Source organism: Dunckerocampus dactyliophorus, chromosome 13 (assembly GCF_027744805.1).
Source record: "Dunckerocampus dactyliophorus isolate RoL2022-P2 chromosome 13, RoL_Ddac_1.1, whole genome shotgun sequence".
Classification (NCBI taxonomy): Eukaryota; Metazoa; Chordata; class Actinopteri; order Syngnathiformes; family Syngnathidae; genus Dunckerocampus; species Dunckerocampus dactyliophorus.
Genome location: NC_072831.1, coordinates 5,419,138 through 5,707,495, shown reverse-complemented (window position 1 = coordinate 5,707,495; position 288,358 = coordinate 5,419,138). Strand labels below are relative to the sequence as shown.

General features: G+C 41.6%; 10 protein-coding genes and 1 long non-coding RNA gene across 24 annotated transcripts; 4 read left to right on the top strand and 7 right to left on the bottom strand.

Annotated features, from left to right (window-relative positions):
• Positions 1 to 78,470: 78,470 nt before the first annotated feature.
• Positions 78,471 to 86,997, bottom strand: LOC129192536 (protein YIPF7-like). Its single transcript, XM_054796676.1, has 6 exons — positions 86,938 to 86,997; positions 85,105 to 85,224; positions 84,337 to 84,449; positions 83,180 to 83,325; positions 82,933 to 83,114; positions 78,471 to 81,251 (listed from the first exon to the last, which is right to left on the bottom strand). The coding sequence occupies exons 2-6, from the start codon at positions 85,221 to 85,223 to the stop codon at positions 81,089 to 81,091; spliced, it is 723 nt and encodes a 240-aa protein (XP_054652651.1). The 5' UTR covers position 85,224; positions 86,938 to 86,997; the 3' UTR covers positions 78,471 to 81,088.
• Positions 86,998 to 88,847: 1,850 nt separating this feature from the next.
• lamtor3 (late endosomal/lysosomal adaptor, MAPK and MTOR activator 3) lies at positions 88,848 to 96,247 on the top strand. Of its 2 annotated transcripts, XM_054797676.1 has the most exons (7): positions 88,848 to 88,930; positions 89,198 to 89,248; positions 89,535 to 89,569; positions 90,834 to 90,892; positions 92,354 to 92,487; positions 95,845 to 95,908; positions 95,997 to 96,247. In XM_054797676.1, the coding sequence occupies exons 2-7, from the start codon at positions 89,240 to 89,242 to the stop codon at positions 96,068 to 96,070; spliced, it is 375 nt and encodes a 124-aa protein (XP_054653651.1). In that variant the 5' UTR covers positions 88,848 to 88,930; positions 89,198 to 89,239; the 3' UTR covers positions 96,071 to 96,247. The 2 variants fall into 2 exon arrangements, with proteins under 2 accessions (XP_054653651.1, XP_054653652.1); XM_054797677.1 differs by lacking the exons at positions 95,845 to 95,908; positions 95,997 to 96,247 and adding an exon at positions 92,571 to 94,696.
• A 1,148-nt stretch (positions 96,248 to 97,395) lies between these two features.
• Positions 97,396 to 109,048, bottom strand: dapp1 (dual adaptor of phosphotyrosine and 3-phosphoinositides). The gene is given in 9 exon segments (XM_054796713.1): positions 97,396 to 98,546; positions 98,762 to 98,849; positions 101,311 to 101,396; positions 101,473 to 101,535; positions 101,611 to 101,658; positions 104,123 to 104,253; positions 105,477 to 105,610; positions 106,403 to 106,525; positions 108,980 to 109,048. Coding segments are annotated over 9 exon segments (756 nt in total). The 5' UTR covers positions 109,039 to 109,048; the 3' UTR covers positions 97,396 to 98,522.
• Positions 109,049 to 111,114: 2,066 nt separating this feature from the next.
• atp10d (ATPase phospholipid transporting 10D) lies at positions 111,115 to 152,837 on the bottom strand. Of its 3 annotated transcripts, XM_054797082.1 has the most exons (23): positions 152,464 to 152,837; positions 149,420 to 149,789; positions 145,363 to 145,557; positions 136,336 to 136,540; positions 134,085 to 134,170; positions 133,882 to 133,988; positions 132,059 to 132,190; positions 131,785 to 131,897; positions 129,605 to 129,857; positions 128,579 to 128,784; positions 128,075 to 128,266; positions 127,282 to 127,912; positions 122,880 to 122,986; positions 122,555 to 122,681; positions 119,450 to 119,634; positions 118,983 to 119,271; positions 118,820 to 118,896; positions 115,598 to 115,723; positions 115,301 to 115,501; positions 113,997 to 114,077; positions 113,790 to 113,894; positions 113,467 to 113,654; positions 111,115 to 112,011 (listed from the first exon to the last, which is right to left on the bottom strand). In XM_054797082.1, the coding sequence occupies exons 2-23, from the start codon at positions 149,704 to 149,706 to the stop codon at positions 111,816 to 111,818; spliced, it is 4,089 nt and encodes a 1,362-aa protein (XP_054653057.1). In that variant the 5' UTR covers positions 149,707 to 149,789; positions 152,464 to 152,837; the 3' UTR covers positions 111,115 to 111,815. The 3 variants fall into 3 exon arrangements, with proteins under 3 accessions (XP_054653057.1, XP_054653058.1, XP_054653059.1); XM_054797083.1 differs by lacking the exon at positions 145,363 to 145,557; XM_054797084.1 differs by lacking the exons at positions 111,115 to 112,011; positions 113,467 to 113,654; positions 113,790 to 113,894; positions 113,997 to 114,077 and having other exon boundaries at positions 115,378 to 115,524.
• Positions 152,838 to 153,659: 822 nt separating this feature from the next.
• commd8 (COMM domain containing 8) lies at positions 153,660 to 164,173 on the top strand. 2 transcript variants are annotated; one of them, XM_054797746.1, is made up of 5 exons: positions 153,660 to 153,798; positions 158,631 to 158,786; positions 158,892 to 159,044; positions 160,855 to 161,010; positions 163,834 to 164,173. In XM_054797746.1, exons 1-5 carry the CDS (start codon positions 153,754 to 153,756, stop codon positions 163,876 to 163,878), a joined length of 555 nt encoding a protein of 184 aa, XP_054653721.1. In that variant the 5' UTR covers positions 153,660 to 153,753; the 3' UTR covers positions 163,879 to 164,173. The 2 variants fall into 2 exon arrangements, with proteins under 2 accessions (XP_054653721.1, XP_054653722.1); XM_054797747.1 differs by lacking the exon at positions 153,660 to 153,798 and adding an exon at positions 156,750 to 156,943.
• Positions 164,174 to 169,348: 5,175 nt separating this feature from the next.
• On the bottom strand, positions 169,349 to 188,717 carry gabrb1 (gamma-aminobutyric acid type A receptor subunit beta1). Of its 2 annotated transcripts, none has more exons than XM_054796670.1 (9): positions 188,230 to 188,310; positions 188,057 to 188,124; positions 184,489 to 184,587; positions 181,253 to 181,473; positions 179,151 to 179,233; positions 176,489 to 176,632; positions 173,955 to 174,107; positions 171,511 to 171,764; positions 169,349 to 171,130 (listed from the first exon to the last, which is right to left on the bottom strand). In XM_054796670.1, the coding sequence occupies exons 4-9, from the start codon at positions 181,456 to 181,458 to the stop codon at positions 170,789 to 170,791; spliced, it is 1,182 nt and encodes a 393-aa protein (XP_054652645.1). In that variant the 5' UTR covers positions 181,459 to 181,473; positions 184,489 to 184,587; positions 188,057 to 188,124; positions 188,230 to 188,310; the 3' UTR covers positions 169,349 to 170,788. The 2 variants fall into 2 exon arrangements, with proteins under 2 accessions (XP_054652645.1, XP_054652644.1); XM_054796669.1 differs by lacking the exon at positions 184,489 to 184,587 and adding an exon at positions 188,382 to 188,717 and having other exon boundaries at positions 169,350 to 171,130; positions 188,230 to 188,321.
• A 3,127-nt stretch (positions 188,718 to 191,844) lies between these two features.
• On the bottom strand, positions 191,845 to 204,356 carry LOC129192658 (serine/threonine-protein kinase pim-2-like). 3 transcript variants are annotated; one of them, XM_054796901.1, is made up of 10 exons: positions 204,163 to 204,356; positions 201,257 to 201,542; positions 199,363 to 199,457; positions 199,243 to 199,290; positions 196,981 to 197,187; positions 196,719 to 196,896; positions 196,462 to 196,632; positions 193,756 to 193,965; positions 193,501 to 193,594; positions 191,845 to 192,235 (listed from the first exon to the last, which is right to left on the bottom strand). In XM_054796901.1, exons 2-8 carry the CDS (start codon positions 201,498 to 201,500, stop codon positions 193,871 to 193,873), a joined length of 1,038 nt encoding a protein of 345 aa, XP_054652876.1. In that variant the 5' UTR covers positions 201,501 to 201,542; positions 204,163 to 204,356; the 3' UTR covers positions 191,845 to 192,235; positions 193,501 to 193,594; positions 193,756 to 193,870. The 3 variants fall into 3 exon arrangements, with proteins under 3 accessions (XP_054652876.1, XP_054652877.1, XP_054652878.1); XM_054796902.1 differs by lacking the exon at positions 204,163 to 204,356 and having other exon boundaries at positions 199,363 to 199,388; positions 201,257 to 201,868; XM_054796903.1 differs by lacking the exons at positions 196,462 to 196,632; positions 204,163 to 204,356 and having other exon boundaries at positions 196,848 to 196,896; positions 201,257 to 201,868.
• Positions 204,357 to 213,947: 9,591 nt separating this feature from the next.
• gabra2a (gamma-aminobutyric acid type A receptor subunit alpha2a) lies at positions 213,948 to 240,730 on the top strand. The gene is made up of 10 exons (XM_054797041.1): positions 213,948 to 214,094; positions 214,212 to 214,284; positions 216,681 to 216,787; positions 220,432 to 220,499; positions 225,956 to 226,176; positions 229,178 to 229,260; positions 229,827 to 229,970; positions 231,564 to 231,716; positions 232,011 to 232,213; positions 233,330 to 240,730. Exons 2-10 carry the CDS (start codon positions 214,220 to 214,222, stop codon positions 233,630 to 233,632), a joined length of 1,347 nt encoding a protein of 448 aa, XP_054653016.1. The 5' UTR covers positions 213,948 to 214,094; positions 214,212 to 214,219; the 3' UTR covers positions 233,633 to 240,730.
• Positions 240,731 to 244,959: 4,229 nt separating this feature from the next.
• gabrg1 (gamma-aminobutyric acid type A receptor subunit gamma1) lies at positions 244,960 to 271,348 on the top strand. 4 transcript variants are annotated; one of them, XM_054796034.1, is made up of 9 exons: positions 245,033 to 245,336; positions 247,328 to 247,488; positions 248,516 to 248,583; positions 250,459 to 250,679; positions 250,935 to 251,017; positions 254,659 to 254,796; positions 254,896 to 255,048; positions 258,401 to 258,603; positions 261,974 to 271,347. In XM_054796034.1, the coding sequence occupies exons 1-9, from the start codon at positions 245,257 to 245,259 to the stop codon at positions 262,250 to 262,252; spliced, it is 1,386 nt and encodes a 461-aa protein (XP_054652009.1). In that variant the 5' UTR covers positions 245,033 to 245,256; the 3' UTR covers positions 262,253 to 271,347. The 4 variants fall into 4 exon arrangements, with proteins under 4 accessions (XP_054652007.1, XP_054652006.1, XP_054652009.1 ...); XM_054796033.1 differs by having other exon boundaries at positions 245,042 to 245,336; positions 261,971 to 271,347; XM_054796032.1 differs by having other exon boundaries at positions 244,960 to 245,336; positions 254,659 to 255,048; positions 261,974 to 271,348.
• On the bottom strand, positions 245,143 to 265,407 carry LOC129192238 (uncharacterized). Its single transcript, XR_008573390.1, has 3 exons — positions 264,947 to 265,407; positions 264,716 to 264,762; positions 245,143 to 250,181 (listed from the first exon to the last, which is right to left on the bottom strand). It is a non-coding gene; the product is annotated as an uncharacterized LOC129192238 (long non-coding RNA).
• A 4,670-nt stretch (positions 271,349 to 276,018) lies between the features above and the next one.
• Positions 276,019 to 287,580, bottom strand: LOC129192933 (glucosamine-6-phosphate isomerase 2). 4 transcript variants are annotated; one of them, XM_054797409.1, is made up of 7 exons: positions 287,455 to 287,580; positions 285,991 to 286,127; positions 285,810 to 285,911; positions 283,823 to 284,005; positions 280,571 to 280,755; positions 280,191 to 280,365; positions 276,019 to 278,243 (listed from the first exon to the last, which is right to left on the bottom strand). In XM_054797409.1, exons 2-7 carry the CDS (start codon positions 286,112 to 286,114, stop codon positions 278,185 to 278,187), a joined length of 828 nt encoding a protein of 275 aa, XP_054653384.1. In that variant the 5' UTR covers positions 286,115 to 286,127; positions 287,455 to 287,580; the 3' UTR covers positions 276,019 to 278,184. The 4 variants fall into 4 exon arrangements, with proteins under 4 accessions (XP_054653384.1, XP_054653385.1, XP_054653383.1 ...); XM_054797410.1 differs by having other exon boundaries at positions 287,391 to 287,547; XM_054797408.1 differs by lacking the exon at positions 287,455 to 287,580 and adding an exon at positions 287,104 to 287,353.
• Between the last annotated feature and the right edge of the window lie 778 nt (positions 287,581 to 288,358).

Genomic DNA, 288,358 nt, shown 5'->3' with positions numbered 1-288,358 from the left:
TTTTGTCCAGCATTATCTACATTAGCTGCTGTTTGACTGATGATCACATCATTAGCCTCGAAAACTCACCGTACTCCGTCAAGTTTGTTCTTCAAATGCCGTATGAAATTAAATATTTTGAAGGGATATTTGTCTTGGTAGGTTTGGTATGCAAAATTTACATCACTCTCACAAACGACAGGTAAGCTCCACACGGCAGACATGATTTGGCACGCCTGTGCGGTGTGAAGGAAAGTGGGCGGGAGAGGCTCGCTACAGGCTGCATGCTGCAATAGTATGAGCCAGGGGTGATCGGCGATTTTGATCGGTGGCTGATGAATTGGAGCATCCCTGCTGTATATTTTTTTTACATTTGTAACAATTGTCAGCCGTGACAGTTGTTTGATCACACAAGACAGTCGGTCAGGATAATCGTTTGTGACATCAGGTAATTGGGCTTTTGCTCATTTGTGTCGGAAAGAGAAGGATCCAGGGTTAAAATCGGCCCAATTATCCTCATGTGTGTACAGGGGCTTAAGAACGTAAATGAATCAAATTTCAATTTAGCTCACTGCACGTTGAACATAACCCCCCCGCACCCCAAGCCACCCCACCACCCATCAGTCATTTGCAGGTTGGGTAGACTAAAACCTGCAGTCTTCCAGCAATGATGTAGTTAGAAAAAGCACACAGGTATTAGGTTCCCTATATAGTAAGTGCCATCAGCAACTGTTGTTGGTTAAACTGTGATGGGGTAGCTTTGTTCCACATTCTTGTCAGACGAAAGCCTTTTTTCCCTCCAGCTCCCTGAATGAGTCAAATGGTTCCATGCTGTGCTGCATATGAACAAAGATGAGGGATATTGAGGTTGCTGCAGCAATCTTAATCTTAATCTACACCCTCAATGGAAATTATGTTTATTTTCAAAAAGTACAAAACATGACCAATTTAGAAAAAATTGCAAGTGTTTGTAATATTATAGACATTGAGATATTTAAATAGTTTCTGTTTTGTTGAGTCATTGCAAAATATTGCAAGTTTAAACACTATGAAAATAAATATACAGTCGTCCCTCGCCACACTACGGTTCGAAAGTATTCACCCAATCACGGGTTTCCAAACATATTAATTCATATATCATGCTGTTTCGTGGTTGAATACGGCCTATTACTAGTCGTAAATATGCATATTGAAGCAAATGTTGCATATTTTCTGCCTGAATTAAGCATTGTCAAGCATAAAAATGACTAAATGAATACAAATGCAAAGAATTAAAAAGCCACATTGAAATTGTGAATGTATTACTCTACATCGGTCAGTAGGTGTCAGTAATTGTTCAGTGAGAGCAGACTTGATTGCTGGAACAACAGGCTTTTATTTCAGGTTTAAATTATCAGCCACAATAATAATAATACTAACAACAATTATAATAACATAATAATCACAATGATAACAGCACAGGCTACTGTTGTGGCCGTAATCCATCTTAAACTCCACTCTGAAACCCCGACGTCACTACCTGTCCCCATGTCTGGAAGACAGTTATTGCACCAGGGATCAGCATGCGTGTTATTTATGTCTTATTTTCCCTGATTATGTCTACTATATTGGGTAGTATGAACATAAAGGTGGCTGTATGGGTGTTATTTCATGTATAGAGGGCTATAACAATGTTAAAAACCGTATTTAGAAGGCCGTAAACAGGGTTTCTAACTATGGAAATATTCCATTTAGAAAGAAGCAATTCTACTTTGCGGAAATTCACTTATCACGGTCAGATCTGGAACCAATTAACTGCGATAAACGAGGGATTACTGTACTGTATGTCTAAGATCGGATGGTAGCAATTCTAACTGTTGATGTCTTGGGTGTGATGGATCCCTGAAGATGGTGTGGGCTTTCCTTAGACATGATGTGTGGTATATGTCATCTAAGGAAGGTAGAGGGCAGCGGATGATGTTGATGACTCTCTGGAGCGCATTGCGTTCCGCAGCTGTGCAGCTAATATACCACACACACATACACATTTAGTACGTCTGGCTGCTCACTATGGAGAAATTATAGAAGGACAGCAGTAGACCCGTTGGTAGCTCCTGAGAAATCTAAAAAAATAAGCTGCGCCTTCTTGATGATTGCTGTGGTGTTCACTTTCCAGGTCATGCCCTCCTTGATCTGGAGGCCCAGTCCATAATCAGCTCTTTGGTCTTGGTGGTCTTGGTAGTATTTAGAACAAGGTTGTTGTCCTTATGCCACCCCGTCAGCTGTTCTACTTCATCTCTGTAGGCATTGGGAGTGTGTGCAGTCAGAGTTGGGGACTCGCAGCACTATGTCCTGGTTAAAGAGGTCCAGGGACCTACTCTCACTCTCTGACAGCCATCAAACAATTAATCATTGTTTCAAAGCACTTCATGAGTATGGGTGTAAGAGCCATTGGAGTGTGTGCAATTGCCGGACCTGAAGGCTGTGTTCCTGTCCTTCAGAAGAGACGTGACCATAGTGTCCATGTAGATACTTGTTGTAGTACAGGACAGCTGATGTGCGGTCTTCAAGGTTGTGCTTGTCAAAAGTAATGGCCAGGTGGTAGAGTGGTCATCTCCCAACCTGAAGGTTGCAGGTTTGATCCTCTAATCATGTCGAAGTATCCGTGGCAAGATACTGAACCCCCAGTTGCTCCTGATGCTGCGTCAATGTGCTAACAGTGTCAAAGCGCTTTGAGTGCCTTGGCTATACAAGTGAAAGACCATTTACCATTCTTGTCAATAATAATCAGGTCAGTTTTCTTGACTGTCCTATAGTTGATGATGTCCATCTTCAGGCTTTATTATAACATTTTTTTGTTAGTATGGGAGCACTTTTCCTGAGTGGGGTGTATGCTGGGAAGACAGACCTTGTGTAGACCCTGTCAAGGGTTCTCATTTCCCTAGTGTCACATTTGACATGCTGGTGGAACTTAGGGAGCACAGCTTGTCAGTCTACATGATTAAAAGTCTCCAGCAATAATATGAACGGCCTCAGTATACGTGCACTGTTGACCATTGATGACATCATAGAGCACTTGGAGAACCATGCAATAGCATCAAGTGGAATGTACACAGCCGTTAGCATCACAACACAAAGCTCCTGTCAGAAGTTAAAAAAAAAGCCTGTATTTCACCGTCATATGTTCCACCTGTGGGGAGCAGCGACTGTCTACAATTTGAGTGTTGGTACACCATCTGTTGATGACATAAATGCATAGGCCCCCTCCTCTGGTCTTACTGGAGCCATTGTGCTATCATGCAGATGTGCTATGCGGCCTGCTCGCTCAATTGTGTTGTCAACACAAAAACAATATTTTACAAGGCATTTTCTGAATAAACCATGAAACGAATGACTTTAGAAGACTTTTAGTTGATATGTTCCTAGACTTGAAATCACACATTATGTGTGGTGAATCAGAGGAAAGCTTTAAGGTCCGGAGCTTGACTGTCTACACTGATTATGGGTGAGGTCTGGATCCTCGCCCCCTCTGACTAACAGTAACATTCTGTTGCCAGCTGCTGCTGAGTGATTAGGGTCTGCTAACATTGTGGTTTTCTGTGTGGTTTGAATGAGGGGCTGATTACATGTGTAATGAAGACTTGGGAAATCCTGAAATGGCCAAAAAGCCTTCCTGAGGTGACCGCAGAAAATCCACAGGTGCTTGTGTGGGTGGGTGAATCGTCAGTCATCCAATTTTGTGCCTAAATCTATGGATCTGGGGAATGATTTGTAAGTGTAATTGCTAGCTTATTATGTCATGGTTAAATACCGGTACTAGGTTTTATGATGCATTTTTTTATTTCACTTTTGTAACTTTTGTCCACCACTGACTGAAAAATAAGAGTGATACCGCAGGTTTGTTGTTCATGATGTTGAGATTTTATAGGGAAAGTGGGTTACATCACTATTTTTTATTTGTATTTTATTTACATTAAATGACTTAAACCAGACCCATTTTTTCTTGAAGGGAATTTGTGGTGGATATACCACAGAACACACATTGAACACATTTCTGGTGTTTTTTTTCTAAAATACTACAAATTAATGTCAAACATGTGTGATGTAACAGTACACACAGTATATATTACATTGGGCGTCCATAGTAAATATATTACTTATTTGAAAATAACTCAACTTGACTTTGTGCCTAGTACTACAAATGTACTTTGAGTTCTACAAAAAACATATTATTCAAAATAATTGAAACAATGAAATCTATTAATACTTTTACTGTTATGACTGTAATGGCTATTTCTTTTCTTTAGCCTTTCTTCCTGGTTCTTTGGACCACCTGGTCTCGGAGAAGTACTCAATGATCACACAATTGAAAGAGTTGTCATATTGTATTAAAAAATAAAAAGCAATATCTTTGCTTACAGCGCTGGACTCTGTCATCAATGAGGAAGCTCGAGTAAGAGCCCAGAATGAAATACAGAGAGTCTATCTAGCAGTTGCCGCATTCCCTCTAAAAATTGAAACTTAAGCTTTGGTGCCTGGAAAGTGAAACTTAGGTTTGTGTGAAAGTGACGGTTAAACTGGTGTTAGTGAGAACAATGCATATACTGTGTGTTTCCTGGTATTTCTCCATGAGTCATTGCGCAACTCAGATTGTGCTAGGTGAGTGTGTGTGTGTGTGTGTGTGGGGGGGGGGCATCATGGAATGTGATTGTGTTTATTGTAAAGCCCTTTATGAGAAGTAATTTGACAGACAGTGCACTCAGCTATTCAGTTGTATAATATCTAACAGGACAAATCTGTCACGTCGGGCTTTCCATAGCATATTTTAAGGCTGTAGTGATGTTTTATATGAAATGAATAATTTATATGAAATTCCCTCTTTTCCCCAGATTCCACATTTGCCAAACAAAAATTGCCTTTGAGTAAGAATTGTTAACTTCTTCCCACATGTCACAACAGATTAAAACTTCCAACATCAAAATATTCAGCTCATTCAAAAGATGGAGGCTATTTTTACATTCTAGAAATTCCTACTTTTCCCGGAATTCCACCTATTCCGATCCAAAAATTCCCATCAAAATTACATGTTCCCACATTTCACAAACCATTCCGGGTAACAATTGTTCATGTTCCAAAAAGTCACACTTTTGCTGCAATTCTGCATTTTCCATGCAGCATGTCAATTCAGCTTCAGCTCTTCAGCTCCACATTCCATTTCGACACAAACCGCTTTCTCTAGTTTAACAAGATATTGTGATGATTGTACGTATGTTTCTCCAATATGTTTGTCATCATCACTGCAGTAGAGGCTCCCAACATGCTTGTTTGACATCACTAAGATTTTCCACAATTTATGTACTCAAATACATTTAATGCGTGAAAGTACGCTAGAGGTCAAGCCTCCACCTCTGTTCTTACATCTTGTGGCTCCACTTGCTGATATGACTGGCTATGTGTGTTTGCTTACTGAATGTAACAGTGATTTGATGTTGGGTTGCAGCAGTTCAAGAAGTGAACATCATTATATTTTCCCATAAGTGGAGATGTTCCTTTGCCAAATGTCTGTCTCCCTAAGAAAAAAAAAAAGAAAAAGAAAGAAACTGCACAGATGTGTTCAGTGAGCACGACTGATAAGCTATATGGAGTAACATGACATAGCAGCAATAATATTTTGGGAACTTGTAAGGAGAAGTGTATTTTAGTGGCTATAGATAAGCTTACGTCTGTATTTAACTTTGATAGTTCGCCCTCCTTTACCTAAGAGGAAAAGCATTTAATGTAAAGGTTGTAGCTATTAAGCGAGGTAACAAATAGTTTATGAACACACGCATGCCAAGCGCCATATAGCCTTTGCAAAGTGAAGTATTATAATATAGGAATGTCCAACAGATACAGATACTTAAATGGTATTCGAAGTTTCCTCAAAGATGCCTTATAACTGCAATACATATAAGTATGCCTCCTCTGTATGGGTATAAAATTGCAATACAGTGTTCCCTCGCTACATCACGGTTCAACTTTCACGGACTCACTGTTTCGTTGATTTTTTTAAGTGCAATTTAGCATGTTTATTTTTTTATATCGTGAACGCGCATTGTGCTCTGTGTCTTTGTAGTGTATTAGAGCGATCTATCGGTGCTCTGTTGTATGTGTCTGTTATTGTATTTACTACTGCTACCAGTAGAGGGCGCTGTATACTCATGTGAGAGTCGAAGACGTGTGCAGATCCACTCTAATGCATTTTTCAGCTTTGGCGGGTTTTTGGCAATACTCAAAAAATACACACAGATGTAGCCAATAATATAATGTTGTCGAAAGATTTAGTGTACACCATGACTTTGTACAGCCTGTATAATGCCTTTAATGTACGTGTGACATCATTATTCTTGCTAATCAGACAATGTAATACGCAGAGGCGCTGCAGTATTCTCCTCATCCTGAAGTAGTGGCTGCGTGCGTGGGCTGGAAGATGCTTGTCACTGCTGTCCTTTAATAGAGAGGAAAAGACATGTCTTTTTTTTACAGCAAAGCAGAGCGAGCCAAAAGTAAGATATTTTTTTGCTCTGCTGAATGAATGAATGAATGAATGAATGAATTAGAAAATTTGTTAGGGAGGATTATACACTCCTGATCAAAATCTTAAGACCGGTTGAAAAATTGCTAGAATTTGCATTTTGCACATTTGGGATTTTGGATGAGGTTTTAAGTAGAGCTACAATATGCAAAAACAAGAAGTAATTTATTGAAAACAACAATTAAACTGAAATAGGTTGCTTATCAGCTGATCAAAAATTTAAGACCACAGGCTATAAAAGCCAAAATCTGCTTAAAATTGTCATTTTCTGTCCGGCATTCACACTGTCATGCCCTCCTGATGGCTAAAGCTAAGAAGCTTTCTCTTTTTGAACGTGGTCGGATTGTCGAGCTGCATCAGCAAGGCCTCTCGCAGCGTGCCATTGCTGCTGAGGTTGTGTGCAGTAAGACAGTCATACTACAGGTTTTGAAAGATCCTATGGAATTATGGAACAAATATTCAAGTGGTAGACCCAACAAAATCACACCTGAGCTGAGCTGGAGGATCGGATTGGCTGTCCATCAAGACACAAGGCGGTCGTTGACCCACATTAAGGCCCTGAATGGTGCCGACTGCAGCGCAATAACCATCAGACGGCATCTGCGGGAAAAGGGTTTAAAAACTAAACAACTAATTCAAAGACCTTGTCTCCTTCAACACCCAAAAAACTGCCCATTTAGACTTTGCCAGGGAGCATCAAACATGGGACATTGAAAGGTGGAAAAAAGTTTTATTCTCTGATGAGAAAAAATGTAACCTTGACGTTCCCAGATGGCTTCCAAGGTTACTGGCATGACAAGGAGATCCCACCAGAGATGTTTTCTACCCGGCACAGTGGAGGGGGGTCCATCATGGTCTGGGGTGCTTTTTCATTCAGTGGAACACTGGAGCTTCAGGTGGTGCAGGGTCGTCAAACGGCGATGGCTTACTTGCAGATGTTGCGGTGGGCATCCCTCATGACTGAGGGTCCTCGTCTGTGTGGTAACAGCTGGGTTTTTCAACAGGACAACGCTGCAGTTCACAATGCTCACTTGACCAAGGACTTCTTCAGGGGGAATAACATCACTCTTTTGGACCATCCTGCATGTTCCTCTCATTTAAATCCCATAGAGAACATTTTGGGATGGATGACAAGGGAAGTTTATAAAAATGGCCGTCAGTTCCAGACAGTTGATGCCCTTGGTGAAGCCATCTTCACCACTTGGAGCAATGTTCCCACTAGCCTCCTGGAAACACTCGCATCAAGCATGCCCAAAGCCATTTTGGAAGGGATTAACAAGAACAGTGGAGCTACTCATTACTGAGACCTAATGAGAACATTTTTTGTTCTGGTTTGGAGAGTTTTTTGTTATTTTTTGAGCGATGGTCCTAAACTTTTGATCAGCTGATAAACAGCCTATTTCAGTTTAATTGTTGTTTTCACTAAATTACTTTTTCAAAGTGCTTTTTGTCTCACTCCCCCTTCTTGCTTTTGCATATTGTAGCTCTACTTAAAACCTCATTAAGATCCAAATGTGCAAAATGAAAATTTTTGCAATTTTTCAACTGGTCTTAAGAGTTTGATCAGGAGTGTACATCCAAACTCCCCACAAGGCGAACAAACTTTTACCACAAAGTATCAGAACGAAAGGCTGCATGTAAGTCATACACAGATAAAAGAACACAGATGTTTTCAGTTAATAAAAGTAAATAAATGGGACTAAGAAGTATTTGGAATAATTTCACCTGTATTAACATAAAAGAACCCCTAAGGAGTCGGTGGTTGACCAGCTATGAACCTGATATACAGTATACCTCAAATGATAATAAATGATAGAGTCATAAAGACTCGGACAGTTGTCGGCAACCTTTACTATCAAAAGAGCCATTTTTCTCACTCGCCCACTGAAGCAAAAATGTCTGGAGCCGCAAAACATAACAACAAAATACAACAAAAATATGACTGAGCCGGCTCTTTCAGCTCCCAAGATGCTCCCCAGGTTTTTTTGTTGTCTTAAATTAATCTATGACCAAATTATGTGTATTGTGTAAAATGAATGACTAATGTAAACAACACATGATATCAAATGTTTATTATTTCAATGGATTTATTTAAATCTCAATGAGCAGCTACATAAATACATTAATGTTATATTATAAATAAAGTCCAAAAAAGGCCCATCTCAACAGATAAATTAAGTCAAAATAGGTCAAATCTCTTCATGCAAATTTCTCAAACGAATCGGTTCTAAGAGCACCACAGCGTGTGTTTGACCCCACCCCTGCCCCTCCTCAGTGTGGACACAGAGACGCCGCCACACATCTTGACCAATGACATTCTCCTTTAACAGAAAAAAAAGACGAGGAAAAAACGAATCAGCTCCCAATTGGCTTCCAACGACGCGAGCCGGCTCCTGTCGTTCATGTCAAAGAGCCGGCTCTTAGAGCCGAGTCGTCGGCGACTGACACATCACTGAACCAAACACATAACATTAAGATGGAGGCACCAACTGAACCGTGAGTATGCCGTATCGTTACACCCCTCGTTCACAGCGGACCCTGCTTCAACTCTCTGACCTGAACATGATAAGCAGTAGAAACTGGTTAGACAATTACTATTCTTCTTATTTACAGACTGAAAAATGTCTTAACACTAGTGTATATTAAACAACACCTACTCATTTTTTTTTTTTACTCTTTTGCTCACAATGGCTCATACTAGCAGCAGTTGGTTGGTTTAATAAATCATAATTCTGGAAGTCGTTGTAGCTGTTTGTGCAGGAAGATGAATGGTGCTTCAGGGCGTTCATTTAGCTGCCAATTTTCAGACAATGCTCATTTGTCAGTTGTGCTTTTGGAAAACACCTGTCATTGTTTTGGCACATTCGGGCACGGCAACGTTTGTTTTTGTAAGTGTCAATTATGGGATCACTTACTGTTAGCATCTGCCCCTTTTTTCTCTGTTTTTTTTTTACTGTGCTGTCTGGGCATGGTTGTGCTAAGTCACACCACCACACCTGCTGCCAATTCCGACTGATTGCCACAAGCTTTCCACTACAGCACTCTTTTACTAACTTGGTGGTAAAGCGACCCTGCGTTTACCCGTCTTGGTCCCGTGTTTAAGCTCCGTCACTGTGGCAAGTGAAGATTTGTCTTGTCCTTGTCATGTTAGTCACCCTCAGATCTCCTGGACCTCATCAACATCCTTTTCTGCAATACGGGAATCTATTTGCTGTTCCAAAGCCATGGTGCATAACACTTTAATCGAGCAGCGTGGCTTCTGCTTGCTCACGGAGACGTGAACAACCTCTTGAGGCCTAGAGCGATTTTGATGGATTGCTATATATAACAGTCTACATGTTTTTTGCCCCTGGGTAAGTAAAATCCAAGCACCTCCAAGTCCGAGTCGATGGTTCTCCCCAGGAAAAAGGTGGAGTGCCATCTCTGCTAAGGAAGTCCTACCCCAAGTGGAGGAGTTCAAGGGCCTTGGGGTCTTGTTCACGTGTGAGGGAAGGATGGAACGTGAGATCAACAGGCGACCTGGTGGTCTGCAGTGAAGCCGACTCTGCATCGGTCTGTTGTGGTGAAGAGGGAGCTGAGTAAAGCTCTCAATTTATCGGTCGATCTACATTCCTACCCTCACTTGGTAATGAGCTTTGGGTAGTGGCCGAAAGGACAAGATCGCGGGTACAAGCGGCCAAAATTAGTTTTCTCCATAGGTTGGCTGGGCTCTTCCTTAGAGATAAGATGAGAAGCACTGTCATCCGGGAGAAACTCAGAAGAGAACCGTTGCTGCTCGGGCATCTGGTCAGGATGCCTCCCGGACGTCTCCCTAGGGAGGTATTCAGGGCACGTCTGATCGGTCCTCGGGGAAGACCCGGGACACGTTGGAGAGACTATGTCTTTCAACTGGCCTGGAAACGCCTTAGGATCTGCTAGGAGGAGCTGGACGGGGGAAAGAGGGAAGTCTGGTCTTCCCTGCTTAGGCTGCTACCCCAGCGACCCGACCTCAGATAAGCGGAAGAAGAAGGATGGTTGACCAGTAAAAACTGGATTTGAGTTTCATTGAATGAAAAAAATCAAAACTTAAAATTCCATTTCTAAATATGATGTCAGGATCCCTCCCTCCTGAACCCTCCCCCCTCCCCTACCTTTCATGTCTTTGTTCTGATGTGGAAGAGGAAACATCACCAGACTCTTATCATCTCTCTTGTGGTTTTCTTTCATGTTCGAGTAAGAATGTTTCTTCGTGTTTTTTGCCACTGCATTTGGCCTACTGCTCTTCATGCAGTTCTTGCAGTGTGATCCACCTTCTTCCCTGTCTGCTGCATTCGCAGCCCAGCCTTCCCTGCACTGCCCAGCGAGGATTCTTTCAACCCCTATTTACGCACTCAGAATATCACTAAATTCTCATTTTAAGCTCGCACTTGAGCGTCTGCATTGTGGAGTTCAACCCATGACCCCAGTACCAATCCTCGACAGCTTAAATTTCAAGTTTGGTCAATCCGTTCATCAGAAATTGACCTGAAAGAAGTCACAAGAAAACCACAGGAAGTTTTTAGAAGCATCATTGAGTAAGTAAGTTCAGTGTAACTCCAAATAATGAACTAAGATAAAAACCAACATGTTTGTCGTGTGCCCACATAAGTGCTTGTGTTTTGAATTGGTTTCAAGCTTTAAGGTGCCGTTTGTTGCCATACGTAACTGTATAGCATGGGTATGGTTATGATGACTATTATTATGCATATTATTATTATAGCCAGAGCCTCTTTTCGCCCAATAACAGGGTATTTACATTGCTCAGCCAGACAGGCAAGGTGGAGACTGAAATATGGTGTGTGCTGTTCGCTCTAAAATTGCTGACAGCAAAAAACAATGACAATTTATGTTTGTGATTAAAGCTTGAGTTTATACAGCACTTGGCAAAAGGTTTACGGGAAAAGAAAGACATGAAAAAGAGCAAGCAAATTGAATTTTTTTAATTCATTAGCCGTGATATTTATATGAAAATGTACATATTTATTTATATGAAACACCCGTTCCTCTGTAAGACAGTTAGACAAGTATAGTATAGCTATTTTTGTATATGCTGTATAAACAACAACAGTGCGTCAGCCGTGTAGAGTATTCGCCTCAGGCCGTGTAGACTCCAGGAGAAGACAGCACAAACCTTTGTTTCATCTCAGGAACAGAAGTTGTATTGTGGTTAAGCTGTTTCGCTGCGATGGAATGTACCGTTGAGAGAAGCCAATTGAAAACACACACCCAACTGTTTTACTTGCAGATAGCATTGCTGCTTTCATAATGACAGCTGATCATTTTGTTGGCGATACATGAGAAAGAACAGAAAAGAACAAAGTACGGTGAAAACTGCATCAAGCTATGTGACATACCGGATACTCCCTGATTCGATGAACATTTTGTACACCTACTTTACCCCCGCTCTTCTTCACAAATCTTACTGTAAACTTTTCAGCCATTATAAAAGATTGTGAGGTGTTTACGCTGCAGGGTATGATGCCCAATTCGGATTTTTTGTTAAAATCCAATATGTGTTTTTCACATTACCAGACACATGCTACTTGTAAATGTGGAAGTAACGCACATGTGCAAGACATGACATCACACACATTGCCCTAGTTTGTGCTCTCCTTGGCACGTTTGTGGCAGATTTTGTGCAACGAGAGTCAACATTTTCTTAACCACATGATTCCACGTAGGAGATGAAGAAAAAAAGAGGGAAAGACTTTTGTGGAGAACTTGCTGTGACGTCTGTACCGAGGAGCGTTGGGGTGGATGTCGGAGCCAGGAGTGGTGGGTGACATAAGCTGCTTCACTGACACCTTTTTAAAATCATTTTTGGATGACACGAAGGACTTTTGCCCACATCTGTGGGCACCTTTATTGAAGTCTCGCATGGCTAAACACGCCTTTCGATGACGTGTAGGTCAGATATGTGCGACCTGACTATTCAGACTGCTGTAGATCAGATACATATCGGATTTCTATCTGCATACGAAGGATTAGAACCCTCTAAAATACGCCAACAATGTTCCATTTAAATAACCCAGCTGCAGCAACATTGTTATTGTAGGTGCCAACCCAGAAGAACTATTTTTCTGGTGTGGTGACACAGCGCCTCGCTCACAACGCCTCACGCCACTACCAAGTGGTAATGGGCCCACTCCAAAACGATGTGATAGGACATCAATCTGTTCTGACTTGGAAACAAGAACAAGCATACGAACAACTACAAATAGACAACAAAATAATCCGCAAAGTGTTAGCCCGCTTTCCATGTTTTGATAACAATGGATTCGATTTTACTTACTCAAAGCACTTCACAGTAAAATGAAGCTAACCTACATCTGTAGCCACAGCTGCACTGGGGTAGTCTGACTGAAATGCGACTGCCATTTCGCACTTAAAGCCTCTCAAGGTGGGTGAAGTGTCTTGCTTGCCAGGGACACAACAATGTGACTGGGTGGAGGGAGCAAAGATTGAATCCGCAACCTTCAGGTTTCTGGATGACTTGCTCCCATAATTTTGTTTGTACATGACTAGATGGGCTGTGTATGTAGCTGTGATATCAAGCACTATGTGCTCCATGTATCACAACCAATATCATGGTGACTTACTCCATGGACAGTTGTCCGTCTGATCCAGCTGGCCTGGGGCGTCATTTCCAGTTGATTTTGGGTAGGTGGAAGACAGTTTCTACCACTGCTTGCACTAACAATTCTTTGTTGGCTGTGATGCAATCTCTTGGACCAATGTCCTCCTCACCATATACTTGCCATATACACGAAGCATCGATGGTAACACGCTATGCCACTCAGTGCAGCAGAAACACTCGATTTCTGTCGGCATGGCTTGGCAAGCTCCATTTGTACACCAACAAGTCATGGTCATCTATTCCGACGTATCGCTCTATTTTCTTGCCTTCTCAGCTTTTAAAACCTGCAGCTCATCCTCCGTATATTCAAGTTCATAAAGATAAGGCTCTGGATCCTCATTTGTCCAAAAGTAGTGGTCGGCGGCAGTGGTGTTGTTGACTGAAGTAGCGTTAGTTCCCATCTATGGGCTCTGTGAAATCAATGCGCCAAGGAAAGACGTTCCAGTAATGCTTAAGATGACAAAAATACAGCAAAATACTGTAAGCAGTACATGTTTTCATGAATGCGCCTGTTACTGCATGGTCACAGCACGTATATAAAACCATAAAACATCGTTGGAGATTCTATAGAGGGCTTTATAGTCAAAATTGGTGTCTCCCATTACGTGCATTGTTAGCTCCCTCATGCTAGCTGTTTTTCTCTTTTTAGAATGCACAGAAAAGGGAAAGACGTGTGTCCTTGTTTTAACTGTGGATGATGGGCGCAATTCCAAAAAAAGTTCAGTTTTTCCTTTTAACTCGGGGTCATTTTGCCCAAAAATAAATAATTTTTTCTCTGCATCTACATAGTTGACATGGATGATCTTTGTACCAAAGTAAATGGAAGACTAGGATGGTTGCTGTCAACATGAAAATGTATGCTACTAGGTAAGTTCAAATGCTGCTTGTTAAGTGAGATTTTCTGGTAGAGGAATGATGTGTTCACTGTTTGACTGTTGACTTTGCATGTATAAAAACATGTGCAAATTGATTGGGAGCGTAAAGCTGATCTACTAACATGGTGAACCGAATATTGCGTCTGTCATATTTTTTGCGTTGCGTTTGCCTTGAATATGCAGAATATATGAAGATTATCAGAGTGCAGATAATATTCGGAGGAGGCGATGTAAATTTAACCATTTTGTACTTTCACGATGCAAAGAGATAATCTTCCTGTCAACATCATGTCTCATTGCCGGCAATAAGTCGGACCCGTTTCCAGTGAGGGTTGGAGTCCGCCAGGGCTGCCCATTGTCACCAATTCTGTTCATTACTTTTATGGACAAAATTTCTCGGCGCAGCCAGGGCCTGGAGGGGTTCCAGTTTGGTGGCTGCAGGATTGGGTCTCTGCTTTTTGCAGATGATATGGTTCATCGAGGCGTGACCTTCGGCTCTCACTGGATCGGTTCACAACCGAGTGTGAAGTGGCCGGGATGAGAATCAGCACCTCCAAGTCCGAGTACATGTTCCTCGCCCGGAAAAGGGTGGAGTGCCATCTCCGGGTCGGGGATGAGATCCTGCCCCAAGTGGAGGAGTTTAAGTACCTTGGGGTCTTGTTCACGAGTGAGGGAAGAATGGAACGCGAGACCAATTGGTGCAGCATCTGCAGTGATGCCAACTCTGCATCGTTCAGTTACCGGTGAATCTATGTTCCTACCCTCACCTATGGTCATGAGCTTCGGAAAAAGACAAGATCACGGGTACAAGCGGCTGAAATTAGTTTTCTCCGTAGGGTGGCTGGGCTCTTCCTTAGAGAAGGAAGCAGTGTCATCCGGGAGAAACTCTGAGTAGAACCGCAGCTCCTCTGCATTGAGAGGAGCCAGATGAGGTGGCTTGGGCATCTGGTCAGGATGCCAGGGTTGCTAGAGGAGGTGTTCAGGGCACATCCGACCGGCAGAAGGCCTCGGGGAAGACCCAGGAGACGTCGGAGAGACTATGTCTCTCAACTGGTCTGGGAACACCTCGGGATCTCGGGAGCTGGACGAAGTGGCCACCTCCATCAAGGTCAGAAAGGGAAGTCTGGGGTCGCGGCTGCCCCCGAATAAGCGGTAGAAGATTGATGGATGGCATTTGTCAACGTACTTGGACTGTCAGAAATAAAAATAGTAGAGACATATGGTCTCTCCAGCAATTGTTGAGCTACGAGAAGGGCTGATTTAGAGAAAAAAGGAGCTACGCCATATCTCCTATGTCGCATTTGGATCATTCCATTCGCATTAGTGGCGGTGTAATAACAACCTTTGTGCCCCTATCATGTGTGATTTTCAAGGCAACAAACTCTTTTTGCTATTTTGAAATTAGCGCTCCAACACTTGAAGCAAAAGACACGACCATTTATCTAGATGTACTAGAGTACTAGAAGTACTCAATATTAAGCACAAGTCAGTGAAGGGGAATGCTCCCTCTGTCAATCCACCTCCATCAAGGTCAGATGTCATACGCTACAAAATATACTGTATATCTGCAAGGCATATTTATTTGGTTCCTGCTGGTATCTCACCATGACACATTTGGTGGTGGGATCCATGTTGCATACCTCAGGACCTTGTCTAAACAGGAAAGAATTTGGAAGCAGTAGGTCTTTGTAGTGGATAACTTTGTTGAGCAGGGGCCAACTCCTCTTGGTGTTACAGCTCCGCAGTGAGGAGGAGGGGAAGGAGGATGGCGGGGCAGTTGGACTGCTGAGATTTGGTCTGATGACAGGCAGCCTCTGTGGATCTGTTTCAAACCGCCCTCACAAGGAAAACAATCCGAGAGGTTGATATATGCAGAGCTCAAAATGTTCTTTACCAGAGCCAACCAACAAAAACACACACGTGTTGGCTATATATACACTATATAAGGTAGATGAGTGGCTTCACTGCGTAACTGTTCAGTGTGCACTGTCTTGGTGGGCGGATCCATCCAAATATTGATCATACTGTATTGATACCAAGGATGCATTGGATCGATACTCGCGTATATTTTTCAGTTCTCTGCTGTGTTTATTTTCACAAATAGCTGTGTGTTTTATTATTGTGTGGTTCAAATTGCTACATTGTGGATATAGTAATCTCTCATTTATCCCCGTTAATTGGTCCCAGACCCCTGATAAGTGAATTTCTGTGAAGTAAGATTCCTTGATTAAAAATGAAATGTTTTCATAGTTAGAGCATAGAAAATCTTTTTACGACCTTCTAAATTTGGGTTGTAAAATTATTAGAGCCCTATTAACATGACATAACACCCCTATAGTCACCTCTACGCTCGGATGACGCAATTTAGGAGCCATAGTAAGGAGAGATGATTGTGGGAGGACAGGAAGTGATGGCTGGTGTCCAGAATTGAGTTTTAGCTTGATCCAGGCTGCAACAGTAGCCCCTCTTTTTATCCACTCATCTAATTATTGTGCTTGTTGTGAGGTAATTCAAACCTGCTATAAAAGCCGGTCGTTCCGGCATTAATTACATTAATTTAACACCTCTGACATTTAGTGAGCAGGTTGGAATACTACATATCTTCACAAGGCTTTACGTTTGTATTTTAGCTCATTGAGACATTTCTCTGCTTGAAAAACAAAATACAAAAAGAAATGACGATGAACTATTCTAAAGTGTTATTATATTACTCAAAATGAACCTACTGAAGCTTTTGAGTTTTCACACCGGATGCCCTTCCTGACCAATGACTGCACAAAAGGACGCAGCATGTGCGACGACATCAGCAGTGCTTTTGTGAGGATTATTAAAGACTCTAACTTGTTGCAGTGGAAGGTTGGATCGAAGAACAGTTTCAAAATGCAAACAAACTAAATGTGAGTGAAACAAAAAAAACATTTGAGTAAGCAATTGATTGCAAACGAGCATTACAGCAAATTAGGTTGTTCATCAGCTTATCAAACGTTTAAGACCACAGCCTTTAAAAGTCAAAATATTCATTGATGCCAAAATGTGGCATTCATTTTAAAGCTCTACTTAGAACCTCATTAAGACCCAGCAGTGCAAAATGTTAACATTATGATACAAATTTTTAAATCTAAATATATATTGTATACACTACAGTATATACTGTAGTTTCTTTATTTAACCTTTGTAAATTACTGTGTTACAGACATTGTAAAAAATAAGAGTAGTAAAAATATAAACAACATAATCATGTGTAGCACTGGTACCCTGGTGTAGATGAACGCAAACATGGCTGCCAATTCAAGGGGGGTAAAGTGTCTTGACCAAGGTCACAATAGTAGTGACTGGGACGCAGGAAGCGGGGTCAGGACCACCAACCTTGCAGTTTCTGGACAGCCTGTCCTACCTCCTGAGCCACTAACGTTGTTCTATCGCTATCTATTGTCTGTGGAGCTTCTCAGTCATCCAGGTCATGGGAGTCCGTAATGGCTGAATCGAGGCAACTGTTGGTTTTTATTGTGTAAATTTGTCAGATGAAACTGTGGAGGAGTGATTGCAATATAATTTACACACGCGCACGCACATGCATACGCACACAATTCAGGACACAGCTAGCCATACACACACAGTAATGAGGAGCAAGTTGAGAAATAATAGCAGTGTTTTATTTACTGTCATACACTACTCACACTTATTGCCAGGGTGTGTCAGAGTGGATTTCAATAGCAGCATGCTTTGCACAGGTGATAATCTGATGCTGTTCTTATCATTTTTTTGATGTTTAGGCTGCAACTGCATATTTTAAAATGGGATTAGACGAAAAAAAAAATAATATACTGGTTTTACTGACACACACGCTCACATACAGCAAATCATCAAAATCTTGTTATTTTGATACTGACATCCATGTAGACGCTAAAATGCCATGTTTTTTATGATAAGCATGGTGGAGGGCTAAAGATGTTACACATTGTTTGATTTTATTATTTTTACACTTGAATTTTCTATGGGAAAAAAAATGTTTTGAAAGCAAACAAATTGGAGGTTGACCAGCATCCCAGAACAGATTGTGTTCACACTGCTAAAAAAGGCTTATGGAAACAGATTAAATTAACCTGACAAAGAAAAAAAATAGAGGATAATGTTTGGTTCAAGTAAATGCGGCAGACCTGTTTTATATCTTACACACACAGCGTCTTGCAGAGGAAGACATTTACTGAACATCCGGCAGTTTCCTTCTCTGAGGCCTTATGTTTTGACAAGAAATTCTTTCTGTGAGCCACTGTTTGAAATGTGGAACTTTGCACACTTGGAGTGCCTGCACCTCTTTGCCACTGACACATGGGATCAAGGAGCTGAGGTCGCCATGCTTTGCTGTGTTTGTTAGCAGATAGCTGTTGGAAGTGAAGGAACCCGTCAAGTCTTTCTAATTGAAATGCACTGGAGGAAAAGCATTGTGTTGCACAAACGTGTTAAATGAACACCAAATAGTATACAGTGTTCCCTTGTTGATAGAATCTCAGGGTACCCCACAATACGGTATAATACGCGATGCACGGCTCCCGATAATGATAATATCTCGATACAGTGATAGGGTGAAACCAAACAATAAATACATTTCATAGTTTGTATTTTGCTGCATTCAGCTGGGATAGGCTCCAGCTTACTCGTGACCCTAATGAAGACAAGCGGTACAAAAGGGGTGGAATTTTTGCAGCATATTTTAACCAGACTACAAGCAGCAATGGTGCGAAAAGAATGGGGATGTTTTAGCAACATACGTGTAAACAGGATTTTAGTTTTGGTGTCTGAATAACAGTAAAGCTATTTTCAACTCACAACACAACATCTCATGTCTCTCAAGTAGATCAATGCTATAAAGTAGAATCATATCAAAAGGAAATATTTTTTATAGCATTTACACTACTCCTCCATGTCTTGTCACGGGCCGCAAAATATGACCCGGCGGGCCACAAATGGCACGCGGGCTGCGAGTTTGAGACCACTGATTTACAGTATCCCCTAATGGCGTCCTACAGCCACGTAACTTTTGCCTTCCTTCAGCATGTCCAGAAGTCCAACATTTTATGCAGTGGTTAGCATCTTTCTCTGCCTGTTGGTTGCAGAACATTTCGTCAACATCGTGGGTTTTGTCCTGGAGAAAACTTGCAACCATACAGAACGAAGGAGACCGATTGACAATGGTCTACAGCCAATCAGGACGCAGAAGACAACAGGTGGTCCAGACAGAAAAGAGAGAATAGAGAAACCGCCACCTCGTGCTAAAGCACAGAACTACAACACTCAACTTCCCACAATGCAATTATTCTTAAAGGGCCAGGCTTAGCGTTCATGTGCTGTAAAAAAAAAAAAAAAAAAAAAAAGCACTAAAATTGCACACAAAAAAATCCACAAAACATCGAGTCGGTGAAAGGTGAACCGCGATGGAGCAAGGGAACACTGAAGTGTACTCACACATGCAGGAGTAATGTCAACATGGTTGAGCAAGTTCCTTTTCATCCACAGACCCAGTTTCGGTTCGGTACGTACTTCGATTTTAAGGTCACGGTTCAGTTCATTTTCGGTACAGTACAGGAACAAAATGCAAAACATAACACTGAGCTGTTGTGTAAGCAGCTTGAATGATTTTTGTCTTTGTAAGCTATTGTAAGAATGTATGTTTTTTCTTGTCACGTCTTTTGGGAGTACTTGGCAACGACAAATCCGAGGTACCAAAGATCAGCCAGCAGCGGTTTGACGTCACCCATGCTGGCTCGGTTGTGCACGCTCGGAACTAACAGCCAGGAAGTGCTGGGCTTGAATCCAGCTCAGACTTCTCTGTGTAGAGTTTGAAAGTTCTCCCCATGCTTGTGGGGGTTTTTACTCCGGCTTCCTCTCACATTCCATACATGGCATGCATGTTCGGTTAATTGGAGACTCTAAATTGCCTGTCGGTGTGAATGTGAGTGTGAATGATTTGGCCGGCGACCTCTCCAGGGCGTACCCTGCCATTTGCCCAAAACAGTAATCCCTCGTTTATTGCAGTTAAGACTCGAGTGGTAAGTGAATTTCCACAAAGTAGGAGTCTTTATTTATCAACAAAATATTTTCATAGTTAGAGCATAGAAAAACTGTTTATGGTCTTCTAAATATGGCTTTCTAACATTATTAGAGCCCTCTAAACATGAACAGACAACCATATAGTCACCATTACAATCATATTATTATATAATATAGTGACATCATAGCAGTGAATAAGCCATTTAAAACATAAATAAGATTCATGCTCGTGTGAGTTGCTATAAATGGGTTCCCTAGGGGAGCAGTGTGAGTGGCGGACAGGAAGTGACGTCGGGGGTTCAAAGCTGAGTTTCAGCTTGCTATGGGTTACGATCGCAACAGTAGTTTGTGTTTTTATTTGAGATATTTTTAGGGATTATTGTGCCTGTTGTGGAATAATTCAAACCTGCAATAAAAGCCTGTTGTTCCGGCCATCAAGTCTGGCGCGTGTGTGTCTCACCGAACATTACAGTAACATTACTGACACCTAGTCTTTGAATGCGTCTTTTGAATGCCTTATATACTGTATGTATTTTAGTTTATTTAGCCATTTTAATGCTTGAAAATGCTTAACTCATGCAAAAGTATGTAACCTTTGCTTAAATATACATCTTTTGACTAATAATAGGCCATATTTAACCATAAAACGGCACGATTTATTAACTCATTCAATCCCAGGCATTATTCAAAAGAAAACCCCTTCAGTACCGTTGATCTTTCAAGGCACACAGGATATCGTGTTCTACGGTTCTATAAACATGGAACCCACCGAAAGAAAGATCAGACTCCCGTCTGTCATCAGACAAAAGAAATGTGTTTCTACGTCTTTCAATTCTTTAGCAATCAGCAGTAGAACATAGGTACGTTTCAGGAAAATATCAGTTGCCAACTAGAAAAGGGAGAAAAACAGCTTTTTGACGGACTGTGCTTGCGTCTGGCATCATAATAGAGAGGCGTGCATGCTCTGGTGAGCATGCGTTAATAACACAAAAAAATTTAAAGTAATTAATTCAATAAATTTGCTACCGCCGTGAACGCGAGAAATGGGGGAAGTAGTTGAAAGTCAAAAAAGGGAATAAGCATAGTAACACAAACATGTTGGTTCAGAACAGCACATGAACACGTGAAAACACATCTTTGCAATAATATGCTTTGTCACCTATAAAACAAAGCTGTTGTTTTCTTTCAATATATGCAACATATTATTTATATTCGTGTATATACAGTACATGGGTTGGTTATAACCTGTTTAAAAGATTAAAAGTATCAAACTGGCCCCAGGATGCCTTTGACTCTTTTTTTGGTATGTGGCCCTCAGTGGAAAACGTTTGGCCACCCCGGACTACCGTCAGAGAAACCAACATTTGGCAAATAATCTTTACCAGAAGCCACCATTCGATGTTATGTTACAGGTCAAATAAAGCATGTGCCACTTTCCTTTCTTCCATTATGTTTTTGCTGTTGGTTGTCTCTGACCTCATTTATGTTTCCTTTCAAATTCTCTCCCCTTAGCACCCAGCAATTATCCCCTCTAAATCCCTGAAATACATGTTTATTTTAGGGTAAAAAAGTAGTATTAACTCCCATGGCCACCTATGTGACCTCACTAAAACAAAACAATCACGAGTACTTCCCATGAAACCCTAGAAAGTGGTTCTGCTCAGTCAAGCTTTTGTGGGTGCCAACTGCCTTGTTTAATTTCCAGCCTCCTGACATTAAGTATTTCCATGATTTCAGCCCAAGTGTCACCAGCACGTAGGGGGAATATGTCTACAATAATTGATATGATGTGTGAGATGACTTATTGTTCAGGTTTCTTCAATAACAGACTACGAGCAGTGTCCCCGAGCTGTGTTTGCTGTACAGCGTGTCACTCGGGATGAAAAGGAGGAGTGGACCAAGCAAAGAGTAGGCAAACATGGAGGTACAACATTCCAGCACAGGCGGACACTGAAGGACTGGCTCACATCTGAAAGTTCTTTTATACTTTGTCGTTTGTGATGTATGGTTTCTGAAGTGCTTGACACACACCCTTACTCCGTGACGCGTTGACCTCGGTAAACCTGCTTGAGAAATGCCTTTTCGGTTGGAGCGGGCGGATCGATTCATGATAATATTGAGGGTTGTATCGGTATTGGATTGATGCTAGCATGATGAGATTGATATTTTTCAGTTCCCTTCTATATTTATTTCCACAAATATACAGTATGTGTGTATTGTATTTTGTCCAGCTCATATTCTTGCATTGCCCATACTGCTATAGTTATATGTCGTTATATACAGTAGTGTACAAACACTGCGATTGGCTGGCGATCCGTCCAGTCCAGGGTGTACCCCGCCTCTCGCCCGAAATCAGCTGGGATAGGCTCCAGCACACCCCCTGCGACTCTAGTGAAGACAAGTGGCATAGAAAACGGATGGATGGGTGTGCACAAACAAAAGCTCACTTCATGGAATAAAAGTCCTTGGGCACAGCAGGGCTTTGGGGGCAAAAACCCAAAGGATTTGAATGAGAGGCACAAGTATTTTTATACCATTGACTTTATTTTGCTCCGTCCAGTAATCCCTTGTTTATCACGGTTAATTAGTTCCATACCCAGCCGTGATAAGTGAATTTCTGCACGGTAGGATTCCTGATTCATAAATTGAATATTTTCATAGTTAGAGCATAGAAAACCTGTTTCCAACCTTCTATAGTGTGTTTTTTAACATCGCTAGAGCCTTCTAGACATCAAATAACACCCCTATAGACACTTTCATACTCGTATTACCCAATATAGTAGACATAATAACAGAAAAAAAGACTCGTTCTCATGTGTGTTGCTGTAAATGTGTTCCCGTGCTGGGGGAGCTGAGTGGGGGGCAGGATAGAAAGTGACATCGGGAGTTCAGCGTTTAGTTTTAGCTTGGTGTTGGTTACGGCCGCAACAGTAGCTCATGGTCGGGCTTATTGTGCCTGTTGTGAGATAATCCAAACCTGCAATAAAAACCTGTTTTTCAAGTCTGGTGTTTGTGTGTCTCACCCAACATTACAGCAACATTACTGACACCTAGTGACCAGTATAGAATACTACATGTCACCATCATCTTCTGAATGCCTCCTATTTGTATTTTAGTTCATTTAGTCATTTTTATGCTTGAAAATGACATCATTTAGGCAGAAAAATATGAACAATTTGTCACGTTTTGGCATGGTCATGACCCCAGAATTCAGAGACAGGAGGGAAACACCGACAAAAAGTATTTCATTTTGCCAAAAGCAGCTGCAGGTACTCACAATAGCAGGAGCTTCATTCCAAAGTGGCAAAAGGGAAAAAAATAGATAATGTAGCAGACAGCATGAAAACATCTACGGAGACATTCATCCACAGCAGACAAAACATTCACAACAAACCAGCAATCGACAAAGAACACACGCTCTCCTGAAGAAGCCAACTAATTACAAATGAGGACCAGCTGTGACTGGCAGCTTCCTCAGAAAGAGGTAAAGGTGACTGAAAACAGCACAAAACAGGAAGCGCTTGCAAAATAAAACCGGAAAGAATTCAACAAGTCACATACAGCTTGACAAAACGTGCTTAAATATCATATTTTTGATTGACAATAGGCCGTATTCAACCACAAAACAACATGATTTATGAATTATTTTTTAAAAACTGTGATAGAGTGAAGCCGTGAAAGTCGAAGCGCAAAGTGGCGAGGAATCACTGTATGTGATAAACAGGAATAAGGGATTCATTGATTCATTTGTTCATGTTGTTATATTGTTAAATTGTTGACAAATAGGTTTGTTGATCATTTTTGTTTTGTTTTGTTTGGCTAAAATCTTTGTGTTTTATTCTGATAATACTCACGATCAACAAATGAAAGGCAAAATCAGATCACGAAATCATTTACTGATGTTATCTCTTGCCAATACTGGTGTGTATTTACAGTACATGATATCAGCTTGTTCAACTGAATTAAACCATTACCATGAGTACTGTGTTGTGTTCAGTATGCTTAGTGTGTTCAGGATTACCCACCACCAGTGTGAAGAGGAAAAACACCGCAAGTTGAAGTTGAAGAGCCAGACATCTTTCATTGGGGTGGCCAAGGTGAGACCATTACTCACAAAGGAGTGGCAATAAGTTGATACCTGAATTGTCTAGATGGCCAGAGAGGTGGCTGGAGAGCTCTGCCACGGCTTTTGGACCGTCTCTTTGCGCAAATAATAGCTGAGCAGTGTGGCGAGGACATGTTTTCAATGCACAGTTTCTGGATTCTGCTCACCATCATGGCGGCCAAACCCGCGCGGGGCATAACACGGAAGTGGATGCCGATCGGCACTCCTGTTTTAACTCTAGCCTCCTTGGTTTACATGCCCACTCATGCTGCTGCAGAGAGCTTCCAATGTTTTACGTGCTGAATCAAGCTTCAGAATTGAAGTCAACATAGTGAGAAAACTTGACCGGAACCGACCAAAGTAATCACGGAAAACTTACTTACCGCTTGCAGTTCATTAAAGACGCCGTTTTATTGACAGCTCCTCCACAAAATAGGCAGCTCTCTTCTGTTGTGTGCTGCACTGAAATGAGTGCACGTTCCCCAGGTATGTGGGCAGAGTCAAAAACCCAGACTAATGGATCAGGGTTACCCTGGATCGCAGACTCCCACATTTGTATGTGGAATGACAATGCAGAAAATGAACACATTTTGACTTCCTACAGAGATAATCATATCTGTGCTGATACAAACACGTGTACACTTGCACACACGCTCCACAGCTACATTTTAGAAACTTTCATGACAGAAAGCACTAGAAAGACACCAAACTAATCCACACTGTCAAAATGAAGATGGATCATTCAATTAACGTGATCGCTGCTCCGCACACGATGCAGAGAGCAGATGAAAAATGGTAAGGTTAACCATGTAGAGACAAAAATGGCAGGAGTTAGTTTGTTTAATGAGTGTACCTGTTCTATATTAATGTATCCTTAAATCAATTCAGTGTAGAGGACACGCTGTGTTCTGATAGTAACTGGCACAAATGCTGTGACATCTTTTATGGAGTTCACTGTGATCCAAGCAAAGTCCATTCATGTGATAATATGCATATCGGCTTGTTCATCTCGAAAAGTCCCCCAAATGAAGACGAAAGAATTTCAGAATTCCACGACATGTTTTCATTTAGCTCCTGACAAGCCGTCACCATTTGATGGATGCAATGAGAGCGAGCAACAAGCGCTGCTCCTACTTCCTGCAAGTCACGTCTTCTCCTGGGAAGGGTTTGGGTCCCTACTTTTGTCATTTCACTCACTATGCTGTGATAAATGAGAGAGATAATATAGATTAAGCATGTCCAGTTCCTCAGAAAGCTTTCTGTGAGTATCCCGCGCCGTTTCTGTTCTTCATCAAAGCTATTCCCTCTGCGGTAAAGCTTTGTCATAAAAATGTTATACGAGTCTGCCCCCCACCCTCTTTGTTTGCCCTCTCTCACTCCACTCGCCCATTCTTTTTTTTTCCTCCTGAGAAGGGCCTCACCAAATAACACACAGTCAGCATTTGTGCCTTTTTCAATACTTAACAAGCAACAGTGTTTGTTGTATGCGTACATTCCTTATAGTTGACATTCATTACTGCTATGACAAACTGCAGAACGGATCAGTAAGATAACACAAGAACTGTCCAGCTCATAGAAAATTTGGAAAAAAAAGAAAAATGGCACATGAAATCAGGCCCTGATATAGACTGCCCAGTCTGGAGTGCAAAGAGAACATTTTGTGTACAATTACTGTGTGACTGCATCAACTATGAAAGCGTTGCCTCTTTGAGGAGTAAAGCTGCAACAGTTAATCGATGATTCAACTAATCAACAACTATTTTGGAGGGATATGAACGATAAACCGATGTGACCGGATAACCAGTTCGGGGCGCAAATATAAATGTCCTTAAAACTGTATTCTTAATGTATTTTCTGTCTGAATCCAATCGTTTTTAACATTTTCTTTCTTGGATGGTTGGGAGAAGTTGCTCTCAGAGGATGTTTTGGTACCATTCTGTGTTCTTGGGCAAAATTGTGAGCGAGCCCACAGAAGAATGACTTCAGGATGCGTTACTGTTGGCATGACAGAGGACTGATGATAACGCTCCCCTTTTCTTCTCCAAACAAGCATTTTTTTCAGATGCCCCAAACATCGGAAAGGGGATTCCTCAGAAAAAATGACTTTACCCTAGTCTTCAGGAGCCCAATCCCTGCACCTTTTGCCCATACCAGTCTGTCCCTGATGTTTTTCTCGGAGAAAAGAGGCTTTTTTGCTGCCCTTCTTGACACCAGGCCATCTTTCAAAAGTCTTCGCCTCACTCGTGCGTGCAGACGCTACCATCAACTTTCAGAGACAGTCCAGATGCATGCTGGACCTTCTTGATGCCTTCTTCACAACAATTGAACCTCTCTCCTTGAAATTATTAACTCAGTCAATACCAACCCGAACGCCCGATCCCAAAGACGTAGATATACCGTCTTTAGAGGAAAAAGAGGTGATGATGCAATTGCACACTAATGGATGTCACTTAAAATAAAACTCGGCTTGTCAATTTCAATGGAAAAAACACACATGACATCAAAGAGGAAGTGGGGGAATGTGGAAGAGTGTGCAGAAGGTTATGCATTGTAGGAAAAATGTAAACGCATGCACACGCGCGTTCACACATGCACACACACGCCAGTTCCAAATGTGAAAATTGTAAATAGTTCCTGGTGTTATATTTGTAAATGAATTGTTATTTTGATGTCTAACAACCCTTTTTGTGTTGTTCATTTGGTGTTATAGTTGTTTATATATTTCAGCTGTAACCAAAAATTTGTGTCAAAGTGAAAGTTATGCTTAAATGTATCATTTCATAAAAAGTTGGTTTTCTCCCTTTTTTAGTCGGCAACTGATATTTTCCTGAAACTTACCTATGTTCTACCGCTGATTACTAAAGAACAGAAAAAGGTAGAAACTAACTTTTTTTTCTGATGAAAGACGGGAGTCTAATATTTCTTTTGGTAGGTTCTGTGCTCATATAGCCATAGAACACAATATTCTGTGTGCCTTGAAAGATCAGTCAAAATCGTCTAAAACGGCCGCTATTGAAGGGGTTGCCTTTTGAAAAATAGCTGGGATTGAATGAGTTAATGATCTGATAAATGGTTGATTTTGTTGTGATGTTACCTTTGCCTTTTTGTGCAAAGCAATGATGACTGCAACTATTTCCTTGCAGGTAACCAACGTTTTCAAGTACGGCTCTCCTTTTAAAGCTTCCAGTCTGTAATTCTAACTCAATCGGGATAATAGAGTCATCTTCAGCCTTTGTCCTTGTCAACCCTCTCACCTATGTTAAACAGAGAATCACGAAGATGATGACAGCTGGTCCTTTTGTGGCAGGACTGAAATGCAGTGGAAATGGTGTTTTTGGGATTAAGTTCATTTTCGTGACCAAGAGGGACTTTACATCAATTCATTGTCATTCATCTTATCACAACATAATGGAGTATATGCAAATGGTCATCATAAAAACTGAGGCAGCAGACCTGTTCGAAATAAAGCAGAAACTTTTGTCCATCACTGTATGTACTCCTCTAACTATATGGGCATTGCCTTTGGTAAAATGCTCATTAATGTAGCCGTTTGTTCCTTTCAGCTTTGTTCCGTGTTTAACAGCACCGTTTAGTATTTCTTTTTGGTGAACTTAATGATAATGAGCGGAATGGTGTTATTATTTATAAACCATTTCCACCACGTTTGGTTGAAGGACGTTAGCTTGTTAACTTCTTGCTCCATTTAGATGACATTCACCTCATCTGATGTCTCCATTCTATTCTCGGTCGCTATAGCATCTAAATTGAGGTTTAATATGGAGCCCAGTCACATAATTCATGTGTGTGTTTTGGTCCATCTCATCCATTCCAGTGCAACACCTTTAATAACATTTGCCAATAAAGGCAAAGTTGCACAATTTAACTGTCGCAGCATTTGCAGATTTGTGTAGATACTTACAGAAGCAAAGTGATGACTGAGATATACATGACCTCATGCTCTTGGGAATCGGGCTGAAAAGCTTTACAGCCGTGTGGAGTAGTAAGATGCAAGCAGGATGGCCGCATGTGTGTTGCATTCATTTCACGTATTAATTTGCTTTTGGTGTGCAAAGTTCAAAAGTGTTTACCCATTTCAAAAGTTACATTCTTGAGCTTAACTTTTGTGGTGATATGAGAAGACGCGTGCACTGCCTGTTGGACCGATTCTTATTGGTTGATAGCGCTAGGTGGCGTCCTATAAGAGTGCCTGCTGCTTTGTCTTTTGGCCTTTGACCTCTCGCTGGGTGCCCTTCGGCGTTCACTTCCGCGTCCGCTTCGTGCCTCTCGGCAGCACAGACAGCTGCTGCGCAAACGGGGTTAATGCCGCTCGCGGAACCATGCCGCATGCAACTGAACTTAAGGTAGGATTCCCCCTGGTTACGGTGTAGCGTATAGCTTAGTTTAGCTTATAGCCTCTATGCTATGTTTGTAGGCTCCCGTGTCTGCGCCTCTCGCCTCTCAATGAGCGACAAGCTTGATGTCTGGTGGTAAGTGTGTCCGTCTTCCTGGTGCATGAGCTGTCCTATTCCAATGTGATTTATTCCTCCTTTTTCTCTGTTTTTGGTAGACGCTGCCGTCTTGCCCGTGTGCAAAGTTTCGAGCTGACATATATTGCATGTTTGTTGTGCCGGTTCTGCATGTCCGCCGGTCCCATCTGCTTGCTGTAAATGCCACTTTTCTACCGCAGCTACGGCACGCTTGGTAGATGCGAGCGACCCTCCAGTGTCGACAACTAGCTGGGGGCTACGTTTGGGGCTTTCTGCGGGAGCTACCCCACTCCCCTCTACGGAACGCTTTTCCCCTCACCAAACCACGAACTGTGCCGCTCGCGTTGACTTGAGTGAAGTCAGAACTGACTGAACTGTTGCTCTACGTTGCATCAAAATGTTTATGTTGTAAAAATTGTGTTTTATTTCCCAGGAGCTGCGGGTCAAATGGTGGTGGTGGTGGTGGTCGTTCGGTGGTGGTAACTTTGTTTGTATATATTTGCAAAGCACTTTCAGTTGATTTTGGTTTTGTAGTGGGTTTTGTTGTGTTTTGTTGCTTTATTTAGGTTGCCCCATTTTAGTTCGCTCCATCCGTCCAGCCTAACTCCAGCTCCCTGGCTCTTTGAGGGTGAGTGTATGTGGGTGTGTGCGTGTGAGTTTATTGGCGCCAAATGTTTTAGAAGACAAGAGCCACTATTTTAATCAAGTTGAAATAAACGTCTGTTTTAAGGATTTATAATAAGCATAATAAATATTGTAAATGGAGCCAGTGTCTCTGTCGCCTCATTCAAGGTAAGCTTACCTGGGTGCCTTAGCTTCATTATTCCCTCACCCTCTCCGCCACATTTGGCGCTGTCGGCAGGATTACTATTTGGAGGCAGAGACCTGTTCCATTTACTGTTAGGCATTTTAAAGTTGAATTTGATTTGTCACTGTGTTGCGAATTCATTGAGACAGTCCTATTTAAACTGAGTTTTTGTTCACTTGTAAGGGCAAGACGGCAGTTGTTCACCGCTGAGTAGTTTTTTTTTAACGTGTTCTTGTAGCCATGGAGGAAGAGCTGCAGGAATTGAGGAATCAAGTTGCTCAGCTAATGGCAGACAACCAGAGGTTGCGCACAGAGTGCGCACCTGTTACATCTGACTCAGGTTCCGGAACCTCATCGGTTCCTGTGCCCCCCACTGCCCCTGTGACTGACAGGTTAGTGTTCATCCCCAGGGATCGCAAATGTCCGATGTTCCGGGGGCGTACAGGGATTGGTGTAGGGGAATGGGTTGAAGAGGCGCAGGCCTGTATGAGGGCCCGACATTTGGTACCAGCAGACCAGGCATTCTTTCTGTTGGACCACTTGGAGGGGGAGGCGAGAGAAGAAATCAAATTCCGCTCCAGCGCAGAGCGCGGGGACCCTACCAAAATTATTGCGATACTCCAAGAATTGTACGGGTGCACAGAGTCTTATGTTGCGCTACAGGAGGCCTTTTTCTCCAGAAAACAGCAAGAGGAGGAGACTCTTCAGGAGTTCTCCCTCGCCTTGCTGGGTTTGATGGAGAAGGTTAAATTGCAGGCTCCTGGGGACATACCGAATGCTAATGTTTTATTACGTGACCAATTTATTGAACATGTGCGCGATGGCGCGTTGCGTCGCGATCTAAAACAGTATGTGCGCCGGAATGTGAGGGCAACCTTGCTTGAGGTCAGGGGAGAGGCAATTCGGTGGGAGCTTGAGGGACTGCCAGCTAGGATGCGGGGCAGGAGCAACTCGGTGCCTTCAGCATTAGGATTGCAATACGCTATGCGGAGTGGTTCTCGGACGGAGACCGGGCTTACTCGGACTGAGGTAAGTGAAATGAAGGAGCTTTTAAGGAAACAACAGGAACAACTTGATTTATTGACTCGGAGTATTTCTCTTCTTCAAGCAGGCCCGCAACGCAGCAATCCTCCGCGTCGTGGCCCAGTTACATGCTTTCGTTGCCAACAAACGGGCCATATCGCCAGAGACTGTGATGGCATTCGTGTCCCTCAGCCTCCGCGTTCCCCAACTCCAGCACAGGCGCGCTACCCCCCACCGTCGGAAAACTAGTGCCCACCGCACTTCAGAGCCAAAGTTCGGGTGGGGCAACAGTCGGCTCAACCAGTGTTTGTAAGGAGATTGCGGAAGTTCCAGAGTTGATCGCCTCGTGTCCTCACATTGATGTTTGTATGGCCGGTGTTACCGTGCCCTGTCTAGTGGACACAGGTTCAATGGTGACTACGATCACAGAGACTTTTTTCCGTGAGCAGTTTGAGCCATGGGGGGAAGAGCGCTTAAAAGCTTGTCATTGGCTTCAGCTCAGAGCAGCCAATGGCCTCTCTATCCCCTACATTGGTTATTTAGAAGTAACAGTTGAGCTCTGTAGTAAAGTCATGCAACATTGTGGGGTCTTGGTGGTGAAGGACCCACCGGTAAGAAACTTATCCTCCCAGGTTTCTGGGGTCCTCGGGATGAATGTGATTCGCAGATGTTATCAGGAACTGTTCGGGCAGTATGGGGAAGCGTTGTTTGATAGTGCTTCTATTGCAGCATCCCCCACTCCATTGTTCGATGCCTTCCAACAATGTCAGGCTGCGGAATTACAGTCCCTTCTAAAGCAACCGGGTAGGGCCAGGGTTCAAGGGAAGAGGGCAGTTCGCGTACCTGGTGGTGCGATGGTAATTGTTCCGGCCACCTGCTCTTCGCAGTTTTCGGGGACTACGGTTCTCTTTGAACCGATGGAGCGTGGTTTGCCAGCAGGCTTGCTGGCTTCAACTGCCTTGGTCCAAGCGGTTCAGGGTACTGCCTATGTTCCCATCGTTAATGTCGGTGACAGTGATGTGCTCTTGTATCCTCGTACACTGGTCGGGACTTTGGATAACGTTAATGTAGTGAGCCTCCCACCCGGAGTGATTGAAGTGCCCTCCATAACTGCGCGTATCTCCTCTCAAAGTGCTTCCTACCCAGCGGCAGGCCAGTTTGCAGACGTTGACCTATCTCTCCTCTCTGTTGAGGAACAGAAGGAGGTGCGGTCATTATTGAGCAAGTATGCCCCTGTTTTCGCTGCACATGACCAGGACCTGGGCTGCACCAGCCTGATTGCTCACGACATCCCCTTGCTGGATGAGGCCCCAGTCCGTCAGCGATACCGTCGTATCCCCCCATCAGAGTACGAGTTGGTCAAAGAGCATATTAATCAGCTCTTGAAAGCACAGGTGATCAGAGAGAGCTCCAGCCCATACGCGTCACCGATTGTTCTGGTCCGCAAAAAGGATGGCAGTATTCGCCTGTGTGTTGACTATCGTCAACTTAACATCAAGACCCGGAAGGATGCCTTTCCACTCCCACGCATAGAAGAGTCGCTTGATGCTATGACGGGGGCACGCTGGTTCTCCACTATGGACTTGGCTAGCGGGTACAACCAAGTCCCCGTTGCAGAGGGCGACCGGCACAAGACGGCGTTCTGTACGCCTTTTGGCCTGTTTGAGTGGAATCGCATGCCTTTCGGGCTCTGCAATGCTCCCAGCACATTCCAAAGACTGATGCAGCGGATCTTTGGCGACCAGCAACACCAGTCTCTCCTTCTCTACCTGGACGATATTGTTGTTTTCTCGTCCACGGTGAGGCAGCATCTGGACAGGCTGGACGTGGTGCTAGGGAGGTTGCAGAGCGAGGGGCTTAAGGCAAAGCTGAGTAAATGCCGTTTTTTTCAGCAAGAGGTTCACTACCTGGGCCACGTGATTTCTGATCGGGGAGTGGCCACGGACCCTGACAAGATTGAGGTAGTAGCTAATTGGCCGGTTCCATCCACGGCTACAGAGTTGCGTTCCTTCTTGGGGTTCGCGAGCTACTATCGACGTTTTGTCGAGGGTTTTGCAAAGTTAGCCGCTCCTTTACACCGCAGAGTAGCTGAGTTGACAGGGAAACGGACAAAGAGGGACGCCCAAGGCCATGCCGGCCCTTGGTCGGAAGAATGCCAGCAGAGCTTTGAGGCCCTCAAGGCCCGACTCACGTCTGCCCCAGTATTGGCTTACGCTGACTTTTCCCTCCCCTTTATACTGGAAGTTGATGCCAGCCATGCAGGCTTGGGAGCAGTTCTCTCCCAGGAACAGGGAGGGAAAGTCCGTCCGGTTGCGTTTGCCAGTAGAGGCCTCCGACCCACAGAGCGGAACATGTCCAATTACAGCTCCATGAAATTGGAGCTGTTGGCCCTTAAGTGGGCAATGACAGAAAAGTTTCGCGAGTATTTACTAGGGCAGAAGTGTGTGGTGTACACTGATAACAACCCCTTGAGCCACCTCTCCTCAGCCAAATTGGGAGCCATTGAGCAACGCTGGGCTGCCCAGCTGGCCTCATTCGATTTTGAGTTGAAGTACCGCTCTGGGAGGTGTAACAAAAACGCAGATGCGTTGTCTCGTCGGCCAGGGCTATCTCCATCAGAGGTAGCAGCGGTGGCTTTGGGCACTTCTGTGCCCCAGTCACTACAGGAAAGGTTGCAGGGTTTACAGGCGCGGGCAGTGCAGTCGGTGGTGACCGTTTTTCCTTCGCTTGGTTCTGCTGATCTCCATGATCTGCAACAAGCTGATCCGGTTCTAGGCGAGGTCTTATCCTTCTGGCGGCAAAACCGACAGCCCACTCGTGCGGAGCGCAGTACTTTCTCTCCTCCAGCCCTGCTTCTGTTGGGTCAGTGGAACCGGTTGGTTGAGTTAGATGGTCTTGTGTACCGGCAGGCGTTTCGGCCAGATGGTGGCGCAGCAGTCTACCAGCTTCTTCTACCCAGGGCACTCGTTAAACCGGCCCTCCAACAGGTCCATGATGAGCATGGCCACCAAGGGGTGGAGCGGACCTTGTCCTTGCTACGCGACCGTTGTTATTGGCCGGGCATGTCTCAGGAGGTCACTCAGTGGTGCCAGGCATGTGAGCGGTGTCAGTTTGCTAAAGACAATAACCCCGTCTCACATGCTTTTATGGGCCATCTGATGGCCTCAAAACCTAATGATATCGTAGCCATTGATTTTACTTTGCTTGAACCGACGTCCGCCGGCCTGGAGAATGTCCTCGTTATGACCGACGTCTTCAGTAAATACACACTTGCGGTTCCCACTCGCGATCAGCGTGCCTCGACCGTGGCACAGGTCCTGGTTACGGAGTGGTTTGCCCGGCTTGGTGTTCCGGCCCGCATCCATTCCGACCAGGGTCGGAATTTCGAAAGCTCGTTGATCGAGCAGTTATTAGGGTTTTATGGCATCAGAAAGTCACGGACCACACCGTACCACCCAGCGGGTAATGGTCAGTGTGAGCGATTTAATCGGACGCTGCACAATCTCTTGCGCTCCCTGCCCACCTTTCGTAAAAGAGATTGGAGTGTTTGTTTGCCTCAGGTTCTTTTTGCTTACAACACCACCCCGCACCCGTCGACAGGAGAGTCACCATTTTTTCTCATGTTTGGGCAGGAACCGCGCCTGCCCATTGATTTCTTGCTAGGTCAAGTCCAGGACCCCGTGGGGGGAAGTGTACACGAGTGGGTGCAAGAGCATCAGGCCCGTCTGCGTGTGGCCTTCGACGGTGCACGTGAGAGGTTGCGACTTGCTGCTGCCCGTCGGAAGGCCAATTACGATCAGCACGTTAGGGAAGCTCCCCTAAAGGCAGGTCAGCTCGTATTACTGCGTAATTGTGGCACTAAGGGTCGTCACAAGATTCAAGATCTGTGGTGTCCAACCGCCCATGTGGTCGTGCGGGCTCCAGGTGACGGTGGAGCGGTGTACACTATAGCCCCGGTTAGTGAACAGACTAAGGTTAAGAAAGTGCACCGTTCCTTGTTGAAGGCCTTGGTCTCCAGTGAAGCACCAGGTCCGTCCGATCCTGTGGTTCCCCCTTTGGCTCCCCCGGAGGAGGTGCCTCCAGAAGAGGAGTGCTTTGATGCTGACTTGTTTCTGAGACAGCCAGCTTGTCCATCGGCAGGCAGGCCCCCTTCAGCCTTGCCGGAGTCCTTTTCTCCGCCGCCTCCGGTGCTGAGGGTTAATGCGCTGCCAGCGGTTCCTCCTGCTTTATCTGTTGGTAGACCGGTTGCTTTACCAGCTACGGCCTCTTGCCTTGAGCCCGGGTCTTTGCGTCGGACTGCTAGGGCTACGGCCGGCCTACACAGCAATCCGCATAATCTTCCCCAACCTGTAAACCGTTAGTTAAAGGACACTAGAGCGAACGTGTGGTTGAGTGCCTGGGACAAGGTGCGAGGCATCTTAGGTAATCGGCGGGCCGCCGACGCAGACCGGGGGGGTAGATGTGGTGATATGAGAAGACGCGTGCACTGCCTGTTGGACCGATTCTTATTGGTTGATAGCGCTAGGTGGCGTCCTATAAGAGTGCCTGCTGCTTTGTCTTTTGGCCTTTGACCTCTCGCTGGGTGCCCTTCGGCGTTCACTTCCGCGTCCGCTTCGTGCCTCTCGGCAGCACAGACAGCTGCTGCGCAAACGGGGTTAATGCCGCTCGCGGAACCATGCCGCATGCAACTGAACTTAAGGTAGGATTCCCCCTGGTTACGGTGTAGCGTATAGCTTAGTTTAGCTTATAGCCTCTATGCTATGTTTGTAGGCTCCCGTGTCTGCGCCTCTCGCCTCTCAATGAGCGACAAGCTTGATGTCTGGTGGTAAGTGTGTCCGTCTTCCTGGTGCATGAGCTGTCCTATTCCAATGTGATTTATTCCTCCTTTTTCTCTGTTTTTGGTAGACGCTGCCGTCTTGCCCGTGTGCAAAGTTTCGAGCTGACATATATTGCATGTTTGTTGTGCCGGTTCTGCATGTCCGCCGGTCCCATCTGCTTGCTGTAAATGCCACTTTTCTACCGCAGCTACGGCACGCTTGGTAGATGCGAGCGACCCTCCAGTGTCGACAACTAGCTGGGGGCTACGTTTGGGGCTTTCTGCGGGAGCTACCCCACTCCCCTCTACGGAACGCTTTTCCCCTCACCAAACCACGAACTGTGCCGCTCGCGTTGACTTGAGTGAAGTCAGAACTGACTGAACTGTTGCTCTACGTTGCATCAAAATGTTTATGTTGTAAAAATTGTGTTTTATTTCCCAGGAGCTGCGGGTCAAATGGTGGTGGTGGTGGTGGTCGTTCGGTGGTGGTAACTTTGTTTGTATATATTTGCAAAGCACTTTCAGTTGATTTTGGTTTTGTAGTGGGTTTTGTTGTGTTTTGTTGCTTTATTTAGGTTGCCCCATTTTAGTTCGCTCCATCCGTCCAGCCTAACTCCAGCTCCCTGGCTCTTTGAGGGTGAGTGTATGTGGGTGTGTGCGTGTGAGTTTATTGGCGCCAAATGTTTTAGAAGACAAGAGCCACTATTTTAATCAAGTTGAAATAAACGTCTGTTTTAAGGATTTATAATAAGCATAATAAATATTGTAAATGGAGCCAGTGTCTCTGTCGCCTCATTCAAGGTAAGCTTACCTGGGTGCCTTAGCTTCATTATTCCCTCACCCTCTCCGCCACACTTTGACTATCATAAAGGGGAACCGTACCCAAAATGTTGAGTTGCACATGTGAGTTTATGTTTGCCAAATGACTGTTTTCTTAACAATTTCCTCGCTAAGCTACATCCCAGGGTCTATGCCCCCCTCTGCAAGCGCACACACACTCAGATGGAGGGAAAGAAGCTACTCAATGAGTCATCAATCATTTTGCTTGGCAGAAAACAATTATTAGTGAGCGCTAAGCAACATGCACCAAATTGCAAAAGAACATGCTTGCTCACTCGCTCATGGAGGTTTTCCTATGCGAACAAAAGCAGATTTGTAAAAACCATGCCATGACATAAACACTTGAATGCATGAAGGTACATTTGCAGAAATACACGTACATTTTGAGTTTAGCGAAACTGTACAGTTCATAGAGAAGGCAAAACATTCACAAGGTGGTGGGCTGGATTTAACATGGTACATTGGGCAATTCCATTAAACCTCAATCAATTCTTTTACCAGTTACCTGAGTTTAGTTAAGATCAGGGGTGTCAAAAGTCAGAGAGCTAATTTCTAGCAATATAGGCTTAGTGTAGGGTGACCAAACGCCCAGGACATCTTCTGTTTTCACGTCCCGCCCTGGCAGTCCTGTTTTGTTTTTTTTTAGAAAGTGATGAAAATGTCCTGGTTTTCATTGTTTTTCATTCGGCCATTAAATTGGCGGGGTTAGGGCATTCTGCTGCACATGATGCAATCCCAGAGAGCCTGCCGTGTGGGCAGCGTTTTGAATTAGCGTTGTCCAAAAACCACAATAAGCCAAAAAAAGCAACACATATGCACAGAGTCAATTCTCTAAACGCTTGCCGAGTTGAAGTCTCATAAAATTGCTCAACAGCGATTCTAATTCCCAAGTTCTTCCGACTTGAGAGGGGACATTTTTCCCCAAAATATTGGTGACATTCCCAAACTTAACCACTTGACTGTCCATCCTGTGTCACTCTGCTTTTGGACTCATTTTCATGCCGGTTTTTGAAAGTTCTTCTTTTGGAATTGGTGTCTTTGGTTATAGATAGTATTTTGCAGTATAAAAAATGTCTATGCATACATGGAATTTTAAAAACAAGCCTTATGTGAGACATGAACACATACAGTATGTCTTTGTGTTTTCTGTGCGTTCTCAGAGATAAAAAGACTTAACTAAGCATGTAATGGGAAACACTTATTCTGCCTATAAAGCCTTCTGAAAAGGACTCTAAAAAGCGCCCACAAGCCTCCATTGACATATAATGTGACGTGAATATTAACCAAGGTACAGAGACATAGCTATTATGTTTTTACTTTTGAGTTAGCTATAGGCGTTGGTTTCTATGTTGCTATGTGAAATCAATGCGCTCAGGACGGAAGTTCAGGTAATGCTTAAAAGGACCAAAATACAGCAAAATACTGTAAGTATTACATGTTATCATGAATGTATCTGTTACTACATGCTCATGTCATGTACAGTGGTGTGAAAAAGTGGTTGCCCCCTAAACCTAATAAGTGGATGGGCCACCCTTAGCAGCAACAACTGCAATCAAGCGTTTGTGATAACTTGCAATGAGTCTCTTACAGCGCTGTGGAGGAATTTTGGCCCACTCATCTTTGCAGAATTGTTGTAATTCAGCCACATTGGAGGGTTTTCCAGCATGAAGCACCTTTTTAAGGTCATGCCACAGCATCTCAATAGGATTCAAGTCAGGACTTTGACTAGGCCACTCCAAAGTCTTCATTTTGTTTTTCTTCAGCCATTCAGAGGTGGACTTGCTGGTGTGTTTTGGATCATTGTCCTGCTGCAGAACCCACGTTGGTTTCAGCTTGAGGTCACCAACAGATGGCCGGACATTCTCCTTCAGCAGAATTCATGGTTCCATTTATCACAGCAAGTCTTCCAGGTCCTGAAGCAGCAAAACAGCCCCAGACCATCACACTACCACCGCCATATTTTACTGTTGGTATGATGTTCTTTTTCTGAAATGTAGCTATGCAAAAAAATAAGAGACACTTTTTCATAGCACTGTACAGTATATAAAACCATAAAACCTTGTTGGAGGTTTTTTAATAACGGTCTTTGTAGGCGGCACTGATGTGTCCCATTACGTGCAGTAATGAGCTGTCGCTTTGATCTGTTTTTATATCTTGAGAACGCACAGAAAAGAGAAAGACATGTGCGTTCATGTCTCACATAAGGATTGTGTATGATGGGCAAAATTCCAAAAAAGTACAGTTTTCCTTTAAATGTATTGCAATTAGAAGGCATCTTTGAGTAAACTTTGGATATATTCGAGTATCTCATTATAAGGTTGAGTGTCCTCATTTTCGGTAATTAAAATACGGTCCCCCTATACGTTAGCCTCAAAGCAGTATTTCGACGTTGCGTTTGTTAAAAGGGTAAAAATAATCTTCATGAAACAACAAAAAATGTTGAAAGCCATTTTCAAAATGAGCGTTTTAACCACCGTGCTACCGCATCCCCACTGGTTGGCATCCGTTACACATGCACACTGCACCTTGTGTTTGTCCTATTCTGTTTTAACAGGCAAAATTCATAAAGAAAAAGACAGACTTCATAAGCGGTTATGTTTTGCGGCTCCAGACAATTTTTCTTTAGTGGGAGAGGGGGGACCATGGCTCTTTTGATAGTAAAGGTTGCTGACCAAATCAGTATGAACCAAACACAAACAGTTAGTGGTTTGGTCAGAAAAGAGGCAAAAATGTTGATCACTGTTTTCCAAAGTGTGTGAATATCTTGTTTTGCCTAAAACACAAAAGGTAGTAAGTCTGCTCTCATGGATGATTAGGGAAATAAAAAATGAGAAAAAATGAGAAGCTGAAATTAGAGGATAGACATTTTTAAATAAAAAAACAATCGAATAGCAAAATAGTTGTGGATTAATAAGATAACTGATGACTCATTGATTCATTCATTAGATAATTGATACATCAACAATAAATCAACGATTATCCGATCATCTATTTATCGATTCATTGTTGCAGTTGTAGTTAAATGGTTTTAGAGTGTTTTCAACCATGCCAACAAAGTAAGGCCCTTTGCAGTTTTTACCAACATATCGTCTTTAAATTCTCAACTCTTAGCTAACAGCCTCTGGGAATCGCACAGATGAAAGGACAACTAAATGCCACTGATGTTGCCTGCATTTCATTAAAGCGTCCATTCTGAAAGCAGAAGCAAATGTTTCTGCTCGAGAGAAAAGCATCTAAATTGTGAGCATCAGTCAAAAGTGTCATGTACGCCACTGATATTGGGTAAATGGCGGGAGCCGGGTACTAAGAAAAGCATTCGCTGCTCATACAGCTTAAACTGTGGTGAGTAATGACGGCTTCAGTGAAGAGATTCCAGCTTCACTTCAACATGCTCACTATGAGCTCAGCTATGAACAAAAGCCCAACAATTAGGGTAGCTGATTGCAGTCACAGATGTTGCCAAGCAGCAATTTCCAGTGTTAATAACCAAAAGAAAACATTTATGTCTGATGCTGAAAATTGTTTTGCTTTTAGCAGCAGTGGCCGTCGGCCATCTGTGGTATTTTATTATAATTAGCTGTAAAAACAGCTTTCAAACAGCAGTACCTCGGTAGAACTTTGAATTGTGATCCAGGTTTATACCCCATAACTTTTAATAACGCATGATTATTTAGAATTCCAACACTTACAACAGGAGGGTAACAATGTTTGGCCACGTGTCATGTGAAAGAGTACATTGAGGGATAATACCGAACTCATTATCTTCATTTTTATTTCTATTTTTTTTTAAGTTCTGCATATCTTGGGACATTTTTGCATTTGCAAGTCTTTTCTTTGATGCTGCAGTGCACTGTTCAGTTTTATTCATATTTTGCACTTGGTGGTCCAAATATGTTGAATTTCCACTTGCTACTTTGGCTAGGTAGCCATTGCCTTTTGTACGACGCTCGTTCGTGTCGTCACCACAGGTGTGTCCAAACTGTGGCCTGGTGGCCATTGTAGTTTTTTTTTTGGCCCGCCACACATTTAAAAAATACAATTTAACTGTCAAGTCGAGGGAAAGGCTTCTTGAGACGTCATCTGTACTTCTGTGAAGAAGGTGTCGGGCATTTCGCTCCTCATCCAAAGAGCTTCGTCAGCGAACTAATAAGTACTGGTAGCCTAGGCCTTAAATACAGTAAGAGTGGGCGGAATTGGTGTGCCAACACCCTCTTCCTATTGGTTCCTTTCACTAAGCCAGGGCGGAGTAGTGGTATAATCCTCTCCTGCTATTAACACCTCCGATCAAAGGGAAGTGTCGCTCCCTGAGTTGGGTATGAACGACTCTGATACTGGCTCGTTAGCGTCTATTGTTCTGGCTCGGCCCTGGCTTCACCTCATTTGCAAGACTAAGAGCTGTGGGTTTTGGTCTCAGTAACCTGCTGAACACAGGGTCCAAATTAAACCTCAAACCACCATTCCGATTCAATGATGGGTTCTGTTGTTTGACAAAAATAGCTTCCTTTACTCCTCTTTCAAACCATCTGTTTTCTTTGGCCAAAATCTTTACCTCGCTGTCCTGAAAAGAGTGATTGGTAGCTTTCAGGTGTAGATGTACTGCTGATTGAGGACCACTAGAATTGTCCCTGCGATGTTGATAAAGCCTTTTTTGGAGCATTTGCTTAGTTTCCCCAATGTAGTGCTCTTTGCATTCCTCATCTTTACAGTGGATGGAATACACCACATTGCTTTGTTTCTGGTTTGGAGCCTTGTCTTTAGGATGCACTAATTTTTGTCTCAGGGTATTTACTGGTTTGAAATAGGTAGGAATTTTGTGTCCTCTGGAGACCCCCGCTACATAAGGGACTACCACTCCTCTCCTTTTTGCTTCTGTGGGCTTTTGGGTTTCTTTCCCTACTCTCTTCTTTTGACATTTGTTAAAAGCCCACCGCGGGTACCCACAGGTTGAGAGCGCTCTCTGGACATGTTGTGTCTCCTTTTTCTTTCCCTCAGCACTAGTTGGTATTTGTTCCGCTCTATGTTGGAGGGTCCTAATAACCCCTAGTTTATGTTGTAGTGGATGGTTAGATTCAAAAAGCAGGTATTGGTCAGTGTGTGTGGCCTTTCTAAAGACCTCTGTAAGTAGCTGTCTGTCCTTTCCTATAATTACCTTGCAGTCTAAGAAGGCTAGTTGGTTCTCTTTAGTGTCCTCGCGAGTAAATTTGATATTGGTGTCCACCGCATTGATGTGATCTGTGAAAGACTGAATTTCCTGTTTTTTGATTATGACAAAGGTGTCATCCACGTATCTAAACCAGTGCCTTGGTTTTGTCCCTGAGAAGGATGTGAGAGCCTGTTTCTCCATCTCTTCCATGTACAGATTCGCCACTATGGGTGAGACTGGTGAGCCCATAGCACAACCATGAATTTGTCTGTAAAATTTCCCTCTAAACTGAAAATATGTAGTGTTCAGGCAAATTTCCAATAATTGGCAGATGTGGTCAGCACTAAGTTTTGTTCTCCGATGCAGAGTTGAGTCCTCGAGCAGTCTCTTCCTCACCACCGAGACTGCTGCTGAGGTGGGGACGGATGTGAAAAGTGAAGTCACATCATAAGACACCAAAGTTTCCTCTGGCTCCAATCTGAGGTCTTTGATGCTCGCCACAAACCCTTTTGTGTTCTCTATATGATGATCAGTGTTGCCTACCAATGGGGATAAGACTGTTTTTACATATTTAGCTACATTGTACGTGGTAGAGTCAATGCTACAGACAATGGGTCTGAGGGGAAACCCTTCCTTGTCAATTTTTTTATTTTTTTAACTGTCAAGTGATTGCAAAATTTAATCAAGTTAATCACATGTCTACTCTGTGATTAATCATGATTAAGCACACATTTACCTTGGGATTAATTAAGTAGACTTTATCTATTGAAGTACTACGATTGGCTTGAAATTTGTTTTGAGATAAAAGTAGTCCAGGTATGGTGTTTGAATAGAGAAATATTTTTTAAAAACAGCATTTTAAAACTTTAACAGCTATACACATAAATACAACACAATGTCTTTATTTGCTGATAAATAATATTCATAAACTTAGTCCTATCTACAGAGAACCATCAAGTACAAATTCACTTTAAGGACAAATTCTGCTGCAAAGTGACTTTAAACAGCTTGCTCGTATCTTGTAGTGACAGTTCACCCAACTTTCTATAGTGGTAACCTTGTGTATTATCCCCCACTCCTTAGCAGCAGCACGAAACTGACGAGCAAATGCTTCGGCGAAATGTCTTTCCTCCGATTTCACGACACCTAGCGCAAATGAGTGCAGCCGCCAACTATCATCGATCGGGGTGTGCTGTTACCCCGAGGTTGTTATGGTTGCTTACTGCTGTCCAGTGGTCTCCTGTCAGTGCAACAAGAGCAGCTTTGGCCAGCTGGTCCAACTTTGTTGCCTTTTCATTTCCATACAGTTGGTGAATTCTTGTGACGACAGTTCCCCTTGAAGGTGTTGTCAGCTGTGGCTGTGGCTATCGGTATGAGGTCCTAAAGCCCCTCGTCTTCAACTATGTTGCTGGGTCTGGCAACCCATTCAGAAATTGCAGAATTTAAATGGGACCTATTATGCTTTTCCTCTTTTCTGACCTGAATGCTGTTACAATGTTGTATTCTCATGTTAAACAATGCCAACACGTCAGATAATGAGGTTTGCACATTTGGAAGTGAGCCCTGAAAGCAGTTTTGGATGGCTCTGCACGCTGTGTTTTTTTAAATCACAGAGTCCCATTGATGCCAATGCAACCCGGACTTTCTTATACTAGCATGCCCGGCAACCCCGCTCTGCTTTGCTCTGTTCACGGTGTTAGCACATCGCGCTATGGCTCCCAGGAAACGTTTGTATGGGTGTGCCTAAAGAAGCAGGCATCAGGCAGAAGTGGTCGGAGTTGCTGATTTCTGGCCAGCAAGAGAAAAATATGCTCATCTCTCTACGCCACTTCACACGGGACTGTTTTGTGTTTTGCCAATACGAAGCCGGACTATCCGCCAAACTGTTGCTGACGTCCGACGCCTTTCCAACGTTACTTGGTCGTGTTGAAGAGTTAGAAGAGCAAACTGTAGGTAACAATTTCTCAGTGTTTATTTTGTGTAAGGGCTACACGGTGGTCAAGTGGTTAGCATGTTGGCCACACAGTCACAGTCAGGAGATCGAGAAAACCTGGGTTCGAATCTCCATTGGGCATCTCTTTGTGGAGTTGGCATGTTCTCCCCGTGCAAACATCAGTGTGAATGGTTGTCTATATGTGCCATGCGATTGGCTGGCGACCAGTCCAGGGTGTACCCCGCCTCTCGCCCGAAGTCAGCTGGGATAGGCTCCAGCATACCCCCACAACCCAAATGAGGATAAGCGGCACAGAAAATGAATGGATGGATTTTGTGTAAGTAATCGGACAAAAGGCAGCTGTCCGGAAGTCCTCGGGAGCGCTAGGGAGTGTGACCAATCACAGCGGAGTGGGAGGCTCACCTAGAGGCGGGCCGGGGGTGGAGTAAATTACACAGACCGTTAGGCCAGGAGGCAGGAAACACTGCAGGAAGAGGTGCTCAGTCTGGAAGATCTAGAAAGCTTTCTGTGTGGGTTATTGTGTGTAGTTGCTCTATTGGAGTCCAGAATTCAATACAAAGGCCTGAAAATTAGTATAATAGGTCCCCTTTAACCTAGTTTGTTTTTGTTGATAAGTCCGACCCTGGTGCACTCTGCCAGTGTAGCTTGACGACCGCGGCTTGATCCCACGTTGTTAGCATCCTTGCTAACATTAGCTTTGCCCGGAGCCGGTACTTCAGACTCGTGCTTCGATGAGAAGACAGTTCATCACCACAATATGTACACACAACTTTGGTTTTATCCAGACTTCGATTAGGTAGCTTTTTAAATTTTAATTTGCCGTGAAGCAGACCTGGGTCTTTCTCCTCATTCATCCCTGCGTTGCCTTTCACCTTCCAACTCAAGGAAGGATAACATCCGTGCAGGAGGACTACGGGGTGACGTTGTGGTCAAACTTTATGACATAAATATACATATACAGTATTTTTTTATGCATTAAGATTTTCAGATTAATGACGGCGTTATGCGGTAATGTTAACGGGCCTCCTAATTTTTTTTTTTACAAAAAATCAAGAATAAATGTAAAATATTAAGAGAAAAAAGTAGTAATTTCACAAAAATAGAAGAAAAATAATGTTATGTTAGAAGCATAAAGTTGAAATATTAAAGAAAAAATACTTTATTTAAAGTCATAATATGACAAACAGAATGAAGTTGTAAGTTTTTGAAAATGATGTTGGGGAAAAAGTTACAATATTAAAGGAATAACAAAAATATTTTTGGAATAGTCATAATATTACGAGAAGAAAATTTACAAAAACGTTGAAATAGTTGTAAAACTTTTTTTATATAATAAAATCAAAATATCAAGAGAAAAACCTGTATTTTAACAAGAAAAAATTTGACTCATCATATTATAAGGCATGTGTTGTAACTTGTTGCTCCGTTTGTGGTTTCCTCATTCTGTTCTTGGTCGCTATAGCATCTGATTGTGGTTTAACACGGAGCCCAGGCACAACCACATAATTCAGGTGTGTGTTGTGGTTCATCTCATCCAGTCCAGTCTTGATCTGTACCTTTTCTGCATTTTTTTTCTTGAGAGCCGTCTTCATCTTCTTCATCTTCCGGTTCGGCACTTGCCCAAAAGAGCGCTGTCACTTTCTAGCTTACCTGCCTGAAGGCATTCTGGACAGCCTTGTTAGTTTGCTTCTGTTTCTTGATTTTTGATTGCCTTCTTTTGGTCCTTGAGGAAGTTCCATGGAGATATATCTATTGTCTTACTGGTCTGATTAAGAAAAAAGCTTTATTTTGATGTAATTGTCACATCGAGGGACGGTGATTTGTGGGCGACGACCTCAGGATGCAAAGTCGAGACAACCGCCATACGGCTGGAAGGGACCAAGCAAACACATACAATGAACCGACAAACTAAAGCAGCACGCGGCCGGACTACATAGAAGGGGAACCGACTTAGCAGCAGGTGTGTGTAATAATGAATGTAAGATGGCAGAACACAGAATGGTACAAAACGGAAGTAATACAAAATAAAGGCATGGAAACCAACTGTCACGCAGGCTGTAAGACACACGTGACAGTAATAGCTCTTATCAGATGTTCCAGAAGTACTGGAAAGAGAAGATGTGGCCTCTGGCTCCTGCTGTGGTGGAGCGGTGAACCAGTTAGCCATCAAGCTTGGGAATGTTTTTGGTATTTTGTTTATGGAAGCTGTATGCTGTTCCACCCAGGCTCTTATGAGTTGTGCCTGGCAGCTGCAGGGTCACAACTCAAAGGTGGGTTTGGTATTTTTTCATAGCAGGCTCGAACATCGACCCAAAGCCAAGTCCTTTCAGCCTGAGCTGTTGCTTCCTTTGCCCAAATTAAGTTGGGTACAGTGGCACAAACACATGTACTCAAGGGGACTCTAAATTCTCAATAAGTCTGAATGTCAGTGTGGCGGTTTGTCTACATGTGCCTGGTGAGGACTGGCAACCAGTCCAGGATGTACCCCGCCTCTCGACCAAAGACAGCTGGGATAGGCTGCATTTCACCCGAGACATCGAACAGAATAAGCGATAGAAAATAAACAAATGAAAAGCATAAAGACACGGGTAAAAAGTGACTTATCACAGTACAAATGTGCTCCACCAAGTTTACATCATCTTGCTGCTGTTCTTCTGTGCTGATAGCTGAAGCAATTTGTCAACCTGACAATGTATTGATGACAGTTGATGCTAATGGCTGAACTGAAAGATTGTGTATCTGTATCCTATAAGAACTCGGCGGAGCCCCTGATATCTATGGCCTCTCTTACTATGGAAATAAAGGTCAAGAAGAAAACAGATTCTGCATCGGCCCGTCGAGGTAAAGAGAGAGCTGAGCCGAAAGGTCATGAGCTTTGGGTAGTGACTGAAAGGACAAGATAGCGGGTACAAGTGGCCGAAGTGAGGTTTCTCCGTAGGGTGGCTTGGCTCTCCCTTAGAGATAAGGTAAGGAGCACTGTCATCCGGGAGAAACTCGGAGAAGAACCGCTGCTCCTTCGCATTGAGAGGAGCCAGATGAGGTGGCTTGGACATGTGGTCAGGATGCCTCCCGGACGCCTCCCTGGGGAGATGTTCAGGGCACATCCGACCGGTAGGAGGCTTCGGGGAAGACCCAGGATACGTTGAAGACACTATGTCTCTCAACTGGCCTGGGAACACCTTGGGATCTGCCGGGAGGAGCTGGACAAAGTGACCCTGAAGAGGGAAGTCTGGGCTTCTCTGCTTAGGCTTCCGCCCCCGTGACCCGACCTCGGATAAGCGGTAGAAGATGGATGGATGGCTGTCTGGAAGAATACAGATTAGGTCAGTAGAATTTGTTTGTCTGCTACTGAAATAATGTGGTAAATAAGTTTAGCAAAGGACAACATAGCAGAAACTTTATAAGGGTGCGTGGATTGCTCCACATATCAAAAGTATTGACACCAAAGGTAGTATCAGTCACGCGCTGGCATGGTGCATGACCTCAGGATGCGAAGCTCTGCAACTAGCGCTCTGAAAACACGCTCAAAACAACAGCAAACTTGGGAATTTACAAGCATCTTTGCAGACCCAAACTCGCTTCTAATGGGCAAATCTAGCAACAGTGGCCGAGATGCTTCGTTTATATGTGACCTAACAGGAAAAAACAAACAGAAAAAACAAACATTTGTCCGTGCTGAAAGGAGAATAAGCGCCATCTAGTGTTTGGGGAGGCACACAGCGTATGGCCAATAATCACAGTGGGGAGTGCATCTAAACAGGGACGTCACACACAGGTGTGAGAAAGCAGCGCCATACTTAATTTACATCGCGGTTCACCTTTCGCGGACTCGCTGTTTCACGGATTTCTTTAAAGTGCAATTGTGCATGTTTTTTTTGTAACAGCGTATGAACGGGCATTGTGTTCCGCATCCTTGTGGTGTACTAGAGAGATCTCTCGGTGCTCTGTTGTGTGTGTGAGTTTCGTAATCATTTCTTGTGTCCAACCTGATAGGTTGATCACTAAATGTCAAACTAAATTTGAGAGATATGTGAAAAAATGTTAATGCCTGTCTGAGAAAGGTGTATAAAGTGTATGGTGGGGGGTTTTACAGCCTTAAAACATATATAATGATAAGCAAATGAAGTTGGCTACTTCGTGGATTTCACTTATTGCGGGCTGTTTTGGGAACCCATAAACTGTAAACACAAATTATGCAACAGGAGAAGGATCTCACACTTTTCCCTCACATAGCAAATCTGTTTAACACGTTCAGGGCATTTAGACCAACAATACTCCTGGCCCAGTAAATAGTAATTGTATTTCCTTGGTATTGGATGGATTCCAAAATTTACAATATCATCCACCCCTAATTTTCACCACCTCTCTACAATCCACAACATTTCCCTTCCCGACCGAAGCAAAGTGATGAAGTAGATGGAGTACCCAAAGGCCAACAGACTGGACCATTTAATGTTGTGTTGTGTTTTGTGTTATGATATTGAGGCACATGGGACATTCCTGGCACAGAGCTCTTTGGTCTCAATTGCGAACAGCTGCCCACTCACAGAGCTGACTCTATCTCCCTCGGGATCTGCAGCATATTTATCTCTATGAAATCATTCCAACAGTTTAGCTTTTAAAAGATGTCATTTTGCATTTTCATTGCTGTCCACTGGGTTTAGAATGCGCTCCCCCTTTTAGCATTCATCACCATTGGGGAAGAAAGGTCACTGGACTGCCCCCTGCTGTACATGTTTGACTCTCTCTGCTATAAAGACATGATGAATGTGGTAGCATTTAAGTATAGTTCTTGTCGTGTTTGTTTGTTTGTTTTCAGGACATCAGTGCAACCAAGAGGACCTACATTAAAATTAGATTTTGTTCCATGCCGTTCCATCACTTTTTCCCCAAGAAAATGTCATTAAATGGATAAACTACCGCATTCAAACTTAACTCACTGACTCTGGCAGTTGTTTTTTTTAATAATTTTATATTATTTTTTACCGTATTGCTTTTCTTTCTATAAATCACTCATTAACACTTTCAGTTCCAGTGGGGGAAAGAAAGACTACCTTTTTCCATGTGCAGTTGCCATGGTGAATGCTCGTATCAGGGCTCTGTTGGGGATGGCTTTTCAATGTGTTCATGCACACGCTCCGCAACCAAAAACTCTGAGTTTCCATTTCTCTAGACTTAACGTTTCAAATTTCACGTCTTCACTCGATCAGTTTTTCAAAAAATGATAATTGATGAATTAATCAATCAAGCTGTTTTGTGGTTGAATATGGCCTATTGTCAAAGCATATGCGTACTTCAGAAAGTTACATATTTTTAAACTAAATTAAGCATTTTCAAGCATAAAAATGAACTAAAAAAACACATGAAGACGTGATGATATGTACTACTCTACATTGTTCACTAGGTGTCAGTAATGTTACTCTAAAGTTTGGTGAGACACACGAGCACCATACTTGATCGCCAGAACAGCAGGCTTTTATTGCAGGTTTGAATTATTCCATAACAGGCACAATAATCCCTTATAAAAACACTGCTGTTGCAGCCGTAACCCACGGCAAGCTAAACCTCAACGCTGAACCCCGGACATAACTTCCTGCCTGCGCGCCCGTCAACACACACAAACACGGACATCGTAGTATCCGCGGGAGACTCCTCATAGTATAGCAACCTATCAGTCAAACGTCTGGGATAGTGAGCTGGTCAGTTAAGTAGCAGAGGGGGTTGCTAATCAGTTTCAGCTGCTTTGTTGTTAATGAAATCAACAACAGGTGCATCAGAGGGGCAACAATGAGACAGCCCCCAAAATAGGAATGGTTTTCCAGGATGAGGCCACTGATACTTTTTTTCCCTTCTCATCTCTTTTGGCTGATTTTTTACTGACTGACTTTCTACTGCTGTAGTTTTTCATTTGGCTTGGATCAACATCTATGTTGATAGCATGGTGAGGTACCTGGACGCTACAGAGGATGCACAAGTAGTCCAACTCCTCCAGGATGGCACATCAATACGTGCCGTTGCAAGAAGGTTTGCTGTGTCTCCCAGCACAGTCTCAAGAGCATGGAGGAGATTCCAGGAGACAAGTAGTTACTCCAGGAGAGCTGGACAGGGCCGTAGAAGGTCCTTCAACCCTCAGCAGGATCGGTATCTGCTCCTTTGTGCAAGGAGGAACAGGATGAGCACTGCCAGAGCCCTACAAAATGACCTCCAGCAGGCCACTGGTGTGAATGTTTCTGACCAAACAATCAGAAGCAGGCTCCATGAGGGTGGCCTGAGGGCCCGACGTCCTGTAGTGGGCCCTGTGGTCACTGCCCAGCACCGTAGAGCTCGATTGGCATTTGCCATAGACCACCAGAATTGGCAACTACACCACTGGTGTTCTGTGCTCTTCACTGATGAGAGCAAGTTCAACCTGAGCACATGCGACAGACGTGAAAGGTTCTGGAGATGCCGTGTAGAACGTTATGCTGCCTGCAACATCACTCAGCATGACCGGTTTGGTGGTGGGTCAGTGATGGTCTGGGGAGGCATATCCCTGGAAGGACGCACAGACCTCTACAGGTTAGATAATGGCACCCTGACTGCTATTATGAAATCCTTGGACCCATTGTCAGAACCTACGCTGGTGCAGTGGGACCTGGGTTCCTCCTGGTCCACAACAATGCCCGACCTCATGTGGCTAGTGTATGCAGGTAGTTCCTGGAGGATGAAGGAATTGATACCATTGACTGGCCCCCACGTTCACCTGACCTAAACCCAATAGAACACCTCTGGACATTATGTTTAGGCCCAGCTCAGTGATGCCCTGGTCCAGATCTGGGAGGAGATCCCCCAGGACACCATCCGTAGTCTCATTAGGAGCATGCCCCGACGTTGTCAGGCATGCGTACAAGCACGTGGGGGCCACACAAACTACTGAGAATCATTTTGAGTTGCTACAATGACATTTTAGCAAAATGGACCAGTGTGCTGCATCATTTTTTCACATTCATCAGATCGGGAAGATCTGGGCTTCCAATCTTAGCTTGAGCCTTTCTGTGTGGAGTTTGCGTGTTCTCCCCGTGCATGCATGGGTTTTCTCCGGGTACTCCGGTTTCCTCCCACATTTCAAAAACATGCATCCTCTAGCCCGAAGTCAGCTGGGATAGGCTCCAGCATACCCCCGCGACCCTAAGTAGGATAAGGGGCATAGAAAATGGATGGATGGATTTCAATATATATATTTATATTCCAATTTATATTACTTTGACTGTAACTCAAGGGGAGGATTTCCTTCATTCACATTTACACTTATTTCTCTATTAGTATGCAAAGATTTGAAAGTGGCATTCGGCCGCTAGTTAAAAAGTGGATAGAAGCAGAAAAAGCAGGAAACAGAGGAGAAGGTCCTCATCCTCCATTTTGTATGTAAACACAGGTAGTGAAAAAGGATACTTAGTGAGAAAGATTTCCCTATTTGGATTGTACTCAACAATAACAAATAAAATAGACGGCTGCTGACAGCCCTGACGTGGAGGAGAGGGAAATGTTGGGGATGTTTGTCTGCAGATGCTGCATCATTTCGGCTCGACGACCTGGAGAGTTGTGGGTCAGAACGCGGTCATTTGCACTGGTCATATTCTGACATTGTACGTGTCTGAAAACCTCTGAATTCTCACCTTAAATTAAAAATCGGCTTGTGCTAGAATTCTTTATCAAAGATAATTAAATCCCACCGTTGTGGTTTTTATTTTCCGGTGAAGGCTGCAGTGAGCAGATGATATTAGGGGTGTAACAGCGCACGTATGTGTAACCGGATAGTTTATTAGCCCTCGGCACATTCTAAAAATGAAATTATTATGATATATTTTTACATATTACACAATTACAATTTGCTTTGAAACACAACGCTAAGAGATGCCAATATATCAAAGTGTAATGGTAAAGGTATAATTTGACATGAATACAAGTTACATTGGAACACATCAGATATTACAATTCACAGCTCCACATGTCCAAAAGCAGTTGGAAGAAGCAAAACTTATTTAATCCTACCCCCCATCCCTTTTACATCAATAGTAATGCATTTGTTCACTTCCTGTATTCCAAATACACTCTTTTCTAGTTGAATACATTGAAAATTGATCAGGTAGTGTAATAAGGTGATAAATAGTAGAAAAAATAGTAGTCAAGTTTCAAATTTCTTGTCACCATAACATAGGAGTTGTGTGTGTGTGTGACCGGCGCTCTACAAATAAAGTACCTAAAAAAAGGTTATAAAGCCATTTCTAAAGCTTTGGGACTCCAGCCAAACACAGTGAGAGCCATTATCCACAAGTGGTGAAAAGATGGAACCGTGGTGAACCTTCCCAGGAGTGGCCGGCCAATCAAAATTACTCCAAAAGCGCAGCGACAACTCATCCAAGAGGTCACAAAAGACCCTAAAACAACAAGAACTGCAGGCCTCACTTGCCTCAGTTAAGGTCCGCGTTCATGACTCCACCAAAAGAAAGACACTGAGCAAAAAACACTGCTGAAGAAAAAAAACATTAATGCTGGTCTTCATTTTGCCAGAGAACATCTTGATGATCCCCAAGACCTTTGGGAAAATACTCTGTATTACGGTCTGACGAGACAAAAGCTGAACTTTTTGGAAGGTGTGTGTGTCCCATTACATCTGCCATAAAAGTAACACCACATTGCAGAAAAAGAACAGTAAAATATGGGGGTGGTAGTGTTATGGTCTGGGACTGTTTTGCTGCTTCAGGGCTTGGAAGACTTGCTTGATTTGAGAAAAATCCTACAAGAATTTAGCCTCAAGAGGAAGGTTGAACCCCAACAAGTCAAAAAAAATGGGACAACCTCCGAAAAGTATGTGCAGGTTTGCATAAGGATTTGAAAACAAAATTATGTTGGCTTCACTTTCCACAAGCGCGGGCATTACAGTGTGTTGAAGATTTTATAGCAAAGTGTGCAGACGCTGACATCCCATAAGAAAGGTTAGCCAGGCTACATCCACTTCTCAATTACTTATTCAAATTGTCCATTGATGTACTGCATCAATTAACAGAAGGATTTTTGCATTTTATTCACTAACCCACGAAGCACACACGCTATGCTGGGAAAAATAAGTCTAAAATGAAAATGGTGTGGAGCAAGAGACCATAATATGTACATTTTGCAAAGCAACGGTGATGGCAAAAGGTGGGAACACAACAAATTTGTTCTACCATCTCAAGCGCAAACACCACGTTGAGTACGAAGAGTGTGCGATGACGCTTGAGACAGAGTCAGAGAGCACGTCTATGCTTACCCAGTCAAAAATACAAAACCCTTAGTTCGGCAGACACTAAATGCACTTGCTGTGTTGCAGTTTGTCACCAGTAAATCAATAAATGTGCTTTACAAAATGTATTTACTTATATTGGTTAAGGTTTGTACCTTTTTATACAAGACTCTGCTGAATTTAATGATATCGTCATATCGTGATACAGCCCAAAAATATTGTGATACATGCTAAGGTCCATGTCGTCCAACCCTAATGAACATGCAGTATATACTGTAGTACAGCTGTGGTCTTGGTTCAGTTTTAAGTTGCTGTAACTGACCAGTCGTCTTAACGGAGTTGTTGGTTATTGAAGTTGTTCCATGCGGCTTTCAGGAACAAACACAGCTGTGGATGTTCAGGCCAGACCTGAGCATCCGTCTGCCTGAGGGGTCCAAACCCCACGTTGCATCTCCACCTCATGCGGTTTGCTTTATTTACTTTGTGGTCACATGTTCCCTGCTCGGTCACACTGGCTGTGGCAGAAGCTGTTAGCTTCCCTGCGCCTCTCATCTGTCCTTCTGCAGATGTGAGAGTGGTTTATTTGTATTTAGAGGGCCTTTGTTTTCTTCAGTTGCATCAGTAAGCTGTGGATTCACCAGTGGGGACATGTGTCTTTGTGTCAGACACTTCTAAAATGATTGGACAGCTGAATCTTTTGGAGTTGTGGTGCTCTTGCTCTCATCGACCCCTCACAGGGGCCTTCAACTTGAAGCTTGACTTGATGCGAAGCTTCAAAAGGTCGTCCATCTTTTGTGTTCAATCCAAACAAATCTCGAAGCAAAATGTGAAAATGTGCAGAAATTGCTTCCCAAACTTTTTTCCACAGAGGCCCGCAATAATAAAAAATTCGTAAGGATTCGGGGGTCATTTCGATTTTTGGTGTTTTTAATTATTTAAACAGGCTAAAACTAACCCATCTATACCGTATATGCCGAGATGTTGCATATATTCAAAGGAAAACTGCACTTTTTGGGGGAATTTTGCCGATCATCCACAATTCTTATGAGACGTGAACACATACTGTATGTATCTCTTTTCTGTGCGTTCTCAAGATACAAAAAGAACTAAAAAGAGGCGGATCATGAATGCACGTCATTGGACACACCTATTCTGCCTACAAAGCTCGCTATTAAAACACCTCCAAAAGTGTTTTATGGTTTTATATACATGCTGTAACAGGTACATTCATGATATCATGTAATAAATACTTACATTATTTTGCCGTACTTTGGTTATTTTAAGCATTACTGGGACGTCCTTCCTGGGCGCATTGATTGGAATGGTGTGTGTCCCATTACGTGCATTCTTTGTTGTCTCTTTTGATATCTTCAGAACGCACAGAAAAGAGAAAGACGTGTGTTCATGTCGCACATAAGGATTGTGGATGATGGGAAAGGGCGGTTTTCCTTTAAGACAAACAGCGTGCGTGTCAGCTTTGTTTCAAAGGTAAAACTGTGTGACTGCTAAAGAGCATATTTCGCTATTTTTTCCGATACATCGTCTTAGATTTATTTTACAGTGTGACCGATTGAAGTCAAACGATAGAATTCCTGAGTGGTCGCCCCAGGAAGGGCAAGATCTTGTCCTCGCATGGCTCCTTTTAAATTGTCCGCCAGTACCCATACTGTCCCTATCCCCCCCTCAGGTCAAAATGAAGGGGGTCTTTGATATCGCCATTTGTCTTGAGGTTACCATGGGATCGTGTACTGTTCTTGTTCATCCTGGTCCCATGCTTTTCTACTTTTATTATTTGAATGAGCTGTGGGGAATTTAAAAAAAAGGGCTATGGGCCACAAACGGCCCCCGTGCCACACTTTGAACATGCCTGGCATCGCCATACAGTCACGTTCCCTCAATCCTCTAACCGCCGTGCCTCTGTGGGCCATCATGTCACTTCCTCCAGAGTCGAGAGCACGGAATCACCATAAGTTTTTCCACCTGCTCGTCTGCTTGGTATGAGGCCCGTCGGAACAAACTGACAGGCGTCAAAGCCTACATGTTGATTCAGCTTCGTCCCATCCAAAGCATTCCCCGAGGTACAGATCCTGTGAACAAGAGGGGGCACACGGGGGTGGGTGTAACCTGGTGTGATCCATATGACATCTTATTTTGATTTTATCTTTGTTTTTATTCAAAAGGGACAGGTGAAGCTGTCTGAGGGAAGCTCTGCTCTTATCACAGCTCTGATGGCTTAGGAAACAGAGCTTGGATAAATTGCCACTTAGGGTGATCCCCGAGGTATGCTGCAGAAGTACACGGTTAAAAAAACATATACAGACTCACTTTGATGTAGCCTGAAGAACACAGGAAGATATTGATACAAAAAATGTCACTTCTAAACTAGGAGGTGGTTCCACAGCTAACATTTGGACGGTTGGACAGTGTGGAGCATTATAATGTCATTATAATGCTTCTATCGCTGCTCTTTAAGCAGTGGTGCCTTCTACTGCGTGCGTGCACTCAACTCTGATTCTACATCAGTCCATCCTCATCCGCTTATCATGTTCAGTCGCGGGAAGTTGGAGCCTATCCCAAATGACTTCAGGCGGAAGGTGGACTAACCTTAACGCCCTAACACCAGCCCACTTACCCCCTAACCCTAACCTTCCTATACTTTACTCAAAGTGAACACTTAACTGCTTGGGGAACATCTTTGGCTGTTTCCTTTCTTGCTTAGCGTTGCTCTCGGAGAAGTAGCCAATGATCACATCATTTAAAAGGTTTCAAGTTGTTTTCAAGCGCAATATCGTTGGTTACAGCGCTGGACTCTTATCAATGAGGAAGAAAGACCTCACAAGGACAGAGTATATGGAGCAGTTAGCGATGCTCCGATCAGGTTTTATGCTGCCGATCCCAACGCCGATCATCCAGGACTGAAATCGTCCGATACCGATCACATGGATTCATTATACATTCATCATCACTCATCATTATTTATGATGAGGGGGGTGCCGCATAAAGGGGAAAAGTCAGGACAACTCCAAGGTCCCTTGACTGCCTGGGGGGGCCAAAAAATGGGTAATTACTGATCAAATGAGTAATTAATTAACTCATTCAATACCAAAGACGTAGTTATAAGTTTCTATATGCCCCAACAACGTATTTATGTGTCTTTTACGTTATTTTTGCGCTGGAGGCAAAACGAGGTGGTGACGCAACTCTCCAGTAATGCATTTCACTTTCAGAACCATCAAAACGGCCACAAGGTGGCAGAAGTGTATTTGATAAGAGCTTGGCAGGGATCACGAAGATGTAAAAATCACACGTGACAGGAAGGAGGAAGTAAGAGAGCGTGGAGGAGTGTAGCGAGCAGAAGGCTACCCATTGTAGGGACATTCTTGTCATGAGTGAGTGTGCTGCTCTGCTGCCACCTAATGTTTGTTGTCCGTCACAGCACACTCAGCCGTCAGAGGTGGAGCAGGCACACCTGTGTCCAATTAACGCTGGACTATTTAGACCAGGCAGCAACTTCACTTAGTTGCCAGAACGTCTTCCCATGATTACCTGTTTGTTCTGTACCCCTGTCCTAATTCTGGTCTTACCTCGTGCCTACTGTGAGTAGTGGTTATTTTTGCATGTTCTTTCCTGCCGTTGCAGTGGTTGCCTTGCTCAGAGATTTTTGATTACCTAGCTGTGAGTATTTTTCCCTATCTCCTTTTGACGATAGTGATTTTTTTTTTGTTCTACACTTTTTCCCTGCCATCCGTGGTTGCAGTGTTTTATGTTAGTGTTTACTTTTCCCTTTTTCTGACTTGAGCCGGTGATTTTGTGTTGTGTTTTTTCATGGACATTGACTTTTCTGTTCAGTAGTACTTTAATAAATACTTTTTGTTGCATTGTACTTGTGTGGTGCTGTCTGCTTTGGGATCCATCACGAAACACAATTTTAGCACAAGCACACGCACATGGACGTGCGTGCACGTGCGTAGTTCCAAATGTGAAAATTGTAAATAGTTCATGGTGTTATATTTGTAAATAAATTGTTACTTTGATGTAAAACAACCCCTTTTTTGTGTTTATGGTGTGGTATCGTTGTTTAGATATTTGTGTCAAAGTGAAAGTTATGCTTGAAACGTATCTTTTCACAAAAAGCTGTTTTTTCCCCTTTTCTAGTCAGGAACTGATATTTTCCTGAAACTTACCAATGTTCTACTGCTGACCACTAAAGAACTTTCTGATGAAAGAAGGGAGTCTAATCTTTCTTTTGGTAGGTTCCATGTTTATAAAGCCATAGAACACAAAACCGCCTGTACTGAAATAGTTGTCTTTTGAATTGGGATTGAATGAGTTGAGGGAGGGGGGACAATGTGTTTTTTTTCATGGGACCCAAAATTCCTGGCTGCATCCCATGCTACTGGCTGTGATATGCAAAAAGGGAACCATAAAATCACCTTAATTTAGACCAGGGGTGTCCAAACTCATTCCAACGAGGGCCACATAGTGAAAAATGAAAGGGAAAGCGTTTTTGCTTTTTAAACATTTTCCAAATATTTCAACTTTATTCTCAAATAATCTTTGTAAATTTTCTTTTTAGAATATTCTGACTTTACTCCCCTAATATTTTGACTTTATTCCCATAATGCAACTTTTTCCTTAACCAAATTTTTCCAAAATTATAACTTTATTTTTTGGTATGTTTTCTATAATATGACTTTATAAAAAATAAAAAAATATTCTTTCATATTTAAACTCTATTCTACTAAAATGAATTAATTTTCCTCGTGATAGTACAAGTTTGTTGTCATTAAATTACAGCTGTTTTTTTATTTCTGCTGTTGTTCAAATGTTCACCTCGTAACTGACTTTATTCCCTTTAAAATTTTAAATGTATTCTCTTAACATCAAAAACAGTTCTCCGTCCTAATTTTCCAAAAATAACATCTTTTTTCTTTAATATTTAGACTTCATGCTGCTAAAATGACATTATTTTTCCTCATAAAATTACGACATTCTCGTAAAATTATGACTTTTTCTCACAGAATTACAACTTTTTTGTCTTAACATTTTGTCCTTATTTTTGTAAATTTCTGTTGTTTAAATATATATATATATATATATATATATATATATATATAATTTCATTTTTTTTACTTTTTTTTGGTTAAATAAAATTTTTAATGACCCATGGGCCAATAAAAAATAACCACGGGCCACAAATGCCCCCCAGGCCGCACTTTGGACACTCCCGATTTAGACAAAAACTGCCTATTTGACTTCATTTGTGAAGGGAACATATACATCACTCGGATGAGACGCCTTCTTTAAAGAGAATTTGGATGTGAGAGGACATCTAGCAGAACTTCCAGGTACGTGAGGGAGCGCTCGGAGAACCCGATGCGTCTTCCACCGCTGAGAAAGGCTGGTCATCTCATCCGATGAATTCAATTCTTTTTGGGGTTATTAGCTTAGCCTTGTGGCTGTCACGTACATACGGGCGAGTGTCGTCCACATGGCTGTGTAAGCGGCCGTTTGACTGATGATGATCACACCGCGAGCCTCAAAAACTCCCCATACTCCATCAAGTGTTTGCTCTTCAAATGGCGCGCTAAAATTAAAGTTTTTTAACGCGCCATCACTGCAAAATCGTTTTCGAGACATGTCTTGGCAGTTAAGTTCCACACGGCAGACATGATTGTTTTTGTTGTGGTACGCCTGCACAGTGTGAAGGAAAGTGGGCGGAGGACGTTGCCCAAGACGTTAGTTAGGGCAAGACACTACGCTACGCTGCACGCAGGGATCGCTGCGGGCTGCAATAATACTAACCGCAGGCGAACAGCGTTGAAAGGCTTTTATCGGCATATGCCGATCACATGCTTTTTCACGGAAATCGGCCGATTCTAATCCGTGGCCGATCAATCGGAGCATCCCTTATAGCAGTTACTGCATTTTACTATAAAATACAATCACTCACACTGTTCAAACTTTTACTGTGGCACTTGTCTGCATATTCCTAAAAGAAAACGTTATGAACCGGGGTATCCAACGTGCAGCTTGTTTATTATTGCCCCTTCACTTATTCCTAAAATAGCATGAATTGTTATTTGTAAATGAGATTTATTATCAGATATTACACTAATTTGCTTAGTTGCCAATAAGCACACAGCTAAGATGTTGTTTTGTTCAGCTCGTTGAGCATGTGCTGACATACATTGCACTGCTTTTAGCATCTTTAATGTGGTCATGATACCAAAATACGTTCACCATGAAAAATAACACCCAAAGGCATATTTCCTGTGATAGATGTGTACTTGAATGTTGACTTTTTTAAAAGTTTTTACACTTTTCGCCACTGAAAAACAATTCGGTCAGCAGACTAAGAAAGCCCGTTCACATTTCCAATGGAGGCCATTCGCCTTTTCGATGGAAAGCTTGGGACTGAATGTGTATTACCGGAGGGTGCTTCCACCATCAGCCATTCCAGCTATCTTTCTTTGACTCAGACCGGGACCTGGGAGTGAAAACTGTCACGGGCTGTCAAAGGCTGTCATAGGTTAGACCCCCAAGATGAAAAGGAGAGACACATAGAAGAACAAAAAAATGTCTGCAACATAAGGTTATAGCGAGGGACAACACATAACAAAAATACACAGTCGACAGAAAACAAAGCTAGGCTAAAACACACACTGGCCAGGAGAAAGACTAGACTCACAGAGTGGCACCGGATGGAAGACTGTACTAGACGCTGGGCTTATTAAGCTGGTTGAGCCTGATTACAAATTGCAGACAGGTGGTGCACTCTGCAGCACAGGAGTCAAGCAAGCGCAAAACACAGGACAAAGGAAACACATACAAAATAAGAGCGCACAACAGGAAGTGGCCCTTTTCTACGAATCATGACAAAAACACCATAGAAAACGTTTCACTGCTGAAAAGTGTGCCACGCTGGCAGTCATTTTTTTCTACTAGCTCAGGGGCGTCAAACTCGTTTTCGTTGAGGGCCACATTGCACTTATGGCTGCCCTCAGGGCCACTTGTAACTGTCAACCTACGATATATGAATTTAAGCTCATGAATGCAATTATTACACTATTGCCCGTGCCTTTCATTTTTACTAACAAATTGATGGATAATCTGCTTTGATGGTACTTTTTCTTGGTTGTTCACGTTTTAGGTTTTCTAGGTTACTATATTCTATATTACGTTTATGTTATGTGTTTGTGTTTACACCAGTGCAGCACACAAAGTGTGGCCCTGGGCCCGTGTGCGGCCCGTGTTTGTTTTTTTATTGACCCGTGGCACATTCTAAAAATAGAATTTAACAAGAAAAATGTTTTACGTTTTTTTTTTTTTAATAAAAGGCAAGAACAACAAAAGTGGAATTTTACAAGAATTAAGGCAAAATACTAAAAAAGTCGTAATTGTACGAGAATTACATGGGAATATTACGAGGAAAAATAATGGCATTTTAGTGGCTTACTATTGAAATATTAAAGAAAAAAGACATTCTTTTTTAAAGTCAAATTATTATGACAAACAAACAAAAAAATGAAGTTGTAATTTTTGGAAAATTTAGTTGAGGAAAATGTGAGAATAAAGGCAAAATATTACATAATAGTCATAATATTGAGAGAGGAAATTAACAAGAAGAAAGTTTAAATATTTGTAAAGTTATATTTTAAAAAGGAGAAATTATTATTTGTGAGAATAAAGTCAGAATATTAAGAGAAAACAGTCGTATTCTAACAAGTAAAAATCCCACAATAAATAATTAATAATAAAATTAGTTAAAATCTTAAAGGAAAAACTTTTTTTTTCAAGGACACAATATTATGAGGAACAAAGCAAAGAATAACGTTGTCTTTTTTTTTACAAATTCTGTGGGGGAAAAGTTCAAATATTACGAGAATGATGTTAAAATATTCAGAAAAAAATGTGTAATCGAATGAGAATGATGTTAAAATATTAAGAAAAAAATGTGTAATCAAATGAGAAAAAAAAGACGCAATTTTATGAGAATAAACTCGTAATGTGGGCAAAAATAACAGAATTTTAGTAGCATTTCACCTACATCACAAAACCGTAATGCAGTTTTTTTCTTGAACTATGATATACTGTAACTTGTTAACGTGTCTACATGGGTGGGTTTACAAAATATCAAAGTGGACCTTTCAGCCTTTGATTTTTCAGCATGTGGCCCTCGGTGGAAAAAGTTTGAACACCGCTGCTTTACCCCGTATAGACGTGTTTATATGATATCGTCTTCATGTACTACACCACCATAGATAGCATGGAATAGAACCTGAAGAGGTTTCACAAACATATATGACATTTACCACTCGGATTTTGACTCATTTGCAGCCAATGTGTGCTGAGTTTCCTTCCATGAGATGCTTTTCCAAGCACAAGAAGAGATAATAACTGACAAAAAAGGGAAAAAATGTTAAACATTCTCTCAATGAGAAGAAAAATGTGTTCTAGAAAGGATGTTTTTCAGAAAAGCAGAAGCACATTTTGTATTTATAACCTTTTTGTCCGAAATCACTGACTGGAGTGTGTGTGGTCTCCTCAATTATCACCCTCCACTTGTTATTACATCAGATATGTCAATGCAAACACATCGCATGGCAACATGGGAGGATTGGCACGGAAACTGTGCATTCCAGCTCTAATAGACTGGAAGAGAGACCTCCAGCTTGGAATCAGATAATGCTTATCTGACTCAAATGTCTTTTTTTTCGTTGTTATTTTTTGTCTGCCGTTTTTTTGAATAAAGCAGGTATTGTTTGGAGTCCATAAGAACCCATACTGTGACAAGCTTTAAGTTTGCATTCACTTTTTTATTTCATCCTCTCCTTCCTTGAATTTTCTACTGTTTCGAGCAGGAGCTCTCAAGAGGAGCCTTAAAAAGTGTCTGCACTTAAACACTTCAATGTTTCAGATCATCAAACAAATGTAAACATGAGTCAACACAACTGAATACAAAATGCAGTTCTTAAATGAAACTGTTAATTATTAAGGGAGAAAAAAAAATCCCAAACTACATGGTCCTGTGTGAAACAGTGTTTGCCCCCCTCTTAAAACATGAATTAACTGAGATCTATCAGTGTGGAAAAGGTTTTGAAGCCATTTCCGAAGCATTGGGACTCCAGCGAACCACAGTGAGAGCCTTTACCCGCAAATGTCAAAAACATGGAACCAACCAACCAACCAAAATGACCCCAAGAGCGCAGCGATGACTCATCTAAGAGGTCACAAAAGACCCCACAGCAACATCCAAAGAACTGCAGGCCTCACTTGCCTCAGTTAAGGTCAGAGTTCATGACTCCACCATAAGAAAGACACTGGGCAAAAACAGCCTGCATGGCAGAGTTCCAAGACCAAAACCACTGCTGAACAAAAAGAACATTAAGGCTTGTCTGAATTTTGCCAGAAAACAGCTTGATGATCCCCAAGACCTTTGGGAAAATACTCTGTGGTCTGACGAGACAAAAGTTGAACTTTTTGGAAGGTGTTTGTCCGATGCATCTGACATAAAAGTAACGCCGTATTTCAGAAAAAGAACATCATACCAACAGTAAAATATGGCGGTGGTAGTGTGATGGTCTGGGGATGTTTTTCTGCTTCAGGGCCTGGAAGACTTGCTGTGATAAATGGAACCATGAATTCTGCTGTCCATCTGTTGGTGACCTCAAGCTGAAACCAACTTGGGTTCTGCAGCAGGACAATGATCCAAAACACACCAGCAAGTCCACCTCTGAATGGCTGAAGAAGAACAAAATGAAGACTTTGGAGTGGCCTAGTCAAAGTCCTGACCTGAATCCTATTGAGATGCTGTGGCATGACCTTAAAAAGGTGTTCATGCTGGAAAACCCTCCAATGTGGCTGAATGACAACAATTCTGCAAAGATGAGTGGGCCAAAATTCCTCCACAGCGCTGTAAGAGACTCATTGCAAGTTATCACAAACGCTTGATTGCAGTTGTTGCTGCTAAGGGTGGCCCTACCAGTTATTAGGTTTAGGGGGAAATCACTTTTTCACACAGGGCCATGTAGCTTTGGATTTTTTTCTTTCTTAATAAACTGCATTTTGTGTTCAGTTGTGTTGTCATTGACTAATATTTACATTTGTTTGATGATCTGAAACATTTAAGTGTGACAAACATGCAAAAAAATAAGAAATCAGGAAGGGGGAAAACACTTTTTGAAACCACTGTAATTTTGTATCCTCCATATTCATCTTCATTTTCTCTGTTCCCGGAGACTCATTTGCCTCCCTGTCCTCTGGGACAGGATGTTCGGGACAAGAGGGTAGCGTTTTTTTCTGTAGCCTAGCATTGTTCCGAGGCAACCACTTTGAACTGCAGCGGTTAGCAACGCTCGTCTTTTGCAACTCCTTTATTTCAACAAACGACCATGCCCTGCTGTTGTGATCACTAGCGATGTGCGATACCACTGATACTGAGTAAAAGTCAGAATGTTATCGTCGATACCAATTGGTGCTAATTCACCTAATGTGTCAGGTAAATTTTCTACTAAATTGTTTTTGTAGTTTATTTCATATTATAGCATAAAGAATTACAGAACAACAGCCAATGTTAATAAACAGAGGACAAAATCATATGAAATGTGTAAAAATGTCAAACAATAAAAACATCAAAATAATAAAATCATTAAAATGGCTCCGTTTACGATCGGTCATGGCTTCAACAGACAAACGTTTCAGAACAACTTGACCTCGAATGACTGAAGAAGCGAAAATATCAATATTTTGATTTGAGAATTGGAATCGGAAGTATCAATATCACTAGTGATCACCTGTGTTTAGCAGTGAACCATGCTAGCAAAGTATCACGGTCCTCTTTTGTTCATTCTGGGATACTTTAAGAACTGCAAACTGGACAGAGTGTCCCCACCATGAAGACATACCCAGTAGACACGGCAGCATCTCGGAGACATTAGCTTTGACAACATACCCGACACACGCCTGGTCGCACCGTCCACTCGGCGCTGCTGATCATAACCTCATCAACCCTACTTCTGCTGTGCGAATGACACTGCCCAAAATACAACAGCACCCCACAGTGGTCAGGGTACGGCATCACCTGCCTCCAAGGCTCCCCGGCATGCGCTGTCACGGACATTTTCAAGGGAAGACCAACAACACAAGCGGTTCGTAATGAATGGCACAAGCAATGGCAATCCATATGGATCGCCTCCAAATAAAACAATGCCTTAAAGCAGGGGGGGGTTCCAAGTGCCAGAAGACTTCAGGGGCGGAGGAAAAACAAAGAAAACCAGATTTTTCAAACCTGCTAAGCTACCTTCCGTTGTATCAAAGGTCAAATGAGTCATATTTAGTAAATACAGTGACAGTAAACAGTGGAAAACTCCATAAATATACTCTAACTGGACAGCAGAAGTTCAGACCTGGGATTTCTGTTTGAGTCCTGCTGCAGATAAAAGGAAAAGTAAGGCAAAAACACTGAATTGTGTGTGTAAACTCCGAATGAGTACAGTGCAGAACATTATTTACAGACAGAGGTCTGCAAAAGGACACCAGTCAGCAAGTGTGAGCAAATCAGACAGTATGTTTTGGATCAAGAGGAAGGAAGTGACTTCAGTTAAGGAGCATTTTGGACTGGTATCGGAACTGTGCATGGACATTTAAAAACATTCATCTTTTTTTATTAAGATTTGTGCATGGCAACATATGGTCTGTTCCTCCAGCTCAATTTGGGAGGCCAACAAAAGGCTCGTAATTTAGAAAGTTGGCAACTGGCAGCTCACTCAAAGGTAAGCCAACCAGACAAGCAGCGCGGTGCTGAAATGTGTCGACTGACTGGTGTAACCGAGGCTCTGGTTGCCAATGAGGAAGTGCGAAAGGCTGAGCTGGTGGATGGGCCTGCTGATAAAGCCAATAAAAAGCAATGTCATTGTGAAAAATACTCCTGGCAGTTACAATAAATGGAACAGGAAAATAACTCCATCCTTCTTGGGATCACATTGCTGTGAAGTAGGCAATGATCACGCAATTTAAAAGCTTTTTAAATTGAATTTAAAAAATAAGAGCCGTATGTATAGACGCTACATTGACAAGGAAAATGGGCGAAGAGCCCAGACTGAAAGTACACAGCGTATATGCAGTGTTGCCTCGCTCCAACGCAGTTCACCATTCGCGGACTCGCTGTTTTACAGATATTTTTTGTGTGAAATTTTAGTGCTTTTTTTTAACAGCGTATGAATGCTGTTACAGGCCGAGCCTGGCCCTTTAAGAAGAACTGTATTGTGGGAAGTTGAATGTTGTAGTTCAGGGCTTAGAACGAGGTGGGTCTCTCTCTCTCTTTTCCCTCTCTCTTCTGTCTGCACAGCCCATTGTCTTCTGCTTCCTGATTGGCTGTAGACCATTGTCAATCAATGTCCTTGTCTCCTTGTCAATCTCCCTGTCGTCTCTCCCAGTGTCATGCTAGCAAAAAGCTTGCAGTCTTTTTATGTTTGGTAAGTTTTCTCCCCGGCAAAACCCACAATGTCGACGAAACGTTCTGCACCCAAAAGGCAGGGGAAGCTAACCATCGTCGCTAACCAAAAGTTAGACTTCTTGACGTGCTGAAAGAAGGTAGACGTTGCGCCTATACAGTAGGGCGCCATTACGGAAGAAATGAATCTTCGGTTCGAGGAGGACGGCGAGGAAGAGCAAAACACGACGACAATATGGAGGAGCAATATGTTTTAACAAGGATACAAAAACGCTTCAGCAGAACGGCGCCAGGACAAATATGCGGTCAGAGGAGTGAAATACACACGAGTCACTTAATAATTTCTTGTTTCTTGTTCTTAAACAAATAGTAAACGAAATTTGAACGTTGATAGTTTTTAAACAAGAGAGGGGTGTTACAGCCTTAAAACATGTATTTTACTAATTGTAAAAAAATGGCTACTTTGCGGATTTCACTTATTGCGGGCTATTTTAGGGCCCTGTCAGCCAGGATAAATGAGGAAACACTGTATAGCAGTTGCCATGCCCCTCTAGAAAGTGAAAGTTAAGTTTGTGTAGAAGTGAGAGTTAAGCTTGTGTGAGTAAGAACAATGCATCTATTGTGTGTCTGCCTCGTCCAGTATTTTTCCGTCAGTGTTGCACAACTCTATGTGTCAAGAAGACCTTCTATGAAAACTATTCGACTGAAAATGCACTTGTCTAAAGGTGTAATAATAATATCTAACCATAATTTGCCCACAGCTGTGCTGTAGCCATCGCTCTAGAAACATCTAGAAACATCCCATATTCATCTTTCCCCAACCTCTCCTCAGCACTCAGCCTCGGCATTGCCCACAAAATGTGAGCTCAGCCGCCGACTGTACACCCTCTACACCAGGGGTAGGGAACCTATGGCTCGGGAGCCAGATGTGGCTCTTTTGATGACTGCTCCTGGCTCTCAGACATGTCTTAACAAGATAAAATTTATTTATTTCAATTATTTTTTCGCTGACATTTTAAAGTAAAACATTACAGAAATCACAGTGTAAAAATAAAGTTCAAAATATAAAACTTTCTTATGCATTTTAATCCATTCATCGTCTGCCACAAAGCGGGTGGCCAGAGCCAACGCCAGCTGTCCTTCCGATATTTTCCGGGACGGACACCAAAACTTGATTATTGTTGGATAATGTGGTAGCCTACCTGCGTCACTGAGATGTCAAGAAGTAAACTTCCCTCCTTTAATTTGCTAATTCTGCAAAGCAACCACTTTTGACGAAGAAGATGGCGAAAAGAAAGAACGATACGGAGTGCGGTGCCAAACCGTGCAGCACCAGAAGTTGCATTAATTGTAACAAGTATTTTATTTATTATTGGATAGCTTTCAGTATAACAATGTTAGTAAAAAGAATCAATTCAGAGACTTATTATAATCTAAAATTGTTGGTCTTGCTTAAACATGTACATATTTAGTCATATTCAGTGTTACAAAAATATGATATGGCTCTCACGGGAATACATTTAAAAATATGTGCCTTTCATGGCTCTCCTAGGCAAAAAGGTTCCCGACCCCTGCTCTACACACACGGCTGCATCCCCGCCCACCCAAGCAACTCCACTGTGACGTTTTCTGACGACACAACCTAACAGGCACACGACATTGAAACAACGCTGATAACTTATTGAATTAGGTCACGACATTGCGCAACACAAATATAACGTTGAAATGAACATTGATTTCTTCACGGTCGAGTTGATTTCACCATCAAAATTTGGTCACTTCTCAACTGATGTTGCAAATTTGAACCCTTAATGAACCTTTTTTTAAATATATTTGTATATCTACAGCACTCAACCAATGAAATCACCGCGCATGACATCACAAGAGAAACAGGAAGCAAGGGAAACTTCAATCTGATGGTAAAATAATCTACACAGTAAATTTGCAAAAGTGAATGCCAACTTAATTATGAATGACTGAAAAGATTTATCTGAAATGTATTTTCATGACTATGTTGTGGCTTGTTCTAAATCAAACCTCGTTTCAACGTTGCAGGACAACGTCTCAGTTTACAAATACAACTATTTTGCAACATTGTTTCAATTTTGCATCACAACGATGCTCAAACGTTACCCCAGAGAGCGTCTGTCCTTACGGAGAGTGATCATTATGCGGGCTGATTGTGGTTTTTATGGGCACCGATATTGGCACTGTATCGACGCCGTAAAAAACCCTCTCCTGATGTAAGACTTGGACGTCTACTGGGTTACGAGGGAACTGCTTCAGGCTCAGCAGGAGGGAGGACGCATGAAAAAAGACAGGGTTTGTTCAAGAAAACCTGCCAGGGAGCAGGTTAACTTCACAGAGTAAGTTACCATGGTAACCTACTCCAGGTTTGACTTACAGTACCTCTCTTACGCACCTCGTAGATGCACAGAAAAATGTGATTTACCTTGGATATGTCTTTTTCTAACAAGCCTCTCAAACTCCGTCTTTACGAGGTTAATGGCGTTTAGTATACTGTACTACGACAGAGGTGTTTTTTGAAAAAATAAAAACGAGTAATAGTTGTAGTCTGCGTTCCTTTCCCACAACGAGCTGTCAGATTGCTGACATGATACGATGTTATTGCCACCCCTGCTATTAAAGATATAGCCCGTAAGGTTTTTATTGGCCCTCAGAACTAAATGAGCAAAATATATCTGCCGTCGTTGATGGGGCTGTTAATCAATAGCAATGACTCACTGATATTTTGGCTGGTTGCTGAAATTCCACATCCACTACAGTTTCAACACACTCCCATTTCCCCACGACCTTTTGCTGTTTTCATCTGCTCAAGCGTGAAGGACAGTGCAATCAATGAGAGGAGTGAAACGTGTGTTGCAACAACACTTTTCAAGCTACAAACTCGATCCAAGAAAGTCACACAAAGTCCTGTCAGGCGGTTCGTCCTCAAGATGTTCAAATCAAATGGTTGTGTTGTGCGTGTCTATATATCTCATATCTATGTTGACAAAACTTTAAACCTCAGCATCTATTGTACTATCAATGAGCCATAAAACGATTCCGAAGGGAGGAATTCATCAGGTCCACTGAACTGTACTTTGAGTTTATATTGCTCCATATTTAATAAGAGATGTCAACAAAACCCTCTGGGCTCTAATTTTTGAAGAATTTATTTCTAAAGCTACTGAAGTCAAAATACATAAAACGTTTTTTTTTAATCAAAAAATATTTGGGCCCGCAGTGGGAGATTTCCTGGGGTCATCTGTCTGAAGAACCACACCATATTCTGAGGAAGAATTCAACGCACTGTACTAAAATATGACACAAAGTATGTAGAGTAATCTTGATGTCTTCATCTTTTGTGCATAATTCCTGAACCTCCGTTCCGGAACTCAATTTTGCTTGTATTGCATGAGGTTTGTCCATGGCCACTCTATCACGAGAAAACCTCATTGTTTCTGGTCAAAATCGTTTCAATGTGACCCCAAATTACAAATTACTGAAGGGTCATTTGAATGAAAGAAACTACCGTAAATTCTGTACCATATAAGCCGCACACACTAAATTCAGAGGAAAAAACAGATTTGTACATATATAAGCCGCACGGGACTATAAGACGCACATGTCCACGTCATAAAACGGCATGTTGTGGCACACGAGTCTGTAGCTCTTTATTTGGCGGGAGCCAATCATGAGCTATGAAAAAAAATCACAACGAGCTTGTCAACACATTGGAAATTTGTCATTACTTTATATAATATATATAATTATGGTGTCATTTTACAAAGAACACTAAGCTCATCACAGAACAACTTTACACCTATAATACCTAAGAAATATACAAACAAGTACAAAAACGAGTGGAGAAATGACAAAAAAACAACTATTTTAACTAGGGATGTCCGATATTGGCTTTTTTGACGATATCCGATATGCCGATATTGTCCAACTTTCAATTTCCGATTCAGATATCAACCGATACCGATACAGATATGTGTAACATCACATATCTCCTGTCGTGGAAAAATTGGACTGGTCAGGACTGGACTTATTACTTTATTATGTATTATTATTATTATGTATTATTAGTATTTATTGTGTGTATTATGGCACTCAAATTTGACGTGATCTGTTGTGTATTTATTTTTTTTATTCTATTTTCTTATTTGTCTTATCTCTCTTGTCTTGCCTTGGTTGTTTTATTTTGTGATTATTTTGGCGAATGTCTCTTGGAGATTAATAAAGTATCTATCTATCTATCTATCTATCTATCTATCTATCTATCTATCTATCTATCTATCTATCTATCGATCTATCTATTATTATATTATCTATCGATGTCACGAGATCAGAACTTAGCCACAGCGCTGTATAAGCCGCAGGGTTCAAAGTTTAACAAAAAGTAGCGGCTTATACACCGGACTTTACGGTAAATAAATTGAAAAATCTACAGTTAATCCATGTGATCGGTATAGCCCGGTTATCACTCAAGGATGATCGGTATCAGGCAGCATAAAACCCTAATCGGAGCATCCCTAATCGGGAAACTTTCTCAGAACAAACCACAATCCAAGATCAAATTCCACTCCCCCAAAACAAGCTATTTTTCCCCCCTGTAAATCCACAACATCCTGTCTTCTCTCAGGTTTCCTCCTACTGGACGCTAATAACAGATGGGGTCAGTTGAGGTGAGGTTTTTCAGTGTGTCTCCCAAGAGAACACTTCCTCGGCCAAACAGCCAAACTATTCCTTCTTTCTACAGAAGCCCAATTTGAGAATGATCGCAGCACAGGAAACTAATCAGCACATGTGCTGTTGGGGGAGCTTGTTATGTAAAACAACTGGTTAATATGCTTCACAAGGCTTTGCATTCTTCTTATGTGACTTAATAACACACGTCTCGTGTCAAATGGGTGCAGATAACCAGCGTTGATTGTGAAAGCTTTGTTTATTGACAGGTGGACAGTGTGATGGATGAATTGTACCTTAGCTATAAAGTGCTGGAAAATGTAGAATTTTGGGATGTAGAAATGAATTAATGCCTGAATGTCTTTAATGAGCTGTAGATTTGGACCTACAAATTATTTGAATTGGAAATAGTAAGACTTCTCAACGGAAAAGCAGCAGTTTGTTGATCTGGGAAATAGATCTCGAATGTTCTGAATGTTGGAACTTTCAGCCCGCAACTTTGTTTTGGCCCTCATCATATTCTAAAGGTAAAAATAGTTCATTATTAATAATGAGATATATTATTAGATCGATCCATCCATTTCCTTCAGCTTATCCGGGTCCGGGTTCTAGGGACAGAAGCCCAGACTTCACGGTCTCCGGCCACCTCTTCCAGTTCCACCTGGGGGTTACCAAGGCGTTCCCAGGCCACCTGTGAGAAATAATCCCTCCCGTGTGTCCTAGGTCTAACCCGGGGCCTCCTCTCGGTTGGACATGCTGGAACACCTCACCAGGGAGGCGTCCAGGAGGCAGCCGGACTTGATGCCCAAGCCACCTCATGTTGGCGGTCTCTCCATGTTGATTTTTCAATAGGGTCTTCTGAATCACTCTTTGTCTGGCCTGTCATCTCGGACCTGTTGGCCTTGGGAGACCCTACCAAGAGCATATGGCTATTCAAGCTATTCATTCAAGCTACTCATAGGACTTGAACGACTTGAATTTCAATAAATAACTGAAAAATCTAAAAATCGGGGTGTTCTAAAACCTTTGACCGGTAGTGTATATTTTTAGATATTACACTAATTTGCTTTGTCACCTATAACACAAACATAAAATGTATATGTTTTGTTCAGATAGCTTAGCACATACTGACCTACTTTGGATTGATTTTTTTAGCATCTTTATTGCACAAAATGTATCCGAGTGGCCTCCTCATCCTTCCATTTTTGTGTACGCAGGCCTCGGTGGAAAAGGTTTGGTTATCCCTGTAGGTAATTTTGATATATTATTTGATTTTGATATTTTGAATTAAGAATTGTATTTATTGGAGAATTACCAGCCAGTCACGTGCAGTATTTTGTGTTTCATTTTAAAAATAATTTTAAAAAATGTCGCACAAAAGCCGCATTCTGTTCCCAATAAGTTAGATTTGGTGATATCAGTGAACAATAGAGCGTAGATAACAATAGAGTGATTTTTGGTACAGAAAATGTTTTGCTTTGTTCAGTATTGAGGTATTTCTTGTCACTTTATGTAGAATGTTTTTAATATGAGATTTCCAGTTCACGTTATCATGCAACATTCATTTTGTTCACCCTGTCAATGTCCACGCCGTCAATTTGTATTTGCGCATACGTGCCCTTTTTGCACTTACCAAACGACATTATTTTAATTTTACTTAGGTTCAGGGATAGTCTGTTTTTATCAAACCATCTTTTTAGCATAGTTAAATCATCTGTGTTTTTTTTATTAGCCCTTGTGTGCTGTGGTATGGATTGTGGCGTACCATTGCACCCCTAGTAGCTGACTGAGTGCCTCCAAGACTCGTCCCTGGCATCCCCATCTGCTGGAAAGCTGCTATTTCGTTTTTGTTATGTGATGAATTCACAAATGATTATTGTTCGCTGTGTGATTTATGTTACAGTTGGAAGGGACCGTGAAATAAAAATAGCACATCTGGCAGTAAAACAGTACAGTAAAACAGAGTAGTGTGTTTTTCCTGTGGTTGGTGCCCCATCAATTTTGTCCGTATCAAACACCAGTGGTCTGAATACATGTGAAAGCTGTAGCTGAGATGTAGGTCAGTCAGTCACCCAGTAGGGTTGTGCAGGTCACATATATTACAGCTGTGTGCAGAAAGACCCGTGTTCTGGGAATGTTTAGTGCTCCACAACATGCTCCATACATAGACCTCCATTTATCATAACAGGACTTGGCCCAAGTGTTAGTGAATCACTGTGACGGTGGCTGTCATCTAGGCCATACATTACGTCAGTAAAATCCGATTCTTTTTTACTAGCTGGACGACAGACCGCTCTTTAATTTTTGTGGTTCTCCATGAGAGAAAACTAAGGCTTGAATGTGGGACTGCTTTTCACATCCGGAGGGAAAAGCATGAAAGTTTTACATGCAAGTGTTACAGGATTTCCAATGTGGTGAAATACATAACGCTGATAGGAAAGCATATCCTGTTTCTGGGAAATACTTTTGTTCAAACGTGTGACATGTACGTCTTCATGATAAATAAACACTTGAGTCGGTGTTCGGAGGTGAGTCTCTCGGGGATGTGGTGATGAAAGCTAATGAGGTGAGGGGTGAACATTTATTTGGAGAGCTTCAGATTATAGCGAAAGTCATTCTCACCCGAACACGTGGTAATTCCAAAGCACCGCAAATTCCACAGACCGTACTTACTTTTTCTACTGCAACTCCCTACTTTCAAAAAAACTATACCTGTGTATGTTACTTGACTTGGCACATGATTTCTAACTCAACATGCATCTTCAATGAACAAGAATTGGGTGCACAGTTTTTCACACAGCGTTCCCTCGCTACATTGCGGTTCACTTTTTGCGGATTCGCTCTTTTGCAGATTTGTTTTAAGTGCAATTTTGAAAAATGCTAATTTGTTTTTACTTAACAGCGTATGAACACACATTGTGTTCTGCGTCTTATTGGTGTATTAGAGTGATCTATCGGTGATCTCTTGCATGTGTCTGTTATTGTATTTACTACTACTGCCAGTAGAGGGCGTAGTATACTCATGTGAGAGTTGAAGACGTGTCCAGACATGTCCAGTTCGTCTGAGTAAATATAGAGCCGCAACAGTCCTGATTGGCTAAGGGAGAACCCTCCCGTTGTGTTCTGCGTTCTGATTGGCTGTAGACCATTGTCAATCAATCTGCCTGTTTCCCGATCATACATGCTGAATGAAGGCAGAAGTTACGCGGCTGTAGGGCGCCTGGAATACTGGAAATGAATCTTTGGTTCATGGAGGACGTTTAGGTTTGTGTAGGTTGTGGAATAGTTGTTTAGATATTTGAGCTGTCACAAAATCAAACATAAGAGGAAGTTATGATTGAAATGTATTTTTTCACAAAAAGCTGTTTTTTTTTCCCTTTTTCTAGTCGGGAACTGATATTTTCCTGAAACATACCTGAAACATACCCATGTTTTTCTATGTTACTGTTGCTAAATGTTGTCCTCTGTTTGAGTAATATCATTTGATCAACTTTCCACACTACAAAATAAGCAATTAAAGTGTCTGATTCATGCTGATATCGTTGTCGGCCGATATTCAAGCTTGTAATATCAGTTTCCTATTCGGAAGTGAAAAAGTTATATCGAGTCAAAATAATATTCCCTCTCTCTCCCCGCAACTTTCACTCACCTCTTCTTCTCCTCTCCTCTTTCATCTGTTTCTGTTGTATTGAGAGTCACAATGTTTAGTGTCAGTGCTGAGCAGGACTCTTCCACAGATGCTTTGCATGCGCCAGGAGAAAAAAAGTCAGAGTGGAAGGGTCACCCACCCCACATAGTCCATGTGTACAATTGTACAACACATGAAGGAACGGGTTCTTCACCATTTTTTCTCCTGTTACGAAGAGACCCACAGCTGCCAATTGATTTGATCTTTGACCTTAAAGCTGAAAAGGAGGCGCGATCCAGACACGAGTATGCACAGAAACGGGCTTATCACATGCAGGAAGCACATAAAGTCTTCTGAAAGCAGGGAGAAAAGTTCAGCGAAGAGAAAGAAATACGACGATCGACGTGTTAAGGGCATCTGTCTGCAACAGGGAGGCGGTTGCCTGTCAGAAATCTGTCAGCTGGCCCAGAAAAACGTTGTACTTACTGGGAGAAGAGGATTCATCGAGGTGGAGTAGTGCCTAGTCACGTTCCTACACTGAGGAAGAACAATGTCAGGTTTGTTCATTTGTTACCTTTTTAAAGGGACAGTTGAGATTTTTTGACATGAAATTGTACGTCCCCATCAGCAGTGTAGCACATCAACAGTGACTTACCCCCCAATTGTTCCCCCGAGTCCAGTTCTGGTCGGATTTCCACGACGAGGAACGTAGTTCAGCTTAGTTTCTGGGTCATTTAAGCAAAGAGTTTGGCTTCTCAAAACAATGTGTTCAAAAGAGTAATACATATATTTGTCTCCCGCCATATTCCTGCACACCGTCACCTCTCATTTCGTGTGCATGTGACGAAGACGCTCGCATCTTCTTCCACGACAGGCCATCATGTTTACGGGGGGGGTAAGTCAGTGTTGATGTACCACACTGCTGATGGGGATGTCATACCACTTCATGTCAAAAAATCCAAACTATGGATGATAGAGACATTGGACATTGTAAAACGCTCACTGCAGAAGTGGAGAAATCAACATTGGCTGCATGATCAGTCCAAGCCTCTCCTCTCCTCCAATCCTGGTTAACCATTTCAAAGGATCTTCTCGTACAAACTTTTTCCACAAAGGGCCACAAACAGAAAAATCTAAGGATGCAGGGGACAACTTCGATTTTTTTTATAAAAAGGGTAAAAAGAAAAAACATTTTTACTTTATATTTAAAGCCAAAGATTTGTGTCAATTTTTCGCATTTGTGCTGCAAATGGCCTCCGGGCCACACTTTGGACACCGCTGTCGTACTATGAAATGGACCGTGATAACTAAGCAGCGTAGTGGTCTCGTTATTGAAACCTCCTCCTCCCAATAAGCCTGGTTGAGACAAAATACCACTCTTGTGGATGTTTTTCTACGATGTATTATGATTTTGGCCATATTTATTTTACGTTCATGGCAGGTGAGGCACTGACTGCTTTGGAGTTTTTGTATGTTAATACAGGTTGTTCATTAAGAGGATAACAAGAAAAAGAGGAGAGTAAGTCACTTTGGTTAGAAAATGTCTTCAAATTGTTTTCAAATTCTTCTTAGTCCTATTCATGAAATGTTTTTTATTAACTGATAAATGTTTGTTCTTACCTTTCATTTGTATATGAAGTACATACACCCTGTTCTTCTCCAGGAAAAGCTCTAGCTGGTGAGCTTGGATATATAATCCTCCATCTTGGCAGTCAAATTCATTCATTCACTGAGCAGAGCATAAAAAACCTTGCATTTGTCTTGCTGCTGTACAGGTGTAAAAAAAAAAAATCTGGCTTTTCCTCTCTATGGAAGGATGGCAGTGACAAGCACCTTCCGGCTCATGCGTGCCTCCACCCCTCAGGATGAAGCGAGTACTGCAAGCGCCTCCCCTATGGCAGTTCTCTGTATTTTATTGTCCGATTATGGAGAATAATGATGTCACACTTGCATTAAAGGCATTACACGGGCTGTAGGAAGTCATGGTGTGTAATAAATGTTTCTGCAACACCAGTTGCCACCCGGTGACATGCTGACAAACACAAACTGGCAGGTGCCATGATCCGATTCAGTATGCACTCACTGAGCGCACTCAGTATGTGATTAGGAAATGTGCACATTCAGCGATTTTTACTTAAGAAAATGTTAAAAACGATTGGAATTATACAGAAAATACGTAATACATTTCTGTGGATAGGTATTAATGTTTATTTTCTGCTATCATTATTACTATTTGTTTTCATCGTGCCTCCCCTGACTGCATGTTGTATTCAATATGTTTGCTCAGTCATAAATGAGCTTTGAAATAACAAGACAAAATAAATAACAAGCCTTGCTGCTGGTGCAGATTCCCCTTCATCTGGTGCGGGTAAGACAATTATTCAAGTTGTTTTGTTTTTTTTAAGTCGCTCAGCTCATTGTGAAGATCCACAATAAATACAGTAAAGTGGAATGTTTACAATTCTTTTATTAGACATTCCTTTGGTGAAGACATTTTGGTACTTTTTTCACAGTAAATGCCTGCTTTAGAGCAGGAACCCACTGTGCCAAACATTTAGTAGTCCTGTCGCCTGTGGGGACTCCAGTAATACTTGGTTCATTTACAGACTGCCTCATTTAAGCACAGCTCCAGTGGGAGAGGGTTGGGGAGAGAATGAAGCTTGAAAACCAAATTTTTCAAGCAGTAGTTAGCTGGGAATGTTTTCTCTCCTCGATAAAGTTATTTTCCTTTCATGCAGTTGTAGTTTGACCTCCTGGATACATCATGGCTTTCTCACCTGTATGCTTCATTACGACATTTTCTGGACAATTTACAGGGTAAAAAAGTCAGAGACAGCCTCTTTATCACAAAAGCATCTCATGTAAAATGCTCCTGAGAAATCTTAATAGCAGTGTTTACTTTACAAATCACTCGAAATTAGTCTAATTAGTGGGTTTAATGTGCATAATAGGCAGCGTGATATCGGTGCAGGTACTTGGGGTGAGCGATACTGCAAATTTGTTGATGTGGCTTGTCGGGATGCCTCCCTGGTGTGGTGTTTCGAGCACGCTCAGCCAGGAAAAGATCCCAGGGTAGACATAGGACACGCTGGAGGTATTATGTCTCACACCTGGCCTGGGAACGCCTTGGGTCCCCGCCCTGTGGAGCTGGAAGAGGTGGCCGCAGTCTGGGCTTCGCTACTGAGACTGCTGCTCCTGCGACGCGGACCCAAATAAGCGGAAGAAAATGGATCGATGAATGGATGGATGAATGCCTCTCGTCACGTAAGTATCGCTCTGTTACTGATACTACCCTTGGTATCAATATTTGGATCAGCCCACTCCCTATTAAACACTGGGGCCTGATGTACTAAATGATATCACACACACAGGGTGAACCGAGGATTGCATCTGTCAAACCTGAAACTGTTTGCTGTCGGTATTTTTGAGTCTCTGTTCAGCATGTTTGAAAGGCAGGTGCAAACTGGCAGCTTACCGGTGACGTGAGGTGAGGTTCATGGCTGGCGAGGCACTCTTTCTGAAGTTTTTTTTTTTCCCCAGTATGTCAATACAGGTTGCTCATTATGCGGATAGCAAGAAAAAGCAGAATAATTCACTTAGGCACTAAAAAAAATGTCTTCAAGTTGTTTTCAAATACTTCTTATTTCATTTTCATTAACTGAAAAACATTTGTGTTCTTACCTTTTGTGTGTATATGAAGTAAATATAGCATTTCCCTCTCCAGGAAACATTCTGATACTTTTTATATTTTTCATTGGGTCAAGGAGGAGGCATAGGTGTAATGACAGATGACGGAGAGAAAGAATCTTCCATGCCGGATCAACATATTTGGAGTGTCAGAAATAAAAAATAGGAGAGACGCATCGTCTATCCAGCGATGCCATTTTGGAATCCTGCCCCGCTACATTTTCTTGTGTCTGGATGATTCCAGCATACAATCGCAGAACATTTTAGAAAATGAATTTTTAAAATGTACAGTTTTACAACCTCTCAGCACATTGTCATCAGTAAATGAGTGCTGACCCTGATGCCACCACATCCTTCACGCAGAGCAGAGACACTCTGCAGAGAGAGCTCATGACCTTGGTTTTTGCTCTCAGGAGAATGGATCCACCTGGCTGATTGGACCGCGACCCTCAGAAGTTACTTGTTGTTAATATCACCAGGACTAGTGTGGACATTTGTGCCCCTCATCCACTCGCCTTGCTCTCAAAACAAGTTGTCTGCAGAACATCACTGCAGTTTCATCTGACAGGGTCTGCCCAGACCTTACATACATCCCTGATGGTGGGTGAAAAATGACTTTCTTCTCTTCCTGTGAATGCTTCACAGTTCTGCAGACTGTTAACATCCTCCTCTTCTCTCTGCCTCTCCCTCATACACACACACACACACACACACACACACACAATCTGTCAAAACTGCTGAAAAATTCCGAAAGATAAATAACTGAACCATTTATATTTGCAACATTCGCGTAGGGAACATTCCATTATTCTTTGACATGACTGAGAGAGCCCTTTCTGAGAGATCTTACAGGCTTAGTGTGATGAGATCAACATTTTTCGGTTCTTTTCTATGTTTTTTTACCGTTTTATTGTTGTTGTGTTGTTCATATTCTTACATTGTTCTAATATTGTTATATTGTTTACAAACAAAAAGGATCTGAATGAGAACCAATAGTAGTCTACACTTTTGTTTACTTATTTTGCACTGAAAAAAACATCGTATGCAATAAAAGGTAACATGGAAATCATTTTATTATATTGTTGATACTGTTACGGTCTTAAACTGTTGCAGTTATATATTGTTCACAAAAAGTTTGTGTGACTAAAACCTTAGCCTGTGTAATCATGAGCAACCAATTAAAGGCAACATCACAAAATTATTTGATAAGCTTGAAAACAACAAGTATCGGTATCAGTACTGGCACCCCTGGCCCTCCTTACTTGGTATGATATCGATACCAACATTTCTGGTGTTGCCCACCCCCAATTCATAACCATCTTCACTGAAGTGTTCGTCAGACAAAAACGTTTGAAAAAAAAAATACTGAATCAAATGTTGTTTTATTAAATTTTATTTTAAAAACATTTATTTCATTCAAAAAAAGAAAAAAAAACAATATAACATAAACACAAACAGTCTTCAAACCAGAATGAAAGGGAGCAGAAAGACAACAAGTCTTATTGTCTGTGCCCCCTTTTTTACCCCCAAAATTCAGCCACAAAGAAAGTAAGCAATTTAAAAACAACAACAATATAAACAAAAAATATACATATAGCAGCCGGCCACACAGACGGTCACGCATCTCCTCACTTACAACTCAACCAATGCCATTCCCCACAATAAAAACTAACCAAAGTATGACAATCAAACATAACTAACATATTTCATATTTCCTCAACATACTAGTTTTAACCATTCTTTTAAATTTGATGTCTGACTTGGATTCTTTGGTTCGTTTTTTCAGATGTTCCATAAACTGACACAACGTTCCATCAGAATCTTGTTTTTCGAAGATCGCTGTTCCTTTTAACAAATGCTTGCTTTCTCCGTTTTTCAAATCTTTTTGTCCATACTGTTGACATCCGCCAGTAAACAGCTACTCTTCTGAAGACGAGCAGTCTTGATGCCACAGTACTGAACAGCTATCGGCCCACATCAAACCTGCCATTCTTGGGAAAGGTCTTAGGATGGGTTGTATACCAACAGCTGACTGACTTCCTGCTCTCTAACAATGTCTTTGATACTTTCCAATCAGGCTTTAGGCCCCACCACAGCACTGTAACAGCTCTGATCAAGGTGACAAATGATATCCGTCTGAACACAGATGCAGGCAAAGTCTCAATTTTAGTTCCGTGACACTTGAGCGCTGCCTTTGACACAGTTGACCATGTGATCTTATTACAGAGGTAAGAAAACTGGGCAGGAATATCTGGTACTGCTCTAAACCGGTTCAAGTCTTATCTGAAGGACAGGAAGTATTTTTTTGGAATTGGTAACTCTGTCTCAGAGCAAATGGCTATGACCTGTGGGTTCCCCAGGGGTCAATCCTGGGACCCCTATTGTTTAATCTGTACATGCTTCCTTTAGGCCAGCTAATACGCAGCTGCAATGTGTCCTACCACACCCAGATCTGCGTGTCAATGACGGCCGGTGAACATGGTCCTGCAGATTTACTTTGTCACTGCATCAAACAGATTCGTGTGTGGATGCAAAACAACTTTGTCCAGCTAAATTCAGACACAACTGAAATCATTGTCTTTGGCCCACAGAAACAAAGAGAAAATGTTATCAGCCACCTTGAGACTCTTTCTCTAAAACCTAATCATCAGGTTAGAAATCTACGGGTAGTAATGGACTCAGATCTGAACATTAACAGCCACATTAAATCAATAACATCGTCAGCTTTTTACCACCTAAAAAACATTTCCAAAATCAAGGGAATAGTGTCAAAGCCAGACTAAGAGAGACTAATCCATGCCTTTGTCTCCAGCAGGCTAGACTACTGTAACGGCCTTCTCAACGGGCTCTCTAAACGAGCTGTAAAACAGCTGCAGTACATCCAGAATGCGGCTGCTCGAGTCCTGACTAGAACCAAGAAATATGACCATATTAGTCCAGTACTCAGGTCTCTGTGCTGGCTTCCTGTCGATCAGAGGACAGACTTTAAAACAGCTCTTCTTGTGAACAAGTCTTTTCATGGTCTTGCGCCAAAGTACATCTCGGACATTTTAGAGTCACATAAACCATCTCGAGCTCAGAGAAGAGTCAGGACTAAACACAGTTAGGCTGCGTTTCAGTTTTATGCTGCCAAAATCTGGAACAGTCTTCCAGAAGATGTGCAACAATCCTCAACTATGTTCAAATCCAGACTGCAAACACTTTTATTCAACTGTGCACATGACAACCGAAAGTATTTTGTCTGCACTCATCATTTTTTTTTTATTTATGGAATTTTATGTAATGATTTTAAAATGATTTTATGTTTTTATGGAATGATTTTATGAAGTGATTTTACCCTTCTTTTCTGTAAAGCACTTTGAATTACCTTGTGTATGAATTGTGCTCTATAAATAAACTTGCCTTGCCTTGCCTAGAAAATACGGGTGAAAGGAAGTTTTGATGATCAAATTATCAAATCGATTACTAAAGATCAAGGAACCACTCAGAGCAGGAATTCTTCCACTTGAACGTAGGAGGAAAGTTGCATCCCTTTGCAGATACTTCTTCATGAAACCATCCATTTCCTGATGAAACAACAAACGCACGCATAACTCAATCTACGTCCCCCCTACGTAGTCAATATTCCCAAGTCCAACACCCAGTGTCATCTTTCTTCCTACATCCCAAGAACAGCCAGGCTGCGGAACTCCCTCCCACCAAATGTGTTTCCAGAGACTGCTAACATGAACTGTTTCAAGTCAGCAGTTAATGCACATTTTTTTAACATTATTACAAGTGAATAAAATGTAAATATACATGTATTTGGCTGTGACATTATGTCAGGGGCACTTTCCGGACGCCACTTCCTCCTCCTTCTCCAGTTTCTGACAGGATTGTTTGTTCAATGGTGAAAAATGCAACAAAAAGGGTAAATATGCCAACATTCGAGCACACATCTAACACAGGAAATATGCCTTTTGCATGTCAAAAGTAACAATTATCTAGCACTTTAAGGTAGTCGTTTCTTTGCTGTAGTCTTGTAACACCTCACAGCATTTTGTAAGCAGTAAATAACAAGTTTATTTTGTTTTTTTTTAGAATACCGTCAGTAAGGCAAAGAGACCATAGAGCAGGGCACATGGGTAGGCCACCAACAGCTGCTGGCCCTCCATAGCCAGGGTGGAGATGAAAATCTTGGAGGCTGAGAAACTACACCAGCAAATCACCACCAAAGCCAGAACTGTGCCAAGGACACCTCTGGAGATACAATATAAGGGGGGGAAACTGAAAACCGCCTGCATGAATATCCTGTTTTGTGTCATCTGATGTATCACCTCGCTGCTTCATGTAAGAGCAGACCTTTGTGGAACAGTGCAATTGATTATCCGTAGTTGGTATACTTTGGATTTATGTTGATACTAACAGTTAATTCCTTATAATAATAAACAGTGTTCTCAAATTGTGACTTGAGTGAGTTTTGAAAATTAGAATTGGGTGTAAAGTCTGAATTAATTTTTCATTTTCTCTCATTTACACTGCGTACACAATACACATACAGGCTCAAAGATATAGCTACATTAACCTCAAACCTACTACAAGTGCCTCTGAAGGTAACTTGACACGGCCAAGCCCATTCACTTATCATTAGTGATCATGATGGATTTCAGCCAGTTGTGTCTCTTTAGCAGCATGAATGATTTGTTTCCAAGGTACAAATGGAGTATTGGGGCCACATTGAAAAAAAAAATCTGAGGTTTTGAGAATAAAGTTGTAAATGTATGAGGAAAAAAAAAGCCATAGAGAGTTGAGATCCGATTGCAGGTCAAATGTGTTTTTTAATAATCACAGCTGCAGCGGCAGAATACCAACAATGAGCAGTCCTATTGACATTAACAGACATTGACAAGAAGCAAAGCTCCGACAAACTAAGGAGCGTGCACCTGCGCTAAATAGAAGCGTGACTCAAATAAGCAGCGGGTGCAGGAGATAAGAGAAAGCAAAGCAGGGAAACACAGAACAGAGCGGAAACGGAAGTAATACCAAAAATAAGGGCATGAAACAAGAACTAAGACATAAAAGGGAAAATAAACGAAACTGTCACGCGGGCTAACTCACAGAGCGTGGCAGTAATATTATGAGAAACAAACAAAACAAAGAATAAAGTTGTAATTTTTGGAAAATAAAGTCAAAATATTACGGGAATAAAGTCATAATTTTACAAGAAGAACATTTACAAGAAGAAATATTTTCCGAGAATAAAATCCTTTTTTTTTTTTAACAAAGACATAATATTTGAAGAAACAAACAAAAGAAAGAATAAAGTTGTAATTTATTGGAATGAAGTCATAATTCCGAGAAGAAAATTTACAAGAGTAAAATTGGAAAGTTGGAAAGAAAACAACGACAACAGCAAAAATGGAAAGAACAGCGGTAATTTTACAAGAATAAAGCCAAAATTTGAAGAAAACATTTTGTAATCAAATGAGAAACAAAGGGGCAATTTTACAAGAATAAACGCATCATATTACGGGGAAAAATAATGCCATTTTAGGAGCATTTCACCGATTTCACAAAGCTGAAGAGTTTTTTTCTTGATATATACAGTACATAACGTCTTAGAATGTCTACATGGGTCACTTTACAAAATGCCAAAGAGGCATTCATTTCATTCATTTTCAGGATGTGGCCCTCGGTTGAAAATGTTTGGACACCCCTGATAAACAGTATACATTTGAGCCTGTATGTGGAATTCTGAAACATCACACCTCTGAACCCAATTCTGGTGCACACTGTACAATCATTCCACCACGGAGAAAGAATTGCTCAAAGAAATCATTCAGGGCCCTGAATGAAATATGAAATTCATGCCTGTGATGACTGCATGTAAACTTCTGCAACTGTGCGTAAACATTTTGGGGGAATTAATGAAGGTACTTACTGCAAGGAGTAGATAACGGCAAACGCAGAGAGGACAACCATGGGCAGAAGGCAGTAGCCGAGGACACTGGCCACACAGCCGTAAGACACTGACATGGAACTCATCAGGCTGAGCAGGACGTACATCACGATACAGCTTGTAGCACTGATCCCGTACACGTAGGCAAACTGGGCTTTACCTGCCTACAATTGGGAGAATAAATATCACCTTCTATGTGGACTTTCAGCGGTGCATTGTCGTCACTTACCATCATTAAAGTGAAGCCCAGTGCAACACAGAACAAAATTGGACCTGTCAAATCCGTTTCATTCATAATGCTGCCATCTGCAGGCTTAAAGGGGTTCAACACCGTCACCGTCTTCTGCCAGATGTGATCAAAATTGATGCCAAGTTCTGTAAAATGAATGATGCCATTATTGTTATCACCACCGTCTTTGGTTATCCTGTAAACTGACGTGTTAAGTAAACGCTTCTTGTAACTGACTGACTATTGCTAATGTCTTATAATGTGACAGGTTGGATTTGAGGCACATGCCATCACCTAGCGCCACATTACAATATAAGTAGTTTAAAAATTTCAGTGGGGGGGGGGGGAATTTTTTGGGAGGGCGAGGCGGCAGAACAAACTCCCAACACGTTAACAACTTACAGCAGCAGGTGAACACGGACTTTAGCTAACTGACGAAAAAACGTGTCCCCAAGTCCAGGCGCACATGGAGTGACAGTGAGGACGGCCAATCACACGCTAGCAAAAAAAAAAATAGGCTGAGCCAATCGATGAGCATGTGGGCGGGCTAAAACAAAACAGGCGTGAGTTTGACCGGCCTTTTTCCGCTTGGTTCTTGTGCTTGTCAAGTCTACTTTTAGTACAGTGCAGTCTGACTCTAACCCAAACGGACGCTAAACGAATAATTTTTTCCCCATAAGAAATAATGTTAATCCAATTAATCCATTCCAGAAAGCCAAAAGTGCAGACAAAATAAACACGTTGCTATCGTTCTACAATTACAGTTTGACATGCAGAAACAATTTGAAAAGCATAAAAATATATATAAATGATGAACGGCAGGCATAAATGCACATTTAAGGTTACTTCATTACTTCAATGAAGATGCGAATCTTAACATGCTGTCCCCAAAGACACAATGTGGCAGCGAGCTCAACCACCACCACTTTCCTGTTTCCCATATCATTTTGCATTATCCAAAACTGAGTCTGGTTTGTTATGGGTTAAATAATATTTTCTATTTCAACGCGTTTCTCCCACTACGACCTACGGCTGCTTAGGGTCATGCGGCCACTAGGGGGGGCTCCCTACACTGACATCAGTTCTTTGTGAACAATCCAGGACTCCCTGGCTAAATCCTGTTTAACGCCACCAGATAACCACTACAGTTTTTTTACCTTCAAGGAGCGGAGGCTCTTCATCTTGAAAATCCGCTCCTTTGCCCTGGGCGGGTCGGTAGACGTGCTCCATCGAAGGTTCCGCAACATCTGGCGTGAAAGCTTCTGTTTCACTGAAAACAACATAAGAGCAAAGCAAATGCAATACAAAACTAACGTTTAACAGCGAAAAAGTGGCATTAAATTGGATATCAGGTGCAGTAGAGCCAGGCTTTTTGTGGTAGGTTGGGCTCCGAGATATAACATAAATAACACAACATAAATAAATGTGCTTGTACTTTACATTTAGCCTCTTTCTCACACAACACAAACCCACAGGAGCTCATCAACCCAAACGCCTACCTCACTCTCAGCGCAACCAAAAACAACACGACAAGTAACACATGTAAAACACACAATGTACTGTAAGTACACCACACGGACTACCCACAAAGCATGCTGAGTAACTTCCTGTTGGAGAAGGTTGCGCACGGGCTTCCCAGCATGCCTTGCGAGTTAGAAATGCTTGTATTATTTCTCATTTATTTAAACACCAGCATAGTCTGCGATACATTGCGTGTTCCACATGTTACGTGTTATTTTTGCTTGCAAATCCGCTACCAGGTCTCTGCTTTGATTTTTCAAAACTCCACAAATGTGCACAAATGCTGAATAGGAAATATGTGGGGATCCATGGACTATTGCTCAGGCTTAAACCTGAGAAGCAGATGCAACTGTAAAAAATGAACGATGTAATACAGCAAATACTGTAATACTACAAATACTGACTCGTTATTATAAAGATAACTTGCAGACTCGTCATAGCCAAAGGCCAGAGTGTGACTGTGCTCGTCAGTGTTGTATCCCGTCTGGTAGAAGTCCTGCTCGAACTGCTGGAAGTCGCCCATGCTGTCAGGATGAGATCAAATGAAAATTATGCAAATATAACAGGAAAAATGTTGTTGTTTTTTTAAAACACAAAAATCATTGATAAAGTTTGATGAATCAATCCATTTAAGTCAATTTGATAAATTGTATATATACTGTATACATATATATTATTACTACAGTCGTTCCTCGCCGCTTTGAATTTTGCAGCTTTACTCTATCAAATATAGTAATTAATAAATCATGCCGTTTTGACCTATAATTAGTAAAACAATATACAAATATTAAAGCAAAACCCACATAACTCACCGATTTATCAATGATGTTGCTGGTTTTATTACAGTAATGGTGACGTCCACAATAAGATTATAATTATTACAGTTGTGTGCACCACAGTTATTGTCATTTTGTTCACTGTTATGGTTAATATTTTCATGACTACTATTACCACTAAAAACTATCACTGTTTCAATATAGTATTATTACTGTGGCTGTTGATATTATGTTGTCATTTCCTTTATGGTCTTTATGTCAATCAAAGACTGATGTAGTCCTGTTTGTTTCTGTTGTTTTGTTTTTGTCATTGCAATTGTTGTTGTTGCTGTTGTTGTCTCTCCCTGTATTGTCCCCCTCTTGTCCCGGCACTTCTCCCTCTGTCTGGTCCGGCAGCTCCAAATTTGCAATAAGACAATAAGCATCAAATAAAGTCAAATAAAATCTATATAACAGGGAAGGGATCTTACGCTTTTCCCTGGCAGAGCAAATCTGTTTAGCATGTATGGGCATTTAGGTCAACAATCCTATCTGCCCCAAAGGTAATTTTGAATATTTTTTGCCTGAATTAAGCATTTTCAATCATTTTAATGGCTAAATAAATTAAAATACAAATATAAGGCATTCAGAAGACGCATTCAAATACACTGTGATGATATGTAGTATTGTACACTGGACACTAGATGTCAGTTAATGTTACTGTAATGTTCGGTGAGACACCCAAGTGCTATACTTGATTGCCGGAACGACAGACTTCTGTTGCAGGTTTGAATTATCTCACATGAGGCAAAATAATAATAACCTGGGCTACTGTTGCCGTCGTAATCCACGCCAGACTGAAACTCAACTCTGAACCCCCAGGTCACTTCCTGTTTAACGCCAGAACAAATTTAGAGCAACACACACAAGCACAAGTCTTATTTCTGTCTTAAATAGCTTATTTTCTCTTATTATGTCTACTACATTGGGTATATGAGTGTGAAGGTGACTATAAGGGTGTTATTTTATGTCTAGAGGGCGCTAATAATGTTAAAAAACGTATTGAGAACTGTTTTTTTATGCTCAAACTATAAAAATATTCCTTCTATAAATAGGGAATCCTTCTTTGCGGAGATTCACTTGTCACGGTCGCATCCGGAACCAATTCATCGCGATAAACGAGGGATTACCATCTTGCATTAGAACACACTTATGCACCACTTATGCACCACTTTGAGTGCATCATGCGCGTACTGCCAGCTTATTGTGTTTTGTTGCACTTCTCACCGTCAACACACAAAAAGTCTGAGTGCGCAAATTGATACACAGCAACTGCAAGTGCAACATGCACTATCATCAACCCAGTCAAGGCAAACATGACTTTAATGCTGTTTTTCTAGCTCATGATCGACGATAGACAATTAATTGTGATGGGGTACACTTTTGGCAAAAAACAACATATGTGCTTTTCAAAAGGCTCACCTGATTGACTTTGCAGCACACGGCAGTGACAAACGGCATAGGGGGCCTCCTCACTGCCACTTCACCAGTTATGTCGTCTATTCAGGACAAGTGAGACTGTCCGTGGAGAAGTCTATTAATAGTTTGCTATATTTGCACTTGCACAACTGCTCCCACCTGATATTGAAATGCATGATCTCTTATTGACACACATAAACACATATAAGTCTTTCTTCATAACACATTTCACTGTTTTTAATGTTTAGAACAACTTTTGAAGTTATAAACTTGATGTATTAATACCATTTTTTGAAGATGATGTGGTCCTGCTGGCTTCATCGGGCCGTCAGCTCTCACTGGACCGGTTCTGTTGGTTGGGGTTGAGATCCTGCCCAAAGTGGAGGAACTCAAGTACCTCAGGGTCTTGGAAGATCGACAGGGGGATTGATACGGCCTCTGCAATGATGCGGACTCTGTATCGGCACAACGTGGTGAATAAGGAGCTACGCCGAAAGGCAAAGCTCTCAATTTACCGGTCGATCAACGGTCCGACCGTCACCTATGGTCATGAACTTTGGGTAGTGACCGAAACGACAAGATCGCAAGTAAAAGTGACCGAAATGAGTTTCCTCCATAGGGTGGCTGGGCTCTCCCTTAGAGATACTTGGAGAAACTTGGAGTAGATCCGCTGCTCCTTCGCATCAAGAGGAGCCAGATGAGGTGGCTCGGCCATCTGGTCAGGATACCTCCGACCGGTAGGAGGCCTCAGGGACAACCAAGGACACGTTGGAGAGACTATGTCTTTCAGCTGGCCTGGGAAAGCCTCAGGATCCGCCAAGAGGAGCTGGACGAAGTCGCCGGGGAGAGGGACACTTGGACTTCTGAGCTGAGGCTGCTGCCTCTGCAACCCGACCCGAGCGGAAGAAGATGCATCGATGGACATTCTCGGTAATTTTACATTCCAAACATACTTACCATTGGCATTTACCTACCAAAGACAATGCTTTGGCATAAGGAGATTGATTGACAGTGGTCTACAGCCAATGGGCGGTGCAGACAGTCGAGACAGAATAGAGAGAGACAGTGCTGCCTGTACTAAAGCTTGCGTCGTTGGGAGCCAATTGAGAGCCGATTAGTTTTTTCCTCATCTTTTTTTCTGCTAAAGTGTGAGGCCATAGGGGCGGGGTTAAACACACACAGCACATGGAGGAGTCTTTGAATGCCAATCTTCAGTAAAGACACAACTGTTACCTGGATGCTGCTTTTTCTTTTTCTTTTGCACTTTTTAACTTATGTTTTGTTGTGTGGTGTTTTGTTGATGTTGTGTTGTTTGATTTTAAATAGCTAGAAATTTGCATGCAGAGATTTGACCTTTTGTCCCAGAGGTGGGACTTGTATTTTAGAATTATATTATATTTTTTGTAGCTGTTCATTGAGGATTTAAATAAAACCATTTAAATAATAAACATTTGATATGATATATTTCTTACATTAGTAACTCTTTTTAAAAAATACACATAATTAAGACAACAAAAAAATCTGAGGAGTCACTTGAGAGCCGAAAGAGTCGGCTCTTTTTAGTGAACGCAGCCAAAACAACCGGCTCTCTAAAAAGAGACGGAATTTCCATCACTACTCCCCAACACGTGCTGTTAACCGGCTACAGAATTTAGTGTGCCGATGTTTGCAGAGTGTTGCCTGGCGGACCGGAAGCTGTGCTGCGCTGGCAAAACCGGAAAGGACTTTTTAAATGAAAATAAAAAAACGGGGACAATACAAAACACTATTAACACGGGATGAGAGAAGGGCTGTGGCACTGTATTGTAGTTTCCCAGTGAAAACGCGAGGGTTGACAAGTATGTATATTGTATTGTGTCCATTATGCGCCCCATGAAGCGCAGCTTTGTCTCTCGTCAACAATTTCTCCACCGGCGGAAAAAAAACAAAACAAGCAGGTCATGTGACTTGTGCTCGTGACGTGTAGTGCGCATATACGTTGCTGCACAAAATCAATGTAAGTTCGACAATAATTCAGACAAAGCAGACTTTTGAAGTCGGGTCTTGTTTCTCAAAACCTTTATTTTCATTTATGAGTTTTAATTTAAAGTGTATGGAACATGTAAACGGGATTAGGTGGCTATCGAACGCTATGGCTAGGTAGCTTGCGCGTCGTTGGCATTCACGTATTGCCATACAATTGGGTGCATTCATTGTTAAACTCAGCTGATCAGTGTTTATTTTTCTTGCTTGTCATGAACGTTGGATGTTTTGTCTTATACAGTCAGCAGGAGCTTTGCATGACACGAAGAGCAGACTTCCCACCATGGCGGATGTGAGTGTTAACTTTCACCGTTTCGCTGCTTCCTACATCGAGCTTCACTGCCATTTCATTACTTAGTTGTTTAGTTTTGTAGTTGTGAATGCACCACACACCTTTCGGGATTGTTTTATGTGTGTTGACAATTGGTGTAAAAGATGCATATTTGATGAGTTTTCACAATATTTACTATATTTTGTTCAATACAGGAGTAGTGTTCATGTAAAGGTGGTCGATATTTTTTTTTTTACATGTATGGTGGCATTCTTCTTTTTCCTTCTGACGTGTTTTTCTTCTGCAGGACTTAAAAAGATACCTGTACAAGCAATTACAAAGGTGTGTATGAGGGATGTTGTTAAAGCTGTTTGCTTTCATGTCCTCTCCAACCAGTTTCTTCAGCAGGTGATTTAATTGATGAGCTCCTTCCCTCAAACTGAAGGTGTTGATCATTAAAATCACCTGCTTTAGTGACTGGCTGGAAAGAAAACCTGCAGTGTCTCGGCCCTCCATGGCACGAGTTTGACACCCCTGTCCTAGGCCATAATAGATCTTAACTCATTCAGTCCCAGCCATTTTTCAAAGTTCAACCCCTTCAGTACCGGCCATTTGAGACAATTTTGAAACATGGCGCCTACCCAAAGAAAGATGAGACTCCCGTCTTTCATCAGAAAAAATAAGTTTGTTTCTACCTTTTTCTGTTCTTTACCAATCAGCAGTAGAACATAGGTAATACCAGTTCCCAACAAAAACAGGGAGAAAAACAGCTTTTTGTGAAAAAATACATTTCAAGCATACTGTAACTTTCACTGCGACAGCTGAAGCTGAAATATCTAAACAACTATACCACAACATAAACAAAAAAACAAAAACGGTTGTTTTACATCAAAATAACTATTTATTTACAAAATAAACTAAACTCTGTGCCCCCCCCCCACCCTCCCACACACCAAAATCAAAGCTCTCCCACTTCCTCCTTGCTGTCCAGGGCATTAATACATGCAAAAGCTCCATGTCGAGCTCTTACCAAAGGCACTTCTGTCACCTTTTGGCCATTTTTATGGCTTAAAACTGCATGAAAAGTGGCCGCTTTTTATTGTCCACTTTCGTCATCACCTCTTTTTGCCTCCCACGCAAAATGATGGTTTTAAAAAAACGCGTATAAATACGTCTTTGGTATTGAATGAGTTAATTAAGGAAAACTGCACTTTTTGGGGAATTTAGCCCATCGTCCCACAATGCTTATGTGAGACTTCAACACACGTCTCTGTCTTCTCTGTGCACCCTAAAGATACAAAACAGCTAAAAAGCGGCAGGTAATTACTGCACGTAATGGGACACGCCTATTCCGCCTACAAAAAACATAATTAAAACACGTCCAAAAACCTCTTTAACAACATTTTATTGTTGTATATACATGCTGTAATCATGCAGTAACAGGTACATTCATAATAACATGTAATACTTGCAGTATTTTGCTCTATTTTGTGCCGGATTGGGGATGATGGACAAAATTCCCTCAAAAGTGCAGTTTTCCTTTCAAGGGATCATAGAACATGCCATATTTTTATAAATAAATAATCCACCATCTCCTCTCACGCAGTGTTGAAGGTATTCATGCCATCGTGGTCACAGACAGAGATGGAGTCCCAGTTATCAAAGGTCAGTCTGGTACCGTTCACCCTCATCTTTTACCTGAAATGGTTTAAGCACCTAGGAGCGTGCCACAGACACTCAAAGTAACAGTGACTCGCAGTAACCTGGTATTCTGTCCAAACTGCTTGTAATGACAGTAAATTCTCGCACACCATTGTCTATCGAGACAGAAGGATGCCAGATGTGATTCAGCATCCATGGCCCTGCAAATTTGCATATTGGTATAAAAAAAATATACTGTATATACAGGGTCAGGGAAAATGATCTGACACATTTGTAGGTTAAATAAAAGGCAAATAAAGTAAAGAAACAAGAAATGTTATTTTCGAAAAGTACATACAGTATAATGCCATTCTGTTTCATTATGTTTTAAAAATTAAATCAGTCAAATGGGATCCATTATTGTCCAGTAGTTCTGAAGTTGGTAAGCCATAACAAGATGGTGTTTCCAGCTGGTACGGGATCATGTCTACCAAGAGACGGAACGCTCGTTGTAGCAGTTACAGATTCGTTTGTTTTGATAAACGTTTCCACAATGAAAGCGCGATGCTCACCAGTCCAATTCATGGCAGCAACTGAAAAAGAAACGAAAAACAATGGCATTATAAAGAAACAAAGCAAAATGGCATTATGTGAAAAAAATGGCATTATATGTACGTTTCGAAAATAAACTACTTTATTTTATTTGCCTTTTATTTAACCTACAAATGTGTCAGATCATTTTGCCTGACCCTGGAGATATGCAGTATATAATGTTTTCGTTCTTTTCATCTGAAAATAGGCTGTTTTCTTTCCGCAGCTTCAGCATAAAGCATGGTTGTGTTAACCTGGATTTTACCACACACACAAATAAAATGTGCCCATTTAAATTGCTAGCCACTGAAAGAAAGATTTGTGCATGTACGAAAGCCCGCTGTAGTCAAGACGTACAACAATATGAGTACACAGTATGAAATATTGCATAAAAACGGAATAATTAAATAAAAATATGCACAATTGGAGGAAAACAATGTCAATAAAATGCTGTAGGTTCAAAGTCCTTGATTATCGCCCATTGGCCTGATGTTTTTGGACAAAGTCACAAGTAAATGTGCAAGCAATGGCTATTTTCGGTTTCGGTTATGTTGATATGAGTCAGCCAGTCCGAGGAGCCCGGAGGTTCTGGAACTGTGGCTGTTTAGTTGTCGTTTCCCTGCTCAGTTCCACATTTCTTTAGCTGCAGAATTGCAGGAATTTGGTTCTTCTCTTTTTGTACTACGCTTGTTGACTCACATCTGTGTTTCCCCGACCACTATATTAGTTGTTTTTTTGTTTTTTTTTACACATGGCCAGATCACAACAGCGGTTCCTTTCAAATAGTGTGCGTGCTTGTGCCACCCTCCCACCACCTCATTACTACAAACCTCAGAGAAACACTGCACACGTTGCGCAGGTGTGATGTTGATACTGACATATTTCTTCCTGCAGTAGCCAACGATAATGCTCCTGTCCACGCTCTGAGACCTGGCTTCCTGTCCACCTTTGCCCTGGCCACAGATCAGGGCAGCAAGCTGGGCCTGTCCAAGAACAAGAGTATTATCTGCTACTACAACAGTTACCAGGTCAGTCCGCTGCTGTTCAACATCAATGGAAAGATGTTGAGTGAATTATTCCGAGTCATTGCATCGCCCTTTTCACTTTGCAGGGCAGAAAACACTCCACCACACAGCAGGCTAGGAACATACAGCGTGCCACAAAAGTGACGACACCACTCACATTTCTGCACATATTTGATTGTAACTTTTTATCGAAGTTATTTTGAGGGGACAGTAAATTTACACTGTTATCCAAGCTGTGCACTGACTACTTTACACCGTATCAGAGTGTCCTTTTATTTAGTGTTGTCCTATACGCATCCATTAATGTCTAAACCGCGGCATCAAACTATGAAAAGATAATAAAATATTGCAGAACTATGAGGGGCGTACAGACTTTTGTGACCTACTGGTCATACTAGGGGTGCAACAATACATGTATCTGTATGGAATTGTTGGATACAGTGGTCTCGGTTTGATAGCACTACCAATCAAACAATACTGTAACCCAGATATAGATGTCACATGACATCAGTCCGAAGCAATCAACGGCTAATATTGTGGCTGGCGGCAGACTGCGTCTCAAACGGCATGCAAAACTGCATTTTTCATCTTTATTATGCACATTCCGGGTAAACTAAGTCAGCGGTTGGACGCCTGTACATACAATAAAAGTCCTCGTTGCATTTGTAGCTACAAGGTCCATGTGAAACTTTAATAAAAAATAAGAAAAAATAAAAAAAAAAACTGAACTCCACTATGGAAATGGTTTTCATATGGCATAAGTTTTTTTTTTTTTAATGAGTTGCCTTGACTTCGGCAGTATTGTCATGACTAATTATGTATAATAATAATGTTGAATTGAGAATTATTTATTTTTTTGTTTTATTATTTTTATAAAGTGCTGTTTGTTTTATATGGTTCTAACTTCTAAAAAAGGACAGCAGGAAGTAAGGCAGGTGTAGCTGCACCACGTACAGTCATGGAAAAAATGATTAGAGCACCCTTGTTCACCTTCAGTTTCTTGTTCATTTTAATGCCTGGTACAACTAAAGGTAGCTTTGTTTGGACAAATATAACAATGACAACAAAATTAGCCCATAAGAGTTCAATTTTGTGGCAGTACAATGCTGTAGCTATTCATGTAAGAACTTAAGTGATTTTGGTAATTATCAAGAAAACCATGGAATTTGCTAGATATCAGCTCTTAAATTCAACTCTTATGGGCTATATTTGTTATCATCATTATAGTTGTCTAAACAAATGTACCTTTAGTTGTATCAGACATTAAAATGGATCAAGAAACTAAAGAAACAAGGGTGGTCCAATCATTTTTTCCATGAGTGTACAATACACTCCTGAAAAATCTTAAAAATCTTAGGACCAGTTGAAAAATTGCTAATATTTGCATTTTGCACATTTGGATCATAATGAGGTTTTAAGTAGAGCTACAATATGCAAAAGCAAGAAGGGGGAGTGAGACAAAAAAAAAATAGGAGCTTGTAATAAAAAAAAAAAAAAAAAAGAAATACCATAGGTTGTTTATCACCTGATCAAAAGTTTAGGACCATCGTTCACTTCAAAAATGGCTTTGGGCATGCTTGATGCGAGTGTTTCCAGGAGGCTCGTGGGAACATTGCTCCAAGTGGTGAAGATGGCTTCACCAAGGGCATCAACTGTCTGGAACTGATGGCCATTTTTATAAACTTCCCTTGCCATCCATCGTCAAATGTTCTCTATGGGATTTAAATGAGAGGAACATGCAGGATGGTCCAAAAGAGTGATGTTATTCTCCCTGAAGAAGTCCTTGGTCAAGTGAGCATTGTGAACTGCAGCGTTGTCCTGTTGAAGAACCCAGCTGTTACCACACAGACGAGGGCCCTCAGTCATGAGGGATGCCCGCTGCAACATCTGCACGTAAGCAGACGCCGTTTGACGACCCTGCACCACCTGAAGCTCCAGTGTTCCACTGAATGAAAAAGCACCCCAGATCATGATGGACCCCCCTCCCAGTGCCGGGTAGAAAACATCTCAGGTGGGATCTCCTTGTCATGCCAGTAACCTTGGAAGCCATCTGGACTGTCAAGGTTACATTTTTTCTCATCAGAGAATTAAACTTTTTTCCACCTTTCAATGTCCCATGTTTGATGCTCCCTGGCAAAGTCTAAACGGGCAGTTTTTTGGGTGTTGAAGGAGACGAGGTCTTTGAATTAGTTGTTTAGTTTTTAAACCCTTTTCCCGCAGATGCCGTCTGATGGTTATTGTGCTGCAGTCAGTACCAGTAAGGGCCTTAATGTGGGTTGAAGACCGCCCTGTGTCTTGATGGACAGCCAATCGGATACTCCGGCTCAGCTCAGGTGTGATTTTTATTTTTTGGGGGGGTCTACCACTTTTTTCTTCCATAATGCATAGGATCTTTAAAAAAAAATTAGACTGACTGTCTTACTGCTCCCAACCTCAGCAGCAATGGCACGCTGCGAGAGGCCTTGCTTATGCAGCTCGACTATCCGACCACGTTCAAAAAGAGAAAGCTTCTTAGCTTTAGCCATCAGGAGGGCATGACAGTGTGAATGCCTGACAGAAAATGAACATTTTGAGCAGATTTTGGCTTTTATAGCCGGTGTTCCTAAATTTTTGATCAGGTGATATATTTTTTTTTGTTTTGTTTTTTGTTTAAATTTCAAGCTCCAAATTTTTTTGTCTCACTCCCCCTTCTTGCTTTTGCATATTGTAGCTCTACTTAAAACCTCATTAAGATCCAAATGTGCAAAATGCAAATTCTAGCAATTTTTCAACTGGTCCTAAGATTTCGTTCAGTAGTGTATTTATGGGCTGTCACAAGATCTCGCAAGACAACAGTAATAAATAAATAAATTAACACACAGTAAACGAAAATGAACTTGCTCATTTTGCCAGCCTCAATACACTGCCATGTGCATGCGTGCCTGTTTTCCTCATCTCACGCCTCCGAACAGTCAGGAAGAGGATTCACTCTGTGCATTGCTGTCAGCACCTTGCCGTGTTTGTTCCATAGAACAACGCCATGAACAGAGTAAGCCCTTTTGTCAGTCATATAGTCTCATACAGTCTTGCTGGGTGGAGGCGGGGCTGGTAGCATACACACACAGTGCAGCAAAGTATAAGACAGTAGAAATGAAATTAGTAGGCCACCTTTTCATTCTACGTTTCTTAAAATAAATGTGAATATTTTGCTTCATCTCGTAGGCCCAATCTCGTATATCGTCTGGTCTCGTGAACCGAGTGTCTCATGACATTAATAAAATTAATCATAAAATAAATCCTCATTTTTTTGTTGTCTCTGTGTTCAACATTTTTTTTTAGAATGTCCTTCTGGATCAATAAAGTATCTGTGTATCTATCTAGATTGTGCAGTTCAATCGGTTACCCCTTGTCATCAGTTTCATTGCCAGCAGCAATGCCAACACAGGTAAGCATCTATCGAGGTCATCATGCATTGGTTTCACCTTCCTTTGCCATTTCCTCTTTGGTATATGAGTCTCATGTCTAATCCTCAGGCCTGATCATGAGCTTGGAGAAGGAGTTGGCTCCACTAATAGAAGAGCTGAGGCAAGTTGTGGAAGTGACATAAAGCCTTAAGGAGCCCGCAGCCGAATCTTCTGTCAAAGTGTCCCCATACTCACTGATTTGTTTCTTTTGGTTTGTTCATATATCTTGTGGGGAAACCTGTCTGAACCCACTGACAGTTGCAAGTAACTTCTAAGTGCTCCCTCACTTGAATCAACGTTCTTGCACTCTGTATGGGGGGGGGGGGGCGCAGGTTTCGTGTGTGAACGCAAGTCATAATAAAAGCTTGATTTCAGTACAAAATCTGATCTGCTGGTTGTAAGGTATCAATGTACAATTGGTGGTAGAAACAAGAGAAGGAACAAGACAGAAGAAAAATCATTGCATATTGGTATAAAAAATGGGGGGGGTCACTAGACAGAACACTGACTACAATCACAGGGCAAACACAAAAATGAAAGTGCAACATGTAACAGGTAATAAACAGAACAAGTACGACTACTATGAGGGATAATCAATGTCAAGGGAAACTGCTACTAGCTCCACAATAGACAAGAGACGAGACAAGTTCTTTGAGAATAATGACAGGTGCAGTTTAATAAAACGTGCACGCAAGGAGACAAATCTCTACAACCTGAATAGACAACTTCTACAGAAAGAGATGCTGCTGTGTAGGATGTGCATATGAGAGGGTAAAGGGGCTAAAGCCATCTTAAAATGCCCAAAGCTATTGAGTTGAACATGTGACAGATTTGTTTTGGAGACAAGAGGCCCCCAGCCTCAAGCAGATAGCAAGTGAGCGTAACAGCAGAAATGGCACAAGTGCGTTAGTATCGCGGTTATTAATAAATATAGCACTTTTCAAGGTACCCAAAGTGCTTCACAAAGAAGGGAACCCATGATGCATTCACTCCTCAGTCATGCACTGGTGGTGGTAGTGTACATCTGTAGGCACAGCTGCCCTGGGGTAGTCTGATGGAAACGTGGCACTGGAAGCAAAGTGGGTGAAGTGCCTTGCTTAAGGACACAACAACAGTGACTGGGTGGAGGATCGATCCAGCAACTTTCCGGTTTCAGGACAGCCTGCTCTACCGCTTAAGCCACTGCCGCCCAACGATTAAATGGTTCCGGATCCGACCATGAAGTGAATTTCTGTGAAGTAGGATTTAAGTGATTTGATTCGGTCGAAGGGATTTTTGTTTTACTCTGCATCCGTGGATGACTCCATGACTCCATGACTCCATGACTCCATGACTCCATGCAAGTTAAGGTAATGTAATGTCTCATCAATGTAACATTACTGTACTGACACCTAGTGGCCAGTGTAGAATACCACACATGACTTGTCTTTCAATATCAAATTAAAAATGCATTTTTGCAAAACAGCGATTGAGTGAGGGAGCAATGTTCAAACCGCAAAGTGGTGAAGGATTACTGTATCAGAAAAATCTAAGGGAATGGACACATTTTATGCAGTAGAGCAATAGCAAACTATATTTTCCTGACAATAAACAACAAAGTGTAAACACATAATTTTAGCAACTTTTTACAAAACAAGAGCTGCAAAGCATGCTGGGAAGTCACAAGCACTACCAGCGATCTGAGTGACACTGGCTCCCAGAATGCCTTGCTGTACTTTTTGTAAAATAGTTGTGTCAAAGTCCTCCCCCTCCGTTCACAGATGGTTTCTCTCCCCCACACACAATGCTGCCGCTTCATCCCTTGCTGAAACATGAAATCACTTCGCCTCTAACAAATAACCAAGGTATAGCCACTTTGGTTTCTGACGGGTCCATGACCATCTTTACATCTGGACTGGTTTATGGTTTAATTTATTTCAAACATGCACACAGTTTACATTGAAATGCTTCATGTTACAATTCACAATTCCACATTTCCGAAAAGGGGTGTGAAAAAGCTAAGCTTATTTAATCCTACCCCCTCTCCTTTCACATCAATTCCTAATACATTTGTTCACTTCCTGTATTTAATATACACTAATTCACTACTGACATTATTCTTCATATGATAAAAGCAGTCGAATGGAATGCTATCGACTGTTGTTGGCTGGAACAGACCCCACTAGATTGTATTTTAACAACTGTCATTTGACACCGTGAAAGAGCCTCCTCCTTTAGAGGATCAATACTTTGGATCCTGCACCAACTCCTCAGACTAGAGCTCTCCTATCTAGTCATTGAGCATGAACTGATGAAGGCTGCTCGGATGAGAGGTGAAACGTCTTCTAAGAACCCGAACAGTCCAGTTGCGATCGATTCAAGGCCCTCAGGGCTTCCTTTCAGCAAACCGAAGTGCCTATGAACTGTAATTTTATATCTGTGATCACTTTGGCCTACCATAGTTCAGGCTCGTGGCAGCTTCTGGTGTTTGTCGTCAAGTTAGTCACCTGGTTGAAACGTGATTGCAGACTTGTTTTATAGTCAGAATAATCAGGGAACTCTTCATTTCTGAGTGTTCTTCAGTGCAGAGCAGTGACGTGTTTTCAGTCGGTTGTGTCATTGACCTTTCTGTGCCTGTGACTGGGAAAAAGCAGTGATCTGTGAAACTGTATCCATAAGGGACTGTATGAGCATGGTCATAGTCTGTTAGAAGGAGGTTCAACATTGCACAAAGGACCCCTTTTTTTGCGCTGTGGAAAACTGCTATCTCAGAGGCCCAAACTTCCTTAAACCTACTTCACTATTGCAACACTTCGTTAGAGTTTTACAGATAGATGCAATGTGCAAAAGCTCACCAATTTCCATCTGAGGATCTTGATCCACTCATCTGCCTCGACACCAGTCTTTGCGCAGAGATAAAACGTCCTCTCAGGAAACACCAGACTGGAAGGTAATAATTACATGATTTCCGCAATTAGCATGAATATGATACAACAACAAGACGACCGTGGCACAGTGGAACCTTGGTTAGCGTCATTAATCCGTTCCAGAAGGTCGCACTCTAACCAAAACATACTCTAACCAAATCAATTTTCCCCAAAAGAAATAATGTAAATCCAATGAATTTGTTCCAGTAAGCCAAAAATGTTAACACAAAAGATGTTTTTATGGTTTTACATGCATAAAACAATTCTAAATGCATATAAATGATGGATGAAAGGGACAAATGAACATTTACTTTTCCCTTCATTGAAGACGTGACTGTTCCCAAAGACACAATGTGGCAGTGAGATCAACACCTTCCTCTTTAACACCACTTTTGCCCTGAGTTATTTCTTGAACTGAACAGTATTTCTCATCTCAATAAACCAAAATGGAGCCAACAAAAGTTGAAAACGCCAGCATTTTCATAAAGAAGTTGAGAAGAGGAAGGTGTTGATCTCGTTGCCACATTGTGTCTTTGGGAACAGTCACATCTTCAATGAAAGTGAAAGTAACCTTAAATTATTATTTATCCCTTTCATTCATCATTTATATGTATTTTGAATTGTTTTATGCATGTAGATCTATAATTGTAAAACTTTAAAAATGTGTTTTGTGTTGACATTTTTGAGTGTCGCTGACTCCCTTTTCCCGTTTCCATGTACAGTCGTCCCTCGCTACATTGCTGCCTCGCTCTATCGCGATTTTTCAAAAATGTATAAATGATCGCTGTTTCGTGGTTGACTACGGGCTATTATTAGTCAACAAAATATCGAAAGAAGTCATGCGTAGTAATGACTGAGGCAAAATGAAGCCATATATTTTTGACGTTAACCAGGCCGGAAGCAATCTTCCAATGTATATTGAAGGTGAATTTTTTACCAATTTTTAGCGCCCCCTGGAGGCCACTGCACTCTTCGCCTTGTTTGCCTACATTGCCTAATGGGCCAGCCGGCTCTGGGCACACAGCACACACCACATGTGCTCTTTACAAGCATATTTTAGAAGACAATTCTAGGGGACCTAAAACCGGAAAACATTTGTATCTTTTTGGGTGGGGATCAAAGAGATATTTTTTTCATGGGTGCCAAATCCCTGGCAGCACCCTCGCCCATACAAACTCGCACGTTGTCTACATGGTAGATGAAGCGTAGAAAACCACTGCATTTCTCCCCTCCCCCAGTTTCCTTCTGTTAATCTTTTCACTTCCCATTTCACAAACACTATAAATGACATATGCGCTTGCAGCGGGAAGTGAAATACAAAAACACCAGACTGCAGAGACCCCACACAGACCAGTTATGCATCCATGAAGCACACAAATTAGTCTTTGGCAAAAAACATGGTGAAAAAGACACAATTTGAAAGTGGAAGAAATACAACAGAACAGGAAGTCACCCTTGACCTGGAGTGCCGTGCAGTATCTCGCCATATTGGTGATTTTGAGAAAGGTCTGGGATCAGTCCAGAATTACAAAACAAAGGAGCTGGGATGGCAGCCACCAAGAAAACCACTGGCAACGCATTTTGCTGTCATGGATTGAGATCCTGTAGTGTCCACAAGGTCCCTCTGGTCTGACGTTTTCCAATAAACACCTGAATAGAGAATGCTCGGAAGACTGTGACACGGTCAGATGACCTCTTTGGCAACTACTCTACTCGCCCTGTTTGGAGGCAGCGAAATACTGAATATGACCCCAAGAACCCCATCCCTACTGTCAAATATGGAGGTGGAAACATTCTGCCTTGGACTGTTTCTCTGCCAAGAGCACAGGAAGACTTCACTGCATTGAGGGGCACCACTGAATCGTGGATGAGAACTTCTTGGCCTCAGCCAGAAGAAGATGGGTCTTTCAGCATGACCCAAAACCAAAGACACAGCCCTGGCAACAAAGGAGTGGATCAAGAAGAAGCACATTAAGGATCAAGAGTGGCCTAGCCAGTCTCCGGACCATAATCCCATTGAACCATAATCCCATACCAACATAATCCCAAACGACAACCTTCAAACATTCAGGATTTTTAGAGTATCTGCAAAGAGAGAGGACCAAAATCCCTCCTGAGATGTGTGCAACCATGGTGACCAACGAGGGTCTGACCTCCTAACTGTGTGAATATAAACATTGTGTCTTTGCAAGGGGTAAACTTACATAATCACAATCAACATAACAGGATGTCAACCACAGTTGGATTCATGCAGTCTATTAATAACACATAAGACGTGCACCATATTGTACGGATGTATGGAAAATGCAAATTGAGACAGAATTTTGGCGTAAATTCGACGTTAACCAAAAAAACCACACAAACCGGGGCATATGAGAATCGAGGTTCCACTGTACAGTTTTAATATACCATATAGGTAAAGAACGTGGCCCATATCGTGTCATCATGAATCACTTCAGACTCAACTCATTCTTTACCAGAAACAGTTGATTCTTTGCTGAGAGTAGTCAAACTGAACTGCAGAGCACGCTTTCAGGTCTAGGGTCCGAATTGGATCCTCATTCTGCAACAGACACCAAACTACAGCTTACACTTCCAGCAGGCATTGTACCAATTCACGTGTTTGGACATAAACTCACCATTTGGTCTTTGAAGTATTTCAGTTCGTATCTGCTTAGTGTGAACCATCTTTGCTTCCAGTTCTGCAAACCAAGCATTTGTTTATGTGGACAGCAGGTCATCAGGATGATTCAGACACGGTTGAGCTATGTTCATACCTTCACAATAGCCCCTTGTTTCAATAGGTATCCTTCTTTTGTACCGAGCTAAAAATACAACAATTGACATAAACGGGTCAGTCAAGTTCTCAGTTTCAACTTTGCTTACTTTCAACAGCCTTTTCTCTGACTTTTCATTGTGTTTGGTGTTTCGCTTTGGGTGAAGTCTGTTATATGAACCACTACACGACCAGTGACCCAGGTTACATGCACAATTTGACAGAACAAAATGACAGAGTATGACAAGAGGTTTGAGTTACCTCAAGACAGGTCTAGAACCACACTCCCCACATGTTCAATAAAGCCAACTGAACCCCACATGAGCAAGCACTTGGCGACAGTGTCAAGGAAAAACTCCCTCCTAGGAAGAGACTTTGAAAAGAAGGCAGACTCACTGGTTGGGATGGAAAAAGCAGTCCCTTCAATCCCTCCAGATTGGAAGAGGGATGAGAAAACACTGTGTGTAACAATAATAGTACTACGATCATCGCAATCATGATGATGAGGATCTGTTTTTAACATGGCTTGTATTACTAAACGCTAGTAGTACTTGAATGACGATAGGAAATGTAATTGCTTTGTTTTTGGATGCTCCGACTACAGGGCAGAAATACACAGGTTACTAACATACGACACGGATGAGAATGTACTGTACATAGGGCTGCAACTAACAATTATTTTCTTAGCCAATGAATCTGATGTTTGTTGTTTCAATTAATCGAGTACTGGTTTGGTCCGCAACATATAAAAAAAAAAGAGGCACTGTTTTGTTTTGTCTAAAACACATGACATAACACCCGTGTAGTCACCTTTGCACTTGTATTCCCCAATATAGTAGATATAACAAAAGAAAATAAGCCATTTAGGACTCATGCTTGTGGATCGGAAGTGACGTCGGGGGTTCAGAATTGAGTTTTAGCTTGGCGTGGGTGATGGCTGCAACATTAGCCTGTGTTTTTATTAGGGAGTATTGTGCCTGCTGTGGGATAATTCAAACCTGCAATAAAAGCCTGTTGTTCCGGCCATCAAATCTGGTGCTTGTATGTAACACCAAACATTACAGTAACATCACTGACACCCAGTGGAAAAAAAATGCTTAAATATACATATATTTCTCTTTACTAATAATAGGCAATTTTCAACCATAAACCCTCATGACTTATTAATTAATACAGTGAATTAAAATAAGCCACAAAAATACATTGAGAGGAAAAAACAGACTTGTACGTATATAAGCCACACCAGACTGTAAGCCGCACATGCCCACGTCATATAATGGCATACTGTGGTGCACACGAGTTTGTGAGGACCAGGCAGCTTTTTATTTGACAGGCGCCAATCATGAGCTATGAAAAAAAACACACAATGAGCTTGCAACTCATTGGAAATCACAGGAGGTCATTACTCAATATAACAGTCTGACTCACGGTGTCATCTTAAAAAGAACACGAAAGTCATCACACACCAACTTAACACTCCAAAGCTTTGCCTAGGAAATATACAAACAAGCACCAATACAAGTTCAAAATGGAAAAAAAAACAACTATTTTAAAGTTTTCCCTTAATGTATTGCATCTCAGCAAACCATTTCATTGGAGGACTAGCAGAATAGAAAATGGATGAATGGATGGATGGCGCTGCAATGCTGTCTCTGTCCACCAGAGGGATGCTGACGTCACTGCAGCGCCCCAATGAGTGTGTTGCTAAGACGCAATGCATTATGGAACAACTTTTTTGCATTTAACTCATATTGGTACTTGTTTGTATATTTCTCAGGTATAACTTTCGAGTGTTAAGTTGCTGTGTGATGAGTTTAGTGTTCTTTGTAAGATGGCACCGTGAGTCAGACTGTTATATTGAGTAATGACAAGCTCGTCATGAGTGCACTGATAGCTCATGAACGTAGCCATAAATTAGCTGCACCGTTGTATAAGCTGCAGGGTTCAAAGTTTAAGAAAAAAGTAACGGCTTATACACCAGAAATTACGGTATATTATTGAAAAACAGTGCTAGAATGAAACCGTGAAATTGGAAGCACAAAGTGGGGAGGGATTGCTGTATTGTTAAATTGTTCACAAATGACTTTTTATTTTATCAGTTCAATTCATCAGTGATAAATGTTGTGGTTTGCCTAAAATCACTCAATGATCTTGAAACATTTCCAGTATCAAATCAAATCGGAGAAATGGTGGAAATTTGCCGAAAACCTTTAAATAGGCACCAAGCAGTCATCAACAAAATTTGTATCAAACCATCTTGAGTCATTTGTGGGTGTGGTTGTTTTGCTTGATAGCCTGGCCTGAGCTTACATTTAAATATGCAACAATAAACTTGGTTTACCACTTTTCTATTCAGTTCATTCCATATTAGTGTAGTGTTGAACTTGTAGTAGTAATGTGAACTTGGGGGAATCATCACATTTAAATCATATAAAGTGTTTCATGAACATTATACCTAGGTTTTAATAAAGTTAGAATAGTCACGATCAAATCAGAGGTTGAGAGAGTCTTACCGCGGGTGCAGTTGCTACAAGGTCGTTTTCTGTGCGCCCCGTCTGCAGAGCTGTGTGAACCCGCACAGACTCGTAGATGGATGGCTCTTCCACTCTCCACGGGTACGGACACTTCAGGACAATGAGAGTTCCTGGGAATAGGGAGGTGACAATAGAGCATCAAAGTATCATGTGGCTCTTTTAATGACTTGACACTTTTTGACACAGTCCCGTTGAAAAATGCAAGTTCTCAATCGATTCAACTAGGGATTCTCCGATCAGGGTTTCATGCTGCCGATTCCCATACCAATCCCTTCAGTGGGGACTTGACCAGCCATAGTTTTTCTTGGCAGACACTGTAAGGGCCAGCATTCTTAAATAATGAGAATAATAATATTTAGGTAACACTTTACAATAAGGTACACAAAATTATAGTAGTCAATGAGGAACAAGCCTATCTAACACTAATGCTAACCACTACTCATTAGTTACTCATTAGTTCCTCAGTAACTAGTCTAAATTTATGTGCCTTAGTTCCTCAGTAACAACTCTACTCATTAGTTCCTCATTAGTTCCTCAGTAACTACTGTATTTTTGTGTACCTTATTGTAAAGTGTGACCGATATTTTTTGTCATACGGTTCCATTTACCCAGGCTAAGATTCAAACCACAGTCCTCCACACCACACCAAGCAGCTGCTTCAAAAAATGACCTGTTACATTATACATAAGTGTCAGGTAGTATATGTAAGTTCCTTTTTGGCTGAAGTGCAGCATTAATAGTGCCAGCTTGTAGTTGAACAATGCCAGGTCACTGTTTTTGTCTATTTACGTCTGGGCTGTCCGGGGGAGCCCCTTTGATATTTGTAATAATTGTATCCATATACAGTATCTAAAGACAAATATTTGTGTTTTTATTAGTTATTAGCGTCAACATTTTTGCTTTTTCTAGTTACATGATGCCTTTTGCTCTATTTCTCCACTTTTGCTGGGTTTTTGTTGATTTTATTTCTGCAATGAGCCCTTTCCACAGATGGCCCATGGGCCACACCCATGCATGTTTCGCCAGGAAGGGGAGGTATTGTGTGTGTGTGTGTGTGTCCAAGCTCTGTGTTCTTGGCTCTGTCGCCTCCCAGTGGAACTGGAAGAGGTCGCCAGGGACCGGGAAGTCTGGACTTCCCTACCGAGACTGCTGAAAATGGTTGAATGGATGGATGGACGTCACTCGCTGATGCTCGGAACACCAAGGTAGGTTGGATTGGAAGGTTTATTGTATGTGTAAAGCACTTAATGTGTGGTTCCAGTCCTGACTTGTGCACTGCCACATTTAGGCAATGACAAAGAACATATTAGTGAATCCGGCCCATTGTGTTTACCTGTTTCACTTCCCACCAGGGGCTTATTGGCGAAGTGGCTGATAAAGTCCTGAAGAGTTGCAAATGTGTTAAACCCAAACACATAGGCGTGGTCTCTGCGTGTCACGTGTTAATGCTTGACCGACTCCCTTGCCCTGCAGAATGCATCGGAAACATAACAGTAACTGAATAACTTACCTAACACTTCTGAAGGTTTTCAGTGCACTCGTAGTCTCTAGCTGTTAAAGTGAGTTCTGAATGTCAGCTTTGGAAAAGTTATATTTTTTTAAGCATAACTGTGTCATTTATAGTACAGTACACAAAATCCAAACGTGGCTGGTAGAACTGACCTGAGATGACTTTTGAAGGAATATGATAGTCATACAGTTGCATGTGTTGCACATTTTTTGAATGAGTATGCAGTATTGAGTTTTTCAACCATGTTTCTGCCCGCTATGAAATACTTGTAGGATATACTATACAGTACTTATCCATAGGTCATGTAGGTCTGACTGGAGAGCTCCAATACTAGGCAGTAGAGGATTTGTTTATTCGAGATACGTGTTGTTGAGTCCTGGGGCCTCATCCTTAAAAATGTGTGTACATCCAGAAACCCAAAATGTGCATACGGACAAAAATATTTAGAGTTATAAAAAGTGGCGTACGCACACATTCACGCAATTTGTGGTTCAGAGATTCCACCTTGAGTAGAAGTGTGCGTACTCAAGTTACGCCCTTTCCACGGCTCCGCTTCACCATAGAAGGTGAATGCAAAGTGACTCATAAATGTTGCGTCCATATTTAAAGAGCCTTGATTGCGTGGTTACGATGGCCGCTATCAAATTGATTAAAACATAAGAATATGCCGAGGAGGGTAACGACGGTATTTCCATGTAGGATCACCCATACGCCCCTCCCTTCACTTTCTAATGTAGACAAAGACTGACCTGACAGACAAGGCAAAATAGCCGGGGCCTTCATTACTGTTTCTCAGGAGGTAGCTTCCATCGATTCCATTGGACAAGAGGAGAGCCTCAGCGGCATGACGGGACAGATCATAGTGGTACCACCTGCAATGAAGACATGCGGAGATATTAGGAGTACATTGGCACTTTCAGTACTTAGTGCTGCAGTGGATCCTGGTAAAGTCGGTCCCGCTCACACCACCAACCCGTCTATATCACGACACCTCATCAAGTCCCTGTCCCCTCTGGTATCGTTATTATTTTTAAAAGGTTAACTTTTAACCTTCAGTTAACGTCGACATGCACGGTCAACCACTTTTCCCAAAATGAAACTCAAGACCCAAATGGGTCATTTCTATGAATATTCTTTTGTACATGTCGGCATGTGGTATGTATATAACTTCCTCATAATTGCTAAGGCTCTTGAAACAGCATCACTGTTGCCTAGCTACATAGCCTTAAAACGAGGACACGGTGACTTCCTGTTCACTGCAAATGAGCTTCCCACCAATATACAGTGATCCCTTGCCCCTTTGTGCTTCGAATTTCATGGCTTCACTCCATTTTTCAAAAATATATTAACCATTAAACCATGCTGTTTCGTGGTTAAATACGGCGTATTAGTCAGAAATATGCATATTTAAGCAAATGTTATGGGGGTTTTTTCCGAGCATAAAAAGTATTCTTCACTGGTCACTATGTATCAGTAATGTTATTGTAATGTTCGGTGAGACACACAAGCACCAGACTTGATCACCGGAACAACAGGCTTTTATTGCACGTTTGAATTATCTCAGAAGAGGCACGATAATCCCTAATAAAAACACGGGCTACTGTGTACTAAAACTTTATTCCGAACCCCCAACGTTATGGTAACGGTAATGGTTTCATTTTATTTGAACATGCAGACAAGTTACAATGGAATTCTGGTTATGGAACCGGCCCTGAGCCGGAGGATCTGATTGGCTGACACGGGACGATCCTCGGCCCAAATCAAGGCTGTTACCGGTGCCGTGTGCAGTCCAATAACCATCACACGTCGTCTGTGAGAGAAGGGTTTTAACAATAAAAAACAACTTCAAAGGCGTTGTCTCTTCAATGCCTCAAAATTTCCGGTTATTCTCTGATGAGAAAAACCTTGACGGTCCTGATGGCTTCCAACATTACCGGCATGGCAAGGAGATCCCACCTGAGATGTTTTCCACACGGAACAGTGGAGGGGGCGCCATCATGATCTGCAATGCTGGCGTTCAAAAATGTCCTTTTTTTGAACATTTCAGTTTATTTTTAAGAGGTTTTTGGGGTTTAAATTTTTTTGCTGGTCTTAAACTTTTGATCAGCCTCCATCCATCTTCTACCGGTTATCCAAGGCCGGGTTGCGGTGGCAACGGTCTAAGTAGGGAAGCCCAGACTTCCCTCTCCCCGGCCACTTCGTCCAACTCCTCCCGGCAGATCCTGAAGCGTTCCCAGGCCGGTTGAGAGATATAGTCTCTCCAACGTATCCTGGGTCTTCCCCGAGGCCTTCTACCAGTGTGATGTGCCAGGGAGGTGTTCAGGGCATCCTGACCATCCTCTGCAAAAAGCAGAGACTCAATCGTACAGCCACCAAACCGGAACCCCTCAACGCGCTGGCTGCGCCAGAAATTATGTCCATAAAAGTAATGAACAGAATCGGTGACAAAGGGCAGTCCTGGCGGAGTCCAACCCTCACTAGAAATGGTTCTGACTTATTGCCGGCAATGCGAACCAAACTCTGACATCGGTCGTACAGGAAACGAACAGGCTTTCATCAGCCTACGTCTGTTTTTTAATTGCAGAAAACTGTTTACTCATAAATGTTTTTGTCTTACTGCCATTTCTTCTTTTTGCTTCTATCCACTGTCTCTTTTCCTCTTCATTTATTCAGGTGCCATACCCTAACATTTGTTGTCAGTTTGTATAATTTGTGTAATTGTATAATTAAACAAATTCAATTCATAGCTGCCCTGTTGTGGACTGTTGACCAGACCAGGGTGTACCCTGCCAGTACAGTAAGTTGAAATAGGCTCCGGCTCACCTGTGACCCTGAACAGGATCCAGTAAGTTTTAGAAAGTGAACGCCTCCATTTCACAGCGTTAATTTTCAAGCAAACCACAGAGGAGATTCCGTTCATACAGAAAGCGAAGCTGTTTATGTATGTGCAGTATGTATGCTACTGTACGACTATACAGTGTAGTACTTGTAGCACCGTAGCTGGTTAACACAGTTGAGTGGGTCACTCATTTGCCTCGTGGTGTCATGTCAGCTGTCAGCATTTCAACAGCACAAATTTGATCAAATATTTGCAAAGTCAACAGGAAACATTTTTCAATCAACTAGTGCAAGACTGCTTGCATCATGACAAATCAACTCGATTCACTGCTGTATTTGAATGTTTCTATGTGCACCTCCATCAAGTGTGCGTAGTATCAGACAGTTGAGAAGGCTGAAGTAGTAAACTTTCTGAACAGTCCGCCCCTCATATTGCAGTGTATTTTAGTGGATATGCTATTGTTAAGTTATAATCCCGAAGTCCTTACCCCAATGTCTCGAGCTCATCACTCATATCCTCAGAGGATGCACGACTGGAGAAACTCATCTCGCGGAGAGGATCCACACACTGTAAAAACGTCTGCTGATGAGTCACTGTTTTCAAGCCCGTCGGCATGCTGAAGTGAAACCACACAGGCACGCCTAACAGGAAGTACATTTAAAATCAGTGGATAGGCTTGAAAAGGTTATGTCGGCACAGTAATCCCTGGTTTATCGCGGTTGCTTCAGGACCCGACCTTGATAAGTGAATTTCCACAAAGTAGGCTTCCTTATTTATAAATGGAATACTTGTATTTAGTGGTTACCTGTGTTTAGTGAATAGAAAACCGGTTTGACATTCTAAATACAATTATTAGAGCCCTCTAGACATGAAATAACACCCCTGTAGTCACCTTTAGACTCATATGACCCAATAAAGTATACATAATAAGAGAAAATATGTCATTTAAGACTAAGTAAGTCTCATGTGCGTTGCTATAAATGTCATCCTGTGCTCGGAGCTCAGTGAGGGGCAGACAGGAAGTGAGGTTAGGGGTTCAGAATTGAGTTTTAGCTTGGTGTGGGTTATGGCCGAAACAGTAGCCCATGTTAGGGATTATTGTGCCTGTTGTTAGATAATTCAAACCTGCAATAAAAGCCTGTTGTTTCCACAATCAAGTCTGGCCTTTGTGTCTCTCATCAACCACTACTGCCACCTAGTGACCAGTGTAGAATACTACATATTGTCATGTCTTTGAATGCTTTCATATTTGTATTTTGCTTCATTTTTCTACTTTTATGCTTGAAAATACTTTATTTTGGAAAAAAAAAATGTAAAATTTGCTTAAATATGCATATTTTTGAATAATCACGGGTCAGATTTAACCTCAAAACAGCAGGATTTAGCGTAGTTTCTGGTCTATCGAACACACTGGTATTTAAGCCACACCTACAAAATTTAAAGAAAAAAACAGATTTGTTCACAGATAAGCCGCATGTTTCCACGTCGTGACATTAGATATTTAGTACACAGAAAGATGTTACACATAAAGGTAAACAGAAATAACCCACCAGAAGTCATGCTGTCATTGCCGTCTTGACCCTTCTCTTTAAAAGACCAGACGTCTTGTTGTTGAATGAGCTTACGATGGAACATGGAGCTTGGCCCAGCACGGTGCACTGTGGTCGGACAAACTCTCGAGCACCCCGGAGGTCGGTAGAACCAGGATAGAGAGCTGGTGGAGCCACTTGGCCTGGCCCAGCAAGGTGCACTGTAGCGCACGGACACATCTCCCATATTTAATATAGTATATTTTCTCCAAGGACAAAACAAAAAAAAAAGTATTACTACTATTGCTAAGTTAGCACGTACCCCATGAACATGATAGCCACTTGTAGCTTCCCTGTCAGACAAAAACGAGCTCCGAACTAACCACATTGCTTGTTTGATTTAAAGACAAAATGTCACTGTGGTAAAAAAGTCACATTTGGAGTCCGAAAACTGTAGCTAGGTGCATTATTTTAGCTAGCTAGCGCTGCCATTTTGAAGCAGGCAAAGTGTGTAAACAAAGATGCCAGAAAAGTCGAACCGCACTGGACATTAGAAACATTGCATTTTACTCTGCCACCACTGATACAGGATGGGGGCCAGCCCAAATATGACCGCCTACATTAGTTTAACAATACACTACATAACTGCATGCGTGTGTGTGTGTGTTTTGTCAGTAAGTTTGTTTTTGTCTTTTTTTGTATAATTTATTTAAAAGCTCTTGACATTCCAATTCCAATGTTTAATACTCTTCAGAAATTAAAGTGTATTCTTTTTGATATGATGTATTCTCATTATTATGCCATATGATTAATGAAAAAAATGGTCTCCAAAAAATATTGTCAATAATATCGATTATCAACAATAATTTGTAGGACAATTATCGACCAGCAAAATTTGTTATCGTGACAGGCCTAGGAGAATGTGGTGTGGGTCATGCCGTTCAGATATTATGTTGGCTTGTCGTCAGAGCTCAATTCTGGTCACATAACAGCGACATCATCGTTTTTGTAAAGCAGTGTTTTGCGTGTCTGCACGCAAATGACAAGCTGAAAAAAAAAGCATTTTTGAAATATTTCTTTAATATTTCAACTCTATGCAACCAAAATGACATTATTTTTCCTCACATTACATGTTCATTTTCATCAATTTGTGACTTTTTTTCCTCGTAAGAATACGACTTCTTTCTCTTAGTATTTTGACTTTATTCTTGCAAAATGTCTCATGGTTTATTCCATTTCTGCTTGTTGTTTTTTTTTTAATATATCATTTTGTAAATATTTCAACTTTCTTGTGGTAAATTTTCATCTCGTAATTAGGACTTTATTCCCATAATATTTTGACATTATTCCTGTAATATTATGACTTTCCCACTACCATAATTTTCCAAAAATGACAGCATGGCAGTAGCCTCTGGCGCTACATGAGTTCGGCTCTGGGGAGCTGTGGTTCAGTGTGGCAGTGTAGTGCTGTCCCAAACCAATTACTGTTGTTGCGCACTTACCAGAAATATTACGGGTTCAAGTAGTGCTTCATAGAAAGAGTGCTCCCGCTATGTCAACTGCGATGTGTATTCACTTGTGTTGCCAGCTATTTAGACAATATTCTGTTGACTCATTTTCAGACGACAGCTGACTAATTAAGCTGGAACTACTACAAAGTTTTATCCAAGTCTCATTTCTGGAGTATTATCTCTTGTGAAGATCAGTCCATCCATCCTGTGCTCAATAAGTCAAGCAAATACTGTAAACAGACAAAACAACATTGCAACAACCTTACATGTGAACTTTTCATTATCAAAAGACGACAGATTCTGTGCTGTGCTCCAGGCTGGTGTCGTCAGCATGCTCTGGCCGCCTGTTCGTCACACAGAGCTTCAAGTTCCGGTGACGCATTCTTCTGTGGTACTCCTCCGGTTCTACTTTGTCCCCGTAAGCCGCTTGCATCGGAGCAGGCCCGTGCATTGTGTTGTAAAGGGCACGGAACAGGAGTCTGCAGAGGAAGCGGACACAGCATGGACACCATCTGAGTTGTCTAAAACTACTCAGTAGAGAAATCCCTCGTTTATTGTGGTTATAATTGGTTCCAGTCCCAACTGATTATGTCAGCCTGTCTGAGGGGTGTCCACTGTCCATATTTACACATACGGTATACACAGGGTGTCCCTAAAGTCTGGGCATACCTACATGGCCCTGTATGAAAAAGTGATTGCCCCCCCTGTTAAAACATAACTTAACTGTGGTTTATCGCACCTGAGTTCAAGTGGAAAAGGTTCGAAAGCCATTTCTAAAGCTTTGGGACTCCAGCAAACCACAGTGAGCGGTATTATCCACAAATCGCGAAAACATGGAACAGTGGTGAACCTTCCCAGAAGTGGCCAGCCAACCAAAATGACCCTAAGAGCGCGGCGACGACTCATCCAAGAGGTCACAAAAGACCCCACGACAACATCCAAAGAACTGCAGGCCTCACTTGCCTCAGTTAAGGTCAGTGTTCAAGACACTGGGCAAAAAGGGCCTGCAGTTCCAAGACAGAAACCGCTGCTGAACAAAAAGAACATGAAGACTTTTAAATTTAAAGTTTAAATTTTGCCACAAAACATCTTGATGGGCCCCAAGACCTTTGGGAAAATACTCTGTGGTCTGACGAGACAAAAATTGAACTTTTTGGAAGGTGTGTGTCCCATTACATCTGGCGTAAAAGTAACGCCGCATTTCAGAAAAAGAACATCATACCAACAGTAAAATATGGTGGTGGTAGTGTGATGGTCTGGGGCTGTTTTGCTGCTTCAGGACCTGGAAGACTTGCTGTGATAAATGGAACCATGAATTCTGCTGTCTACCAAAAAATCCTGAAGGAGAATGTCCGGCCATCTGTTGGTGACCTCGAGCTGAAACCAACTTGGGTTCTGCAGCAGGACAATGATCCAAAACACACCAGCAAGTCCACCTCTGAATGGCTGAAGAAAATTAAGACTTTGGAGTGGCCTAGTCAAAGTCCTGACCTGAATCCTATTGAGATGCTGTGGCATGACCTTAAAAAGGTGCTTCATGCTGGAAAACCCTCCAATGTGCCTGAATGACAACAATTCTGCAAAGATGAGTAGGCCAAAATTCCTCCACAGCGCTGTAAGAGACTCATTGCAAGTTATCGCAAACTTGATTGCAGTTGTTGCTGCTAAGGGGGGCCCAACCAGTTATTAGGTTGAGGGGGCAATCACTTTTTCCACACACCGCCACACAGGTTTGTAATTTTTTTTCCCCCTTAATAATAAAAAGTTTCATTTAAAAACTGCATTTTGTGTTGTCATTGACTAATATTTAAATGAGTTTTATGATCTGAAACATTTAAGTGTGACAGACATGCAAAAAAATAGGAAATCAGGAAGGGAGCAAACACTTTTTACCACACCTGTATGTAAGTTCTTTAAACAGACAATCTTTTTACCTGGGCAACAGGGCTGTCACAGTAGTGAGAGCACACACAAGGTAGAAGAGGGCATGGGACATCTGGAGAACTTCTACACCCACAGGGTTGGTAGGGGGGCTACAGGTCACACAGCAAACACTGAAGAGCAGCACAAAGGCAAAGTATGACCCTCCGCTGAGCACCAACACCCCAACATGAATCCATGTCTGCAAAGCAACACCGAAGATTAGTAGGATCAGTTGCATCTTCAAATATGTCGTTTTCTGGAAGGTAAGTACTGTACATTAAAAAATGTGAACCTAATGAATTACTACAGCTTTAAGTGCAATAGTGTGTTTTACCAGAGTGTGACTCTCAATGACTTGGTGGAGCAGGATGATGAGGAGAGCTGAGGCGTTGATTGGTGAGCCGAAGGAGAGCTCGCCGACATCCGATCCAGCGTAGGCCTGATAGACACATGTTGACGTCACATCAATACCGTGGTACAAAACTTCAAATATTTTTACAAAGAGGCCATTATTTGTCACAAAATGAAAAAGTGTACTTACACAATAGGGCACAAAAAAGCAAACCAGGCTTTGGTAAAAGGCGTCCAGGACTGTGAACCAGAAGGCAAATGAAGCGTAAGCCTGAGGAAAGATGAGTTCTCTGTTAGTCAACGTAATCATCCATGACTCTGCAGTATTTACAGCATATTGGAGTTTTCCCTATAGGCTGAAGGGTGACGCAGCCGCTAATGGACCCTGGTTTGCATGCCATTGTCCATCACCTATCACACAAAGTCTTAATGGATTTTTGTAATCTGCTCTGAACAGTCAGCAAACCATACTGTGTTATGATTACAAGAAAAAGCAAATAAAAATGATTTATTTGCAAATTGACTGAACATTTTTGCAGACTTTTGATGTCGAAAATTCAACAGCTTGGCCAAGCTGCGGTGGTTGCAACCTTAAACTTTTTCTCTATCTGCAGCTGTTGCAACAGCACTCGCTACCCTGCCACAAACCAGAAAAGGCAGATGTAGACGGCAAAAATTTGAACTACAGCGGAACTCATTTATGTCGATGCACCTCGGACTGGCTGACTGACGTTGACGTAACCGTAATCGAAACGACCCTTTGCTTGCACATTGACATGTGACGTTCACCAGAGACATGAGAATAGGCAATTTTTGACCCTACGACTGTTTGTTGACATCATGTTCCTTCATTTGTGCATATTTTTTTTTATTTTAATTCAGTTTTTATATGATATTTTATACACTTATGTAACAGAGCTGATAATGGTCATTCATATGTCTTGACTACAATGACAATAAAGCTTTCATATATGCACAAATCAAGGGCTGAAACTCACAATTATGTTCTTTAGTCGATTAATCCGAAGCTTGCTGTTTCGATTTATCAAGTAATTGGTTAGGCCCAAAGGGGTGTCCAACGTGCAGCCCGGGGGAATGTACAACCCAACTCAATATGAAGGAAACACACACAGTTAGTGGTTTGATCCGCAACATATCAGAAAGAGGCAGAAAGAGGAAGTCAAAGCTGACGTGTGTGAATATCTTGTTTTGCCTAAAACACAACAATAATAGGTCTGCTTTCATGGATGACTATGGAAATTAAAGATTATTCACATTAGAGAGGCTGATTTACATTTTTAAATGAAAAAAACGATTAATCGAATACCAAAATAGTTGTCACTTAATTTGATAATGGATTTATCGATTAATCATTGCAGCTCTACACAAATCTTTCCCCGGATGGTGAACAATCGAAAAAAGTTCCATGTTGAAAAATCTGTGCACCAATCTGTGCTCCCCAGTGTGCACGTACGTGTATGTGCGTGGACGTACCTTAGAGGCATGCAGAGAATGGTAAAGCTCAGGCATTCGCATCAGTTTATCTGCAGCTATGTCTTTGTCAAGGATGCCGTAGATGAGAGGAGGAACAGAGGTGAAGAACAGGTTGAAGAATATCAGAACCCAGGAGTTGGTCATGACGCTCCCAGAGAAACCACAGAAGAACTGATACCAAAACAGCAGGTTCACAAACATCTGTAGGACAAAGCCCAAGCAGGCTATTAAAGAAAAATAAATAAAACTAAACAAAGTACTTTCCACAAAATAAAAGGTTTTGTAAAGACCTCTTACCACATTCTTGTAAATAAAATACAGGATCATGTTTGCAAGACGAGAGAAACACCAGTGGCCGTGAACCAGCAGCAGCTTACTGAGGTGCCTAAACCTTGAAATGGCAAAGTCACTGGACATAACAGCCTGGGGTACAAACACACAAAAAGTACAAGGAATTAATGTGTGTAGAAATAGAACAAACAAAACTATGAAATTAGCATCAGACTCCATGAATATAATTGTGTGTGCCTTTAAGGGGCGGGACCTAGGAAGTGTGTGACGCCAGCCAGCTAGAGTTGACTGTGTTTAGCTGAGTGTTGGCTGTGTGGAGAGTGACTGGCATGAGTTGTTTCCGACAGCAGCTCCTGTGTGAATGTTTACTGCATATTTGTTCTCTGCTTGTTTCTCTCCTTAACCAGTTACAGGGGAATAACAGTAGTATTCTACACTGGCCACTAGGTGTCAGTGACGTTACATTGATGAGATAATAGCCGCTGCAGAAAGTACACTGTCAATGCTACCTGTCTTTGTTACGTCTTATTGATGTCTAATATGTCTCATTGTCTATTATTATGTCCACTATATTGGGTAATACAAGTGTAAAAGTGGCTATAGGGGTATTATTTCATGTCTAGAGGGCTCTAATAATGCTAAAAAAAACATTTAGAAGGTAGTAAACAGGTTTTCTATGCTCTAAGTAAAAAAATATTCAATTTCTAAACAAGGAATCCTACTTTGCGGGAATTCACTTATCAACAATAAACCAATTAACCGTGGCTACAGTGTAAACGTAGCCTGTGATAAACGAAGGATTATTGTATTTCTGATCATAATGCACAAATAGGTTCTTGATTCACTAGGTTCTTCTTCAATTCAGATTTTTGTCAAATGCGACTCAGGCCTCATTTGTATGTCGCTATAAATCTCATTTATATCCGAGCTACCACAGTCTGAACGGTGAGGTCACATATACAAGACGCATACGTCATCGAAAGGCGTGCTTTGCCGTGCTTACCCAGATTTGGATAAAGCTACTCACCGATGTAGGTAAAAGTTAATCTTGTCATCTGAAAATTATTGTTAAAAAGTGTCAGTGAAGTGGCTAATGTCAATGTCTCACTACTCTTGGCTCCGACATCCACCCACACGGTCCTCAGAACAGACGGTGCAGCAGGTTACCAACTAAATGCCATAGCCAAACGCCTTGCCCTCTTTCTTCTTAATCTTAATCATTTGGTTGAGAAAATGTTGACTCCTGTTCCACAAAATCCTTGAAATTTCCACAAACATGCCAAGGTGAACCCAAATTGCAGCAATGTTTATTCCTGTAAACAAATGGCAAAGCGTGTGACGTTGTGTTTTTGCTACGACATTAAACTTTTAAAACCGACAGACCCCACACCAGTGTGTGTGTTGTTGCATTTGTGTTGCTCTGGAAACTGCTACGCAACACGGGAATATATACAAATGCTATATGGTACAGCCTCATAACCGGAAGAACGTCACCTAAAAGCTTGACAGGTGATGGCGCAAACCCAATTATCCATATTCTATGCCGCTTATCCTCACTAGAGATGTGGTTATGCTGGAGCCTATCCCAGCTGACTTTGGGCGAGGGGCAGAGTACACCCTGGACTGGTCGCCAGCCAGTCGCAGGGCACATATACACAAACAATCATTCACACTCACATTCATACCTATGGGCAATTTAGAGTTGCCAATTAACCTAACATGCATGTTTTTGGAATGTGGGAGGAAACCGGAGTACCTGAAGAAAACCCACACACACACACGCACAGGGAAAACATGCAAACTCCACACAGAGATGCCCAATGGAGATCCACACCCAGATCTTCCTGATCTCCTGATTGTGTGGCCAACACAAGGATGGCACAAACCAAGTATTTTATAGTTCCAGTCTTCCAGTCATCTAGACAGAAATGGCGTTCTGGGTGCCCTGAAATGGGCATTGTTCGAACACGGCTTCCAGAGTGGAAAAATCTGAAAACGCCGGCTTGTCGTTTTCATGTAGACAAGCGAAACCACTGTTTTATGAAAATGATGATGTCACCAACCTGTCGCCGAAATGTTCTGTCCAATCTTATTCTGTCTTATCTTGTTCTGTCCAGTCTTATTTGGTAATATACTGTGAAAATAGGCCAAATTGGACAGAAAACCTCTCCCATTGTAAAATTTGATTTTTGAAAGATACTAATTTGTTTTTGTTGCTTAGTAGCCCCTCTTCTATCGTCTCTTCATTGGACAAACGTTTTTTGAGATCCTGAGCAGCATTAATTTCTTTCTTTTGGTTACAACTACTGTGTGATGGTGAGGATATGTAGTAGTTCCTCATGCTAATGAATTTCCCTGTTGCCTGTCTTTCAGGAGGAGGCTTTGGATTTTGTCATCGTATGCCTGTTTGTCTTTGACACATTGGTGATATTGTAGGTTTAGTTCATGCAGGTCATTTTCAGGATTTTCCTCCTGTGATCGACCACTAGCAGACTGTTTCATGTTTTATGAGATTGAGAGGGAGCCTCCAGTCTAGTAGTGCTGCTTTGTCGCCCCCTGCTGGATAGAAGTTAGCTAAGGTTGCGAGCTCACGTTAGCAGCACGTCCAACAGGCCACTGAATTTACCTGTCCAATTCTGTCCTGTTCTGTCCTCCATTGTGGTGAAGAGAGAGCGGAATCCAAAGGTGAAGCTCTCAATTAACCGGTCGATCTACGTTCCTTCCCTCACATATGATCATGAGCTTTGGGCAGTGGCCGAAAGGACAAGTTCGCGGTTGCAAGCGCCAAATGAGTTTTCTCGGTAGGGTGGCTGGGCTCTCCCTTAGAGATAAGGTGAGAAGCACTGTCATCCAGGAGAAACTTGGAGTAGAACAGCTGCTCCTCCACATTGAGAGGAGCCAGATGTGGTGGCTTGGGTATCTGGTCAGGATGCCTCCCAGACGCCTCCCTAGGGTGGTGTTCAGGGCACGTCCGACCAGTAGAAAGCCTCAGGGAAGACCCAGGACAAATTGGAGAGACTATGTCTCCAAATGGAGGAGTTGGACAAAGTGGTCAGGGAAGCAGGGAAGTCTGGGCTTCCCTGCTTAGGCGGCTGCCCCCTGCGACCCGACCTTGGATAAGCGGTAGAAAATGGATAGATGGATGGATGGGCCATATCCATGGACCTTAGTTTTCCCAGTTTGTCTGGGTGACGTGATCTTTTAACGTTTCAATCGAAAGGAGGATACCTGCATTCCTTCCTGTCCGGATATCCCTATGCCCACATCAGCCACTTGGATCATGCTCACATCATTGGCCCCGTCACCTACAAAAACGAAAACCCTGGTATCGGATGCTGTAAGAACAGAAGAGTTTCAGGTGTTCTGCTGTAGGCGACAGATTTCTGCTTACCCACTGCCAGGGTCATGACTTTGAGCTGGTCCCGGACCAGTCGCACCACTTGGCTTTTCTGCAGTGGAGTGGAACGGCAGCAGATGACAGCCTTGCAGGAACTGCTCACCTCCAGAAAGCAACTCTTGAGTTCTTCTTTTAGAGCCCAGGCAAGTGTCCGGCCATCTATGATTAATATGAAGCCGGCCACACTCCCTGAGGATGATTCCTCAGGACTCTTTTTACTTGGGTACTCTTCACTGCACTGCACTTCTAGTTTAAGCTCCTCAAGAAGTTCTGCACAGGTTTCCTAAAAGAAAGAAAGAGCTGATAAGCATGAACCTAAAATATAAACCGACTAAGTCAAATGGAGGCAAAAGCAGTAACATGGGCTTTCACTAGTTTCTACATTCAAGGTACTTGGTTTAAACGTCATTGCACAACCCAAACTACCAATTTTGGTAACTACAATCTCAAGAGCTCCTGACCTTGCTTTCACAGTTGGCAGTCAGAAGTTGGTCATTGGGACAAATGAGTTTACAAGCATAGGCAATGTTGATGGCAGTCTCTTGTTTGTCTCCAGTAAGGACCCACACTTTGATACCGGCTCTTTGGAGACATTCAATTGTCTCTGGCACCTCCTCCTGTAGTCTGTCGACAATGCCAGTGGCCCCTAGAGATACAGAGTGACCTTGTAACTCTACCACTGAGCTACACCATGACAAAACTGGTAGGCTATGATACCATATGCACAGTTATTAGGTAAATCACATTCTTTCAAGATTCAAGATTCAAGAGAGTTTTATTGTCATGTGCATAGTACAACAGCAGTTATACCATGCAATGAAAATCTTATTCTGTTCATTCTCCCAAGAAAAGAAAGATTTTGTGATATTAGGATAAGATAAGATAAGATATTGTGGCGATCTCACGTCGGCGAAGAGACATTCAGAGGCACTTCAGCTGCTTGAAAGGAAGTTGCACTTAGGCAATGAGCTCAACACACAATGGGGGGTAACTACAAACAACAGTGAGGAAATATGTATTTAATCAGATTTTCTCCTAAAGTACGCCAAAAGCTAAGACGCCTACCACTAAGTATACGAAAAGGGGTTTCTGCATAACTAGACCGTCTACTCTATGCAGGCATCATTGAAAGAATCGATGCTTCTGAATGGGTGAGTCCTCTCCTAGTGGGAAGGAAACGCAAAGGAGGACTGCGCCTATATTTTGACCTCCGTGAAAAGTGTGATACAGACTGCTACCCATTTCCTCATATGGAGGACCTGTTTGCAGACTTGGCTGACACTACACATTATAGCCAAATAGACTTGAGCTCAGGTTACCACCAGTTACCGTCGCATCCAGAAAGCCGCAAACTAACTGCTTTCATAACACACGATGGCTTGTTCCAGTTCACGCGAGTTCCCTTTGGCCTTGCATCTGCTTTCCAAAAACTGAAGCAAACCATACTGAAAGACTAACCAGGAGTTCAGAATTACCTGGATGACATCATAGTCTATGGTGCTGCAAAACAGGAACATGATCAGCGTCTACAGGCCGTCGTTAAGTGCTTAAGTGATGCAGGGCTAGAAATCAACTTCAGCAAAAGCTCATTTGGCCAGAGCCACTTCCTGGGCCATGTCATTTCCAATGAGGGCTTACACCCTAGCACAGAACACCTTACTGCCATTGTTGAAGCACCTGCACCAAAAGACATGCCAGCACTCTTGGGCATAACTTCCTGGTTTAGAAAGTTTATTCGTATGTATGCTACACCAGTTGAACCCCTGCGACAACCTCTCAGAACTAGCCCAAAGGCTGAACTTCACTGGAATGATTCCACAAATGAAAGCTTTAGGAAACTGAAACAAATGCTACGGAACAATCCCACACTTGCTGTGTATGACCGTAAGGTGCCTACAGTCATTACAACAGACTGTGTAATGGGCTGTTGAAAGATGGAGAACATACGTCTGGGGACGCAGATTCATACTCTGAACTGATCATCAGGCCCTGACTACGCTTCTCAAAACAAAAGGTATGAACAGAGCAGGAATGAGGATTGCAAGATGGTCAGCTAGGCTGATGTGGTTCCAATAAGATATAGAGTGGAACAGAACATTTCACTGACTAAACCTGAACAGGACTTGCTTGTTGAGATAGCTGAAATCTCCTCAACTCTCTTTGCACTACCACTTGCTGACTGAGTAATGCACTTTATTTACAGGATTTATTGCAGCTAGTTTATTGTAAAATAAACTCAAAGCTAATGTTACAAGGTTTGAAATGTGAATTACAGTAGACGCCCCTACAACGTAAATAATCCGTTCCGAGAACCTTTATGTTATAGGGTTTTTATGTTATACGAAGCGTAAAATACATGTAAATAGCCTAATCCGTTCCAAGATCTTCCCCAACTCACCCCTTTGGCACTTCAAAATATTCAAAGTCCACCAAATATGGTGGGAAAATATAAGAAAACGTTAGCATAAACATAGTAGAGTAACATTCCAATATAAAATAAGGTAATAAATAAGATTACTGTAAATGAATAAAACTGAAAAACAAAAACAATCCTACCGTTCATGAGATGTCTTGATCAGGAGCACGCAAGTGGAGGCAGGAAGGAGGAGGAGGAGGACTAGCCTGAATCGAAACGCGACTCAAAGAGTCTAAGAGTCAGCTGGTCTCACAGACAAACGCACACGCACTACACGATAATGCTGTGTGCAGAACTTTAATTTGCAACTTAACTTAATTGTTAAGTTAGTTTCAGGGGCACTACGAAGAGGAAGGAGTTTGCAGGGACAAGCCTGTCTCTCACACAAACGCACGTACGTGCTGTATAACTCAGCCAATGAGATGAGAGCGGACGCGGTGCCCCGAAAATCAGCCAATGAGAGCGTGATGCGTCAGAAGGCGTCACCAAGTATTAGTATTAGTATTAGTATCTGAACTTGCACCGACTTGAGGCATTAATAAAGTTGATTGGAAAAAAAAAAAGACTTGCACTGACGTGACGCTTTGTTATATGGAATTTCTTCTGTAATACGATGCAAAAACTTTACATAAATTCTTTATGTTCAGTGGAATTTATGTAAAAGGAGGTTTATGTTATGCGAGGTACTACTGTACTTACAGTTACAGTTGCACTAAATTGCTAAGCGCTGTTCTACATGTGCATAGAAGATGTAATGTTATGAGTAATGGGGGAGATGTGTCTACAGATACATTATGCTATGCCTTGAAGTAATTACATAATTATACAGCTACACGCTTGACCAGTAGTGGGCACTGTTACACTGCTCATAAGAGCAACAGGTAGAGAAAGATGGTGGAGAGAGTGTGAAGGAGCAATGCAAGGCTAAGTTGTAGCTGTACAATGCAACTGTTAATATCTTTGTAAGGGGGTGAACTTACAAAATCACGTGATGATTAAATACTTATATTCCCCACTGTATGAGTGTGCACAATTACAGGGCAACCATAAAGTTTCTGGAGAAAAGTTATGATAGTTTAACAATGAACAACATCGATATCGCAGTCCCAATACTTCACTGATTGCCTCGACGGCCGTGCGTATTTCCTACCCAAAAGAGTGAGGTTGGTCTCTAGTCTTTCTGCTGAATCAAGCAGCAGCTCCTCCCGGTTCTCAATGCTGCTCTCTGCCAGCAAATGACTCTTGAGCCACACCTCATACTCCTCTTCCACCAGCACCTGGAGACAAGGTGTGAGATACACAGCAGCTTAGCTGCCTTGTGGCATAAAAACAACATAGATATTTCCAGAACTGAGGAACAATAGCAAGTCATTATAGTCAAACACAATGTGTCATAAAAAGAATAAGAATTAGTGAAAAAACTTAGAATTGATGATGAAATCCCCATCTAGAAGACAGGCCCCATTTGAAGTTACCTTTTTAGCAATGCAGAGAGTACGGAGGCCTTCTCGAGCATAGCTGTCTAAATGCTTCTGGGTTTGCTCTCTAATGTAACCATAGCTCTCCGGCACCTGTTCTGCACCTGAACGTGACACAACAACACACAAAATCTCTTTGAGTTATAATACAGTAATCCCTCATTTACCGCGGTTAATTATTTTCAGCATCGAGTGTGATAAGTGGATTTCCGCAAAGTAGGATTCCTTATTTATAAATTGATTTTCGTAGTTGGAGCATCAAAAACCTGTTTTCAACCTTGTAAATACGGATTTTAACATTATTAGAGCCCTCTCGACATGAAATAACACTCGTATAGACAGCTTTACACTCATATTACCCAATATAGTAGACAAAATAAGCCATTTAAGACATACAGTGGTATGAAAAAGTATCTGAACCTTTTGGAATTTCTCGCATTTCTGCATAAAATCACCATCAAATGTGAAATTATCTTTGTCAAAATCACACAGATGAAAAAACAGTGTCTGCTTTAACTAAAACCACCCAAACATTTATAGGTTGTTATATTTTAATGAGGATAGCATGCAAACAATGACAGAAGGGTGAGGAATAAGTAACTGAACCCTCTGCCTAAGGAGACTTAAAGAGCAATTGAAACCTATTTTTTCCAAACAATTCAATTCAGGTGTGTGCCCAATCACTGATGAGTGGTTTGAAGCTGCCCTGCCCACTATAAAACACACAGAATTGGTAAGAATTGTCATGATGAGAAGCATTGTCTGATGTGCACCATGGCTCGCTCAAAAGAGCTGTCTGGAGACCTGCGATCAAGAATTGTCGATTTCTATAAAGCTGGGAAAGGATACAAAACCATCTCTAAAAGTCTGGATGTTCATCAATCGACAGTCAGAGAAGTTGTCTACAAATGGAGAGAGTTTGGCACCGTTGCTTCTCTCCCAAGGAGTGGCCGTCCACCAAAGATGACGCCAAGAGTTCAGCGCAGAATCCTCAGAGAGGTAAAAAAGAACCCAAGAGTGTCTGCTAAAGACTTACAGAAATCACTGGCACAGTCCAATATCTCTGGTCACACATCAACTACATGTAAAACAATGGCCAAGAATGGTGTTCATGGGAGGACTCCACGGATGAAGCCACTGCTGTCTAAAAAAACATTGTTGCTCGTGTAATGTTCGCAAAAAGGCACTTGGACACTCTACAGAAGTTTTGGCAAAATTCTTTGTGGACTGATGAAACCAAAGTTGAATTGTTTGGGAGGAACACACAACGTCATGTGTGGAGGAAAAATGGAACAGCTCACCAACATCAACACCTCATCCCCACCGTGAAGCATGGTGGAGGGTGCATCATGGTTAGGGGCTGTTTTGCTGCCTCAGGGCCTGGACAACTTGCAACCATTCATGGAAAAATGAATTCAAAAGTTTATCAGGATGTTTTGCAGGAAAACCTGAGGCCGTCTGTCAGACAGTGGAAGCTAAAAAGAGGATGGATGCTGCAACAAGACAATGATCCAAAACACAGAAGTAAATCAACTTCAGAATGGTTTCAGAAGAACAAAATACACGTTCTGGAGTGGCCAAGTCAAAGTCCACACTTGAACCCCATTGAGATGCTGTGGCATGACCTCAAGACAGCGATTCATGCCAGACATCCCAGGAATCTGACTGAACTACAGCAGTTTTGTAGAAAAGAATGGGCCAAGGTTAGTCCTGATCAATGTGCCAGACTGATCTGCAGCTACAGGAAGTGTCTGGTTGAAGTTATTGCTGCCAAAGGGGGGGCCACAAAATATTAAATGTGAGGGTTCAGTTACTTATTCCTCCCCCTTCTGTCATTGTTTGCATGCCATCCTCATTAAAATATGAAAACCTATAAATGTTTGGGTGGTTTTAGTTAAAGCAGACAAAGTTTTTTCATCTGTGTGATTTTGACAAAGATCAGATCACATTTGATGGTGATTTTATGCAATAATGTGAGAAATTCCAAAAGGTTCAGATACTTTTTCATACCACTGTAAATAAGGCTTGTCTTGCTGTTAATGTGTTGCGGTGTTCGGGCGTTGAAAGTTACGTTTTAGCTTGATGTGTATTACGGCTGCAACAGTAGCCCATGTTAGGGATTGTTGTGCCTGTTGTGAGATAATTCAAACCTGCAATAAAAGCCTGTTGTTCTGGCGATCAAGTCTAGTGCTTGTGTGTCTCACTGAGCATTACAGTGACATTACTGACACCTAGTAACCAGTGTAGAATACTACATCTCTTCTGAATGCCTTATATTTGTATTCTAGTTCATTTAACCATTTGTATGCTTGAAAATGCTGAATTTAGGCAAACCTACATAAAATTTGCTGAATTATGTATATATTGTTTTATAATAATCAGCCGTATTCAACCACTAAACAGCATGATTTATTAATTAATATATTTTTTTAAAGCTGTGAGAGAGTGAAACCTCAAAATGTGAGGCACAAAGTGGTGAAGGATTATTGTATTGGCGACCGTCGCACCTAAGAGACAGACACTTAGTCATTTAGTAGGTGTGTAACAGTATGCCATAATCACTGTTTGGTACGTATCTTAGTTTTACGGTCACAGTTCATTTTTGGTACAAGAAAACTTCCTGGCTTTTTGGTAAACATTTGTTGTTGATTTGTAAAATGAAATATAACAAACTAGTAGGTAAATAAATATTAAATAATATACTGTATTACCTGTTTACAACAGGGGCCGCATACAAAAAATTGATGGATGCGGTGGCCCATTTTGATACATGCATGACTTTAACGACAGAACAGGGTCGCCAGGCTGTGGCTTCCCTTTGGCATCATCACTAGCCATGACTCACGTTCACTAAAGGCTGGGCTGTTTGTTTACCGAGTAGACGCATAACGTGAGGCACACTTCCTGTCCCTGACTCAATCAGTGCGCTTCTGTACCAAACCCAAACACAAAAATTCTGTATCAAAAAATCTGATTTTGATTACATGTACAGGGTTTCCTCCAGGATTTTTTAAGCTGGGGTGTGGTGGGCTGCATGGGACGCGGACGGCTGCCGCTGTGTGTTTGCGCTGCTGTGTGAGCGATTTTTTTTAATATTTCAATTTACTGTCTGGAATAATGTCACCATTATTTATTTATTTATTGTTTATTTGATGTAGTGAAATGTTTTTATGATATTTGAGATTTGTTTTGATATGTTATTTCAAACTAACTGTGGTCAATATGTGCGCAAATAACAGGCTGTACTATGTACTGTATGTACTGTATATATAGAACAGCGGTGCTCACACGTTTTGCGCCTGTGGGCTACTTTTAAAATGACCAAGTTCCAAAGATCTACCTCCTACTGTATATTTACAAATATGAGTATTTATGTACATGTTTATCGGGGTGCACACGGTTTTTCAGCATGCAAGTTATAAGTCAAAATGAGCTACCTCTTACAACCGATCAGTATCGCCCGATTTCCGTGAAAAATCACGACATCGGCAAGTGCTGATAAATGCCTTTCAAAGCCGATACCTGTGGCTAGCACTATTTCAGTCCACAGCGATCCTTTAATGCAGGGTAGTGTCTTGACCTAACGTCTTTGGCAGGTTGTCCTCTCACTTTCCCCTCCCACAAAACAATGCCAATCATGTCTGCCGTGTGGGCACATGCTACGGAGACTATCTTGCGGAGGTGGCAAGTTAAAAAACTTTAATAGGGAACTTGAAGAACAAACAATTGACGCCGTAAGGTGAGTTTTCGAGGCTCACGGTGTGGTCATCATTCAGACGCCAGCTAACGCAGCTATGTGGCTAACACTCGCGCGTATGTGTGTGACAGTCAGAACGCTAAGCTAATAACCCCAAAAATAATTAAATTCATCAGACCAGAAGAGAGAAGAGAGTGTAGAAAACACACATTACTATAGTGGAGTTCATGATGCAACGCGTAGCCATGAAACTTGACTTTTTCTCCACATAACTCTCCGCTACAAGTGAACGGATAACTTTTGTTATAGATATACACATCTTACCGCTGAGTTAGTTTATTCGTAATCTGAATAATAAAGATGAAAGAAGCATTATTCTTGCATCACTGTGGACATCTGTTTTCCACTCACTTTGCCGCAGAGGGACAAGAGCGAATCAGGAGGGGGGTTAATGTCAGCTGACTACTGTAATGTCACATGACATCTACAAAGTGACGATTATGACGCGGGTGATGTGAGACCCATTGAGTATTACTTAACATTGTTTTCACGTTATTAAAAAAATCCCTATTTTTAAGGTGTGGCGGCTTTTATTTTACCGTGGTGGTGCGCCACAATCCATTCCATGTAGCAGAAACCCTGATGTACCATTACACCCAATCAATTAGAGTAACTTGCTTTTGTTCCCACTAAGTTATCTACCTTTCGGTGTCTCAGCCAGGTCCATGATGACCGAGTCTGCTCCTTTGGTGTAGACCACCACTTGTCCAGTGACAGGATGGCGGACCACCACTGACATCCTCTTCCTGTTGGAGTCAAAAGGCAGGATGTGAAGTAGTTGGACAGCCAGAGTGCCGATTCCAGGCAGGTTCACGGTAAGGCTCTCTGCACACCGTCCCCGCAACGTGCAGTGGTAAGCTCTCGCTGCATGGACCAGAGCAGCTTCGTCTGGACTCTCTGCCTCATATAGCAGTTCATCATCTGTGTCATTCTCAGCAGCAGTTTCATCGATCATGTTCTTTGCATTGTCCTCCACCTGTAAATTGCTGAGCTCTTCCTCATTTGCAGAGTCTAACTTACACCTCCATTGGGAGGTTTCGACGTTACCCCCATGGTTTACAGTTGAAGCATCTGTAGTCCTACTGTGTGGAGGAGAGTGTGTGAAGGTGCCCGTCTTCTCTCGTGTAAACACTATACTGGAGCAGCGAGGGTTTCCTCTTATTTGAGTAGGCGGAAGTGTGGAAAGGGCTGAGAAAGATGATAAACTGACGGAACGATGGAACATCATTTGGATTTCTTCCGAAGACTTTATAGGCGTTCGTGCCTCAGCTACCTGCAGTGGGGATGGAGAGGTTGATGCCATGACACTGTGAGTGTAGACCACCACAATATTGGTTTATTGTGAAGCTGAGGTCAGGGCTACGTGTGAGGCAATCAAGTTCTTCCGCAGGCCAAGTATTTGATGAATTCAAATTTGCTGAGGTCAGTCACTCACCGTGTATCGAGGCTGGCTGGGAGAGGACACCACGACACTGTTGCAAATGGCCAATGCCAGGAAAAAGTCTGTGATGTAGGTGAGTTCTTGAATGGATGTCGTCTCACAAGAACCAGCACCTTGAGGCAGCGTAGGAGAGCAAAGCCAGCTCAATTTCTTCACCAGCTCAGGGTCTGGTATCACCTCCTTTGCCTGATTAGTAAAATACCAGAGCCGAAAGTACAGTATTTACTCATCATGGACAGAACATTAACAAAAGGATCCAATAGAAAAGAATTCCATACGAGATAACTTGTTAGCGGGTTGACAATAAAGGATAAATAAGGGTATGCATTTATCCACAAGTGTGGCTGGCACTGGAGGCAAGGTACTATAAGTGAAGTGTCCCAAGAACACAACAGCAGTGACTGGGATAGAGGATGCTGGGTAATTTGCAGCATTGCTCACCTCGAATTAAAACTGGTTAGTGGACAACAAACGGTGTTTGATGAGCGTGCAACTAACCATTTGGCTGGAGAAGGCACCGGTTCTAGGACGGAAGTGGTTGGAAAGTTCCTCTACCTCAGCAGGGAGTGTGTGCAGACATACTGAGCTGGGGTTGTTGCTGGGGGAACGAGACCGCAGAGATTCACCACCGCAGGCAGATTTAAGAGTCATGGAGCGACCAGCACCTTCACTCTTCTCCGTCTCGTACAACTTCAGTCTTCGAGCTGATGACGAGCACACACAAACATGGAAATGTAACAGATGAGTGCCACCTTCATATAACAGTAAGGCAGGGGTGTCCAAAGTTTTTCCATTGAGGGCCGCAAACTGAAAAATCAAATGATGGAAGGGCCACTTTGATATTTTACATTGTGTAAACCAACACATGTAACTACGCTAAGAAGTTATATACAGTCATGCCTGGCTACATCGCGGTTCAAACATCAGTCCCTCGTTCTATCACTGTTTTTTAAAAACTCATTAATTCATAAATGATCGCTGTTTCGTGGGCAACGATGGCCTATTATTTGTCCAAAAATATTGACATATAATTTCTATGTAGTATTCTAGTCACTATGTGTCAGTAATATTACATTGATGAGACATGGCATTACCTTAACACTGCATGTAGTCAGCACGGCATGTCCGACATGATAGAGTGGAAAAAAAAGTTCTCCTTCCATTCCGTGTGAAAGTGGTACGTTTTTGGTTCCTTACTTTGTTCTACTTTCAGTCAGAATAGATAGTGGTGTCAAATGACGATTGTTAGGATACAATGGAGTGGGGCCTCTGCCCGCCAACGATGGTCGTTTGGGTGGTATCACCTTCGTTAGCAGATGTAATAATGATCATGGACCCATCTAAAACCAAGATGGCATCTATGGCGTAAAACTCCGGCTTCATCATGAAAATAGTAGACAGCCGTCAGAGTGGCAAGGGGTTTGTATGAATTATATTGCTTGTGCACTGCGGGGTGCTCTCCATTGGAATACTTGTCACCATTTACTGTAGTAATTGTACTGGAAATTTTAAAACAGTATTTACCGTTTTCCGCATGAGGATAATCGATCCCATAAATACTGCAACGGCAAAACACCATCTTGTTCTCAGTAAGAGTTCCAGTCTTATCAGAGAACAAGTACTGGATCTGACCCAGGTTCTCCGTTATGTTGAGAGCACGGCACTGGATCCTGCAGTCCACATGCTCATTGTAGAGGGAAATGTCGTTTTGAATGAAGTAGATTTGGCCCAGCTTCACAATTTCAATGGACACATATAGAGAGATGGGAATCAGCACCTGTGGATGACATGACTTTGTTTATTGACACGATAGGCATAAAAATGTTATTCAAATTTAGATACATGCTGGGTTAAATCCATTGTTACATGCACTATTCGGCACTGTTTACCTAGCCGTGTACTGTTCTGCACTGTTTAAATTGCCATGTTGCACCACTGTTTGGCACGCACTGTTTGAAAAAAAAAAGCATTTATTTAATTAAAAGTTTAAAAAATCTTTCTGTGAAATATCTTTTTGTGCACTAAATATCCCATTTGATGATGTGGACACCTGTGGCTTACAGTCCAGTGCGGCTTATACAGTATATGTACAAATCTTTTTTTCTCTTTAAATTTAGGGGGTGCGGCTTATACAGCAGAAATTACAGTATTTATGTTATAAAAAATATATTGTAATTGTATTGTACTCAAAATGAGTTTTGTATTTTTCCATCCAATCAAGAGCACGCGCTTCAAGGAATGTCCTTTGTTCGTGTCTGCGGGGGTGCACTAAGTGCAGTATGGACACAAACACATATTGGTGGGAGATTAGAATCTTCTCTCCACGTGGAGAATGTATAATAATACGTGTGATCAATAAAAAACTAATTTGTCCTATGTTCATACAAAATAGTAGTTTGCATCCAGAGACAGTGTCTGTATACAAGCATAACTTCACATGTCATTACTACCAACCATTACGATAGCGCGGCTCATTTAGCCCTTTAAATTGTCATTGATATGCATTTACAATTGTTTTATGCAAGTAAAACTGTAATTGTAAAATGCCAAAAAACGTGTTTTGTGTTAACATTGTTAAGTGTCAGCTGCTGATGACATCATAGACAGGTGACGGAGTTGACTCTCGGTTCCTGTTGCCACGTATTGGCAAGCAAATAGGATGCTAACAGAAACGTGTTGTGATAAAAAAACATTAAGAACACAGTTGGACTCACGCAGTGTATTCATAAAACGATAAGACGCACGCCATTTGGTACGGTAACCGGAGAATGCACGCAAACGGAGGCAAAGTTTTGTCGTACATTTTTTACGTTAACCCCAAAACACGCTAACCGAGGCTCCACTGTATTTGTTCCATGAAATTTATGTAATTTATTCCCACAAGTCTATTTATTATCTTCATTTCGTAGCGTGTTTCTTGGCTGCACTGCTTCCCATAGTGTATGTGTACATTACACAATCAGATTTCAGTTTCCGTGTGTTGCCATATCAATGCAATCTACCTAGGGCCTTCAGAATGAGGAGTGCGGGCCCAAGTCACTTAAACACTATGATACGTTGGGGCTGTTTATTTACCGAATCAGATTTCAGATTCACCACACACAATGTCAGCATTTTTCCGTCCTCTGATGGGTGAATCGGATCTCTGGTGAGTCGATGTACTTTATTTAAAGGTTTGATGTTTTTGTCATGTTTTTAGATAAATGTTGATTCTGAACTGCTCCAGATGATGTTGTAGTGTAGAGGTTCGGGGTTGTCTCAATCCTTTATCACCGATCTGCTCTTTTTAAGCTTGTTACATTTGGCTGAGTGCCGATCCCCAGTGGAAGTTACTGATGTTCAAAGTTACGAACAGAAATTAAAGTCAGGCGTATTGGTGACAAGGTATTTGAAGATGAAGCGTAATTAACAAATATTAATAATTAACAACGAGGACGGACAAAGGTTTGAATCCTACTCAAGGTCAACAGCAACATACGGCAGTATATATTATTATTATCATTTTTTTAAACAATACTGGCCCTCACAGTGTCTGAAGATAAAAATTCTGACAGGTTAAGTCCTCACTGGACACCCACTAGTTTTCAACGTTAATTTTTAGGAAAGTTTGAAGGTCAACGCTGCTTGCAGGTTTAACTGAACACGTGATTGGTCTCAGCGTGTGTAACAAAATGTATTTTCACCGAAATGTACCAACATCGTACCTGTAACACAATTATCATGGTCCAAAAGACGTAAAAGCCAGCCAGGGCAGGAGATGTCTCCTCTTCAGTCAGAAAGACTGCATTTTTGAGCTGCTTCAGCCAGAGTCCATGACCTGAGAAAGCATTGACATATCCATACGTAGCTATCTTAGAAACAGCAAACACTGCCATGGTCTTAATGAACATTCTCTATGGAGACACTGTGTTAAACAACATTGCACTACAACATTGTTGCTGTGTGTGTGTGAGTGTGTGTGTCAATGTGGGTACACACCAATAGCAGCAGTGAGACACATGATGATCAGCAGCAGCACACACCACAGGACATCAATGTTCAGGCGCTTCTCCAACTGGCTCCATTTATATCTCGGCCCGCTGTTGTTCATCATGGCTTTGGTTTCATGTCCTAAACCACACAATAGGTAAGCATGGACTTGGTTAAAAAGAGCATGAACTTGCATAAACTCAAACTTAACCTTTTAAAACTGCTTGAACCCAGCGCAGGGGACAGCGTGGTCTCCTCTATCCTCTAATAACTATCGACCCATATCCAACCTTCCATTCGAGTTTGGTTTTCGGCCCAATCACAGTACTGAAACAGCTCTCATTCATATCACCAAGGCCCTCATCCTTAAAGCAGACTCCGGTCTTTTCTCCATTCTCGTCCTCCTCGACCTTAGCACAGCTTTTGATCCTATCTCTTACGCTGTCCTCCTGGATCGTTTAGCCTGCATTGGGGTCCTGGCACAGCTCTACAGTGGTTCTATTCCTTCCTTCCTATTCTATGTCGAACCGTTCGCAATTTATTCAGGGTCACAATGTTAAACCTTCATGGTCACCAATCATTCATGGTGTCCCCCAAGGTTCAGTCCTCGATCCCCTACTTTTTCCAGTTTATCTTCTTCCCTTCTGTAACTTTTTTCGTTATTTTGGCGTTCGTTTTCATTGTTACGCTGATGGCACTCAGCTCTATCTTGCAACCAAGCCCGCCTCAAGCCCTCTCGAGGCCATCACTAATTGGATGTCCATGAATATGCTGAAATTCAATGGTAAATGAAGTGAAGTTCTTCTTGTAGGCTCAAAGTCATCACTCTCCAAGCCCCATTCCCTCAACATTAAAATCCATGATTGTTTAGTTCCTACCGTTTCACAAGTCAAGAGCTTCGGAGTCATGCTTGACAGCACACTTTTGTTTAAATCCCACATTAATAATATTTCAGGCACAGCCTTCTTCCATCTTTGCAACATTTCCCAACTCCGACCCTCTCTCTCTCTCAGCACTCAACAAAAATTCTCATTAATGCTTCGGTCACCTCTCGCCTTGATTACTGCAATGCTCTTCTCAATGGTCAGCCTCAGGTTATTCAAAACTGCGGTGCCAGAATTATTACAAACACTAAATATTCCGACCACATCATACCTGTTCTAACCTCCATTGGCTTCCTGTCCAACAACGCATTCAATATAAACTCCTCCTCATAACCTTCAAAGCACTCCATAACCTGGCGCCCCCATACTTGCGTGACTTGATCTCCCCCCACATGCCGTCCCGCTCACTCCGTTCATCATCCGCTGCCCTGCTCGCCAGTCCTTGTTTTAAGATCTACTTTCGGTGTTCAGGCTTTCAGCTGCTCAGCTCCCAGACTCTGGAACGCTCTTCCACTACACATCCATCTACTGGACTCTGTCGATATTTTTAAATCACACTTAAAACTCACCTGTTCAAAACTGCTTACTACTTTTGACCTTGGATTTTTAGTATTGAGTGTCTGGCTGTTGCTAACTGCTACGCAATGCTTGTATCAATAGCCACATAACCGGAGGAAACCAATTTCAGGAAAACGCATGTAATCAACAACTGACTGTCTAGATTTTGTTTTTCCTGCCAGGATTTTAAACCTGTACTAGAACGATCTGAGGGAACATTTATTAGCATTTATTAGCATTGCCCTTTTTTGGGCAATGAATGAATGGGTCAGGATTCTGGTAGATTGTTCTCAGACTGCTTAGTTTGAGAGTGCTGAATGAAAATTAAGCTGCTGAAACATCTCAAGGACGATTAGCGGAAAAGGATGAAGAGCTGTGCTGTGGTCTTACCAGCATAGACCACAATGCCCACCACAGTTTCTGTATTACGAATCGTGCAACTTCTCAGCAGGAGGTTGTTATTGTGAAGGCCAGCACGAGCCCCACTCGTGTGCTCCCTGAGGAAGACAAATGGACACACACTTTCCAATTCCAATCAGCCAAATATCATATAAACACACCGTTACCAGTGCAGACCCCCTTTCTGTTCTTACATGAAACCTCGAAACCTGCCGAGGTCGTTGTTGGGATTCTCACACTCAATACGACTGTGGAAGCTTTCGGGCGTAAACTCCACTCCCTGGAAAAAATTAAAAAACGAATTATATTATTTCACACACACGCACAGAACTGTATGTACATATCATTTACAGATAACTATCACAGCTGACTGGCATGAGGCGAGGTACACCCTGTACTGGTCGCCAGCCAATGGCAGGGCACAAATAGACAAGATACCATTCATACTCACATCGATTCTGCAGGAACTATGCGTACTAAAATTGGAATAATGAGGGTTTCAACATTTTACCAAATAAAACACTGGACTAATTGCCTGATTGTGACCCTAAACCAACGGTATCCAAGGTGCGGCCCAGGGGCCATTTGTGGCCCGTGGCTGTTTTTTTTTTATTGGGCCACAGCACAATGTGACAAAAACAGCAAAATTTGAAAAATCAGCAGTGATTTAACAATAATAAAGTTAAATATATATTAAAAATATATATTTTACGAGAATAATGCTGTAATATTAGGAGGAAAAATCATAAAAACATTTTTGTTGAAATATCAAAAACAAAATATTAAAAGAAAAAAAATATTGTAATATTATAAGAAACACACAAAACAACATGTTGTAATGTTGGGAAAATTTGGTTGAGGAAAAAGTTATAATATTTCTAAAATAAAGTCAATATAAATTTAAGTCAATTTAAATTTACTGTATAATTATGAGAAGAAAATTTACAAACATTTACATTTTAAAAAAGAACAGCAGAAATGGAAAAAAACAGCTGTACTATTGTGAAAATAAAGTCAAAATATGAAGAGAAAAATGTATAGTTTTAACAAGAAAAAAGGTCACATTTTTATGAGAAAAAGCTTGTAATATTATGAGGTAAAATAATGCAATTTCAGTAGCATAGAGTTGAAATATGAAAGAAAAAATATATTTTTTTAATGTCGTAATATGAGAAACATACAAAACAAAACAAGTTTGAATTTTTGGGAAATTAGGTCGGCAAAAAGTTATAATATTATGGGAACAAAGTCATATTACGAGAACAAAAAGATTATTTAAGAAGAACGTTGAAATATTTGGAACAGAAAGAGCAGCAAAAAAGAGCACAGACCAAAGTTCATGCTAGTACAGGCTTTTTCACCTATATCACAAAGCTGAAATGCAGTTTTTTTTTCTTGAAATATATGTAACTTCTTAGTATATCTACAGGTGTTGTCTTATAAAATAGTAGACCTGTTACAAAAAAAAAAAATCTGGTCGATAACTGTGCTACAAATTATCGTTGATAATCAATTTTATCGACAACATTTTTTAGACCATTTTTTCATTAATTATCATAGGAGTGTACTTCACATTTGAACCACTTGACGGTACTCAAGGAAAAGTGTACGGTGTACCTGTGTGACACATTAGCTTGACTCAGAAGTTGCCTGTATGTATGCTTTTGAAATGTAGCCAGCGCCACTGTTTGTGAGCGCGCATCATTTTACACTGTTTTGTTTATATTTGCCGACCAAACGCCTCAGTAAGTGTTGACTGTCGGGCCGAATGCTCCACAGCGCAGGGCACCTACATCGGTAGTTTTTTTTCCCAATTGAGAAAACCGTCCATGTCGGTTGTCAGTGTTCATGTGCTCACCGTGTTCATTCTGTTTAAAACCCAAATATTTCCACACTGTGTCGGCCAGCTGTGGCATTCGCCTCAGAAACCATCGCTTCTGCACCTTCGTCATGTTAGCGTATGCTGCCTCACGAAGCTAAACTGCTAAACCTCTGTATCCACTCACTAACAGCCCCGCCTCCACAAGGAGGCTGAATGAGATGAGGGCCCACTCTCTCCATTTGTTCCACTATAGAACCAATGCACACAGATGCAGAGTAAACCCCCTTGTAATCCGGCCTGTGCGGCACAGAGAGACAAGCAGATGAAACACACGCATACATGCACATGTCAATTTATCGAGGGCATCATGATTATCGAGCTCTTTTTTTAATTTATCGTTCAATTAATCGATTTAACGATTATCGTGACAGGCCTCCAAAATATCAACGTGGCCTTTCATTTTTCAGTATGTGGCCCTCGATGGAAAAAGTTTGAACGCCCCTGCTAAGTACCTACAGTACATGTAAATGATCAATGCCTTTGTTTCTTACAACCATTGTCGCTTTCAATTTTCGGATTATTCAGGCACTCACGTGTTTGCACAATAACTTTACCCTCCCTACCTGCAGTGGAAGACCTGCAACCACCTGCCTCTGTTTCAGATTGGTCTCTCCATCCAGGTTGGCAGTCTCAATGTAACATATGCCGAGAGGATCAGAGGAGTACAGCAGCAAAATGTCAGCAGGGATGATGTCATTGCAGGACAGACGAACAAAGTCTCCAACTTGAACATCTTTCCAGCATTTCTCCATGTAGGCTTTCTTCTTGCTATTGCACAACAGTAAACAAAATACAGTATTACAAGGAGAAACACATTTTTAACATTAAGATGCAATGTAACTTAATTCAAAAATCTGGCTAAAGGATCCGAATTAAATGAAATGTTAGTGTTACAGTATGTTCTGTGTTTCCGTTCTCCACATCCTCTTATTACCGGAACGGACGCAGCAACAAGGCACACCGGCAGCCACTCGTCAAGGGCTACACCAGGAAGATTCCGGATTGTACTTTATTACTAACTCCTTACTACTGCAAGAGCTGCATCCCTTTCAAGTCAACCTCCAGAATTTATTGTCTTAGCCTAAGTTTGCTTCCATACCTTTTGTACTTCCTATTTACTAGCACTCATCTTCCTGCTCACCTCGTTGCCACCATTTGATGCCACTCACAGTTAGTGTGTGCAGGAGAATGTGCAAACAGATGCATACAAGTAAAAGAATATACCAGCTAATCAAAAGAGTACAGCGCACTTGAATGTAATCAGTTCATCATTTAACTCATGGTCCAACACATTGAAGGATACTCTTGACAGAGCATGCTCTACATGAGTCACAACCTTGCCATTTTTTATATTGCGAAAAAGTGTCATTTCAAAAATGATAAAGAATGCGATTTTCTGCTAAAAATTAGTTTTTCTTATCATTTCTAGGACTCCTCTATTCCATCATTTCTTTTTTGAATTTATCCTTAACCGGAGCAGCAGTGGCTCAGGAGGGAGAGCGACATCGGAAGGTTGGCGGTCCGATCCTCGCTCCCTCCACCCAGTCACTGTCGTTGTGTCCGTGGGCAAGACACCTCACCCACCTTGCCTCCAGTGCTGCCCACGCTAGTGTATGAATGTTTGATGGTAGGCACGACTCGGCAGCCACGTTTCCGTCAGACTACCCCAGGGCAGCTGTGGATACAGATGTAGTTTACCACCACCAGTGTGTGACTGAGGATGCGAATGAATAATGGGTTCACTTCATTGTGAAGCGCTTTGGGTGCTTTGAAAAGCGCTATAAAATCAAATCCATTATTCTAACCATTTTAACCATAATGGTTATGATTACTCAGATTTAAGAGCAGCATAACAACATTTATGGAGAAAAGGTTTCCAGTCAGGAAATAGAGATGGATAATGTATATGACATGCGCATGTCTTTAACTGCGTTTATATGAAAGTTAAGCATCTAATGTTAATGTTATATGAGAGGTGAAACGGAACGCCATAATCACGGTTCGGTACGTACCTCCATTTCAAGGTCATGGATCATTTTTCATACAGTAAGGTAACAAAATGCAAAACATAAAACTTTTTCAAGTTTGTGTAAACAGCATTAATTATTTAAAAAAATAAACAGAACTGTAAACTATCCAAAAAACTATCCAAAAAATACAATTATCAAATTAAAAAAATCCAAAAATAACTATGAAAAAATGTCGAAACATTAACGAGGACGTCCAAACATTTTTCCACCAAGGGCCGCAAACCAAAAAATTGAAGGACGCCGGGGCCACTTTGATACATTTTGCATATTAATGATGCTAAAACCAATCCAGTGTAGGTCAATATATGCTAAGCTATCGAAACAAAACATTTCCATCTTAGCTTTGTGTTGCACAGTAGGTAACAAAGCAAATTAGTGTAATACAGTAATCCCGCGTTTATGCCGGATATTTGGTTCCAGACCTGACTGTGATCACTGAATTTCCGCAAAGTAGGATTCCTTATTTCTTGATGGAATACTTTCGTAGTTAGAGCATATAAAACCAGTCTATGACCTTCTAAATACATTTTTCTAAACATTATTAGAACCCTCTAGACATGAAATAACACCCCTATAGTTACCTTTACACTCCTATTACCCAAATAAGCAATTTAAGACATTAATAAGACTTACGAAAGAACATTATAAATAAGACTTGTGCTCGTGACTGTTGCTGTAAATGCATTCCGGTGGTGCGGAAGGAAGTGGCGTCTGTGGTTCAGAGTTGACTTTTAGTTGGTGTGAGCTAAAGCCGCAACAGTAGCTCGTGTTAGCGATTATTGTGCCTGTTGTGAGATCATTCAAACCTGCGATAAAAGCTTGTTGTCCCTGCGATCAAGTCTGGTGCTTGTGTGTCTCACCGAACGTTACAGTAACATTAGTGACTCCGACTAACTAGTTTAGAATACTACATATCATCATATTGTCTTTGAATGAGTCTTCGTTTTATTTAGACATTTTTATGCTTGAAAATGCTTCATTCAGGCAAAAAAAACATAAAATTTGGACCAATCACCACAAAATACCAAGATTTATTCAGATATTTTTGAAAAACCATGATGAGAGTGAAGGCAATGAAATATGAATTGCGAAGTGGTGAGGGATTACTATATATAATAATCTATCTCATTAATAAAAAAATAATTTTAATTTTAGAATATGCCGAGGATCAAAAAACGAGCTGCAGGCTGAAAATGACCCCCTTGCCACACTTGGGTAACGCCTGGTTTACAATATTTCTTTTTAAGAAAGTGCAACTTTGCAGGAAACTGCAAAATTGACAGTTTGAACAGCAATAATTATTTAATTTTTTGGTAATAAAAGTTCCTCACTGCCTAAAGTGCAGCATTAATAGTTGCACCTTAGTTCCTCAACCTGTACACCGCAGAGAGTGCGCACCCACAGTATTTATGAATTTAACAAAAGCATTGAATACAATTAATCACAATATCTTAATTAACAAATTACAACAGTATGGAATCAGAGGCTCAGTTTTAAAATGGGTAAAAAGCTACTTCGTAAACTGGAATCTATATGTGACGCTAGAATAGTATACATCTGCTTGCTTAAATATACTGTATCTTGTGGCATACCCCAGGGGTCAATACTTGGACCAAAACTGAAAGATGTTACACAGAGTTTTTAAACTTTTAATTAAATATATGTTTTTTTCGAAACAGTGCCGAACAGTGTGTGTACTACGGCTGGTTAAACAGTAGCCAACCAGAATGGTCACTGTCGTCGCCGTCTTCATCCTCCTCCTTACGCACTAAAACCACTAAAATTGTCTTCTTCAGTGTCGGAACAGCCCCACAATTCCCTCGCCACACACCCCGCCATTCACTCTCCCTCTTTTGTTGTCACTCCCTGCGCCACCCCCGCCCCAAGGAAAAAAGTCAGCCCCTGAGCCTGTGCTATCGTCCCCACCACGCAGCAGTCCAGCCCACTGAAACCCGCAGGCAACAGTGAACATGGAGACACCACTCCATGCTGCCAAGATCCACCGGCGGACCGAGGCAAAAGGTGATTGATCGCCTTAACCTGAAAGCCCCATCACATACACCTCTCCACGCGTTCTCCATGATGAGGGTGTGCGCATGAAGCTCAAAATGACTGCTCCGACGCGCAAGAGATGTTGCGAGACTAGAACACGACCACAAATTACAGTATATCACTGTACAAGATACAGGGTACAAAGCATGGGAAGTAGCCGCTTATACACCAGAAGTTACGGTTTTTCACAGAGAAGGCCAAGTGGTACCCAACAGGAGACTTTAACGATGGAAGAGGGTCTCCAGTCTCTGGCTTCTCCTTGGCACCATTGTTGGCCATTACTCTCGAAAGCCAAAGGCTGGGCTGTATTTGTTTACCGAGTAGACACATGACGCCAAACCCACTATCTGTCCTCCAATCGGTGCGCATCTGTACCAAACACAAACTTCCATGCCAAAAATCTGATTACGAATACATGCACCGTTACACTTCTAGTAGATATGTACTCAAACTTGAATTACTGGAACAACCAACCTGTTGTAAACACAGCAGATAAGATTGTTAATCAGATGATCAAATCTAAACTTGCGGTAGTCTTCCCATATATCTTTGATGGCTGTCACAGACATCACCAGCAGAATAGGAACCACAGCAATCTCTGGCTGGAAGGCTTCCACCAAGGGGACAAAGTTCAGAGCAGCCAAGAAGATGAAGTAGACATTGGCAAAGCGATGGAGCTGCTCAAAGAGATTCTTGGGTAAGAAGGACAGGAGGGAGTACTTTGTGGTCCGGATCTTGTTGTTTTTGTATAACTTCAACAGCTGAAGCAATTGATCATCCACTGTGGATGAACATACAACTATCCTTTTCTTTTGCAAATGTTTCTTTGCAGGTTGAAGATGACAGAGAAGCTCCGAGCAATCCATTCAATCCAGTCGAGTCCACTGCACCAGTGGATTGAGAGCTGCCTGAAGGTTTCTGATACTGTTGAGAAGCTTTGCCTATCTGAAGTGTTCTTGAAGTTGTTTTGATGCAATAACTAACCTTCCTGAAATGTAAATGTCCGAATGAGCGACTGCATTGCCCGTGACAGGCAAGGTGGTGAGAAAAAGTGAATCGTCTCAGCTGATGACATAAATCTTTGCCACTCCTCTGAAAGCCACACACTCTGCAAACAAGGCCAAGGTTCATGTTTTACAACTAACCGTACAGACTGAAGATTGACGATTTTGATTCTGACTCAGAATATACAGAACTCAATCTACATACGAGTTCAGTTCCTACGGCAGTGACGCAAGCCGAGTTCAGTGCTGTGTCGAATATGATTGATTATGTTTCAAAATCTATTTAGGGAATTTTATTTTTTTTAATATACAGTCATCACTCACTACATCGCAGTTCGATCATCATGCCCTCACTGTATCATGTTTATTCAAAAATTTATTAATAAACGATGACTGTTTTGTGGTTGAACACAGCCTATTATTAGCAGCACATTGAAGCAAATTGATTCAAAATTCAAGATTCAAGAGTTTTGTTGTCATATGCACAGTAAAACTAGTGGTTCTGCTATGCAATGAAATTCTTGTTCTGTTCATTCTCCCAAAAAAAGAAAGAAAAACACAAGAAAATGAATAAGAACATCAGAAACATAAATACCAACAAATTAAGCAACAACAACAGAAGAGACATTAGTACAAATCAATAAAGTACTATGAGTGTGTGCGTGTGTTGCGTGCGGCGTGTGCGAGTGCTTCGTTGAGAAGCCTGATGGCCTGTGGGTAAAAGCTGTTTGCCAGCCTTGTGGTCCTGGACTTCAAACTCCTGTAGCGTCTGCCTGACGGTAGGAGTGTGAATAATGAGTGTTGTGGATGTGTGCTGTCCTTGATGAGGTTGTGTGTTCTTCGTAGGACTCTAGATTTATAAATGTCTTGCAGTGAGGGGAGGGCTGTCCCAACAATGTTCTGTGAGGTCTTGATCACCCGCTGGAGTGCCTTCCTATCACGTGTTGTACAGTTACCGTACCAAACAGTGATGGAGGCGGTAAGGACACTTTCCATAGTGCATCTGTAGAAGTAACTCAGGGTTTTAGTGGACATGCCAAATTTCCTCAGTCTTCTCAGGATATATTCTTGGTCTAAATGAAACATTTTTCAAGCATAAAAATGTCCAAATTAACAAAAATGCAAATATAAGTCATTCAGAAGACGTGATATGTAGTGTAATATTGGTGACTTGTTGTGTGCGCCTTTCAGGAGCAGGCGGGGTCTGGGAAGGACATGTGATGTCAGCTAGCTAGATTTGACTGTTTCACCGAATGTTAGCAGTGGGGAGAGTGCGAATGAATGGCGTGAGTTGGCCGACGGCAGCTCCTGTGTGAATGTTCACCGCATATGTGTACTCCACTGCATGCTGGACCCAGTCCTCCTCCTCCGGGGTCGGTAGAGCACCCCCAACTGCTCTGTTGTGACAGAGACGGCCCTTGACAGGAGGTCTGCCACCAAGTTGGAGCACCCTGGCAGGAATTCCAGTTTTAAGTTGTACTGGTTCAGCCAATAAGCCCACTCCAGCAGCCTCATGGGCCTGTGTCCTGCCCCTTGAGTGGCCAGCAACGCTGTCAGCGCCTGATGGTCTGTGCGGATGGTGAAGGCCCTGCCATACAGGTAGACATGCCAGCATGCCCAGAGGTAGGCAAGGGCTTCCCTCTCATCCACTGAGTACTTCTGCTTTGCTGGAGTGAGGGCTCTTGAGGCAAAGGCAACTGGGCGCTCCACCCAGTTGAAGGTCTGGGAAAGCACTGCACCAAAAGCCACCCCGGAAGCATCGCACGTGACCAGGGTGGACGCGGTCATATTGAAGTGTGACAAAGTAGGTGGGGATGTGAGTTGCTGCTTAATACGCACCGCCTCACTGCATGCTGGGGTCGACGCCCACATGGCCTCCTTCCTAAGCAAATGCCGCAGAGGCACCGTCACGGCGGAGAACTGTGGCAGGAACCGCAGGTGGTAGGTGGCCATCCTCAGGAAAGATGACATCTGGGACGCAGACTGCGGGTCCGGCAGTGTCAAGATGGCTTCAGTGTGGGACACGATCGGAGTGACGCCATACCTGGAGCGCCTGCAGCCCAGGAACTCCAACTCCTCTGCCCCAAACACGCATTTCTCGACATTAAGCGTGACCCCGTGCTGTCTGAAACACTGGAACACCTGCTCCAGACGAGCATCATGCTGTGTCGTAGACGGCGCATGCACCACCACGTCATCGAGGTAGATGGAGACCCCTTGGATGCCCACCAGAACAAGGGATATTATCTTCTGAAAGCAGCTCGGGGCCGAAGACAGTCCAAAAGCCATGTGTTTATATCTGAAAACCCCCACAAGCGTGACAAAAGCAGTGTGATTCATGCGCTCTGGTGCCATCAGAATCTGCAAGTAGCCATTCCGTAAGTCCATCTTACTGAAGACAGCAGAGCCATGAAAGTGACTCGCCAATTCCTCTGCTGTGGGTCAGGAATGATTGCTTTATTACGTCATTCAGATCCACACACAGACGGAGACCACCCCCCCGTTTCTTTGCAGTGACCAAGTTAGACACCCACGGGGAGGTGTCGACTGGCTCAATGACGCCCACTTCCTCCAGACGGCGAAGTTCTGTCTCAACTGCATCGCAAAGCACCAGGGGAAGCGCCACAGCGGCTGGATAACAGGGCGGACCGTTGGGTTCACTGTCGGCCGGTGCACCCGACATGCACCCAGGTCCCTGGAAGAGTTGTGGGTAAAGGTCAGACCATGAGGCGTCCACTTGGCCACATGCGTCAGTCATGGCAAAGCCTAGGGCACATGTGTCAAACTCGTGCCCTGGAGGCCCAAGACGCTGCAGGTTTTTCTCCAACCAGTTTCTTCAGCAGGTGATTTAATTGATGAGCTCCTTCCCTCTAACTGAAGGTGTTGATCATTAAAATCACCTGCTTTAGTGACTGGCTGGAAAGAAAACCTGCATTGTCTTGGCCCTCCATGGCACGAGTTTGACACCCCTGGCGTAGGGCATGGGACAGCGGCAGCCCCATTATGTTTGCACCCTGCTGTGTGACAGGAATCTTTGTGTGGGGGGCACGTTGGCGCTCATAGGTAACTGACAGGTGGACCACCCTTTTAATGGCACATGGCTGAAGAAACGGACAATGGTGGGCTTGTTTAAGAGGGACACCTTTGCACCCGAGTCCAACACAAGTTGTATGGGTTGTCCATTCACATTGTATGTGAGCTACTTGAATGATGTTTGCATGCTTTGTACTGTGTTGACAGGGACAGCAGTGTCGGCGCCAGCCGGGGAAGAGCGACACACTCGTGCGAAGTGGTTCACTTTATTGCAATTCCAGCAATGCTTTCCTCGGGCAGGGCACATCTGATGTCCCTTAGCATGGTCAGATGAGGGCCACAATTTGTGCAGGACATTGTCCTTCTCCCTTCCTTGTCCACCGTCTGGACGTCCAAGCTGGCATCCACCCCGCCAGAAGCTCCCATGATCTCCTGGGTGACGTTCTGAACCAGCGGCGATGGAAGTGACGTCACGGACCTGTGCACCACTCGGCTGAATTTGCGCGCCTCTGTCAGTGCCGCCTCCAGCTGCTTTCCTATTTTGAGAGCGTCCGTGGTCGTCAATGAATCAAGCTGACTGCAAGACGTTTTTTCAATAATTTGGTCGACAATCAGACCGTCCTCCAGCTGCCCGAAATCACAGCACCTTGCCAGCTCGCGCAGCGCTGAGACGAAGTGCACCAACAACTCACACGCACCTGAACTCAAAATGACGCATTCTGCACACCACTGTGACGGCATACCTGTCATCTGACACTGAGCGTGGCGAGAATCCGCTGGCCTTCCAGACCAACACAATGACGCACCAATGAAGTGATCAAAAAGTCGTCAAACGACTGCAGCCAACGGTCCCACGGCACTGCGGGCTCGCCCGGGGTGGGCAGAAACACCGGTGGTGGCGACAAAGCCAAAGAAGACATCCTCATTCGCCAAATGTTATGTCTGTGCACTAGACAACAACCACAATGTGTAGAATGCTAAACGGCTTTTACTTCACTAACACACTTTACGATAACCGTTACACTTGACAGCCAAACCTTAAATGAACAGTAACCCATAACAGCCCACATACCCATGTACTGTATAAACATAACAGACTTTATTTCACATTGGTGAATTTATTACTGACCATCCATCCATCCATTTTCTATGCTGCTGGTCCTCACTAGGGTCGTGGGGGTATGCTGAGCCTATCCCAGCTGACTTTGGGCAAGAGGCGGGGTAAACCCTGGACTGGTTGCCAGTCAATCGAGGGGCTATTACTTACCAATGTATTCGCATTATTGAGGTATTTCAGTGACTTCTGTTCAACTAGCATGTAACAAAATTCACAAAAAAAGGCCATAGTTTTTGCCCAAAAATGTTTTCCGTTTTAAAAGTACTGCTTTGGGCACCGTTTAAGCACCCGCACCATTTCAAGAGTACAGATTTGGCACTTTTCACTGAAATGAACTATGAGAGAATAACTCACCCACAATACACTCGCACTACTTTGCTGTTGATGTTCTTGTCAAAGAGGTAGCGCCTGTAGTCTTCCAAGGCATCTTTAACGGCGATGACAGCAAGAACCACCAGCAACGGAATCATGGTAATTTCCTTCTGAAAGGCTTCAACAACCGGCACCCAGTTCAGCAAAGCCAGGAACAGGAAGTACAGGTTGGCTGCCCTGCAAGAATGGCCATAGCAACATGTAAAATCTGGTTCATTTATATAAATATGTATGCAAAAAAGAAAAATAAACACTTCAACACGTAACCAAAATCAAAACTGAAACTAGACATTGCTTGCATTACTTACTTACTGAATAAAGGTTTTTTTTTTAAACCTACGACACTTGGTTGACATTGTTTTCCTCGATTTGTGCATATTTTAATTTGGATTCTTCTGTTTTCACATATTTTCATGACGTCTTCTTTGTGTCTCACTGCACACACTGCCCCCCTTTCTCTTCCATATTTTCTCCACTTTAGTGTAAAAATAAAAATTAAAAAAAATCACTGAGCTCGGCGAATGGAGCCGAACTGATTACTCGATTAAATCAAACGCAGCCGTCTCTTTTGTCCAACCGGAGTCAATATTTTCTGAAGCAAATGATTTTACGTAGGAGATCAAGAAGGAAGACGGCAAGAATTTTTGCTATGGCAGTTGGTGGGGAACTTGCTGCAACGTCTGTTCCAAGGAGCACATGGATCCTCAGGAGTCGATGCCAGGAGTGGTACAACATGGATGTGAGCTGCTTCACTGACACAGATTTTGTAAATCATTTTCGGAAGACAAGAAGAACTTTTGCCTACATTGGCAAGTACCTTTCCCAAACTCTCGCACAGCAAAAGCCTTTCAATTACGTTTAGGTCGAGTATATACAACCGTAACATTCAGACTGCAGTAGCTATAATTTGGATTCATAGCCACAAACCATTTGAAAAAATTGGAATTGTACTATTCACACTTAGAGATAAGGGTTACACATGAGCAAAAAACTGGAATTGGCCTGCAGTGTTGTTTATATCCGAGTTGCTGCTGCCAGAGAAAGATACACAACTTGAACTCATGGACCGCACAAAAGAGAAAGGCGACGGACCGTACTGAGACAAGGGTGCAAGACTTTCGTCATTTCAGACGTATACAAACAACACACGCCCGTGCTGTGTACCACCTCCGTGTGGTGCTGCTTTGTTTTTGACTAATATACCTATGTTATCTGCGGGACATATGTGTTTCCAACTAAATACATGCTAAGCCTGCTAAGCTAAGTCTATGAAGTTTTCGCAATTCATAAAATCTCCAGCTCGCCCTACTCATACGTACATGGGTGGAATTTAACTTGGACATTATTCTTTTTTGTATTTTACATTAGTCAAATTTAACAGCAGCACGTTTTTTTTTGTGAACAAATTGCTATTATACAGGGTTTTTTTGTCAAAGGGCATCCAACTACAGGTAAAATTATGTTAAATGTTAATTTCTCTATTTCATGTTATGTTTGTGGCATTGTTTTTTGTAAAACTAAGCATGTTAAAAAGCCTTTTACGGACCTCTTTGCATAGATTTTTTTGGGCCATGAAACAGTTTAAAAAAAAAAAAAGGGATTGCCCTCGAAACATAATCTCCTCTCCTCCACCTCACTCTTTCTGCATCTAAAACTGTAATTATTGTCTATAAAATGTGTTCGGTGTTAAAATTTTGGGGTGTTTGGAATGGATTAATTGTCTGATTGGGCTTAATTTGTAAAATTTAAAATGGGGCGGGGGGTGTATTTCCTTTTTTGCCAGCAGTTTAGACATTAAACTGAGGGACATTGGAGGACAGCATTTACACTGTTATCCAAGCTGTACACTGACTACTCTACATTGTATCAAAGTGTTGTTTGTTTAGTGTTGTTTGAAGTTGGGGAATTGATGATTCCATTTTTGATTCTGCTTTATCAGTTCTTTACTGATTCACTTTTGGAAAAAAAAAATTACAAACGTGTAGCTTAGTATGAACTGAAATTAACAAAATACACCATCAATTATTCTGTGGCAATTACACAAGAATGTCCAGTAACATGTTCAACATTTTTCAAATAGAAATGAAAATTCTCCTTTTTAAAATGATATATGAGGTTTGTCAGTCAGTGACAAACAGAATCAAGTCAAGTCTAATGGAACTGCGCATTGTGCAATTCGGCAACCACCAACTATGAAGAATTAACAATTCTTTTCCAGAAATATAAGCATGTCTGCTACTTTCGTGACTTATGGTGTCTCCAGCTGCAGACAACACCCTCTCAGACGGGTGGAGGACGCCTGCACACACACAGATTGAAAATGCAACATACTTTCTTGTGAAATGTAACCAAAAGTGTTCGTGCTACATTTCCTGCTGGCTGCACTGGCGAACGATGTCACAATGAAAGTTGTGCCGCCCACTGGAAATGATGAAATTGTGAAATTGGCAAATGATTCCCAGAAACTGAAACACTGAGAACCGATTCCCATCCCTGGTGTTGTCCCATGAAAAGCTATAATGCAATACAGTGTTCCCTCGCTCTATCGCAGTTCACCTTTCGTGGATTCGCTGAATTTTTTATGTGCTTGTTTTTTTTTTTTTTTATTACAGCATTTGAACGCTGCTACAGGCCGAGCCTGGCACTTTAAGAAGAATTGCTTTGTGGGAAGCTGAGTGTCTCTCTCTCTTTGTCCTCCTGCCTGTCTGCACCGCCGATTATTTCCTGACTCCTGATTGGCTGTAGACCATTGTCAATCAATCTCCTTTGTGCCACTCTGCCATGTCTCCTGTGTCATCGCTAGCTTGCTTGCTTGCTTGCTAGCTTCCTAGCGTGTAAATGAATCTTCGCTTCGAAGGAGGAGGACTGCAAAAGGGTGTTTATGTTTTAACAAGGATACGGCGAAACGGCGCCAGGACGAAAAGGCACGGTCACAGGAATTAAATACACGTGAGTGACTTAATCATTTCTTGTGTCCAGGTTGATCATTAAAATTCAAACGAAGGTTTAAACAAGAGGGAAATGTGAGAAAATGTTCATGCCTGTCTGAGAAAAGTGTATAAAGTGTATGGTGCAATGCAATGTCCTTCAACACGTCTTCTTTCACTCGGTTATACAGCTCAGGAAATTGCTGTTTGTGACATGTACATGTACGTTCTCTCGGGCAATCCGTACTGTCTGTCAAACATTGTTAACATTTCCCCAAATGTTGTCTTTTAACCGTATTGAAAGGTTGCATTTATTTTGCAATGTAGCAAGCGACACTGTGAGCTTGCACCATTTTGCACTGTCCATTTATACAGTCTTGCCTTCTTTACCGCGGGGCATAGGTTCCCAAAATAGCCCGCAATACTATAAGTGAAATCCGCGAAGTAGACAACTTCACTTGCTTGCAATTATTATATACAGTATGTTTTAAGGCTGTAAAAACCCTGACAATACTCTTTATAAACTTTTCTCAGACAGGCATTTTCTCACATTTCTCTTTTGTTTCCTCTCAAAGTTCATATTTCATTTGAATTTTAATAATCAATCTCGGACACAAGAAATTAAGTGATAGTATTCACTCCTCCGACCGTGCTTCGTCCCAGCGCCGTTCAGCTGTAGTGTTTTTGTATGCTTGTTAAAACATATTGCTCCTGTTGTAGTGTTTTACTCTAGAAGACCGAAGATTCAATTACAGTATTCATAATGGCGCCCTATGATCGCTAGCAAACAGGATACATGGCCGGGCCACACAAAGGAGATTGATTGACAATGGTCTACAGCCAAGCAGAAAGCATAACACAATGGGCGGGTTCTCTATTAGCCAATCAGGACTGTTCTGGCTCTATAATTAGCCAGCTGGAGGGAGACTTTTAACTCTGAATATGCAACACCCTCAAATTCGTAGCACTAGTAAGTACAACAACAGACACACAGCAGCACACCAACGGACAGGCCCACGGAGCACGGAAATTTGCTAACAGACTTTTACGGTCTATGTATTCACCACACACCCGCACCCCTAAAAAAAAAACAAAAAACCTTGCAGTCTTACCTGTGAAACTGCTGAAACAAGTTCAAGGGGATGAAGGTCAATATGCTGTACTTGGTAGTGCAGATGGCGTTGCCCTTGTAACCTTTGGCAATGTCTTTGAGCGCTTGCTGGTGGGGGCCCTGGCGAGCAAAAATGGTTCTTCTTGTCTCTTTCCATCTCTGTGGGGGGCTGTGGGACTCCACTGAGCTTTTGGTGTGCAGGTCGTTATGGGTCGAGTACCGGCCTCGGCCCGGCTCTCGAGCTATGAGCTGCCAACATTGACGTTGCAGAGAGTGGAGCCGTTCCATCTATGCAGCAGGGTGGCCAGGCCTTTCCTCCGTGGTCTTCTATTCCTCTGTAGTCCACTAGGGACTTGACCTAGGTCCTCATCCTGCGCATAAGGAAAGTAATTGTTGTGCATCACATGTTTTGTTAACAAACCAGGTTGCACTAACACATTGGCCATCTGAGAATATATATTTGGGTAAGCGCTCTGGTACTCTCAGTGCGTTTAGAAAGGGGTTGGACTCTCTTCTATTCTGACGTTCCTACATGTAGGTCATATTTGTGGAGTATAATAGATTATTTCACATTTATTACTCAAGGTCCTTATGTGAAGAGTCATGTTGAGCCGTAACCTACTTATAAATGTATTCATTCCGTTCAATAAATAACATTCATTCATTTCATCAAAGTGTAGGCACTGTGCATACTGTAACTTACTCAGAGCGTGCGATTGCATTGTACCCTGCCGTGCAACTAACCTGCCCAGCTCACTTGCTGACTAACATGGCGGACTTCCAGCGCCGTTGCGTACTACACTCTATTGCATGCACTTTCAGAAGTAACGAGACCTCAACTCAAAACAGGAAGTGGATGACAAAATAAGAGTACAAAACAGGAAAGAAGGAAGTCACAAATGAAAAGTTAGATCAGAGATCACTAACTGGTGGACTGCCGTCCGATGTGGAAGTCAACCTATAGTCAAGTAGGCCTGTCACGATAATCGATAAATCAATTAATCGAATGATAAAAAAAACAAAGTCGGTCATTTTGCTGGTCTCGATAAATTGATGTGCATGCATTTTTATTTTCCTCTCTCTTTACCACACAGGCTGGATGACAAGAGGGTTCACGCTGCACATTGGTGAAGTTAGTTTCACGTTGGCAGTTGGGTATTCGGCTGCGTAGCAACAGCGGTGGTTCCCCCTCACTGTGCCCAGACTGCTCTGTCATGGTGCGTGGAGCTTGCACGGGAAGAGTGTGTGGAAATATATCCGCGGCGGACCAGTCATTCACAGCAACATGTCCTCACACACACTAACCAGCCCTCTCCTGAACTAAACATGTCGAGGCGACAACCGGAAACATCGGCTTTGATACTCTTACTAGCCACCGAACGTGAGCATGAGCTCATTTACAACAATAGCCAGTATAAGCAAGCTGGATTAGCTTGGTTTGGCTGAGCATGCGTGTGTGTGTGTGTGTGTGTGTGTGTGTGTGTGTGTGTGTGTGTGTGTGTTTGTGTGTGTGTGTGTGTGCCACTCAGGCTGTATGAGTTGTGCTTTAGTGCATGTTAATGAAACCCAGCATTTTAGGTTGGCCGCTGACTTTGTGCAAGTTGTGTGTGAAATAGGGACAACAGCCACGGCTGCAAGAGGCACTCGATAGCTACCTGACTTGGCCATAGTCAAAACACATTTTCAACACACATCACACTTCTAGCCTTCAAAATCAGAGCGGGACACATCCTGTCTAATAGTGGTAATTAAAAATAAGAGTGTCATAAAAATAGCTTACATTAATGAAGCTATTACAATTGCATCTGCAATTTTATTTAAAATCTCTTGACATTTCTTTCAATGTTAAATACCTTTGGGAAATTAAAGTTGATTGCTTTTGATATGATGTACTCGCATTATTATTACTCGCCATATAATTGATGAAAAAATTGTCTCAAAATATGTTGTCAATAATATCGATTATCGACAATAATTTGTAGGACAATTATCGTCCAGCAGAAATTTGTTATCGTGACAGGCCTCGAGTGAAGTAATTATCTATTTTAAAGTTTTCCCGAGGCGCTTCTATTTGGATGGGAGTCAAGCAGGCCCAAGTGATGCGGCTCATCCAGTGCACAAACGGATTATGGGTTATGTGTCTTCTGTTATTGACTTTGTTGATAAGGTGATTGAAAACTTCCACCAACGTTTTGACAGCTTCCACTTTGGACAGCAGTTCACCATGTTCACACAGAACCCATTTCTAATCACAGATGTCAGTGGGTTCTCAAAGATAATCACACAGCTCTTCAAGTGGGCAAATGCTGGACTTCTCCAGATGCAGTGGCCCTGACAGAGCAGTTTGGAAGAACCAATCCTGCCTCTTTCTAGCACCAAATGGTCTCCGAGACGGCTATTCCAGGTCTGAGGAAAGTAGCCCTGAGGAAAGTAACTCCACATACAGCTGCGAGGCCGCTTGTCCTGGCAGGACGGTCTCACCAAACAACAGGAAGTGGGACAAAGGAGGGAGACAAACATGTAAACCTGTTCAATTGTTAAAATGTGATGAGATCTGTCTATTTAAAAATACTTTTGATAGAATTTCTCAGAGAAATGGAAACTCAAGCTGCTACTGTTCCACTTTATTTTTGTTCCTTAAATGTACTTTTAATTTAAATTTAATTATATTTATTTGTATTCATATGTTCTATTTTATTTTTAAAAGGCAGCCTTTCTTTTGCTTCAATCGACAACAATATACCAAAATGTGTCACATATGTATCACACACTTAATAATAAATCATAACCCAATCTATATCAGTATACCATACACCATTCACACATACACACCCACCCACCCCTGTTGACAGGTATATGAGAAATTCATCTTCTTAACTTGAATTAATTAACTAACTGAATGACATGCGGTGTTAAAGAAACAGAGAAATACAAATGACAATAACTGTTGAATTGTTTAACAGTATCAGTGCAACCCGAGGAATATTAATAATTAATAAAAGTACCGTATATCAAATTGAGAATTTCGTGCCACAACAGACTTACCCTGCTTTTAATGTCCATACGAAGATTGATTCGTAGAAGTAAGCTCCCTACGCTCTCAGTTCGGTCAAATAATTACTATGGCTTGTCTGTTACCGACGGTCCGCTCCACGAACACCGATCAGCACCCCAAACGACTATTGAGTTGACTATTGTTTCGTCGGAGCCAGTCGAAGCTGTACCCTTCCGCTTCTGAGGGAGGGACGTGGTGTCTCACAATATCGTTTCATTTCCAAATGGTATGGGCGATAGCATGTGCGTAGTGGGGGGAAAGTTGAAATGAAAATGCAATGGAAATTATCTTTTACTTCTCTATTACTGATTGTTTTGAAATGCGGTCTCATTTTTCCATTCAGCGTTTCGATGTCCCGTGTCAATGTCACGTGACTTGCCGCCGTCGCGTGTCAGCTGACGAGAAAGCGGAAGTAGAATGAGAAGAAAACCACTGATATGTATATATCTGGATAGCCCACTGGCGATGACTTGTGAAGCCACACGGCCGCCATATTGCCACTCTCAAGAAACACTTGCATACCGGTATGTTTGAGATTGCAAACAACGTATTGTCTTACGCAAAGCATATGGTTTTGTTTCAGTGTTGTTGTTTTTTTCTGTGTGTGTGTGTGTGCATGTGTTTATGGTTATTACACATTATGGGTATCACATATTATTCCTGTGGTTTTTCTTCAAATATATTTCTATATCAGAAAAGAGGTTATTTCTATTTCATAACACAAAAGATTTTAAAACTTGTCCAAAGTCACTCTCTTTTATGATTCATATTTTCTACAGACGAGAGCATAGTGAATTGTATGAAAGTAAGAATAAAAACTAAATCATCACGACCATGGATTTTAGTGGAAAAAGGGATGGGATATGCAGTTAAAATTAAAATCTCTTTCTAGAGGAGTAAAACTATCATTGCTATGGGGGGGGGGTGCTGAGCCGGGGTGCTGAGCCAGGCTGCAGAGTAGAATTTAGTCCTAAAGGCAATGAGAATTGGAAGGGGAAAAGGTACATTTAATATAGCCAAAAGATAGATAATAACGTATCAAGTCGTTTTTAAGGGACGAAGGTTGCCTTACTTGAAGGAATGGGAGAATCTCCCCGATTTTTAATGTAAAATATAGATGTTCTGCGAGCCCCTTCATCTGCTTTGTACACCATGTACGCTGTGCCAATGTAGTCGAGATGTGAGTGATAAAATGGCGTCTCTTTGGCTTCTGCGGCTTGCACGGCGGCGTGCGACGTATGAGCTATCCAGATATATAATACAGATCAGTGGAAGACAACATGGCGATACAGCTAGCCAGATTGCCTGCTACAGAGTGCCTTCAAGTAAGAGCAGTCTTTACATTTTTAGGAACAGCCAAACCTTTTAGCATAGCTGCCGGAATTGCATTGTACACGTTATGATGACTAAAGGGGAAGTCCTTTAAATCCGACCGTTTCAGTTTGCTGTATTTTGATTTGATGAAAGCCATGTAAATGCAGTTTAAGTTGAACAGTACTCCGCTAAACTAAATGTTTTTCTCGTTGTCGATACGATGCAGCAGTACTTCGGCTTCGGTATTTTGTGTTTAAATTTCTCGACCAAGCCTACAATGCATGCACGTAAAAATATATCCTAATTATTGCATGAATTCGGTTGTAACCAAAATGACTGAACAAATAAAGAAAATGTAAATGCAACATTTAAAACTATCTGTACTGTACACTAGAAGGACTTTGCATTATTCGTTTTTCAGGTGAAATTTCAGGACAAACTAAAAGGCATTATAACTAAAAAATGTGAATGCACGTGTCCATCTGTTGTGCACATCATGCTGCTCTCTAACAAGGAGCTGATTCACAACAGGTGACATTTTTTCAGGTCCTTAAAGTCTTAAATATAACATTTAGTTACAGGACAGAGCAAGTGCATGTCTCCATACGGGTTCATGTATTTTTTTAAAACTGCAATTTCTGTGCAGATGTCATCTGTATTCCGTAGACCTGTCACTGTAGAAGTTCTCAGGATTTCCCATACATTCATTTATTCAAATTGGCCCGCCACAGATTGAATTTGGCGCATTCTGTTAATCCTCCCTCTTAAACAAAATATAATGACTAGGGATGTAAATCTCTTTGTGGTAGACGATTCGATACGCATCTCGATACATGGGTTAAGATATGATTAAAAAAAAGATATATTTTCAAAACCGAACGATTCGATACGATTCAATGGTTGCATTTGTTGATGCAGACGTTCATGCATCATGCATCATCATCATTATTTATTTGGTAATTAAATACAAATGGTCGCGAAAAGCTAAGGAGATGCCGCACAAGCGAGTGGAGAGCCACCTCTTGAGTCTGCACGAGTACCGCTAGGCCTGTCACGATAATCGATAAATCATTTATTAATCGAACAATTAAAACAAAAACAACAAGAAGTCAATAATTATGATGCTCTCGATAAATTGCCATGTGCATGTATGCGTGTGTTTGCGTGTCTGCTCGTCTCTCTGTGCCACACAGGCTGGATGACAAGAGGGTTCACTCTGCATCTGTCTGTGTGCATTGGTTCTATAGTGGAATGAACAGAGAGAGTGAGCTCTTATTTCCTTCAGCCTCTTTGTGGAGGCGAGGCGACTAGCTAAGAGCTACTACCCTAGCAGCAGTTAGCTTCGTGAGCCAGCAAACGCTAATATGACTGACGGCACAAAAGCGATGTGGCGAATGCCACAGCCACAGTGTGGGAACATTTTTTAAACAGAATGAACACGGTGAGTGCATGAATACAGACGATCAACACAGACAGTTTTCTCAATTGGGATAAAACTGACGATGGAGGTGCTCGGGCAGCCGAGCCTTCCTCCCGACAGTCAACACTTACTGAGTACCATCTAGTGATTCAAATGTGAATTACACTTCCTGTGAAGGTCTGAAAGCATGCAGGAAACCTTCACAACCATGCAACCCCCAACCCCTGACAAGCCAACAGTGCTAACAAGACAGCTTGGAGACGCTGTTTAGTTGCCTGGCAACACCACAACTTCCTGGCGAAACATGCAAAAGTGGCTCTGGGGCCATCTGTAGACCGTGGCTCACCTCCCATGGGCCCGTGGGACGCTAAATAAATTAAATAAAACAAAAAAAAACATGAAAAAATAGAGCAAAAGGGCAAAAGGTAACTACAAAATACTGAAATGTTGACACTAATAACTTAAAAAAACACAAAAATTTGTGTTTAAATATATGTCTTTTTTTGTAATGTTTTTAATTCTCAATTTCAAAGGGACTCCCTGCATTTAGTGTGTGACCCTCGGTGGAAAAGTCAGACAAGACAAGTACAGTCAAACTTGTCTATAGCGGCCACTAGAGGGAGTCTGCAAAAGTGGCCGCTATAGACAGGTGGCCTCTATAGATAGGTTGGGGTCCAGTTTGAATGTTAACCAGTAGAGGAAAAAAAAGGGAACAAAAATAATAATGTTGACCAGTTGACCAGGGCACTGCGGATAAAAGTTGTACAGCACTACTAGGCTTGTTATTATCATTATCATTATATTATATTATCATGTTATTATATATAATCCTGAACATGCATGAGTCAAACAGTAGCACATCACATCGTACAATTCACAATTTTGCATGTCCAAAAAGGAGTAGGAAGAAGCAAAGCTTATTTAATCCTACCCCTCATCAGTTTCACATCAATTGCAATACATTTATTCACCTCTTGTTCTTCCAAGTGTACTTTGTAGGTCTACATGACAATGTAGTGCAATCATAGCCAAGGTTTTTACTTACTAAAAGGAAGCTAGAGGCTTAATAATGACTGATAGAATATATCCACGACCCACAGAACAAAGCTGTGCTAGTAATGTCTTACGCTTGTTTTTATATTTTACTTTTTATACGGCAGAGTGTCATTACAGCTTTAGTTCATCAGGAAGTGACAGGAAGTGACGGGAAGTGACGGTGGGCGTCCCGAGCAGGAGAGCTAGGCTCAGTGCTAGCTGTGAGTTTGGAGAGAGTTGGGAAGTGTGTTTATGTTGGCGTGGATGTAAAGTCCTGCAGTGTTCTCCGCTGTTAATAAAGCCATTAAAGTTCATCGGCGATGTGAGTCTCTCCTTCCCCACAACAAGCGGCATTTCAGTCTTGACCAGTGCACACCAGGAAATAAACGGTGTCATTTCTTACAGGCATTGGCTGGACAGCTATGTAGTGGGGCTTGTTTAACCTTTGCCTTGTGGGCAAGCAGGAAGGAGAAACGATGCTGAGAGATGTGTGTGTGTTCTGAGCTGCTGTCTGGTGGCCGCGTTCAATAAATAAAGTTGGTAGAAGCAACAGGAGAAGTTTCCTTCTTTGCTTCGGAGCTGAATAACACTGACAAGTTAACAGACTAGTAGCGAACGGAAAAGAAGACGGCTTTGTTTGTGTCGAATACAGAAGATGAGGACTTTGATGGATTTGTGGATGAGGATTGATGAAAAATAACGTGAGTACATTCTAAAATACTTCAATTATGTACAACCAAACTCAGTTTTGCTCCCGCTGCCGCATGCATGCTAACGTATGTTTTTTTTTTTTATTGTAGCGTCGCTGGGAGCACATCCTGTTCCCAGCCTACTTTGCGGTAATGTTTTGGTGCAAATGCTCTTAAAGTTACATGTTTGACCAGGAAATAGCAAGCTCAAAAGAAGACGGCTTTTTTATGTGGAACAACTGACAGTTTGTGTGGATCTTGTGAATGATTGTGACTGAGCTAGGACTCAGTAATTAAAGTCTACACACGACGGCTTCATTGATTGAAAAACGAAACTTTTTCGTGCATGAAGCTTCTACTTGAGTTGGTAATTTGGCCGCTATATGCAGTCAGATATTGACCAAGGGAGACAAAATGGGTGGCCGCTGGCCGCGTTGGACAGGTGACTGCTATACACAGGGTCTATAACATGTAAATTTTCTGCGGGGGATTTCTCAGTGGCTGCTATAGGCAGGTGGCCGTTCTATAAAGGTGACGGCTAAAACAGGTTTGACTGTATATGGCATTGTTGTATGTATGTATGTACTTTATTTATCCCACAGCGGGGAAGTTTACTTGTTACAGCAGCAAGCAAGCAAGACAAGTGAAGAGAACAGTGTAAAGAAAGCATAGTGTCTACAACATGGTTCAGGTGGTGCAGGTGTTGTAGAGCCGGACAGTGGTCGGTATGAAGGACCTGCGGAACCTCTCCTTCTTACACTGTGGGTGTAACAGTCTGCTGCTGAAGGAGCTGCTCAGGGAAACAAGGGAACAGGGAAATTGTTCAGCTATAAGCTGGAACTACTAATGATGCACTTCAGCAAATAAGGAACTTAATATACTAAAAATAAAATAATAATTCACATCATTCAGACTCTTACTGTTGGACTTTCCTGCATTGTTTCACTTTCGGAAAAAGACCAGTAAGTTGTCATGGCAGATTAATCCAAATTAGATCACACCGCTTTGTGAATTTTGCTGTGCAGCGCCTTGTTAGAGAACAGCAAGTTGTGGAAAAAGTACTCAAACATTCAACAGTTCAACATGTGCATCAAAAAGAGAAGGTCAAATAAGTTAATCTGTAAAGTAGAGCTGTAAAAATCATTTGATGAATCGATGATTAATCGATTATCCAATTAATTGAGAACTGAGTAATTGTTTTTGGTATGTTTCTGGCTTCTTTCTTTTTCATTCTTCCCAACTCAGTTTTGAACCCTTTCTTAAGTTTAGAATAAATAAATTGGAGGCTAACTAGTTAGCTCGGTAGCTTGCTATGCTTAAAGCGGTGGCTGTCTCCTAGGTCCCTGCAGAGATCCCATAGCCTGCGCATAAGAGTTGCGAAATGCAGTGTAAACAAAGCAAGCAGTAGTGCAGCAGGGTATTACAAGTGCAAAGGTGATTATAGGGGTGTTATTTCATGTCTAGAGGTCTCTAATAATGTTATAAATCGTATATAGAAGGTTGTACACAGGTTTTCTATGCTCAGACGATAATAATATTCCATTTATAAAGGATCCTACTTTGCAGAAATTCACTTATCACAGTTGCGTCTGGAACCGATTAACTGGGAAAACCAGGGATTACTGTACTGGACAAACCAGAGGTGGTTTTTAAAATGATGAACCACCAAATAGAACCTCATCGTTTTGTCTGTGTGCAGCTGTGTCACAGGGTGGTGGATGGACTTTGTGGGCAGGAGCCTCCTCACAAGGGGGACTACAACGCCACATGGAGCCTGGGGGAATGGCTGGAGCTCCTCAACTCTTTGTCAGCAGTCTTTCGCTGGGCAGTCGGTAACAACAGCTCCGATGAGGAGGTGAGACGGCAATGTCATTGCATGCTCCCCACAGCAACTTTGAGGGTGAGCAGCTGTTCAGAGCTGAGATTGCCAGTGTTTCATCCTTCTGCTTCTTGTTTTCAGGTACTCGCCGGCCTGTCAGAGGTGAGCAGCAGTCATTCAGAGGCTGTGCTCCATGTGCTTAAAGCCAGAAAGGAAGACATTCGGCACGCTCTGCTTGACAGAACCAACTCAATCACTTCTGCTACGCTACAAGACTTTGACTGGCAGCTTAAGGTGAATTAGTACTTTGTGTAGTTTCCTCAGTGTCCTTTATAACGGTACGGGGAACACTGCATGAGTATTTTAACAAATACAGTCAAATACAGCCTGTTTCTTGACACGGGGTGACTTCCTATTTGTTCTAATTTGAAAACAGTTTTTCCATAATAATCAATGTAAGGTAAACTCATCTGTCTCAGCATTAAAACTGTTGCCATCAGAAATATAAGGCATGCTAACATTTCAACAATCTTAAGAAGCTCCTCTTTCCATCTATACAGTGGTGTGAAAATGTGTTTGACCCCTTTTTGATTTCTTACTTTTTTGCATGTTTGTCACACTTAAATGTTTCAGTTCATCAAACAGATTTAAATATTATTCAATGTCAAAGCATTTGAACACAAAATTCAGTTTTTAAATGAAACCTTTTATTAATAAATTTAAAAAATCCAAAGCTACATGGCCCTGTGTGATAAAATGATTGCCCCCTAAACCTAATAAGTGGTTGGGCCACCCTTAGCAGCAACAACTGCAATCAAGCGTTTGTGATAACTTGCAATGAGTCTCTTACAGCGCTGTGGAGGAATTTTGGCCCACTCATCTTTGCAGAATTGTTGTCATTCAGCCACATTGGAGGGTTTTCCAGCATGAGCACCTTTTTAAGGTCATGCCACAGCACCTCAATAGGATTCAGGTCAGGACTTTGACTAGGCCACTCCAAAGTCTTCATTTTGTTTTTCTTCAGCCATTCAGAGGTGAACTTGCTGGTGTGTTTTGGATCATTGTCCTGCTGCAGAACCCAAGTTGCTTTCAGCTTGAGGTCACCAACAGATGGCCGGACATTCTCCTTCAGGATTTTTTGGAAGACAGCAGAATTCATGGTTCCATTTATCACAGCAAGTCTTCCAGGTCCTGAAGCAGCAAAACAGCCCCAGACCATCACACTACCACCACCATATTTTACTGTTGGTATGATGTTCTTTTTCGGAAACGTGGCGTTACTTTTACACCAGATGTAATGGGACACACACCTTCCAAAAAGTTCAGCTTTTGTCTCGTCAGACCACATAGTATTTTCCCAAAGGTCTTGGGGGTCAAGATGTTTTCTGGCAAAATTGAGACGAGCCTTAATGTTCAGCAGTGGTTTTGGTCTTGGAACTCTGCCATGCAGGCCGTTTTTGTCCAGTGTCTTTCTTATGGTGGAGTCATGAACACTGACCTTAACTGAGGCAAGTGAGGCCTGCAGTTCTTTGGATGTTGTTGTGGGGTCTTTTGTGACCTCTTGGATGAGTCATCGCTGCGCTCTTGGGGTCATTTTGGTTGGCCGGCCACTCCTGGGAAGGTTCACTACTGTTCCATATTTTCACTATTTGTGGATAGTGGCTCTCACTGTGGTTTGCTGGAGTCCCAACGCTTTAGAAATGGCTTTGTAACCTTTTCCACACTGACAGAGCTCAATTAGTCTCAGTTATGTTATGTTTTAACGGAGGGACATCACTTTTTCACACAAGGCCATGTAGGTTTGGATCTGAAACATTTAATTGTGACAAACATGCAAAAAAAAAAAAGAAATCAGGAAGGGGGAAGAAAGAGGGATTACCGTAGTGATACTTTAGATTATACAAAAGTTTACAGTACTGTAAAGATGTGAAGCTTAACAAATTTGATACATTTTAAACATGTATTTTTTTAATATTTATTTATCAAAGGTAAATGTCGTGGTTACAAACATCAAGACTGATTGTTACTTACTGATGTAAGTGTACCTATGTACCATAAATCAAACATCTACTTTTTATTTACATTTTCTTGTTCTTGCCTCCAGTTGGCGCTGTCCAGTGACAAGATCTCGTCTCTTCAGACTCCTCTGCTCAGTCTCAGTCTGGATATAAGAGAGAACGGAACTTTCAAGCCTGTCACCATGGAGACAAACAAAGAGGAGCTTTCTACGCTGATTAGTTCACTAGAGGCTGCTAATAAGGTATACAAATACTCCCGTTTCCACACTGGCACGCTACAACATGTGTGACATATGTGGAGGTTACGCTGCCATTGTTAAGTCACCTTTTAGATACCCGCTTATGAAACCGGCACAGACATTTACTGTTTCACCTTGAATAGGTTCTGTCATTTGGATTTATGCTGTGCATATGTACACACTCTCCTCAACTAGGATCTAAATCTGGGATGCTCAACTGGTGGGTGGGACCCTAAAGTGGGTCACAGACCCATTCTGGGTGGCTCACAGACAAGTCAAAAATGGATTTTTAAACAATTTGTATTATAAAACATACTTCAGCCAGAAAATTACATTAAAATGATTTATTTCATTTAAAATATTTGTATTTCAAAATAAAATGTATTTCAGACTATCAGAACATTACACTAGAAATATTTGAATATAATTAACATTCATTAGAAATGATGAATGAAGTGAACATTGAAGGTTACATTTACCTTCACTGAAGACGTGACTGCTGACAAAGACACGATGTGGCAGCGAGGTCCACACGGACACCCCCGTCGTGTTTCGCTGAGTTATTTTTTGAATTCCGTAGTCTTTCTCACCTTCTTTATGAAAACGCTGGCTCTTGCAACTTTCTTTGGCTGCATTTTGGGTTATTTTGTAGCCACGATCAAAAGAAAAGCAGAGACGTGAGGTGATCTCCCTGCCACATCATGTCTTTGGCACGTCTTCAGTGAAGGTAAAAGCAACCTTAAATGTTCATTTGTCCCTTTCATTCATCATTCGTATGTATTTAGGATTTGTTTTCTGGATGTAAAACTATAATTGTAAAACTGTGTGTAAAAATGTGTTTTGTGTGAACATTTTTGCCTTTCTGGAACGCATTAATTGGATTTGCGTTATTTCTTATTGGAAAAATTGACTCGGTTAGAGTAGGTTTTGATTCGAGTCGGCCTTTCTGGAACACATTACATATTACTAAAGACAAGCAAATTGGTCCAATTCAGTAGAATAACAAATATTTCATGGATGTTGGGCTTATTTTAAAAATATTGCAACACAGCAGATACAAAATATAAGCTTAGTAGACCAGATCAACCAATTTTATTGCATTTTTTTTTTTGTCAAACATGACCAATTGTACTCGGTTTCCTCCCACATTCCAAAAACATGCATGTTAGGTTAATTGGAGACTCTAAATTGTCCATAGGTATGAATGTGAGTGTGAATGGTTGTTTGTCTATATGTGCCCTGCCATTGGCTGGCGACCAGTCCAGGGTGTACCCCACCTCTTGCCCAAAGTCAGCTGGGATAGGCTCCAGCATACCCCCGCGACCCTAATGAGAATAAGCGGCACAGAAAATGGATGGATGGATGACCAGTTGTATTTTTTTCTTGATTTTTAAAAATGACTTTTTACAGCAGTGGTTCCCAAACTTTTTACAGTGGCGTACCCCATCAGTCATTTGACATGAAGCCATGTACCCCCTACTCTTGCACACTTAAAAAAAAACATCTTGTGATATTAACTGACTTGAAATATTGAACACAATTAATTGGTCATTGTGCATTTTGTATAATCACATTTTGGATAACGTTTCACATGAGCACTAATAAATAGATATGTAATCATCCAACATATCTTTTACAAAGATTGGTTCATTCATTTAAAAAAAAGTGTATTTTGCATGGTTACATTTTGATGACGTTTGTCATGAGCACTGATAAATAGATAAGTAATCATCCTACATATCTTTTATTCAAGTCTGATGTTGGTATTCTTTCGTTTGAATGGCTTGAATTTGAGCATCACTTTTTTTGTCCACTGAGGATGGCTATGGTTTAAATCTGCATAGTAATTTATTACCAAATTAAAAGGGGACAGTTCAACAATCACGACAAAGCAGTATCTGAAGTACAAAAATACATAGAACCAACGATAAAGCCCCACTCACAGTGACAGGTTGTCACCGTGGAACACCAAAGTAAATAAACTCTTTGCAATTAAACACCGTTAATGCACAAAATAACCATCAAACTTATTTGTTCATGTGATGCACACAGAGCAAAGAACAACATCGTTCTCTGCTCTCTGCTCCGATCGCCATTGCGCCGTGAAGCATTCAGGTGCACTCGTAATTGTGAGCTTTAGGCGCTAATTAAAATAATTTTTATCACGAACCCCCATTTACATTTGGTGTACCCCTAGTTTTTAAAGTGTGCGTGTGTGTGCTTCTTCTTTCTTTTCTTTTCTTTTTTTACCTTTTTCAGTTTGGCATTGCAACTATTCAGAAACAGTTTGCAGTGATACAGTACAGCCTAGGTTCCCAAAGTCGGGTACGGGTACGTGAATAAAAATGAATAACAATTCACGCCCAACACTCACAATTACGAGTGCACGTGAACGCCTCGTGACACAGGGCGCACAGTCATAGCAGAAAGACGGAAGGAGACACGGCGTGAAGGTCTTCGTAAGTAAGTAAGTTTGATGATTATGTTGTGTAGTAAGAGTGTTTCATCTTGAATCCAATCCCCGCACTGTGAAAACCTGCCAATGTGTATGCGTGTCAGGACGGGGGAAATTCACATCTTATCTATTTATCAGTGCTCATGGAAAACCTTTATCCAAATTTGACCATGCACAGTACGAATGGTTGAACCAGAATGACTTACTATGCCTAATATTTCAACTTAATGAAATGTAAAAATGGTTTGTAGCAGTAGGGGGTACATTAAGGGGTACGCGACTGTAACATTCCCATCAAACCATCATTGATCAGCTGGGGAGAGAACTCTTTAACAGATTGAAATCCCATTCTTTTCTATGTGTCTCTACAGGTGGTACTACAACTGACAAACAATGAAAATATCGCACAGCACTGATCCTCCTCACACCTGCGACGTGGAAGCATCAGTAAATGGAAATCATCCTGGCACATGACCTATGGGATGAACATGTACAGTTCCAATTTTGCAAAGAATCAAGGTAAATTCTACCCTATGTAGCTACACTGCTGTCCTTCGTCCAGTGTGATGGGAAGCTGCTGCCTAGCTGAAAGTTGGGTGAGAGGTCAGGGCTCTCAGTACTTTTTTTTTGTCAAGAAATACATGTTGAATTGCACTTTGTTTGCAATATACATACCCCTTGAAATAAACATCGTGCTTTGAAAAAAGAATGTTTTTCTTCATTTGTTCTGTTGGCATATCGCATACTACTTGACTAGAGCGTACAGTTCTAGAGTGTACACCTTTGTGTCACCACACATTTTATCTTGGACCAATTTGTTTATCTCCATGAATGTGTACGGTGGATATATTCTGTAATTCCTAAACAAACCACAAAGGTCAAATAGATAAGCTCTCGTTGCAGATGGATACTAACGACAGATATTGTAGGTGTGCGAGCAGGTGACAACACTGTCAGCCCCCACCGTGTTGGGAGACCAATCTTTCCAAATGACACCAGTTCCATACCTATTGTGGCACACGGAAGGATGACTTCAGCAACAACTACTCACCTTCGGACTTCTACCAGGAGAACCGCTTCTGCAGGTTGAAGGTGGGTTGTTCTGGAAAGATGGAGTTGGTTTCATTGATGAAATGTCTCAGCTGGTCATATTGTGCTCACCCAGTGTGTGGGATGAAGCTGTGTGCCAGTCAGTAAGGTTGAGGATGGTTTAGTGGTCTTGGAGGAGTCACTGTGCAAGGTTCTGGGAAGCAACCAGACGCTGAGTGTCAAACGTGGACGGCATCGGGTCCCCTGCCCAATGACCAGTACGTTTTCATGACCGTTAACATTTTTACACATCCTCAACTAAGCAGGTTGTAGGGCTGTCAAATGATTAAACGTTTTAATCAGATGAATCCGTTTTAAAATTAGCAACTGTCTGAAATACTTCAATTTTTACAGTATTTAACAGGATTATATAGATTTGTACGTACTAACAGCTCCAAATGAACTGAATATGTCAATCAAGCTAAAAGATAGCACACAAGTGTAAATATATGTCCAGCACTAGTCTCTTTGATAGGAACAGATCATTTGAACCACACTTCAAACGGTGTTAGTATGAGCCATGAGGGGCTGCGTTCAAAGACATCACATGATTGAAAGGGATATGACATCCTTGTAAGGAATGTAGTCCGGCAACTGAGACTTACCCCCCACTTGGTCTAGTTCTGGTCGGATTTTGGTGATGAAGAACGTCGTTCCGCTTAGTTGCTGCAGACATTTAAGTCAAGAGTTTGGCTTCCAAGTTTGGCCTCCATAGGAGCCACCCTGGGGTCAAGTCAGCACTCCTCCACTATACAGCCAGCGCTTCTTCAAATGAGGCCTTGGATGAGCAGCAGGAGAAACAGGCGGTAGATTTTGTGTTTTGTCAAAAAAATCCAGTGACAGCATGTTTACTCTGTTTCTGGTTTGCATCACGACTCTGTCAAACTACCTGGGGGGGGTTTTGCTTCCTCAGGGACTTAGAGATCATGTGCCAAGGATGAATCTGTTGAAGTTTGCAGCAAGAGCGCTTTATTTTTAGATATAATTTCTAATCATTAACCTTGTGTACTTCCTCCTTGGTCCCCCCACCCCACACACACATACACACACACACACACGCCTTTTTAAGGTCATGCCACAGCATCTCAATCGGATTCAGGTCAGGACTTTGACTAGGCCACTCCAAAGTCTTCATTTGGTTTTTCTTCAGCCATTCAGAGGTGGACTTGCTGGTGTGTTTTGGATCATTGTCCTGCTGCAGAACCCAAGTTGGTTTCAGCTTGAGGTCACCAACAGATGGCTGACATTCTCCTTCAGGGTTTATTTTTTTTTACTGCATCTTATTTTTTATTCTAATTATTATTACTTGTGTGTATTATATGTATGTTTTCCATGGAGGGTCAGTGGGGGCAGCTTCCGGTGGATGAGACTGAAGTGTCCCTGCGTGTGTTGCCGACATGTACTTGCAATGAATGCAACAAATAACTCCTCAAAGGCAACTGTCGTCATATTCAATGGCGGTTCTGGCTTGAATGAAACTCATCGCCACCCCCCACTGACATAAATTCCCACCACTAGTTTTTCTTTACAAAGACAATTTTTTAATATTAACACAGAGGAAACCGGCTCCTCTTCTTCTTTCTAAATTGTGCACCTGATGGCTTTGACTTTGTCTTTTCCATGTTTTGTTGACACAAATTAACGGCACTTTTATCACCATCTCCTACGTAGTCCAACTAGCAGCCAAGGCTAAACCAACTCAAATCGACTCACAGTTCCCTCCTTTTTAGTTCACATTTGAGTTTGAGACTCTTGGTCTCCGATATAATTATATATCAGTAATATCATATTAGCAATTAAATGTTTTATTTTTAAGCAAATACTGTAGTAATTTACTTTTTGTTTTGTTTTTTTTTACCTTGTACTGTAATTCAGTACCCGCGCCCTCGCTACTCCTTTGGTTTGATCCACATCACGTGGTGGACGTTTGATCAAGTTTCAGCAACGACTTGCTACTAGTTGGGGGCGCGATGCAGTATCACCCCTGTAGAGGGCGCCCATCTGCCACACATGCGCTGACTTGATGAGGATATGATTAACGTTAAGCATTAGTAAATAACGTGTTTTGTTCTTTTCCCCCCTCGCGGCGCTCCCTAGAGAATGCCGCCCTGGGGAGTTGCCCACGTGGGTCATACCTAGAACCGACACTGATGATATTTTCTTTATTCTCTTTTTTTTGTAACAAATGTCAAATGGGGGTAATTGCTTTGGTTGTACAGCCTCACTGTGGGCGTTCCACAGCTTGACTCAGTACTTTTGTAGTAATAATTATATAGCACACACGCGTCTATCTTTCTGATTTCTTTTTTTCATTCTTTTATTTTTCATTTTATAATTAATTTATTACATCTTTTTTTTCCTTCTTCATTTTTTATTATTTTTGTTACTTTATTTCCTAATATTTTTAGAGTTCAAACAAGTTTCTAATGTTTCCAACATTTGAGGTTAAAATATTTATTTGGAGTAATGGTAACATTTTCTCATATTTTACGATTTGAAGCAAAACAAAGAAAAAGAAATTGGTGTTTTAGGAATTACATTTTTTTTTTGCTAAAATATAACAAACCGTTTTTATATGTTAAAAAATCTTATATATTATATAATAAACAATATTACACAGTTTAGATTTTTGAATAAAGTGTTAGGAAACTTTTCAAATGTTTTTCACATGAAATATGTCTTTTTTTTTAATTTAAGGGGGTAAAAAAATGTTGCATGAACCTGTGTTTCTAAAACCTGGATGGACTAAATATTGTATGCATACTAGGCCTCAATTATTATTATTGCTATTACTTGTGCATGTACTAAATAGTATGAATGCAAAAAAGTGCGTGCCTCATGGTGATTTCACGTTTCTATGATCCTGTCTTGTGCTCCCGGCAGGTCGTCATGTTGTCGGCCCAGAAGATGTGCCCATCTGCTACAGAGATGAGTTTGGCAAGATTGTCTTGACCTCCATGCATCCGACGCGCCGCCGTCGCCCCGCCCCATGAGGTGTAGCGTTCATACATGGAGCACACACACAGTGTAACGTTGAGTGTATGTGCAGGCCTTCTATCTTCACACAACATGCTGCTGCTCCTTTGCTGGTTTGAATGTAGTTATCTTGGCCCAGAGTGGGGGAACCTCTGCAAACGTTCCCTAAGGATTCCTGCATTCCTGTTTCGGAGCTCCAGTCGCACACAATGATACAAGCATCATAATAGCAGGCAGCATGCACACACAAAAAAAAGTCCAAGTATTTTGCCAGAAATGAATACTAAAGTGACACATCCTTGTACAAATCTATGGGTGCTGAGTGTTCCCTCCAAAAATGTGCAAATGTCCAAACGCCCTCGTCCAGGCCCATTTGCCCCGTCTTGTCATATCTCTTCTTATGGAAAAGTTTGGTCTCCATAGGAACCAGCCTGGGTTCAAATCAACTCTTAGCATTCCCCTTCAAATTACAAAACCAAGTGGTTGTTTTTGACATTCTCCATTACGTACGAGCCATTGTTGATACGCTAGTTCTCTATTTAATAGTTGTATTTATCATTTTTACAGTTACCAAACTTTGCACTGCTTTTTAATGATTATGTATCCATAGCACCTCAATTTAAGCTGGTATTCAGGGTATTTTATGCTGATGACACAACTCTTGTTACTGAGTTAATAATTCCCTCACTGCAAACAAAAGCTTGTCATATCATTCGCCTGGGAAGTTCTCCTGTCTAGATTTCCAAAGAGTGCGATGTGAATATCTGAGGGAAAATATCTGCAAAACGACTGTTGGCTCCTTACTCCACAGGTGCGAGGACGACATTAGCTCAAGGGCTAAAAGATTGGGGTAAACCCGCAGTGTTAATGTTGGTAAAGGTTTGGGTTTAAGATAAGGATTGGGTCCAGGATTAATCCTGAAGGGTTAAAGATTAGGGTTAGGGTTAAATCCGCAGTGTTAATGTTAGGAAAGGTTTGGGTTTAAGATAAGAATCGGGTCCAGGATTCATGTCAAAGGGTTAAAGATTAGGGTTAGAGCCACAGGGTTAATGTTAAATCTGAGCATTGGGTCCACAGTGCAGGATTGGATTACGGACTAGAGGTTAGGCCCGGGGTTAAGGTTAGGGGAGTTAAAGATTCATGTTAGGTCCCAGGATAGAACATTGTAAATATTGGGGATAGAGGTAGGTTTACAGGTTAGGATTAGGGCACCATTAGGAATAGAATTTAAGGCAGACTCATGTCTACGGTTAGTTGGAGAGGGTAAGGATAGTTGTCAGGTTCAAGTGTACAGTTTGAGTCAGATACACAGATTTGTTGGTCAAATCTTGGGTTAGGTTAGATGTTAAAGCTCAGTCTAGGGTTACGTCAGGGAGAGAGGTTAGGATTACAACAGGGCTGGGGTTAAAGACTCGGTAGGCGTTCGGGGGACAGTGTTAGAGGCAAGTAGGATTCAATTTGGGGTTAGAGGTTCAGGATAGAAATAAATGTCAGGGCAGGGTTAGTGGTAGGCGTTAGGGATAGAAAGAAGGGTTAGGGTTAAAGGCCAGACACAGACAGCATCCATGAAGATAGGCGAATGCTGCGACTGAAGTCATCTTCACCGCTCATTTCTATTACCAGGAGACAATGAGGAATATTGCTGGTCTACCCTGCGTCACTACACCCGAAAAATAGTTCTTCTTAAGTGAGCTGCTACAATAACAATGTCGCTGTAGCTTGGTTTATATACAGGTAAGTTATGTAAATAGAACATTGTTAGTGATTCTTTGAGGGTTTTTTTTTTTAGGGCTTTATAGTCGAAATAGGTGTGTCCTGTACTTGCATTGTTAGCTGTTTTTCTCTCTTTAGAATGCACAGAAAAGGGAAAGACGTGTGATCATGTCTCACATAACAATAATACATTTATAATATAAATAAATAATAATCTGTAAATAAAAAATATTCCATTTATGAATAAGGAATCCTATTTCATGGAAATTCACTTATCATGGTCGGGTCTGGAACCAATTATCCACGATAAACAAGGGATTACTGTATTATTGATTGGTCACCAGATACAGTAGCCCCTTTCAAATATTGAAAATTAAATAGAATGAAATGAAACTTAGTGCAAAAGTTTATGACTATTAAAACAAATGAAGGATTTCCATTGTATCGTCGTGCATCTCAATCAACATGGCCTGAACATCAATCCATCCATCCACCCATCTTCTACCGCTTATGCGAGGTCAGGTCACGGGGACAGCAGCCTAAGCAGGGAAGCCCAGACTTCCCCGGCTACTCCGTCTAGCTCCTCCCAACGAATCCAGAGGCGTTCCCAGGCCAGCTGAGAGACACAGTCTCTCCAACATGGTCTTCCCCTATTGGTCGGACACGCCCTGAACACCTCCCCAGGGCGTCCAGGAGGCATCCTGACCAGTTTCCCGAGCCACCTCATCTGGCTCCTCTCAGTGCAGAGGAGCAGCGGTTCTACGCAGAGTTTCTCCTGGATGACAGTGCTTCTCAGCCCAGTCACTCTACGGAGAAAACTCATTTCGGCCGCTTGTACCCGCAATGTTGTCCTGTCTGTCACTACCCAAAGCTAATGACCATAGTTGAGGGGAGGAACGGTAAATGAGAGTCCGCATCACTGCACCAATCCGCCTGTCGATCTCGCGTTCCATCCTTCCCTCACGCATGAACAAGACCCCGAGGTGTTTAAACTCCTCCACTTGGGGCCACTTGTGGCCTTGACCTTCAACTCTCACTGGATTGGTTCTCAGCAGAGTGTGAAGCGGCCGGGATTTGGCAATCAGCACCTCCAAGTCCGAGTCCATAGTTCTCGCTCTGAAAAGTGTGGAGTGCCATCTCCGGGTCGGGGATGGTCCACTTGTTATTCTCTTTACATTTGTTTTTGGTACCCTGAAAGAAAATTAAAGCTGTCTTTTTTTAACATGCACAACGTAAGATGACAAAAAACAGTTCACAGCTCTTTTTGGTCTATTTGTACACCCTTTACTTGCTAACAATATTTATCTATATATCTTGTGGTTGGGTGTAAAGAACCAAAGTATAATTCTTCATAAATTACACCTCATATAACATGTATATACATTCTATACATACATACTGTACAATTCATTGTATTTACATTTGAAAGAAGTCCATATTCCAAAACGGGATGTACTGTATACCAATGGGCAGATATTTTACCCCCCTCAGTACAAGCACAAGGTAGCCTTCACGTCATTGCTGCCAAAGAGGCTCCCAATGGCAAACTTACTGGACATAGTAAAGCCAGTAGACTAGGTTAAAAAAGGTAAATGTGATTGGAAAAACAACACGCGACCACTTGTCTATGGCATTGACATCCGTGAGGTCAGGGATCTTGACCCTGAGCTGTGAGGCTCTCCTCCTCAGTTGACCCTTCTTGTGGCCCATTGGCCTGTCGATGGCCGGGCGTCTGTACAGGTCCCGGCTGGTCACGGGCTTGCGGTATTGTATGCTGGCACTGTCGTAAGAGAACATTGTGGCCCGGGGGTCATTCAGAGAGCCAATTATGTCTCCGCCGCCAATGTCACCCGTCAGGTTTGTAAGAAGGATGTTTCCATGAGCATCAACCTGGTGATGAAGATCAGTGTCAGTTCGTTGCTACTTTGCTAAAGACAGGATATTAATCCGTTTAAAAGCAACTTTGAACGTGATTTTTTTTTAATGGACAGAATTAGGGATTACCACTTTTTCTCCATACTGATACCGCAACGTTGTTCCGATACCAACCTTCTTCTCTCCTTTCTTGTTATAGTAACAGATTTGTATGAACATGCTTTGCTTAATATAGACACGTAAAAAAAAAAGTTGAGTTTCATCTTGGCGAGGGTTACGGCCAACAGTGCAAAATGAAAGCGGTCTTCATCATTATTATTTGTAATTAGTTATGTAAGGTTTAAGTAAGTTGCTGTCATGTCATTCATCAAATGTCATCAAAGCTCTGCTCCCACCTGTACTTTGCTGCTCTCCAGCCTACTCTTGTTGTCAATGTTGGATTTTGCCGCCTTTTCTGCCATCTTCTTCTGCAAGTGAGGACCTCGGCCGAAGAAAATGTAGTTGACAAAGGCGTACTCCAGTAGAGCCAGGAAAACAAAGACAAAGCAGCCCATCAAGTAGATGTCAATTGCCTTGACGTATGGAATCTTGGGAAGTGTCTCCCTCAGGTGAGTGTTTATGGTGGTCATGGTCAGCACAGTAGTTATACCTGCAGGAAAAGAACAGAACAAGATCAGGGACTTTAAAAAAGAATGTCACTTAACAATTGTGGGAAAACACAAAAAGTATTTGCTTTTGTGTAACTGTTGTGCTTTCGCTACTTTTTAAAATTCGACATAAAATCAGTAAAACTTCTAAATACAAGTCTCAAAAAATAAAAACAAAGTTGTATGAAACATGAGGAGTGTCCAAACTTTTTCCACCGAAGGCTGCGTGCTAAAAAATGAAAGAATGCGGTGCGCTATTTAGACACATTTTGTACATCAATCATTCAATCCCAGCCATTTTTCAACAACACCGTCCGTTTTAGATGATTTTGACTGATTTTCAAGGCAGACAGAATATTGTGTTCTATGGCAATATAAACACGGACCCTACCAACACAAAGAATAGACTCCCTTCTTTCATCCGAAAACTAAAGTTTGTTTCTACCTTTTTCCGTTCTTTAGTAATCAACAGTAGAACACAGGTACGTTTCAGGAAAATATCAGTTCCCAACTAAAAAAGGGAGAAAACCAGCTTTTTGTGAAAAGATACATTTCAAGCATAACTTTCACTTAGAGAGAATTTTTTTGTTTTTGTGACAACTCAAATATCTAAACAACTATACCACAAAATAAACAACACACAAAGGGGTTGTGTTACATCAAAATAAGAATTTATTTACAAATATAACACCATGAACTATTTACAATTTTCACATTTGGAACCAAACTGTGCGTGTGCATGCGTTAAAATTTCCCTACAATGCGTAGCCTTCTGCACGCTACACTGCTCCATGCTATTCCACTTCCTCCTTGCTGTCGAGTGTGTTTTTGCATGTAAATGATCCATGCCGAGCTCTTATCAGATGCACTTCTACCACCTTGTGGCCGTATTTATGACTTCAAACGGCTCTAAAAGTAACATCCATTAGTGTGCATCACCTCTTTTTGCCTCTTGCGCAAAAAAACGTAAAAGACATATAAATGTGTCTTTGGGATCGGCTGTTCGGGTTTATAAAAACGTATAAATACATCCTTGGTATTGAATGAGTTTAAGATGAAAAAACAATCCAATATGCTACGCTTGCTGATCAATTGAAAATTGATATGGATGTGTCGACTACCACTGATTTTTCATTCAAGCAAACATGCAGTATAAAAGGATGACCCTGTTTTTTTTTCTTGCAGATAACTGCCAGCCCAGCACATTTGCCAACGGGGAACACCCAGTGGCCAAAATCCATCATACCACTGAACATGCCAGACAACAAAGCAGATCTTCTGTTTTCTTCTGACAGTTTTTGACGAACAGAAATGAGTGATGTGTTGTGTGATGCGTTTGGTAAACTAATATTGGGGTGCAGTTTTTGGCACACAAAAAACCTTTCCTGGTTTGAATGCAAACTGCTACGCATTGTCTCTGTACGGCAAATAATAGGGGTGTCACAAGACACTGAGTTTACGAGACGAGACGACACACGAGATTGTGTCTACGAGAACGGGATGACATTTTAACATTACTTTTCAGAAAAGCACAATGAAAAATGACAATATATGGCAATCTACTAATTTATTTTTTACTATGTTACACTCTTCTGCACTCTGTGTGTATGCAAGCCGCCCCGCCACCACCCACCGAGACAAAGAGATAGTATTGTCACGGTGGTGTATGGTGACACCAGGACGCAGAAACAGGAGTGTAGTGCAGGTAAAAAAAGGTCTATTATGGCTGCACAACCAGATGCTAATAGGCAAAACACTAACAAAAAACAACAAAAGAACACACACTTCCCTGAAGAAGCCAACTAACTACAAACGAGGGCCAGCTGTGACTGGCAGCTTCCTCAGGAAGAGGTAAAGATGACTGAAAACAGCACAAAACAGGAAGCGCTTGCAAAATAAGAGTATAAAACAGGAAATAAGGATAACCAACACAAAATTAATGTATGAGTGACAAAAGGGCTCAATGCGTTCACGCCGTTGTTCTATGGAACAAACACGCCACGTTGCTGAAACCAATGCACAGAGTGAACTCTCTTCCTGCCTGTTTGGAGGCAAATTATCAAGTTCATTTTCATTATTGTATGATTCATTTATTCATTATCATCCCAGGTGCCCACGAAAAATCTTGTCACGTTTTAATCTAACGTTTGATCTTGTGACACCCCGAATGATACAATGAAAGCATCACTGACCCAAGGCCACTCTGGCAGCTGAGGCGTCATAGTTGATCCAGAAAGAGACCCATGACAAGATGGTGATCAGGGTGGAGGGCATGTAGGTTTGCAGGATGAAATAACCTATGTTTCGTTTCAGCTTGAAGCTCAGCGAAAGTCGTGGATACGAGCCTGTGAAGACACAAGGTCACAGGGTGATTCAATAAATGAAGCGATGCATCATTTATGCAAAACCATGAAAAAGTGCTAGGCCAACATTAGATTCATTCTTTTAGCAAAATTATAACTATACACTACAGTAATCCCTTGTTTATCGCAGTTAATTGGTTCCAGACCCTACTGTGATAAGTGAACCTGTTTATGACTAGATCTCTCTCCCGTTGAGGCCTCCAACATCACTGTTGGCCATCATTTCTCCTCACCGTGAACTGACTTTTTCTTTCAGAGATCAGAGGCCCACTGCTCCCTCATCCAGCGTACACGTCCATGTTCCCTAGCCCATGCGAGACAATCACGCCTGTGGCTAGTACCCTTGCAGGTTGTCTAGCATGCAGACCACGCTGATGTTTACAAAGTTTTGACACGACACTTGGGTGGCTCTCTATCTTCCTTTAAATGTGCCTGGAGTTGAGTGGCATTGATTATGCTTTTCTGTGACTCTTCCAGTCTCTCTGTATCTCTGTTGCAACCTGCTGAAGACACTCTCTGACACTTTAAGCTCAGTGGCCACTTCCCTGTGAGAACATCCTGTATGAAGCCTCGCAATGGCAAGGTACTATTGCTCTCCTCCGAGTGTTCCTTCCACCCCCCCAAAGGTCGTGGAATAGTGGACCACCGCTACTCCCTTGCAAGGGTACTGGAGGGTACATAGCAGTTGGCACAATAACACCACATGTTTTGTGGACTTGGAAAAGGCATTGGACCTTGTCCCTCGTGGCGTCCTGTGCGGTGTGCTCCACAAGTACAGCATTCAGGGCCCACTATTATGGCCCACTAAAGTGACACTATTATGTCCAATTTTGTAAACTTCCCTTGTCATCCATCCCCAAATATTCTCAGTTGGATTTAGATCAGAGGAACATGCAGGATGGTCCAAAAGACTGACGTTATTCCTAAGGGAGAAGTCCTTTGTCAGGTGGGAATTGTGAACTGCAGCCTCTTGAAAAAGCCGATCTTAACCACATAGACGAGGGCCTTCAGTCATGAGGGATGCCCCCCTCAACATCTCCACATAGCCATCTACTGGTTGACGCCCCTGCACAACCCAAAGGTCCATTGTTCTATCGAGAATATATCTTATTAATTGGCCGCACGGTGGCCTAGTGGTTCGAATCTCCGTTTGGGCATCTCTGTGTGGAGTTTGCGTGATCTCCGCGTGTGTGGGTTTTCTCCGGGTACTCCAGTTTCCTCCCACATTCCAAAAACACGCATGTTAGGTTAATTGGAGACTCTAAATTGTCCATAGGTATGAATGTGAGTGTGAATGGTTGTTTGTCTATATGTGTCCTGCAATTGGCCAGGGGTACCCCCCCTCTGGGATAGGCTCCAGCATACCCCCGTGACCCTACTGAGGGAAAGCGGCATAGAAAATAAATGGATGGATATTTTACCAATAATCAATGAAATTATTTTCAGACTCTGCCAAATTTTTTCCGAAAATTAGATTTTTTTTTTTTTACAGAAAACAGATCTCATTCATGTTGGTCATAATTTATAAGTACGTGAAAACAAAGCATAAACGTCCCGCCTTGTCAGAGTACTCAGCTGGCAGGACAACCCAGCAGCCTGTGAAGCAGTGCTATCCTGATGACCAGGCTAAATGCTAGATCGTGACTCTGATTCCATCTGTTCTATCAAACATCTTTCATTATCATTCATTTGTGGTAACTACCTACACATTTTTTCATTTCAAATGCGTTTAGTAAGTATGTGAGGCATATTTACGGCTTAGGCCTGGATTGTGCTTTTATGTATTTAGCTTGTTGACTTCCTTCATAGTGAGTGAACAATGACAGTTTCAGAGAGACGGGGTGAGCTCTGGAGCAGTCACTTTTATTGCAAATGGTGATGCGAAATCAGAGGTGAGTGTCAACGTTCAGCTAGCCAGAGGGTTTGGAAGGGGAAGAGCCAGCCGGCGTAGCGGACGGTAGCATAATCCAGGCTTTATTTGACATTTTTCACGGGCGTCTCAATTACTCGTGATTATTTGCTAATACAACATTTATCGGTAAACCTAAGTGCTTGTTTCCGCTTCAGCATTGCACCAGTCGATACCACGTGTTTTGTAAACTTGGAAAGGGCAATTGACCTTTGAGGTGTTGCGGTCATCGGTATCCTCTTGGTGGTGAGGTTTTGTGGACATGACCAACCTGGAGGAGGCTCAGAAGTAGAACTAGTAGACAGCCGTCTCAGACATGGCCTTGGAATGCCTGCGAGTCCGCAGGTGAAACTCGAGTAGGTGGCCAGAAACAGGGATGTCTGGTGTTCCTGGCTAAGACAGCTGCCCCAACCCAGATAAGCATAATAAAGTTGAATAGACTGTTTTTACTTACCTGTGGCAAACACAGCTTTTGTGGACAGTGTTTGGTAGTCTATGATTGAAAACTGGGGTAACTCAATGTTCTCCACTCCAGTCACTGATCCTGCATTGCTTCCTCCTTGCCAGTAGAACTCAATATCATCAGTGGTATAGCCATCTGTGGGAGTCAGAGAAACAAAAATACACATTGGATGATAGCTGAAATAAACAGGATCAGGGCAAAAATACAACTATCTTTATGTGTAGATTCATCTACATATCTGATTTCCTCCCTCCGTGAATTAGCTGAGCATCGACCTACTGTACATGTTTGCAAACAAAAACACTGCAAAAAGGCGACAAACACACCAACATAGCAACATGACAAAAACAATGGTAAGAAACATTCAAATATCTGATAAAATATCATTTTCTGCAGAATTTTGTCCTTTATAACAAACCTCCACTCTGCTTTGTATAAAAATCTCGTCTTCTCCGAGCTGCCGTGACGCAGTCCCTAGGATTACCGTCATGGAAAAATGGGAAGCACAGAGGTCAGACATTTGTAGCTGGTCAACAGGGTTGCACACATTTCAGTTTGGTCAGAGAAACATCCCAAAAGCAGAATGTTTCCACCTTCATGTTTGACAGTTGGGAGACTGTTGTTGGACTCATTCACAATTTCTCTGCTTCCAAACCCTTCTACTGGATGCCAAAGAGATCCATTTTGGTTTCATGTGAGCACATCACATTTTCCCAAGCCTTGTCTGAGTCATTCAGGTGACTTCATGTCAAACGTTCGTACGGGTCTGTACATGTGCCTTCTTGAGCAGGGGGCCCTTGCGGGCACTGCAGGATGTCAATCCATTCTAGCAAAGTGTCTTACTAATGCCTTTCTTGCTGACTGTGGTCCCCACTCCGTTGAGATCATTAACTCATTCAATCCCAGCCATTTTTCAAAAGACACCCTTTCAGTACCAGCCATTTTAGACGATTTTGACTGATCTTTCAAGGCACACAGAATTTTGAGTTCTATGGCTATATAAACAGGGATCCTACCAAAAGAAAGATTAGACTCCCATTTTTCATCAGAAAAAAAGGTGGTTTCTCCCTTTTCCTGTTCTTTAGTAATCAGCAGTAGAACATTGGTAAGTTTCAGGAAAATATGAGTTCCCAAGTAGAAAAGGGAGAAAAACAGCTTTTGTGAAAAGATACATTTCAAGCATAACTTTCACTCATATATTTTTTGCTTTTGTGACAGCTGAAACATCTAAACATACATCAAAGTAACAATTTACTTACAAAAATAACACCATGAATTATTTGCAATTTTCACATTTGGAACTAAACTCTTGTGTGTGCATGTGTGTGCACGCGCGCATGTGTGCGTCTGCATGCATTAAAATTTGCCAACAATGCGTAACCTTCTGCACGCTACACTCCTCCGTGCTCTTCCAATTCCTCCTTGCTGTCGAGTGTGTTTTTACATGCAAATGATCCATGCCGAGCTCTTATCAAATGCACTTCTGCCACCTTGTGGCCGTTCATCACCTCTTTTTGCCTCTTGTGCAAAAAAAACGTGAAAAACTTATAAATATGTCTATGGGATTGGGGGCTCGGGTTTATAAACACGTATAAATACGTCTTTGGTACTGAATAAGTTAACTAGCTCCTCTCTTGTCATTCCGGGCTGCTCCCTCACCTTTCTCACAATCATCCTCACCCCACCTGGTGAAAAATAGCATGGAGCTCCAGAGTGAGGGCAATTGACTTATCTTGTATTTCTTCCATTTCCAATTATTGCACTACAAGTGTTCTTTTTCTGATGGTCTTGTAGCCCATTCCAATCTTGTGCAGGTCAGCAATCTTGTCCCAGAGGTCCCTGGACAGCTCTTTGGTCTTGCCAATGGTGGTGGAGTTGTTTGAATGGAAGAGACAGGTGTCTTTTATACACATAATAAGTTAAGATTAAGAAGGGACAGGACTAGATTGTGTGCTTCACAGGCCCTTGACGTTACTGTCAATATTTGTAATTTTCTTCTTTTGTTTCTCGATAAGATCTTGTCATCATTTTCCAGACCCTTGACATTACAATTTTTTAATTTTTCATTTTGTTCCTCTGAGATCCTTTTGTTGCCTGATCTGCTCAGGATATTACTGTCATTAAGTCTAATGTCCTTCTTTTGTTCCTCTGAGATCTAGTTACTGCTTGATCTTCTCCAATAATGTTAACTACCCTTGCCGTCGTGATACATATTACATCCATCATCTTCAATTTTAGCACTTTTTCCCACTCTTCACACTCATATTTATTAACTGCCAAATGGTGGGTCTTGTCCTTTTCCTTTTGTGTCCTCGGATTCTTCCACTGTTTCTCACTGTTGCTTGGCAGCTACCCTAACTTGTTTATTTAAACAATCCGGACCTCGTGCTAGAAGGTGTCAGCCAGCAGTCCTGTTGTTGCGGTCAAGATGTATGGTCATGAAAGCTCCAAATGAGTCCAGAACTCCTGTGACAAGTAGAGACTCGGCAGTAAGCATCCCATCCGACCGGCAGGAAAGGAAAAATCATAAAATTCTGGACTGTTCATGTCTTTATAGGGTCGTCAAATTGCAAAATCAGGAAGGGATTAAACACTTATTTTCCCCAAAGTGTGTGTGAAACAACAAATGGCAAAACAAAAGGTTACCACTCACAGCTTTCAATCTCCAGGGTACAGTTCTGCTCATCCAGTGGGTATCTGCGCAAATCCATCATGCATGCTGCCGTTGTGGTAATTCTGAAAAAAACAGTGATCCAAGTCAGTCTTGATAAAATCTCCTGAGCTGCACCGACATAATCTGCATGTACAGTACACGTCACAGACAAATATGGAACATTTTCCCATTACACGTACAGGATAAACAGATGTACAACGCAATGTCCAAATCACAGATATTGTAGTGGTGATATGGGGACAGAGAAGGGGACGGCTGTCCTTTTAGCAGTCTCAAAGCCTGAGGATACCAACAGTGAGCTATTCTGGTGGTCCTGGCCCATGTACACCTGTGCCTTCTACCTGAGGGTAACAGGTGGAACAGGTCAAGTGCAGGATGGTGCCCATGCCACAGGTCCGTAGTCATTTGGTCATATAACCACCTGTTTTCTTAGTCTGTGGTCCTGTCGGCTCGGTGAGCGATAAACTGTGGAAACTGACAACTCTGCTCCTCTCCTGTAATGCAGAATACCTTTGAACTGAAGTTGAATTATTGACAAACTGGCCCAGTGTTTCCTCTATTAGTTCCACAGAACTCACTTTGTCATAGGTTTGCTGCGCTGCAGAGTGAGTACACTGCAACAGAAAGAGGCTTTATGAATGATTTACCCAGAGGTTCTTACTCAAAGCCATAGAGGAGGTGCTGACTGTGCACAGGCAATACTCGTGTAAATCAGGTACTGTTATGGGATTCCTCATCTGCTTTATGTGTGCAAACAGTCAAATAAGGCTTTTTTTGTTTCAACCAACCATGTTAGTACATTGATCGTATAATTATTGCTACTGCTTGATTATTATCCAAAAAATGTCTATATTACGGCATACTATAAAAATCTAAGATTATGTTTTTATTGATCTCTAGGGGTGTCCCACTACAACTTCTTCACTTCTACTACAATACCAATATTGCAGTCTTGAGGATCAGCCATTACCAATATCAGTCAGTTCGGAGAAATAGTTCTGAGAACAATAGTCAGTAACAGTAAGTACAGTATAAGAAAAATTCACTTCCTCATGCTTTGGACCGTATTGGTTGTTTGGAGGAGGCTGGATGCGCGATTAGGTTGGTCGTGATGAACTTCCCCGGTTCTGTAACATGGCGAGGGACTTGTGCCCAGTGGGTTTTGCACCAAAGTCAGGCCGTGGGGCCAGCAGCCTAAGACAAGAAGCTCTCTTCCAGCTTCATCCAGCTCCTTCCAGCAGATCCTGAGGCGTTCCCAGGTCAACAGAGAGACACATACTCTCTCTCCATGTCCTGAGTCTTCCTCAAGGCCTCCTGCCAGTCTGGCACCCTGACCAGATGCGGGCTCCTCTCGCGGCGGCACTACTCCGACTTTCTCCCAGCTGACAGTGCTCCTCATTCTATCTCTAATGGAGAGCCCAGCCACCCTACAGAGGAAACTAATTTCTTTTACCCGCAATCTTGTCCTTTCAGTCATTACCCAAATATCATGGCCATAGGTGAGGGTTGGAATGAAGATCGACCACTACATTGAGAGCTTTGCCTTTCGGCTGAGCTTTCTCTTGACCACAACAAACCGATGCAGAGTCGGCAGTCCAGAATCTGCATGATTAAATGGACTGTGATAGTTCCTTCTAACAGATGATAAACACAACCTTGCATTACAGAAAAATACAAGACACAAATACAGGAATGCATTGTCCTACCATGAAGTAATGACTAGACAGAAAACACTCTGGAGTTGGTGTTGATATGTCTTATGACTTGCTTCATAAGATAACAACTTTATTAGGACTTTTACAGCAATCTTCGGCTACTTTATCACAATGGCATCTGCTAAATGCTCCAAGATCCACCACAGGCTGTAAGGATCACCCTTTCAGAACAAAGTAGTCAAATTCTTGTTCTTTGTTGGGGCATATTCTTACAACAGACACACCTGCTACATTTTATATCACACAGTGAATCAAGAGATTCTAATATTTATTCATCTTTAGATTTCAAATACTGTTAAAAAAAACACAAAACTGAGGTTTGTTGCCCTGCCTCCAAAGGCTGCAAAGACTAAAAACAGGTCTTACCTGAGACCATAGAGCACGGTTCCATCAGGGTGCAGTCTGATCATTCGGTTTTTCACTGTCACTCCGTGAACAAAAGATTTCTTATCATTAATAAAGTATGTGTCAGGGACCCAGAGCTGGTCAGCCACGCGGTTGTCCAGTGTTAGGTTGAGAGGAATACCAGTGTAGGAGAGACGCTTGTCTCGCCAGGACTGTTGAAAGTACATGGTGATGGTGTAGTCCTGTGGGAATAACACAGGATGAAAAGAAGTTTAGCACATTACATTAGTTAATGAGTCATGATTCAGACTATTTGAATTTCAGAGGTGAAACAGCAGTTCTTTTGTGTTTTTTCTTGTTATTCCGCACCAAAATTGTTATGTTACTTTTATTCTGTCATTTCTACGACGCTCAGCTGCTTCTCAACTGATTCACACCGTTCCAACATGAAAACCAGTTCATTCGGGCTGTTTTCCACAATCCACATCCACCATTTAAGACCTACGGACCCCATTACAGGGTGAGAGTGGCAGAGTGGTTGCACTTGAGTTGCCATCGTAACTGCTACGCCATGCTTTTGCCAATACACTAGGTCCCCAACTTACGAACATCCGACTAGCAAATATTCACGGATACGAACACAAGCCGACGGGTCCATATTTTATTTTATTTTTCCTTGTAGTCGCTCAATCAGTATTTATACTGCTACTGTACATGCTTGACCAGTAGAGGGCACTGTGACACTGCTAATGGGACCAACAGAGGACGCGTTAGAGCTAATGGGACCAACAGAAGAAGAGTTAGACGCTGGGGAGATAAAGCTAAATGGAAAGCTAAATTGTAGCTGTATGATACAACCCGGACAGAGCATGTGATTAAAGTTTATGAAGAGTTAATAGGCCTGCTTAATTCTACACCACCTACAGAACACTACCTCTTTTAGAAGAGTCTAACGATGACGACGATTTGTCCTTTTTCAATAACTCCTCCTCCAACTCCTCCACGACGTATGCTCGACCACTCCTCTTCAAAGGTAAATAACATTTATCATTACGTATTATTATATCATTTTTACTGTTTTTTCCATTAATTATCCTCGTTTAACATTACTACTGCATCCAAACTCATATTTACATACATACACATATACTGTATATGTATACACGTACATGTAGTACCTATATCATTGGTAATATTACCTTTTCCCCTACTTAAGAACAATTCGACATAAGAACGGTCGTCTGGAACCAATTGTGTTCGTAAGTTGGGGACCTAGTGCACAGTAATCCCTCGTTTATCACGATTAATTGGTTCCAGACCAGACCACCACAAGCACTTCATTGGGCAAATGTTGGAAACAAGCCAGCTGTCCAAGACCAGCACATCATGTCATGAATAATTTCATAAAACAAAACACTAATGTGGCAAACATAGCACTATCTGAAAGCTAACACATAGCCCTTCAAACGGTAACAGCAACATTCCTCTACCACTAAAACTGAACAAGCATCTTCATTTATTCTCATCCAGTAGCAAATACATTTTTGCATCTACAGAAACCACCAAAGTCTCACCTTTACTTTGTTTCCAAGATCATCCATGTTGGCCTTGTAGAAAAACGATTAATTTTGGATATGTCCTTTTCAAGCAATCCTCTCAAGCACATGGTTTAAGAGGTTAAGGCAGTGTGCACATTTGTAAAAGCAGGTTGCAAACTTCTTACTGCCACACTCAAGCGAAGCAATGAGGCAATGTCCACATGTTCTTTTTGTAAATTATCATTAAATAATTCAAACCTGCAATAAAAACCTGCTGAGTCTGGTGCTCTAGTGTCTCACTGAACATTATAATAACGCTACTGACCAGTTTACAATATTACATATCATCACAGAGTCTTTGAATGTGTCTTCTGAATGTCTCACATTTGCCTTTTATTTCATGTGGTCATTTTAATGCTTGAAAATCGCCATTTTAAGCAAAAATGTACATACTTTACTTAAATATGGATATTTTTGACGACTAACAGGCCGTATTTAACCACAAACAGCATGATTTATTATGTGGTTAACACATGCAGTAGGGGTGGGGGAAATAATCGATTCTTAGATGCATCGCGATGCGGACATTGACGATTATTAATCGATTCATAAATGTCAATAATCGGTGCTGACGGAACAAAAAAAAACAAAAAGACGGAAAGCGAAAGTGCCGCCAGGACAGTTTATGGTGGTGCACCTAAGTGTAATGGCCGCCACACGTGGGAGGTGACAAACAACTGTGATTGGCGAAAACTCATCGCCAACGTGTAGCAAACCCTGCACGCGGGTGCCGACGAGCGGCTGTGACCTGCTACACTGGTGAGTGACGCGTTCACACGCAGAGCGATTTGTACGAGTCTCCCACGGTTTTGATTGGCTGTGGAGGGAATTTGTGGGTATCAAAGTAGTTCAGAGGAGGAAAAGCGGCCGGTGTTGATCGATTACTCTTGCTAGTACCGGATCTTGTTCGTATTGATGATAAACTTCCATAAATGCCCATTTAAATTCATGTAAACTTACCCAATATGTTTACTCTTCCCACCCCAAGTATGCACTTGGATTGGATAATTAAATTGAAAAAAACGTGATCGAATGAAGCCTCAAAAATTCGAAGTGGCAAGGTCTTAATTTACAGGTCGATCTACATTCTTACCCTCACCTGTGGTCATGACAGAAAGGACAAAATCGCGGGTACAAGCGGCCAAAATGAGCTGTAAAGTCCTGCTGTTCTTCATGAGTTGGGGAGATTTCCAGTCACTATCCATGCAGACGTCGGCCGGTCTCCATGTCAAGTCATCACAGGCAGCAATAGGTATTGGCTGTGATATCAGCCGATACACATTAAAACAGTCATGGTTTGGTTTATTCCAAATATGAAAAGTAACTTACACAGCAGTAGACAGCATAGCATAGTTTCATTAAAGGCTATAATGGATGGCATTTGCATGTCACATACTTATTGGAGAAGGCACTATCAACGTTATGAGCATAATGAACATATTATCTTGGTAATCAGCCCTCAAGCATATAGTGAAAGATATGTGCCTGATACTGAAATGACGTATGACTACTTTATTATTTTATTTTCATGTTCACCACTATATGTTCTCTGCATTCGCCCAATTGATCTTTGAAAATGGCGGCCAGGGCAGATGTTCCATGACTGCTCCACTATCAAGCTAATATGAGGGACAAAGCTGCAGTTAAGATTCCACTCACTGCTCTCTAGTTTTCAGCACTGGCTGCAGTCTGTAAAGACGCTGATGCATGCATTTCCCAAAGAGCTGGAGGGGAACAAACTCTTTCTGAAAGGCAAAGCTGCACACAAACAACAGAAGACTTTTCTCAGTGATCACATCATATGCAATGGTAATTCCAAAAGTTAAAAATGAAGACACAAAATGTGATTATGGTGATTTCTTCCTTACTACAGCCTCATAAAGTTACTTGAAACAGGGATTGATATCATGTGTTGGCTGGTCATGTGGTATGCGCATGAGACCATACTATTTACCAAACAGCATTAGAGCTTGATCTCGGTTTGTGACATTACGTGCTATGTTTCGTGGTTAAATGCACTTGCATAAAATAATACGTCGTCCGGCGTAGATACACTGAGGAATGACTTTTTTTCACTTTTGTTCACTTTTTGCCCTTCATTAAGTCTCCTCGGCATAAAACATACTTGTCTGATTGCAGTGCATGAAAGAAAAGACATAATCCCTCCAGCGTGTCCTAAGTCTGCCCCGGGGCCTTCTCCCGGCTGGGCATGCCCGGAAGCGTCTGGGAGGCATCCGGACTAGATGCCCGAGTCACCTCAACTGTCTCCTATCGATGTGAAGAAGTAGCAGATGTACTCTGAGCCCCTCCCGGATGACCGAACTCCTCACCCTGTCTCTTAGGGTGAGTCTAGCCACACTACGAACGAAACTCATTTCAGCTGCTTGTATCTCGTTCTTTCGGTCACGCCCTTAAGCTCATGACCATAGGTGAGGTTGGGAACATCGCTCGACCGGTAAATTGACAGCTTTGCCTTCCGGCTCAGCACTCTCTCGTCACCACAACGGTCCGGTACAGCGACCGCATTACTGCAGAGACTGCACCGATGCACCTGTCGACCCTGGGGCAGGACCTCATTCCCAACCCGGAGGATGCAATCCACCCTTTTCCGGCTGAAACCATGGCCTCGGATTTGAAGGTGCTGAGTCTCATCCCAGAAACTTCACACTCAGCTGCCAACCGCCCCAGTAAACTCTGAAGGTCACAGCCTGGTGAGGCCATCAGGACCCATCACCAAATAAGTGAAATTAGGTATTGTAAAATACTCAGAAGAGAAATGCCAACCAACATTGGCCGCATGCTTGGTCTAAGTGTTGACTTTCTATGCCTTGAACATATTGAAAGGATCTGCTCCTACAAGATGTGGCAAACAGTGTTGTTATTTTTAACGCCACAAGTGTGTTGTGTGTGTTGAGAATGTCTATGGACGGTAAAGACGAGATGGGTGCAAGCATAATGCCTCTCGTCTTTTTTAACTCAGAACCTGCACTACATTAGCGGGCATTGTGAAACCTTCACTTACATTAAAGCAGTAAAACACAACAAGGGGTAAACATTCATCCAGCCTGGGTTGCACACACACAGCTCTGCTAAACCAAGCTAACCTTGCTAGCTTCCATTTACGCTCCATAAGAGAGGAGTTTCCAATTTTTTCGCCGCCGTTTCGACATGTTTCGTTCGGGAGGGGGCAGATTAGTGTTTATGATGAGATTTGCCGGGTAAGTACTTCCCCACACAAACGTTCCTTCTCCTCACGATGACATCATTTAATTCACGCATTCATTGGTGCGCTGAAATGACGTCAGTCCCTGTCTGGGCTTAAACTTGTATTGGTACACATTTGTATATTTATCAGGTATACCTTTTGAGTGTTAAGTTGCTGTGTGATGAGTTCAGTGTTATTTGTACGATGACACCGTGAGTCCGTTGGGCCGTATCCGCTGCCTTCTTCTTGTTTGTCTTCGGCATATTGGAGATGAAATATTGGTGCTTGACCATCTGGCTTTTATATCCATCCATCCATTTTCTATCACTATCCTCATTAGGGTCACGGGGGCATGCTGGAGCCTATCCCAGCTGACTTTGGGCGACAGATGGGGTACACATAGACAACCATTCACACTCGCATTCATACCTATGGACAATTTAGAGTTACCAATTAACCTAACATGCTGGCTTTTATATATACTGCAGAAATCAGTGCGCACAACATGCGTTGTAAGTATGGAGCATGTGATTGATCCTCATTGGCCAGTTGAACAGGAGAAGTGTCGAGCAAGCACAGACGACACACTCATCATTTGCGCAGCACGGGAGTCAGTGCGTTGCGTGCACATTGGCTATACAGCGCACGCACGGCATTTATACTGGGGGTGAATCCAAAGCCCAATGCAGCGAAAATTCCTCCTGCTCTAAAAGTGCTATGTCGTGTCTGCGTGCACCCAAATCCAGACTGAGGCAGGACTCACCATGTACGACTCCCCAGTTTTTGCCCTCGTTGAGACCGTGTCTTACGGCGAAAAACCGTGCTGTAGCTAGAGCTATGGAAATATAGTAAAAACATTTGAATGGTAATATTTCACAATCCATTACAGCATTGGAATTATTAAATGGGTTTAAAATTACCTTTAAGCAATACGCTTTTGGAAATTAGCTAGCTTACCTGACACCCTGCCATTTTGGGCAATGTCAAATCGTAACGACACATCATAACAGCAGCTTGAAATTCGCGTATTTTGAGGAGAATGATCATACATACCAGATTTGATTTCAGGACCCTCTGCTTCAGTAAAACACTACCACAGTCCGTAAAGAATCCCTCATATAATGCAGTTATATGTTTAAATAAACTAAACAGTGTTGGAAAAAAGCTATGTATCCTATTCCCTGTGTGTTTGCTACTAGCTACATATTGAAGGGGTTAAATTATCGTACATTATGGGATGTTTGGAATTATTGATTGTGGGCTGTACAGAGTGTGGAATTATCGTACAAACATGCTAATTACCGTAAGCCTGGTTGTTTATTTTTACGGTAACCGGCATTAGTTTTAATCTAGACAACTTTATTTGTTTATTTATGTTTACATATTGGAGCAGCACGGTGACCGGGTGGTTAGCATGTTGGCCACACAGACAGGAGATCAGCGAGATCTGGTTTGCATCTCTGTGTGGAGTTTGCATGTTCTTCCCGTGCGTGCGTGGCTTTTCTCCGGGTACTCCAGTTTCCTCCCACATTACAAAAGCATATATGTTAGGTTAATTGGTGACTCTAAATTGTCCATAGGTATGAATGTGAGTGTGAATGATTGTCTATATGTGCCCTGCCATTGACTGGCGACCAGTCCAGAGTGCCTCTCGCCCGAAGTCAGCTGGGATAGGCTAAAGCATACCTGCAACCCTTGTAAGGATAAGCGGCATAGAAAATGAAAGGATGGATGAGGCTTTACATATTGACCAATGAAGAAGTGTGGAATCATTAAAAAACGAATTATTCGCCTCTCTCTATCTCTTCCAATTTCACCGCAGTCACGTGTGCTCGCAGCGGGTGAGCTCCATATATGCATTTAGCTTTTGATATGCTGGAGTAAATGCGTGCAAATAGCTTTTGCTTCATTCAAAAGCGGCGCTGCAGCGAGTAAAGAGCAGACACCCACACCATGCGCTCGTGTGGTGTAACAAGGCTGCGTCGAATCCTAAAATTGCGTCGAACGAGAATGTCAACTTACCATGTTGACTTCAGACACCATGTCGATGCTGGAGATGTCGATACGCATGCCCACATCTACAGGGGCACCTGTGTGTATGTGTTTGTGGGCGGGGGAGGAAAGGACATCGACATTAGTAAGCATCCCGCCAAGCATCACGTGGGGGGGGGGGGGGGGGGCAGCTGATGTCTCACCTCCAAAATCAGGCCGCAGACGGATGTCGTATCCTTTCAGCAGCTTGTCCACGGTGGCTTTCACAAATGACATGTTGCTAGGCTCGTTGGCACTGAAGCAGAACGCACATTTAGTTATTTAAAAAAAATATCTGAGCCGTTTTGAGTCTCACCTTGGCGCCCCACTGGCCAGCGTAAGCATCACGGACAAGGAGCAGACCCCCCAGCATCGGTCCAGAGTGGTCCACATCTCCAACTAACCAGACTATAGATTCTAAGATCAACACGTGAGTGTGGTTTTACCAGCACCCGAACATTGGGGCAAAACCCTTAATGGAAACGTAGCCATGAAGAAAAATCAGCGGGCCAAAACACCTCCAGAGTTGTACTTTGCCCATCGAAGATAGAATCTCCCTCCAGGCGCTCCAGATCCTAACAAGATATCGCGACAGTCCTATCACGAGATGTCCGCCAAGAAACGTACGTCTTCCCGGTGATCCACCGCTCAACTCGAGGATGCAGGGTGAGCTGATCGAGACAAATACCGATGGTGTTGATACCAAAGGTAGTGTCGGTATGGGGTCGATATTAGCGCGATGAGATCGATATTTGTCAATCGTGTGTTTATTTTCACAGTCTTTTTCGTTGTGTTGATCATCCTGTTACATGTTGATGGCCATGTATTGATATATTGTTTACAAACAACAATTCAACTTTAACTTTCAAAATGTGCTTTTCTTAGCTTGCATCAGGCTACTAACTACTTTTAACTATTTAATACAGATATTTTTTTTTCTTTTTTGTTTCTGCTGGCAATCTGTATATTGTGTTTGTATTGTTCATATTGTAACATCTGCACAGATGCTTATTGAAGTAACGAGGGGGGGTCGTTGTGTGACAGAGAGAATAATATGCGCTATGTGCGTGCAGCAGAGTTGTTTAATATTGATTGTCTTGATTCATAATTGCCTTAATTCGTAATTGCCTCTAAACATAGCCACGACGATGAGTGTTCTTGGAGGTTGTGTGACTGACCTTAATTGTGCTAGACGCCTGTAAACAGGACCGGACCAGATGATACGGGCGTCATGGACAGAGCCAGGCCACCTCGCCTCAGCATTGGTGATTATGTGGTATCATTACAAATCATCTGAAATAAAGGGTTGCCCGTTAAAATCGAAACACATCACATACAATGTATTACACAATGTCCACGACTTAAAAGCAAATTGTTAGACTGTTGAATTAGCCTTTGGGGATTCTTCAAAGTCAACTGTGACTTGGTTATATCAAATAAGGGTAGGAAAATACTGCTTTAATGTCCGTTACCCAACAGATCAAGCGCTGCTGGTGCTTGAGGGTCTGGTGCTGGTGGATCCAACAGTATGATGGTATGGTACCAGGCACTGTAAGACAAGCCAGAGTCAGACCAGTCCACATTAATTCATGTGAACGTCTGATTGTGTTCCATGCATCTTAGTAATAGAGTAGTGTACCTTGTATGAGGCGGGTAGGATGCCCTCCACCACAGGACATCCTTTATTTAATACCAGGATCCTCTACTTCTCTCCTCATATGTCTTTGTTTTTGTCATAGCCTATTTTGATACACTAAAAAAGAATTGAAAATTAAGTGTATTCAACAGAGTACCTATACTTGCCACACGTGAATAAAATCGCCCGCTTCAGTGGCAGAATCCAAAAGAGCTGAGGTGAGCGCTAGCTTTGAACACTACGGAAACAGTCAACATCGACACTTTTAGTAAAGCTACTGAAAAATCATCCAAAGTGTGGAAGTTTATCGAACAGGTTAAAGATGAGCCCGAGAAAGTAAAGTGCAGCTTGTGTCAGCCGCTTCTTGCATATCACTCGACAACAACCAACGTGGCGTATCATTTAAAATGGGTAAGGCTGTTATGCCATCTTCATTTTATATCCCAACTGTGGATTTAATCCAAGAGATTGGGCTGCTAAAAGAGGTTTGGCAAGTTCTTTTTCAAGCCATGTTGTTCCTATTTTATGTGCACTTTTCTCACGTGTGATATTCCCATTTGCTGACTGCAACCGTGTTTTGGTTTTGTTCATTTTGCTTTTTGTGTCACTCAATAAGTTAAGGTACTGTTGTTGCACGCCTGCCATATTTGTCTATCTGAGTGTATACTTTTTTTTGAGGTGGAAAAAGTCACAAATGAGATGTGTTTACTTGTAGTGATACCAGTAGCTGTGCTCTAAAAAACAAAAACAATGTTCGATGACAATAATGTCAGTTGGAGGTGTTGCTGGAATGCATCTGAGCACCTCTGCTTTGAAACTTGGATGTGCCTGTGGGTTGTTTTGCAGCCAAAACCTAGATCGGTTTGGTTTTGGGCTTTTTGATACGTTTGAGTGAAAACTGGAGCTTTGTGATCACTGGATTGTGATCAGAGTCAACATCATGCATGCATCGTGTCTGAAATGCAAACTGACAGCGATGTAATTGATCGTTTCTGGCCCTATCTCCAGAGCTTTTCCATGGATGCCATCTTTTTGGGGTGTACGTCCAACCACGTATTTGTGATGTCGACCAGCAAGGCACCACTCTTGCTTCACTGTCATGGACCCTAATGTCTGATCATCTATTCGTCCCTTTCATTGGCAACCTTGGCATTGTAGTCTCCCATAAAAAAAAATGTATGTTGTTCGACTTAAATATAGAGAGTATCTAATCTGGGGGACTTGTAGAAAGAGTTGATATCTTGATGGGATGATTCAGCTGTTGGAGCATACGCTTTGATGATGCTGACATTGAAGGGACTAGACTCATTCTTTAGCCACAACTAGATGACCAAGTTGGAAAAGTGCTCGTCAAGAATAAGCGCAATCCCGTATTTTTGTTTGTCCCCTCCTGAAAAGAGGTTGCATTTGTTGTCCTTGATGAAATTGCGACGCTGGGGCGCCTGACCTCGCAGAGGCAATGGATGTTCATTCTATCCATCTCGACTAAGACGTTGTCTAACTTTCCTGCTTCATATAGCGTTTGAACGTTCCACAAACCCATCTTTGACAGTTGGTTCTGAAGTTCCTGGCAGATCTAATGTCTAATGTTGTTGAAACCTTCAGTCACTGGTTGACGGCCCCACCAGTCTCCTTGTGTCATCATGGTTTACTGGGCCTTGTCCTGGGATAGCCAGTCAAGTTGGCTGGTCAGTGCTGCTGTTTGCAGCACTTTACGTCACTAGCAGGTTGTACCAGGACCAACCTTGGTTGTCTCATCTCCTCAGCTGGCAGTTTGTCGAGTTCCATCATCGGCCACACATGCTGGTCACTTCCAAACGACCCATGAATGTGTTTCTCTATGCATTTATGACACACTGTTTATTATGTTGGTTTTATCTGGACTATGGTCCATAACCATCCATTCACAAGCTTAAAAAAATTGTACATTTTCATCCTTTTCATTCACCATAGAAAATTAGTGAAAGCAGTTACATGTTAAACACAGGAAGTTAACAACTATCAGTAGCTACTGAAAAAAGGATTAAATAAATTCTACTTCTTCCTAATCCTTTTTGGGCATGTTGAATTGTGCAAGTGTTAAAATGTCATGTAACTTCACAAAGTAGGATACCACAGCACAACGTAACATAACATAGCACAACATAACATAACTTAGCATAACCTCCTACCACAGTTCTGGAGGATGGAGTTCAGTCCCAGATTCTGGAAATATTGGATCGCCACTGGCTCCAAAATGTCATTCTAATATCTCCATGAAGAAATTTCCTTCAGAGAGAAACGGCCCCACACTATCACACTGGCCCCATTGAAAGATACCAGCAATTTGCATTGCATTCTCTATGGTGTCTCCATACTTGGATGCGGTCATCCAGCTTCCGCAAACAGAACCTTGATTAATCACTGGACGTTGCCTCGAGGTTCCCTTCCCGCTGCTGTTGACACCAGTACGAGTAGTACTGACAGTGAAGGGCAGTCATTCCTGGCATCTTTAGCGACACAAAGACTGGCCGTGTGCAGCTTTTTCTCACCATCTGACGAGATGAAAGATCTGTCATGAATACTGTTGTGCAATTCCTGACTGTAAGGGAGAGTTCACTCTGAAACGTTTTCAGGTTGAAGTACTTAATCGATTTCATCCACACGGCAACGACCTTCTGGGTGCCCGAAAAAGGCTTCCAGAGTGGGAAAATCTGATGACGTCACTGCCCCGTTTCCATCACGTGACCAGAAGTGACCGTTTACAGGGCCATGTAGGTGTGCCCTATACAGTAGTTTTCACCCAGTGATACGTTCTCAGGGTGATGTGACTATATACTAATACGACACTGTCTGGCCGTGATTTTTTTTCAACCCGTAAAATAAAACAACAACCCAGAAGCATTCCCGTGTGGACATGGCCTACATGTCTCATCCTAAAGCTCTCCTCCCACCGAGAGGCAAACTATCAACAAAACAAAATTTGGGGGTATCGGTAAAGAGGAGTGGACCAAAATCCTTCCTGAGATGTGTGCAACGCTGGTGACAAACTACAAAAAACGTCTGACTTCTTTGCTTAGCAGCAAAGGTTTCTCACCACCAACTTTGCAAATAAATTTGAATTTGAATTAAGGATTGAATAATTTTGAGCACAACTGGATATAGTAATCCCTCACCACTTCGTGCTTTGAATTTTGCGGCTTCACCCTCTCACGGTTTTGCAAAAACAATAAATCATGCTATTTCGTGATTGAATACTGACCAATATCAGTAAAAAAAATGTTGCATGTTTACATATTTTTACATAAATTAAGCATTTTCAAGCATAAAAATGGCTAATTGAACTAAAATAAAAATATAAGGCATTCAGAAAACACATTCAAAGATGTTATTATACGTAGTATTCTACACTCGTCACTGGGTGTCAATGTTACTGCAAAGTTCGGTGAAACACACAAGCATGATCGCCGAAACAGGCTTTTATTGCAGCTTCGAATGATCTCACAACTGGCACAATAATCCCAATCACAAACTACTGTTCCGCCCATAACCCATGCCAAGATAAAACTCATCTGAACCCCCGACGCCACTTCCTGTCCACTCCCCACTCAAATCCCCTAGCACCGGAAAACATTTACAATAACACAAACAAAAGCCGTATTTACAAGGTCGTAAACAGGTTTTCTATTCTGTAACTACAAAAACATTCCATTTATGAATAAGGAATCCTACTTGGTGGAAATTCACTTATCACGGTCGGCCCTGGAACCAATTAACCATGATAGATTATTGTATGGCAAAATATGGAATTGTCACATACCAAAGTGGTGCTATCGGAGACTGTGCTCAGTGATCTTGAGGTAGCGTGATTGTGCTGGCTGGTGGTCATCATTGGAACAATACTGAAATAATATCTGAATGAAACAAAACATCATGCAGCTACATGCTTAAAGGGCTGCAGAACATCTGACACAGATGAAGAGATGAGCTGCTTAGACTGAGGCATCCCAGCTATTTATATTACATGCAGCAAACCAGGTAGAGCATTTACAAGCATAGTAATCAGTAGTGTTACCGTAACATGTGGTGGAGTGGGTGGAGTGATATGCCAGCCTGGAGGTCAGAACAGCTGGCTTAATCAGGTAGATATCATTTGTTTATGTTGTATAATAGGTGTTTGCTGATGTATGTTATGTGTTGAGCCAGGGGTGGTGTTTCATCTGCTGCAGGGTGGCACGCTGTTTGGGGCGTACAGCTAGACACAGCTGCAAGAAGTCGAGACATTCTGAAAGAAAAGACCATTCAGTTTAAGGGTGCGTTCACACTTGCAGTCCAGCACTCTAGTCTGGACCAAAAATGTGAAAAAGATAACTGGTGCACACTAAAGAGCGGTGAGGTTACTGTTCACACTGACGAACACTGATGATTGGACCGTGTATGTGATGTGATGTTCCAGGTTTCATATGCTCTTAGGACTTCTGTTTCTATACATTTGGTTTTCTATGAATGTTTGAGATGTAATGAAGACGATATTAATTATACTGTATAGGGCGTCAAATAGGTTCTTCCTAGTTCCTCTGTTTTACCCGTAGAAGGAAATGTATGGCGTCAAATCAGTGCCAAAATCAATGCATGTAAAAACCATAATCAGCACACATAAAGACCACTGTCCTCGTGCCCGTGGGCTCTGAATAACTGCTCAGTGCCACTTCATGCTGTCATGCTGGCACTCCATACAAGCACGCGGTCACTCCCTCTGCCTTCTGTGTGCTCGGCGTTGCTGAGTTTTGGGGGCGGACACTGAATAGACAACTCCCCAACCCCTCCTCCTTGCTGATTGGTCACTTTAAACACCTACTGTGTCCGGGTGAGAAGGTGGGTCATCATGGTGGCAGAATTTGGTTGAAAATTTAGGATCGAAAGAGCTAAGTTGAGCTGACTTGTCTTTATTAAGTGCATGAATAAATATTCTATAATGTAAGAATAAAATTAATTCCTTTTTAATGCTTTACATAATTAGGTACAGTATAACAATTGATAAGCAGCAGGGTCCTGCAGCATGGTGCCAGTTCGTTGTAGCTCTTCGCTAACAGTCCACGAAGCACCAGCTACCTCCTATGCCTCGACCTGCTATTCCTCCAGCATTTTATCTCAGCTACTTGCTGCTCCTTTTGTTACCCTTTTCTCTCGCTTGCCTGCCACGGTGTGTATACTGTTTTGCCTAGCCCTGTGCTGCTGCTAGTGTATTCTGTTAGTGTAATTATAGTCCTTGCCGTTCTACCTCATTGTTTTCGGTAGCTCCTTTAGTTTAGCCCTAGTGTGTTTTCTCCCGTGACCCCTCCGGGTGATCTTTTGTTGTACTTGGTTTAGTCCCCGTTTTGGCTCCTCAGTTGCATCCTTTTTTGTAATAAATCCTCTTGCACCACCTGCTGGCTCCTCGCATCTTGGGATTCTCGTGCCGGCCGCAGGCCGATACCTGACATTTGATTTGTCAGCGATAACGGAGCTAGGATATCAATGTTTTGACATACATGGATTGGTTTTGGCATCTTACCACAAAAAAAATGTATCGAAGTGAAGTCGTAACTTTACAAGAATAAAGTCATAATATTACGAGAATAAAGTTGTAAATTTATGAGAATTAAGTGGTAAATTTACAAGAATAAAGTCGTAATTTTATGAGAACAAAGTTGTAAATTTACGAGAAAAAAAGTCCTAAATTTACTAGAAAAAACTTGTAATATACAAGAATAAAGTCGTAAATTTCCGAGAATAATATATTTACGAGAAAAAAATAGTAATATTATGAGAATGAAGTCGTAAATTTACAAGAATAAAGTCGTAATATTACGAGAACAAAGTCGTAAATTTACTCAAAAAAACTGGCAATAGTACAAGAATAAAGTAATAAATTTACGAGAATAAAGTTGTATATTTACGAGAAAAAAATAGTAATATTATGAGAATGAAGTCGTAAATTTACAAGAATAAAGTCGTAATATTACAAGAACAAAGTCATAAACTTACGAGAATAAAGTCGTAAATCTACTCAAACAAACTGGCAATAGTACAAGAATAAAGTCAAAATATTACCAGAATAATATTGTACATTTATGAGAAAAAAGTCCTAAATTTACTACAAAAAAACTCGTAATAGTCCAAGAATAAAGTCATAAATATATGAGAATAAAGTCGTATATCTACGAGAAAACACTAGCAATATGAGAATAAAGTTGTAAATTTTCAAGAATAAAGTCATAATATTATGAGAACAAAGTCAAAAATTAATGACAATAAAGTTGTAATATTACAAAAACAAAGTTGAAAATTTATGAAAATAAAGTCATAAATTTACGAGAATATAGTCGTAAATTTACAAGAATAAAGTCGTACATTTCCGGGAAAAGAAACGTAATATTCTCGTAATATTACGTTTCTTGCTGTAAATTTATGAGAAAAAAAAGTTGTAATTATTTTGTTCTCAATGTGGCTCTAATACCCCGTTGTACCGTTACACCCCTACTTAAATGTGATTCTATTGGCCGATTTAGCTGAAATCCAGTTATACATCCAGTCGACATTTTTGTAAAAGTTTCACTCAAGAAAATAGATTTCTAACAAAGGCTATTGATGTCATTTCAATGGGAACCACCTTGGAAAAATACAGTACCTTCAATGACTAGCCAGAGATAGCGTAGCGATGTTGGCATATGCTGTAAGATGCTTGCAATGTCAAATGTTAAATGTTTCGGTTAAAACTCTGCTGTTCCTTGCGCTATACCTTGTGATAGTTCAGTGCTGAGACCTATTCTGCTGCTAACAAAGGCCATGGTATGAAACATGTTGCCATGTAGTAGGCGGTACAGTAGGGCTCCCAGCTGCCATACTGTAGTGGGACCAGCTTTGAATTTTTTGCGTATATGCCACTCTGGGGGGGCTAGTTCGAGGGTACCTAAGAGACAAGATAAAAAAACACACTTTTTTTTTCAAAAATTTAGGTCATTGTCTAAATTTGCCTGATGTGGCCAAATATTATACCTCGGAACTTCCAGAAGGGTTTCCTTTGTACAAAACTGCCACAGCCAAAGTCAATAATTCTTATATGCGGGTTACCAGAACCATATTCTACCAGGACATTTGTACATTTGATGTCCTGGTGAAACACACCTTTACTGTGCAGGTCAATGGCGGCATCCACCAACTGATTTAGAAGGATCTAAAGTCAACACAGAAAAACAGGTACTTTTTCAAAAATGGAACACACACACACACACACACACCCAGCACTCAGGTATGGTACCTTCGCCTCATTTTCATCCATACAGCCTCCACGGGATATGAGGTAATCTGAAAGCTCCATAGAGGGAATTGGTCTTTCCATGACGAGGATTAGTTCTTTGTCCAGGTAATACCAGTCCAGAAGCGAGACAGCAGGTGATTTTCCGATTGCTTCTGGTCCGCCCGCTGCTTTCCGCATGAGGGCGACTTCTAACGGGGTATTATACTTCTGCAGCCCAACAGACGCACAAATATAAATATCCGATGCGGAAAAACACAAAAGTCCATGAAAGCTCAATACTTTGGTGGTGATAACTTCGTTTTTGTGCTAAGATTTTTCAGTATGGAATTTTTGGTGAGGTGCAGGGTCGTACCGATTTCCCACACTGAGTAGACATGTACCTTGCGTTACGCGTCTGCTCAGTAAACAAGTCCAGTGCAGCACAGCCTTTGGCTAGTGGGAGTTACGGCTAGTAATAGTGCCAACAAGAAGCCTCTTCCGTCATTAACGTCTCCTTTTTGGGAACAATTGGCCTACCAATTGACGAAAGGCGAAAGCAATGTGCCGATATTGTCCAGTAGAGATGTTTAGGGCTACAAGTTGGAACTATTAATGCTGCACTTATTATTATTAGGGGTGCTCCGATCGATCGCTGATCGGTATTGCGGATTTCCGCGATAAATCACAAGATCGGCAAATGCCGATAAGTGCCTTCCAGCGCCGATCACAAGAGCCGATACGTGTGGCTAGCACTAATTCAGCCTGCAGCCAACACCAACATGCCACGGAAACTATCTTGCAGGGGTAGCAAGTTAAAAAACTTTAAAACGGCAGTTGAAGAACAAACACTTGACGGAGTACGGTGCGTTTTTGAGGCTCACGCTGTGGTCGTCATTCAGACACCAGTTAACGCAGCCATGTGTCTAACACTTGCGCGTATGTGTGTGACAGTCAGACGTCTAAGCTGATAACCTGAAAAATAATTGAATTCATCACACGAGATGAGCAACCTTGTACTCCCACATCCAAGGAAAGTCTTAGCAGTCAAGGGACCTTGGAATTGTCCTGACTTTTCCCCCTTTCCCCCTTCTACCCCTGGCCAATAGCACTCATCATGAATAAATGGGAAAACTTATAATTAATCGGTATCGGCCGATTTAACTTCTGAATGATCGGTATTGGAATCGGCAGCATAAAATCCTGATCGGAGCATCCCTAATTATTATACATTAAACTCATTTGCTTTGTCACCTACAACACAGAGCTGAGATGGGGATGTTTTCATCAGACAGCTTAGCTAAAAAAATGTATGAATGAATAATTCATTCTATTTTGCGGTTGAATGCAGCCTATTATTAGTCAGAAATATGCATATTTAAGCAAATGTTACGTATTTTTTGCCTAAATTAAGCATTCTCACGTATAAAAGGCAAAATAAAAAAAATACTAATTGGATGGCAATCAGAAGACGCATTCAAAGATAATGTGATGATATGTAGTATTCTACACAGGTCACAAGTACACAAGCACCAGACTTGATCGCCGGAACAACAGGCTTTTATGGCAGTAGATATTATTGGCACAATAATCTCTAATAAAAATCCCTCACAAAAACACCACTGTTGCGGCCGTAACCCAACTCAACTCTGAACCCCCGACATCACTTCCTGTCCGCCCGCCACTAAACTATCACCGGAACACATTTACAGCAACACACACAAGCACTAGTCTTATTTACATCTTAAATAGCTTATTTTCTGTTATGATGTCTACTATATTGGGGAAGACGAGTGTAACGGTGACTGTCGGGGTGTTATTTCATGTCTAGATTGCTCTAATGATTAAAAAAAACACATTTAAAATCAGGTTTTCTATACTATAACTGCAAAAATATTCCATTTATGAATAAGGAATCGTACTTGGGGGAAATTCACTCTGGAACCGATTAACCGTGACAAACAAGGGATTACTGTATATTGACCTACCTGTAGATTGGGAAACTATTATATATCATTTCACTTTTATCCTTTTTTAAAATTATTTCTATTCTTTATTTGAGAATTGTATGCATATGTTTTACCATGCACATGACAATAAAACTCTCTTGAATCTTGAATCTTGAATAGGAGAATTGCCTGTCAGCAGGTTGATTTTAAATATCATGAAAGCTGTTTACATCATAGCTAAGACGTTTCATGTTTTACGTTTAGTTCCTTGACTGTACCCAATGTACGTACCAAACCATACCTGCTGTACCTTTACACTCCAATTCATCATATTTACCTGTAATTCATCCTCCACACTGATATTAGGAATGTGTTTGATTGCCACCTACAACACAGAATTTGAATATGCTGAGCATGTTCACGTACACTGAAGAGCAAAGACGTTGGTATTGCTTACTGGTAAAGAGTCAGATCTTCTGTGGCCTGCAAACACAAATCCAAAGCCACCTTTTCCAAGTGCTTCCAATTGTTGATATTTTGCATCAAATTCCTCTGCAGAAACACAATAGACATGTTTTTCTATGACCCGAAACACTGATGATATCTGTAACGCGTGTGTCTATGGATGATTTTATTACGTTTAAAAGAAATGTACTATTTAGGGCAGGGGTGTCCAATTTTTTTCCACTGAGGGCCACGTAAACCAACATGTAGATATTCTAAGAAGTTATATATATTTCGAGAAAAAACTGCATCCCAACTTCGTGATAACGGTGAAAAAGCATATTAGTATGAACTTGGGTCTTTGCTAGGCCTGTCGCGATAACCGATAGCACGGACAGCGTAGCCTTCGTCCCGACAGTCAACGCTTACGGAGGCGTTTGGTTGGCAAATATAAACTAAACAGTGCAAAATGGTGCGCGCTCAAAGACAGTGTCGCTCGCTACATTGCAAAAGAAATGCAACCACTCAATACGGTTACATGGCATACATTTTAAACATACTGTCGCGTCGCCGGGAGCACTTCCTGTTTCCCAGCGTGCTTTGCTGACTGCTGTTGTAAATGGCTGCTAAGCTACACGTTTAGAGCTCACATAGTTGTTGTTGTCTGTTGTTATCTAGCTATTACGTTGCTGTGTGATGTTTTAGCTCTTTTCTTTAGGGCATCGTGAGAAAGACTGATAGGTGGAGCGCTGACCTCCCGCGATTCCAGTGTGGTTGATAAGATCATTGTGCGCGCTGTTGTTACTCTGCTTGCAAAATAAAGTTACCTCTGGCTCGTGAGCGCCACAATACGTACAGGCAAAATCTGTGTCATACGAATGTGGCTCACACAGGTACACTACACTTGAGTACAATCTGGAGGTTCAAATGTGAATTCCACCTCTCATGACAATGACTAAAAATAATGGTCTCCAAAAATGTTGTCGATAACATCGTTTATCAACGATAATTTTTAGCGCAATTATCGACAAGCAAAATTTGTTATCGTGACAGGCCTAGTCTTTGCCCGCCCCCACCCACTTTTGCTGTTTTTTAAATTTTCCAAACATTTCCACTTTCTTTTTACGTAATCTTTGTAAAATGTTCTTTTTGTAATATTATGACTTTATTCCATCTAATTTTGACTTTATTCCCATAATATTTTTTCCCCAACCTAATTTTGCAAAACTCATGATGTTACAAGTTTATTCTCATAAAATTGCAACTTTTTTATCTTTAGAAAACAACCTTTTGCTCTTAATATCTTGACTTCATTCTTGTAAAATAAGTGCTGACTTTTGCTGTAGTTTTTTTGGTTTTCTTGTTAAATTACATTTTTAGAATGTGCCGTGGGCTAATAATTTTTTTTTTAAAAAGCAGCGGGCCGCAAATGGCCCTGGGTTGTTCTTCGGACACCCCTGATTTGGTGTAATGCATTTTTAAAATAAGACGATAAGGCTGCGTGCTTTGGCGTGATCGACTTAGTGCTCAAAGCTGGTATTTTAATACCAAAGACTGAACATATTGTAGCGTCTATACAGATGCTGTTGTAGCAACGAAAAGGTGATTGATCAACAAGCTCCTTATTGCAAATAAATGCTACTATCAGCCGGAAACACGCCAAAGCACATCAGCACAGCAACAACAACTCAGGTATATGACAGGTATAACTTCTGGGTCGCTACAATATGCATACAGTAAAGATTTGTTGACATTTTTTCTGTGGCATAACTCAAATATTCCCCCCAAAATGTACTTCTGATGGGCTGAATATGTCACTTGTAGCACCTGAATGATTACCAAGTCATGTTTCCTAAGATACAATTTCTTAAACATACAGTATTGAGGCAGGGCATTCACTAGCTTACCTTTACTGATGTTTTCTTCAGGTAATATGCTTTTATTGTCCTCTTCCGGTGAGAAGGAACGATGCAAGAGCGCAGTGCTCCGACTGCTTGTGGACGTCTCCTCACAAGCGCCAGCATTCCGATTTGTGACATCCTCTTCAGTGGATTTGGTGGTGATGATGGTTGCAGAATGTTGATCAATACCCATCCAGTACTTTTTCACTGCCTCTTCTTCATCGTTGGACTCTATCTTTGGGTTACTCATCCAAAAGCCATCCAGCACATCGGTCGTGTGGCCTGGCTCATGCTTATTTCACAGACGACAACAATTTTAAAACGTATTTTGATTCAACTTAGGTTGTTTTTCCATAAAAGCATTGTTGTTTTGTGGATAGCTAAGTGCAGTGACCCCTCACTATAACGCGCTTCACTTTACACGGCCTCACTATTACATGGATTTTTTTGTGTACAATTTTTTTACAGTGTAGCATGCTTTTTTGGGTTTTTTTTTTTTACAGCGTATGAACACATTGTGTTCTGAGCCTGATTCACTAAGGGAGAACCCGCATTGTCTTCTGCCTCCCGATTGGCTGAGGGACTGTCAATCAATCTCCTCCATGCCATTTGTCCGGTGCAGTACAGAATAGTTCAGCTTGCCTAATTCACATAACTGTCCCTTCACTAGCAGTGTGGCTCTTCGTGCTGTATGTTTGCAAGCTTTCTCCCCGACAAAACTCACAATGTCGACTAAACGCTCTGCATCAACAAAGGAACCTGCAGTTGCATCAAAAAGGCAGAGGAAGATGCTAACCATTGCACAGAAAGCTGAAGGAACTTACGCAGCTGTAGGGCGCCATTACGGAATAAATGAATCTTCAGTTCGTACCATAAAGAAGGAGGAAAATAACATAAGGACGACAGCAGCAATAAATTTGAACAAGGGTGCAAAAGGGGCTTTAACTGTCCGCAACAAGACCACGGAGAGGCCGCCTCTGCGGATGCCGGGGCAGAGGCATACATGAACAAATTTAAAGCCATCATTGAGGAAGGGGGACATAAGCCTGAACAAGGGTGCAAATATGGATGAGACAGGCTTATTTTGGAAACACTACATTGCTTTTTTCTATTAGATTTTTGACATTTTAATGAAACAACTTTGCACGCATGTTTGACTTTGACTTTGTCTAAAATCACTTTGTGGAAAAAATATTGGGATATACTGTATATCGTATATCGATATTTGACATAAATATATCGGGATATGAGTTTTGGTCCATATCGCCCAGCCCTAGTAGGGCCTCACCGATTATTCGATTAATCGAAGCAACAAGCTCCACATTAAGTGACTAAGTAACGAATCGTTAGTTGCAGCCCTACTTATCATACGCTCGTTAACATAAAAGAAGAAATGGTCTTGTTTCTACAAGGTGACTGTCAAAAACACTAAAAATGTTGTTGAACTTGTATGTCAACGAGGCAAATTTCATATTCACCAATCTAGAGTGATATCATGTAAGACAAATATTCACAAATTTTACTCAAGATTTTATATATGCATGCTAAAGATGAACATGAAAAATAGAAAAGCCATGAAAACCTCCCACATTCTAGAGAACATTGTAAAAACTACATTATAAACAATAACTACATTTAAGAAGTGATGTATGATGCTTTTTTTATCCCTCGCACATGTTTAGATCTTTTTTAAATTTCATACTCCCAGTTGTTTTTTTCTGTCTGGATAATAATGATCTATGATCTACTTTTTATGATCACATTGATACTTTTCCGTAAGACTTTATTCTTGCTTTTTAAAGGTTGTGCGACATTGTTATTGATTTTTTTTATTTTTTAAACCCTCGATGGTCGCCATCTAGGCTACGAAGCAGAACGGGAGGGACTGTCACTGCGCAATCCGTCACAGAAACGCTATCGGTTCTACGCACGTGCAGAACGCGTCTACATCCGCCTACATCGGCCTATTTTTCAGCAGTCACAAAATTACAACATAATTGATCTTATTTTTTCCTTATATCATACACATGTTGTAAGTGGATAATTTATAAGACGTATTTTTCTGGTTACATAATACGTTTTGTAAAAAAAAATACAGACAAAAGTATTTGCTGGGAAGATACTGTATGTTTGGATGGATGGTATTTCTCCATTTCGAAAAAAAACCTGTAGCTGAGCCCTCTACATTAATCCATCATTGCACTCTGCTTTTGGTTGTTTACAATCAAATATAACTGCACTTGATGTGTTTAATTCTGTTTATTTACATGTTTTTTTTACTTAACCGGATATGACGTTTACGTCCGCACCACGTGCATTGCCTATCTTTTTACGTAGCTCCGCCTTGGTGGAGGTCATACGACGACAGAAACATCCGCATGCTAACCAACACTTGATAATATTCACCAATAAAACAAGCTCCCAATATATTACATTTATAAAGTATGGTTATTGACAATTTATATTCATACATTTCAAAAATAATAACTACCACGCCACGTGACGTCGCAGAAGCGCTGTCGTAAAAGTGTGCTAACACGCATGCGTACAACCGATTGCTCAGTGACCATGACTAACGCGAAATAGTTGAACGTAGTTTCTGGTCGGTGCGTACTGTAGTTGATATGGGACAGATAACTACAAAATTGGCGCCCTCGGGAACTACACAGTACACAGTGTTAACATAGTATACTTATTGGAGTGTACTGACGAAAGTATTGGATTTTTGAGACCCAGCCCAACTCCAAAATCAGTAGTTTAAAAGCACAAGAGCATGCATTACAACAGCCCATCACTAAGACTGATATATTATTACAAGGACGTCTTTTAGTGAAACATTAATTCAAACCGTTCACTTAAGATTTAACTCGAAATCAGTGCGGCCACTGTTTATATTTCAGATAGATACGCACCTTGAGCAGCTCCCAAAAGCCGTACCATTGTGCACTGGAAAACAATAGACGCCATAGTTGTCTTTCGAAACACCATGAAAGGCTAAATGAAGTGTCTATGAATCTTAGTTATCTACTGCGTCAATTAGGATATGTCATAAAGTTATGACGTCATATGACTCAAAGTTTATCATGGTAAACAGGTCATGCGACAGAAGAGCATTTCCGTATTTTTCACTGAGGGGTTGTTTTGCCATATTGGGCCACAAGATGGCAGCCTTGGTGTCCTCATCCTTTGGGCCGCTGATCGGCCACAGGCCAGCATGAAACATTGTTGTGCAAAGGATACTTAATAGCTCGTGCACGCCACAAGAAAAGAAAAAAAAGACCAGGGTGAGCAATACAGGTTGAGAACGTTTTGTATGTGTGTTTCTGGTCATTTAATCTTGCGTTAGGGAGGAGAAATAACAGTAGGATGAGTGTGTTAGGATAGCTGTAGCATCATTGGGCGTCATGTAAAGCAGCACTCTTAAAATCTAGTTTGTGGAGAGTTATAATGTTAGAGGTGAGTGGTAGACCAACCTATGGGCTCTAGTGGAGGATTCTGGTTAGTTTGAGAGCCCTGTTAAAAAGTAGCGGGGGTTGCTGCTAAAAACACATGCATTATTTCATTTGAGTGAGTAGATCTTTTGCACTGTTTTGTGATAATTCAAGTTCATTTCATTGATGCTTAAATTTTTTTTTGCACATGTTTGAGTCTGTCAATAAACCTGCCAAGCCTGGGGAAACTGTAAGTCTGCCTCTTGAATTTTCCCAACCCTCGGATGCCACATTGCAAAACACATGCAAGTGGCATGGAAAATCATTTTGCATCTAAATGGAAATCACAAGCACAGCAAAGTACAAGACAGTGAGCTTCTGTCACAGAGGACGTTTATGTATATGAAGAAATGAAAATGCCAGGAAATGGTGAATCAATTGCGAGAAAATAAACGCCACAGAAAGCAACTTTTTACATGCTTGTTGCTGAAGCAAAAACTGGTTGTCTCCCAAATAGACTGCGGAGACACCTGCAATGATATCTTCAGGGCATTCAATCGATCGCAACTGGACTGTTCAGGTTGTCTTAGAAGTCCAGTTGTGATCGATTGAATGCCCTGAGAATACAAGCACCTGGATGAATGAGAACATTCACAGGCATACCTGCAATGTTATCAAGATTGGACATAGAGCTAATTAATTCATCCTTATGCAATAAACGGGAACATACGCCCATGTTATGCATCTGTCTGGACATTGTTTCCTTGCACCTGGACAATAAAAACTATCCATTCATCAATTTTCTTCCACGTATCCGGGTCCGGGTCGCGGGGGCAGCAGCAGGGAAGCCCAGATTTCCCGGTCTCCAGCCAACTGTTCTAGCTCCACCGGGAGGACGCCGAGGTGCTCCCATGCCAGCTGTAAGACGTGATCCCTCCAGCATGTCCTAGGTCTATCCCGGGGCATCCTATCGGATGGGCATGCCCGGAACATCTCACCAGGGAGGCTAGATGACTAGATGCCCGACCTACCTCAACTGGCTCCTCTCGATTTGAAGGAGCAGCAGCTCTACTCTGAGCCCCTCCCGGATGATGGGGCTCTTCACTCTACAGCAGGGGTGTCAAACTCAATCGCACAGGGGACCAAAACTCAAAGCCTACTTTAGGTTAAGCTCAGGGTAGGAAGGTAGCTCAAGTGGTAAATCAAGAGCTTTACCTCTGGCTCAGCTCTCTTCACCACAACTGTCGGTTCCGCACCTGCAGACACCGCCCCAATTCGCCTATCAACCTAACACTCCAGCCTTTCCTCACTCGGAAACAAGACCCAGAGATACTTGAACTCCTCCACTTGAGGTAAGACCACATTCCTAACCCAAAGGGTGCAATCCACCCTTTTCCAGCTGAAAACCATGGCCTCAGATTTGGAGGTTTGTGTAATCCTAGAAGCTTCACACTCAGCTGCGAAGTGCCCCAGGAAATGCTGAAGGTCACAGCTTCATGAGCATGTCATCTGCAAATTGCAGAGATGACATCCTAGGGCCCCCAAACTGGACACCCTCAATGCCTTGGCTGCAGCCACAAATTTTGTCCATAAAAATTATGAACAGAATCGGTGACAAAGGGCAGCCTCGCGGAGGCCATCGTTCACCAGAAACAGGCTGGACTTACAGCTGGCAATGCGGACCAAATGGCAACTAAAAATGGACTACATGGTCTCGTGACCTCGTGGATAAAGTAAGAAACGGACTTTCTGGATAAAATACACGGCACTTTTGGACAAAAGGAGCTACACTTACCCATCTTCCATAGCTGTCTTCTCAAGTAAGATCGATTAATCATGAATAAGGCACAGCGACCGTAGAAGACGTCTCCGGTGAGTGCGCTCATTCATATTCAATTTATGGATTTAATGGACACTTTCAAACTGGCTTTTGATGTGGTGTGTGTGACGCCGGCGTCTTGCAGTAGCTGATGCTAGCCTGCCATATGGCTTAATGCTTTGGTGGTGGCTGTCATTCATTCATGTTTCCAAGTGTGGATATTCAGCAGCTCTTTGTAGGAATACGTTTGTGTTTATGCCGTTGCTGGAGGCAAATACACACAACGTATAGCTACAACAACAGTTCCCCATGCCACAAGCTCCAATTTTAGTTGATAATGCAATCTGTACCATCATGCAAAAGCAGAATGAAATCACAGCCATGCTTCTGCAGTGTGGTGTGGCGAAGTGTCAATGCGCCAGCGTATGAATGTTACTAATAATACTAATGTTGCTGTAGCTTGGTTCATATGCACATCACATTATATGGAAATGGAACATTGTTAGCGCTTTTTGGAGTCTTTTCAGAAGGCTTTATGGGGGAATACGTGTTTCGCATTACGTGCTGTAATGAGCTGTCTCTTTTTGTCTGTTTATGCATCTTTAAAACGCACGGATAGGAGAAAGACACATGTCTTCATGTCTCACATAAAGATTGCGGATGATGGGCAAAATTCCAAAAAAGTGCAGTTTTCCTTTAATGCACAAAATGTACCAAAGTGGCATTCTTCAGTTTTTCTGTATGAGACCCTGGGTGGAAAAGGTTTGGGTACTCCTGTTTACCTGTCAGCTATTGTTGGGTCCTGGTACGACCCCCCCCAAATGAATGACAACAGAAGACCACTTACATGTCAACATGTGTTCACTCATGAATGTTGGAATTTCAAAGATGAGCTGTCATACACCATCTACCTTACCTTCACTCAGCACAATTTTCCCCTGCCGCTACACACACGCGCACACACACACACACACACACACACACAGTAAGGCATCTGAGTAGCTGCCATCATTCCTTAGTATCACATTCACATGTCCTCAGAGAATACATCTGACAATCTGCTGTAAATACTGCACGCCATAAAGGACACCATACTCATACGGTGGCAATTTGCCCGCACTAAATGCAGTACAAGACATAGTAATGTTGGTGTGTAATTCAAATGGGCCACATACAGAAAAATGAAAGGATATTCTTGACATCTGTGTTTGTAAAACAGCTGTTATTAATACACTGTGCCCAACTGCGTCGTTCATGTATTTTTTTGAATCACAAAACGCCCTCGTTAGCAGCTTGCCAATCCATGGGAACAGGAACCGGAAGTCAGCTCCGTCGCCCATCTATGATGTCATCAACGGTTGACTCTGTAATTCTGTAACTAACACAGTTACGCCACAGGTCTCAAAAATGTTAACACAAAAGGTATACAATTATAGTTTTACATGCATAAAACAATTCTAAATGCATATAAATGATGAATGAAAGGAATAAATGGACATTTAAGGTTGACAAAGACACAATGTGCAGCGAGTTCAACACAGACACCACCTTCATCTTTTGCCATGAGTTCTTTCTTGTATTCAGCAGTGTTTCTTACCTTCTTTATCAAAATGCTGGCACTTGCAACTTTGGTTGGCTCCATTTTGGGTTGTGGAAAGAATAGAACAGACTTGAGGTGAGAAACACCACTGAATTCAATAAATAACTTGCAAAACACACAAGATGGTATCCATGTTGATCTCACTGCCACATCACGACTTTGGCAACAATCACGTCTTAAATGTTCATTGATTCATCATTTATATGCATTTATATGCATTTCGAATTGGTTTAAGCTTGTAAAAAAATAATTGTAAATCTATAAAAACGTGCTTGCTTTTCTGGGACGAATTAATTGAATTTACATGATTTCTTATGGGAAATTTTGATTTGGTTAGAGTACGCTTTGGTTAGAGTCGGACCTTCTGGAATGGAATAATGATTCTAACCAAGTTTCCACTGAATAAGAATTGGTGATTGATTGACTTAAAAAAAGGGTTTGGAATCTACAGTTAGGTTTTTTTTAATAGTCAATTAAAGGCAAGTACAAATGTTGATTGATACAATTTTAACTTGTTTAATTTTCCATTTTATATTCAAAAAACAAAATAAGCCCTCATGAAAGACCCAGGACACGTTGGACAGAATGTGTCTCTCAGCTGGCCTGGGAATGCCTTAGTATCCGTCGAGAGAAGCCTGGGATTTTCGTCTTAGGCTGCGGAAGAAGATGGATGGATGAAAAAACAGAATAAAATCAAAAAACGAATTGCCCCTGGGGGCTGAAATCTGGACACCGCTGGTGTACTGTAAAGAATAATTGAAAAAAATGTTCTAAATGAAAAAAGGTAAAAGATGTATCCATCCTTATTCGACATCTGTGTTACTTGGTGAACTGAGCCACATCTGGTGCTTGGTGACAGATGGACGCAAGGGTCCTCAGGTCAGTTATTCACAGTTTCCAAAAAAAACATGAAACCTGAGTGACAGCTATTCCCCCTGTAGTGTGTGACAATTCTGAAGCCAACCTCTGCACGGAGCACAAATCTAATCATGTTTACGTGCACATTCTGTACATACAGTTTGCCAGCTGGTGTCGACAGAATCAGTACGAAGCGTTGTATCGTTACTGGATCAATACTAGCGTGATAAGATCAATATTTTTCAGTTCTATTCGGAAATATCTGTGTATCTTGTGTTGTTGTGTGGCATTCTATTATTAGTCAAAGCATATGCATACAGTATTTAAGCAAATGTTCCCTATTTTTTGCTGAAATGTAGCATTTTCAAGCATAATAATGGCTAAATGAACTAAAATACAAATATAAGGCATTCAGAAGATGCGTTCAAAGACGCTGACGTTGTATTCTACACTGGTCACTAGGTGTCAGTAATGTTTCTGTAATGTCCGAAGACACACAATCACCAGACTTGATCAACAGACTTTAATTGCAGGATCATAATAATAAAATCAGATAATAAATAAAAACACGGGCTACTGTTGCTACTGTCCACTCACTGTGCTCCCTGAGGGAACACATTTATAGCACAAGTCTTAAATGGCTGATTTACTCTTATTTACTATATTGGGTAATACGAGTATAAAGGTGACGATCGGGGTGTTATTACATGTCTAGTGGGCTCTAATAATGTTAAAAACTACACTTTAAGTACAAAAATATTCCATTTATAAATAAGGAATCTTGCATCACGGGTGAGTTTCCGTGACGTAGGATTCCTCACAGTCGGGTCTGGAACCATTTGGCCTCGATAAATGAGGTATTACTGGAATCGAATACCAAAGTCTATAGCATTGAATCCTCCTTCAGATGACAGTCGTCTCTCGCTACATCACGGTTCAAACATCTCTCTCTCACTGTATCATGGCTTTTCAAAAATGAACTAATTAACTCATTCAATACCAAAGACGTATTTGTACGTTTTTATAATCCCCAACGCCCGATCCAAACAACTTATTTATACGTCTTTCACGTTTTTTGCTCGAGAGGCAAAAAGTGGTGATGATGCAACTCTGCACTAATGCACAGACATTTCAGAGCACTTTTAAGCCTGAAAACGACCTCAAGGTGGCAGAAATGTGTTTGTTAAGATCCCGGCAGGGTCATTTCAGAGGGAGCAGGAAGCGGGAGAGCGTGGAGGAGTGTCGCGTGCAAACGGTTACGCATTGTAGGGAAATTTTAACACATGCACAAACACGCGTGCACACACATACAGTAGTTCAGTTCCAAATGTGAAAACTGTAAATGGTTCATGGTGTTATATTTGCAAATAAATTGCTATTTTGATGTAAAACAATCCCTTTTTGTGTTGTTTATGTTGGTATAGTTGTTTAGATAGTTGAGCTGTCACAAAAGCAAAAAATATTTGCATGAAAGTTATGCTTGAAATTGATCTTTTCACAAAAAGCTGGTTGCTCCCTTTTCTAGTTGGGAACTGATATTTTCCTGAAACTTACCTATGTTGTGCTGATCACTGCAGAATGAAAAAAGGTAGAAACAAACATTCCTGATGAAAGCTGGGAGTCTAATCTTTCTTTTGGTAGGTTCCATGTTTATATAACCATAGAACACAATATCTTGTGTGCCTTGAAAGATCAGTCAAAATAGTCTAAAATGGCCGCTACTGTAGGGGTTGTCTTTTGAAAAGTGGCTGGGATTGAATGAGTTAATTAATGACCGCTGTTTTGTTACTGACTATGAACTATTACTATCCATCCATCAATCCATTTTCTATGCTCTCATCCTAATTCTGGTTGTGGGGGTATGCCAAGGCCTATCCCAGCTGACTTCGAGTGAGAGGCTGGGTAGACCCTGGAATGGTCGCCAGCCAATCGCAGGGACTATTAATAGTAAAAACAAATATTGACAAGTTATATGTAGTATTCTGGTCACTAGGTGTCAGTAATGTTACACTGATGAGACACGATAGATAGATTTGGTTACATTCACACTGCACTGCAGTCAGCCATGGCACGCCTGACACAACATAATGAAAATAATTTCTCCTCCCATTCTGTGTGGAAGTGGTAAGTTTGGTCTGGAACCAATTAATCGTGATAAAAGAGGGATGACTGTAATATTACTGTATTCATTATTCATTTATTTTATTTTTACAATATGTCGAGGTCTGCTACCAAATATTTCCCCGAGGCCGCACTTTGGACAACCCTGGCGAGTTAGATTTTGGGACCCCAAAAGCAGACACAAGAGTAAAAAAATACAAAAACGGTGTGTTATTAATATAGTGCACAAGGAGCAGAAAAAGACTGGTATAAACAATAATGACTGGAACAAAGTACGAAAACAAAACAAAACAAAAAAAACAGAACTGCGGAAAAGATGTGAGGGAAATAAAATGGCTAAAGGTCAGAAGCTTATCAACATTAACAACAATAGCCAGTAAGCACCAAAGTCTCCCCTGTACTTTGATACCAACGTCAGCCATGTAGATGTTGTACTGTAGATGCGGAGAAAAACTTTTGACATTTATTTTTGGATAGGTCTTTTTCTAGCCAAATGGCCCCAGGGTTGAAGACGCTAAGCAGGTTCTGTGAAAGGAGTCTGCATTGATATCGGGATGACTGGTCTGAGGCGCACACATTCACACACAGGGATTTGCCTGCTGCGTCTTTTTAAGCGCTCATATTCAGGTCAGCGTGACTAAGCATTTACAGTTGACGCCTGAATCCACTGTGTGACCCCTTGTGTGACAACAGCTCATCGCTAACAGACCCTGGAAGCATGCTGTCCAAAGCGCTAACCATCTTCAGCACCAGCAGGGGACTGTTGCTGCTTTAAGAGGCAAGGGTCTGCAAACACCCTGCGTCCTTCCAATTTAGCTGTCCCATGACACACCCAATACTGCATTTCATGGTCAGGTGTTACATGGAATATTCTTTTTTTTGTGTCACAGAGTTCTGTGCACTGTAATATTAAACTGTACTATGGCAAACTGTAATACAAGGTTGGACCACTGATGATAACAGGCTTTGTGGATGACCTTTTGCTGGTACATTAGTTTGATTCAATTACAGCATGTTGTTGCTTACAGTCGTCCAAGACGTACATTAGCATTATATATTTTTTAGGATCTTCAGTGACATCAAAACATTGCCTGCATGGCATAACGAATTGCATTTCTTGCATGTACAGTAGAGTTGGGGCGGGCATATCAATACCAAGGGTAGTATCTGTATCGGATCGATACTAGTGTAATGAGATTTTGTTTTAAGGATGTCCGATATTATTTTTTTTGCCGATAACTGATATGCCGATATTGTCCAACTCTCAATTTCCGATTTCGATATCAACCGATTCCGATATGTGTAACATCACACATCTCCTCTCATGGAATTAACACATTATGGTGACCCACAATATTGTTTTAGACAAAATAGACAAGTATCTATCTATCTACCCACTAAGTGTACTTCCGTTTCCGGGTCAGTGGGCTGTTGTAGTCACTTACCCATTGCTAAAGAATTGTTGCTTGTTGTTGAGTGGAGAATAAACTGATTGGTGCCCCCACTCTTGTCTCGTGAATGGCATCTCAACATGTGATGACCCCCGACGTGGGTAAAAACGTTGACTGACAGCGGTGACAACGGGACCAACGGGACTTTTGCTGTGCTATCCGCGCCGGCACACACACGCCCGTCGTTTCAACATATTGAAGCCTCATCTCAGAAAAAGAACATCATACCAACAGTAAAATATGGTGGTGGTAGTGTGATAGTCTGGTCCTGTTTTGCTGCTTCAGGCACTGGAAGACGTGCTGTGATAAATGGAACCATGAATTCTGCTGAAGGAGAATGTCCGGCCATCTGTTGGTGACCTCAAGCTGAAACCAACTTGGGTTCTGCAGCAGGACAATGATCCAAAACACACCAGCAAGTCCACCTCTGAATGGCTGAAGAAGAACAAAATGAAGACTTTGGAGTGGCCTAGTCAAAGTCCTGACCTGAATCCTATTGAGATGCTGTGGCATGACCTTAAAAAGGTGTTCATGCTGGAAAACCCTCCAATGTGGCTGAATGACAACAATTCTGCAAAGATGAGTGGGCCAAAATTCCTCCACAGCGCTGGAAGAGACTCATTGCAAGTTATCACAAACGCTTGATGGCAGTTGTTGCTGCTAAGGGGGCCCAACCAGGTATTAGGTTTAGGGGGGCAATCACTTTTTGATGTTTTTCTCCCCAAATAATAACAAGTTTCATTTAAAAACTGCATTTTGTGTTCAGTTGTGTTGGCATTGACTAATATTCGAATTTTCTTGATAATCTGAAACATTTAAATGTGACAAACAAGCAAAAAAAAAAAAAAGAAATCGGGAAGGGAGGAAACACTTTTTCATGCCACTGTAAATAAGGACATTTCTTGAACCAATTGACGGCGATAAACAAGACTACTGCGACTATATGTTGGTTTGGATAAAAAAAACACAAAATCATTTGGCATCACTGGCCTGTATTCCCTTGGTATCGGATTGATAGGGAAATCTTCAGTACTGTATCACCCTTGTGAGTATGTGTGTGACATGTGGTCATGTGACATGGCCACTCCAAAATGTTTAGTATACAGTACTTCACTTAGTAATGAGTGAAGTCAAGCACCATTTTAGGACATTTAAAGTGTTCTTATGAGTTAAACCAGAAACAAAACAGAATGGGTCTTCTTCCACTTTGTTCATTTAACGTTGTGAAATCCTTCTCATTCTTATATTTATTCTGCCATTGCCAGAAATATCCTATTTTCTCTTCTATGCAGTTTTACGTGCATGGATGAGCAAGGAAAAAAAGGTTTTTATCCACCCGTGCGTTCAGGCATCAGTGATGATTGGAAATAAAGGAGCTCTTCTTCTCGCTATTTACTCAGACGGCAGCGCACTCAGGTCGGCTGCGGCTGACTTGCGATTAGTTCCCACTCTGGCGGTTCGGTCCTCACCTGCTGCTAACCCATTTCCTTTCCAGACGTCTTCAATGTGTTTCGACGTTTCTCAACAGTAGCAGCAGCAGAGGCGGACACCTGTCGCTCTTCAGGTAGGCGACTGCAAAAATGTGCACGATCCCACCGCAGTTGTTTGACAAGTAGGACATCACGTTTGTAGTCGTTCACGTTGCTGCTTTTTGAAGGCGTCCCCGCTTGTTTACGCGCAGGTTTAACAATGACAGGACGATGGAGCTGTCGTCTTACGGTTGTGCTGGTCTACATCATCGCGCTGCACACAAGGTGAGGCTCTTTTCTTTCAGCGTTCCGTTGATTTATTGGGAAGGAACTCAGACGCGGCTTTATGGTTTTGTGGCTCAGAGAAGAGAGGCTGATTTTACGCCACGTTAAAGGACACCAATCGCACCTTACGTGGGGGAGTGCCTGGTTTTGTAGCCTTTCTGTGATTTGACTTTTACGGCGTTTGGACCTGAAAAGGTACACACGGCAGGGGCGATTCTAGGTGGTGCCCTTAGGGGGTGCTCAGCCCCCAATCAAAAGGTTAAGTACGTATCTAAACATATAATATACATATACTAATACACAAAAAACGAAATAAGTGAATTAGTAATGAATATAGACAAATAATTATTTATTTAAAAATATAGGGTGTATTTAGAGGTATAGTTATATTAAACTTTCTATATAGTAGCATACAATATTTGTGTCTGTTGTTTTTAACATTGACTCTAATTGACCCATCCAATTTCTCTTGTCGTTCGAGTCACATGTGAGCTGGAGCCTATCCCATCTGTTGACGTCCACTGGTCTAAAATTAGTGCTTACCAGGCGCGTAGTTATTATCGCATCCTGGTTAAGCATGTGTTATTCGAATCAATGACGTACATCACACCGAGGCACGCAAACAGGTGTTTGCGTAAAACCCTGGCTTTGTCATGAAAACAGGAGACGGCCCGCCACTGGATTGGCAAGGGGTTGAACGAGATTGCAGTGTTAAAAATGTGTACCCTTAAACTTCATACCAATGAAATGACTTGCTTGTATAGTTTAAAGTCTGTCATAATCGATAAATCGATTAATCGATTAATCGAACAATTAAAAAAAAAACAAAGTCGATGATATTGTCCGCCTTGATAATTTGATAATGTTTTAGTTTCTTATTACATTATCTTCTCTTGCTTCAGTGAGGAGCATTGAACTACGTTGTAGCGGTAAATTGATTTTATTGCATCATTTGTATTTGCAGCCACGTTGCCTGTGTTTTTTTTATTAGGGGTTATTGTGCCTATTATAAGATCATTCAAACCTGCAATAAAAGCCTATTGTCAAGTCTGGTGCTTGTGTGTCTCACATTTTGGACATTTTGCCTCAGGATTGTACTCATTTTTGTTGCCAGCAGTTGAGGCATTAAGTGTGTACATGCAAGCTGGATTTGCTTTCCAATCACATAGACTGCGTGTGTTGACTTAAGGCAAAACTGCTGCCCACCATCCACAATCCTTATGTGAGACATGAACACAGATGTCTTTCTCTTTTCTGTGCCTTCTAAGGACATAAAAACAGATAGAAAGAGACAGCTCATTACGACTCGTAACGGGAAACGCTTATTCTGCCTATAAAGCCTTCTGAAAAACACTCCAAAAAGCGCCAACAACGCTCCATTGTTATTACATTGTTATTATTATTATTATTATTATTAACATAATCGAACTACGCTACTATTGCACTTCGCCACACCACAACGGTTAGCTACTAGCCGGCTAACGACTAGCTTCATCAGAGTGCGTCAGCGCCACGCTCACAGTGCCTCAGACCACTCCCAAAAAGGTAACGCTGCATATTGGAGCTGCCACCACTACTGCTGTGTTTTTATTTTTGAGCTTGGTGTAGGCGTTCGTTTCTATGTTGCTATGTGAAATCAATGCGCCCAGGTAGGAAGCTCCACTAATGCTTAAAAGGACCAAAGTAGGACAAAATAGTGTAAGTATTGCATGTTATTATGAATGTACTTGTTACTACGTGGTTACAGCATGTTTATAAAACCATAAAACCTTGTTGGAGGTTTTTGGAGGTGTTTTGATTGCAGGCTTTGTTGGCGGCATAGGTGTGTCCCGTTACGTGCATTAATGGGCTGCCTCTTTATCTGTTTTTATATCTTTAGAACGCACAGAAAAGAGAAACACGTGTGTTCATGTCTCACATAAGTATTGTGGATGATGGGCAAAATTCCCCCCAAAAAGTACAGTTTTCCTTTAAACAGTCAAACGTAATATAATTAAGGTGTTTACATGCATTTTCAAAAACTGGTTTCAGCCCAAATCATGCAATAATTTAGACTTTTTTTCGTTCTGGTGCATGTAAACATAGTGACTAAAATATTCCTTTAAAGAGGGAAAGAGACGTGGAGAGAAAGCACTTCCGACGCAATTTCTGCATTCAGCAATTTTAACACCAGCCAACGTCTTTGCTCCATGTAGAGTTCACATTTCAGCTGAAGTGAACGGCTCGGCACCCGGGTTCACCTGCTGGCTTGCGCATATACATTTCTAGAGCTCCAAGAATAAGACGACCCATCTTTTTGAGGCATTTTTAAGGAAGAAAATATGTATTACATCATACAGTCGGGTCAATATGCTGATTAATGGGATCTCATGATGCTGTTATTTGTGACGTTTTAGGTCCAAAGGCGATTCCAATGCAACACGCAAAGACATCGCAACGTTCACGAAGATCCTGGACAGTCTACTGGATGGATATGACAACAGGTTAAGACCGGGCTTGGGAGGTAAGTTTAACATTCCATGTTTCAAAAACTATTCGTTTTTAAGATTTTTAACGCCTGACATAAAAACTAGGGCTGTCAAATGATTAGAAATTTTAATCAGATAAATCGCTGTTTTTTAATTCATTAATCATGATTATTCACCATGAGCAACTTTGTCTGAAATATGCCCATTTTTGCTGTATTTAATTAACAGAAAGATAAAAGATGGGACAGGATTCTATATATTTGTACGTCTTAGCAGCTCTTAATGAACTGAATACGTTAATCAAGCTAAAAATATACCACACTAGTTTCTTTAATAGTAGCAGAACATTTGAATCACACTTTAAACCGTGTTCTAATAAGTAATGAGAGGTTGCGTTCAAAGACATCACATAATCGAAGGTAAATTTACTCGTTTTCAATGTATTTTCCAACATCTGTGCATCTGAATTTAGAGTTACAAAGTGAGTGATAAGAATATCCACTTGATGCTTTATCTTCCTGTTTATTTACGCACACACGCTGTTTTTTGTGATGTTCGGAGCGTCCCTGAATGCATCTCACGGAATGCAACTCACATACAGTATATGGTGTTGGAATTCAGGTCAGAATGAAGTTATAAAAGAGCGTGAGAATGTTTTGGGACGGTCCACTGTGCTTCCATGTGCCGTCATAACAGAGAGGCGTGCTTGCTTTGGTACACTAGAAAATTTAACGTAATTAAATAAATTATGAATGCATTATTTTTGACAGGCCTGATAAAAGCTTTCAATTGCTGGCCGATGATCGGCGCCAATTTCCTTCATTTTGGGGTATTGGCGATCGGCTGATCATTATGAAACTGATCTTATTCACCTATCTTATCCACCGATCTTATCTAACTCTGCAAAGGTCTGAAAGTCAGCCACTGTCACCTTTTGTTCTGCCAGACTGGCAGCTAAAAACCAAGCTAAGGCTAAATCTGATGCAAAAATCTAGGCAGTGACCTGTTAGCGCTTATGACTGGTAAAAGAGCAAAGCTACTGTAACCGAGGGTTTCAGGATGCCTGCTGATGTCGTGGAAGTTCGGTGTAAATGAACGGGAGCCACAGCTGCAGGAGGCACGTTTATTCATGTACGAAGCTCCTCTCTTCAGCAATAGTCGAGAACTTCTTAACACACACAACTCATTTTTGGCCTTCAAAGTAAGAGCACCGCACGCCACATCCTGCTTACTTAAGGTGTCATACAAAATAGCTTGCACTACTAGGATTATTATGGCGTTAATGGCATTGGGGGAGCAGCCATTTTCGGTCACTGCGCACTTTATTTATGGTAAAAGGCTCAAATCAGGTCTGCAGTGTAACGCCTTGTGCAAGTTTTGTTTGTTTTGAAAATGTAAAAATCAAAAGACTAAAGGAATTGAAATAATTTAATAGTTTGAACAGCAGTTTTCCGCCGGAGCTGCCCTTTGCCACCGATTCTGTTCATTACTTTTATGGACAGAATTTCCAGGCGCAACCAGGGCGTAGAGAGGTTCCGGTTTGGTGGCTGCAGGATTGGGCCCCTGCTTTTTGCAGATGATGTGGTCCTGCTGGCTTCATCGAGCCGTGACCTTCAACTCTCACTGGATCGGTTGTCAGCCGTGGGTGAAGCGGTCGGGACGAGAATCAGCACCACCAAGTCCGAGTCCATGGTTCTCGAAAAGGGTGGCATGCCATCTCCAGGTCGGGGATGAGATCCTGCCCCAAGTGGAGGAGTTTAAGTACCCTGGGGTCTTGTTCACGAGTGAGGGAAGGATGGAGAGCGAGATCGACAGGCGAATTGGTGCAGCGTCTGCAGTGATGTGGACTCTACATTGGTCTGTTGTGGTGAAGAGAAAGATGAGCCGAAAGGCAAAGCTGTCAATTTACCGATCGATCTACGTTCCTACCCTTACCTATGGTCATGAACTTTGGGTAGTGACCGAAAAGACAAGATCGCGAGTACAAGCAGCAAAAAATTATTTTTCTCCATAGGGTGGCTGGGCTGTCCCTTAGAGATAAGGTGAGAAACTCTGAGTAGAACCTCTGGTCCTCCACATTGAGAGGAGCCAGATGAGGTGGCTTGGGCATCTGGTCAGGATGCCTCCCGGACGCCTTCCTGGGGGGTGTTCAGGGCATGTCCAAGGCCTCGGGGAAGACCCATGACACATTGGAGAGACTATGTCTCTTAACTGACTTGGGAATCCCTCAGGATCTGTCAGGAGGAGCTGGACGAAGTATGCCGGGGAAAGGGAAGTCTGGGCTTCCCTGCTTAGGTTGCTGCCGCTGCAACCCGACCTCGGATAAGAAGTAGAAAATGGATGGATGGACAGCAATTTTCTCAACTTTTCATTTAAATTTGAGGGATTGATTGGTGATCGACCAGAAAATTGTAATCGGTGTTCCCCTAATATCTAATTACATATTTTACATTTAGAATATGCTAAAGGCAAAACAAACAGCTGCTGGACAAAAATGGTGGTGGTTTGCAACGTTTCTTTTTAGAGAAGTGCAACAAGTGCAACAATGCACAAGGTAAGCCGTTTAAGCCATTCGTGTACGTGTTGATGTAAATGTGTTCCTTGTGGGGGGGCGGACAGGAAGTGACGTTGGGGGTTCAAAGTTGAGTTTTAGCAACGTTAGGGCCACAACAGTAGCCCATGTTAGTGATTATTGTGCCTGTTGTGAGATCATTCAAACCTGCTATAAAAACCTGTTGTTCCGGCGATGAAATCTGGTAAAGTGGTACATGTTGAACACAGAAAGTGAACAAACAATCAGTAATTGCTGAGACACGGAGAAGGGGTGGGATTGAACAGGCTTTGCTGTACTTCCATGTAACCTTGTTATGCATGGTTGAAATAAACCAAACCGTTACTCAAATTCCTGCAACCTCCGGGTTGGGAACGAGGTCCTGCCCCAGGTGGAGGAGTTCAAGTATCTCGGGCTCTTGTTCACGAGTGAGGGAAGGCTGGAGCGTGAGGTCGACAGGAGGATCGGCACAGCGTCTGCAGTAATGTGGTTGCTGCACCGGACCGTGGTGGTGAAGAGAGAGCTGAGTCGGAAGGCAAAGCTCCGGTCAATCTATGTTCCCATCCTCACCTATGGTGATGAGCTTTGGGTCATGACCGAAAAGAACGAGATCGTGGATACAGGCGGCTGAAATGAGTTTCCTCCGTAGGGTGGTCATCCGGGACGGGCTCAAAGGAGAAGGAGCCAATTAAGGTGGCTCGGGCATCTAGTCCGGATACCTCCTTGGTGAGTTGTTCCAGGCATGCCCAGCCGGAAGAAGGCCCCGGGGCAGACCTAGGACGCGCTTGAGGGATAATGTCTCACAGCTGGCCTGGGAATGCCTTGGTGTCCTCCCGGTGGAACTGGAAGAGGTGGCTGGGACCAGGCACTTCCCTGCTGAGACTGCTAGCCCCGTGACCCGGACTGGGATAAGCGGAAGATGGATGGTATTACCATGACATTAACTACAGAGATGGGTGATGACATATTGCCATAGGATGTAACGAAATTTGATGGTCAGTGTGACTGCTTGAAATTACTCAGACGTTTAAGGTGTTTAATTGCTGTGTAGTTTGTGGGTTATTTTTTGTTATTCAGTCAACCGTTATGGAATATGCATTTCTCAAATGAATCCTTTGTTTGACACAGATCGTGAGACAGAAGTCAAGACGGACATCTATGTGACCAGTTTTGGCCCAGTGTCAGACACAGACATGGTAACTCTCACACTTCCACCCACACTGTGTCATCCAGAGTAGCCATAACTCATGATTGATGCTGACAGTTGCTGATAATAGGCCTCTGTGCTAAACATCAAATAGATCATAATTTAAAATCATCACCATTCGCACACACCTCAGGAGGGATTTTGGTCCACTCCTCAAATTCTCTCCAATGCTCTGAGCTGTTAGACTGTACAGGAGAGCCAACGCGATGGTGGGAACATTATTTAAGTCTGCATTATCTGGATTTAACAACTGTTTGTGCATGTGTAAATGATATGATGACAACACGTACTTATGTTCTACGTTGTTCGTTTTTTGAAAGCAAACAGCAAATTTGTAAATTACATTTTTGTACGTGACAGGCGCCATTATGGACCGAGCGCCTTAGAAAAAAGGGCGTTTCCCAAGTGACGTCGACAAAGGCGCAGCTCTCAGCTAACGCCTAGTAAACAAACCCCTCTAGAGGCAGCTCGTCGACTTCGTTTGCTATATTTTTCATCAAAATAGTATTAACGCCAAAATCTTGTGTTGCCCAAATGATACTGTCAGTTTGTTTTCTTTTCCAAAAGAAGAAGGTTTAAGACTACAGTGAACGAAGCAAATTCAGGGGACAAGAGACAAATGGACCACGGCTTTGCGTTCATTTCACTGAAGACTGCTTTGAAGCATTTGGCTTGAAAGTACGGTATAAACGCATTTTGAATGCTAGGATGCTATTCCTGATGCTATGATACACAGCAAAAAAGGAGGAGAACGGCGTCAAAGTTGCCACAGAACAGTCAGTCAAGTATTATTTACATACTGTTGCTCATCAAGAAGCCGATTTAAAACAATAATTGAAGGATAAGCAACTCCAAGGCAATTTACACTTACCATTCTGTGTTTGAAGCCGACCACTCTTCATCGCCATGTCTTTGTCATCGGACCCTGTGACCCTGAAATGGCTGCAATGAAGACATAACTAAGATAGACAAGTTAAAAGTAACCATACTAATTTGTCCAACATTGACTGACGATGGTTGGCAATAGTTGTCAGTCCAGCATTCAAGACTGACCAATAAAAAGACTTCGAACATCGTTTAGGGTACTCCCCACAGAATTCCTTGAGGAACACAGTCGAATGCCTTCTTAAAGTCTACAAAACACGTGTAGACTGTTTGGGCAAACTCCCATGCACCCTCAAGGACCCTGTCGAGAGTGTAGAGCTGGTCCACTGTTCCACGACCAGGACAAAGACCACACTGCTCCTCTTGAATCCAAAATTCAACTATTCGGTGGATCCTCCTCTCCAGAACCCCTGAATAGACTTGCTTGCTTAATTAATTTGAATTAATACAAAAATAGATTTTGTTTGATAAATATTTTATTTATATTCTTCTGTATACCCACAGTTCAGGACATCAGCAAAGCACAGTGTCCTGTCCCCAGTTTCCTTCAAGCAAAGTGTGCATTTGCCGGCATGCTTCCGTCTTATACACACATCATCATGCCTTAAAAGCTTTCTTCAGTTTTCTGTCACAATTGCAGCCACCAATCCTCCCCACCTGGCTCCACTTAGATGTGGACTGAAAGTGGCACAGATGTGAGGGGCAGAGAGACGGAAGTGAAAGCACCCTCAAAGGAAAGCAACAGGGAGATGGACTAATGTTTCATTCATGCTTCATGCTCATCAAACTTGCAGAAGATAATTTCACTCCACCTCCATGTCTATACTTTTTTTCTACCTTTGATAGCTTGACTCTGACACACATGCACATTGGATTGGATGGATTGTGTTATTTTGTCCTGCTGTTAAGGTTTGTTCAGTATTTTTTACACCAATGCTGTGAAAGCTGAGCTCCGGAAACCTCATATATTTAGAATGTGGTTCTCTCGTCTCAGCCGTGAACCTGCGCAAGATCTCTCTCTTTCTCTCTCTCTCGCTCTCTCTCCCTGTCGCTCAACCTGTGAATGCTACGGGGCGGTGAGCCGGCGTACATGTGTGCGCTCATGGTACCTCTGGTCAGGTTTTGGGGACTGGGCTCCTGTCTGGAGCTTGCGGGTTGCGTGCCTGGAGACCGACAAGGCGTACGGGCGTGTTGAGTGATGAAAATACATGCCTGTTGGTCACAAGGGAGGGCACTGATTGGTGACCCCTGCTCTAAATAAAACCGCCAACAACACTCTATTTACATGCCGTGACCTGCATATTAAGCAAGCTAAAGCGACATTGTTATTGTAGTAGCTAATGCTGTGGAGCTACTTTTCTATGTGACACAGCGCCTATCAGAATCAATTTCAGGGTAACTTACTCGATGGACAGTCATCCATGTGGACCAGCTGGCCTGGGGCGTCCAGTTGAGTTTGGGTAGGTGGAAAAAAGTTTCTACCATTGCAGGGTTTGTTAGCGCTAACAATTGCAGTCTCTTGGAGCAGTGTCCTCCTCGCCAGATACACAATGCCTTTCTATTGATAGTAACACACTCGACTTCTGTCAGCATGGATTCGCAAGCTCCACATTTATACCACCAAGTTATGGCGGTCCTGACTCTCTCTGCCCTCATCTGCTTTGACGTCTCACCCTCTTCTGGCTCGATCAGGTTCTAGAACTTGAAAAAGTTCAGGTTCTGGATCCTCATTTGGCGGTAACTTCTCTGAGACTGTTGTTGTATATGTGCACACACCATGGACATTTATGTGAATACTAGTCTGCGGTGAGTGAAAGCCATGCATGACAATCCTCTTATTCAGGTCAAACGAGATTTTTTGTCAGAGTTTAACTTTGGACAAATATTTATTCCTCGGTCTCATTACTCTGTCCCCACTTGCCTCAAAACATCCACAATAGTGCCAGTGCCCAAACAGATGGCAGTAACAGGCCTTAATGACTATAGCCCTGTGGCGCTAACACCCATAATTATGAAGTGCCTGGAGAGACTGGTGCTAAAATACATCAAGGCTGCTCTTCCACCCACTCTGGGCCCTCAACGGTACAGAACCAACAGGACGACCAACAACGATATCTCCATCGCCCTCCACACTGTACTGCTCCACCTGGGAAAACCAGGAACATATGCAAGGTTGCTGTTTGTAGATTACAGTTCTGCCTTTAATACCATCCTAAAAAGCAGATTGTGCCTATGGGTACGGGACCTTTTAACCAACCAACCACAGTCAGTAAGGATGGGCCCCCACCACTCGTCATCCCTGTCTCTGAGCACAGGAGCCCCACAGGGCTGTGTCCTCAGCCCTTTCCTGTGGTCATTGACACTGTGCACCCATGACTGCAAGCCCGCCTGCAGCATCAATGCCAAATTTGCAGACGACACAACAGTGGTCAGCCTGATCAATGGTGGAGATGAGACTGCGAACAGGGCGGAGCTCCACAGGCTGGTGGAGAGGTGTGACCTCTCTGTGTGGAGTTGGCATGTTCTTCCCGTCCGTGCGTGGGTTTTCTCCGGGTACTCTGGTTTCCTCCCACATTCCAGGTTAGGTTAGGTTAATCAGAGACTCTATATTGTCCAAAGGAATGAATGTGAGTGTGAATGGTTGTTGTCCATATGTCCAATTGTTGTCTATATGTGCCCTGCGATTGGCTGGCAACCAGTCCAGGGTGTACCTCGCCTCTCTCCCAAAAATGGGATCAGCTCCAGCATACCCTAATGAGGATAAGCAGCATAGAAAAAGAATGGATGGATGGACCTTGAGCACCAGAAAGACAGAGGAAATGAGCATCGACTTCAGAAGGAAAAAGAATGACCATCAGCCACTGGAGATATGAGGGGAAGGTGTGGAGAGGGTGCCAACATTCAAGTTTCGGGACACACATATTTCATCACTTGGGGAACTGCCTGGTTAAAAAGGCACATCAGCGACTGCGCTTCCTGATGATACTCCTGTCACAACATCTGCTGCTGTCCTTCTACCAGTCCTCTCTCCGAAGTGTCATGACGTACAGCATCCTGGTTTGGTAGGGCAGCAGCTCTTCAGCAAACAAAACCCCCTAGAAAGGGTGATAAAAGCTGCTGAAAGTATTTGTTGCTGTGTGAAGTATTTATTGAGTGATATTTATGCCTCACGTTTCACGTCTCTGCTTCATATTTTGTCTTCCGGGTTAGTGACTTGTTTACTTCTGTCTACATCAATACTTGTGTTTTTCTCGGTCTATGTCGAAGAAATATAGACAGGACAGCTGATAGTAGAAGCACCCCCGGTAATACACATTCAGTCCCAAACTTTCTTTTATCTGAGGCGCAGTTAAAAACAACTGCCCTTGAAATGTGCCGAAATACAATACCAAAGAATCTGGCGCGGCGAATGGCGTCTTTGGGAAATGTGAACGGCATGAGCAGACTGTCCTTCCTGAGGAAGCTTAGGTCTTTCAATGTGTACAGCAAGCTGGTGGAGATCTTCTACCAGTCTATCGTAGCCAGTGCCTGTACTTTGCTGTGCTTTGTTGGGGGAGCAGCTCAAGCAAAAAGGACATAAACCCGATGGACAAACTGATCCGGAAAGCCGAACAAGTTATTGGCACTCAGTTGGAGGTGTTTGTAACACTGAGCGACAGGAGGACACTGGACACAACCATCATGGATAACCCCAACCGCCCACTCTATTGGACAATAGAGGGGCAGCAAAGCTCATTCTCCAACAGACTCCTCCAGTTCTGTTCCCACAGTGAACGCTACAGGACTTAATTCATTCCACACGCCATCCAGCTCTATAATACCTCACCTGCCTGCAAAAGATAATTCACAATATTATTGCGCTGTACTGTCTGCCCTCCCTTTTATAGTGTGTAAATTAACTTGTATTTACTTATATTTTTGCACACTATTTGTAAATATGCAAATCTTGTTTACCTAATATTATTTTATTTTATTTTATTCATATTGCAGTGCATTTTATTTACGAGTGTTTGTCTTTTTCTTCTGCAACTGAGCTACTGTAACCAAGCAAGTTCACTTGTGGAGCGATAAAGTCTAAGTCTTACTCTATCTCCTCGAGTGTTCAAGCAAAAGCCCGCCACACAAGAGCGGACATAATATCAAAAAATATACAACAACAATGGAAAAACAGCACACAAAAAAGCACAACAATATGTAGACAATGTATTCCGTGGGTAGTTCTGGGTGGGAGGGTTCTTGAGGCAGCATCTCGTCCTCCTTCTTCTGCAGTCTCCTGAAGAATGGTTTTAGTGATGAAAGGAGTAAAATAAAAGGTAAATACAGTATGTCAACATTTGAGCACACATGTAACACCAGAAATATTCCTTTCAATGTTATTTTTCACAGTGAAAATAACCTTGTTTTGGTGACGATCACTTTAATATTTTTTTGAAAAATGGTATAAGGAATGTAATATGTGTTCAATTCACTGAGCTCAAACGTCCCACAAATATTTTAAGTATTTATATTGGGTGGCATTGAGTGATTTTGATGCGATGCCCCTTTTTTTTCCACTTTCAGGAATACACTGTAGATGTTTTCTTCCGTCAGAGCTGGAAGGATGAGCGACTGAAGTTTCATGGCCCAATGAACATTCTGCCTCTCAACAACTTGATGGCCAGTAAGATCTGGACTCCGGATACTTTCTTTCACAATGGAAAGAAGTCTGTGGCCCACAATATGACAATGCCCAACAAACTATTGAGGATTATGGAGGATGGAACGCTGCTCTACACCATGAGGTGACGTGCCAACTTGCTTAATGTAATTACTGTACATTGGCTCATGTAACTGGCTAGAAAGCTGAATGAAACATTGCTTTTCAGTGGTTCAGGTTCATATTAGTAGACTGGCAAGTTTTTTTTTTATAGCACCAATTCCCAACAGAAGTCATCTCAAGGCGCTTTACACACGGAGCGGGTCGAGAACCACGCTCCTCGTACATTAAAGAAACCAACTGAACCCTACATGAACAAGCACTTCGGCGACAGAGGCAAGAAAAACGTCATTAAAGGAAGAAACCTTGAAAAGGATGGAGATTCAGTGTGGGGTGTCGGTCTTTCTGGACCAGTTGGGTCTGTTTTACCGTTTCTAATAATGGTAATGGGACTATAAAATAAATTATAGTCGTTCCTCGCCACTTCGTGCTTTGAATTTCACTGCTTCATTTTATCATGGTTTTTCAAAATATATTAATCAATAAATTATGCTATGTTTCATAGTTGACTACAGCCTGTTATTAGTCAAACAATATGCGTATGCAAGCAGATTTTATGTATTTCGGGCCTAAATTAAGCATTTTCAAGCATAACGGCTAAATGAACTAAAATACAAATATAAAGCATTCAGAAGACACATTCACATATGTTATATGTCATATTTTACACTGTCACTAGGCGTCGTTAATATTACATTCATGAGGCAATAGCCACTGTGAGTCCAATCTGTCTTATTTATGTCTTATGTGTCTTATTTTCTCTTAATATGTTATGTTGGGGATTACGAGTGTAGGGTATAGGGTTGTTATTTCATGTCTAGAGGCTTAATGTTAAAAAACGTATTTAGAAGGTCGTAAACAGGTCCTCTGTGCTCTAACTACGAAAATATTAAATTTTTAAATAAGGGTTCCTACTTTGTGGAAATTCACTTATTACAGTCTGGTCTGCAACCGATTAACTGCCATAAACAAGGGATTTCTGTATATATGAAATATAATGGCATTGTTGTTTTGGAAGAAGGAAATACATCAACATTCAAAACATATGAGTTGAACTTATATTACTTGGTGTCTTTGAACTCATCATGGATCGTAATAACACGGTTAAAGTGGGCTTCAGATGTTCTGCTACTATTAAAGGGACTAGTGTTAGGCAAATAGATTTTCAGACGTGTGGTATCTTTTATGTTTATGTCGTGTTTATGTTAATACAAATATCTCTACAGTATAATTGTGTCATGTCATTTATCTTTTTGTTCATAAAATACAGTAAAAATGGGCATATTTCACACATGGTGATTAATCATGACTAATCAATTCGAAAATGGATTAATTTGATAAAAAAGTGCAATCATTTGACAGTCCTTTGACTAATAATCGACCATATAGTCTACCACAAAACAGCGATAATTACTTCATGAATTAATTTCTGAAAAAAAAAGCAATATGGCGAGGGAGTGACAATCGAACCGCAATATTGCGAGGGATGACTGTAAAAAATCCCGTACGAGATTGGTGGCGCGCTACTTCGTGCCATTCGGTCCTTGAGCAACCGGAGTAGGAGCCTGGTTCGCACTGCCTGCAGTAAGTCCAGCCTGTTTCCAGTGAGCTTTGGCCTCTGCCAAGGCTGCCGTTTGTCATCGATTCTGTAAATATCTTTCATGGACATCATTTCTAGGCCCAGCCAAGGTGTCGAGGGAGTCCAGTTCGGGGGCCTTAGGATCTTGTCTCTGCTATTTGCAGACAATGTCGTCTTGATGGCTTCACTGGGTTGTGACCTTCAGCATTTACTGGGGCGGTCTGCACCTGAGCGTAAAGCTTCTGGGATGAGACTCAGCACCTCCAAATCCGAGGCCGTGGTTCTCAGTCGGAAAACGGTGGATTGCACTCTCTGGGTTGGGAATGGGGTCCTGCCCCAGGTGGAGGAGTCCAAGTATCTTGGGGTCTTGTTCAGAAGTGAGGGAAGGTTGGAGCGTGAGGTCGACAGGCGGATCGGCGCAGTGTCAGCAGTAATGCGGCCGCTATACTGGACAGACGTGGTGAAGAGAGAGCTGAGCCGGAAGGCAAAGCTCTCAATTTACCGATCGATCTATGTTCCCACCCTCACCTATGGTCATGAGCTTTGGGTTGTGACCAAAAGAACGAGATCTCGGATACAAGCGGCTGAAATGAGTTTCCTCCGTAGGGTAGCTGGACTCACCCTAAGAGATGGGGTGAGGAGCTCAGTCATCTGGGAAGGTCTCAGAGTAGAGCCACTGGTCCTTCACATCGAGAGGAGCCAGTTGAGGTGGTTTGGGCATATACTGTAGTCTGGATGCCTCCCGGGCGCCTCCCCAGTGAGGTGTTCCGGGCACGCCCAGCCGAGAGAAAGCCCCGGGGCAGACCTAGGACATGCTGCAGGGATTATGTCTCACAGCTGACCTGGGAACACCTTGGTGTCCTCCCGGTGGAACTGGAAGAGGTGGCTGGGGACTGGGAAGTTTGGGCTTCCCTACTACCCAGACCCGGTTAAGAGGAAGAAAATGGATGGATGGATGGACTGTAAAAAATTGTGATGATCATAATCGAGATCGGATGAGATAAAAAAAAAATATTGTGACCTTTTTTTTTTGCCGTATCACCCAGCCCTACCTGCTAGTAACTATAACAGCGATATGACGACCAGTGCTTTTTGCAGAAACCCACTGCATGGAAGACTTACATTTTTCAAAAGAATGTTTAATAATATATATATATATATATATATATATATATATATATATATATATATATATATATATTATAAGTCATTAGATTTAATAATATCAATATAATAATAATAATGCATGTTATTTCTTTTATTTTTATATAATGTCAAGGATCACAATGACTACAGTCCATTAATTAGAGCGTATATAGACTATAGGATTTTGTCGTACAGAACTCATAGTCATATAGTTTGACACAAACCACAACCCAGATACTACTTTAAGTAGCACTCCTTTCACCCAGCAGGAATTTATTTTTTTATGTTTTGTTTTTCCTAGGCTAACAGTTCAGGCTGAATGTCCCATGCACCTGGAAGACTTTCCCATGGACTCTCACTCATGTCCTCTCAAGTTTGGCAGCTGTAAGTATCAGACAGCTCATGTCATCGGCATCGCATTTGCAGACGACATTATGTTTTATTATTTAATGCAAATTCTTTTGAAATACTTCTCAGTCACATTATTATTATTTTTTATTAACTGAACAGACTTCCCTTTGATCTGTATGTGAAGTAAATGCAACCAGTTCTTCTCCAGGAAAAGCTCTGATACTTTGTTGTAACAGTCTGATCGCCTTCTGTTGAGCTTGGATGTATAATCCTCCATCTTGGTAGTCAAATTCATTCATTCATTCAGTAGAGCATAAAATATGTTTAATACATTTGACTTGCTGCTCTCCATCAGGTGCTACGCTGCTATTCTAAAAAAAGTATATGTACTGTACATACTGTGTAAGGGGACTGTATATGAGATATATGGTTGTTCAGTGAATCGGTCTTAGCTACCTATGCCTTTACTAAGCCGTGCTTTATTTTGGTAAAAAAAGTAGAATTGCCAATTCAAGGAATTGTCAGTGTGCCACTTTAGTTAATATAACAAAGGGGATTTGGAGAACTGCTGAGTTGATATTTGTCTCTCTGTGCTTCAGATGCCTACACAAAGAATGAAGTTACTTATATTTGGACGCGGAATGCCTCCCAGTCTGTGGATGTGGCGGCTGACGGATCCAGACTCAACCAGTATGACTTGGTGGGCCAAACAGTCGGGAAGGAGACCATTAAATCCAGCACCGGTAAGCAGTACTCAACATGGGCCAAAAAGGGCATCTCTCTTCAATTTTGAATCGATTATGAGCTTTTCTTGACTGTTACATACTTCAAATGAATTTAATTTGAACAGCAGGGGGCAGTTGTGAGCATTAGAAGCTGGGCTAGGAAGTAAACTGCCTCTTCTGAGTGAATTGCGCTGGGGATTGACAAATTATGGTCGGCAAACAGACAAATAACATACCAAACCAAAATCCAAACCCTAAAGCTAACAGAAACCATAATGCACCCTTAAATCCTAACACTAACCCAATCACAAAGCCAAACATGATGCATAACCCTACTCTAAACTCTAAAACCTAAACGACAATTACTCCTGGACTCCCCCCTACAGGGTTCCTTGATTTGCACAGTCAGGAGGTAAGCTCACAAAATCAGCAGGGGATCGAATACTTATTTCCCCTACTGTATTGTAATAATGGAGCAAATATACAGTGGTGTGAAAAAGTGTTTGCCCCCTTCTTGATTTCTCATTTTTTTTGCATGTTTGTCACACTAAAATGTTTCAGGTCATCAAAAATTTAATATTAGTCAATGACCACACAACGGAACACAAAATGCAGTGTGTAAATAAAACTTTTAATTATTAAGGGAAAAAAAACAAACCTCCATGGCCCTGTGTGGAAAAAAGTGCTTGCCCCCCCAATGCGGAACCTTCTGCACGCTACACTCCTCCACGCTCTTCCACTTCCTCCTCGCTGTCATGTATGTTTTTTCCATTCAAATTCACATGCCGAGCTCTTGTCAGGTGCACTTCTGCCGCCACCTTGTGGCTGTTTTTATGGCTTAAAACTGCTCTCGAAGGGACATCCATTAGTGTGCAATCACGTCATCACCTCTTTTTGCCTCTTACGCATTAAAACGTGAAAGACGTACAAATACGTCTTTGAAATACGAAAGACGTACAAATACGTCTTTGGGATCGGGCGTTCGGGATTATAAAAACTTACAAATACGAAAGAGTTAATGCGATTGTTTGATTTATTTTTTATTTTAAAATCCATGTATTTTGAAAATATATTTTGGATTTGCATGTTCTTCCTTGGCATATACAAATATTAACTATTATTTTATACACTCCTAATATTGTGCTCTGAAATACATTTTGCACTTGTAATTGAGTGTATTTTTGTTTATTGGTCATTTTTGCATAAAAATGTAATTATTTATGTATATATATATGTTGTTATATTTCTTTTTGTTACTACTACAGTATTTTGTTACATGCGATGGAGAAAATATTAGAACCATTCATGAGTAGGATGCAGTGCAATTTTACACCACTGCCAACTACAACCTCAGTCAAAAATGTATTGTTAAACTGACTGATATGCCGCGCTAAACAAAATTGGCAAAACTGCAGAAATGTTCAGAAATTCACACTGTTCCTAGTTGCAAATGCTTTATTGTGCACTGCGGGCTCTCACTCCAGCCTTGAGTGTTTAATATGTCATGTTGAATATGGCTGAATGTGAACATTCTCCGAGAAATAGACCACATTTCCAAGCTCAAGTAAATATTTCTGACTTATTTCATGAATGTTTTGACTCTCCCCTCAGGTGAATACACTGTCATGACTGCCCACTTCCACCTGAAGAGGAAAATTGGCTATTTCGTGATCCAGACCTATTTGCCTTGCATCATGACAGTAATCCTTTCCCAGGTCTCTTTTTGGCTCAATCGAGAGTCTGTTCCAGCCAGAACTGTATTTGGTGAGTCCATACTTTAATGTAATTAATAAAGACAGTCGTGCATGTCGCAGTTGAACAAAAATTTTAGGTAAAAGTACCTAAAAAATGATTTTCTGTGTTTTCAAACTCCTATTCTTCAGTGTGAGTAGCACTTACACAGCTTCTGCTGGGGAGAAAGCTTCAGCTTGTGAGCTTTCAAAAGAGCCTCAAGCCATGCCTCTACTCCAAATGGTTCAAGGACAGCTTTCCATTTACTCTGGGTATTACTTTTTTAGGCATTTATGAGACTTATATATTTTTCTCTATTCGTTGCAGGTGTAACGACGGTTCTCACAATGACAACCCTTAGTATCAGTGCCCGCAATTCACTGCCCAAAGTGGCCTATGCAACAGCGATGGACTGGTTTATTGCCGTGTGCTACGCCTTTGTCTTCTCCGCCCTCATTGAATTTGCCACTGTCAACTACTTCACCAAGCGGGGCTGGGCCTGGGATGGAAAGAGTGTCGTTAATGACAAGGTACAACTGACACACCCTCGGAAGTCTTCCTCTGTAGAAGTCACCATAGGAAAGGTGACAGCTTCAAGGCCAGTTAACTCATTCAATCCCAGCCATTTTTCAAAAGGCAACCCCTTCAGTAGCGGCCATTTTACATGATTTTGACTGATCTTTGAAGGCACACAGGCTTTATAAACATGGAACCTACCAAAAGAAAGATTAGACTTCCAGCTTTCATCAGAAAAATTGTTTCTACCGTTTTCCGTTCTTTAGTAATCAACAGTAAAACATAGGTAAGTTTCAGGAAAATATCAGTTCCCAACTAGAAAAGGGAGAAAAACAGCTTTTTGCGACACAATATTTTTTTGCTTTGCTGTTTTACATCAAAATAACAATTTATTTATAAATATAACACCAGGAACTATTTACAATTTTCACATTTGGAACTGTGTGTGTGCGTGCGTGTGCATGCTTTGAAATTTCCCTACAATGCGTAACCTTCTGCACGTCACGCTCGTCCACGCTCTCTTGCTTCCTCCTTCCTGTCATGTGTGATTGTTCCATTCGCATGATCCCTCCTGAGCTCTTATCAAATGCACATCTGCCACCTTGGGACCGTTTTTATGGTTTAAAATTGTTCTGAAGTTGAAACGTATTAGTGGAGAGTTGCGTCATCGCGTCTTTTTGCCTCTTGCGCAAAAAAACGTCTTTGGTGTTGAATGAGTTAACAATGTTCAACTTCTGGAGAAATGTGCTGGTGAACTGTGTTTGCTACTTGAGAGGAATGCAAATGCAAAACTAAAGTCCCACAGAATTTCAATTATGTAACACTGACACTGCCTTACCACAGTTGTACGAAAAAGTACAAGAAAACATACGTGATTTAAAACAACACCCGACAGATGTTACACCACCGATATATGGAGCTCTGACCTTTGCCCCATGTCATTACATTATACAATACTGCACCAAGTCCATGTGTGATTTGACTATTTTTCCTGAAATATGAAAGTGAAGCTGACCTTTCATTCCCTGTAAGTGAGTTTTATTTCATGGGATTTACAACAGTTCGAGCAAATTCAAAATTTCATGAAATGAGCTTCCTAAAAATGTCTCATTGTGGTATTGTCCTTGCAGAAAAAAGAATCCTCTGTGATGAAGAAGAACAATGCCTATGCTGTGGCTGTGGCTAACTACGCTCCTAACGTCACTAAAGACTCGACGCTACCCACAATCTCCAAATGTGCCCCAAGTGATCCCAGCAAGGCTTACCCTGAGAAGAAACCGGAACAGAACAAGAAAACCTTCAATAGTGTCAGCAAGATTGACCGCATTTCCCGCATCATGTTTCCTGTTCTATTTGGGAGCTTTAACCTTGTGTACTGGGCTACCTACTTGAACAGAGAACCGGTTATTAAAGATCTGGATCATGCTAAATGATCCACAGGGACTCATTCCAAATAGCTGATCAGGATTTTTCACCATATTGTATTTTTCTTTTGTAATCCAAAAGCTGTTTACGTACATAGAAAATCCCCTTCTTCTCATTTGACATTGTCACTCACTGCGTGGGTAACTACTACGACATACTGTACAACATAGCGTCAACGATTTTGAAAAACAAGAATTTTTTTTTGCACCCATCCATCCAACTTCTATTGCTTATCTGAGGTCAGGTTGCGGGGGTAGCATCCTAAGCAGGGAGGCCCAGAGTTCCCTCTCCACGGCTACTTTGTCCAGCTCCTCATGGCAGATCATAAGGCGTTCCCGGGCCAGTTGAGAAACATAGTCTTCCCACATGTCCTGGGTCTTCCCCAAGGCCTTCTAGCGGTCGGACATCCTGAACACCTCCCCAGGGAGGCATCTGGGAGGCATCCTGACCAGATGCCCAAGCTCCCTCCTCTTGCTCCTCTTGATGCGGAGGAGCAGCGGTTCTACTACAAGTTTCTCCCGGATGACAGTGCTTCTCACCTTATCTCTAAGGGAGAGCCCAGCCACCCTACGGAGAAAACTAATTTTGGCCGCTTGCACCCGTGATCTTGTCCTTTCAGTCACTACACAAAGCTCATGACCATAGGTGAGGGTAGGAACGTAGATCGACTGATAAATTGAGAGCTTTGCCTTTTGGCTCAGTTGTCTCTTCACCACAACGGACCAACGCAGAGTCCGCATCACTGCAGACGCCGCACCAATTCGTGAACAAGTCCCAGAGGTACTTGGGGCAGGATCTTATCCCCGACCCGGAGATGGCACTCCACCATTTTCTGGGTGAGAACCATGGACTCTGACTTGGAGGTGCTGATTCTCATCCCGGCCGCTTCACACTCGGTTGCGAACCGATCCAATGAGAGTTGAAGGTCACGGCTCGACGAAACCAGCAGGACCACATCATCTGCAAAAAGCAGAGACCCCTGGCTGTGCCTAGAAATTCTGTCCATAAAAGTAATGAACAGAATCGGTGACAAAGGCCGACTTATTGCCGGCAATGCGAACCAAACTCTGACACCATACAGGGAAGGAACCGTCTGAATTAGCTCATCCGAAACCCCATACTCCCGGAGTACTCCCCACAGAATTCCTTGAGGAACACGGTCGAATACCTTCTCCAAGTCCACAAAACACATGTAGACTGGTTGGGCAAACTCCCATGGCACTCTCAAGGGCCATGCCGAGAGTGTAGAGCTGGTTCACAGTTCCACGACCAGGACAGGAACCACTACTCCACTAATCCCCCTGAATCTAAGATTCAACTAACCGGCGGACCGTCCTCTCCAGAACCCCTGAATAGACCTTACCAGGAAGGCTGAGGCGTGTGAGCCCACGATAGTTGGAACACACCCTCCGGTCCCCCTTCTTAAAAAGGGAGATTTTTAAATTTTACAGTCTCTATAATTTCTATAGTTTTAACATGATATATACATGCTCAAATATATACATAAACCCCCACCAATATTCGGCAAGTTTCACTTTGACCAGATGCTTTTTGTAGCCATCAGTTAATGTCTGGCATATTTCTGGTTAGCATTGGATATCATTGACATATTATCCGATCGATAACGGTGCCAAATCCATACTTTGGAGTGCTTAAACAGCGCCTGAAAGTGAAGTAAACAGTAAGTCAACATCATTATCCCCCTTCGTGAAATCAGAAGTGTTTATAGTTTGTGTATGTCCACAAGAACAAATACGTCTGCATTAGGCCAAATGAACATTTTATTGATTTGTTGAATTAATAGAATAAAGTTTTGAAAAAAAAAATGCCATGGCCAAAATTATTAGCCCTCTGATAATTAATAGTCAATAGTATCGCCTTTTTGATTCAAAACTGAAAATAATGTCTTGTAGTAGCTACTATCTAAGTTGGCGCATGTCTGCTGAGGGATGTTAGCCCATTCTTCCTCTGCAAATTTTTCAACATCATCCAAATTTCTTTGCCTCTGAGCATGGACCCTAAACTTGAACTCCTCGTTCTCCATAGGATTGTGATCTATGCTCCATTCCAGAATCTGGATTTTGGTGTCCTTCAAAAACTTCCGGACCAGATTTGATATCATTGTCTTTGATGTTATTCTCGAAAAAATCAACATAATTTTCCTTTTTCATGGTCCTGTGCACCCCAACAAGGTTTTGTGTGCCTGAAGCAGCAAAGCAGTCCCCCCCCCAGCACGATGCACCCACCACCATGCCTCTCTGGCAACACTATTTTGAGGCTTGAAGCTCAGCCTTACTTCGCCAAACAAAAGCAGCATCCATTTACCCAAACAGCTCAAGTTTGGTATCATCAGCCCAAAGGACCCACTTCCGAAACTCATCCACATGTTTCACATTCTCTCAAGCAAAGTGGAATCGAGCTTTTCTTGGACGATGGCCATGAACAGCCTTCACAGCAGTGACAATCACTTTTACAGAGATCGGTGGATTCTTGATCACATCTCAAACTATTATTCTTTGCCAAGTTGTGAAAATCTTGCCCAGATTTATTTTTGACAGAATTAGTTTCTTTGTGCTTTGCAATGATGGAATGCACAGCCGTTCTAGAGATTGAAGCACTTGGAAAAGGCAATAGATGAACATCTTCTATCTTCAGTCCGAGGTTCAGACTGAATTCCTTCCTTTTTGGCATGATGATATCACTTCTTAACAAAATTTAGGAGCAAGTCTAGGCCAGTCCCTTTCCATCAAGTGGTCAGGTGATACTAATCCTGCTTCTTGGAGTCACTAAAATAAGATTATGTGTTAATTGACTGTTCAGGTGTGTTTCAACTCTAACTGACTGCTTAGGTGTAGGGATGTAAATCTGTTTGTGGTAGACAATTTGAAACACATTGTAGATACGATTCAAAAACGATATATTTTAAAAACAGAACGATTTGATGCAGTGTACAAACAATACGATTCAACGGTTACCTTTGTTGATGTTGACATTAATCTTGCATTCTAAAATAAAGTAGCCATTTTTTTAAAAGTGGCATTATTACAGTATTTGCAAATGTGCAAAAGAGCACATCATATCCCCAAGCATGCTGTAAGGCAAGGGTCCCTAACCACCGGGTTGTGGGAGACGTAATCATTTGGAAATAAATACATACAATTTTATTTAAATGGATATCAATTTTGGAAATATGGGCCATTATTTTATTCCAAAAATAATCAATCCCAGAGTTTTTGCATATGTTGTTTGTTGCAAGCGGCGACTCATCCCACTTTGCTCGACGATCCTTGAACGCCCCATCTAACTTTCTCCCACACTGCACAGATAGACCACTATACTGTATTTTTCCCCTTTTTCTTTCACCTAATATTTGGTCCGAAATGCTGATACTATGCACAAAGGTAAGCTTTGATTACGTTATCGAGTGCTAATGTGCATGTTTGTTGGTGCATTATTATTTTGGTGTGAATCACAGTATCGGGGGAACTATGGTGGAGGTCTGCGCTCTCCGAATGCTTCTCTAGTTGTAGCTAAATTCAGCCAAGGAATATAGTAGGGATTGTTGAATTGTAATAGTTGACACCCAATTGAAACATTTGAATTGTTCAAATTGAATGGCAAAAAGGTACGCTTTTGGAAATAAGCTACCTCCTTAACACCTGTTTACCCGACACCCAATATTTGGGGAAGCCATTTCTTGGGATAGTCGCATGACTTTGTGTATGTCACGTAGGAACGTACTGAGTTCGGGTCAAGCACAAAGCTTTCAAGGACCAATGTTGGAATATTTAAAGTGTCGGTGACCCATGAGTTATTACGATTACGGGTTCTTATGTGTTTAAGTGTCCTCTACGTAAAACACATTTTGTAAGCTTATACTAGACACACAGTGACGTCCATGTTTAAAAAAAAGAAAATAAAAAAATTCCCTTCAGTCTTAACTAATATGTGTGTGAAGGAAAATGCACGATAAAATTTGTATTCGAGCTGAGTTGTGTATTTCTATTCCACTGTGAATGAAGCAGATAAATGCATTTCAGGTTCATGGCTGGTGAGGCGCTGACTGCTTTGGAGTCAGTCACCCAGTTCAGGTGCTGCAGAGTACAGTCTGCTTCACCTTATGACATTTCTCTGTTTATTGTTGGATAGTGAAAGAATACACACTTCTATCAAGTACATTACACAGACACAGACTGGAGAAATTTGTGGTGTACTTTGCGCTTCGAATTTCACGGCTTCACTCTATCAAATGATGCTGTTTTGTGGTTGAATAAGGCCTATTATTAGTCAAAAAATCTGCATATTTAAGCAAACTGTATGCGGTTTTTGCCTAAATTAAGCATTTTCAAGCATAAAATGGCTAAATGAACTCAAATGCAAATACACTCCTGATTTAAAAAATTTCAGACCGCTTCAAAAATTGCACAACTTTACATTTTGCACTGTTGGATCTTAAGGAGGTTCTAAGTGCAGCTTCAAAATGTAAAAAGAAGAAATGGGAGTGAGACAAAAAAAAAATGGAGTAAGCAATTTATTGCAAACACGCATTAAAGTGAAAATCAAAAGTTTAAGACCACAGCCTTGAAAATCCAAACTCTTGGCAAAAATGTGCATTCAGTGACATTTTCTGTCAGGTATTCACACTGTCACGATCTCTTGATGGCAAAGGCAAAAATGCGGTGGGATTGTTGAGCTGCATGAGCAAGGCTGCTGAGGTTGGCCGCAGTAAGACAGTCATCCTAAACTTCTTCAAACATCCTGAGGGTTATGAAACAAAAAAGTCAAATGGTAGACCCAAAGAAATGTCACCGGTCCTGAGCCGGAGGATCCGATTGGCTGTCGTCAAGATCCATCCTCAGCCCATATGAAAGTTGTTACTGGTGTCGAGTGCAGTCCAATAACCATCTGACAGCATCTGCAAGAGAAGGGGTTTAAGAACAAAAAGTCTTCAAAGGCCTCGTCTCCTTCAACGCCACAAAAATGCCTCTTTGGAATTTGCACGAGAGCACCAAATATGGGACATTGAAAGGTGGAAGACAGTTTTTAAAAAAATGTAACCTTGACAGTCCTGATGGCTTCCAACATTACTGGCATGACAAGGAGATCCCTCATGAGATGTTTTCCACATGGCACATCGGAGGGGGGGACCATCATGGTCCTTCAATGGAACAATGGAGCTTCAGGTTGTGCAGGGGCGTCAAACGGCAGCTGGCTATGTGGAGATGTTGCAGGGGGCATGTCTCACGACTGAAGACCGTCGTCTTTGTGGTAATGATTTTTTTCAACAGGACAGCAGTTCACAAAGCCCACTTGACAAAAGACTTCTTCCAGGGGAATAACATCAGTCTATTGGACCATCCTGTGTGTTCCCCTGATCTAAATCCAATTGAGAACATTTGGGGATGGATGGCAAGGGTAGTTTACAAAAAATGGACATCAGTTCCAGACAGTGGATGCCCTCCGTGAAGCCATCTTCACCATCTGGAGCAACATTCCCACTAGCCTCCTGGAAACACTGGCATCAAGCACGCCCAAACCCATTTCTAAGGTGATTAACAAGAATGGCACCACTACTCAGTATTGACTCCTTTTTTTCTGTCTATTTATTTATTTTTCAAGCTTTGGTCTTAAACTTTTGATCAGCTGATGAACAGCCTGTTTCACTTCAATGCTTGTTTGCAATAAATTGCTTACTCAAAATTTTATTGTCTCACTCCCATTTCTTCTTTTTGCATTTTGAAGCTCTGCTTAGAACCTCCTTAAGAATTTTTCAACTGGTCTTAAAATTACGATGACAAGTGTATAAAGGAATTAGGAAGACTGCTCGACTCGGCTCGTCACTTCTTCACCTCTGGTTTCTGCTCTGCATTTGATTTTGAGAAATGTGCAAATTCACCCATTTTTACTTAAAACATGTATTTTTAAAAAAATGATCTGAATCATACAGAAAAGACATTTATAACACAGATGGCGACTAACATTTGATAGCACTATATTGAAAGTTTTTTTTAATTTAAAAATGTAAATATCCCATGTGAATATTTTTTTATTTCCTTTGTCATTCATGAAAGCAGACCTCTTATGTGTTGGCTCCATCTCAGACTTAACCAATTGCTCAGTTAATTCAAAGGTTCAGATTAATCGACTAAGAAAATAATCGCTAGTTGCACACCCAGTTGAAAGTCGTGTTGGCTTTTGGGAAACACGTACCTCAAGTCACTCTGCCCGTCGTTGCACTTTTATTTTTCAGTCGTTCCATTGCTGCTTTGTGGGAAAAGAAGTGACACCTCGCCCCACAACACCGGCTAGCTACTAGCCAGCTAGCGACTAGCTTCACCACACAATCAGTGAGAGTGCCGCGCTCACAATGCCTCGGGTCACTACCGAAAGGTGACGCTACATATTGGAGCTGCAGCCACTGCTGCTGTGTTTTTGTTTTTTAATTTTGGAAAAGTTAACACTCGGTGTAGACGCTCGTTTTTATGTTGCTATGTGAAATCAATGCGCCCAGGAAGGAAGGAAGGAAGTGACGTCGGGGGTTCAGAGTTGAGTTTTAGTTTGGCATGGATTACGACTGCAACAGTAGCCTGTTAGGGATTATTGTGCCTGTTGTGAGATCATTTAAACCTGCAATAAAAGCCTGTTGTTGAGGCGATGAAGTCGCTTGTGTGTCTCACCGAACATTACAGAAACAATACTGACACCTAGTGACGAGTGTAGAATACTACATCTCATCACGTCTCTGAACACGTCTTCTGAATGCCTTATATTTGTATTTTACATCACATAGCCATCTTTATGCTTGAAAATGCTTAATTTAGGCAAAAAATATGTCAAATTTACTTCTAAAATGGATGTTTTTTTTACTAATTATAGGCCATATTCAACCACGAAACAGCACGATGTATTAATATATTTTTGAAAAAAAACGTGATAGAGTGAACCCGCAAAATTCAAAGCATGATGAGGCGAGTTATTCCTGTACGTGTTTGTGACCCATAAGCTCACCGGTAGAAATGTGGTATCACTGACATGAACTGTTTTGTTTGATGATATGATATTGTAAGCTGCTGATGTCCATGTTTTGTTGTTAATCAAAAAAATAAAAGAAACATCAAATAAAGCACAGTGTCTTATTAGGGAAGAAAAGCACAACATTCGGATACACGTTTAAGTATTATGCTTACGTTATTAGTAGGGTTGAGCGATACTGCAAATTTTGGTATCAATCAGATACCAAGTACAGACGGGGCCAGTATTGCAGATAACTATATTGATACCAATATGTTTGACTTGAAATTTTTCAAGATCATTGCATGATTTTGTGATTTTGTCTTCTTGGTGCGTTAAATATTATTACACTTTACATTCAGTCAATACCTTCTCATAGAAGACCTTCCTGAAACACACGCATTCACACTCACACAGCACAACCACGGTTGCACAACACTCACACTGAGAGGAGAAGATGGTAAACAGACTAGTTTGAGCCAGTCTCTCCAACGCGAGCTTAACTGTCACTTTGCAGGCACACAAGCTGAAGTTTCACTTTCTAGATGCGTGCGGCAAATGCTGTTTAGACTGGATACTTTCATTCTGGACTCTATGTCCATCTTTCTTGTTGATGAGTCCGGTGCTGAAACCAATTACAGTGGTGTGAAAAAGTTTTTCCCCCTTCCTGATTTGTTTTTTCTGCATGTTTGTCACACTTACATGTTTCAGCTCATCAAACAATTGTAAATATTAGTCAATGACAACACAACTGAACACAAAATACAATTTTTAAATGAACAAAAATCCAAACCCTGTGTGGAAAAACTCATGGCCTCCCTGTTAAAACATAACTGACATTAACTGAGATCTATCAGTCTGGAAAAGGTTATAAAGCCATTTCTAAAGCTTTGGGACTCCAGCAAACCACAGTGAGAGCCATTATCCACAAATGGCGAAAACATGGAACAATGGTGAACCTTCCCAGGAGTGGCCGGACAACCAAAATGACCCCAAGAGCACAGTGACAACTCATCCAAGAGGTCACAAAAGACCCCACAACAACATCCAAAGAACTGCAGGCCTCACTTGCCTCAGTTAAGGTCAGTGTTCATGACTCCACCATAAGAAAGACACTGGACAAAAACGGCCTGCATGGCAGAATTCCAAGACCAAAACCATTGTTGAACAAAAAGAACATTAAGGCTTTTCTCAATTTTGGCAGAAAACATCTTGATGATCCCCAAGACCTTTGGGAAAATACTCTGTGGTCTGATGGGATAAAAGATTAACTTTTTGGAAGGTGTGTGTCCCATTACATCTGCCGTAAAAGTAACGCCGCATTTCAGACAAAGAACATCATACCAACAGTAAAATACGGTGGTGGTAGTGTGATGGTCTGGGGCTGTTTTGCTGCTTCAGGATCTGGAAGACTTGCTGTGATAAATACAACCATGAACTCTGCTGTCTACCAAAAAATCCTGAAGGAGAATGTCCGACCATCTGTTGGTGACCTCAAGCTGAAACCAACTTGGGTTCTGCAGCAGGACAATGATCCAAAACACACCAGCAAGTCCACCTCTGAATGGCTGAAGAAAAACAAAATGAAGACTTTGGAGTGGCCTAGTCAAAGTCCTGACCTGAATCCTATTGAGATGCTGTGGCATGACCTTAAAAAGGTGTTCATGCTGGAAAACCCTCCAATGTGGCTGAATGACAACAATTCTGCAAAGATGAGTGGGCCAAAATTCCTCCACAGCGCTGTAAGAGACTCATTGCAAGTTATCACAAACGCTCGATTGCAGTTGTTGCTGCTAAGGGAATCTCTGCTTGGGCATCTCTGTGTGGAGTTTGCATGTTCTCCCCGTGCATGCGTGGGTTTTCTCCAATTAATCTTTTACAGTCGGGACACTTTTTAAAACTAAAAGTGGAGCCTCTGGGATATTTGTCTCATCACTCTCAATAATATTCCTATTTTATTTGATAATTTGTTTGATCCTGTTAGCCTCAACACAATCATTGTTTTATTCCTGCAAACTACTTGAGGACCCTCTATTTTTTCAGGTGATTGTTTTTTACGATGAACAGGTAGAATGTAAGAGGAGTAAATGCGTTGATGGTAGCAAAAAAAGGTGAAGACAATAGGGTACAATAGGGTAAATGTGCTGATGTGCTGCGCTGTGGCCATTGTTACATCCTCCTGAGCAACACCAGTCAGCGGAACTCTGCTCTCAGCAATTTTGTGGATCCTGCAGGCCCACTGATGGGCGTGCGCGCGCGTGTGTGTGTGTGTGTCCAGTGACTTTATGTGTCAGATAAACTATATCTGACTCACACAGACGTTCACACACAACATCAGCATTAAATCCCGCAGTGCATAAACAGTTTTTAAACAGAAAATAGGCTGCTGAGGTAGCCGAGCTAATGAAGGCTATCACAGTAATCCAGTAGTGTGCAGTCAGGGCCAGCAAAGCGGTCCCTGCTGGCCTAACAACAACCAGAAGCGCTGACCTACTTTGAAAACATCAATTTTAGTATTGGCTCTATTAAATTGTCTTAATTTATTCCCAAGAGTCTATTATCTTTATTCAGCGTGTTTCTTGGCTACACTGCTTCCAGTAGTGGATGTTTTTCATCTTCCATGTGTTGTCAATGTAATCTGTCCCGGGCCTTCAGAATCAGGAGTGCTGGCCCCTGTCACACTATTAGCAATGGAGCTGTTTTAGCCAATCAGACTTCAGATTCAGCTCTCAGTGACGTACGCACTTTTCCGTCCTCCGATTGGTTGATCGGAGCAAAGCTGTTCTCCAAACCGAGTTACACCCACAATGGCTGACTGAGGACGAGGAAATTGACATGTGTGGTAAGTAAATCTATTTTACTTAAAGGTTTTGTCGTGTTATTAAATCGATATTGATTGTAAACTGCTTCAGATGATGTTGTAGTGTAGATGTTTGGAGGTATCTGAAGCTTTATTCTATTTATGCTCGTTACATTTGGCTGAGCTCCAATTTAACAAGCACGGATATTAGTCACTGACTCGAAGTTATGAGCAGTAATGTAAGTCAGGCCTCTTCAAATACTAGGGGGGGTTATATTATTAGCGATAGAGTACTGGTACAGCGGCAATTAACAGCAATTGCAGCTATCAAAACCCAGCCATTTATTTTTTGGTACTGGCTATGAAAAAGCGAAGTCTGGCGAAAAAGATTCTGGCTAGCCCACTGAAGGCCCAAGTGCCAAATGCATCACCCACCACTGAAGTAGTCCCTCGCCACTTCACACATTGAATTTAACTCGATCACAGTTATTCAAAAATATATTAATAAATCATATTTTAGTAAAAAAATATCCATATTTAAGGAAGATATTTTTTTACCTAAATTTAGCATTTTCAAGAATAAAAATGGCTAAATTAACTAAAATACAATTACAAGGCATTTAGAAGATGTGATGATATGTAATATTCTACACTGGTCACTAGGTGTCAGTAATGTTACAGTAATGTTCTGTGAGACACACAAGCACCAGATTTGATTGCTGTAACTTTCATTGCAGGTTTGAAATATCTCACAACAGGCACAATAATCCCTAACAAAAACATGGGCTATTGTTGCGGCCCGAACCCACGCCAAGCTGAAACTCAACTCCGAACCCCCAACGTCACTTTCTGTTCACTCGCCACTGAACTCCCCAAGGGAACACATTTACTGCAGCACACACAAGCACAAGTCTTACATATGTTTTAAAAGGCTTATTTTCTGTTTTTATGTCTACAATATTGGGTTGTATGAGTGTAAAGGTGACTATAGGGGTGCTATTTTATGTCTGGAGGGCTCTAATAATGTTAAAAACTGTATTTAGAAGGTCGTAAACAGGTTTTCTCTGATCTAACTACAAAAATATTCAATTTATAAATAAGGAACCCTACTGTGCGGAAATTCACTCGTCAGTCGGGTCTGGAACCAATTAATAAATGCCAATAAATGACGGACTACTGTCTTCGAAAACTAAAAAACAGCCTGCGTCTCAGCTTTCTGTCATGAGCATCGACATTACAACTTTTCTCCTTACATTTTTTATTTTTTTCAATCCATTTTTGCTTATTTTTTAATATTTGTACAATTACAACATGTGTGGGCCAATAAAAATGAGTTGCGGCGAAATAATGGCCCCCGGGTCACACTTTGGATACTCTTGGTACAGCATATCGCCAGGGTTTGATTAAACCTGAGCTACAAAACAATACTTTTAGCCAATTCATTCTTTATTAACTTGCACATTAAAATAATTCAGCCGTGAATTAGACAAACATTTCTATTCTAACTGGAGAACAATATGGGCTCCACAATGCATTAAAAAAAACATGTCCACGTTCCCTTGGAGTAAAAATAACATCCGATCATACTTGTTATTAGGATCAATAGTTAGAGGACAAGCGATGCTCGTGTGGTCCACACACCCGGACGGCACTGCAGATGGAAGCAGAGCAGCTTGACTCCCCTCCTCCTCCTGCTCCCCCTCCTTCACACGCATCATGGACGCAGCTTCCCCATCCTGCCGCCGTCGCTACATTTAAACCCCTGAATCTTCACAAAATAACGCTCCCAATTTCCCAGTTTTCCTGGACACGGAGTCATCAATGAAGCCTCTGTTTGCTCGGGCTGCGCGGGGCAAAGCCACGATGAGCCCATGGATGCTCTTTGCGATGCTTGGATTCTGGTAAGTCTGTGCTGACGCGATCATACGTGATATTATTTCATATATTACTTCTATGTGACGCTATTTGCCTCCGACAAATGCGTGACGTTTGCGTTTACAGTTTATTCGGTGGGGAAAACCCTTTTGTGTTTGTAATTATTGATTCATCTTTCTCTCTCTCTCTCTCTCTCGCACACACGGTAACGTTTAGGTAGGCAAATGTAAAATGTCACATGAATGATGCTTGAGGGTCGATGGCCTCATGGGACACAAAACCCTTCTTGTGCCCCCTCCCCAGTGGAAAACATGGTGGTTGCTTGTTTCCCAGGCTACCTGTACTATGCTGCGTAATGACAATGATAAATGATGTTGACCATGTTAATACAGTATGTCACTAAAGTGAGTACAGTGTTCCCTCACTCCATCACGGTTCATCTTTCCCGGACTCCCTGATTTTTTTTGTAGTGCAATTTTCGTGTTTTTTTTTTTTTTTTTAACAGTTCTTGAACCTTACAGGCAGAGCCTTGCCCTTTAAGAAGAATTGCATTGTTGGAAGTTGAGTGTTGTAATTCAGCGTCTATTCTCTCTCTCGTCTGTCTGCACCGCCCATTGTCTTCTACATCCTGATTGGCTGTTTACCATTGTCAATCAATCTTCTCTTGCTGTGGTCATGGCTACCAAACTAGTTAACTGTGAGCTAACCACCAATACTGTACACAATGGAAGAAACAGAAGAAGCCAGCCGTGTGAAGAAAATACAACGACAGGAGCAATATGACTTAACGACGAAGATGAAGAGGCACGGTCAGGGGAGTGAAATACGCGCGAGTCACTTAATCATTTCTTGCGTCCAACCTAAAAGGTTGATCATAAAAATTCTAACGAAATTTTAACTTTGCGAGTGTTTCAACAAGAGAGAAACTGTGAATACCTGTCCAAGAAAAGTGTATGGTACAGCCTTAAAACATATATATTCATTGTAAAAAAATGTAGTTGGCTACTTTGCAGAGTTCACTTATTGCGGGCTATTTTGGGAACCTATCCCCCAGGGAACACAGTACACCCCTTAAATTTGGTGTTTTATTGCTCTCACTCTCATACTGGTCACTGGAAGTTCAACATGGCACTTCATGGCAAAGAACTGTCTGAGGATGTGAAAAAAGATGCGCTGCTCTACATAAAGTTGTCGTTCTAGGCTATATTAAGGCTGTCATCAATCTCTCTGTTATGATGACAGACGGAGCCACAGTAGTTTCCCCACAGAGTCACACAATAACTTTATTCTGACCTGAACACATCAACAGCAGTGCAATTCCAACACCATATATGTACAGTATCTCCAACTCACAACTCACTCACTCTAGTCAGCTCGTCCTGGGAATGACACTTCCTCATTGTCACTAGACACAGCGAGGTGACTCGCTGACACCCCAAAACTCAAAAAAATTATTTTTTATGCGTGTATGTGTGGTCTAAATATACAGAAAGACAAATAACAACAGTAAGTGGATATTATCATCTCTCACTAACGTACCGCTTACTGCAGAAGTACAATTCCCAGGAAATACATATGATCATCGTCATCAATACATATCGCCCTAGTGCCCACGAGACTGAAGGAGAAATCTTGTCACGTCAATCTTGTGACACCCTTAGCAGTCATTCATTCATTTTCTATACTGCTTGTCCTCACCAGGGTCTCACCCTGAATATTATAGCTGATTTTGGCGAGATATAAGCCCTGGGCTGATCCCTGCAGGGTACATTTAAGTGCACAGTCTAGCACAGTCATTTGTCAAAGCTTGTTGTGGCCTACGACTCTTGCAAGGTACCGTGCATCATGCCATATGATGCATTTGTGTCATTAAAGAGCTTCCAGTCTTTGCACGGGCAACATACTGTATTTTGCGTTTACTTGCTGAAATAACAACACGGCGAACAAATAATGGATGTGCAAAATAGTCATGTGTAGTCCTTTGTCACATGTTCTCCTTATTTTCATGTGCCTCTAGTGTGGCGCTCGGGCCTGGCAAGCAAGAAGAGGAGGATTATGAAGATGTACCCATTAATAAGACCTGGGTCTTATCTCCAAAGGTCTATGAGAGCGATGTGACGATGATACTTAACAAACTTCTACAAGGATACGACAACAAACTACGACCTGACATTGGTGGCAAGTAAAACGCACCATATTCATATTTGTTTGTGTAAACCTGAAACAAAAACAACAGGATAACAACTTGGTGTGGGGGCAAAGGCATGTGGGGAGGCAAAGTGAGGCAGGAACGTGGTGAACAAAAGATCAAAAACAAACGGGAATAACAAATTTGTAATGAAAAATGTACCAAAACGAAAATGCAGAGATTGCAAAAACAGCGGAACAAGAAACACGAGTAAGAGGAATCTTTATCGTTGTAGCTGAGACATACGATGGGGAAAATAAGTATTTGATCCCCTGCCGATTTTTTAAGTTTACCCCTTTTCAAAAGTATAAACATTCTAGATTTCTTCTTTTTAACAGAGTCAGAATGTAAAGAAAATCCATCAAAATAAGAATAAGTAAAGGTTATAAATGAATTTTAGTAGATTAAGGGAAATACGTATTTGATCCCTTACCAGCCAGTAAGAATTCTGTTCGCCACAGACGCACAGAGTAGTCCTGTCCCTTCAGCAAGAAGCGTGGTGAGAAGGACACCACATTTGGCATCATAACTCATAAATGGAAGAAATATAACAACATCAACAACAACAAAAGCTAATACCTGAGGAACAGAACAGTCCAGAAACACACTGGAGAAAATAAGTGAAACAAAACCTACTCATAACAAAGGGCGACAGAAGTCATGGCATAAAAATACTAGGCATCAAAAAGGGGACACTGAGTTTGTGGTACAGAAAAGAGAACTCGGGTATGCGCAGGGGAACCATGTGGAACAATCTGGCATCTTCGTGGTGTGGATGCAGGGCTTATGAACTGTGATGATTGCCAGTTGAGTCCACCTGCCTTGCCGCTCCCAGTCACCACACCAAGCTGCCTGAAACATAAAGCTGAGACAGGAAATGCTACACAGAACAACAACTGACCAAAATAAGAGTCTGTTGGGAGGCAGACCACGACAAATTCTGTATAAAACAGATAATGTGAGTGACTGAATACTGTAATTTATTTTTGTCATTAGAAATTATCTGATTTTTTTTAGTGAGGCCGACTGTGATTGAAACAGCGGTGTATGTCAACAGCATTGGACCAGTGGACCCCATCAACATGGTGAGACTGCTGCTTCTCATTTTCTTTCTATTTATGATCTGCCAACATGCGACAATTACTATCTCAATAATCAGACTACTATGTTGCTTCTTAGTTATCACTGTCACTTGCGTAGAAGCAGATTCTATTACACGGTCAAGGAAATTATCTTTATCCTTAACAATAGACGTCACATTTCAATGGCGATTAGTGGTGGGCGTTTCTCCTCTCAGAGCTTCTGATGATGTCCATTTTCACTTTCATGGTGATGGCTTTCGCTTTTGTCAGCGCATTTACGCCTTACGCTTGGTAGTCAATGAAGTTCAAAGAGTTAATTAATAAGAGATGTCATCCACTCCGTGTAGCTGTGAATAGATCACACCTTGTATCTGCTGCACTCATTCAAACGTGCAGCAGTTATTCATCCACTGTGGGTGCTGAAACGAGTCCTCAAATGAGTCCAGTGTTTACAGATCCAAATTAAGAAATTCATTTATGGGAGTCCGTACGTAACCAGGAAACGACGAAACTCGGCGTTCCGAGTTTCTCTCTGGGTACAAGGTCTGTAGGGATAATCTTGGTATGGAAGTAAAGAGGAGACTTAATGTCGATATCTTTGCTACTGTATAAGAGAAAATAAAGCTGCTGCAAGTTCAGTGAGAGGAATGAGACTTGTACCTTTGGAAGTGCTGAGTGTTAGCTTTTCAAATGCTGCCAAGTTTGTCGCGTCAGAGTTTAGTTTAATTCAGTCTCTGTTTGCTTGCTTGTTTTTGTCATTTGCCGATTTTATGTGCTTGTGGTCCGGAATTGTGGTTCCGTGGATGTATAGCATGTGCATATGGACACAAGCAGCACAAACTTACCATAACTTCATAAATTGGTTAATTAATGTAGCACACTCGTGCATCATTAGTGCACACACACACACACACACACACACACGTTGTGTGAAGTTGCGGCTGTGACAGAGCATGTGGTAGTAAAGATATGTACTTTTTCTAATTTACAGTAACCATCAAAGTCTCCCCTTTACTTCGACACCAGGATCAATCCTGTTCACCTTGTCGATGCAGAGAGTTTATAGCGAGCCTCTCAGGACCAGGGTTTAAGATGTTAAGAGCCGTATGAGGAATAACATCCTCAACATCACATGACACCTGATTCATGACAGTGCCTGGTCAGTGTAGCACCCATACATTAATCTCTTTTTCCTACTCTGTCAGACAGAGGCTTCGAAAATTTTAATCTAAATAGGAATTTAGATTCATAGTTTTTTTTTTTAAATCAGCTAATTATCAATTTGCTCACGTTCGTTAACACTTAACTTCCATCCATCCTTCCATTGTTTCCACTTATCTGGGTTTGGGTTGTAGCAGTTCCAGTAGGGGAGCCCAGACTTCCCTGGTCTGTGGCCACCTTGTGGAGATAATTCCTCCAGCATGTCTTAGGCCTACCCCAGGGCCTCCTCCTGGTTGGGCATGCCCGGAACACCTCAGCAGGGAGGCGTCCGAGAAGCAGCCTAACTTGATGCCCAAGCCTCCTCAACAGGTTCCTCTCCATGTGAAGGAGTAGCGGCTGTAGTCTTTCCCAGGTGACTGAGCTCCTCTGAGTCATCAACCCTGCGGAGGAAACTCATTTCAGCCGCATGTATACACGACCTTGCCCAACACATGTGACCATAGGTGAGTGTAGGGACGTAGATCTCGATAAATTGACAGCTTTTTCCTCTGGCTCATTCCTCTTTTCACCATGACGGTCCGGTACACCGTATTACTGCAGATGCATCTTCCCTCCCTCCACCTGAGGCAAGACCTCCCTCCCAGCCGTGAGGGTGGCATGCCACCTTTTCTTTTATAACTTTAACTTTTTTTTAAATGTCAATCTGATCTTTTACAGGAATACACTATTGATATCTTCTTTGCCCAGACATGGTATGACAGCAGACTTAAGTTCAACAGCTCAATGAAACTACTCATGCTCAACAGTAACATGGTAGGCAAAATCTGGATTCCCGACACGTTCTTCAGGAATTCCAGGAAATCGGATGCGCACTGGATCACTACACCGAACCGTCTACTGAGGCTGTGGAGCAATGGGAGAGTAATGTACACACTGAGGTAAGACAATTAAGCAAACCTTTGCAGCATTGATCTATCAGCGTCTTGGAATATATTTGTTGTTTGTGTTACTGTAGTGTTTGCGTCTGTATTTGTTCTCTCTTAGATGGCCACAGTTTGTCAAAGCATGATCTTATCATTATTTCCTCTGCATTTGTTGGTGTAATAACACAGAAAATGTATGTTCAGTCACACTTGGCAGGGGAAAAAATGCTGAGACTTGCCTTTTATCTGTCACAATTCTTTTGTTGTCAGGTTGACTATTAATGCGGAGTGTTACCTTAAGCTGCATAACTTTCCAATGGATGAGCACTCGTGTCCGCTGGAGTTTTCAAGCTGTAGGTGGTCAAACGCCTTCCTCCTCCATTTTAAACCCGTCATCTTGACTTCAACTTCTTAACCTTGCCTGACGACAGGGGCTTCTCTGTGGGCTAGCATACTGGCTAAGCCCATTTCTTCTCCTTGCCAAAAGATCCATCCGCTTTCAGCTGCCCTCTCAAAGCCTATATCAATCTATCATTTGCTCCACCAGCGGAGAGAGGACATCACCTAGTACCATTTGCTCTGACAGACTTAATGAAATATACAACCTCTGTAGTCTGACTCATGCTGTGTGCGTCACCCTTCATTTGTCTCTTGCATTGTGCTTCATCCTCTCATGTTCTGTGCACATGCCAATGAAAAATGCTACGACCATTCCATGGGGTTGATTGATGTCAAGAGCATTGCAGTTAAACAGAATTTCATCAAATGAGCATACATCAATGAGAGTCAGCCACAAAAAACAAACATTTCTGAACTTTCTCAACTTGATTTTTTTTACCCAAAGTCACCAGGAGCGCGCTTGCTAACCTGCGATCCTTAAAAAAATCGGCAGTGGATGAATTTTGTAGAAAACCGACTATTTAATCTTTTATGTCCGAAGTCCAAAATCCACACTGCTGCGCTAACGGATGCACAACTCAACAGTGGCGCACGTCTCGGCAGTTTTAGTAATTGTGTTGTTATGCTCGGCTATGCATTCCGTGATAGCTAACGCTATTTTCTCAAAAGCGACTAGCTTTTTCTGGCACCATTGGATAGATTTGTGGAAGTTCGGGACTTAAATATTGATCTGCAGTTTGTGTTCTCAGCAGCGGGTGCTCCTGAGACATCCGCCACGCCCCCAAAGCAATCACAAGCTGTCAGTGCACTGTCAGCTCGGTGAAGCTCCACGCATTCATGAAGCAAAGCAATACCTACAAAATGTGCTGCTTGTGGACTGTCATGGCGAGCGGACTCGCTGCCGCCAGCACACTCATTAAACTCATAAACTTTGCATAGAAACAAGGCCACAAATGTTGCTCAGATTGAAGTAACAGATGTCCGCCATCTCCCAGTGTAAAATAGTAACTACACGAAGCATCCTATTTGTCTCTATGGCTTGTTAAATTCAGCAATGTTGCTTGTCGCAATTTTGCGAATTTGGCACTTATTTTATTTTGATGAAGTGATCAAGTTTATGGGCCGCACGGTGGTCTAGTGGATAGACCTGGGTTTGAATCTCCGTTGGGCATTTCTGTGTGGAGTTTGCATATTCTCCCCGTGTGTGTGTGGGTTTTCTCGGGGTACTCTGGTTTCCTCCCACATTCCAAAAACATGCATAATTGGCAACTCTAAATTGTCCATAGGTATGAATAGGAGTGTGAATGATTGTTTGTCTATATGTACCCTGCGATTGATTGGCGACCAGTCCAGGGTGTATCCCGCCTCTCGCCCGAAGTCAGCTGGGATAGGCTCCAGCATACCCCGCAACCTTAAAGAGGAGAAGCAGCATGGAAAATGGATGGATCGGTGATCAAGTTTATTTGTAGTCCTAAACATAATTAAGGTGTTTTTACTTACTTTTTTGTCTCTCCTACGAGGTTGTGCTTTTTTCCTACAGTATCTGCTCCAACATCATATGCAAATAATATACAAATTAGCCGATGCTGTAATCTATCAACTTCTGGTGACGTCTAGGACAGCCAATAGCTATGTTCCTTACTGAGGAGTTGGCAACAGTGATATTTTGTCACAACGCTATTGTTAACTAACAACAAACATGGCTAATGTGCGTGTCACTACACCATCCGTACCACACACTGCTCCTGTGACGTCTCGTTCTGTGATATTTATTAATATCTTTTAAATATACAGTGTATGAACATACAGTAAATGGTCAATAACCATACTTTGTATATGTAATATAATGGGGGTTCCTTCTTAGTATCATCTGTATTCACCAAGAGTGACCCTGTGTAAAACCCCCATGCAGTGCCTCACCACAGAAAGCAGTGCTGTCTGTTTAAATATGTCATGAATAATTTGTGACATCCCCAGCCTCCACAGGGCCAGCTGTGCATGTGTGTGTGCACGCAACGTGGATACACCTTGTGTAGTCCGTGCTCATCCATGTGGATGCAGTGAAAAACTGCCATTTATTGTCGATATGTAATTTTTGAGAAACCTGGTCCAGGGTTAAAAGGCTCAATTCTCTGGATTATTAAAGCCAACACATCCCCTAAAGATTATAGTGCTTACATTTTCCTACAATTTCACTGTAAAACGGTAATACTATCACCTTCCAATCTGTCTGTTCTATTAGCTATACCACATACAACAGTGAATACATACAATAAGTATTTCATTCCCTACTGATTGTTGGAAGTTTGTCTCCTTACAAATATGTAAACAATCCAGTAATGTTATGATGGGTTTGCTGTAGCAGAGAGAGACATAATGTAACAAAAAAAATCCCAAAATATAACATTAAATAAAGGTTATTTATTTGATTTTGGGAAGTAAGTATTTGATCCCAGTGTAAATCATGAATTATTAGTTGGTGAGAACGCCTTGTTGGCAAGCACAATTTGTAACTGCTTATCACATCTCAGGAGGGATTTTGGTTAAAGAAACACCCCAAAGCATAATGTTTCCACCTCCAAGTTTGACAGTAGGAATGGTGTTGTATGACCCATATTCACCAGTAATCTTCCTCATTCAGGTGTTCATTGGGAAATGTTCAGACAGCTCTGTACATGTGTCTTCTTGAGCAGGGGGACCTTGTGGGTACTGCAGGATCTCAATCCATTACAACCAAGTGTCTTACTGATGCTTTTCTTGCTGACTGTGCTCCCAACTCCCTTGACATCATGAACCAGCTCCTCCCTTGCCATTGTGGGCTGCTCCCTCACCTTCCCTTCACCAGGTGAAATCTTGCATGGAGCTCCAGAGCGAGAGTGATTGACTATTGTCTTGAATTTTGTCCATTTTTGAATGATTGCACACGTAGTAGTCTCTTTCTCACCAAGGTTCTTGTTGATGATCTTGTAGCCCATTCCAGTCTTGTACAGGTCTACAACAACATCTCTTTGGAGGTCGCGAGGCTTCAACGGAAAAGAGTGTTTCTGTGACAGGTGTCTTTTCTCCACATAATGCTTGGGAGTACTTTCCCAAAGGCACAGGACTCATTTGTGTGCTTCATGGGCACATAACCAGTCTGTGGGGTACAGAATGCTTGCTGGTTGGTAGGCAATCAGATACTTACTTCCCTCAATAAAATACTAATTAATTTACACGCCCTATTTAATGGGTTTTTGTTCTGGGGTTTGTGTTTACATTCCGTCTCACTTTGTTACAATAAACTTACCATCAATATTCTAAAGCTGTTCATTTGTTTGTACGTGCGTAAACTTACAAAATCAGCAGGAGATGAGATGTTTTTCCTCCCACTGTATATACAAACTGATGTATTAGTTTGCATTATAGACATTATGCTCATTTGATAAAATTTCATGAGATTAAACTTGTTAGTTCCATTGCAATTGTTCTCTTTTGTCTTTGGCATGCTTCAATATTCTTCTGTGATTGAGACGTGAATTTTCTGTCTGATGTCCTGAGAACCCGCCAGACTAATTCATATGTTCTGGTGTCTGTGCTGTGCGGGACTATTATACAGATGGTTACCCTCGGAATGAAATCTTGTATCGATGGCAAAGACGAGCAGTGGAAGTGGCCGACCAGCGGTATTGGAGACTTTACCAGTTTGCATTTGTAGGGATGAGAAATACCACTGATGTGGCACACACCCAGTCAGGTAGGAAATTGCAGATTCGTTGTCTCATTTCTCAAGATTTACTATACCGTACCCTGCCAAAATTAATAAAGCATTTCCGCATTATTGTACTCTTTTTAGGAGAATATGTCATCATGACAATCTTTTTTGACTTGAGCCGGAGAATGGGTTATTTCACCATCCAGACCTACATTCCTTGCAGTATGATTGTGGTCTTGTCCTGGGTCTCTTTCTGGATCAACAAGGATGCTGTGCCTGCTCGCACATCTCTAGGTTTATATCGCCTTTTTTTCTACACTGCTTATCAGATCACCTTGTGACTTCGCCAATTACGCTACAGATCATTCGGTCATTCAGTATCTTAATCTGCCATTTTAGCGCATCAAACTACAGTGGAACCCCTGAATCCAAATGGGCCGACAGTCATTTAATTTTTGGGGAGAAAAATACGCCTCCAAAGTTGCACAAAAATCCAGCGTGTGAAGATCCACCAAGCATGATCACGTTTGCCCTCTGCGTATCTTGCAAACATTCGACTCAGTGTGTCTTGCATTTTCTTTTTTTGTTTCTGTGGTGCCACAAATGTGGTGACCATAGAACTGCAGATGACACCTATCCCTTATTATTATCTCTGTCCTGGCTGTTACTTGAGATGTTGCAGGTACGGTTATTAACTCATTCAATCCCATTTTTCAAAACACAACCCCTTCAATACCAGCCATTTTAGACGATTTTGACTGATCTTTCAAGGCACACAGAATATTGTGTTCTATGGCTATATACACATGGAACCTACCATTAGACTCCAAATGTTAGACTCCTGTCTTTCATCTGAAAAAAAGTGTTTCTACCTTTTTCCATTCTTTAGTAATGAGCAGTAGAACATTGGTAAGTTTCAGGAAAATATCAGTTCCTGACTAGAAAAGGAAGAAAAACAGCTTTTTGTGAAAAGATACATTTCAAGCACACACAAAAATGGGTTGTTTTATATCAAAATAACAATTGATTAACAAATATAACACCGTGAACTATTTACAATTTTCACATTTGAAACTGAACTATGTGTGTTCATGCATTAAAATTCCCCTACAATGCGTAACCTTCTGCACGCTAAACTCCTTCACGAACTCTCACTTCCTCCTTACTGTCATGTGTATTTTTTCGTACAAATGATCTCTGCCGAGCTCTTATCAAATGCACTTCTGCCACCTTGTGGCCGTTTTCATGGCTTAAAATTGCTCTGGAGTTGCATCATCACCCAAATATGTTGCTGGGATATGGCGTTCGGGGCTTGAATGGGTTGAAGGCTTTATGATGCAACAGTTTGCCCCAGGAACAGAGTAATTTAATGTCAGTTATTTCTTAAGAAAAACTGATTAAAATTTTAACTGAAATTAGATTTTGTCCAGCACCCCGGAACGGCTTGTGTTCAACTTTAGTGCTTACACCGTAAAGGAAAAGCACAACTTTATTGTAATTGTAAAATGTAAAGTAGAGGAATTGTAGATGGATTCAATGTTGAAAATTAGGGCCGGCTGGGTTTTGGGGACTGGGCTCAGGGCTGAGGCTGGTAGGATGCATGCCTGGAGAGCGGCGAGGCAAACGGGCGTGTTCACTGGTCAAAATGTGTGCATGTTGGTCACACTCGGAGAGGGGAAGGCACTGATGTGATAATGCATTTATTTTTCCTAATATTTTTACGATCGACTGGCAAATATTCACTCGTCAATTGCGATCGAGAGGTTGGTTGACTCCTGCTCTAGAATCTGTCTAGTGGGAACTTCTCAAACTCTCATACAAGTTCCATGTCCCAAAAAAACACATTTGGCAGATGATGACCAGGTCGCCAAGGTGCCCACCCTCAACTGCCACCAAAGGCGCAGCAGACCCATATATTTACCCTCACAGGTGGTGGGTCTGAATAGGCAGATGTACAGTGGTGTGAGAAAGTGTTCCCCCCTTTCTGATTCCTTATTTTTTTGCATGTTTGTCACACTTAAATGTTTCAGATCATGAAAGTAATTTAAATATTAGTCAATAACAACACAACTGAACACAAAATGCAGTTTTTAAATGAAACGTTTTATTATTAAGGGAGAAAAAAATCCAAACCTACATGACCCTGTGTGAAAGAGTGATGGCCCCCTAAACCTAATAAGTGGTTGGGCCCCCCTTAGCAGCAACAACTGCAATCAAGCGTTTGTGATAACTTGCAATGAGTCTCTTACAGCGCTGTGGAGGAATTTTGGCCCACTCATCTTTGCAGAATTGTTGTCATTCAGCCACATTGGAGGGTTTTCCAGCATGAACACCTTTTTAAGGTCATGCCACAGCATCTCAATAGGATTCAGGTCAGGACTTTGACTAGGCCACTCCAAAGTCTTCATTTGGTTCTTCTTCAGCCATTCAGAGGTGGACTTGCTGGTGTGTTTTGGATCATTGTCCTGCTGCAGAACCCAAGTTGGTTTCAGCTTGAGGTCACCAACAGATGGCCTTACATGCTCCTTCAGGATTTTTTGGTAGACAGCGTTATTCATGGTTCCATTTATCACAGCAAGTCTTCCAGGTTGTGAAGCAGCAAAACAGCCATAGACCATCACACCACCACCATCATGTTTTACTGTTGGTATGATTTTTTTTTTCTAACTTTTACACCAGATGTAATGGGACACACACCTTCCAAAAAGTTCAACTTTTGTCTTGTCAGACCACAGAATATTTTCCCAATAAAATTAGTCTTAATGTTGTTTTTGTTCATCAGTGGTTTTGGTCTTGGAACTCTGTTATTGCCCAGTGCCTTTCTTATGGTGGAGTCATGAACACTGAACTTAACTGAGGCAAGTGAGGTCTGCAGTTCTTTGGATGTTGTTGTGGGATTTTTCTTGGGGTCATTTTGGTTGGCCGGCCCCTCCTGGGAAGGTTAACCATTGTTCCATGTTTTCACAATTTGTGGATAATGGCTCTCACTGTGGTACACTAGAGTCCCAAAGCTTTAGAAATGGCTTTATAACTAAAGAAATTGAACTCAGGCGTGATAAGCCACAGTTAAGTTATGTTTTCATAGGGCGCAATCTCTTTTTCACACAGGGCCATGTAGGTTTGGATTTTTTTTCCCTACCTTAATAATAAAAAGTTGAATTTAAAAAGCGCATTTTGTGTTCAGTTATGTTGTCATGGACTAATATTTATATTTGTTTGACGATCTTTAATTGTGACAAACATGCAAAAAAATAAGAAATCAGGAAGGGGGGAAACACATTTTCACGCTGTATATGGCAATTGTACATAATAAAATAAGTACTGTATATGCATATGTATATGTCCATATTTCCCAAGTGTCTAGTATTTTGACACAATATCAGTCCAACAACCATTGGTCTTGAAAACTAATATACTGTAACATTGGGGCTAAGGCCCCCTATTTTTCAATCCTAGCACAAGCACAATTCCAAATAATGTTGCTCTAAATCAGTTGTTGAAAATGTAAATGAACAATACTTTAATTATTTATTGGGTATTCTTTTTTTTTTATATATAAAAAGGTATTGTAGTGACTACAATTCATATTTTTACTGTTTCCTTAGCAAAACAGGATACGAGCACATCTTTCTGTCATTGCCTTCAGGTATCACCACGGTGCTCACCATGACAACTCTTAGCACCATCTCCAGGAAGTCCTTGCCAAAGGTCTCCTATGTTACTGCGATGGATTTATTCGTCTCTGTCTGCTTCATCTTCACCTTTGCTGCTTTAATGGAGTACGGAACGCTGCATTACTTCACCAGCAATAGACAGACCAAGAAGGCTAAAGCCAACAACCACGCACAAGTGGGTAACACGCTCTCATTTTAAATACACCACAGCCTAAATTGTACCATTTTTGCAGTCTTATAAGATGAAGGCAAAACACACCACATGACTTGAAACGTGCAGCTCTCATGTGTGTTGAAAAAATAATAATAGAATGACACTGTGTAGGCTCTCAGTCGTACAGGAGTTGTCCATCGAGGAAAAGGCTTCTTGAGACGTCATCTGTACTTCTGTGTAGAAGGTGTCGGACGTTTCGCTCCTCATCCGAAGAGCTTCGTCAGCAAAACTGACGCAGTTTTGCTGACGAAGCTCTTCGGATGAGGAGCGAAACGTCCGACACCTTCTACACAGAAGTACAGATGACGTCTCAAGAAGCCTTTTCCTCAATAGAATGACAATTAATAATGTTGATTTAGTAATGAGAGTAGTAATGTTTTAGTAGTAATGGAATAAACAATACAGAGACATTTGTAACCTGTCACATATGCAGGTAGAAATAACAGTAAAATCCGTTCATGTAGATGCATCTCATAAATGGCTGTCGACAACTGAAAATAGCCATCGCTTGCACATTTACTTGCGACTTTGACAAGACACATGGTGTCACGATCCGTGTGACAGTTTCTTACTTTCTGCCTGTTTTCTGAGTTCCGGTTTTTGTGCCTTTATATGTTCCACTTCCTACTTTGCTCCGCTTTGTTTTCATCTGCCTTTACTTTTCTGTTTATGTGCAGCTAATTTGAGTACAGTAATCCCTCGCCACGTCGCACTTTGAATTTTGCTGCTTCACTGTGTCACGTTTTTTTGAAAATATATCAATTAATACATTAAACTTTTTTCGTGGTTGATTTCTGCCTATTTTTAGTTTTAAAAATGCATATTTCACCTAATTTAATATTTTTTTTCCTAAAACAAGCATTTTCAAGCATAAAAATGGTTTGACAGCCCTACTAAAAAATAAAACATACAGTTGACCATGCATGATGGTGTCGGCTTAAAGGAAAACTGCAGGTTTTTTTGGGGAATTTTGCTCATCATCCACAATCCTTATGTGAAACATGACGACACTTGAGAAAAACAGCTAAACAACAGCTAGCATGTGGGAGCTAAAAATGCATGTAACAGGATACACTTGTGACTGTAAAGCCCTAAAAACACCCCCCCAAAAAACAGCAACAATGTTCTATTTACATAACTGACCTGTATATAAACCGAGCTACAGCGACATAAACTGGACTGGACTGACAACATGGATGCTCGGTGCAGGAAAGGGCAGAGCTGTCTGTACTTCCTCAGAAGGCTGGCGTCCTTCAACAAATTCAAGAAGCTGCTGCAGAAATTCTACCAGACTGTGGTAGCTAGTGCCCTCCTGTATGCAGTGTGCTGGGGGAGCAGCCTCAAGAAGAAGGACGCCACACGCATGGACAAACTGGTGAGGCAGGCAGGTTCTGTCATTGGCACTGAGCTGGACAGCCTGACATCTGTGGCCAAGCAAAGGACACTGAGGAGGCTCCTTTCCATCATGGACAACCAGCATCATCCAATGCACAGCATCATCTCCTGACAGAAGAGCAGTTTCAGTGGCAGATTACTATCACTGCCCTGCTCCACTGAAAGCCTTAGCGGATCATTCCTCCCCCACGCAATGTGGCTTTTCAACACAACAGAGGGGGAGTGGTAAAGATACACACAGGACTGGACTTAATACCTTATCATAAATAATAATTATTATTATGTATTATTATTAGTTATTATTATGTATTGCACTACAGATTGGAAGTGAGCCGTTCCATATTATTTATTAATGTATTAATTCTTATTCTATTTTCTTATTTTTCTTGTCTTGCCTTGATTGTTTATTATGACTTTATTATGATTAGCTATCTATCTATTGTAGCAGCTAACACAAAGAACTATTTTTATGGCGTAGTTGTGCAGCGCATCATGCCACTGCTGAGCGCTGTTCACAACAATGCGACAGGACACCAATCCATACAGACGAGGAAACAGGAACAAGCATATGAACAACTACAAATAGACAACCAAATGATCCATCCATCCATCCATTTTCTATACCGCTTCTTCCTCATTAGGGTCGCGGGGGCATGCTGGAGCCTATCCCAGCTGACTTCGGGCGACAGGCGGGGTACACCCTGGACTGGTCGCCAGCCAATCGCAGGGCACATATAGACAAACAACCATTCACACTCACATTCATACCTATGGGCAATTTAGAGTCGCCAATTAACCTCACCTGCATGTTTTTGGAATGTGGGAGGAAGCCGGAGTACCCGGAGAGAACCCACGCGCACACGGGGAGAACATGCAAACTCCACACAGAAATGCCCAGGGGAGAATCGAACCCAGGTCTTCCCGATCTCCAAGCTGTTACTGTGTTGGCCAACGTGCTAACCACTAGACCACCGTGCGACCCCAACCAAATGATCTGTAAAGTATTTGTCCACATTCCATGTTTTGTTTATACACGGCTAGACGGACTGTGTTGTGATATCATATACTAGTGCTCCATTTATCACAATCAATATCATGGTGACTTACTCCATGGACAGTTGTCCGTCTGGTCCAGCTGGCCTGGGGTGTGTTTTCCAGTTGATTTTGGGTAGGTGGAAAAAAGTTTCTATCACTGCAGGGATTGTTAGTGCTAACAATTGCAGTCTCTTGGAGCAATGTCCTCCCGGCCATACACACCAAGCCTTTCCTTCGATGGTAACGGTGTATGCCATGCTCCATTTCTGTCAGCATGGCTTGGGAAGCTCTACATTTACACCACTAAGTCATGCCGGTGTAATGACTTGCCCCCCATCTGCTACCTTTGAAGTTTCACTCACTCTTCTTGCGGGCTTGGCTTCTAAAAGCTGCAGCTTGTCCTCCGTATATTCAGGCTCAAAAAGATAAGGCTTTGGATCCTCATTTGTCCAAAAGTAGTCGTCATCAGCGGATCTCGCAACATCTGCCATGATTAGTAGTAGCAAACAGACACGTGCTTGACACGCTGCTGTTGTTAACCGAAGTAGCACTAGTGTGCCGGTAATATTTCAAATGATGACAATACGGTAAAATACTCTAAGTATTACATGTTATCATGAATGTACCTGTTAGTGCATGGTCACAACATGTATATAAAATGATAAAACATTGTTGGGGGTTTTTGTAGTGTGCCAATGTTTCACATAAGGATCATGGATGAAGGGCAAAAAAGCAGGCACTTTTAAGTAATAAGAAGAACACGACGAACAAGGACATGACAAGTTGGTGGACAGATGGTGTTGTCGACATAAACAGGACCATTTGGAGACCTAATAGCTGGCTGCGGCCATGCATTTGTAGCCATTTTCAAATATATTTCTTCTGCTGTCTTCCACAGCAGAAAACTTCTAGCATGGTCAGCATTCATCCTGGAATGTCGCTGCTGCAAATGAACAACATTATGCACTATCACGATGAGGACGACTATGCCTACGACTGTTTGGACGGAAAAGACTGCACGAGCTTCTTCTGCTGCTTTGACGACTGTCGCTCAGGTGCCTGGCGAGAAAACAGGATGCATGTACGAGTTTCCAAGATTGATTCTTACTCCCGAATATTTTTCCCTACTGCTTTTGGCCTTTTTAATTTGGTTTATTGGATAGGCTATCTGTACCTTTAAACCCAATACCTCACAGAAGAAGGATTGGAGTTTTGTATATGCCAGCATTTTCCAGAGAAGGAGCTATTCTCATAGTGAATGTTCCCTTTGCAAACAATTCCAACCTTGCACCGTGCACCAATGATTTCTTGTACGGGAATATTTTTTAGCTAATAAATAAATCGTGTAATATAACAATTATGTTGTAATTTGAACCCAATAATATTAACTGTAGACTTATATAAGAAATATATATGTACTATTTTGCTCAACTATGTCGCTCTCAACTGGTAGAACAAATGTTGAATGTAGCAAGAAGAACTGAATGTGGTCCAATTTAATTTCCCCATGAAAATATTATTACGTCAGCGATAGAAACCGATGCTTCACGACGCTGGCCGCTGGTACACAATGTGCTTACATGTAAGCCTTTTCAAATATGCATTTAATTTCACTGATGCATATTTAATGCTCCATAATGTCTATGTGCCAAGCACACTGAAACAACCGCAGGACATAACAGGACAGTTCAGGTTAAGGAAATCAGCAAATACAGAGAACAAACCAACAAAAGTCGATACCAACAACACTGTTTAGTAGGGGTGGGCGATACTGCAAATTTTGGTTTCGGTCCGATTAAGGGCTAGCATGGCTGATACAAATACTGATACCAATACTAACATCATTGAATGATTTTGTTAAGAATGTCTTTTAACAGGAACATTTTTTATCAATTAAGTTATTTATGAACAATGTTACCATACAGAAATACAACAATAAGGCCTATAACAAAATATCAATAAAATAATACAATTACAGTGGAACCTTGGCTAACGTCATTAATCTGTTCCAAAAGGTCCGACTCTAACCAAAACGTACTCCAACCGAATCAATTTTCCCCATAAAAAATCATGTAAATCCAATTAATCCGTTCCAGAAAGCCAAAAATGTAAACACAAAACACGTTTTTATAGTTTTACAATCATAGTTTAACATGCAGGAACAATTTGAAAAGAAAAAAAAACACATATAAATGATGATTGAAAAAGGTAAATGAGCATTTAAGATTACTTTTACCGTCATTGAATGAAGTCAAGTCATTATTCAGTCACACACTGGTGGTGGTAACTTACATCTGGAGCCACAGCTGCCCTGGGGTAGTCTGACGGAAACGTGGCTGCCACCAAACATTCATTCACAAAAGAGGGAGCGGGGATCAAACCGCAAACGTTACAGTTTCTGGACGACCTGCTCTACGTCCTGAGCCACTGCCGCCCTCTGATTGAATTGCCGCATTGGACACCACCTTTGTGTTTTGCCATGAGTTATTTCTAGAATTCAGTAATGTTTCTCATCTCAAGCCTCTGCTTTTCTTTTGATCAGGGCTGCAAAATAACCCAAAATGGAGGCAAAGAAAGTTTCAAGTGCCAGCATTTTGATAAAGACGGTGAGGAACACCGTTGAAATCAAGAAATAACTCATGGCAAAACAGGAAGGTCCGTGTGTCGTGCCATCGTGTCTTTGGCAACACATCATCGCATCTTCAAGGTGAAAGTAGCCTTAAATGTTCATTTATTCCATTCATTCATCATTTTAGAATTACTTTATGCATTTAAACTATAATTGTAAGACTATAAAAACGTTTTTTGTGTTACCATTTTTGAGATTTTTGGCGTAATTGTTAGTGAGCAGAGGACTACAGGTTCAACCACTTATGACATAATAGACGGGCGACAGAGCTGATTTCCAGTTCCTGTTTCCATGTATTAGCAAGCTAATAGGATGCTAACAAGGACGTTTTGTGATTAAAAAAACAAAAAACAAAAAAACCTTAAGAACACAGTTGGACTCAGGCATTGTACTAATAAAACGACACAACACACGCCATATTGTACGCTAACCAGAAAATATACGCGAAACGAGGCAAAATTTTGGAGGAAAGTTTCAACCTTAACCGAACAACATGCTAACCAGGGCGTACACTAACCGAGGTTCCACTGGATTCCCATTTATTGCATATAATTGTTTAAGCAAAATAAAGTCAATAATGCACAATACTGTACCTCAACAGAAAAGCAATTCAAAGCCTTGGACTTTTTGCCCCCAAAGCTCTCCTATGTCCAAGTACCCTTAGCAAAAAGTAGTATACTTAAAGTTCATTTCATTAAGTATCCTACAGACCGTGTACTTTTAGTGTAATAGAACGTATACTTATTTAACACTTTTTCGGACTGAAACGGAACATTTTAAGATTAAAAAAATATACTTATCAAGTTAATTTTAAGTCTGCAAAAGTAGACTTTATAGCATACAACAAGTACACTCATCTGTATACAAGCAATGTACTTGGTATACTGTATGTAAGCCGCCTGCTTCGCACTGCCCGAGCCGGGGCTCCACACAGTGTGCCGTCCTCACAACACGTCACTGATGCTGCTAGACAGCCAGCGAACCAATAAAGAAAACAACATACACAAGGCTTACTTTTCTTGCGTCAGTGAAGCTTTGCCGTGCATGTATGCGTGCGGTCACTGTAACATACCAAAAATGCAATTACTATCTATAAACATACATTAAACATAAGTACCTAGCTAAAACACAGGGATACATAGCTAACAGCTACATCACACCATCAAGTTTACAAACACATTCAAATACTAATTCAGGAACATTTGAGATCGATATCTTAAGTACTTTGTACACATAGGTACTTACAAAGACGGAAGTTTCCCAAGGCTCAAACGTTTTAGAGCAAACACAGCTTGTTTATGAGCTTTTTCAAACTTCCATCTTGCGTTGCTAGCTTGTACTTCACAGAGAGAGGAAAACAGTCAAAGATTGTCCATTAGCGAGAAGAGCACTCACTCTTGCTGTCACTGAAACGATTCATTTTTGGAGAACATGTCTCACTTTTAACTTTTTAACCATAGCTTTTTAACCATTTTTACTACACATACTACTAAACATATTTATTTACCAGCTATGAACCCGTTTACACATTTTAAATCAACTCAGAAATCACATGAAAACACTGTTTTAGACCCAAAGACATGACACACAGAACCTTCGGAATGAGAGACAAGAGCGCTAACCCAGAGACTGTCGAGCGCTGTTGGTAACTTTCCTGTAAGAAAAGCAACTGTTGGCTGTCCTAAAAGTCGCCAAATGACGCCATCGTCTAATTTGCATAAAATTTGCATATCACGTTGTAAAATGCTGCAGGTAAAAAGCATAATATCGCAGGAGAGACAAAAAAAGTGAGTAAAAACACCTTAATTGCGTGCAGAACTACAAATAAACTTGATTATCAGTTTGTTCATTTCAAATTGTACATCATTTCATCAAAATAAAATAAATAATATTTTATCTCGGCCAGCACCTCTCAAAGTTCTCCTATCACACGTTGGCAATTGAAAACTTAATTACTTAACTAATTACTCACTTAAATTAGCACAACTGAACAGCGAATAAGAGATCCTACCGTGTTTATTCTATGGCTCACAGTAACAGGACAGATGTGCTTCGTGAGTAACAGCACACTCTTCTGGTGAACATGTGTAATTGCGATTCATTTGCCCTTTGGATGCGCAGAGCTCCACATCACGGCTTGCGACTGCACCCGCCGCTTCTCAGTGGGGACACAAAATGCAGAACAATACCGCTTTCACCGTATTTGAAAACTCCCCAACGACGTCGGAAAAATTTGTTAGATTTGTCGCTAGTCGCTTTTGAGAAAATATGTCGTGAAGGTTGGTTGGAATGTCGCCAGATCTAGCGACAGTATCGTTAGTTATTATAGTTATTGCGGTTACTTAAGTAAAGAGTTTGGCTTCTCAAAAAGATATGCGTTCGAGAGGGTGATGCGTTTGCATCACAAAAAACGCCTCCCTGAAAAAACTCAGACCTCACAAATCGCTCGGCTTTACTTCCTCTGACGTCGTATTAATCTGCGCGCTCAGCTGTCCACTGATGAAGATGGCTGCGACCCTCTCATCTTCCTCCGCTGTGGAACACAAACGCAAACAAGATGGCTGCAACGCTCGCTGCGGGTGCATCTGCATCACGTACACAACAATGGACAGCCGATTGTGTGCATTAATATGACGTCAGAGAAAGTAAAGCCGAGGGATTTGTTAGTATAAGTGTGCTAAGTATGCTAAGTATACTTTGTGGCAGAAAGACATAAAAAGTATACATAAAAAGTATACTAAAGTATGAGCATTAAAGTGTAAGTCTTCGTATTAATGTACTTAGTCTTATGCTTTTCGGTTTGAGCCACGTATACTTCACTGTACTATTCTTGAGTATATAAAATATAGTTTATAACAAGCAATTTGGGCAATCCATCGGTGCTCTCTGGTGTGTTGTGTTATTGTATTTACTGCTGCTACCACTAGAGGGGGTTGTATGCTCATGTTGAAGACGTGTACTGCTCCCCCTGCCTGTACCAGCATATTAGGACCCCACAGTAGGCAATAGATAAATACAGAGCCACCACAGTCCTTACTGACGAAGGGAGAACCCGCCCATTGTGCTCTGCGTCCTGATTGGCTGTAGACCATTGTCAATCAATCTCCTTCTGCGTGAGCTGCTTGCTGACCGGCAATAAACAATAGAAGAAGAAGAAGAAGATAACCGGCTAAATGAATCTTTGGTTCACGGGGGAGGACGACGGCAGGTGCAATATGTTTTAACAAGGATAGAAAAACGCGTCAGGACGAGGCAAGGTCACCCGAGAGTCACTTCATCATTTCTTGTGTCCAACCTAGTAGATTTACCATTAAAATTCAACCGGAATTTGAACTTTGAGGGTGTTTAAAATGTGAGAAAATGTTAATGCCTGCCTGACAAGCGTGTATAACGTCTATGCCGAGGGGTTTTACAGCCTTAAAGCATATATAATAAATGTAAACGCTAAACGAGTACACTTGAATACACTTCTTTTTGCTAAGGGATGCTTATTCACTGAGGGGAGTGTTTGTTTGTAGCATAACTACAAAGCCAAATAAACAAACGTGATACTCACTCAGCAGCGTTACATTTGAACCAATGCAATTCAGACTCAATTCTCCCATCTGATAAACTGCACTTATACCTTGATGAGATTAACACAGTATGTCTGTGTACATCTATCTATCTATTTATCTATCTATCTATCTATCTATCTATCTATCTATCTATCTATCTATCTATCTGTGTAAATAACTCATTGTTGAGACGACACATTCGTAACCGTTTTTAAATGTTACGGCAGCTGGGAAAAAAAACGGATTCAAAACTAAAGTCCAAGCTGTCTGTTGGCCATGCAAATATCGTACGAAAGGAAGAATGCACTAAAATACATAACAATAATCTATGCAAAGATGAACACTGTTCTCTACAGGCGTGGTTTGAACGACTCAGGAGGTAGAGTGGTTGTTTCCCAACCCAATGGTTGCTGGTTCGATCCTCGACCCCACTGGAATCATTCGACTTATTTAGACATTTTAACATTGCATTTTTTCTTCCCAACGTTTTCAAAAAAGTCTGCGAAAAGTGAAAATTTAAATGTTGCCCCCTGCTGGTGAAAAACAATGTAACATTTTGCATTACCGTAACCTTCCACTCGTCCGATAGGGTGACATGTTTCCTCGGTCCTCGTGCAGTCGTTCAATATGTTTACACATTTCAACACTCGTTTTACATTTTTGCATTGCAAATTCTGCGTTTTATGTCGGCTAATTACTGCCGCATCAGAATGTTTTTCTTGAATTCCCTCATTATCCATAATTTAGTATTTTCTGTGACATTTTTCCCGATTGAAAATGAATGGACAATTTCAATTGCGCCACCTAATGGTGGAAATTCATTTTACACGTTGCAATACATGTAACATGTAATAAGATTTTAACACATTTCTAGGATATTTCGACATTCATTCGACATTTCGGTTCAGCTTTAGGATCTCAGCATTCACATGCAATTCCTACTGTGAAAAAAGAAATCAGTCGAAAAATGTATTTATAAAAATAAAAATAAAATAGCAGAGATAAAATAACAATACCTAAAAAATACACAATTTTAATAAAGAAAATGCTAATTCTCACAGTGAGCCTGTGCAGTGATGAAGGGGGAAAAATGTTAATAAGGAATAAATAGAACTTTAAAACAAAACAAAAAATAGACCAATAAGTGACTAAGAAAAGTAAATCCAGTGGGAATACAAAAATAAATTAATAAATACAAACTAAAATAAGAAATTCAGGGTTAGTTTATTGTTTTTGATGACTTTATTCCAGGATGAGCAACAACATTAATTGCATTAATAATTGCACTTAGTAGATTTAGCCAGATTTAAGTAGGCATCCCTTCTGCACCTTTGTGGCAAAAATACTAAAACTAACGTAGTAAAACTGTTAAATTGTCATAAATCAATATTTTGTCTGCTTTGTTTTCCATAAATCAATTAAACATCTTCAGACTTGCTCAAAACTACCAAACATTAGATTATATTCAGGATTTTTACACTTTAAATGTCAGTCTAATCATTTGTTATATCATATAAATTATCTATATAATTAATTATACATATAAAAAACAGTAATTAAAAAAAAAATACAAGAATTAAATAAAACGGTCATAAAAACGAGGACAATTCCATACTTTTATCCCTGTGGATGTCTTGCACACTGGAAGGGGCGTTGCAAAGGAGGGAGAGACAGGCTTATTGGGAGGAGGAAGTCTCAATGACAAGAGCGCTACGCTGATTAGTTATCCCTTTCCATTTCATAGGAGCAGATCCTTTCACATCCTTGATGGTTATGATGTCCAATTTCACTTGATTTTTCACTTTCACTTTCCTTTTCCTTGATGCATTGCCATCAGAAGAGTCTGCCTCATGCTTTGGAGACATAGTGAAGGCGGAAAAGGTTAAAAAGCCGTAACACAGACAAAATGATCACCAAAAAACATATTTTTTAAAGAATCCAAAGCGACTCATTAAAACCTCGTTAAACTTCAAATGTGGCTTTTTATTTAGCTTAACCAGCTGAATTTGTACCATGAGGAAAATCAGTCGACTCACTCTCATGTTTTTTTATTTTAAATGTATCAGAATGCATTGAAAGTCGTTCTGGTTTTGAATTTTACAAATAGAATATATGCTTCAATTGACACCTTTATCAATACAGCGTTTTTCATTGCATACCAACTGTGGATACCGTTTGTCTTTTGTACCTATTTGCTCCGCTACTGACTATGGTAATGGTAAAATATGTTTTGAAATATTTGCATGTTTTCAGACAGTTATATACACACTGTAGTACGTAACTATATCTTAATAGGTGTGGGAGATGCTGCAAATGTTGGTATCAACCCGATACCAAGTACTGTAAATACGGGGCCAGTATTACCAAATATTTGAAGATTAGTTATTTGTGATTTGTTGATCCATACACTAATTAAAAAAAAAACACAGGACAAAGATTTTAAGCAAACCAAATAAGTTTTTGGGTCAACAAAACTATGTGTTGTAACACTAAAGTCATCCCTTGACCTTCTGGAAGAAGGCTACACTTTGGCATTGTTTTTCAAAAATATATTAATATTAATAAACTATCACTTTTGTGGGGTTGAATACAGTCTATTATTTACGACGGAGTATTAGGGCCACATTGAAAAAAACAATCTGAGATTTCGAAAAAAAAAGTTGCACAATTACGAGAAGAATGTCGAAAATATACGGGAAAATAAGTCATAATATTCCAAGATTACGACTTCATTCTCGTAAAGTTACGACTAGGCCTTGGGTATGTGGAGGGGGCGGGGTAAGGACGGGGGACGTGAGAAGGGCTCGACATGCTAATCTGTGCTCAACTGCTGTTTTGCTGCCACCTTATAAATAAAAGCTTGCCTGATGAGGAAAGTTTCCTTCCTTCCTGACGAGCTATGCTCTCTTTTCCTGTGGCACGTAACATTACCACTTTATTCTCCTAATATTACGACTTTTTTCTCTGAAATGTGTTCTTGCAAATTTACAACTCGTAATATTATTTTACGACTTTATCCTTGTAAATGTATGACTTTTTTTCTCGTAAATTTACAATTTTATTCTCGTAACATTACGACATTCTTTCTTGTGAATTGACAACTTTAATCTCGTAATACTACAACTTTCTGTCTCGTACATTTCGGACTTTTTTTCTCGTAATTGTACAACTTTATTTTCGTAAATTTACGAAAATAAAGAATTTTCTCAGAAATTTACTACTTTTTTCTTGTCAATTTCCGACTTGATGCTGGTAAATTTACGACTTATTTTCTCGTAAACTAACGACTTTACTCTCGCGAATTTACGACGTTCCTCTCGTAAATCTATGCTTTTTTCTAGTAAATGTACAACTTTATTCTCGTAACATTTCCTCGTTAATTTAAAACTTTATACTCCTAAATCTACAACTTTAATCTCTAAATCTCAGATTTTTTGTTTTATTTTTGTACTTTATTGTTATTATTTATTTTTTTAACATATTTTTAGTTTTTTTTTTCACATGTGGGTTAAAAACATGTTGGGTTAAAAAATTAAAAAGTGGTCCTTATATCTTTTAATTTTTTCGTATGTGGCCCTCGGTGGAAAAAGCTTGGACATAAGCGTCAGCACGCTGATGTTGCCTTCAAAACACCCAGTATGGTGAGCGTGCAACGCCGGGCACTCACCACCCTCAATAGTCTACTTAGCGAAGGCACAGACCTTTTGAAACGCAGCCTATCATTCAAATATGTTCTGCTCTGTTTTGCACAATGTCACTAATACACGTCAGAAATCCCGATGCACAGCTGAGCTTGTAAAAAAATAAAAAATAAGCCTGTTAGAACAACATGCGGATGTTCACTACAAAGGCATGATGGTGTGTTGCATTCAACCTAAGCCATATGAACACATTTGTCAGCTGTATGCAATTCCATCCTCTGTAAATGTTGGTCATCTTGTATCGTGATTTCTCAATAGACTGTGAAAAAATAAAGCAGTGCCTGAAAACAGTCAAACGGGGATTTGATGTTGATGTCCATCGCACGCAGCCGTCACCTGGTCCTTGAACCAGGGCTGTATTTTAAAAGAAAACTGCACTTTTTTGTAATTTTGCCCATCATCCACAATCCCTATGTGAGACAAGAATGCACGACGTTCCCTTTTCTTTGAGTCCTAAATAGCCACCGCAGATATCATGATGACTTACTCAATGAACATTTGTCCATCTGGATGGATGGAAAAAAGTTTCTTCCACTGGAGGGTTTGCAATTCTTGGTTTGCTGTGATGCTGTCTCTTGGAGCAGTGTCCTCCTCGCCAGCAGAAACCCTCAATGGATGGCATTGTGTCTTGGGGCTCTTTGGATTCCTTATATCGATCTCGGTTAACTGTCATAATTAGTTTGCCAGGTGAGCCCAATTAAAAAAAAAACCACTTAAAAATGATGTTCAACATTATTAACGATGCCATAGATATCAAGCAATATGGGAAAGAAAAAGGATCTCTCTGCTGACAAAAAAATCGTCATATATTGCACTGCCTAGGGCAAGGCATGAAAACATTCAATAACTGACAAAAACTTTCGTACGGTGAAAAAATGTGTGGCTGATTCAGATGACAGCTGGGATTGTGCTGATAAATGCGTAATGAAAAAGGTTTCTGCCGAACAAATGTATCCAATCAAGTGAGCAACTGCTAAAAAGCCATTACAAAGCAGCAAACGGGTGTTTGAAGCTGCTGGTCCCTCTAAAGTCTCACGAACCTCAAGGTGTAGGATCCTCCAGAGGCTTGCAGTTATGCATAAACCTACTATTTGGCCACCCCTCACCAATACTCCCAAGCAGAAACGGTTGCAGTGGGCCAACAAATACATGAAGATTCATTTTTAACAATCCTGTTTACTGATGAGGGCTGTGCAACCTTGGGTGGTCCGGATGGATGAAGTAGAGTACGGCCAGCGAGGAGGTAGCTGAGTCATGTTTTGGATCGGAATCATCACAAGAGAGCTGGTAAGCTCTTTATGGTCACTGAAGGTGTGAAAATGACCTCAGCAAAGTATGTATAGTTTCTGACTGACGACTTTCTTCCAGGGTACAATATGAAGAAGCGTACCTTCATGCACGACAATGAACCATCTCATGTTGCAAAGAATACCTACCTCTCTGTCATTGGCTGTTATGAGCATAAAAGGGAGAAATTCATGGTATGGCCCCCTTTTTTCCCTTGACCTCAACCCAACTGAGGTCCTACGGAGCATCGTCAAGCAAAAAACTCACCTACTTCTAGTATATACTGATAAAAGTACTAAAAATACTCTAATTTGAAGCAAAATTTATGTTTCAGTCCTCAGATATGAGTGGCTCAGAGCACTGCCAGGTTTCTTTTCCTGAAAGGCTTCATAAACAATGTATGAAACATATATCGGTGAAAGCGCTCGCCGAGTTGGCCTTTCCGTTTTTAGCCGTTCGAGAAGCCTCCATTCTGTCCCACGCTCTGCTGAAAGCGCCACAGCATTCAGCACTTAAAAAAAAGAGAGATAATGCAGGGAAAGGCCACGTGATATGCAGAGGAGTCACTGGGTTTTAAAGACAAGGGAGGCTTATCCCCCCCAGGTAGGATTGCCAACCGTCCCTTGAAAATGTCTTCACGGCAAACTTATCCCCATCCCTTTTCTGCTTTGCCACCAATATGAGAATAAAACAGCAGAATCCACTGACTCTGTCGTTGACTCCTGGTGGTGCAATGGACGCTTCTGCCTTTTCTAGCAAGGGTAACGTATGGGTAGGTATGTGGCGACCCCAACCAGGATAAAACTGATTGGTGGAATTATGCATTCCACATACCAGTCTTACTCACTGTGTTTCTAAAGAAAGAGCAAACGAAATACATCACACAGCAACGTAATACCTAGACAACAACAGACAAGACACTATTCCTGATCAAAACCTTAAGACCAGTTGAAAAATTGCTAGAATTTGCATTTTGCACATTTGGATCTTAATGAGGTTTTAAGTAGAGCTACAATATGCAAAAACAAGAAGGGGGAGTGAGACAAAAAGCACTTTGAAAAAGTAATAAGTAGTGGAAACTACTTATTACTACTTATTACTTAGTAAGTAGTGAAAACAACAATCAAACTGAACTAGGTTGTTTATCACCTGATCAAAAGTTTAAGACCATCGCTCAAAAAATAACAAAGAACTCTCCAAACCAGATCAAAAAATGTTCTCAGTAGGACTCAGTAATGAGTAGCTCCACCGTTCTTGTTAATCACTTCAAAAATGGCTTTGGGCATGCTTGATGCGAGTGTTTCCAGGAGGCTAGTGGGAACATTGCTCCAAGTGGTGAAGATGGCTTCACCAAGGGCATCAACTGTCTGGAACTGATGGCCATTTTTATAAACTTCCCTTGCCATCCATCCCCAAATGTTCTCTATGGGATTTAAATGAGAGGAACATGCAGGATGGTCCAAAAGAGTGATGTTATTCTCCCTGAAGAAGTCCTTGGTCAAGTGAGCATTGTGAACTGCAGCGTTGTCCTGTTGAAAAACCCAGCTGTTACCACACAGACGAGGGCCCTCAGTCATGAGGGATGCCCGCTGCAACATCTGCAAGTAAGCCACCGCCATTTGACGACCCTGCACCACCTGAAGCTCCAGTGTTCCACTGAATGAAAAAAGCACCCCAGACCATGATGGACTCCCCTCCACTGTGCCGGGTAGAAAACATCTCAGGTGGGATCTCCTTGTCATGCCAGTAACCTTGGAAGCCATCTGGACCGTCAAGGTTACATTTTTTCTCATCAGAGAATAAAACTTTTTTCCACCTTTCAATGTCCCATGTTTGATGCTCCCTGGCAAAGTCTAAACGGGCAGTTTTGTGTCGTTGAAGGAGACGAGGTCTTTGAATTCCTTTTTTGTTTTTTTAAAGCCTTTTCCCGCAGATGCCGTCTGATGGTTATTGCGCTGCAGTCGGCACCAGTAAGGGCCTTAATTTGGGTGGAAGACCGTCCTAGGTCTTGATGGACAGCCAATCGGATCCTACGGCTCAGCGCAGGTGTGATTTTTTTGGGGTCTACTACTTGAATTTTTGTTCCATAATGCTCAGGATCTTTCAAAAAATGTAGAACGACTGTCTTACTGCACCCAACCTCAGCAGCAATGGCACGCTGCGAGAGGCCTTGCTGATGCAGCTCGACAATCCGACCACGTTCAAAAAGAGAAAACTTCTTAGCCTTAGCCATCAGGAGGGCATGACAGTGTGAATGCCTGACAGAAAATGAACATTTTGAGCAGATTTTGGTGTTATAGCCTGTGGTCTTAAACTTTTGATCAGGTGATAAACACCCTATTTCAGTTTTTGTTTAAATTACAAGTTCAAAATGTTTTTTGTCTGACTCCCCCTTCTTGTTTTTGCATATTGTAGCTCTACTTAAAACCTCATTAAGATCCAAATGTACAAAATGCAAATTCTAGCAATTTTTCAACTGGTCTTAAGATTTTGATCAGGTCTGCACCTTTGAATAATGCAGAATATATCAACAACTATGTGAGCTCTAAACATGTAACTTGGCGGCCATTTACGACAACAGTACAGCAAAGCACGCTGGGAAACAGGACACGCTGTTGTCAAAACCATATAATCAACGTCGCCGCCATATTGGATGTGGCAAGGCTGCGCTGTAAGTGAATACAAGGAAATGTACTTACTTTTATAAAGCGCCTTTTCTACTAAGAAATGTAAGTTAATTCCTCTCGTTTACACATCCACACACGCACTAATACACTTGGGAAACAGTGAGGCACCAATAACAACGTATTTGATCTTCTCAGATGGCTAGGATAAGAACTTTATTATCTAATACTTGGCATGACAAACTGTTGTAGCAATGTATAATTTTTCTTGGGACACCCTATATATATATATGTATAGTAGTTTTAATCGAATAAAATAAGAATATAAAATAAGAACATGAACGTTATCATTCAAAATAATAGTCAGCAGCTTCATGTATTTTAAACATATCACTTTAAAAAAAAACTGTCTTTCATCAAGGCACAAGAAACACAAATGTGTTGTTATATAAAAGAAATAATGAATTATCTACTCAGAGATGGGTGGAGTAGCCAACAAAACAACTCTACTCATTTAAAAGTATTGTTACAACGATTTTACTCAAGAAAAAGATATGTGATGTTACATATATCTGTATCGGTTGATATCGGAATCGTAAATTGAGAGTTGGACAATATCGGCATATCGGTTATTGGCAGAAAAGCCAATGTCAGACATCGCTGGTTATTATCTTGCTATGTGAAGGATCTCCCCATCATTTTGGTTGCCATCCATCCATCCTTTTTCTTCCGCTTATCCGAGGTGGGGTCACAGGGCAGGCAGCAGCCTAAGACAAGAAGCCCAGACTTCCCTCTCCCCAGCTGCTTCATCCAGCTCCTCCTGGGGCGTTCCCAGGCCAGCTGAGAGACCTAGTCTCACCAACATGTCCTGTGTCCGAGCCACCTCATCTGGATCCTCTCCATGCGGAGGAGCAGCAGCATTCTCACCTCATCTCGAAGGGAGAGCCCCGTCACCGTACAGAGGAAACTCATTTTGGCCGCCTGTACCCACGATATAGTCCTTTTGCTAATGTTAGCGTTTTACCGGGTGATCATATTAGCATGACCAAAAACCAGGACACTCGGCCTGTCAATATTATGGCGCAATGAAAACCAGGACATTTTCATCACTCAAAAAAGAAAAACAACCAAAAAACAGGACAAGGAAAGGAAGTAAAACATAAAATGTATTAGCATCAGTAATACTGGTCTTGTATTTACTTTCTTTGGGATCCCTCGCTAAATTTGCTGACCACCTCTTAATATTATGTATGCGTAATATGTATACAACAGGGCCGCATTATATCGAAGCATGGTTCCTGGACTCAGTGTCGCAATATAAATGAAGCAATGGAGCTTATTATGATGATTTATGAGTCATACAAAAAGGTAACAAATATACTAGATGTCCAAAGCATTGCTAGGCGTAACAGTAAGAAGTAGTGACACAAGATTTAAAAAAAGAAAGGCACATTTCAGGTTATTAAATGTATGCACACTAATATAGCACTAGACAGACGACAAAAGCCTCTGAGGAGCACCGTAACCACAAGAGCAGGATCTACAAATCCATTACAGGGGTGTCCTAACTTTTCCCCCACCCGAGGGGGATGCAAGGGCCACTTGGAAAAAACTGCATCTCAGCTTTGTGATGTCAAGGAAAAAGCATATTGGTAGGATGAACTTTGGTCTTCACCCCTTTTTCCCCCATTTTTGCTGTATTTTTTTACATTTTCAAAATATTTCAACTTTTAAAAAAAAATATATTCTTAATTTTCTTCTCGTAATATTATGACTTCATTGCCATAATATTTTGACTTTACCCCCAATAAAATTTTCCAAAAATTACAACTTTATTGTGTTTGTTTCCCATAATATTATGACGTCAAAAAATAGCATATTTTTGCTTTTAATATTTCAGCTCTATGCTACTGAAATGACATGACTTTTCTTCACAAGATTACAAGTTTATTCTTGTAGAATTGGGATTTTTTTTTCTCATTACGACTTTATTCTCGTAAAATTCTCCAGTTTTTTAATTTTCCGTCTACAGCCGTCCCTTGTTTATTGGTTCCAGCTCCAACCGTGAGAGGTGCATTTCTGCAAAGTAGGATTCAATATTAATAAATGGAGTATTTTTGTAGTTAGAGCATAGAAAACCTGTTTATGACCTTCTAAAAGCATCAGAGCCCTGTAGGCATGAAATAACACCCCTATAGTCGTCTTTATACTCGTATTACCTAACATAGTAGACTTAATAAACAATAATAAGACATACCTCACCGTTAGCATTGGGAAAGTTCCTTGTTGTTGTAGTAGTATCTCCCACGTAATGTGGGTGGATCGCATGGCATCACAAAAAAAGATCGCCATCAGCCTATCCTCCATCCTCACTTTGACATTTTGTCATTTGATACCTGATACGCAGACGTACAATCCGACAATACTGCTAGTTTGGTTTACACTACCGTTTACTATCTGCTGTGAACTATCTACAGTCTACTGCAGTGACCAGAATACAACATATGACTTGTCTTTCAATGTTTTTCCGCGAATAATCGGCAAGCAATCATTTATTAATTCATTTCTGAAAACTGCAATGTAGCGAGGGACGACTGTATTTCAACTTTATTGTAAATTTTCTTCTTGCGATATTATGACGTTATTCTCCTAATTTTGACCATATTCATTATAACTTCCCCCCCCAACCTAATTTTCCAAAAATCACAATTTTATTTTGTTTTGTTTTTTTCTTCATATTAAAACTTTGGGGGAAAAAATCTTTACCATTTCAACTTTATGCTACTAAAATGACATTATTTTTCCTCCTGTTATATTACTGTATTTTCATATGTATTTCTCCAAACATTTTTACTTTATTTTTGTAAAATTACTGCTGATTACTCCATTTTTTATGTTATTTTTGTGGTTTTTTTTTAAAGTTTTCTTGTTAAATAACATTTTTAAAATGAACAAAATAAAAAGCGAAATAGCTGCGGGCTACAAATGGCCCCCTGGCTGCACTTTGGACACCCATGGCCTTGCCCGTGGTGGTGGAGAGGTTAAATGGAAGAGGCTCTTTCTGTCACAGGTGTCTTTTATCCACATAATGAGCTGAGATTAGGAGTACTTTCCGAAAGGGACAGGTACTTGTGCTGCACATGGTGACACAAAAAATACAAAATTAAGTCAGTCCAGGGTGTAGTCTGCCTTTCGCACAAAGTCAGTTGGGGTACCCTTTCTTCCCTTTTAAACGGCAATGACGTTTGTGTGTGTGAGGTGTGTGACACGGACTGAACTGTAACCAATATGTAACAGAGTGCCATCCTTCAGGATCACTGGTCCTCTATGCTGAGCACTGGTTCCACAAGTTTATTGTGGACATGCATCAAACCTGTAACGACAACCACATTTGTGAAAATTAGTCTCTCTCTCTCTCACGCACACACACACGCGCACACAGACGTGTCTCTTCACCGTTTCCCAAACTGTTCAACTGTTATATTAGCCCATTCAATACCAAAGATGGATTTACCCGTTTACATGATCCCGAACGCCCGATCCCAAAAGACGTATTTTACGGAGTTTTTTTTAATGTGAGAAGCAAAAAGAGGTGATGACGCAACTGCACACTAAGAGATGTCATGTTTAGAGCAGTTTTAAGCTATACAAACGACCACGAGGTGGCAGAAGTGCAATTGATAAGAGCTCGGCATGTATCTTTTGCATGTAAAAACACACTCGACGGCAAGGAGGAAGTGGAAGAGTGTGGAGGAGTGTAGCGTGCACAAGGTTACGCATTGTAGGGAAATTGTAGGGAAGTCGAGGTTCAGAGTTGAATTTCAGCTTGGTGTGGGTTACGACAGCAACAGTAGCCCCTGTTTTTATTAGGGATTATTGTGCCTGTTGTGAGATCATTCCAACCTGCAATGAAAGACTGTTGTTCAGCGATCAAGTCTGGTGCTTGTGTGTCTCACCCATTACTGACACCAAGTCACCAGTGTAGAGTACTACATATCATCACGTCTTTGAATGTCTTATATTTGTATGTTAGTTCATTTGGTCAGTTTTATGCTTGAAAATGATACATTTTTAATTAAAAATTACATTAAAAATACATAAAATGTGCTTTAAAAATGCATATATTTTGAATAATAATAGGCCGTATTCAGCCACGATACAGCATGATTTATTAATTCAGAAGTTTTTGATAAAGCCCCAAAATTCAAAGCGGAACGCGGCAAGGGATTGCTGTATAGCAATAAATATACAAGTTCCATCAAGAGCATAAGAACTTGTACGTAGGCCTGTCACGATAATCGATAAATCGATTAATCAAACGCTAAGAAAAAAAACAGGTCGATAATTCAGTGTTTCATCTGCTCGTCTCAAGAGGGTTTACTCTGCATCTGTCTGTGCGCCTTGGTTCTTTAGTGGAATGAACCGAGAGAGTGAACCCTCATCTCCTCTCATTCATCCTCTTTGTGGAGGCGGGGCTACTAGAGAGAGGACATGAAAAAGCATATGCTAACATGAACGAATGCACAGAAGCGATAGTTTCTAAGGCGAACGCAACAGCCCCAGTGTGGGAATATTTCGGGTTTAAACAGAATGCACAAGGTGAGCGCAAAACACAGACGAACCGATATGTCGCATTTGTGATGGGGAAGCAGGGGAACACGACCAACTTGTATTATCATGCCATATAAATAATGAAGTTTAATGGTCTAAAATAATGTCAATAACATTGACATTATCTACATTATCTACATTTCTAGGAAAATTATCTACCAGCAAAATTGGTTAGTGTGACAGGCCTGGTGTATAATAAATGTTTCTGGAACATTCTGACAAAAACCTGCAGGCCCCATGATCCTACTGAGTGTGCACTCAAAGACGGTAGGCTGGGCTTGCACACTATGCAGAGACGCCACGTTCACAGTGGCCTCATCTAAGGTAGAAAATACATACAGTTCAATGTTATCGTGACAGGCATTTTATGCCATATAATTAATGGAAAAAAAAAGGTCTCTGAAGTTGCCTGTATGATACAGGCAACTTCTGTGTCAAGCTAATGTGGCTGAGGCTCACATAAAGTACACTATACTTGAGTACCATCTAGTGGTTCAAATGTGAATGACACCCATCCATTCGTCCATCTTCTATACCACTTATCCGTGAATTACACCCCTCATGACAATTATGAATGAAAAAATTGCTTTAAAAAATGTTGCAGATATTATCGATTATCGACCAGCAAAATGTGTTATTGCGACAGGCCTACTTTGTAAGTGAATTGCAACTGATATCTTGAAGCTCAGTCATGCAGCGGTTTTATCACCTTGGAAGTATTTCACGGTTTTGACGCGTAGCTCCAGCGTGGCATCCTCGTCACATATAAAGGTGGTGTGCGGATGCTGCTGGAACGCCGATACTGTCCACATGTGGTTTACACCTTCTTCGATGGCTTTATACAGAGCAAAGGCCTTGTGTGCGCCGGTGATTAAAATCATCACCTGGGAATAGGAAGGCATTATTGCTTCATACATTATGTGTACAAGTTGGACGATGTAACGCCTCGTGAGGGACATGCATTCAAAACCTTTATAACTGTTGGATATACACATTTAGAGACTAGCGTCACAATCACATAACCCCTTACCACCATTTGACAGACAACATATTTTTTCTGCTGCTTCCCTTTTTCAAATAACATCTGACCTCCTTGGCGTCCATGACAGTCCCAACTCCAACAGTCAAAGCCATGGTAGGAACCTTGGCCAGGTCATTGCCGAAGAACCGAGCATTTGCCACAATGGTGTCTTTGGCCAGCGTCTTCACTCTGGTTCTTGAGGCAAGGCTGGATCCTGGCTCATTAAATGCTATGTGGCCATCAGGTCCAATACCTGAAAAACATCGGAGAAAAAAACACATACCGTAAATTCCGGTGGATAAGCCACTACTTTTTTCTAAAACGTTGAACCCTGCAGCTTATACAGCAGTGTGGCTACAATCTAATCTTGTGACATCTTTGCTTCAGAATTACTACTAAATGTTTAAATACTGTGCCCCTCACGAGTCAGTGAGTTATCAGTGCACTCACAACAAGCTTGTCAACCCATTGGAAGTCGCAGGTCAGTATATATTCCAGTATAACAACAGAACAGTCTGACTCATGGTGTCATCTTTCAAATAACACTTTTCTAACAGCACTGAATTCATCACACAGCAACTTAATACTCAATAGGTGTATGTACAAATATACAAACATGTTCCAATACCCCCCATCCGTTCCACGTCTTATGCGGTACATTTATTCCCTCCCTGTATTCCATATGTGATTTTATGTAACAATATGATGATGTAAGATTTTTTCACAATAAATACAATAATCACTATAATAATAAATAAATAAAAATAAATAAAGACAAGCTTAGCAAAACAAGTTCAAGACTCTTCTTCCTTGTAAACATCAACTGCTTGTATTGTTTCTTGGGTTCGCTCATCTTGGTGCATTGTTTGAGTTCCTTACTCAATCTGTTCTGTAATTTGATTCCACATACTGAAATGCTGTGGGTTTATGCCGTTGTTTTCGCATATAAGTGTTTCACATTTAGTTTTTTCCGAAGATCATATTTCTCCTCTCGTGTAGAGTATTGTGTGATATTTTTGGGTAATAGGTTATTGTTAGCTGTATGCATTATTTTAGCAGTTTGAATTTATTTTATTTACAAAATCAGCTAAACTGATTTTAAAAATAAGGGATTTGTATGTTCTCTATACTCAGCATTATGGATTACCCTTACTGATCTTTTTTGCTGTACATTGACATGACTTTAAAATAAAAAAATCCAACATTTTGAAGTTTTCCCATAAGGCATTGCGTCTGATCAACGCATTCATTGGGGTGCTGCAATGACTTCAGCTTCCCTCTTTTTGCTTTGGGCTCCCGGTCCTCTGGCTCCCTCTGGTGCACAAAAGCGGCATTGAAGTGCCATTTTTTATACTTTCTATGCTCTCCTCCAATGAAATGGTTTTCTCAAACAAAATGCATTGTGGGAACACTTTAAATGTTTTTTTTTTCATATTAAACTCGTATTGATACATGTTTCTATATTTCTGCGGTGTAACGTTTGAGTGTTAGTTGCTGTGTGATGAGTTTAATGTTGTTTGTAAGATGAAACCGTGAGTCAGACTGTTACATTGCGTAATGCAATTCCCAATGGGTTGACAACCCCGTTGTGAGTTTATTCATAGCTCTCATGATCGCCTCCTGTCAAATAAACAGCTGACTGGTCCTCAAGGACTTGCATGCACCACAACATGCCACTTTATGACGTGAGCACATGTGGCTTATGTAAGGACAAATCTGGTTAGTCCTCTAAATTTAGTGGGTGTGGCTTATACACCGGAATTTAGGGTAATTCCTGAATTTTGCAGATTTTTACTAATTTTACTGTAGTGTTACACTTTTTAAAATAAAAAAATATAAGAACACCATCTCCAGCTAGCATGTTACCAATAGTGGTTTAAAAGAACAGACTGCACAAATAAAATGCCTATTCAACGGTCACTGACGTGATTGATCAACTTTGCTTAAATGTGTTATGTATTGTTTGTAATTATGTTCTAAATTGTTAATTTTTTTAAAGCAAACGGTACATTTGGAAAAATTACATTACTATTTGATGGCACCAGCCATGACGAACTTGTCGCAGCAGAGTGTAATTTCCGGAGGTGACACCAGCGGAGTAACACCTCTCTGCTACACAAACATAGCGGTGCACGAGACAGAGGATGTTTCCAGTGATTATAGCGAACATATGTGCGATGTGTCGATAGTTTTCGGGGAGAAACATTTGGAGATGAAATAGAGATCTTGCAGCCTTACGACATGGAGATGAAGATTGGTCGCCTTCGAAACACAAAATGGTAAGTGTAAATGACTGCGGAGTTGCTTATCCTTTAATTATTGTTTGAAATCGGTTTCTTCTGAGTGTGAATGGGTCTTTTTGGTCTTTTTTATGGTGTATTTCGGCGACGGCCGCCCCCGTCCCTCACCATCAATGCGATGACAAGATGTTTATGTAACATGTATAATGCTTTATAGGCTTGTCGCTATGGTGGAATAGTGTTTAGAATACAATATATAAAGAAGACATGACTTATATCTGTTGCGTGGCAACTTTGATGTCTTAGCATCTTTTTTCAAAATTAGTTTATAGCGTACTTTCAAGCCAAATGCTTCTTGTAAAAGGTGTTCCTTCGTAGCAGTCACCAGTGAATTGTTCACTGCAAAGAACAGAACTCGAGGTGGTCGTCCATTTGTCCCTCGTTCTTTGTTCTTGCTTTGTCCATTTTCGTCTTAAACCTCCCTCTTTTCCAAAAGAAAACAAACTTACAGTATCACTCGGATACTATCAACATCCAACAACAGCACAACATTTTGGCATGACTACTATTTTGATGAGAAATACACCGGATGAAGTCGACGAGCTACCTCGAGAAGCATTTGTTTACTCGGCGTTAGCAGAGAGGTGTTTCTCCGCTCAGGTCACTTCCAGAAATGACGTTTTGCTGCAACAAGTTCGTCATGACTGGCGCCATGAACTATAGATGTCATTTTTGCTAATTTACTGTTAGCTTTCAAACATTGAACAATGTAGAACATAATTACAAACAATGTATAACATATTCAAGCAAAGTTGATAAATCATGTCAGTGACCCTTTACGTGCAGGCAAAATAAGATGACTGCCGTTCATGGCTGTCACTCACAGATTCACGTACATCTCCGCTGCACGTACACATACACTACAGCAGTTTGAGAGATCTGACCGACATTTTGGAGTCACTCAATGATAGCTAGCGTTAGTAGTTAAACTTTGTCAAATAGCCATTATTAGCTGACAACAAACAACTAATGAGCATGTGTGTTACTGTAAACAACATAAACATAAATAATAGGTCTGACCCCCAACAAACAACTGGATTCCTCCAGCCTCTGCAATCTTCTGCTCGTAGGCCTGACACTCTGCTTCCAGGTCCTCTGCATTTCCATTCAGGATGTGAGCATTGGCAGGATCAATATCAATGTGCTTGAAAAAGTTGTTCCACATATACGAGTGGTAGCTCTCAGGGTGGGCACGAGGGAGACCTAAAAAAAAAGACAGCGAGTGTCACAATGAGGGGGCATTTTTATGCATTAGTAAACACACGGGATGCTCCAAAGCATTTGCCATTACATTATTATCCACAATTTCCCCCAAAATTAACATTATAGCAACATCCTGTTTACCAGCCTCTCTTTGCACAATATGATATACTGCATTTTTTAAGCTGAGCATCTCAAATTGTTTGACCTTGCCCTTTTAGTGTCAGAAATTACACAACCAGGAAAGCCTGCTGCTTCATGTTTCACCATCATAATAGAACAAAAATGGTACTGTTTGTATTGTATTGCATTGCATTGCATTGTTTCAACCTCTTGTTGCTCTGATGGCCCACTACCATTTTCATGAAAAAGCCAGCCGCCGTGTATTTATGTGCCTCTGCCTGTTGTATGTCGATGCCCCGATCCCATCTTCGGGATCGGCTGCCGATCTGCTGTATTTGCGAGGATCGGGTAATATCGGCTTCCGCCACGAGATCGGGCCGCTACGGTTGCCGTATCACGTTCGTAACTCTGAGCCACACTCCAACATGGTAGGTGCAGTAATGCATCACCATGAAGACATGTCCGTGGTGAAGTTAGTTATATATTTCCACTGTGTTGTGTTTTACTGCTTTAATGTAAGGCCCATTTTACAGTTCCCACTGACGACGTGCAGGTTCTGAGTGAAAAAAGATGAGAGCCACGTTTATCTTGCACCCGGCGCGCATCAACCGTCAATTGCCATTGTCAACACGTACAACACATTCCGGCTTTCAAAATAAGAGCGCTCTTTATCACATTTGCATTTGTGTAAACAAAATAAGAGTGTTATTAAAATATCTTGCATTAATAACGCGATTGGAATTACATCTGTGACTCCATCTACATTAATCACAAGCACGGGCATTACAGTATGTTGAAGATTTTGTAGCAATATGTGCTGAGGCTGACATCCCATTTGAAAGTTAGCTAAGCTACATCCATTTCTCAATTACTGGACAAAATGGGCCAATGACGCTTTGCATTAATAAATGTCAGGATTTTTGCATTTTATTCACTAACACAAACAGCACACACTCTATGCTGGTAAAATAAGTGGAAAATGTAAAAAACTGAATTCTAAAAAATGAAGACAGAGAAAATGGAATTTGGGAAAAAATCTAACGGATTTCATAGGACCCTAAGAGAGTTTGTTTAAAAAAATCTTATTCTAAATCACACCACAAATTGATCTGTAATTATGTCAAATGATTAGTCTTATCCTAAAAGTATTTTGCACGCCCATGTTTTCCAATTTTATCTTTTATTGGATCATTTATTGGATTAGGGACCCGACTCACGGAGGTTTGTTACAAAAGCCAAACAATATTGTTGGTCATGTTGTGTAATAAAAAAGTTTTTCCTCCTGGTTGGGATGGAAACGTGCTACGTGGTTTCTCATTTGTGCCGTGTTCCCAAAATTTGAAGCATGTGTGACAAAGCTTGCATGTTGACTGGCTCTTGTCCATCTTATTTTATTACCTTTAACTACGTGAAAGCCAAAGTGCTTCCAGACGCTCGCTTTAAATCCAGCGGGTGTGGGTCTGAGTTTACGCTCACCCATTTTGGTAGCGTCTTACACTTAGTGCACCACCATAAACTGTCCGGGCGGCACTTCAGCTTTCCGTCTTTTTGTCCCATCAGCATCGATTATTGACATTTATGAATCGATTAATAATCGTCAATGTCCGCACTGTGATGCATCCGATTATTTCCCCCACCCCTAGTTGGCAAGTCAAGTCTCCCAAATGATCAGCTTGCAACTCACCAACATATTCATCCATGTTGAAGGTTTTCACATACTTAAATGACAGGTGCCCACATCTGTAGTATTCAATTAACTTCTGGTAACAGCCATATGGAGTGCTCCCTAAAGCAAAGAAAGCAGTGTTGAAAATCTTAAAGAGTGGGAGAAATGTCTGCACGAAACCTACCACGACGATACCCACCTGTAGGTAAACCGAGGGTGAAGAATCTGTCGGCAGACGGCTTAAACTGTATGATCTTGTTGCGAATATATTTGGCTGCCCATTCGCTGGCCAGCTCATAATCATCCAAAATCACCAGCCTCATTGTTGCTACTTTACTAGATAAATAAGCAGAAGATTGAAGTCAATGACATAGGCTACGTCTGGTCAGAGAATTTCATCCTCGGCTAAGTCCACACGAAGACGGATATTTTTAAAAACGCACACCCCGAGCCAAAGAAAGTTGCAAGTGCCAGCGTTTTGATAAAGAAGGTGAGAAACGCTATCAAATTCAATAACTAACTCACAGCAAAACTGGAAGATCATGTCTGTATTGATTTTGCTGCCACATCGTGGTCTTTGTCATTGAAGGTAAAAGTAACCTTAAATTTCTCCTCATTTATCCTTTCATTCATTATTGATATGCATTTAGAATTGTTTTATGAATGTAAAACTGTAATTGTTAAACTATAAAGATGTGTTTGCGTTACCATTTTTGAGACTTGTGGCACAACTGTGTTAGTTAGCAAAGAATTACAGAGTGATCCGCTGAAGACATCACAGACGGCTGACTGCTGACTTCCGGTTCCTGTTTCCATGGAGCCGCAAGCTAAAAGGCTGCTAACAAGGACATTCAAATTACATCAACAACACAGTTGGACACTTAGTCTGCCGTGCATCAATCACAATTTAAAAAGAAAATCAACGAATTCTGTTATCCTACGTTTTTATGTTGACTGTGTTTAGTATAATTTTGCTGTTGCGCATGCATAATGCAAATGAATATATAGTTTTCACAATGTGGTGGGCTGCCTGTTGGGGCTTGTTTTCATAGCGTGGATTGCTTGTTTCTTTCACGAGACATAGAAACACTGGTTACATCCTGTGACAGTCAATAAATATTCATGAATGCTGCTTCGTAATGAAGAAGACTGCGCACACTGCCTAACAACGCGAGGCAGTAAAATATGATTTTAAAAGACATATATATCCTTATTCTTGTGGACGTGGACACAGCGGTTTATCACCGTCTCCATGTAAGACACAGCTAAGGTTAGCAAGTAAAGTGTAATGAAACAAGGCCGAAAAACTTACAAAATCTGAAGATATTTTCTGCGCACTCTATGAGTTCTGCTCAACAAGTAACGGGTCTTCAGCTGACGAAACAGCGTTCTCGACGAACTAAGTTTTCTCAGTAAATCAGGCGACTCAAAAAACGTCATGTGAACAACGGGTCATGTGATTAGGGGAGCGTTCAGCGAGGAACGCTCACATACATATATACGTAGGCGCCGCATCGAGCACTGGGCCGTACGTCAACGCCGCCGCCATATTGGATGTGCAAGGCTGCGCTGTAAATGAATACAAGTAACTGTACTTACTTTCATAAAGCATCTTCCTACAAAGAAATTCAAGTTAATTCCTCTCGTTTGTACATTGGCATACCCGGTCGACGAAAGCCAGACGTTCGGAGGCACCTCCTCAAGTCGCGAAGCAGCCTTGTGAATTCAGACGGTCTGGCCTTCCTCACACTTCCTGGTTTTCTTCTTCTTCTTCTTTTAGTTTAATGGCGGGTTGCAACCATGACTTGAAAAGGTGCATACCGCCACCTACTGTACCGGAGTATGTAACATGGGCCATATACAGTATCTTACTTTATGCTATCTTAGATAGTGAGGAGACTACTTATACTACTACTAATAATAATCCTAATAATAATACTTATATAATACTATATATTACTATATATTACTATATAATACTATATAATATAATACTAAAATATTCTAATACTTATCTATATTCTATTATATAACCCTGTGTCCTTCAAATATTCTATCACTGCCCTCTGTATATCTCTTACCCCCTCCCCACCTGTTCCTAAGATACCCTCAATGCTCCATTCCCTTCCTATCTTCTTAATTCTTTTCCTTAACGTTACACGTTCTTCCCTATATCTCTTGCAGTGTAGTAATATGTGTTCTACGTTCTCTATACTTTTGCATTCCATACATACTTTTGATTTACATTTCCCTATCAAAAACATCTTGTCATTTAACCCGGTGTGATTGAGCCTCATCCTAGTTAACACTATTTCCTCTTTTCTGTTTTTTCTCTTCACCCCTTGTGTGCTGATAGATTTTTGTACTTTATAATACTTTCTCCCGCTACTACCCTCATCCCACCTATTTTGCCATTTCTCCATCATTTGTTTTTTGATTATTGCCTTTACTTCGCCTTTACCAGCAGGTATATCTATAATTTCATTCCTTCTAATTCCCATTTTAGCCATTTTATCTGCCACCTCATTCCCCTCCACCCCTACATGTGCAGGCACCCAGCAAAATCT

Excerpts from the sequence above, each read along its gene's own strand:
- LOC129192536 (XM_054796676.1), bottom strand. The coding sequence starts at position 85,223 with ATGGGCGACTTCCAGCAGTTCGAGCAGGACTTCTACCAGACGGGATAC. Across the intron at positions 84,450-85,104 it reads AGTTATCTTTATAATAACGA|TGAAACAGAAGCTTTCACGC; the intron begins GTCAGTATTTGT and ends TGTTGTTTTCAG. Across the intron at positions 81,252-82,932 it reads GCCGTTATCTACTCCTTGCA|AGGTGTCCTTGGCACAGTTC; the intron begins GTAAGTACCTTC and ends TTGTATCTCCAG.
- lamtor3 (XM_054797676.1), top strand. Across the intron at positions 89,570-90,833 it reads CTGTACAAGCAATTACAAAG|TGTTGAAGGTATTCATGCCA; the intron begins GTGTGTATGAGG and ends CCTCTCACGCAG. Across the intron at positions 92,488-95,844 it reads GCTACTACAACAGTTACCAG|ATTGTGCAGTTCAATCGGTT; the intron begins GTCAGTCCGCTG and ends GTATCTATCTAG.
- atp10d (XM_054797082.1), bottom strand. The coding sequence starts at position 149,706 with ATGGAACGGCTCCACTCTCTGCAACGTCAATGTTGGCAGCTCATAGCT. Across the intron at positions 128,267-128,578 it reads GTGCCTTCTCCAGCCAAATG|GCAAAGGAGGTGATACCAGA; the intron begins GTTAGTTGCACG and ends TTTACTAATCAG. Across the intron at positions 127,913-128,074 it reads CCAGCCAGCCTCGATACACG|GTAGCTGAGGCACGAACGCC; the intron begins GTGAGTGACTGA and ends TCCCCACTGCAG.
- commd8 (XM_054797746.1), top strand. The coding sequence starts at position 153,754 with ATGGCGATACAGCTAGCCAGATTGCCTGCTACAGAGTGCCTTCAA. Across the intron at positions 159,045-160,854 it reads ACTTTGACTGGCAGCTTAAG|TTGGCGCTGTCCAGTGACAA; the intron begins GTGAATTAGTAC and ends TCTTGCCTCCAG. Across the intron at positions 161,011-163,833 it reads CACTAGAGGCTGCTAATAAG|GTGGTACTACAACTGACAAA; the intron begins GTATACAAATAC and ends GTGTCTCTACAG.
- gabrb1 (XM_054796669.1), bottom strand. The coding sequence starts at position 188,458 with ATGTGGACCACTCTGGACCGATGCTGGGGGGTCTGCTCCTTGTCCGTG. Across the intron at positions 176,633-179,150 it reads TACCCTGGAGATTGAAAGCT|ATGGCTATACCACTGATGAT; the intron begins GTGAGTGGTAAC and ends TGACTCCCACAG. Across the intron at positions 171,765-173,954 it reads AGCTGCCAGAGTGGCCTTGG|GTATAACTACTGTGCTGACC; the intron begins GTCAGTGATGCT and ends CTTTTCCTGCAG.
- LOC129192658 (XM_054796901.1), bottom strand. The coding sequence starts at position 201,500 with ATGAGTAACCCAAAGATAGAGTCCAACGATGAAGAAGAGGCAGTGAAA. Across the intron at positions 199,458-201,256 it reads TGAAGAAAACATCAGTAAAG|AGGAATTTGATGCAAAATAT; the intron begins GTAAGCTAGTGA and ends GTGTTTCTGCAG. Across the intron at positions 196,897-196,980 it reads TGGATGAAAATGAGGCGAAG|ATCCTTCTAAATCAGTTGGT; the intron begins GTACCATACCTG and ends TGTTGACTTTAG.
- gabra2a (XM_054797041.1), top strand. The coding sequence starts at position 214,220 with ATGACAGGACGATGGAGCTGTCGTCTTACGGTTGTGCTGGTCTACATC. Across the intron at positions 216,788-220,431 it reads GTTAAGACCGGGCTTGGGAG|ATCGTGAGACAGAAGTCAAG; the intron begins GTAAGTTTAACA and ends TGTTTGACACAG. Across the intron at positions 220,500-225,955 it reads CAGTGTCAGACACAGACATG|GAATACACTGTAGATGTTTT; the intron begins GTAACTCTCACA and ends TTCCACTTTCAG.
- gabrg1 (XM_054796031.1), top strand. The coding sequence starts at position 245,257 with ATGAAGCCTCTGTTTGCTCGGGCTGCGCGGGGCAAAGCCACGATGAGC. Across the intron at positions 251,018-254,658 it reads TCCGCTGGAGTTTTCAAGCT|ATGGTTACCCTCGGAATGAA; the intron begins GTAGGTGGTCAA and ends ACTATTATACAG. Across the intron at positions 258,604-261,970 it reads AAGCCAACAACCACGCACAA|CAGAAAACTTCTAGCATGGT; the intron begins GTGGGTAACACG and ends TGTCTTCCACAG.
- LOC129192933 (XM_054797408.1), bottom strand. The coding sequence starts at position 287,231 with ATGACGTTTTTTGAGTCGCCTGATTTACTGAGAAAACTTAGTTCGTCG. Across the intron at positions 284,006-285,809 it reads CAACATGGATGAATATGTTG|GTCTCCCTCGTGCCCACCCT; the intron begins GTGAGTTGCAAG and ends CTTTTTTTTTAG. Across the intron at positions 280,756-283,822 it reads AATCCAGTTGTTTGTTGGGG|GTATTGGACCTGATGGCCAC; the intron begins GTCAGACCTATT and ends GATGTTTTTCAG.